Below are 274585 nucleotides of genomic sequence, written 5' to 3'. Positions count from 1 at the left end.
TTTCCTTCGACAGTGTCATTTAGAAGAGCACCTTTTTTCTTTCCTGAGTTGCTGATTGCTTGAGGAGAATTTGAATAATTTGCTCTTGGCAGTGACACACTTGTTTCCAAATGGATCCATGTGAAATTATATTTTAATGCAACTAGAAGAGAAGTAATTGGTACCTGCTTTAGAGAAACCACCAACAACCAAAAAAAAAAAGCACAACCAACCAACCCACAAAACCCTCCAAGCAAATAAATTTTTCATGTCAAAGAATCTCTGGGAATGCTTCTGCTTCACAGCTATTGAATGATGAGCTGAGTAACTGCTTTGAAAGTGCACAGGAGCACTTTAGGGGAGTTTTAAGTCAGGAATGTACCATCCTAATGGAAGCAGCAGAGAAGGTGTGGGGAAAAAGGAGGCAGATAACAGAGTTTGAATAGGTCTGGCTGGGAGGGAGCAGCTGAGCTTTGTGCTAATCAGTTGTCTGGGAAACTTTATTCTGTGTCTTCCTCCAAGTGATGACCACCCAGTCACCCTGCAAACGATGTGAGCGTGGTCACTGCTGCCCTGATTGTCTCTTGTTGTAATTAATCCTTCAAGTGCTTTTTGGTGGGGTCTTTTGTATTTTACCTCTCAACTGAAAGCAGTGTTTTCTTGTGGTTTGTGTACTTTCCCTGTGTGTTGGAATAAGCAGAGGGGTCAGTGGCTGACTGCTAATCAGGGCTGGTCTGCAGTGGGTTTGCCTTGGGAGCCTGGAAGGTTGGTTGTCCTCTGGGGCCTGAAGTTCACACCCTGCTGGGGAGCGGGGAGTTCTCACCTGGCCACCCACACTTGTGCTGCACCTGCCAGGACAGTCACACTGTCACCTGCTCCCTCTCATCTGCCTTTCGATCAAAACCTAGGAGAATCCACATCCCCTTTACAAAGCAGGGTGGTGTATGTTCATTAAAATGCTGAGACTGTTATGATTTTAGACAAAGGGTCCCACAAAGCAGGAGAGTGGGGTCTTCCTGCCAGGGAATGGTTTATGGAATGGGCTGGACAAATGTTAGACCTGACAGGGTTATGAAATCATCTGCCAGGCAACTTGAGCAGGGAGAGAAAGTAAAAATATTTTTCTTATTGTTTCCTTTGTTTCTTAACACACAGGCTCCTTTTGAATAGTAAAGAATTAAGCTTTGTTTCCCTGTAGTTATAGAGCATGGTGTACTCCTGTTCCAGCTTGGTTGTCCTTCAAAAATATGTGAGAGACAATTTAATAGAAATTGTGGAATAAAATATCAGGCTGTTCAAGCAAATCATAGATCTAGGCACTGCTGCAGCAAGTGACAGTCCTGTCCTGCCTGCCTTGGGCTCTGATTCTGCCTGCAAGCAGGGACAGGGGAAGTCAGGGTGAATTAGGGTGTGTACAAGAATTCAATATAATCTCATATACAAGATGGATAGAAAATTCTTTCCCTGCTGTCTGCTGGAGCCCGTTGGTGCTGTCTGTAACACAGGGGGCTGTCTGCCCGGCCACGGGCAGCGGGGCAGCCTCTGCGCTGTTCCTTTTGGCCACATCTTGTCTCTCAAGTAGCAGCCTCTGCTGCCTGTGGAGATATTTTCCCATGAATCGTGTTCATAGATCAAACAAGGTAGGATGTTGACACAGCTCTTGGCAGAGCCATTCATCTACTCATTTGATGTTCCACTCCACTAAATTAATTTCCTTTCAGTTTTTTTTTCCAGAGTTGTTAAGCGTTGTGTGAGCAAATGTTTTAAACAACTTGTAAGAATTTCCTCAGTGTGCATTAAAATATTGGCATTCTGGTTTGCAAGGGTCACAAAAGACTCGTATTCATTCACCTAATTTCTCTGACTTTAGCCTAACAGAGGAACAAAAAGACCTCGTGATGAGGAGGAGGAAGAAATCAAAGCCCGTCGGAAACAAGCCGGGGGCCGGGAGCTCGGCCGGCACCGGGAGGAGGAGTCTGCTGCGCTGGAGGACACTGATGATGAGAAGAAGAAACTTCTTCAGATAATGGAGAGGGATGGAGAAGAGGAAGAGGAGGAAGTAAATGACTAGTGTCCTGTGGGGAAAGGGAGGCAGTGGGAAATAAGCAAGTGCTAAATTACCTCACTGTGATTTCCATTTCTTGCCATGTAGGTGATGAGACTCACTGGAGATGTTCATGTGCCTCCTGCAGCCTCAGGCTGTGGCTTCACTTCCCTGCCCTGTTGGGTGCTTGTTTGTTTCAAACGGGGCTTCTCAGAGATATGCTCGAAGGTTTAAAGAGGTTGGGGAAGGCAAAGCTCTCAAGCCTAATTTCTGTTTTAGGCTGGAAATACCTAAATCGCCTTCTACAAAATATTTTTAGGAAATAGTTTGTGTATTCTAGCTGGTTTCCCGGCTCTGTTGCTCTCATGAGTATGCCCAGCCATGCAGCTTCTCCCCCTCTCCCCTTCTCTGTAGCTGTGCAGCAGCAGCACATAAGCAAACGTTCTCCTGTACAAGAAAGGTCTTGGGTCAGAGGAGGGGGGTAGCAGCTGTCAGGGGTAAATGATTTCAAGCCTTGAAGACAGAAATCCAATGCAGCATTGGCCTTTCTGCCAAGGGCCAGGGAAAAGATCACTTTATAAATGTGACACATGGATTGGTATAAATCTAGAAGATACTTGCTTCCTGCTGCCTGTGTCCTGTTTGATAAAAAAACAAGTGATATTCACCACTGCAGAATCATGTAGGTTTGTAAAATATCATTGTCCTTTGTATACAGCATTGCCAGCACTTGTCTCTGAGAAGCTCCCTTGGTTTTTGATGTTGAGCTATTGCCACTACAGTTGTTGCTGACAGTGGAGAAAGATAATGAAGGATTTCTGTAGGATTTGAGCTCCAGTCAGGATGAATGGACGTAGCCAAAAGTTCTCTTGACTGGCTAGATGGTGGGATGGTGCTAAGACAGGTTGGGCTTGAGAACACAGGAAATCCAATAACAATGGAAGATTTGAACTGATGTTATCTTTGTAGTGGAGTTTGCTGAAGACATTTAAATTTTCTGTCTCATACAAGATTGCTGCTTAGAGCTGTGAGCCAGAGGATCTTCCAACACCAGAAGTAATTCTTAGTTTCCTCTGGAGCAGGAGATGGGACATAGAACTTGGATTGAGATGTGAAGGGGTCTGGTTTGTTTTTTCTTTAGAGAACTTCTCTTTAATAGTGCTTGTAACATAGTCAGAGGAGGAGGAAGAGGTTGCACAATGAAATTATATAATCAATGTTTTAATAAAAGAAGTGCATTAAAATCAGGAAAAAAGGAAAATAAGAGAAGTGAGTGTGTGGGTGCCAGGGAGGCAGCAGGAATTGCAGCAGTGCTGTGCCTGTGTGATGCCAGCAGAGAAACACCTCAGGAGAATTTCAGAAATAAAAAGAAAGTACTCAAGTAAAATATTGATTATTTTTTTCCCTTTATAAAATGACTTTAAAATAGAAGAGAAAGCTTATCCAAGTGAGGAAAATAGGAAAGAACATAAACTCAGGGGAGTTAAATGTAGACCTACAAAAAGAAACAGCACAGTGGGCTTCTGAGAAGGAATTGTCCATGGGCATCCACTGCTGCTGGAAATGCAATGGAAACATTTTAACGTGTCAGGAGCAAAAAGCCTCAATCTGAGCTGATGTGCCAGGTAATTCCAGGGATATGGGATGGTGCAAGGAAGGTGAGCCACTGCAAAACTGTTTTTTTTTTCATGGATACTGGGGATCCAGGAAGTGCAGGGAAGCTCCTCTGGTTCAAAGAACCTTCCATTGGTAAACCCCTGATTTATAAAAACCCAACTCAGAAGGTTTTGCTCTAGGGAGCTTGCTCAGGTCAGAGTTGGGGTGAATCCATAGGTGCCTGGCTGTGCTGTGGGGGCTTTGGCAGCCTCCTGCAGCAGGAATTCCTGGGATTGCCCGTGGTTCCCCAAGGGTCAGGCCTGGCTGCAGCCTCTCCATGGCTCTGGACTTTCTTGTGCTTTGCCAGGTAATTGTTCCAACCATCCAGGTGCTGAGCTCTGCTTTCTGCCCTTTCTGATTTGGTTAGGAGGAACCTTTGGATGAAAGTTCAGTGAAGAAGATGATTCTCACCTTTGAGAAGAGATCTTACAAAAACCAGGAGCTGCGGATCAAGTTTCCTGACAATCCAGAGAAGTAAGATTATGCCCAGCTCCCCCCTATTGCCCTTTTTTCCTTTTATTTTTTGTTTCAATCTTAAATCTATTCCTTGAAATATACAAATGTTTTCAGTTACATAAGGCTTCTGTAACAGCAGTTGTTGCCATGTAGTTCTTCTAAATTGTGCTTGAAACTTTGTTAATTAAAAATGGCATTATTGAGGCTGGTGGTGGCTGGTATGTGGCCAGCAGCACAAAGAGAATAATGAGCAATGAAGGGAAAAGTACTAGTTTATTAATGGCTGCTGCTGCTAATATGATAGATTGTGAAAGTTCAGTACTAAAATTTGAGTTCATATTGGTTTTATTATGGGAGCAAACAGATTCAAGGATGTGTTGGTAGCTTCAGTTTAGGTGTCTGAGGAAGTGGCTTGGCTCTCAGGGGTGAGGGCTGATGAGCTCCTGGCAGTGGGGCTGGGGAGCCATCAACACCCTGCAGGTCTGCCTTTTTGGGGCCTTCTCCTTTATACTGTTCCCAGCACTGGGCTCTTCTTCACCAAGGGGCAGGTGGTGGGGGTGGGCTGAAAGGTGGGGATTGTGGAATGGTGAGTTTTGCTTTCCAAATAATTAAAGATTTCACGCTGTTGGTTGGTGTGGGGGTGTGCTCACCTATGCAGTCAGTGGTCAGCGTGGGAAGAAAATTTCATATGATGGAGCTTTTGGATGCTGTGGTGAGAAAAACAGCTGGATGGGGTCTGAAAGCCAGACTTTGGGGTGTGTGTTTCCACATCTGTGGTTCTAGTGGCGTCTTCCTCCTTCCATGGAGTATTGTTGTTCCTGTTAAATTAACTTCCTACCCTTGAGTGCGGGTATTTTCTGTCCAGGTTCCTGTTCCTACCCTTAACCAAACTTTTGTTATGCACTTCAGACTAATACAACCCCACACTAACAGGAGGTGGCAAGGGAACCTGTGTACTGTGTGTAATGATACAGTAGGAAGCCTTACCTTCCTGCGTGGTTGAACTTCAAGGGCAGGCACAGGAGAGGCTGAGGCACAGATTGCCTCTGGGAGCTCTGTATTTTGCCTCTGGGGATTCAGGGCTTTGACATGGGCACAAGGACCAGCCATGCCAGGGCCATGTGAAGCTGGGGTGACAAGTCTTACCTGGTATCTCCTGGAGGGTGGTGGTCTCATTTGTGAAACAGGCTGTGTCCATTGGGTGCCTTTGATGTGCTTTTGCCTTTTCATTAACCATTTTTTGTCTTGACTCAGGTTCATGGAATCTGAACTGGATCTGAATGACATCATCCAGGAAATGCACGTGATTGCCACAATGCCAGACCTGTACCACCTGCTGGTGGAGCTGAATGCCGTGCAGTCCCTCCTTGGGCTGCTGGGACATGACAACACAGATATCCTTTCGTTGTCACAGCAGCTCCCATGTGAGAGGCTTTACACTGACTTTTCTGTAATCTCTTACATCTGCCTTTCACAGGCTCCTGTGTCTGTTTTTCTCTTCTTTCCCACCACAATGAATTTATGTCTGTTGTGGTTTTCTTCCAAATGAAAGCCTTCTTTGTTCAAGTAATATTGATTCTGATTTTTTTCAGTGCTGTTATTCTCCTTTCTTGTTTTGTGACCCTTTCATCTAGGTTTGAGTGACTGCATTAGAGTGTGAACAGATGAACAACACAGGAAAAGCTGAAGTGTAGGCTCAGCAGTGTATGGCCTTGAACTGTGTGCACACTGTCTGGAATAGTCCCCAGTAAAAATGAAACCAATTTCCCCCTTTTTGTTGAAAGCTGAGCTGTCACTCCTTCAGCACTGCAGCCAGTCTGTGGAGGTGACCAGTTCCTCACGTGTCCTTTGAGGGGCTCAAGGCTTGTGGTTGTGGGCAGCCCCTCTGGTTCCATCAGTATCCAGAGACAGTTCCAGGCTCAGTTCTTGTCTTGCTGAACCTGATCCCTCTTTCTCTCTGAGATGTCCTCCCATCTTCAGAGGAGTGTTTTTCTATGCTGTTAAAGATCTTGGTAGTTTTGAAAAAGAACAGTCATATTTTTTTTATATCCTGGTGCCTTGATGCTGATAAATAGAACTGTGTCTGGCTTACCACTGTGCAGTCATTAAAAGCTGAGCTCAGCCTGCTTTGCTTGTGAAATATTCTACAGTAGATTAAGCTGAAAAATTGTGCTGTGATTTGAGAGTTCAAGTGTCTGTGTCCTGACAAATGTCAGTGAGTGGAGGGAGCAGTGAAGTGCAGTGGAGGGGCCCTGCTCTTAGACTTGGGACCACAGCAGGCTTGTCTTTTATCCTTTTTATTGATTCATGACCTTAGGAAAGTGATTTATTCTTCATTGCTGTATGTGTGAAGAAGTAGATAATACTTACCAGCTTTCTAAGGTATTTTGAAATATGCCGTGTTGGTGCTAAATGTTGTGGTCCCATGCACAGATCTTGGTTTTCTTTTTCAGCAGTTTTCCTTACAAGACTGTGTATTGAGAATTCATAGCTCATTCTTTCTAAGTGGGTGCAGTGATCAGAAGACAAAACCAAAACATCACTATTTTATTTCAGACCAGTTTATATTAGAAACACTGCTTAGGGGTTTGGCTGTTCTGACTTGTATCCAGCTGGACCTGGGTGTGGTGGCTGCAGGTCCCTGCACAGAGCAAACCCCTCAGCCTTCCTGGGCTGTGATGGGCAATGGGAATGACTCCCAGGTCAGTGTTTGTTGACAATTCATTGTTCTGCACAGGGAAACACCCACCCTACATGAGCGGTGTCGTGGCTGCCAGAGCTTCACTGCTGATGTTTTTGCCAGACACCACAAGCTTTGTGTGTACTATGTGTGTGGCATGAAAAGCTTACATGGAGTTTCTCATTCACAAGCAAAATATAAACCATGGGGATTTTGCCTGGGGTAGGGGAGCTGAGGTGTGGCTGGAGTGCATGGGAGGACAGCCTGCTTTGTCCCTTCAGCCACAAAAGGTTGAGTCCTGGGGTCACTGCTGCTGTCAGGGACTTGTCAGTGTTTCCACTGTGAACTCTTTTTAATTGGTTTGCAACTTGCCTGTCAGTTAATTTAGGTGTAGAAATTCGGCTTGTGAATTGCAGTTTTGGGAAAGATACATTTCTTGTACAACTGCTGAAGTGTTTTCAGATGCACTGGGGGCAGGACACAGGCTGCAGTGATGCTTAGGCCTTCACTGTGCTGCCTCTGCTGCTTCTGCCCAGAACAGAAACACTATTAAAGTGAAGCATCTAAACATAAACCTAAATTGATACAGCTCAGACTTTCTAATGACTTTTTGTTAAAATAAATGGAAAACAATTTTAAAAATGAGTTTTTCAAGGACAGAACTAAACAAATAGCTTTTCAGATGTGATTTAAATGTAGCGTCTTGAGGGACTGATGCAAGGAGAGTTGCATTATCTATGCACTGTCCAGGGGGAGCAAATAATCTACTGAATGATTCAAGCAGTTTTACAGAAAACATGTGAAGGAAAGATGATCACTGACAAGTTTTTATTAATGAAAGACAGGAAAGCTTCATGAGAGGTTTTGCTTTTCTATCTCCTGAATTTTATAGGACAACTGATACTCTCACTGGGAGCCTCAGCAGAAGGTCTTACTCAGGAATGCCCTGTGAGATGAACCCCTGACTTCTGGAGTTCTTGCTGTGCACTCGCAGAGCAGTCTGGGTCCGTTGTCCTTAGGGCACCCATAGGAAGCAGCAGCCTTCAGTTAGTTCCTCCCTCAGTCTCCTCCTCTGGGGGGTGATCAAAGCCCATTCCCTCAGTCTTGCCTCATACATCATGTGGTTGCCCCCCTGGCTGTCTCCGTGGTCATCCACTCTCCTCAGCCCAGTATGTCAAGGTCTCCTACAGGAAGAGCCTTGCTTGGTCCCTCCCACCTACAGGACTTCACATTTGTTGAACTTCATAAGGCTCCTACTGGCCCATTTCCTCAGCTTTTGTTGATTAGCAGTTGATTCCTGGCTGAACAGATGTAAGGCAGGTTATTTTCTCGTAACTTGCTTACTGAGTTGCATTCCAACTTGCTTTTGAAAATTGTACCCTGGCCCTTCTGACCGTGCTTTGATGTAAACATGAGTGATGGTCTCCCCAGTGAGGAGTAACCACCCTCCTGCTCAGTTCCTGATGGCAGTTGCAGCTGGAAGTGACATCTACCCATCAGTAAAATGTACAGAGAGCTTTGCCTTGGTTAAGGATTGCTGTAGAGCACAAAGAAAGTAGCAGTCTTACTGACAGGCATCTCCTGCAGCACCTGGACATAGGTTAACTGGGGATGGGGCAGACAGCTCTCTTCATCTTTCCTGAGACTGGGTCAGTCATCACTGAGACCTTGCCGGGAACAGATGCATGAAAATACTTTTCCTGCTGCTGCTTGTGTGTCTGAGCAAGTGCACAGCTAGGAGAGCTGGGAGGCTGGGTTGTTAAGGGAGATTCATCACAGAGTTGTTATGTAGGACATCAGAAAACTGCATATCCTGGTCCACCCCGGTGGGACTCGGGCAAGATTGATCAGTGTGTCTGAGAGAATAGGAAAGTGGGTCTAATGAGGTGGAATACGTCTCGTTGTACAGGAGAGCTGTGGAGCAGTCAGGGGAACCATGTGTTATGCAGCCCAGAGTTAATGAGTGAAAATTGGGCTGGCAGGAGCGATGCTGTTCCTGCAGGGCTGGAGGAGCATGCTGGCCTAATTGGGCCGGGGGAAGGGGGTGAGGGCTCCTGCATCCTCCTGAGGTGTCTGCTGGATCCAGATAGCAGGGCTGTCACTGGGAGCAGAATACCCAAATTGGATTATTCTAACTCATTTCTCTTTGTGGATATTGAATCTTTGGCAATGCAGGGTGGGGCCTGGTTATACCAACCCAGCAATTTTGATTTGAAAAAGTAGAAAATAAGTATCATCAATAAACAGTAAAATTGCCTGATAGAGTAAGCACACAATCACATTAGCTTTGATCATTCCTAATTTTAAGGATTCTCTGGTTTTCGTACTTTGGAGGGCTGAAGTAGTCTCTGTGCTCTTGGCTCTGCAGTTCCCCTGTCCCACTGCTGTCTTGCATTCCCAGCTGTTTTGGATCCAGTCATGAATTTGCTGGCCTAGAGTGATCTGCTTTGGGTGGTACAGGTGTCTGCCTCTGCATCGTCCTTAACACCAAGCACATGTTTCCATAGCTGTGGTAGACTTGCTTCAAGAACTGACTGATATAGATACTCTCCATGAGAGTGAAGAAGGAGCTGAAGTCCTCATTGATGCTCTAGTAAGTAGTAACTCCAGGTAATTCCAATGCCTTGCACAGTCCAGGATCCTTGGAAGTGCCGCGCTCTGCGTGTCCACGCTGCCAGTGCCACGGGCAAGGTGGCCAGTTCAGGAGCCTGCTCCCTTGTAGCTGAAACACTGTATTGAGGACCACAATGGGTGTTTTTAACTGATGGCAGAGTCTGGGGAGTAGGTCCTTCGTGTACCAGAGCTAATGGATTTTAAGGGTGGAGGTAGTGATCCTTTTTGGCATTGAGAGTAAACAACCCTGGAAAATTATCTGCCTGCAGCAGAAGTTGCACTGCTTGGTGTTCAGTGCTCCCTGCCTGGTTAACTTCCTTGAGTGCCCTTGGCCTCCATGGTGGTGGACTTCCCCTTTTCCTGGTGTTTGTACAGGATGCCTCCTGCTTTTCAGCTGCTGGAGGAGGATGCTGAACTGAGCAGAGGCTCTCCAGAGAACCAGTGCCCAGCAAAACTTGTGATTTGCATGTCTGTCCTACCCTTGGGCAGCTTCTGCTAGAGAAATGCTGTGTTTGTGACTCACTGGCTGTGTCTTGTTCTCTAACTATTATGTTGAAATTGAAAGATGGGGAATTACAGGTTTTCTTTTATTTGCTTTGTTTGGCTGCTCTGTTTTCTCCTACAATCCTTCTTGTCCAGTCACAATAATGTTACCTTCCAAAGGTTAATGGCAGTGGCCTGAAGTGGAGTTCTTCCAGCTGGCCTCTGGGCTGTTCTTAATTACTCTGCCTCTGGTGAGATTGTTGGATGAATGAAATGGTCGAGAGGAACTGCTAGAGAAGGTGTTTTCTATAAAATGTGCAGAGAGGTAGTAAATCAAGCAAAGTTCTTTCTCTGTTTTCCTTGTCACCAGCCCCCTGATAACAGGCAAGGTTTAGAGGCTGTATTGTCCTTTTTGAAAGAAACAAGTCAGGCAAATCTTGGGAGAAATGTTTAGATATCTCCTTCTTGCTTTTTTTTTTTTCTTTTAAAGAAGGCAGGTATGATGTAGGGTACCTGTGAAGATTATTGCACTCCCTTCCATGGCAGCTGATACTGGTATTTTTTCCACATGTTCACTGGGCCCAAAGCTAGTTTACAGTATTTGAATTAGAAGCATTGTTTTAACTTTCCCAAGCCCATGTCCACAATGGACAAAAGTCAAGCTGGACTCTGCAATTGCAACTTTAAAGGCAGACTTCTGAGAGCTCTGATCCAGAGGCTCCACCTGCAGACATGGGTTTCTGTTCTTGACTTGGGGTTTCATTGGCTTCCTGAAGGCAACTTGGTACTTTCATCCTGCTGGGATTTAAATGCAAGGCTTAAGCTGGGGATCATCAGCCTCTGGATTTGAAGCTGCAGGTGTGAACAGTGTTTCTTCAGCTTTTTGTACCTATTATGGTGGAAAATAAAACAAAAATGTAGGCAGAGCAGCAGCAAACAGCTGAAGGGGGAGCTGCTTGCAGAGCTGACAGCCAGCCCGTGCAGGGTGCTTCGCACTTAACCATTCTGAGGGATTATAAATTAATCAGACTGGTTCAGGAAGTAAGACTGTGACAAGGTGCGTGTTTGCCTCCAGATGTTTTTCTGTTTAATCTGAAACACAAAAGTTGTATAATTAATTAGGGCAAACACAGTGGCAGATTTACTTTGTGATCCCTTCACTTCCTCTCATGTTTTAGAGCAAGATTTTTAATGTCTTCTGATTGTGTCGGGCAGGATTTTTCAGTAGGGCTTATTGATTTTTATTATTTATGAACCCCCTGTTCTTACTCCTTTATCTTCCTTTTTTCAGTTGTCATTTGTGTTTTTATCTTTCGTATGACCCTGGTGGTTTAGGTGGAGGGCCAGGTCGTGGCTTTGTTGGTCCAGAATTTAGAGCGCCTGGATGAGAGTGTGAAGGAGGAAGCTGATGGTGTCCACAACACGTTGGGTAAGCGGCTGTTGCACAGGGGGGTGGGTTTCCCCTCACTGCTCCCCAGCCTTGCCGCACACAGGAGCTGCTCTGCAGTGTTGCTGTTATTAGCACTTAGACCGTCATCCATTCCTTTCAGTTATCTGGGGCTGTGATCTCCCAAGGACTGGGAGAATGAGAGAGACTGGAAACATGAGGTTTAGAATTTTTTCTGCTGCTGCTGTTAGTTTTGTACAGTGCTGCTGGAGTAAAGGGAAGTAACCTTGGGCTTCTTGTAGCAGGATCTGGTGTCACACTGAGGATGGACTGTGTGGGCAGTGTAAAAAACGAGAGAGTATCATGGGCCTGAGCTTAAATCTCACTCAAGAAAGGGTAGATTTGTGAGCAAGATGTAACTTTGAGAAGAGCCAAGCAGCCCTAGGAGGGACCTGGCAAAGCAGCATTGACACCAGCCTGAGCTGAGCCGCAGGTGGGGAAAAGCAGCTGTTTTCTGTGTCTTCCCAGCAATCGTGGAGAACATGGCAGAGTTCCGCCCAGAGATGTGCACAGAAGCTGCTCAACAGGGCCTCATGCAGTGGTTGCTCAAGAGGCTGAAGGTGAGCTCGTTTTTCTGTTACCTTTTGGGAGATCCTGCAATAAAAACTGACAGGCTGCTGCTCTGAAGCTGGTGTGCTTGGGAGGGTGCCTGACACAGTGTTTGTGGCCCAAGGCTGTTTATTATTGGCTCTTTCCATTTGTATAGGTTATCTCTCTGACAAGTGAGAATTTGTGAATACAGTGAATTCAAAACTCACCTTAAACTGGGAATTATGTCCCTTTTAACTTACTAGAAACTAGCAAAGCTGAAGGAGTTGGCTTTATGTGTAGGAAGCTCTACTCACTGTGTCTGTGAGTAGGAGTGCTCTTGTTTTTGTCTTGTTTGCCTAGAAGAGAATGTCTAATGCTGAGTCTCCCTGGATGTCTTTGGGTTTCCCTTGTTCCTGTGGGTTCCTTTTGGTAACAGGTCCCTGACCCAGCCCTGCAGTACCACCATGCTCCCAGCACACACATGGGCAGCACTGGAGCTCTGCCAGGGTCCCCCCTCCTTCCATAGACCAGCTGAGATGAACTTAGAACATCACTTAAAATAAACCTCTGTGTGTGTGTTGGAGAAGCCAAGTTAAGGATGAAGAGTTAGTTTGGGGTTTGTATCTGTTTAGATGGACATACTTCTGTTCTGTCTTTACATTGTACACATCTTACAGTAGAAAGTCTCTTTTCTGTTCCTATGATTCCTGTATGGTGGATCTCTGGTCCATGGCTGAGACCTGTAGGAATGTAAAAAGCTGATCTGTGACCAGGGAAACTAATACAGACCATGTTGTGCCTTTGCTTCCTAGATCTCTAACACTGTTTCGAGTTTCAAGTGATGTCTTTGTTTAACTGCTGCTGGCAGTGGCTTTTTCTTTGAACTCATCTAATTGCCTTTTGAATTCAAAATTACTTTTTGATATTCTTAGCATCCTGTGACAGTGGGTTACACAGTTCAACCCCATCTTATATGAAAAGATTCTCTGGAATATACTGTAAATAATACCATAAACATTCCCTGGAAAATACTGTAGGAAGGAACAGAGGTAAGAAGAAATCTAGCAACAGATTCCAACTTTCCTGGCACTGTTAGGAAGGCACCAGCACTCCCACACTTAATGTCTCTGTGGTTAGAAGGCCTCTGAGCCACAGAGATACTCTCTGAGCCCTGTAAGTGTGCAGGTGCCCCTCTGTGCTCCTCACAGACTTGTTAGCAGAAGTAACCTGGAATTTCTCACTATAGGTAGTAACATAATTATGTTCCTTTTGCTTAAAAACAAAAAGTGAAGTTAATTTTATTCCAGGCAGGTGTGCACTGAGCGTGGATCTTCTGCCTGCCTTGTAATTACTCTGGCAGCTAAAAGACTTGGGAGAGCAAAATAATCACAAATTGGATTCCCCTGCCTGGTGCCACAGAAAATAAATGTTAAAGGCCCTCAGAACTCAGTGCTGAATGTGTCTTTCCTTTGCCCTGGCATGTGTTAACTTTGCCTGGGTCTGGGGATGTGTGATCAGGCAGCTGATGTTCTTGCTTCCATGCTGTCGTTGGGAACTGCGGGCTCGTGAAACCCTCGCCAGGAGCTCTTGCTGTTGGCAGAGTCTGCTCTGGAATCTCTCACCCTGGCAGATGTGTTTAGGAATAACCCAGCACCTCAGCATCTGGGTAGAGCATCATGCTGCTGAGGAGTGTCTGTGGGATGAGGTAAAATCAGGGCTCTGTCTTGGTGTCAGGACATCTGGCAGACAGCAGAGCTGAGCTTGTGTTCTGACTGCATTTCAGGCTGCATAATTGTATTCTGGCTGCCTGGGAAAGCTCAGACTCACTTCTCCAAACATCAGCAGGGTTTGGTGGTGGAATGTGCAGCCCTAGGAGAGGAGAGCCATCTTTCCTGGGGCTGTGGGTGTCCTCCCTGGGGGTGGCACAGCACTGAGCTCCCCCTCCTTGCTCACCCATGGCTGTGCAGAGTTGCATGGTTGCTACAAAATACCATCCTCTACAGAGTGGTTGGGGATGGTGTGGAATGAAAAGCTTTATTTAAAGCCAGTACTTTGTGGCATTTAGGATCTTCCTGCTGCTCACGTGTTTGTGTGGCAGGTGCTGGTGTGTGGTGACCTTTTCTGTGGTAGCAGGTTGGGATAATTGGCCACGTGCAGGCAGGTCCACTCAGTCAAGCTGCAGGTAGTCGTGCACTTGGGGAAAAACTTGTGGGTGACTAATGGGATGTTTTAAGCCTAGCAGTATTGCTTTCCTTTTTTTCCCCTCCCTCTTGAACAGTGGAATACAAATAGCTGGTAACTGATGATTTTTAAAAATTGTTTATTTTATGAATTCCTTTAGTAAACCAGTTTGTGTTACCATCTGATGGGTTAACATTTAGACTGTGTCTGTAGATGCAGCAGCTTTGGCAACATGCAAAAAGATTGGCCCCAGTTCAGAGTCACACTTCAGGGATTTATTTATTTTTCTTAAAATTCAATGTTTTGGTTTTGTTATGATTTCTTAACATATTTGAGTATGGAAGTGTCATCGTTTGACTTGGGTTCAACAACAACGCTTTTGATCCCCTCCCCCTGCCACCCAGACAGGGAAGGAGAGAGAGAAAGAGAGAGACTTGGCTGGATTGAAAACTAAACTACACAGCTTTAATTAAACACTAATGATAAAAGTAAATATATACAATTATATACAAATATGTTCAAATATGTGCAAAAGCCTCTTGCCTCCCCCCACCCCAGCAACTCCCACAGCATCTCCTGAGCTGCAAACAGTCTTGAAAAATCCCAGAGCCACTGGAGAAAGTGGAGAGTGATGAGGGTCAGGAGAGCTGAAGCCTGGGGGTCCACGGAGAGGGAGGGATGGAGTCCTCCCCGGATGCCGGCCATGGGTGGAGGAGAAGGGAAGAAGCAGGAAGGAAGTTGTCTTCTGGGATCTCTGACCTTCCTTTGAGCTTACATAGCTCTATGGAATGGAATATCTCTGGCCAGTTTTGCTGTCTGTTTAACTCAGCCTCCTACAGGGGGGTCACAGATCTCCGCGTAGTGTCTGAGCCGGCAGAGTAAAGATGTGACCTTGAAGCCCCAGCAGTTAACAAACAGTGGAATGTTTTTCTATCATTCCTAGCTGGAACACTGCTACTAGTTAAAAGAAAGCTTTCTGAAGGAAAAAAAAGAAATCAGTAAAAGGAAAACTGGCTTCATCCTGGCTCAAACCAGGACAGGAGGAATGTATGAAATGAAAGCTATGTGATTGTGCAGGCTAAACCCATGTAATTTTCTTCTGATTGTGATGCTGTGATCCTCATACAAAATGCTGGCAGTTACTGTTTCATGCTACTGTGGTGTATTTCCTGAAATCCTGGTTTTGGGGGGCTAAGCTCATATAACAGCATGGAAGATTTATCACAGGAAAGTGTGATTGCAAACAACTGGAGACTGTTCTCAGGGGTTTTGAGCCAACTTGGTCAAACCTGCTTATGTAGGACAGCGTGAAGGACCAGGGCTGAGTTTGTACGTGTGCATGAGCATGCCCAGCCCTGGGTCACAGGATCTGTCCTGTCACTGAGGCACATTACAGAGTTACTGCTGAGGTATTTTGGTTGCAGTGTTGCTCACACATTCAGTGATTTTATTAATGTGTTCTACAAATCACTGGAGTACAGAGAGCTGTGCCCTGATAGGTCTCTTGTTCCTTCTCCACCACCAGGCAAAGATGCCTTTTGATGCCAACAAGCTGTACTGCAGTGAGGTGCTGGCTATTCTGCTCCAGAATAACGATGGTGAGATGTGCTTCTGGGGTTGATGTGCTGTTGGGGCAGGATCCAGGCTTCTTTCAGATCATAGCAGCACCCTTCTGCCTTTGGCTTCCCTTTCTTATGCTCCCTCTCCCACACCTGTGCTCTCTCATGTGCATGCGCCCTCTGTTTCTCTGCAGCTTTTGTACTCTGTCAAGCTGTATTGATTTTGTTTGCTGATGTATCAGTGTTAGATGGCTGTAAAATCTGACAGTTAGCTTCATTTTTCTCTCTTTTCTCCCTTCCCCCAACCTCCGTCTAGACAACAGAGAATTGCTTGGGGAGCTGGATGGGATCGATGTGCTGCTTCAGCAGTTATCTGTGAGTAATTCCCATACCCTCTGTTCTGTCAGGAGACAGGCAGGCTGGCTGTGAGGAGGTGGGACAGGTTCTGGCTGTAATGCTCTCCCAGTGACCTGAAGGTACCAGAGCACAGCAGTGCTTTCTGTTTAGTGGTGGCACAGTCCCTGAATAACTTCCCTGCAAGTGTTTGATCCGTGGTGTGGGGTTACATTAACATCTTTTACAAATGGTAGTGTAGAGGTACACAGAAATTTAATTATTTTATTATACCTACATGGCAAGATCGGCAGAGTTAGAATTTTACCATCTTCAGTCTTCTCCACTCCAGGCACCGGGCTGCATTGTGCCTACATTTGAGCTAGCTGAAGGTAGTGTGTTCTTAGGTCAGTAACATTTCTTGAGGCAGTTCTGTCCATGGGTTGGGCTGCCCCCTCGGGTAGGCGCTGTACCTGATGCCTCTCTGGTATCAGGGTTACCCACACACTTGTGAATGGTGCAGTTGGTGAGTTTGCCTTGCATTTTGGAGACCCTGTGCTGTCCCAGCAGCCCACTGGTTGGTGCATAGTCAGGACAGTAGAAGGGCAGCAGTTACAGGAGACAACGTGTCTGTGCAGTGTATGGTGCCCTGGTGCCTGCAGGCTCCTGCACGCCAGAGGCTGAAGGCTTGTGGTGTAAAATGGTTGTGTATACCTACCCCAGTGTGGACCACATTAAGCCCTCCTTCTGGGGTAATTCTGCTTTCCTTGTCATGCAGGTGTTTAAACGACACAACCCCAGTACAGCAGAAGAACAGGAGATGATGGAGAACCTGTTTGACTCCCTTTGCTCCTGCCTAATGCTCAGTTCCAATCGTGATCGCTTCCTGAAGGGCGAGGGTCTGCAGCTGATGAACCTGATGCTCAGGTAGCCAGATCACTCTGATTTTCCTGCCTGCCTTTGATGTACCAACACACCTTCTGGCTAGATACCTGCTTATGAAATTTCCTTGTTAGCGTATTTGTCTGTTTTGTTTCTTTTTTCCAGCATGTGCGTTGAGCCTTCTCAGATACATGAACTCGGCTCCTTCCTTTAGCTTTGTTTCCTAAGAAGTGGGGTTACTGCAATAGCTGCTGAAGTAGCACTGCAGTCTGTGTAGCAGACGCCCAGATGAGTGAATGCTGTAAGTCAGGCTAATCCTCTGTGGATTTAAAAGACCCATATGAGGGTAAGAGAAACCCTTTGGGTGTCTCAAGGGAAAATGTTCTTCCTTTTGATCTGCAGTTCAAGCCTCACTGTGTGTCCTCTGAGCTGGTGAATTTTTGTGGATATTGATAACAAAAATGGGCATAAGTGCATTTCTTCTTGTGACATGTTTTGTCACACTGAATCTCCAGGGTTTCTCTGCCCCCTCCTCATTAATTTCCCAGCCCCCTCCAGAGGCTGCCCCCACCAGGCTGCTGTGGGGCTGGACACAAGCACCAACATGAAATGATATGTTCCTGCAGTGCATGGCTGGGGAATGTGCAGCAGCAGGGAAATGAATAAATAACCAAACATGGATTATTCAAACAGGAACACTGGGTTTTCTTGCAGCTAATTAAAGAAAAGCTCCAAAACCAAGAAGGAGCAAGAAGCCTCCCTCTGCCCTGAGTGCTAAGCTGCTAACCTAGCCTTGCAGAACTAATTACTTGGAGTTCTTGTGCCATGTGGGTGGGACTCAGTGTTTGGATTTTTAGTGGTTTTTTTCCATATTTTTGAACTCTACTGTTTATCACTCTCTGTACCAGGATCCCAGCTGGAAAACTATGACAAAAGGAATACTTCTCCCTGGATGCATTTCCCCCCCAGCAGTTATGAAGGGGTTAGAAGGGACAAAACATGACCCAACTGCCTCTAGCAGCTCTGTCTAGTGGAAGGGGGTTCTGAGACCTCAGTCTTTTGGTGCTTAGGAACCTAACTGATTCTGCAGTCTGAAGGGCATTGGGAAAATGATGATGGAAAAAAGAAACAGTTCACGGAGTATTGTCTACAAGCTTGTATCATCACTGTCCACAGCAGGGACTATACTAACAGTTGAATTTTTTATTTTTTTTTTTTAATGTCTTCTAATCTAGTTCAGATAAGTAGAAAAGTTGAAATTCTTCTTGCCTGGCTGCTTGAGCAAATAACAAGAGATGACAGTTGATTAAGTCTTGTTCCCAGACTGCTCAGTTTTTCTCAGCACTTCTTCAGTACTCATGGGCTAGTGTTGTAAACAGGGAGTGAACCTTCACAGCTGTGATCTAGTGAGCTGCACGGGAGGATTACACTGCTGTGTCTTCTTGATACCTTCATGATAAGCAACAAATGGAAATGCCATTCAGTGGTGATTGACCACCTTGCCCACAAACAGGGCAGACTATATTTCTCCCCTGATGGTGTCCTCTGAAGGCTGGGGGCAGAGAGCTCATATTTTTTGTTTGGATTTTGAAGGTGGTTAATCATTGCACCATAGTCTGTGCAGATGAAAGGACAAATAAGAAAAGTTGAAAGTTTATTGACATGATGTGAGATAGATATGCTTCATGAGAATAAAGAAAGATATCAGGCTGGAATCTCCATTACTGCTGTGGAGAACACAGCATTCTGTATCCAGAGATACCTCATCCATCTGCCTGGGCTGTTCCGTTCATACTGGTCATGCCCGCAGACCTGCAGAGGCAGCATCCCTCAGCTGAGCATTCAACATGCTTGGGAGGTTCCTGTAGACAGTCATAAAACCAGGACTGCTTTCTGGTCTGCTGAGCCTTAAACAATGTGGCCAACAGCCAAAGGTGGTGGTGTTTGTGTGACCTTCTGCTGTTTATGGGGAGACACTGGTGGTGACACATGGAAACGAGCACGATGTGGCTGATGCACTTAAGGTGTGTGTCCATGGCAAGCTGTGTCCTGGACTGGGGGTAGTCTGGGACTTGCAGTGCCGGGGGGACTTGCTGTTGGCCACTGGGAGTGAAGCTTCACTGAGCTGGTATGTGGGAGGTGAGCAGAAGGTTCTGGGAGAAGAGCAGGTTGAGGAGGACAGAGCAAGTAGCCAGTTTTGAGGTAGGATTAGAACATGGGTATGAACAATTACTTGGTTTGCATCTCTGCAGCAATGAGGCTTGTTTACTTTATGGAGTGTCTTTATCAAAACCAAAATGGTTTATCAAGGTGGTAGCCACAAGTGCAAAGTTTATAGGTATCACATAGAATTAAATTCAATTATTTTTATGTCAGGGAGCAGGTTGCAGTTCACAGTCCCTCAGCCTTGCCTTGGTAGCCTAAGTGCAGTTTACCTTACAAAGCCAAAAGAGAAAAACAGCCTTGTAATGTCAGTTCCCTGGTGCACACTGACAGGAAGCTTATTGCTTTTGCTGTAAAATTGTGTTAAGGTTTGGAGGAGACGCAGCCACTTGTTCCCAGGGGATGTGTCAGGAAGATTCTCTCTTGCATAGGAAAAATGACATGTGGCTTCCCTGGTTATTAAGGGAGGTGTGTGCTTATGCACAGAGACAAATGCAGCAGAGGCAGCTCATGGGCAGCACGACCCTCTGCTCCATAACAGTTCAGTGGCTTTTCTTGACCCTCAGAAAAGCATTTGCTCTGTTCAGCAAAAACAAGGCAAAAATGAGCAACTCTGCACGGCTGCCCAAAGCTTGACTAAGCTATTTCAGGGTATCTTTTTTATGATTATTAAAATCCTTGTATGTTTTCTTGTCCTGCTGTTCCTAATGACCCCATGGAAACTTAGGCTGTCGCTTTAGTAAATCTTCTGGTTAATTAAATGGAACCATTTTGTGCTACACTTTTCCAGGAAATCTAGTTCTTTGCTTGTGCTAGTAATTTGGAAAGTGAGAGATTGTGTTATATGGAAAATCCAAATAAGGATAGCACCTATTCTTTTTGGAATAATAAAGGTACCAAAGAATTCTCCCCAGTGTAGAGGTATAAAAAAGAGGAAAAAAACGGTTATCAAAGTTGTAATTCAGAGTTCCCTCTGCAGACTGAGGTCACTCCCACTTGGTGATACTCACATATGCTTGTCTTTGAATTAGTGTTTGGCTAAAAGGTACCTCAATAAGCACAGATGAGACTAAGACAAACTGCCTGCCCTCCAGCAGAATAAATATTTCAAATAAAATCAACTCAAGACAGTCCAGTCAAGCAGGTATTGATCTCTAAAAGCCTGAACTTAAACCCAATGAATATTCCAGAGATCAGCTCTGTGCAACCTTCCTAAATGCTGATCAATATGCAATTACTTCCCCTGAAACATTTCTTATTGTCTGGCCTAAGAAGTACTTTATTTTTAGCTCCCTGTGGAGGGGGGGGGGGGGGTGTGCGGAGCTGCCTGCCTGGCTCATGGGGCAGAACTCGCTGCTGCACCAGATCCTGTTGGTGGCTTGATCCTCATAGATCCTTATTCCAGGTCCACAGTAATTCCTGAGCACCTATCTTGCAAGAGTGCAGAGCAGCCAGTGTCTGTCCAAGGAGAATTGTTCTCTCCAGGGGAAGAGTGCGGCTTGTTCCTGGAGGGATTTATTTTTATCTGTGCATGTTTGTCAGAGAACAAATTATCTTAGAGAAAAACAGAGGAGATTGTCATGTACTTGGGGTGGAAGATGGTGGGGTTTGTGACCATCCTGCCCTGAGGGAATGTCCTTCTGGGCTGGCCTTTGGGGACACTGAGGGCTCTTGTTCTTCAGCTCTCATTAGCTCCTGCTGACGTTTACCTGCTCTGTTGGTTTTATGGGCTGCATTTGCGATGGCTGTTTCAGTTCATGTTTCACAAGATACTTTAAATTCTCCCCTGGATGAATTACAAATTCCTCTGTTTCTGCTCTGAGAGGTACAGAGCTTTTGGAGGCCATAATTTTCAGGCCATCTGTGTGCTGTCTGTGTGAGTGACCAGCATCAGCATTCTGAGCTCGCAGTGCGACAGAACGGCCCCAAATCTCTCTGCAGCCTTCCAACCGTGGCTTCTGGAGTTGGGATTTTCTTCATTACAGCTGACCACCGAGCTATGCTTACCAAACCTGCTCCTTTATTAAACTGAATTATTGCTAGATCTAAATCCTGATCTTCTTGGTGTGACAGTATTTGTCTTTTGCCCCTAGCCCAGTCTCCCTTGCTGTTTTGTGTGGTTGGGAAGAAATCTTTAATAGCTGAGAAATAAAAAATGAGAAAACAGTAACAGTAAAATCTATACCATGAATTAAAAATAGGATATAAAAATAAATAAAAGACATTTAAAAATAAATACCAAGAGAATTTTCTCAACTTTAGTTTTGAAAATAGTATTTGTTGAGGTAATGCTTTGGCATCTTGAAGAAAATCTTGCTTAGAGCTCTTGCTCAGACTCTTGCCACTTTCCTCCTCATTCGTTTTCCTTTTCATGCTGTCTCTTGAACCCAGTGTGGTGCAAAGCTCCTCATCTCCCTGAAAAGTTTCAGTTGCAGCTTTCTTTCCACAGAGAGAAGAAGATCTCCCGCAGCAGCGCCCTGAAGGTCCTGGACCATGCCATGATTGGACCTGAGGGCACAGACAACTGCCACAAGTTTGTTGACATTCTTGGTCTGAGGACCATCTTCCCACTCTTCATGAAATCGCCCAAAAAGATAAAGAAGGTTGGAACGACTGAAAAAGAACATGAAGGTAGGCATGCTTCCTGACCTTTCTTAGTGCCAGGGAAGAGGTGAATGGAAGGCAAGTGTCTGAAAAGTACCTGCAAGGAGGAGGGGATGGCACCTCACAAGCTCAGCTCCTCCTCAGCCTGGAGCCCAGGCTGCCTGCCTGGCTCTGGGTGACACACTTGCCCTGCTTGTTTTGGTATCAGCACTTCCTGGCGATTCCATTTCATGTGCTGTTAATAAGTTATTTTACTCCTGTAGGGTCTGTTGTTTGAAGCTCTGACTCTTTGATGCAAAACTCTTTTGAAAAGAGTAATGAGGCAACTACAAATGTCACCTCAAAAGCAGTGTTTTCATGGCTCTGAGCACTGAAGTGTGACTTGATGAACATCAGGCATTGCAGAAATAAGCTGCATGCTTTTGAAGTTGCTCTTTTTTTCCTCCCCTGGAAAACTCTGCTTCAACAGAAATGTGCTGTGAAGTATTACTGAGGACCTTATGCTGAACTCAATCTAGGGTCATTCCCTCCTGCTTCTGGAAACATTACTTTTTCCATTTAGTTAATAATTGACTGTGACTTGGAAGAAACTTTAAATACTGCCAGTGATGCTTGAGGTTTTGTACTAGTTCATTACTCATCTTAGGCCTAGAAAGGGTGAATATTGTCCAAAGCTTGAAGAGGTGTGAGTGGGTCTCAGGCTTGCCTGGTATCCATCCTTAACTCTTGCAGCAAACCAGGGTAAAACAGAAGCCAGCCCTGGCTGCCAGCTTTGTGCCTTATCTGTCTTGTCTTGTGCTGCTTGTCTTGGGGAGATAGTGGTGAGGAAGAAATGCTGTCCTGTATTCTGGGGTTGAAAATTGCAGAGGTGCAGTTGTGCTTAGATGATGGATTTAGAGGATGTTTTGAAATCTGCATTTGCAGTGTGAAAATAAGGTTGTTTAATTTTTACTGAGAAAGCTCAAGCTAGAAGCTTCTGAGTATAGAGGGATCTGGGGCTGTGGCTTATGTTGAATGAAATGAAAAATTGACTTAATTTTTCAGTTTGGGAAAGTAAGTTAATCTCTCTTACCTGCTTTGTGTTGAGACTGCAGATGACATCTGTGTGCAGTCTTGGCTACTGTGAGGATGAGGGTGATAGTCTGGGAAGCCCTGAAGGGGTCAGTTCCTAACTTTTTCTGTGATAGGAAAAAAAGGCAAATCTGCCCTCAAACTGGAGTGATCCGTGCAAACAGGCTTCATATCCTACCTCCATCTCATCAATATTCAGAATAAATGGAGGACATTAAGATGAGTCCAGAAATCAGTTTTCTCATAATAAACTCTCCCTAAAATGATGTGGTAGTAAGTCCAATTTTCTTTGTTTTGCATTGCTGGGCAGGTGAGTTACTGAATTTCTAACGATGGGAGTTAATTGAGATGTTTAACAGGGTTCCCCTGGAGCCTGTCACAGCCATTGTCATGACATGTGTATCAGCAGCACAGTATATGTTTTTACTTGGCCAAATGTTGCTCCGGCACTGCAGCAATTGCTTTGTGCTCAGGGACGCTGCAGGTGGATGGTTGGTTGAGCCAGAGCAGGGCCCAGGCCCCTCAGTGCCTGCTGGGTTTGAAGGGAGCAGTGCAGGGCTGGCAGGAGGGAGGATCGATGCCCTCTGTGCTGATCTGGGAACACGCCGTGCATCCCTTTGTTTATTTATCAGAAAGAATGCTGGTATTCAGGCTTGTCATCCTTCCTCGTACAAACTTCTGCCTGTGTTCAAACTGTTTGGAAAAAATAATTAAGAATGAGAATGATCCTCTTCAGCAAGGAGGGTGATCATGTGTGTGTCAAATGGAGGAACACACTCCTTTGAAGGATTAACTGGCCTGGCTTTGTAGCACAGCCCCAGTATTTCTCAAAGAGCAGCTCTGGGAGCTGCACTGGCAACATGTTCCCTGTATCGCTGGAAACAGCTTGGGGGACAGTCCTGGTCAGCTGCAAGGTATGAACTCTATAATGGGCTGTTAACCCTGGAGCCTAATTATGGCTGCCTAGAAGATGACCCTGTTACAGTGCTTCAGCATGGGGTGAGGTGCCCAGCAGCCCTGCCAGAAGGTTTGTCCCTTCCAGCTGTCCTGGGCGCCCCTTTGTCTGCAGCTGTGGGGACAGGGCTGCAGGCAGCAGCAGAGACTCTTCTCATCAGCCATCTGATGTTCCATCTTTAGGCACAAAATCGTGTCTGATGGTGGTCAGAAAATACTCCTGTTTTTATTTTGTAGTCGTGTTGCTTTTTACACAGGAGATAGTCCATAAAATAATGTTTATTACATTGTCTTGAAGGCAATGTTCTGAATGCAACAAAATAATAAATACCCCAGTGAAAAATCTCATGTGATTGGTGAGCTTTTACTTATTACAGAAATTTATAATCCAAATTAAATTTGATAAAAATAACTTTTCTGTAATGTATTTCTCTCTTTTATTAAAAGCTAGCATGAAGGTGCCAGTGCTGGTTAGCTGCATTTTAAACACTGTCAGTGTTTAGAAATTATTTTACTCCAGGGAGCCAGTGAACAATTTTAAATCCAAACTGTGCATATTTATGCTTTATATACACTATGTAATTAGGAAAAAAGAAAGGGAAAATGTCTTAACCATCTTTATGGATGATCTGAGCCTGAAGATTTGCTTGGTAGTGTTTAACTGTCGACATGTTATCTGCTCTTGGATTTTGCTTGACTTTGTGCAGATCATTATATGCTTCTGAGGGAATTAGGTTTGGGAGAAAAATCTCATTTGAAGCAATTTGTTTTTCTGAGGCAGTGAAGAAAACTCTGAACAGAAATTTTTTTGGAGATATATATTGGAGAGGGGTTTGTTTCACAGTATTGGTGGGGTTCCCCAAGGTTCTGCTTGGCACTGGTGGAGCGGGTGGGAAGGTGGAAGAAGCAGGTTGCAGGAAGTGGAGAAATAATGGGAAGTATTACAGCAAAATGCATTTAATTCCAATAGATGCTCAGTGTTTGCTTTTGTGATTGACTGCTTCCTGCAATCTTCCTGATCAAGGATTGTGAACCCTCTAGAAGTGTAATCCAGATGCTTCTTGGTGGGATCTTGGCATAGATACAGGGTAAGATTTGAAAGAATGCTTCTGCTTTGTGAATTTTGAAATGCAGGGGATGCTGTATGAGTGTCTGTGTTCCAAAATCCCTTCCACTGCACAGCTGAGGGTCAGCTCATCTTCACTGTCTGTGAGGGTGCAAGAAGGTCTCTTGGTCCCAGACTTCCCACAGCAGCTGTTGAATGGAAGTGTGGGGTGTAGCTTTAAATTCTTGAATAGTCTCAGTGAGCCAGAAATGGAGGAAACATTAATTCCTTCAGAGTTAGAGTCGGTAGTGATGCAATCATAGCTTGCTTGATAAGCTGTATATCCTTCTGCTCTTCCTCAGGACAGATAGTTTGCAGTCTAGTTTTGCTCACTTGGAGAGTCTAATGAACTATAAAAGGATGTTTGTCCAATTCATCTTCATTTAAATGCTGTCTCTTGACTTACATGTCAGTTTTACTTAGGAATACTTAATTTGATAACTTGAGAATTAGTTCAGCCAGTTTCCAAATGAGAATTCCCGCCACTGTTTTTTTTTGCCTGTTTGGCCTCTGACAGTAAGGAGGCCTCTTTTGGAGATGGTTAAAAAAATGACAACAGCAAAACCCATTTCTTAGTAAATCTGCTGCTACTCCTTTGTGCTGTACACCAAAAGGCAGCAAAGCCCTTGGCATGAATTCCTGCTGCAGAACTAAGTTCCCTGGGCATGGAAAAGTGAAAAGGCAGCAACAGAAAGATTGCCTGATCAAAAGTATCTTTAGTAACTGAACGTTCTCTGCCAGCCAGCAGAAAATATTTTTCATGTGGTGGTCTTCTGCAGTGAATTCCATGGGAAGGCATCAGTCTGTTTAAATAGAACTTTATTATGCCAATTTGTTATTTTGCCATCATCCCTCCAGAATACGACAGGAATCTGTTACTTGAATGAGCCACGATGCCAGTACAGTGTTGAATTTATCTCAATTAAAGTTACCATTCTCTGTTACGAGAACATCACAAAAATAAGCTTCCTCAATTGGTAGGATTTAGTTTTCCATTCAGCACAGTGCTTGGATTCCAGCTCAACAGGGACATCATGTGTGGGCCATTTTTGACCTTTCCAGACCCCACTTTGCCAATCAGTAAAATCGGTATTTCTTAGTGTTGTCACTATTTTAAGATAAGATTTTTCTTGGCAAAATATTTTGAGGTACTTGAGTGGGCTGCTCTTTGAAGTATTGCTGCATGGGAACACCAGTGAGCTTGTTCTACGCTGCAGCACTGGAACAGCACGTCCCAGTCCCACCAGTGATGCTGGGGAACCAGATCACTCAGCAGGGGGACACATGCCTGGCCCCAGGAGGTTTTGGCAGTGTGGCCCTGGCACTCACTGGGAACATCCTCCCTCCCAGGGTTGGGAGCTGCTGGTCCATAGTGTCTGCAAGGGCTCTGTCCAGGTTTCCCAGCCCAGAAGCTGCTGAGTGTCTTGTGCAGGAAGGGCAGAAGTTAGTGAAAGAGATGGCTTTTCTTTTTTTTCCCCTGTTACTTTCCTGCTCCTAATTAGAAACTACAGTTTATCTTGAGAGTTCTTAGAAGACAGAAGGCTCTGAAATGTATCTGCTGGGTTCAGCACAATACTCTGCTCGCCACCTAATGGCTCTTGTCCCCCCACACCCAGAACCAGACCAGGATGCTCACCTCCACTGTCAGTATTGCAGGGGAGTATGTGGGAGCTCCCCCCCTGCTAGGCAGATGTCCCTTATAATGAAATGTAAAAAAAAAAGGGGAGGGGAATAATAAAGGGAGAGGAGTGTAATGTTACAGCTTGATTTGACAGGACCTCCTGCTGCTGCAGCTGCCAGTGCCAGCCATGGAATAGATTAATCTGTATTCCAACACGCCACGGCTGAAGTCAAGATCGATCTAATTAGGGTGTTTTAAACACTGCTTGCATGCTGAAGTCTTGGTGCCTGTCTGGAGAGGGAAGGGCTCTTGGGAATCTGAGGTGATCCTGCTCTGAGGAGCAGGACTAGGTGCAGCTGAGTGGACACATGGGATGTGTCCTGCCTGGAGCAGGAATGGGGCTGGCACGGGGCGCTGTGTGGCATTGGCGGCACAGAGGGTGGTGGTGAACCAGCTGATGGGCAGAAAATGGGGTTATCTGCTAATGAGAGACACTTTTGTCTTCCCATACCCATGAATTTGTGAGGTTTGGGGATGTTTATATGAAAAAAACAGTTGTTCTTGATGGATTACAGCATGATTGTGATTTGGGGGGGGGGGCATGAAACACAGCAGTGTGTTTTTTCAGGAAGCTGATCAAGAAGAAGGTCTAGGTGGTCCAGAAATATTTTTGTACAATGTTTTTTGGGGATTTTGACCAGGCAACTAGCTATTTCGTGGAGTTTGTAGAGTGATATGTTGAAAGAATAATCTAATTCTTAAAAAACCTGTGTCAGCTTCTTTAAGCTTCTGAATAGCTTTTAAGATTTTATTGATAAAATGGGTAAGTATCTGTGGATGAGCACCAAAGCAAAAATTATGGCTAAATACATCTCCTAGTAAAGGAGTATTAAAAAAAAGGCAATGAAGATACATCATTGGTGTGAATATTGCTACTAAAATACTGTGTCAACACTCCTAAACATTTCCAAAAAAAGAAGGTTTGGGGAAAAAAGTGTGAAGTACAGAATGCTGGCTTCTTCCTGGAACAGCAGAGCATCTGTTGGGATGTATTAAAAAAAAAGTCTTCGTTTTTGTCTCTCCTTTCTTTTTTTCCACCTTATGAAAACAGGATCTCGCAAGGTCTTAGGAGGCTTTTATATTATTTTTAATGTAGACACTTAATTTGGTTTGGTTTTTGTGGAATAACTGTTCCTGTGCAGCAGGAGCGTGCCCTGGCACACCCGGAGCCATCCTTCAGCCCCGTTATCCTGGTGGAATGACAGAGCAGCCGCGTGGTGCCGGCCACCCGATAAACCTGTTATCTCCCCTGCTCCTCCTGCCAGCAGCTCTCCCAATCTCTTTGCTACATGAAAAATTGACACCACCTCAGGCAGAAATCTGTTTCTAAGCAAGCTACATTTATAAGTAGCTAATGAAATGGGGTGTGTGCGTGCGCGTGTGCAGCCGCTTCTGTTTGTTGCCCTCCTGCAGCGTGCAGATAATCTGTGCTGCAGAGGGGCAAACTCAGCTCGGAGGGACAGCAGGAGGGGCAAACTCAGCTCGGAGGAGCAGCCTGCCAGCCTTGGCCCCTCGTGGCAGCAGGGCTGCCTGGGGCAGCAGCTCCAGCAAACATGTCGGCATCGCTTGTTCTTTGTGGGCTGGTGCCATTGATCGTGGCTTCTCGTGGCTCCAGGCCAGGCATTGCTGAGGAAATGCATGTTGAAATGGTTTGGTGGCAATAAAGTGATGATCCCTCTCCTCTGCACCTTGCATTTTCCTCTCTGAAAATAACAAGGCTTGACAGCTGTTCTCCTCTCCCCAGTGCTGTGGGTGAGGGAATGTTTATGGCCGTTATTGTTCATCAGTCTTAATCAGCAAAATTAAAGTGAGGACATCTTGGAAGAGTTACAGTTTTGAATATATGGAGATACCTGAAACATAAGGTCTCTGCTTAGACAGGAAGCGATACCAGAAGATTTGGCAAGGAGGAGAGACTCCTGCCTCTCTCATTTGCTTTGCACCTTTGTGCTTGGTTTTATTTCCCCACATTAAACCATATTCTGTTTGATGCTGCCAACATCATTCCTGGTGTTGGCATACACTGTGCAAATTATTTGTATCTCTGCATCTTCTGTGGTACCAGTGGTGCAGGAGTGTGCTGTGTGGCTGCTCTGCTTCCCTTTCACTAGAGGAGGAAGGTGGGCTCCTTCCCCGGGCTCCTTCCCTCACTTGGCAGCAGCTCCTGGAGTGAGTCTGTTTCTTCACCCTTGAAAATGTTCATGGGAAAGTGAGAGAGCAAGAAGGTTATCATGTGAGATCTAGACTTGAAATGTTTCAAACCCAGTATGAATTTATATGTACATTGTATATAAACTGCACATAAAACCAGTCAATCCTTCTGAAGAAACAAGGGCACAGGGAAGCACTTGCTTTTGTACTTTGCTGAAGTCTAGTACAGCCAAATATTAATGGTTGAAGAAGTGTAATGCACACTATGTGAAAAAGTGCCTTTGGATAAGGTCATGTTGCTCCTGTCCCTGAAGGAGCCAAGAGCTGGAGGCCCTGCTCTGAGCCACAGAGCCCAGTGCTGGGCAAGAGCTGCTTCCCCTGGGAAGGGCTGCAAGGCCTGGAAGCAGGAATGCTGTGCCTCCCGTGGTGGTTCCCCACCAAGGGACACCACTGTCCCTGTTGAGCTGCTCCCAAAAGCTTGATGCTGCTCCTCAGAGGCCTGTGCTGGGCTTTGGGGTCTTGGTCAGCTGCCTTCCAGAGGGAAGCTGTGCTGGGTATTGACACCTGTGTTGTCTTTTGGATACTTGCAGCCTTGGCTCATTGCTTGGCTTCAAGTAAAGCAGGTGTGCCAGCTGGGGAGGGACACAGGAGTGGAACTTGGGCTTTACATGAGGTGCTTTTCCCAGGTCACTGAGGAAAAAAAAAGCAGGATCCGTGTAGCAGGAGCAGAGCTGGGGGAGACCTCTCTGGATGGGCTGTGACGGGTGAGGAGGTGTCAGTGCTCCCTGCCAGCACCTGCTGCTCCTCACTGTGCTGCCTCTGCTCGGCAGTGCTGGGAGGGAACCAGGGCTCCTCTTACCAGCAGCTACACATGGTAGTGCTGGTAGTAGATTTAGTGGCATGTTACAGAGAAAATAAGCTCCTGTTCCTGATCTCAGCATGCAATTTTCATTTTGTATTTCCAGAACATGTCTGTTCCATCCTGGCCTCCCTCCTGCGAAACCTGAGAGGGCAGCAGAGGACACGGTTACTGAATAAATTCACAGAGAATGACAGTGAGAAGGTGGGTGCTGAATGTGTGCCTGCAGCTCCAGGCTCCCAGACTGGGAGGGTGCTTGATAAGGGCAGGGTGCCTGCACAGCTGCTGAGTTCCTGAAAAGCTGTTTCTGCACCTGCTTGTGGAGACTTGCACTCTCCTGGCCATCCTGCTCTCATTACCCACAAACTGGAGAAGGGGGATTCCTGTAGCACTTGGTGTCCCACATCACATATTCCTGTTTTCTGGTGCTCTTGCCCATGGTAGTACTGGTCCTCAATCCTGTCACTCTGCTGAGGCATGATGAAGCAACACAGGTGGTGCAGTGTTGTGTGGTGCTGGCTCTGTGAGACCAGAGCAGTGTGGAAAGGTGACAGTTTTTCTAGTAAAGGCCTCTTGCAGGGTTTAGGAATTGCTATAACACACATCTACCATCCCCTGTTCCTCTCCTAGATTGTGTCACATCAGTAGTGTTTACTCTGGGAAATTCTTTCAAAAATATTTACATGGTGGTGGATAGATCAAACAGCTACAAAACAGAAACAGCTTTTGCAAACCAGTAATTGCCAAGGGGTTTGTAAATTCTGCCACTGGGGAAATACTGTTTGCTTAGTTTTCCTCATTAGTGATCTTAAAGGTGTTTTTCATAACCTGTTCTACCCACTGCAGAAAACTTCCCATGCTAGGTGGGCTTTCAGTTGCCTAATACAGTTCAGAGGAGAGCAGGAGAGCTGTGACATGCCTGATACATTCAACTTAAGCTTGGCCACATACAGCATAGGCAGAGAGGTCTGAGGTCCAGGGAAGCTGGAAAAACACAGCTCAGGAAGGTGAGCCAGGGACATGTGTCTTTTTGCTGCCTGTTAGCTGGAGCTGATGGGACCATGTTGAGATGTGGGATTACACTCCAGTGCCTGCAGCCCCAGCGTGCTCATCTGAGCACACTTGTACTGTCCTTCTGTGATGTGTTCCTTCCTGCGAGTGACAGAATTGCCTGCTACTTTGTGCAGACTGCAGCTGGGAGGAAAACAACATAGCATGAAGGAGTAAAGATGATTGCATTGTTCTTTTTCTTGCTTAGATCTCTCTCTCTTCTGCCCTTGCAGGTTGATAGGCTGATGGAACTGTATTTTAAGTACCTGGATGCCATGCAGGCAGCTGATAAGAAGATTGATGGAGAGAAGCATGTATGTATTGTTTAAGTTTTGCCAGCTCATGTCTTCAGTCCCTCTGCACAGGCATGTCATCTGCACAGAAACTGTGGCTCAGCCAGGTCACTCTCCTGAACTGTGCCCTCATACCTGTGCTGTTACCTCCTAGATCTTGTTGTCCCTCTCTCCAGCTTCTAGTTAACTTCAGATAAATGGGCTGAGAGCTTTACAGGTGGTGCTTGTGGCCTTTCCTTAGAGTGAATTTTCTTGGGAGGGCCTGAGTCTGTGCTTCCATTTGCCTTCCCTTTTACTTGGCTGCAATGTTGCTTGGTTTGGCAGATGGAGAGAGAGCGAAATGCAGAGAGACAATTACACGATCATGCATGAGGCCTCCTGCCCTGCTCGGCGGAGCTCTGAGCGGCGAGAAAGCGTCTATTCTGATGAGTTAGGTGGGGCTGCAGCCAAGGGCTGCTGTGCTCTCTGCACGCCAGCAGTGAATCGTTTTGAATGACATGAGCTTTGGTACCACACGGTCTTCCTAGAGCTGGAACAGACTTTTTGAAAGAGAACGAGCTGTTGGGAGTCAGGAAGCAGCTTGCAGAGCTGTTAGTGAGCTTGGCCGGCTTTCCGCAGGATGATCTGGATCAGCACTGAGGAGGGGTGTGGTTAATTAGCACGGACGGGCACTAATCACCGCGGCCAGCCCGGCGTGCCCGGCAACAGCTGCCGTGCCCTCCCTGCTCCGCAGCCCAGGGCGCTGCTGCTGCCCCCGCAGGCACCGGGAGGGGTGAGACCAGGCGGTTCAGCCTGCGGGCTCCGCAGAGGAGCAGCCTGCACCTTCCCTGTGTGCTTCCGCGCTCCGTTCATCCTCGGAACACAGCGAGGAAATTATTTATTCCATGCGTTTTGGTGTTGGTCTGGGGGGGTTAGAATTCGAAGCACTGAATGGGCTTTTCAGGCTCGGGTCTTGCCGAGTCTCAGCAGCTGCTGTGCTGAGCCCTGTGACGCGGCACAGAGCGGGTGTGTGCCCTTCACCCAGAGATCCCAAACAGTCTGCAGGTGTTAACACCTGTAGCAAGCAGCCAACACGAAGCAGAGGTGAAGGGAATTTGAGTATGAAGTTTGTGTAGAAGTTCCTTTATTAATAATATTAACCCCTTTGTGTTTACTGAGGCACAAGGAAAGAGAAACCCAAGAACCTCAGGTTCTCCTCCTGTGTCCAGAGGCCACTGTGCTGTTTCCTCACTGCAGGGCTCTGTAGGTGGGAAAGGCAGGAATAAGTGAACCTCAGCTCTTCACCCCTAATAGAGCTCGTAATAGGATTTGGCAGAAACATCTCATGTGCAATATATTGGGCACAACATGTATGAAATACCATGTTGAGGTTCATTCCTAGCTTGGAACACCCTTGGAACGATTGTTTGCTTTGTTTTGAAGCATCCTCAAATAGTCAGTGGGCTCAGTCTCCTGAGAGTCTCCACTGAAGTGGCTCAGGGTTTTCCCCATGCAGAAGTAGGCAAAAGCCATCTTTCTGTCCATCAAATCATGGCATTCTCTGGCTGTGACAGGATTTACCGAGCACTTTAATGTTTCTGGCTGTGGCACATGAGTCACTGAAGTGGACGGAGTGAACACTTGGTCCTTTAGAAACTGTGCTTTCACCTGGGGGCTTTTGACCTTCCTCTTGCAGTAGAGCACATAGTATCCCACAAATCTGGTGAACAGATCCTCACCGTTCCCCCTGCTCCAAAAAACAAGATACCTGATGTGATTTTACAGGTTCAGTCTGTGCTGATGAGAATGAGATCCAGGTCAGATGGACAGAGTGTCCTGCAGAAGTCTTGCATTACAAGAGGTGAAAACCTGATTATGCAAGGAATGACTGAGTGTATCATAGCTGGTGTTTTATCTTTAGCAGTGCAGCTGGCATAAGAAGCTCCTGCTCTTGCAGTTCTCTTCCTTTTTAATTTTTCTTTTAGCTTGGCTTATTTTAGTGATCTGGTTTATAGCCCAGCCCTTCAGCCTGTGGCAGTGGGGGTGTAGGAATAGCTGAGGGTCAAAGGAAGGGGAGAAATTTCTGAAGCCAGCTGTTTCTGAGGTGGAACAGTGATAATGAAACTGTACCCTTAGTCTGGACAGTGAAATGGGATGAGTTCCCCTGAGGCCCCTCTTGGTGTTACTCACTTGTTTACTTCTGTGAAATCTATTCAGAAGTGATCAGAGATGATAACTTCATGAATACCCTAATTGCCATTTGAAACCCTGGAGCAAAGTCCATATGAGCATTTTTCTCCAACACCTGGTGCCTGTCTTAGCACTTTGCTCAGAGTTTTTAGTTAATGAAACCTAGAAAAGACCTTGTTCCACTCAATACTTGAATTCTTTCTGTAGGAAATGGTGCACAGCCCTAAGAACACCCTCTAAAGTGAGGTACAATGACAGGCACCAGCAATAGCCTTAGTGATCTCTAAAGATGGCAGGAAGAGACAGGAGATGGTTTAATATTTTTATAGTTCCACAGAAAATTATGCTCAGCAGGTTTATTCGATAAAATATTCTCACCAGACACTTTGTGCTATAATGACTTACAAATTACATGCTAATTGTGCTACAGTTAAGTCATTCCATCCTTGAAAGGCAGAGGTGGAGCTCCAGGCAGGAGAGCAGTGTCCACACTCAGGTGCCTGTGATGGGGATTTGTACCAGCCCCTCCTCTCTGCTGGGTTCAAGGGCTGAGGTGCCGGAGCTGCACCGAGAGCAGGATGTGGCTGTGCTGCTGCCAGCCATGGACACCCTGCTGGGGGGGACCTGCCCTGCTGGGGGGGGCTGGTTCGTGCTGCTGGTGCTACCAGCTCTGCAGGCAGTAAGCTGAGTTGACCTTGGAACTTTCTTGCTGAGATTGGTGGGTCTCTAGATGTCACAGCTGCCCTAACGTGGTGCCTGTGTCTTGCTATTGAGGAGCTGCTGCTCCATTTCTCTTGGCTTGGAAGCAACCTCTGCCTTGTAGCAATGGCAGTGAGCTTCTCAGCTCTTGCAGGTTGGTGCCTCAATTTACAGGAATTCAAGCATGTTTCTGCTTGTAAGGCAGAAATTAACAAAGTCCTTCTCACAGCAGAGGACTCTGGTGGTTTCTTGTGTGGTTCTGAGAGCTTCTGGGTCCCCTTGGTGTGACCTGGCTGCCTCCCTGCTCTCCTGGCTGAAACTGAGTCTGTGCCTGAGGGCTCACTCCTCACCATTCTGTGTTCCAAGGAGAGCAGGGTCAGGTTGCTGAAGAGACTACATCACCTGCAGCCTCTGTGTGTTGGAGAAATCCTGAAAGCAGATGGTCCTGGCCAGTCGTTGTGATGGTCGGAGTTCCTGAGGTTTCTGCTTGCTCCTCTGCTCTTGCAGCTGATGGTCCTTGTATCCTTCATGTCCTTTTGAACCAAAAGCTTGGTGATGACTTTAATTTAGCTATTAGCTGGACTGAAAGCACGTCCTGAGTGTGGCTTGCATCCCTTGCCCCTCCCCAGTGATACAGACAGAAAGGGACACAGTAAGGGTAGAGGATCTGTGCTTGGTGTAGGAGACCATGACAGCTGTTTTCCTGCATGGCCATTCAGAGCCTTCTTTCTGGTGCCCTGGGCTGGCCTCACCATCCCACTGGTGGGGGAGTGACACCAGGATCCTGCCTTGTTCCTTGTTGGTGATCAGTGCCCAGCCTGTCTGCTCTGCCCAGCCTCACGGTGTGCTGGGGGGAAGGGCAAGGGGGGGCAGTAGGAGGATGCACAGGGTCTTTGGGGCCCCGCTCCAGTGACCATGTGGAGCAGATGTGATCTTCCATACAGCAGATCCATTGTGCTCTTCAGTTTCCAGTCTCTGCTTGACACTCTGAGGCCTGTCAGTCCTGCCTCATTATTGTGAGAGAAGCTCATTTTAGCTTCAGAGAAGCCCATCTTACTGCTGTCTTCTCCCATCAGCAAGGGGCATCTCAGTACATATTGTTGGCAGATTAGAAATGGCACCTGAGTGCTCATTTGGAGGTTAGTGACTTGACAGCTTTGAAAGAGAGACAAAGTGGAAAGGTGGCTGGCTGTGTGGTGCTGTGCTGGGAGGCACATTAGCATTTAAAGGGTGGCTGTGGTTTAAAAAAAATAAAAAAGGCTGTGAAAAAGCATCTTAAAACTGTACTTGTCTTCTAATTCACATCTGTTTCATTTACTGGCACGAAATAATCTTGCCTTTCTGTTGAGAGGGGCTGTTGTAACTGCTGCCTCCTCTGTGTAATCAAGCCCGCAGTTACCTGGGCTCGCTCCTGTGATGGTCGCGCTTGGATCAGAATACAGAGCAGACACGGCCTTTGTTTCCTGCTCTGGAGATTCAAAATCCTGGCCTGTCCTTATTTTTCTGTTCAGGAATTTAGCACTGTTGAGAAGAGCAGCCAATAAGTCTGTGTGCAGTGAGGAGGGAGAGGAGCAGCTCAGGAATTGTCTCTCTGGAATGGGGGTTTGATGTTTCAGGTGAAGGCTCCTGCTCTCTCTCTAGCTGGGCTCCACTGCTCAGCTTTAGAGACCAGATTTGACCAGATTCCTGAAATGTGGCCTGGATGTCAAGTGAGGGAAGTCACTCTGCACAAAATTGGCTTTCTGTTTTTCTTGGCAAGAGCTTGCATGTGGGTTTTGCCCAGTCATGACATGCTCATGATTTTGAGAACTTGGAGCAAACAGCAGTTGTGTAAGCACCGGAGTCCTGGGTTGGGCTCTGGTGCTGCAGGGTCCTGCAGAGGGCACAGCGCTCGGCTTCATGGCACTGGTAACTGGGCATTGGTTTGGAATGTAACGTGTTCTTCCACTGGCAAGCAAGATTTCTGGGAGGAGAGAAGTGTTTCAAGACCAGTGCTGTCCTCTCAGGAGGCTCTGGTGAGCAGCTGTGCCTTGAAACCACCTTATCACATTTCTGTGCAGTGAGCGCCCATCGTGCCCCCTCCAGTGAGGGGTTAATTTTCCTTCTTGTGCCTGAAAGACTCTCCCTATAATGAGATGTGAAGCCTTGGTGTGACAAAACAGGAAAATTTGATAGCCTAACTGAGCTTTGGTGCCAGTGACCTTGTGTGTGTCTGTGCCAGGAGCCTGGGTGCCCTGAGGAGGTGGTTCTTGCCGCGCTCCGGGCACGGTGCTCGCTGCTGATGGCTCTAATGAGGAAATATTGCTCCTCTGAGCAGGCCCACCTGCCAGCCTGCTGCCTGATAAATCATGAGCTGCAGCGAGCTAGCAGGGCCTGACAGGCTGCTTCCTTTATTTAAGAACAAAACCAAAAAACAAACCCCCGAATGCAAAAGGTCACCTGTGACATCAGTTACTTCAGCTCGTCGGTCACCGTGAGAATGAATGGGAGGCTGAGGCGGTGGACGTGGCCACCTTCTTGGGGGGGAAGCTGCTCTGGGCCTGCTCCCAGGCTGGCTTTGCCAGGGCTTTGAAGAATATGCTCCATCTGAACAAGACAAATGGGATGGCCTTTTGTGTCCTGCCTTCGGCCTCTGTTTGGGCAGGTCTTGCTGGTGAAACACTGTAGGTGAGGAGGAAGAGCCAGCTGGAAGCTGGTGGCTTTCTGGGGTGGGGTTTGGCCCCATCGAAGCTGGAAGAGGAAAGAAGGCTGGGCGTGGTGGGGCTGTGCTTCTGCTGAGTTGTGGGACCTGTTTTCTCCTTCATCAGCCACTGATGAAGTTGGAAGCCTGGAAGGTCTTTGAGCCTGCTGGAGTCCTGTTCTGCACTGCTGAACAGCACCCTCAGATGGCCAGTAAAAGAGCAGGTTTTTGGTTCCATTTTGACAAAGGCATTATGAATAATAGACACACTGGTTTGTTCCATATTCATAGTCCCTAGTCACTTGATTTAGAAATATGATTTGTATGTTGAAATTAAAATTTTAATTTTCAGGTGAACACAGTTCACAAACAGTAAAGACAAAGCCTGTTCACAGCTGAATGAAACGTTTTGTGAATGTCAATGAATTATTTAAAGTGCTTCTCTGGCGAGAAACGTATGGATGTTAATGTTTTGAGGAACAAAGCATTTATTTAAAAAAACTGCTAATATCACCACATTTTGCCACTTGTAATGGGAAGTAGTTTGGAGACAGGCATCACAGCCCTTCTTCGTGCTGCTTTGCAGGACATGGTGCGTCGGGGAGAGATCATAGACGATGACATGGAAGATGAGTTCTATCTGCGCCGCCTGGATGCTGGTCTCTTTGTTCTACAGCTCATCTGTTACATCATGGCAGAGATCTGCAATGCCAGTGTTCCCCAGGTAAAGCTGTATGCAAGGTTGGCAGATCGTCTGTGTTTCCATTCATGATATAAAAAAGACACTAAATCCTTGCAGGAGCTGCCTCCTTGCGTAATCTTCTCTTTAATTCCCTTTATGGGAGAAAGCTTCCTGCTTGTTGCACTTGTGTCCCTGCAGCTCCATCAAGTTCCAGCAGCCAGGAGGGTGTTAGTAGGTACAGAAACTGATCATTATAGCTGAATTTGTACATTCTGCCCTGAGCGAGGTCACAGTTTGAGATGCAAGGCCCTGTTGATACCACCGCTGAGGGAGTGGTGGAAGGGAACGTTCTCTCAGGAGGTCTCACAAAAGCACAGGCTGCATCAGGTGACTTGTCTCATTCTGTGCAAAATGCTGCATCTCTGCTGGTGTGAGTGCACTGGGGTTTGTGAATATGTTCTGTGGTTCCTGTGCCCTGTGCCTTCCTGTTTCAGGGCAGGTGCACTGGGGCTGTGGACTTGCAGAGCTGAGTTGGGTTTTGTGGTGCTCAGTGTTTCTGCTCTTCCCTCAAAGTGGGAAAAAGTGGGGCTGGGCATGGCTTTGTGTTGTACTGAAGATTCCTTTATTCTTGTTCCTATCCCCCATCAGATTCGTCAGAGAGTCCATCAGATTCTGAACATGAGAGGCAGCTCCATTAAAATTGTTCGACACATCCTAAAGGGTGAGTTGGGGTATTCTGGGCACATGTCCCATCCTGACCAGGGACAGCCTGGTTGTCACTTTGTAGGCTGAGCCTTCACACATCATTCTTCTGGACTTGATGAGCATCTCCAGGCAGCATTCAGGTAGTGTTGTGAGGTCTGGGCAGGGTTGGAGTCTCCCTGCTGGGAGGCACACTTTCCCCTGGGATTTGGAGGATGGCTGTTTTCTGCTGTCAAGGACCAGCATGTTGTGTCATGCTGCCATCAGCTGCAGACTGGCTGGGACTTACTGCTGACATTGGCACTAGAGTAAATATTTAAGGGAAGTGTGTGTGCATGCTGGAGGAAGAATAGTGGAGTCTCATCTTTCATTAACATGGCCCTGCACTTTACCATCTGCACCATATTAGTATCTGTGGTGTATTTGTCTTGTTCTTAGTGTCAGATTAATATGGATTATAGCATTAAAGTATCCTCAGTAGCTTTAAAATGTAGCTGTTGTGATTTGCAATCCCAGTTTTAAAGTACTGCTTGTTATTTTTAATGCTTATGTTGAATTAGAGCAGTACTTGTTTGAGCTCTGGCTCGCCTGTACCCTGAGTGTCCGTCAGTCGCACTGGGGAGGCAGAGGGCAGGACTGGGACTCTCCCCACAGCCCCTCCGGGGCTGAGCTGCTGATTTGCTGCCTGCAGGAGGTGCCTCTGTGCTGAGCAGGGGCTTGTGTGGGACTTGTCTGCCCCTGGGGGGCTGTGTGGCTTTCAGTCGGTGTGAGGAGTCTCTCTCATTCTCTCTCTCCTGGAGAGAAAGGAAGGTTAGCAGCATCTCCAGAGGTGCTGGGCTGTGGGCTGGGCTGTTTGGGTGTCTGCTTTCTTTGGGAATAGCAGTGATGTTCTCCTGGCCTTCTCTTCAACCCCCTTTGAAACACTGGCAGGTAGAGGCGGATTTTTTTCCTGTCATGATTCTCCCTTCCCATATGCAGGGAGGTAGGGGATCAGAGGATGGCTGGTGGGATGAAATTAAGAATCATTTTCTGACAGTGTGAGATTACCTGCAGCTATAGGCAATCTCTCTGGCCCTTGTCCTTTGCCAGCAAGTGCAAGTTAATGCCTGCTGATGAACAGGGGGGAGAGGAGAGGATGTCTTTTCTGCTATTAGTTGTGATACTTGACAGTTCCTGCCTCTGAACAGTCCATTTCCAGCTGAAGCCATGGCTCACACCCTTGTTCAGATTTCCACACTTGACCTGAGCTGCAGGTGCCTGAGGGATTTTCCTGCCTGGTGTTTGCACACCCTATGTTCATGTCTTTGGTTTGCTGATTTACAAACTCAGCTGAGCAGCAGGGCAGCTGCATTAAATGTCATCTGATTCTTTCACAGCCAGTAACTTGCAGTGTGGAACTTTTCCAGTGTCACGTCTTGTGACCTGCAGGTTGTGCTGCAGGTTCAGAGCTCAGCAGAAATGTGTTCTCTGCTTGAAGAGGCCACAAATGGTGTGTTGATAATACAGGTGATGGGTACAGTATTTGGGGCTCTGTCTTGGCTCTCCCCACACCTGTTGGTTTTAGAGATTTGTGCCACCACAGTTGTCAGTGGCTTGAAATTTGTTGGTGGGCCCTTGTGAGACACTGGAACAGGGCCCAGGAGATTCCTGCCAGGTAGGAGTAGCACGGAGCTTGTCTGCAGGCTGGGCTGGTGACATGTAAGTGTTTTGGCAGTTACAGACCCATGTCCAAATGTGTCATCAGTGTAGATACACCAGCTTTGCACAGAAGTGACTCACAGACAAGGACCTGCCTCTCCAGAAGGGCTGGTTCCTTCAACACAGCTTGTCTGTTAGAGCAGTTTGTGGTGGACCTCAGAATTTGCCTCCTGGGAGGGCTGGGGGGCAGTGAGGGGTCTCTGACACTTAATTGGTGTCTGAACCATACAGCCCTCTATCCCAAATGAGGGAGATGTTGGAAGCCTTAAGCCTTGGCTGCAACCTTTCCAGGCCACTTTCCAACTTGCTCAGGACAGATAAGGACTGGTTTATTTTTACTTTTTGTTCAGTGTTTTGCTCTTGTTCGGTTTTTATTTTCTATTTTTGCATACTAATTAGGTGCTTGGTTTTTAGTTTGATTTTTATGGCCTACATACTCTCCATGTTTCTCTGGCAACCTGACAGTTGATGGATCCCTTGGGGTTGCTCAGAATTACTTATGATGCGAGTAAGGAAGCAAGACTGTTTTCTTATGGTAGGGCTTCTAAGGGGGAGGAGTGGGCAGGGAATAACTGAGGGCTGATCAAGTTTATTTCTGCAGGCTGGCCAATCCTCCCTCAGTTCCTTTTTCTTGAAGATCAAAGATTACTTGCAATGGGACAGTTGGTTTAACTGTCGAAGAAAGGGGCTGAACAGAGTGCGCCTTGGCTTGGGGGGGTGTTCTGGGGTGGAGACAGGTCTTCAGGACAGCAAGTGGTGTCTGTGTTCTGGGGCAGTTCCTATTCTCCATCCCTCTCCTTAGCAATGGAGGGATGCACAGACCTCTCTAGAGAGCAGTACTCAGCCCTGGATTGGGAGGGCACATGCTCCTCACCACGGCAGAGAGCAGCCTATGGAGCAGCTCATGGACCTGCTGCTGGAGGAACCCCTGGGAGCCAAGGAGCTGAGCTCCCTCCCTGGCAGCACCGTGTGGTACCTGGATAAACTCCTGGTTTGGGGAAAGGTAGTGGGCACCCCAGGTAGCCAGGAAGGTGGATTACTTCCTGAATGTTATAAACCAAATCTGTTAGCACAGGTAATCACAGAAAAGGTAGGTGTGTTATGAGGACTGTGCTAAATTTCTCCTATGGCCCCCTCAGTATGTGTAGGCTTTATGGCTTCCAATATCCATTACAAGCTTCAATATTTCCCTATTGATTTTTAGTCTTCTGTAACCATTGTATTTTGTCTAATGAAGCAGAAACCAATCTTAGGTCCTTTCCCTTTGTGTAGCTACAGCCGTGTGCAAGCTCTGTTTAACTGTTTGGCAGAGGGAGCTTGTGATTTTTTTTTTTTGCTGTCTCACTGAAGTGGTGGAATTTTAAATGAAAAAGTAAATAGAGAAAACCTCAGTGGGAGAAGGGGTATTTTTTAAGCCTGGTTCTGAAGGTTTTATCTGGTCTCCTCAAATTAACATTAGCAACTCTTGGTAACCCAGTGAAACAGTCTGCCTTGGGAGTCACTGGGATTTTAGTCTTTGGAAGCCTAAATATTTAGTAGGAAAAAAGCCAAGCTTTTGGACAAGGTTAGAGGAGGAATCTGTGCCTTGCTTTTGTCTGAGTGCTGCCACTGGGACCGTGGAAGGGCAGTGTCATTGGTGGCACTGGGCTGTTCCCCTGGTGAGCTGCATGTTCCAAAGCAAGCCTGGGAGGCGGGTGACCCGGCTGGACAGGCAGGGAGTCCCCTGGGGCTGGGGCAGCTCTGCTGAGACCTGCTCTGGGGAAGCACAGGAAGGGCTGGCTGGGCACAGAGCTGCTCCTCCAGCACAAAGCTCTGGTGCTGCCCCCGGGGGCCAGGAGAGATGAGCCACATGCCCGTGGGGATTGTCCCCAGCCAGGAATGGGTGGCAGCTCTGGGGAATTTCTCCTCTGCCTGAGGGAAGAGTTTGCTGTGCCAGCCCCTTCTCTGGGACAGGAGGTCAGGTTCACTTGCAGCAAACCTCAGTGTCCCCACCAGCTCTTGTTACAGGTACTGAAGCAGTTTATAAATATTGAAAAGATTTCTCCCAGAGGCCCTGGCAAAGAACTCCTTGTACACAGAGAGAGACAGTGCACACAGGAGGGAAGACTCCCACATCAGCTAACTTCTCCCTGTCCTCACTCTTTTCAGTGCTCTTATAATAAAGGCTTTGATGGAGCTCAGAAGCATGTAGCAGTGCAGAACGTATAAATATTAAAGCAAACTCTCTACAGCAACTTACCATTCAGATGCTGAATACAAGCTGTTCTGTTTGTTTAGGAAGAAGGGAAAGAATGTGAGAAGGCGGAGGCTGGGAAGCACTGTCTAACCAGGCAGTCTGCTCCTGATTCACTGAGATTTGTTCAGCTCCTTGCTTTCACAGCTCAAAACCTCCTTTTCATTTTTTCTTTTTAAACCATCTTTGAATATGCAGGTTCTGGTGGCAGGAAGGAGGGAGCTGGTGCAGGGATGAGAGCTGCTGGCTTTCAGTGAGTGTCAGGAAGGAGAGCTGCAGAGATTTTTGGTTCCACAGTGTCTGTGTGCATGGATGGGCAAGACCTTGACCAGGGTCTGGCAACCTCTGCCTGAAGACAAGGAGCTTGTTTTGTAGCTACATGTAAACTGATGCGTTTTCTTCCACATGGGTTAAAGGCACTTGTAGACTGGTGCATTGGTCTCCACTTGACAAAAGTCCTCATTTTGGGAGTCTTGGACATCAGCAATCTCTAGTAACTACAAAAGCTTCTAGTGAGGGGTCAGTAGGTGTTTGTTATGGAAAGCTTTAAGCCTGGGAATGGGGAGGAAAACCGTCAGTGCGCCTTGCATAAGTTCCCATTCAGTTGCTTGCAGGGATATAGGCTCAGGTTCTGCTGTGGTGTCTGCAGAAGTTGCCCATGGTATGTTAGGATCTCACTCAGAGCCTGTTGTCCATCTGCTTTCCCCCCTGCAGAGTATGCAGAGAACATCGGGGATGGGAAGAACCAGGAGTTCCGGGAGAGTGAGCAGAAGAGGATCCTGGATCTGCTGGAGAGTTTCTGAGGACTCGGGGGCCAAATTCCATGTCTGCCCATGAGGTCAAGGCATCTGGTTCTCCCTTCTCCTCCTGCTGCTGCTGCCACCCTCCTCCAGCCCTGATTGTGTGATGAAAGTGATGTTTCTATGAAACTGCTTCTAAATGAGATTTTGGAGATATTAAAGATAGTTGGCTTTTTTTTAATTCCTCGTTTGTTATTTCAGTAGTCTGTTGTGGGTGGGATTGCAGCCACACACCCTGTGCTGGGGCAGCTCAGGATTTTTCCTTTTTTACATGTTTTTTTTTCCCCAAAATCAAACTGCAACCATCAGAGGGACGGTAGAGAGGGGGCCCAGGTAGCTCAAGAGGTTGTATGCAAGTTATTCCAGCCTGATACGTTAATGAAAATGTACAACCCACTGTGCTGCTGTGACCTGGGGACACTGAGGCCTTGGTATGTGTCCATATCAGCTGTTCTTCAGGGCCAGAGGGAAACCAGGAATCCCCCCAATCAGCTGTTCCTGCTAAATCTTCCTGAGGGTGAGTCAGACTGAAGGCAGGTTTTGGCACAGGCTGCTCAGCCATCACCTCTCCTGAAGGGGATGTTGGAGCCTGTCCAGGTCATACTCAAAACTAAGAGGGAGGGTAATCAATTCAGTGCCCAAATGCCATTGACTTTGTCTGACTCCCCATCAGCCCACTTTAGGCCCTGGCTCTGCCTGTTCTGATTCTGCAACAAGCAACCTGGCTTTTCACAGCCCCAGTGAGTTCACCAGGGAAAGAAGGAACCCCCTTGTGCAGCCACTGGTGCTGGGGGAGCAGCAGCAGCACCAAGGGACCTGCCTCTGACCCACTGACTAATTGCAGTGGAACAGACGTGGCTCCTTTCCCTGTTACCCTTCAGCACTGAGGGGTAATTCCAGTGTCAGTGTGCCAAAGCCCAGTGCTTCCCGAGCACTGGCTCCCAGCTGGGATGAGGAGTAGCAGAGAATATTTCCCCCATCCTCTTTTCTTCTGCTAAAGTTAATGACTGTCATCACAAAACATCGCAGCCCCGGCAAGCTGGGCCTTGCCTAATTTAGAGAGATTTGCATGCTGGCAGCATTCATTTTTTATCTCCAAGAAAAATGCATTGTCAGGGAAGCTTAAAGGCTCCCTTCAATCATGACTGTGTCAGCACTGCTGGCCTGGGTGCTGTCAAGCGCTGCTATTCAGGGGATCAACGTGGAAGTTGTGGCTTCAGCAGGCACAGAAAGCAGCAGAAATACATTTTTGGTGCAGAACTTGTTTTAATTCCTTGTTTCCTTCTTCTATTTTCAACCCATGTAAAGGTGTTTTTTCCTTTATCTTTCAGATTTCTATTTTTTTACTTGGGGAATTGTTCCCTTTCTCCACCACAGATGGTGGATTTGTGGTCAAAGTTGGTCTCTGATTTTCCTCCTGGAACAGGATCTGTTATTCCCTGTCTCACAGTATCCTGGTGTTTGGAAAACCAGGGAGAAGGGGAGGGAGGATGAGAACAGAGGTTTGAGGAGAACAGAGAGGGACTTACTGAACATGAAACAGCTTCAACTGAAGATTAGAGGCCACGTATCTGGGAGGGAAAGGGCAGAGAGGATCTGGAAAACAGTGCCCTGAGCTGCTGGAGTACAAGGTAAGTTTTTAAAATCTGAATGTACCACATTTTCTCTGATTTCACCCAGTTTGCTAGGTTATGAAATATGGAGAATCTGGGCTGAAAACCACTCCTGGCTGTGGCTGCCTCGTGTTCCGGGAGCGTTGCTGGAGCGGCCTGGGGTGCTCCACATGGGTGTTCTTCCTGTATAGGACAGCTTTGCTTTGATTGGGTTTTTTCCCTCTTGACATTTGTTAGCTCTTCAGAGCACTTCACCAAATCCAAGTCTCTGAGTAGTTCACTGGAATTGGTGTTGGAGCAGCAGAGACTGATCCTGGAGTGTGTCCTGTGGCTGCCTGGGTCCCGCTGCAAGTTGCTCAGGGAGTGGGTGTTGGGAGCTGGAAAGGAGCCTGACACCTCCCACCAGGCTGTCTCAAGGTGATTTCCTTCTGAGCTTTCACACTTGCTGGGTATCAGTGGCTCCCACAATGGGTTGTGCTGGGAAATGGGTGCTGGGAGTGTCCGTGTCAAGGGACGGGGTGAAAGTACCAAGGGCTTGGTGCTGTGGCATGTGGGAGAAGGGACAGCTTGGACAAGTGTTCTCACTTTGTCCTTCCTGACCCAAAGGAGGTTTTTGCAGGGAATGCCTGATGCTGCTGCCTGCCTGAGCGTAGCACAGCCATCACAGATAAAGATGCTCCAGATGTTGCTGAGGAATTAGTGCAGAGCTTGTTACTGCACGTCAGGCTTGTACAAGATGGATGATGAATTATTCTCTCCTCCTAATTTCCAACCTCGGAAGGAGGAACGCCCCTGCTCAGAAGTGAGGATCCCTGGGGTACCAGAGGGACTGGAAGCAGCTCCCTGCCTTGTCTGGGATGCATGAAACCCATTATCTTGGACAAAACCCTGATGCACCCCAGAAAACCCTTTATAATTCCCAAGGCCTGGTTTGGAGGTTGGTGGCTGGGGGGCTGTGGTGGGGTCTGGTTCCCTGGCACAGCCAGGAGGTCAGAGCCCCCTGCTCCCCTGATCCAAGCCTCTGGGCTTCACTGCCACTCCTAGGGCTTGTGCCTGGAGGAATCCCTGCTCCATGGATATCTTCAGCAGATAAATGATGAAATATGGAGAAGGTAGTAATCAATAGACTGTGAGCTGGGCTGGGGGAGCTGAGCTGCTCCCTGAGCAGGGCCTGGGGGACCCTCCGGCAGCGCCACCACCTGCGCCCCAGCCCTGCTGCCCAGAGACCCGGATCCTCTGCCATCGTCCTCGGGATGCCCACCTGGGCCCACTGTTATTAAGATAATTATTCAGCTTAATGTGGTGCTGCAGGCCAGCTCATTTTTGCTGTACTGGTGAGCAGCACAGAAGAGCCTTGGAGGTAGGAGGACGGCACGTGAGTCTTGGTAGCTGTGGAGAACGTAATTATTATAATTGGGGGAGCATTAAAGTGTTGACCTAATAACAGATTTTCTTAACAAAGCAATTGTAGGTTGTGGACAGTGAGTGTTTCCTTCTGAGTTTTTGACGCTAGGTTGAAGTCCAGGGGCAGCAGCATCACTGTTGGCTTTGGGCTCAGTGTGGGTTTTGGGAGTGGGTCGAGGAAGTGTTGCAGACCCCGGGCAGCACCGATGGGGCTTGGAGCTGCTGGCAGTGATGGCACCTCCGGGGTGACAGAGCCTGGTGGCTTTGGCTTGTCTGGGAGCCCTTGGCACATTGAGCCACATATTCCCCTGCCTGCCCAGGGGTCACCATGTGCCAGGAGTGGTATGTGGGGCAGCCTTGGTGGCTCAGAGGTGGTGAAAGATGGTGAGTACAGGGAGGTGGTAAAACCTTTCTGAGGCAAGGCTGGCTGGGGTGCAGCTGGGAAGATGCAGCCATCGCTGCCCATGATCTGCCTGCTCCCAGGGACAGGCAGAGCTGCTGCCCTGGCTCTGGGTGCTGGGCTGGGCTGCGCATGGAGGCAGAGGAACATGTGGAGAGGGACCAGTCTCCATCCCAGCTTTCATCGAGCTGTGTTTTCTTGTCTGTGATTGTAAACAGATTTGACTAAAGAGGTAAATTAGAATTTAATTAGAGGGAACATGATTGATGAGGCACTTTGGTGTTGGGGAGGCAGGAAACTTGCACTCCAGAAGGGCGAGGGGGGTTGTTCTGCAGCAGGGGTGTCGCCCTTCACCCCCACAGTGCCCCACCCTCCCCCTTCCCCCTGCAGCAGGACTCTGGGACATTGTGCCAGGAGTTCTGCAACCCCCAGGAAGACCAAGGCTGCAGCAGCAGGAGGGAGTGAGAGCCCATTGCTGGACATCTGGGCTCTGCAAGGGCCCTGATCCACATTGAGTACCAGCTGCACACGGCTGCTGAGTAGGATTTGGAAAGCAGGAGAGCAGCAAGGTACAGGGGTGGTGCCAGTCCCCATTTCCAGGGCCAGCAGCTCCCTCCATGCCTTGGGCAGGCACTGGCCCCAGTGGGGTTTGCTTGGGCCTGGTCTTCTGGGCTCTGCTGCGGTGAGTACTGGGGCAGCTGGTGCAGGAGGGAGCAGGCTGAGGGTTGTCTCACCAGCCTGGCGGTGGGTGACAGGGTGGCAGCCCCATGGAGGTGACTGATGGCACCAGGGAAGTGTCAGGTCCCAGGCACAGACATGCTGGTTTCCTGCCAGCAGGAGCTGGTGCCACTTCTGGTGGCTGCAGGAGACCAGCATTGGCCTCACCGTGTGTCCACATCCATCTTCAGCTCCACTCCCAGCTGAGCCTCTAAACAGGGAGAAATGAGTGCAAATCATGGCTGAGGAACATCTCCTGACATCCCAGCAGAGAGGCACAGGCTGCACTAAATACAAAGAGACACCATCAGAACTGGGAAACAAACCTTCTGCAGCACAAATAAGTCACACACACATACACACATATATATAAAAATCTATAGTTTAATTTTTTCTTTTAAGACCTGGGTTTCAGGGAAGGCTTTTCTCAGATGGCAGTAAATAATCTGGAGGGGGAAGGGCTGGTTGATTTTGTTGTTGTTGTGGGTTTTCTTTTTTAACATTTTATTTTTTAGCTACTTAAAACAATGGCTTGGAAAGAGGGAACTGTTTCTGAAATGATTGACACCTATGCTAGTTCTTCTCTCCATTGGGAACCTGATGGTGGGTTCTGCAGAGGGGGAAGGAGTTAATGGACTGGAAATGGGCAGGGATTTTTGTCTGAAGAAATAATTATTTCTGAGTGATTTTCTTCTGTATTTTATGCCTTGTATAACCTTGCCCTGTGTGGGGGCTGCTCTGGGCTCCCAAAATTCCTGTGCTGGGTGGGGGCTCCCACCACCTTCTGCCAGGCTGAAACCCCCGGGGTCAGGGACAGGGGGCTGCAGTTGTCCTTGAGCCGTGCAGGGACACGGTCAGGGACATGGAGCCCCCACATTTCCCTGTCCTGGGGGTGCTCCCCCTCCCACGTGCCTCCCCTGCCTCCCTGTTGATTTGACTTTTTCAGTTATTTGTTGTTGTCACAGCATGGCTGGTGATGTCCTCTCACCTCAGCCCCCCCCCCCACCGCCCCCCCGGCTGTTTCCCTGCTCCAGGGGCTCCAGCAGGTGCCGCCGCGGCTCTGGCGCCCGGGATGGTTTTGTGCTGGATGTTGGCGACGTTGTTTTCCTGCAGCGCACACAGACCTTTGCAAATAATCTAATAATGCAGGAATGTCAAACTTCAGCTGTGGAAGGAAATCCTTTTATACAGGGATTGTCAAGTCTCTAAACGAGTATCAGCAACGAGCTCGGTATCAGTGCGGAGGGTGTTTATTCTGCCCGTCAGAGAGATGAACAACCCAATCCGCTCTCCCAGGCAGCCGTGGACTGGAGTGTTGGCTCATGGCCCTGAGGGTTGCTCCATGCCCAGCCCCACAGCCCCTGGGGATGTGGAACTGGCTGCCTCTGGGGGACACTCAGGGGTGGGAGCAGCTGCAGGCAGGGCAGGCAGCAGGGACCAGAGAGCAAACCCCAAGCCCTGCTGTGCCGCAGAGCAGGGGTTGCCAAACCTTGGGGTGTCCCTGCACAAACCCTCAAAAAGGTGAATTTCAAGCCTGAGGCACCCCCAGTGTGCCAGGAGCTGCTTGTTGGGTTTGGGGTTTTTGTTGGTTTGTTTGTTTGTCCTTCCCTGGATGCCTTAAGCTGAAGATGTGGTTGGTGGGTCTCTGGGTCCCTCTGCTACCAAGGGACAACACAGGTTTGGATGTGTCAGTGTCGGTGAGTGGTGCTCAGTTGCTGAAAGAAAAGTCTGACCCATCTTGGTTTGGTTCTGGGTGTTCTTGGCAATGCCAGGCCAGGGCTGTTTCACCAGGGGAGGGTCCCTGTACCCTGGCAAGTGGATCTTCCTGGGTGGATCCTCTTGACTGTTCCATGGGGTCTGGTCCTCTTGGGGCTCCTATCAGGTCAGTCCCTGGGAAATGCCACTGATGGGGCTGAGCCAACCCCATACCCACATTCCCAACCTCTGACCCAGCTCCTCAGAGCTTCACTGTGGCCTCCAGCTCTGTGGGCTCACCTTTTCCAGCCCAACAGGAGGGCATCCCAGGGAAAATACACACATGAACCTCATTGGCACACGAGTGGGATCATGCAGACATGGTGCCACCAGGGTCTTTGCAGTGTCACTGTGTGGAAGCAGCCCCTGGATTCCTGCATCCTGCAGGTGCACACACTGGAGCAGAAACCACGGCATGTGCGCAATTAAATGGTTGGTAGAAAACCTGGGGCTGACAGAGATAAGGAGTGTTTCATCCTCGAGAGCAAGTCCCTGGGCATGTTCAGTGGAACAGGAGCCCTGGAAGGGAGGCACCAGTTATTCCAGAGCAGCAGCAGGTGAGCAGATAAGGGACTTGGTCACGCTGTGAGCGCCTGGCCCGGGAGCTGCTGGCCCTGCTCTTGCTTCTGTGAGCAAGAAACCTTCCCTCCTATCCCTGTCAGGCACATGGGGGTTCACCAGTGCTGCGTGGCTGAGAGCAGCTGCTCTGGGCCTCTTCACTGAGGAATTAACATTGAGGAGGAAAATGAGACCTTCGGAGCGCACCCAGACTTGTGGCCCTTCCCCTCTGCTGGGCCCTGGCACAGACCTGGTGTCTGTGTCATCCTGCTGCGGTGGCAGAAAATCAACTGGAAGTGGGACTTAATTCAGGCTCTGCATCTGGAGGCGTTCCCAGCTCCAAGAGGAATTGATGCTCTCTTTGCTTCCTCATGGCATGATTTAAGTATCTCAGATGCTGCACTGGAGGATCCTGGCAGGGTTCAGCCCTTGAGGTGCAGCCTCAGCACCTGCCATCCCAGCCAGCAGGTGGGTGACAGGGACCCCTGCCCATGTCCCTGCCAGGTGATGTCTCCAGCTCCAGGAGCCCCATGGGTGGGTGCTTGATAAAGGAGGGTGTTGGGTCTGAGAGGGCACCATTTGTAGGTGCTGTTCCAGTGTGGGTTCAGTCTGGTCCCCTCACCTGAGGGGGCAGAGGAGGGACCCTGGGGCATGCAGCAGCCATGAGGCTGGACTGCCCAAACTGAGACGTGCTCGTGGCCTTTGCTGCCTTTTCCTGTCACACTGACCCTGCGTGTGAGCCCCATATTTGGGTGTGCAAGTGTTCTGCCTGCACACGTGGTTCCCCTGTGGGCACAGCAACCAGTGACTGCTGAGCTCTTCCAGCATCTCCTCCCGCTCCCTCCCAGCCCCAGGGAGCTGCCATTGGCTTATGGCAACTTTCCCTTGGGAAACCCAGAGTCCTTCACTGCTGCTCTTGCTGTCCCAAAGCAGGAGCCCCTGAGCCCCACAAGCCCCCCTGGCCAGGCCCCTGTCTCAGCCAGCCCCACTCCCCTCCTTCCCCACCTGTGAGATGCAGAAGGAATCATGAACTTGGGCAGAGGCCAGTGCTCCCTGCCCTGCCCTGGGCTTTTGTTCTGAGCTGTGGAAAACACTGCAGAAGGCAGAACTTTTTCAAACTACTGATCTGTAGCACAGGTACGAGGCTGCGCACCTGCAACTGTCCCGCTCCGGGCTCTTCCTGGCTGAGGCCAGACCCTGCCCTCAGGGCAGCAATGGGAAAACACTCCTGCTTCCTCTGCCAGAGGAACCCTGTTGAGGGGAGGGAGAGGGAATATGGTTTATATTTTCATGTCCAATTTAAATAATCTGTTTGTAGCAAGCATCTGTCATCTCCTGGCAGAAGACATCTGAAATAATCTGATTTTTACTGTTTAGCTGGAGAGCAAACACCCTTCAGCTTGCCATGTAGCACACAGATAATGTGTGAGCAGAGGCTGCATCTGTGCTTTCCCTGCAGCCAGGAAGTGGGTGTCGGGGGGGGGGTAAGAGACCTTTGGGCTCCTTTGTACAGTTTTAGACTTTTTAAATAGGTGTATAAAGGGTGTGGATTGTGGTGCTGTTGGTGGGTCTGGCCTTGTCCAGCTGGAGCAGTTCAGGTACTTCACATGCCCCAGCTCCTGTTTTTTTCAGTTTGAGACAAATCTTGCACAGTCTGGGGTGGCAAACCCTGATACAGGGGGGCATGATTCTGCCCTTGCTTCCCTTAATGGTTCAAAAAAAAGCGTGAAACCGTTTCCCTCATCTGTACGGGGCTGGGGGGGCAGCTCCTGTCCCCCCTGGGTGGCAGGTGCAGGAGCCCCAGCGCTGCCACCGGCCGGGGAGAGAAATGGGGGGAGGCGGGCACTGCTCTGGCACCGCACCCCCGGCCCCGCACACCCCGCGCGCTCCTCCCGCCCCCAGCCCCGCGGGTCGGTACCGGGCGGGGCCGCGCGGGCGGCGGGCGCTGTCCCTGGTGCTGCAGCCGCCTCAGCCGGGACCTCGGGCGCGGCGGTGCCGGCGGGTGCGGGGTGCGCGGTGCGGGGGTGTCCGGTGGGCGCGGCGGGCCCGGCCCCGCCCCGCGCAGTTTAAGAATGAACCGTGGGAAAAACTTTGGGGGTGTGCGCGGGGCCGGGATCCCTCCGCCGGGCGGGGGAGGCTCCGGGCGAGCCGCGGCACCGCCTCGGCGCGCGGCGCCCTCCGCGCGAGGGAAGAGTTCCGCAGCGCGGCGGCGCCGGGACCGCGGCGCAGCCCCGGGGACAGGGCTCGGCCCGGCGGCGCCGCCGCCCCCGGGACGGACGCGCCCGCGGCAAGATGGGCGCCCTGGGCCTGGCCCTGGGGATTTTCCACTACCTGGGGCTCTACCTGCAGCTCGGCGCCGCCTCCCGGCACCCCCCGTGGGACGCCCCGGCGGCGGGCAGCGGTGAGCGCGGGCGGCGGGGCGGGGGGCGGCGGCGGAGCTGCGGGGCTCGGGCGGCGGGTGCGCCGGGTGGGGGGCGGCTGCTCTGGGAGCGCTCCCGGGGCTCGGTCCCGGCGGTGCCGGGCGCCGCGCGGGGCTGGGGCGAGTCCGGGTGGCCCCGGGACGGGTCGAGGGGGGGTCCCGTTGTCCGCAGCAGCACTCGGTTCTGCCGCCATGGGCAGCAACGCGTCGCGGTCCGTCGCCCCGGAGGCTCCGGGGAGCCGGGAGCGGGGTCGGCCCGGCCGAACCGGGTTTGGGCTCCGCTGCTCCCGTCCCCGGGGCCCGGGGCGCGGCCTCCGCCTCCGCTGCCGGGCTGCCGAGCCTGGGGGGCTTTGCAAGGTGCGTCCCCGTGCATCCCCGTGCAAGCGTGCATCTCTGTGCTCGTTTTCCGTGCAAGCGTGCATCTCCATTCCCATCCCCGTGCATTGCTGTGCAAGTGTGCACCCCCGTGCACACCACCGTGTAACCGTGCACACTCCCGTGCATCGCCGTGCGCTGCCACACGCCACTGGCAGCGGGAGCGTTTCTCCCGTTCCCCGTTCCCGCTGCCGTGGCCCCTCTGCCGGCCCTGGTGCCCGGTGGCTCGGTGGTGCCGCCAAACCCGGCCGGGGTCCAGCCGGGGGCTGGAAAAGGGAAACCTTTTTCTGCAGCCCCTGCGAAAAGGTCTGTCCTAGAGCGGGGGGCAGGTGACAGGGGACAGAGCCCCCTCGGAAGAGAGGGCTGAGACCCTCCTTGCTGTCTGTGGAATGACACCGGTGGGTTTAAGTCTGAGTCCCAGGAGTGACCGCGGGGTGTGTGCCCGGTGCCCGGTGCCTGGGTCGCAGCCGTTCCCCTGGCACAGCTCCGGAGCTCCCGACACACGGAGCGGAGCCGCTCTCTGCCCGGAGGAGCCTCCGGGCTGGGCAAGCCTCGGGGCGGTGCGGTGTCCTGCGGCCGTGCGGGGCGTGGGCCGGCACAGGGAAGGGATGCTTTGCCTTTGCCTTGGGGGTGACGGCAGGAGGGTTTCCAGAGGTTTTCCAGCCTGGCGTGCTGGAAGGAGCTGTGGGCAAAAAGCCTCCATTAGCCGCCGCCGCTCCCCTCAGAAATTCAGCAATAGGCAAATAAATGGTGAAATGGTCGCTGTGAGGGAGCAGGGAGCCAAGGAGAAGAAATATCCTGAGAGGGCGAGTGCACTTTGGAGCCACATTACAGCTTGCTACTACGAGCAGTTCTGCAGCAACTCACTTAATCACAACAGAAACCTTTATTAACGACACTGAAAAGCAGTGAATAAGTGGGTCATGTATAATAAGCCATTTGTGTTCAGTAGGTGAATACCAATTTGATAAAAGCTGCGTGTGCTGAAAACCTCTGTAAATCGCTGTTTAGCAGATCGGAGATTGATCATTTCATTACTGGCTGGAGCAGCTTCCCCTCGCACCGCCAGCGCCCGGCGGGTCGGGGCGCGGAGCTGAGTGGGGCCGGGGCCCACGGGACGGATTCGGCCGTGGCCAGAGGGGACCGGCAGGTCCCGCCAGGCGCTTCCCGCAGCAGGCAGAGCCCGGAGCTCACAGCCATCCCTGCCTGGTGCGGGCGGCCTGGAGGAGCCTCGGCTGCACGGTGAGGGTCTGCACAGCCCGGGAGCTTGTTTGCTGTTATCTTTAACTTGCCCACAGGGGCTGCAGTGAGGGAGCTGAACAGGAGCGGGGTGTGCTCCTGTCATGCGTGGGTGGGTGGCTGTGAGCACCCCTCGGGGTGTGGGTGGCCCTCACTCTGCCAGAGTGAGCGATGTGCCTCCATCGTATGGCAGGCAGGGCTGCTGGGGAGGGAAAAGTCTCCGGCAAAGAAAGTCCTTCTCCTGCCCTCACAGCAAAGGCTCTGCCTGGAGCAAGCGTGGAGCCGGGATCGGATCTGTCTGCCCCCGGGAGAGCGCCAGAGCTGCAGGATCCTTCCCCGCCATCCCTCCCCTCCCCACAGCGCTGCCTCTCCCCTGCTCTCTCCTCTCCTCAGGCTGGCGCCTTTAATTATTCATGCCCCCCGTTGCAGACAGGCTGTGCACGCTGGGCTGGTGCCATCGGCCCTCACACCGGCGCTGGCTGGGAAGCTCCAGCACCTTCCCAGCCTGCCGGCTGCTGGAGCAGGTCAGGGAAAGCTGCTGGGTGAGCAACTTGCCTTCCCGGGGAGAAGCTGGGCTCCCTCCTTGCCTGGTTCACAAGCATTGGTGTCTCACCGTCAATAAAGCCGCTGCTGGAGGCTGGAGGCAGCGGTGCCCCAGCTCCCCGGGGTGCTGCCCTGCTCCCTTCTCGCACACCCCAATGATTATTCTATCAATTACTTTCATAAACACTTTGCATTCTGCCGGATTTTTTCATGGTTCCTGATGGGAATTCTCCACCCGATGTGTTTTTCCTGCTGCTGTTCGTGCAGTCATTCAAGGCAATTACTTCTGACACTTCTCCTCATCAAATGTCTGTGCTTTCTTTTCCCTTGAAGAAGCTGACAGACGAGGGGCCAGACACTGGGAATTATTACGTTAGGACAGTGACAGCTAATTTTAATCACAATGTTCCCTGTGAGGGAGGTGGCCGATCGAACAATCGGCCAGCGGGGCTGCACATGGTCTGGGAGTGGGGCCGGGGTGGGCAACGGGGACCTTGAGGGAGCTGGGATGCTAGTGGCTCCACTGCCCCTTCAGCGGGTGCTCTCTCCATCACAGATACTTTGGGATTTTGGTTTATGTTGTGAGAAAGATTCTTCCACCTCAGGTTGCACAGCCCTTCCTGGCCCCCTCTGCCCGTGGCTCAGCCTGTGTCCAGCTCCTCTGTGGCTGTTCCCCCCGCTGTGGGTTCATCTCCTGCCCGGCTGCCCCTGGGCAGGGAGCTGAGCACTGGGGCACTGCTGTGCTGGATGCATTGGTACCTCACACCACGTGCTCCACATGGAGCTGCTCTGGGATGAGCCCAGCAGTGGTGGGACAGGCAGAGCTGGGCAGGAGGGTGCTGTGCCCGTGAGCACCTGGTGCCTGTGGGACAGGCGCTGACACTGTGCCTGGCGTGGGCAGCTCTCTGCAGTGACTGCTGCTGCCAATCACTGGTGTTGTGGGTGCTTGTTGTGAGACCAGGGGCACCGATGTCCAGCAGAGCAGAGCTCCTGTCTGTCTCATCGTGGTTCCTGCCTGCTGCCAGGTGCCCTGCCTGCTGAGAACAATCCCCTGACAGACACTGGCACTGAGGCGCGTGGCAGCTGCAGGACGGCGCTGCCGAGGGTCCCACTGGGACCTCTTGTAATGGGCCATTTTAGGGTTTTTCTGCTTATGCTATCAAAGAACTGCTGCTTCTCATTGCCCTCAGAGGGAATTTTCTGAGATCCACGACTTCCCGGAGTCAGCTGGGAGCAGCAAGTCCCATTGCTGGTGAAAGCTCCTTGTAGCCAGGGCTGGATGCTCAGCACCAACATCTCTTCTGCTGTGACAGCAAACCCCGGCAAGGGGGGCTGCTGGGGGCACCCAGCTGGGATGGGTCAGGGCTGGGAATACTCGCAGGTTTAAGGTTAATTTCAGCTCCCTGGCAAGGTGAGCGCTGGTCTGAGTAGAAGCACTGCATGAGCTGGATTTATTTTGTTTTTAATTCATGCTGCAAATTTGAGCTAATTCTGCTGCTAATGTGACAGTAAGTAGGGGCAGAGAAATGGCACTGGCGTCCCCGGCGTGCTGGTGACAGCCCTTCTGTCCCCAGCCAGCATTCGTGGCACATCAGCCTGGGGCTTCCCTTGGAAAGGGTAATTGCAGGATTTCTGATGGAAAGCAGCAATCCCCTGGCACCGGGGCCAGCACCATGGCACCTGCCAGTAAAGCTGGGACCTGCCCGAGCAGCTCTGTGTCTGAAGCCATCCTGGGTTGCAGCTCTGGCCCTCATCCAGCCCTGCTGGTCCTTTGCCACCAGAGCCTTTGCCCCGGCCCAGCCGCTGGAGCTGGAGCTGTCTGTGGTGACACCGGCTGCTGTTTCTGCCTGGGTTTGTGGCTGTGCTGTTGCTCGTGTCCCGGGCCAGCATCCCTGCCCGCAGGCGTGTCAGGAGGAGATGTGTACACAGATGTCACCGGGCAGATGGGAAGAGGAGGGACCTGCGCAAGCTCAGGCCAGCAGCCCTCGTGTCCCACATGATGGAGTGGCTTCTGCTCCAGGTCCATCCTGCAGGATGCCTCTGGCACCTTCTGGTCTCCTGGGGTGACTCTGGCAGGGTCAGCCTGTGCTGAGGGCTTGGAGGGGCCCTGTGGCACCAAGAGGGTGTGTCCATCTCTCCCTGGATTACTGCCCAGTGCATGTGCTGGGATGTGCTTTTGCTACTGGCTGGACATGGGTGCCTCTGCAGGCTGAGGCTGTCACCCTCCATCAGCTAGGGTGGTTTGCAGGTATCTGGGGGGAAGGAGCCCTTGGCTGCGGTTGCTGTCGGACACATTTGCTTTCCCTACAGCAGCACCAACCCAGTGGGTTGGGGAGCCAGCCCCGTGCCGAGGACACTGTGGTGGATTAGGAGTGGGAGCCGGAGCCGCATCCTGCTCCCACTGCCTGGGGCCGGGGTCCACCAGAGCTGCCAGGGCCAAGCTCTCAGCCGGGGGTGCCGGGGCCCCAGGGCTGCAGTGGCCACATCCCAGTGCCCATCCCAATGTGTCTCATGGCACACTCCCCTGCTGGGGTGCGGGGAGGGGGCTGCTGGGGGGCAGGTGACAGGAGCGCGGGGCTGAACCGCCAATTAGTCCTCCAAGTGTCTTGACTCACCGAACTGTAACAAACCGTGAGCGATGAACAGAGAGCTTTGTGAAGGGAAGAATAAGCCACACTTGAGCGCAGCCCCCGGCACTACAGCGGCAGCCGGAGGGAGGGACAGGGGCGGCAGAGGCTGCTCTGGCTCCTGCACCCGCCGGCCCGGGCCTCCTGACCCCGGGACCGGGGGCTCCCACATCCCCCGCCGCTGGCCCTGCCCGGCGCAGGACGGAGCAGCCCCCGGCACTTGCCACCGCCCCAGCCCGGCTGCGGCTCCGCCGGGGGCTCCTGCTCGGTGCGGCAGAGGAAGCGGGCAGGGGCACGGGGCGGGGGGCGCCCGGGGGGGTAATTGCCAGGCGCCTGGAGCGATGCAGGAGCTGCCTTAGGGGGGTGGGTCCCCCCTTCCCCTCCTGCCTGTGCCGAGCGCGGCAGCCCGTACATCTCGGGTTTATGAGAGCACCAAGCTGTCCCAGCAGGCGTTTTCAATTCCATTTATCTGTGTTTCCCCATTGACTTCATTTTATTTCCCCTGATTTTTGTTTCCTGGAAGATTTATTGATCCTGTTTTTCTCAGTTTATGACAGGGAGCAGGCCATAAAGCACGCAGAGCTGCCAGCCCCTCACTAACCCCCTCCCCTGCACAACAATGTCAGCGTGCGGAGAGGGGCGGTGCTGGGCGCTGGGGGGGTTGGGAGCAGGCAGGAGGGGTCTGGGGCGCCGGTGGGTTCTGGCGGGTCCTTGGCGGCAGTGCCATGGCAGTGTGGTCTGGGCAGCTTAGCCCGCCGTGCACGGTCTTTGCCCAAGCGTGGGGCTGCTCGTGGCTGGGCTTGCCCGGAGGGGACCTGATCTCTGTGCCCAGGTCCCTGCAGAGGGGCGGGAGCTGGGGGCTGCAGCGAGGTCTGTGTGGCCCCCCACTCCGGCATTGCCTCTGCCCAGGCAGTCGGGGTCCACGGTGTCCATGGGGGGGGAGCATACCAGGGATAGGGACCGGCCCCTCTGTCCCCCCACCAAAGGTGTCACCTTTGGTGGCCCCATGGAGGCTCCGGGCTGGGGTCTGAGGGGGCTCTGCGGACCCACACTTGGGCGGGCAGCACAGCCCAGCGCCCCGAGGACACGAGCTGCAGGAGCGTCCCTTGGCCCTGGGGTCCTGCAGCCCCTTCCCCCCAGAGGGACAGTGGGGGGGATGGAGGGGGAGGGTCGGGAGGCCAGCGGGACCTGCCCTCCTGCGGCTGCGCTCGGAGGCGCCCGAGCTGGAGGGTTAATTCGTACACAGGCATCGCAATTAAAATCAGAGAGAAATAAGGTGCTTGATTCAATCAATTCGTTTCTCTGCTCATCCGCCAAACTCCTGCCTGTGGGAGCGGATTTTAATTGTGTTTGGAGTAATTTGGACACAGCTGGAGACCCCAGGCATTGCCGCTTCCTCTGCTCCTCATGCCTGGGGGTCCTCGGGTCTGGGGTCTCTTGAGACCCTCTGATTTAGGACATTGCTTCTGCCATCAGGCATCCTGTGGAGCACGGGGATGAGGAGGGGGTATTGGTTGTTTGTATGTCACAGCCCCAGCATCGTGAGCCCTTCACCAGAGGCTGAGGAGCAGCCAGCCTGGGCAGCGCTGGACCACCCTGCTCTCCCACAACCCTCCTGTTCCCCTGGGATTCCCTCTGCTCCCCAGCAGAGAGCTGCTGGCACCAGGGTCCCGGGTGACTGGGGGTTCAGGAGCCCTGCTGGGAACCTGCCAGGGGACTGAGTTTGTTAAACCCCTTTTGCTGGGTATTTCCCTCAGCTCCTCTGCTAAGATGGATTAAAGGAAAGTGATAAGTATATGGGATTTCTATGCATCCAGAGGGACAGGGAGATAGTAAAGGTATTAACTTTTCCGTCTGGGCTTATAATAATTTGTTTTCAGAAGGGATCAGGGCTCGGCGAGGAGCCCGGGGAGCTGCGCTGCTCCCACGGGGTGTGTGTCACCGGAGGGACCCACACGGTGGCTCTGAGCGGGCAGCACGAGGTGGCTGGTGCAGACAGGAGGGCACAGGGCACCCAGCACAGACGCAGCAGGACCCTCCTGCCTGCAGCCCCCTGCCTGCAGCCCCGGCCGTGCTGGTGTGAGGGGCTCAGCCCTCGTCCCCATGCCGTGCTGGGAAGGAGCCACCGCAGATTGTGACAATAACATTTGCTGGTGACCTGCGCGCCGGGGCCGTCTTTACGGAGGAACAATAATCTCTCCAGAGGAGATGAAAAGAATTCTAATTACATCTCCCAACAATATTTGTTTTGAGCAAGGAAAGCAAACCATATGGCATGTGGGAGACTGTTTGGGGACTGCATTAAGCAAGGACTTTTCATTCATGTGCTGATCTAAGCAGAGATGCTATCAGGCTTTATTTAATGATCACATCTTGGAGGTGCAGGGGTCCTGTGACTGCTTGAGGGCTGGGGATCTGGGGTTGTGGCATGGGAGTGGGGGGGCTCCTGCTCGCTGCTCTTTGCAAAGTGCTGGGACCCAGAGGGGCTGGGGAAGAGACACTGGGACTGGCAAGGAGCAGTTGGGGACAGAAGTGTTCACCTGCATGGCAAGGACCTGTGCCCTCCACCCAGGATGCCAGGTCTGTTTGGCTGGGAAGGGGTCCAGGCTCTCCTGGTGACCCTGCTTGCATGGCTGGCAGCATTATCCCTCACCACAGTGGTGGCATAATCCTTTGTTGGGGGGGGGTGGCATCGTCCCTTGCTGGCTGGTGGCTCGTCCCCACAGGCGCCCACAGCCCTGGCTCTGTCTCCTGCAGCCCTGTTCACTGAGACCCCCCACGACATGACGGCGCGGGCGGGCGAGGACGTGGAGATGGCGTGTTCCTTCCGAGGCAGCGGCTCCCCCTCCTACTCCCTCGAGATACAGTGGTGGTACGTCCGCAACCACAAGGACTGGACAGACAAACAGACATGGGCTTCTGACCAGGTAATGCCCCTTGTCCTCCTCCTCCGGCAGCAACTGGAGGCAGAGCCCATCCCTGCTCTCTCCTGGGGATTTGCTGGCAGCAGTTGGGGTTTGGGGGGTCCTTGTCCTGCTGTGGGTTCCCAGTGCTGACTGTTCCTGCAGCCAGTGGGGCACAACTCCATGCTCGGGGGCAGAAGGGAATCTGGGGGTCCTGGGATGCCAGGCCACCCCCTGGGTGTGTGGCTGTGCCAGAGCTGCCCCGGGCGCGTGGCCGGTGAGGCTGGGCTGTCCTGGCCACCCTCCCGAATCAGCCACGTGGCCCATCCCTTGGGCTGCTCCCAGGCACAGGATTTGTGCTTGTGGCTTCTCCCACCCCTCGCAGCAGCCCCCGCCCCACTGCTCCCCTTGTTTCCTCCATTTCCCTGTGCATCAGGCTCAGCAAACAGCTGTCTCTGCGTTTCTCTTTCTGTTCACACAGCGATAAGGGCCAAATAATGGGAAGGCGGCTTTGGGTATTTTAATGAGCCCTTATTATTGTGTCTTTGGCAGAGCTGCTGCTGGTATTACCATAAATTGAGAAGAGCACCCGGGCGGGCTGCTGCTCACTGGGGAGCATGGCGGGGGGGGCGGGGCTGAGGGGGTCAAAGGGGCCGTGGGGTGAGGGACAGCAGGGATGCCTGGTGTGGGGAGTGGGCATGGGAGGGGGCTATATGGCACAGTGGGGATGCTGGACACCAAGACCCTAGTACTGCTGGTGGCAGCTGGGGGGGACCCAGGGTGCTGCCTTGCTCTCTGGACAAGTAAGGAATATTGATGGTAAACGCAGTTCTGGCTGCCCTGGGTGCTCAGTTCTGCTGGGGCTGGACAGCCTCTTCCTCCTACTTCTGGCTCAGGGCAGCCATCCCTTGCCCTCCCCAGGGTGGGCAGGGATCTGGTGGGCTCCTGCCTCCCCCCAGCTGAGTCGACAGTTCCTCTCCCCTCTCTGGTCTCCCTCCTCTTCCCAACAGCTGAACCCGTCGCTGCAGGAGGAGCCAGGGAAGGACGCAACAAAAATAAGTGTGAGTTTGGCTGAGGGTTTGTGTGGGAGCCCCGGGATGTGGGGGGCTCTGGTCCCCTTGGTGCTGCTGTGCCATGGGCTGGTGACAGAGGGGTGAGGGGGCTGGATCTGCCCCAGCCTCAGTGCTGGGAGCAGCCAGGGTGAGGGGCACCTCCCCCATGCTCCCCCAGACCCTGAGCCCCGTCCGGCTCCTGTTGGCATCTGCAGGAAACTTTTACACTGAGAAAGTAATCTAATTTTCTCATGGGATTAGCATCCCAAAGCCATTTAGGCTCACGTGAATGGAATGAGGAGACACTAATCAGTTAAATAAACTAAACCCAGGTTCCAGCCCTCTTTGCCACATTCCAGTGATGGGCCCTGTGATGCACCTACAACCTACATCTGGAGCCTCTGGGTCTGTCCCGTGTCCCTGCTGAGGTGCTGTGACTGTGGAGCCAGCCCAGGACCTGTGCTCATGCTCACCTCATCCATGGCATTTTTCAGCGTAATTAGGCAGTTAATTGCACGCTGGAATGCAATCGATGCCTGTGCATCTGTAACCAGGATTTATTTTGAAGCACTGGGGGTGCAGCACTTCTGCCATCTCCTCCCAGTCACACCACCAGGGAGAGGCTTGAGGTTTAAACCTTTTTTTTTGTTGTTGTTATTTTGAATGTCCTTGATCATTAAGTGTTTACAGAACGGAGGAGATAAATGAACACGGGCGAGACACCTGATACAATGTGTGTTATGGCCAGGAAGGCAATTGACTGAGAACAAACAGCAGCGTCAAACAACACGAGACGATGTAAATAATGTGCAGAATCCACCACATCAGGGACCCCCCCGGACACAGCACCCGTGGTGCTGGAGGCAGCGCCTCTGCCCGGCCCCACCGCACTGTGGGGATGCAGAGGGGAACCGCTGCCACCCTCTGCCCTGCAGTAGCAAACACAGCGGCCCTGGGGTTGTTCTCTTCCTTCACAAAACCCGCAGGTTTGCAGCCGAGCAGTGGCGCGGGGCTGTGCCACGGGCTGTCGGTCCTTTCTGCCCCGCTCCCTGGCCCGTCCGCCCCGCCCGCGCCGGCGGAGCCCCGAGCGTTACAACCGGCCATAAAATTCTCCCTCCCATAACGAGCTGTGGGCTGAGGCTCGGTGACCTCCTGGAGCAGCTTCACGGCCACTGGCGGCACCAGCAAATTGGGGTTTTCTTTTATTAGTTCTACATTTCCCAGCCATTAATTTCGGTAAGTGGCTTCTTGCTCTTCTGACACGAAGGGCTGGGGTTTTTTTTGAAGCTCCTTCCCTGTGGCAGCCTCAGTGCCCTGGCACGCTGGCACCGGGGCTGGCAGCTCCCCTCCCTCCCACCCCACAGCCCCCTGCCCCACCTCGGGGGCAGCTTGGAGCCTTGTCCTGTCCCCCTCACGTGTGCTGGCACTGGCTGCCCCCACAGCTGCAGCTCAGCCCTGTTCCCACACTGGCACCCATGTCTTGGTGCTGCCTCCTTTGCCTTTTGGGTGGGGGGGTTGTGGCTTTCAGGCTGTGACTCCCAGGCCCCTTTTTCTAAACACCGTAAAATCTTCAGCTAACGAATGCATCGGCAAGTAGAAAAATGGCCTTTGCCATCCAGTGTGATTATAGGGAGCAGAGCCAGGGGCCTCGGGGTGGGTTATAAATCTGATTTATTGACCCAGCCCAACAGCAGCCGTGGCTCTGGCTACTGAGTAAGTCTTAAATTTCATTGGGTGATAAATACTGAGAGCGAATCAATTTGGTAGAAAAGCTAATTAGCCGGCATGGTTCTGCATTGATCTCTGAGCTCCACGTGGTCGGGTGTGCACCGGGGACTCCATCACCCCGGGGCTGGGGTCCCACCTGCCAACTGCCCGGCCTCACCCACCTCCCACGTGTCCTGGGGCAGGGGGTGGTGGCACATGGCCTGGGGTGGCTCTGCCCCGGGGTGTCTGGGGGCTGTGAGGGTCCCAGAGGCCGCCTGACCCCCCGCCTGCCCCGCCGCAGGTGGTGAAGGTGGTCGGCAGCAACATCTCCCACAAGCTGCGGCTGTCGCGGGTGAAGCCGGCGGACGAGGGGACGTACGAGTGCCGGGTGATCGACTCCAGCGACGGGAAGGCGCGGCACCACAAGGTGAAGGCTTACCTGCGGGTGGAGGCGGCGGCCGCGGGGCACCCCCAGGACACCCAGCTGCGGGGCGCCCCGCTGCCAGACCCGGCCCAGCCGCACCACCACCACCACCACAAAGCCGGCAAGGAGCTGAGGAAGCGCTCGGCGGACACCTCCTGCGTGCTGTAGGCGGGTGGTGTCGGGGGGACGCCAGAGCCCCCCGACACCCCGGACTCGGCGAAGCCGGTGAGGGTCTCGGTCCCACTGCCAGGGACTGGTCCCCCTGCCCCGCCTCACCCGCCGATCCCACCGCCCTCCTCCCGCCACCTCGGTCTCCTCCCCAGCTCTGCCACGCGGCGGGGCCGGGGCTCAGCGCTGGAGCGGGACGGTAGTCGTGCCGGGGGCCATTGCTGGGACCGTGCCTGGGGATTGGGGCACCGTGGTTCCTCTCCCCCACCCCCTGCTTGCTGCTCCCTGCGGTGCCACAGGCCATATCGCAGCCCAGCTCTGGGTGCCTGGTGGAGCCCCCCCTGCTCGCAGGACCCCCCTGCCCTCCCCTGTGCTTTGCAGACCACACCGGCCCCTCCTGTAGGAGCCCTGGATCAGTTGCTGTCCCCCAGCCTCTCAGCGTGTAGCTCGGTTCCAGCATCCATCTCACAGCCCCTGGAAGTCACCTCCCCTGCCCCTGCCTGCCCCATTGCCCCCCAGCACGTCGAGGCCTGAGCCGAGCGGAGGCAGGACGGCCCGGCACCTCCCGGCACCACCGCGGGGCTGCGGCTGCTCCTCCGCCCCTCCCGGCCGGGCAGCCCCCGTGTGCCCGGGGAGCTGTGCCATCGGAGCTGGCCTGCTCTCCCCTGTGGCTTTTCATGTGGGAAGCGGGCTCAGCTGTCATTCCTGGCCGCCCTCACTCCATCTCCCTGTGCTGGCGCGGCGCTCGGCCCTCCACTCCCGGCCGAGCTCCCCTTCCTGTGCCACAGCTCTGGGGGGCCCGGCTCACAGGCTCCCCTGTCACGGTGCAAATGGCAGAGCTGGGCCTGGTGTCCCCAGCAGTGAACCCCACTGCTCGGGACAGGGACGTGGGGAGGGAGAGGGGGGTCCCGGGTCTCCGTGCCCGGGTGCCCGGTGCTGCTCCCCTGCCCCCACCCTCCCGCGCCGCCACGCCTGCCACCACCAGCCCCTCTGCAGCTAATAAAGTGATTTAAATGAAGCCTTTGTGGTCTCTGTCCCCAGCACGGGGAGGGGACGGGGCTTTGGCACAGCCATAGCTAAAATGGGATACAGCTGGGGCTGCCCTGGGGGCTGTCGGGCACGGTGCTGGCACCAGCGGGAATGGGATGGATGGAGATGGAGAGGCACTGAGATGCAGGTGGGATGGGATGGAATAGATTGGGGATGGGCATCATGAGCTGCAGCTGAGGGCTCAGGGCATTTAAAAGCTGCAGCCGGGCAGGAGCTCCTAGCTTCCCCAGGAGCAGGGTGCTGTGGGTGCAGGATATGTCTGGTTCCAGATGAGCTGGGGTGGGGGGGGGGGGGCTGCAGATCCCCTGGGTGCCACCCCTGTTTGGGCTCCCAGGGCAAAGGTCTTGTCTCTGCCTGGTGTCAGCCAGTGCTGGTGGCAGAGGAAGGGCAGGATGTGGCTGGTGAGTGAGAAATCTCCTTTGGGACCTGCTGTGGGCTTTACCTGCGGGGATGTGGTGACAAGGAGCAAACAGCTCAGGAGGCTGTGAACACGCAGGGCCCTTTGCTGGGAGAGAAACACGGAGCAGCTGCAGGGAAAGAGGCTGTTGTTGGGAACTCTGCTTTGCCACAGGCAGCCTCGGCGGCAGCGCAGCAGCCCTCCCGGCACAGCCCGGGGCTTTGTGCTGCGCTTGGATGGTCCTGGTGAGGGAACCGTGCTGCTGAGCGGGGAGAAGAGGGGGCAGGGGGTACTGGGCACTGGTGCAATAAAAACCAGTCTACAGAGGAGGAAAAGGAAGGGCCAGAGTTGCTTTGGGGAGGGTGAAAAGCTGAAAATCACCTGAAATGGAGAATAAACAAATTGCTGTGTGATGTAGTCATTTGCAAAACCTAGAGGCAAGCTTTAAAAATAACAAGTTTTATTAGAAGATATTAGTTTTGCTGAGTTTATAAGAAATTCTGGGAGCAGGAGGGGGAGAAGAGGACCCTGGTGGATGTGTGTGCTGGACCCTGCAGCACTGCCCACCCCTGTAGGCTGTGTGTGTGTCCTGGTTTGAGCGCCCCCAGCTGCAGGGTCTCCCCGTGTTCCTGGCTGGGTTTGTGTGTGGAGGAGGGTGCTGGGGGTCAGGTGTCTGGCAGCCCCTCCTGCTGAGCCTCGGCAGCTGCCTGCTCAGGCCAGGTCTCCTCTGGGATGGCGAGGATGGGCTGGAGCTGGGCACCCTTCCTGCACCCTAAGGTGCTGCCCCCAGCTTGGTCTTGAACCTGGTGGGTTTTAGGGTGCTATGTGGGGAGGAGGGTGTGTGCAGGGCAGCAGAGAAGCCCATGGGCTCACTTGGCTGAGCTTAGCATGCTGGTCACTGCTGGGGAGGAACCAGCCTCATGAAAATGCCATTTCCAGTCACTCTTCTGGCCATTATCCTGCTCCAGACAAAAGCAATTTACTCTGCCTGTAATAAAGCCAGGGTGATAATGAAGCTGAGAGGAGCTGTGACAGGCGGCCATGAGGCTGAGACAGGCCAGTGTCTCCCCACTGCCTGCACCGTGGCACTGACTGGGGCAGGGGCTGTGGGGAAAATCCTGGGAGAAACCAGTGCTGTGCCCTGGTGGGTGTCTGGGTGCAGTCAGTTGTGCTGAGGACCCAGCTGGAGGATGTGGCTGGTTCCTGGGCACTGGGACATGCCCTGGAGCAGCAGCCAGTGCTGTGCTGGGTGCTGCAGATGCTGTTTAGTTTTATGCTTTTCCTTTCAGAAACATGTATAACTTTATTCTAAAAAAGCCAGAACAAAGGTTATTGCTTTTTCTTGTAGGCTTGCCTTGTCTCAAAACAGGTGAATCCAGCAAGGCTGGGATCCCTCTGCTTCCTGGAGGTGACCAACTCAAACAGCTTGTGTGGATAAATGCCTTCTCCCTCTGCAGCCCGTGATCAGGTGGTGAAGCCCAGCCATTCTTGCTGGGCTGGTACCATCCTGCAGGAAGATGGCACAGGTTTCCCATAGGAATGCTCCCCTTGTCAAGGGGCAGCCCCATGCTGCAGGGAGAGGCAGTGGGAGCAGAGGCTGGAGCAGATGGTTTGGGCAGGAGCCCCCAGCACCATCGTGCTGCTGCTTCCCCACGTGTGAGCTCCAGCCAGAGCTGAAGGCTGGATGCAGCGTGTGCACCTGATGGATGAGTTTGATCAAGAGCTACAGCAATCCAGAAAATTCTGCACCAACCCTACGGGGGCTTTGGAGACCAAAGGTAATATTTCACCTTTCTGCCTGGCCTGTCTCCCCTGTCACATCAGCTCTGAAGGGTTCCTTGGTACCAAATCCAACCCAGTGTTAAGCACTGAATATACATTTTAAAAAGCATAAAAGGGTAAAAACTGAACAGCATCTTGTTCCTACCTGGTAAAAAACCACTGACTTGTTTTTTTTTCTTGGAGAAGCAACCAGAAGTAAAGCCTGAGTAAAAGCAGGGAGTCAAGGGGAGGGAACCTCAGCTGGTAACTGGGCAGCAGTGCCCCTGGTCCCAACAGCTGGGATGTGCTGTGGGCGCTCAGTGGGATCCCCAGCACCACACAGACTCTGCTCTGTGTCACAGTCAGTTTATTGCTTTGGTTTTTGCACTTCTGAGCTTGTTTCCAAATTGACAGTCAAGGCCTGTCCTGTTGCTGCAGCAGCACAACCACTTCAGCAGTGCCTGCTGGCAGGCAGTGGCTGCCAGAGTTGTGCTGGGGGATGCTGATGAATCCAGGAGCCAGTGGGTGTGTGAGCAACCGAGTGAAGCAGCACCTGTGGATTGCCCCTGGGAATGGAGCCAGGAGCTGGTGGGGCTGCAGCAGCTTCTAGGTGAGCTGGGAGCCCCTGCTGTGCTCTAGAGGGGAGGCCCTGTGGCAGGGGCAGCAAGCAGAGCCCAAACACCATCCCTCTGCTTGCTGCTCTGTGCCTGCTGAAGTGAACCTGCTCACACCAGCAGCACCACTGGCACCATCCCACCATGTCCCGCTGGGGCACAGGTAGGTGCTTCACCTCGTTCTCCCTGGGGTGGGTGCTAAAAATCTGAGAGGTCTAAGAAATGGCCCATGGGAAGGGCAGGCACCCTGGGGCCAAGGAGCCTTGCAGCACTTTCAAGCTGGGAACTGGGATGTTTTCCTAAAGAATATCCCTCAGCTCAGTGGTGGGAATTGGGGAGTGTGGCTGGTCTCAGCAGCCAGTCCTAGCAAACTGCACAGTGTAAGGAACAGCCTTGATGTTTCTCAGAGGACATGTTGTTCTTGTCAGTAATACTGCTGAGGAATTTATTGGAAAGGCATCTTAACTTTTTCTGATAATAACTGATCTTAAAAATGAGATTTCTAGTGCACCCCAAACAAGATTCTCTCCCTGGGAAGGGTGAAGGCTGGAAAAAGCCTGTTTTTAGTTGGCAGTCCCAGTCCTGCTGAGAACAGGAGGGAATAATAGCACAGTTTTGAGGAGGTTAGAGGGGTGGGGGAAGGGTGCTGAAGGGGCACCCAAGGATTCAGTGTTGGGATGTCATTTCTGGAAAATGACTCTCCCTTTGTACTTGAAATAGACATACCTTGCCCCTCGGGCTTCTCTAAAGCACCATGTGCAGAGAAGTACAAGTCTGGAGGAACAGGGCAATGTACCCACCTGATCCCCAAACACTGCTTAAAAAAAGAAAAAATAAAACTCCTGCCCATGGGGAGGGTGTCTTGGGCAGTACCCTGGGGTGGGCATCCTCTGCCCCCAGAATGAGTCAAGGGTTGGATGACGGGATCTTCCCAGGTCAGCTCTGTCCCAGTGGTTCCTCTTTCTCCTTCCAGTGCTCTGTGGATTTGTCCTGTGGTGTGGCCATCACAGAGGAGATGCCTCCTGAGTGCCAGCCTGCAGTGTCACACTCTCCTGCTGCTGCAGCTGCTCCAGGAGGAGCAGCACGTTGTGGGTGAACTCATTGTGCTGCCTCCCCATCCCACCCAGCCTCACGGGCCGCAGGCTGGCGTGGGGGGGCTTGTACTGCTGAGGGCAGCAGACCTCGTTCAGCAGGAGCCAGGTGCTGTCAGGGTCCATGTGCATTAAGTGGAGGAAAACACTTTGGAAAAGAGGGGAAAGAAGAGTAAGGAGAAGGTCTTTGGATTGGCACCCAACAGGGTCATTAACAAAGAGCTTTTATGTCATCTGCAACTGCTGACAGTTGAACAGACCTGCAGGCTCCTCAGAGAGAGCCATTAAAATGGCTCCTGTGCCCAAGAAAAGACAGTTCAGTGGTTTCACATCTACTGGCAAATAGGAGAAAAATAGTTATTACGCTGCACAGTGAGTTACAGACATCAAAGAGCTGGTGAGGAACTGCCCCAGGCTCTGGTCACAGCATCACAGGCTGCTGCTGGCTTTCACAATCGGCCTGTCCCAAACACTTGAGGGGTGATGCCGAGTTCTGCACGTGTTTTGAACCATCATCACTCTTGCAGAGCTCTTAAAGAGGTAGTGCATGTGCAACGCCCACTCGGGTTTTTGGGGAGTGAGAGGGTCCAGCCCATCTGGACCTCAGTCCCTTTTCAGAGGTGTTAGACCAAGGGTGTTTCTGGACAGCTGGCCAGGCTGGACCACTGGTAGAGCTGAATGCTGCACCGAGGGCTGCTGGCTTGTGTGAGGTTTCCCCTCATCCCAGTCCTTATTAGCTGCCTCAAATTTTATTCCTTCTGAGCAGCACCTTCCACAAAGCAAGATTTTCTTTAAAGAAGGCAACACAACCAACCTTCATTAACAAGAGAATGGAAGAGGGGAATGACAACTTCCTCTAATGCTTTACTGCTGTGTTGATGGTTTTCACTTTGAATTGCAATACCCCGGGTAAGGTGGGAGTTTGACTGTTGAGTATGCACTTCACACTTCTGAGTCCAGCTGTGAGCAGCTGGAACAAAGATGCTGCTGTGGACAGCCCTGCTGGAGAGCAGGAAGCTCCCAGGGGCAAAGGAGCAAATGGCTGATGTGAATCATCTACTCCTACCCATCCCCTCCTGCCCGTTCTCACTGTTGGTGACCTTTGGGCTTGGGGTCTGATGCACCAGCTGTGCTGGGGGGCAGCTGCAGAGAAATAATCCTTATGGCTGGGGTGGATAAGAGCAGGCAAGACGAATTTCTGGGAAGAAAGCAGGGGAATGGGGAATGCTGCGCTCAGCCGGCTCCTGCTGCTCTGGCACAGGCACAACTTCACCTCTTCCATTCACAGCAAAGGTCCCCTGCTCTCCAGCCTCTCTGCAATCAGCTGCTCTGGAGAGAGCAACTCTCAAGAGATTAGCTGGTCCTTGGAGAACTCCACCTCCTCTGGTGCCCATGATGGCCCGAGGCCTGTGATTATCTTCTGATAACCTGGAGTGCTGTGCAGCTTAAAGAACAACTTGACTTCTACATTTACAAACTAACTCTGGGGTAGTTTCTAAGCAACCTGTTTCCATGGCAAAGAATCCTGGGGTTAATCCAGGTTTGTTTTCTGTTGTTGCTTTTTTTTTTTCTTTTTTTAACTGAAATATAATTTTGAGTTTTACCCTGTGCAGGTGCCTGGCTCAGTGTCCCTCAGCTCACGATTGGCAGCTGTCAATAAGTATTCAATAAACCACACCATCAACCAAAAGAGGTACGTGGCATAATCAACTTTGCTGTCTAAAGAGGTCCTAAAAAAGATCATATTTGTTCAGTTATGCTAAACAACTTATTCTTCCAGCACAGAGCAGAGTTTGCCTGTTCTGTTGCTGTCCCTTTTCCCAAGCCCTAAGCAAAGCCTCAGCTCAGTTGTGAGGCTGGGAAAAGGACAACTAACTAGATACTGTTTACCACAGGCTTCAGTAAGAACTCAGGAAATTATTTCTCCATCCTGGAAATAATCCCATTCCTAACCAGACTGACCCGAAGGTCAAATGGTAAACTTCACAGGCTGTAAACATTTATTAGGAATTAAGTGTAAATTTCAGACCAGTCCCTTCAAACTGAAAAACTGCAAAACTGTTTGTGCAGTGTGGACATGAGGCAGTGACATATTTTGAATCTTTTTTCCTTCAAAGTTGTTTTTTTGTTGGTTTTGTTTTTTTTTTTTTGTTCCCCAAAAGTGAAAAGCTTCTTGGGCTGATGCAATTTAATGAATTGATGAGAAGCTCAGATTTACATGTTGTGACTTTCAGTTTACACCCCCTGGGCCCCACATCACCACCTTTAGCTGCTCAAGTGTTTCTGGTCACTTCACCCCCAGCTGCACTGGTTTATTTTCAATGAAAGCAAAGGTGTATCCATTGTTACCTGTGCCTTTCCAAACTTCTCAGTTATTTTTTTTCCCAAGCTTTGGATAATATTCCTCTCCTGGAATGCTCCCAGCAGCCATCTTATAATAAAGCCTATTGTCCCATTTTTCTCTTCCTCAGACATGCTGGAGTTCTTTTTTTTTTCCTCAGCATCTATTTTTGCCTGTTGAGTAGTGCATGAAGCTGCAGTTACAAAATTCACTTACTCCCACTAGTTCATCTAATAAAACTACAGGGTCCCATAAATGGCACTGAGAAGACTCCTTGGGGCATGTTAATGTCCCTGGGTGACAGCCAAAACTACTTTTTTGGTTGTCTTTTTTTGTGTGGCTTCAGCACCTTGGCCAAAAATTCCTCCTTAGCCCATTGCATACCTACAGAATCCTGACTGAGTCAGTGCAGGAAGTTCTTGGAGCTACAGCTGACTTTATAAGACCTGACCTTGTTCTTGGCAGGTCACAACTCATGAGTTGAGTAAGAATCCAAAAAGCTGAGCAAGGGCCAGTTGGTATAAATCAATATGGCAAGCTGATTCCAAACATCTTTTAACCTGGTATGATTTCTGCAGTGATAAAGCTGAGTTATGTGATGTATGTTGGCACTCATGCTGTGGCTAAGATTAGTTCTGGTCTGTCTGTTTTTAGAAGCATTTAAAATGCAGAATTTTTCATGTAGCAAGATGATAATGTTGTCCTTGCCTCAATGGAAAGGGCCTTACATGTGACAATGTGTGTCAGTTTGCAGGACTACCTTCAGGAACATGGAGAGCCAGGAAATGGACTGGAGTTCACAGGAATCTGGTGGTTAAGCAGCTGGAAGGGAAGCTGAGGTGTGCTGAGAGATGGTTCTTACCCTGGTGCCAGACCTGATCATTATGGTACAAACTAATTCTGACTTTTCCATGCTGAAACCTCCTATCATGTGTATTATAATGAAGTGACTGTGATGTGTTTAACTCTGATCCATCCAGGCTCCAGGACCTGGACTCAGACAAGACTAAACAAACAAAAAAGCACACAAAAGTAGAAGTACTGCCCCACACCTGGCTGGTGCCAGGCCAGAAACAATCCACACCCCAGTGCACATGTCTGGCCAACAGAGCTACACGTGAGAGAGCTGCTCATGGAAGAGGTTGCTTTGTTCAGTGAAATAGGTAATGTTTGGTGCATCACAGGGGGAGCAGTGTGATGTGGCATTTTCCCCTTAAAATAGAACAAAAACAATATACAGGAGAAAACCGTTACCTGCCCTGCCCTTTCTCTCCAGTGCTGGAGCGTCACAGCTCAGCTCCTCAACCTGGCACCTCACAGGGCTGTTCAGAATCTCCCCTGCCCCTGCTGTGGGGGCACATTGCACAGCTTTTCAGACTGCTTTGTTAATGATTTAAAAGCTTAAGATTCCAAATATCTAGATGAATCCTGGTGTCCTGCTTTCCATTCCAGCACTGCTTTCCCAGAGAAGGGCAGCATTGTGTTGAGGGTACGTGAGCCCCCAGCGAGGAGCCCCCGCTGGAACTGCTGCTGCTGAGCCTGCTGCGACACCAGAAAAGCCACTGAGGTAAAAATAAACTTCCTCTCACCAGTGCAGGAGCACAAACAAAGGTACAGCTCCCTCTGAACCCCTGTCCAGCCACACAACAGCCCCAGGCATCCCAGGGAACCGGCAGCTCTTCCTTTCCAGCAGCCTGCCCTCAGGAATCCTAGCCCCTGCTGACCCTGCTCCACTTGCTTCCTCTCCCATCCAGGAAGGGGAGGGTTGGCCACATGGCATGAGAGGGCTTTGACCCCCATCCTTCAGCAGAGACAGAGGTGTAGGGCTTCCTTACCTGCCTTGTGTGTTCTTGTTTTATCTACTGAAATCCCTGACCTTGTTTCCAGGTGGCAACATATGACAACAGCCACTTCTTATCCTGACAGCAGGAACACGCTGAGCAGGATTTTGAACACCGAGCAGCAGAGTATGTCTGTCAACACTCCACAGAGCTGATGTGTGTTCACCTAAACTGTTTGTGCTCTTTTAACCTCTCCCAGCCTCCTCAACGCAGGACTGGTGCCAAGACTGACAGCTTCCCAAACAATCTCCAGTCCACCTGGCAGAGCTGGGGCTGACGCCACCACAGGAGCCCAGGGGAAATGGAAGGATAACAGAAGTAAATCCCCCAGCCTGCAGAAGGTATTAAGTGATAAAATACAATGTCTGGTACCTCCTCTCACAGCTGTCTTCCTCTCTGTGGCTTTATGCCATCAGTGGCCCAAGAGTCCCAACTATTTCAGCACAGGAGGCAGTTAGAGAAAAGCAAGTAGCACCTCTTCCCCTCTGTCCCCAAGTGCTGTGTCAGGTAACTTGAACATCAGCTGTGACCTGTGGGTCACCAACCTCTCCAGCCACTTTGGGCAGTAACTTCACCAGAGAAAGGGGCTAACTTCCATGAGACCCTCTTGTGCAGGGCTCAAACTTGCCAGAGGGAGGAATAGGAAAGGTGCAGAAGGAAAGGGGTGACTGTGCCCCCTCTGTCCCACATTACTGCACACCTGACACCTACATTTAAGAGACATTACCTCTGGGCCGCTTCTTGTAATTTCTTGGGTTGCTTGGCACTGAGGTAAACCAGGCAGGCATCTGCCACTTTATTCAGGTCACTCTCACCTGCAGAAAGGGAACAGAAAAGCAGGGTAGGAGGTAACCTACTCCAGTGCTGCTGCTGCCTAACAGAATCTGCTCTAAATTGGCAGCAAGAGGCTTCTGAGCCTTTGAACTGTCTGACCCAGAGCTCTTCTGACCTCACCCCTCAAGCACCGTGCTGCAAAGCCAGGAAAGCAATTGAGGGCATTGAGAGAGGGAGAAAAAGCAACTAGCCAGCAAGCCTTCTCCCTCATCAAAGTCAGCTCCAGAAATTTAACTTAGGAAAATTTCAGAGAGTTTCATTCAGTAGAATGTGATGTATTGCATTTAAAGGGTGATCCAGAGAGGTGCTCCAAAATGGAACCAGTCAGCCAGAAGTCTTATCTGGTCTCCAGCTCTCCAGTTAATTAGGAACAAAGCCTGGCCCAGCAGGCCCAGCTGTAGCCACCCAGGCACTCCACTTTATACCCACTTCTCATGCACAAGTGAGATGAGCAATCAGTTTTACAGGGTGCTGGGAATCTTATCTCCCATTTGTCCCTGGGGGAGTAAAGAGTGATGAGCCCCTCTATACAGAGCTCTCAAAGAGGATGGATAAAGGCCCAGCAGGACCTGAATGGGAAGAGGCTGGAGAAGATCAGGAAATCGATCTCATGGGACAGAAGGATGAGAAGCAAATGCAGGTGTGGTCAGCTGAGAGGAAAAGAGAGGCAGCAAGTCTGTCAGAGAGCTCATACAAACTGTTTTCCTTGCTACTCACCCATGTCCAGCTTCTCACACAGAGAGCCCAGTCCCTGCAGCACAGCCAGCTGCAACTTGAAGGCCAGTGTGTGGCTGTACACAGGCCCAGCTCTGGCACTTGCTGGGGCTTGGCTGAGGAGGGAACTGGTCAGCTTAGGCAGGACATCTTTGGAGAACCTCTGCCTCAGAAAGTCCCCACACTTTTCAGCCAGGGTACACAGCACCTAGTGGAGAAACATCAGTTAGTGGAGGGTAGGTGCACACACAGGTCTGGGAGTAGCTCAGCCATCCCCACCAGCTCAGGGGAGAAAGCATTCATCCTCCTTTGGTAATTTTCTTGCAGCTGAGGCCTTAAATGTGTAAAATGACAGGGGGATCTGTGGGGCCAACAGACATGGCCAGAACATGGTTCTCTCTTGGAACTTGCCTGAGCTTGTAGCCTTGGTTGGCAGGACTGAGATGCTGGTTAAGTTGTATTTGGCTTGCACAGACACTGCCTTCCTGTCTTGAGATTGAGGGAGTCTAAAATGAACCATTCTGCACAGCAGAGGAACCCTGTGAAACCCTGGGACCAGCCTCTGGAAACATGCTTTATTGTCCAGCTGGTGACTCGAGGAGAGCAGGCAGTCAGCTGACATGGTCAGGAGCTCTTTAATAGTGTTGTAACGTGGCCAAGTCTCTGCCCAACCTCTCCCCTCCCCTGCCAAGGCCTCAATTGTGGAACAATCCCTCCTCTTCAGTCTGTGACTTGCAAAGGGAGGGTGCTGAGATTGTGGCTCCAGCGAGGGCAAGTTGCACTATCTGGTGACTGTGACAGCTGCTCAAGCTGTAGAAGTTTTCCTCTTCCCTGCAATAACCACCAATATGGTTGTTTCCCCAGGAAGAGTGTCAAGGTTTTGCCTGTGGACAAGCTGCAGTGGGGGTGAACAAGCCTGCCCACCACAGGGGGGGTGACCCTGTGTTCCCAACCACGTTAAAAATAACTCCATGCTTCTCTCATGGGCCACAGTGATGCCTGAGCCACTTGCCTGCCAAGCACCAGCTTGAAGGCTGCTGGCAGAGATTGGCTGCTGTACCTTGAAGGCTCTGAGCACTGCCAGAGGGTCATCACTAATCAGCCGGGTGACGAGAGCTGGCCAGACACGATGAGCCATGGGAAGCAGATGGTTTCCATGAGGATGCAGCACAGTCACACAGAGCTCCAGCACATCCAGGACCTGGGCAGGAGGGGCAGGTAACAGACTTTCAGGTGCTGCAGTGCCAGCAGCACCAGGTATCCTGGTGGATCCCCAGTGTCATGCTGGGGATCCCAGGAGCCAGAAGGGTTTGAATATGAAAGGGTACAGTGTTACCTCAGTGTGAACTGGGATAACTGGGCAGTGCACAGAGCACCAGCCTGCTGGGAAAGGGATGGGTAGCACAGCAGTATGTGTAGGCTACAGGGCTGTGCTGGGCCCAGGGTGCGATTCCCAGCCAGATCCTGCAGGCTGAGCCCTGCACTAGGACCTGCTGCTCTGCAGCCGCCGCAGGATCCCCTGGTGGGGCCGGGGCTGCTCTGCAAGGAATCTGGGTTATGTCCCCCTGCATGTCTGTCCTCCTGCTGCACTTCTGTCCCACTTTGCAGTTTAAAAGGAGGCCACCTTAAAAGGATTTTAATAATTAAAAAACCCAATCTTTTAGTCCTGCTTATCATCACCCCAGCGATTACAGAAACATTCATCAGTCTGAAGAAGGGGGATGGGAGGCCTAGATGGGAGAAAGATGCTTCTGCTTCCTCCACAAAGGCTGGGGCACAAGCCTTGACTACCACGGGCATCAAGAGAAGGTGCCTGATGAGAAGCCACCCTTAAGATTCTGTTCAGCCTGGCTGCCACTCCTAAACCAGGCTGCTCCAAGAAAACTGTCTCTTGCCAGCACTGGGAGGGTCTGTCCTGAAGAAGCTCATGGCAGCACTGACCTCCTCCCAGCAGGAAGCCCGAGATGCATGGGCTGATGAACTGCCAGCCCCCTCCAGGGGCACCCCCTGCCCCCCAGGGCTGGTGTTTCCTCACCTGCAGCCGCACCCGGAGCTTCCCAGCAGACAGCAGGTGGATGCACCTCTCCATCACATCCTTGGCCAACTGAGCATGGCTGGGCAGGGGAGCTTCTTCTGTGTCAGAGTTGTCTGGCTCCAGTTTAGCAAGGGAGGGAACCTCATCTGGAAGAGAAAACCAGTACTGAAGCTGTGAAAATGCTGTGGGAGTTCTGGGAGATCACAGTACCCACCCACAACTACTCTGCAAATTCCTAAGTGAGGCCTTTGGCATTTTTTGAAATATTTAGATATAGTGAAGTCTATGCTTGAGTTCTGTGAGTTAGGGTCAGAGTGTGGGACTAGGAAAGGTTTGCTTTCTTTACTGGACAATGCAGTTGGTCTGACATTTGCAGACTCTTCTCACCATGGACTTATTTCCCATTGATTTTTATTAAAAATGAAAAGCTGGGTATTTAAAGATGAAGCATTTAAAGGTCAGGATTGCAGCACAGCCCTGCAAAGACTAAAAAGTTTCCTATGTGAATGTCCTGCCAAGGCCAAGTGAGAAGGGAGTGGTAGCATCATGGGCCAGAGAAAATGGTACAGGGATTCCTAAGGGAGGGTGAGGAAAATGCAGCAGGATCCTGGAAAGAGGGAAACCGGGAACAACTGAACACACTCCTCTGCAGTCACGCACAGCACTGACCTGCCTCCTCCTCCCCTGTGTCAGGAAGATTTCCCTCTGCCACCTGCTTCTCTCTGATATAGTTGAGGAAGAACTGCTCCACTTCCTGCTTCGTCAGCACCTGCTGCCCCAGGGACCACGTCCCGCTCTGGCCTTTGGCAGCCTGTCCCTGGGGGTGCTCCTCACTGCAGGGGGATCCAAACCACTGGGCTGCAAAAGAAGGACCTGGTGTGACACTCAGCAATCACCATCTCCTCCTGCAAGTCCACCAGGCACCACGGTCCTGGAGAGGAGACAAGCATGACTCTCAAGTCTCATGGGACTGAACTAGAGACCCAGGCACCTGCTGTTACATCACTGTGACCTCCCTGATAGCACAAGAACATTAGAACCCTGATAAAAAGGAGTAAGTCCCATGTGCTGCTACAGAACATTTATGGGAGCAGTAAATCCATCCTTTCCCAATCACTACAGGACACATTCCTGTCAGTCTGCAGGACAGACAGAAACGGTTGTGGAGAGGGGAAGCTGTGGGTGATCTTCACTTGAGAGCTGGCCCACCAAGAAAAGAGTTGCCATCAGCACCTCAGATACCTGAGATCCCCCATGGCCAATTGACAGGCCAAAGACAAGTACCCTCAGTTACAGCAGGACCGAACTGTGCAAAGTAAATGTCTCTTAGGTACCTAAGGCTGTCAACACAGAGTGGAGCACCCTGAGGAAAGTGGGAGCCTGGTGACCGTAGGACTGATCCAGGGTAGATAGGACATCTTGGATAACATCCTCTACCAGAGGCAGCAAGCTGGCATCTGAATGCCTCAGCATAGTGTCCAGGACCTGGGCAGCATGTGGCTGGTGTGCTGGCTGGCGCAGGCTCAGGGAAATGCTGTTCACCAGGTAGTCAGAATTCTCACTTATCAAACACTGCACCGAGCGGTACCCGCAGGCCTCACACACGTCTGCCAGGGCCCCCAGCGCCGTCTCACTGATGAGCAGGGTCCTGTCACCTGCCTTCTCCAGCACTGGGTAGAGAGCTGAGAGCAGAAGCACCCGGAACTCCTTCCCCAGGACACCAGCAAAGCAGCCAACACCTTCCAGCTGGATGCAGATCTGCCAGATGTTGCTGTTCATGGTGCTGGTGGTCACGGGAGGCTCTGGGGGCAGAAGGAGGGCGCTGCTGCAGGCCCCCCCCGGGCGAGCAGCGAGCCCTGCGTGCTGCATGGGCTGCTCGTGGCCTGTTTCTTCTGCATCAATACTCGTGAGCAAATACCAGTTTGCCTGGTCTGTGTACTCCTCGAGAATGGACGTTATGGGCCCTCTGAGATCATCTGTGGTCAGTGATGCTTCCCTTTCCTGCAGGACATCCACCCCCACGCCAGCAGCTCCTGCCAGCAGCTCGTTGAGGACCATGGCCGCCTGCTTCCGGTAGGCGCCCGATTCCCCGTACAGCCCCATGAAATGGTCCACGAGCAGATAGAGGTTCCCGTAGTAGCCAAGAACACGACAGACTTGCTGAAGGAGCTGGAAAACTTTCTCCTCTGTGAAGAAGCGGAAGTATTTCTTCTGGCACCCGCCCCTCCACGCACCAGTCCCCAGGGAGCCCGGCAGCCCCCGCGGGCTCTCGCTGCCCCCACGTCTGTTCTCCACAATCTTCACATCCGTCACGTCCAGCTCCAGCACCTGGATCAGAGCTTTGGACAGGCGGTGCAGGTGGGACGCAGAGTTGAGGACAATGTTAATCCTCGGGCCCAGCAGCTTCAGGTAGCCCAGCAACAAGCTCAGAGTGGAAATCTTGCCTGCGTCGTCCTGGGAGCTCATCAGGCGAGGAAGAGCCGTGGCAAGGGCGTGGAGGTTCTCGGAGAGGACATCAGCAAGAGCCCTGTTCTGTGCCACCACCCTCTGCTCTGCAATGTCCTGCAGCACCTCGCTACACCTGCTTTGCACCTCGCTGCTCTCATCGCTCACCAGCCCAACCAAGGCCTTCAAGAGGTGGCTGAACGAGCCCACCAGCGACCGGCTGCAGCTCCTCAGCAAGTGGTGGACCAGTTCCACCAGCTCCAGCCTCACCTTCCAGTGAGGGTGAACTGAAGAAAACTCAACTATTCTATGCAGGAGGAGACCGAGTTTCTCAGCAGTGCTTTTGCTCCAGTCAGGTCCTCTGTGGACCATCAGTTCTGATATCCTGCTTTGTTCCACTGGCAGCTTTTCTTTATTCTTTGGGATTCTGGCAAGCTGTTCATCAGCCATTACCAAGCCAACAATCTGGTAAAAGAGTCTGATGGCAGAAACAGCGGGTTTGTGACCTTGTTTGATGTCTCCAGTAATGACCCGAGACAGCGTAATGGAAATTCCAGGCAAAAAAGAAGCAAACAAGTCCCCACATTGCTGTGCCTCGTCTGCATCCAGGTGTCGATGCTCCCGGCACTCACACTGCAGAACCAGGACCTGTAAGCAGTTCAAAGCAGAGATCTTAATTTGCCTTGCTTTTTCTTGCTCTGCTAGGCCCAGAAGCAAAGACACAGCAAATCCTAAGAGAGGAAGGGTGGAAGGTTGATAGAGAGACAAGATAACGTCCCCAGAAGCTGAATGCATCAGGGTGTGCAGTGCCTGGATCACCGCCAGCTTCAGCTCCTCTGACAGCGGGGCCGCTGTGCTCGGGCCGCACGGGGCAGAGAGGCACCTACAGAGCTCGGAGAACAGCTCCTGCAGGAGCTCCTGCTTCCTCACGCAGGTGGCGGCGAGGACGGAGGCGATGCACTGCACCACGCTCTGCACCAGCCGCTCCTGCTTGGGCCCCGGCAGCTTCAGGGCGAAGCGCAGCGGGAACAGCACGTACTCCTGCAGCTCCTGCAGGGCCGGGGCGCTGACGGCCGCCAGCCGGGCCTGCAGCCGCGCCGCGTTCTCCGCCGTCTGTGCCCGCGCCAGCCGCACGCAGGCGGGCCGCAGGGCCCCGAAGGCCTCCCGGGGGGTGTCGAAGGCGGCCATGGCGCGGCGGGGCCCGGGCCCGCCGGGCCTTCCTGCTCCCGGCGGGAGGCGCCGGCAGGACCGGGCAGGCGCGGGGGAGGCGCCGGCGCGCAACGCGCATGCGCGGGACACCTGCCGTCCGCCGCGCGCCCTCCGGCGATCCGTAGGACGCTGCCCTTTGCCCCGCGCGGCGGGCCGGGGCCGGGCGGCCATCTTGTGGCGGGGCGGGCGGTGTCGGCGCGGCGGCCTCGCGCCCTCCCCGCGGGCGGAGCAGGCCCGGCGGGCTGCCCCGCCGCCATGTCCTCCTTCTCGGAGTCGGCGCTGGAGAAGAAGCTGTCGGAGCTGAGCAACTCCCAGCAGAGCGTGCAGACGCTCTCGCTGTGGCTCATCCACCACCGCAAGCACGCAGGGCCCATCGTCTCCGTCTGGCACCGGGAGCTCCGCAAAGGTACGGCGGGATCGTCTCCCGGGGCGCTGCGGGGCCGGGCGGCAGCTCCCGGGGCCGCGGGGTCGCGCGCTCCTCGCGGCGGGCCCGGGGCCCCCCGAGCCGTGTGAGGCGGGAGCGGCGGGTCCCGGTGCCCGCCCGCCCTCCTCCCGCTGCCCCGGCTGCTGGGTACGGGCCGCAGGGAGGCCGGCGCGCGAGCTGCCGGGCGCGCGTGTCCCGCCGGGCGCGGGGGGAGCGAGATGGTGATCGGGGGGCGAGGGGCCGGGGCTGGGCGGGCAGCGCGGGGGTGGGAGCTGCCGGGAGCTGCCGGGAGCTGCTGGGCCGCTCGTCAGCTTCCAGATCGTGCTTTTAAGTTTTGCTTTGGGTCCGTGGTACTGGTGCAGTGTGGAGCTGCTCTGGGGGGTTCGGAGACAAGCAAAGCAAAGCGGCGGTAGAGACGGATGAAGACTGTTTGGTGGTATCGTCCAGAAACACTTTGTGCTTTCTTTCCTTGCAGAATAACTTAACTGAATTTAACTTTTTGTAATTGGTACCTGAACAGGGCACGTGAGAAAGCTGGGGAGGGGCTTTTCACAGGGGCATGTAGTGATAGGAGAGGGGGCGGTTTTAAGCAGAAAGAGGGGAGATTTAGATGAAATAGTTGGAAGAAATTCTTTGCTGTGACGGTGGTGAGACCCTGGCCCAGGTTGCCCAGGGAAGCTGTGGCTGCCCCATCCCTGGCAGTGTTGAAGGGCAGGTTGGATGGGGCTTGGAGCAGCCTGGGCTGGTGGGAGGTGTCCCTGCCCTTGCAGGGGGTTGGAACTGGATGGGCTTTAACGTCCCTTCCAACCCAAACCATTCTCTGATTCTAACCTCATACCAAGTCTGAGGGGTGGCCAGTGCCAGGGCTTATGCCCTGTCCCCAGGGCCAGCAGTGGAACCAGCCAGTGTCACCTCTGCCCTGGGTAGTGGATGGTGCTGATGAGGTTCTAGCTGGTGTCCTCCATGGGATCACTGGAGTTGCCATGGACAGCAGGTTAAGTGTGAATTTTTGGAAGATCTGCTTTGTCCTGCTGAGTAGAGAAGTGCTCGTGTTTCCTGTCACCTGTGTGTTGGCAGCCAGTGTGTGCTGGAGACAGCACCTGCCACAGCCCCTGGAAAATAGAAACTGAGGGTGTCAAGATGGGAAGAGTGGTGTGTGGAAGAAACCTCATGTCACTTTGGCACAGAATTGTCTGGAAGAATACTTGAGTCTCCACAGTGGCTTCCTCCTGCAGTGTCACTCTGTTCTGAATGAAGTGGTTCTATACCAAGGTTTTTTTTCCTGAGGTTAATTAATGAAAAACAAGTCTGTTGTTACTTCACTTGTTGGTAGAACAGCTTGTTTTAATCGTGTTTGTAAAGTTTATTCCTTAGGCAGCTTTCCTCAGAGTGGAGGTGTCAGTGTGTGCAAAAAGCATTAAGTATTTGCACTGTTTGCAAAAAGTATTAAGCTCATATTTATTTTATAAATTAATTAGAAAATGCCTGAGTAGAAGGAAAGAGATGGGGAAGGACCTGATTTGGAGGCCTCCCATTTGCCTTGGTGACATGGGAAGATGTTGAGATTGTTTTGGAGGCTAAGGAGCCAAAAACAATTTTTAAAACCATGTTAATGGTTCCAGGTGAACTAAGTGAGAAATAAATGCAAACTCTCTTTTTGTTTTTTGTTTTGTTTTGTTTTGTTTTTCCTTTCCCAGCAAAATCGAGTAGGAAACTCACTTTCCTGTATTTAGCAAACGATGTCATTCAGAACAGCAAGAGGAAAGGTCCTGAATTTACTAGGGAATTTGAATCTGTTCTTGTGGATGCTTTTTCTCATGTTGCCAGGTATGTTGCTGTGTGTTTCTACAGCTCTCTAGAGATTTGTGTTCTTGTTACACAAAGTTGAATTCCATTATGTTTTGGTTTTTTGTTTGTTTGTTTTATCCTCAGGGATGCTTGTGCCCTTGTAGCTTTACCAGCATGGGTGGTGAAACTGAATGGTTGTGACTGTTTATTAAAGTCCCATCATGAATGGCCCTTCACCCCTGTCAGAAGACTTTAAAGCTGATATTTTGGGCCCCTGGTCCAAAATTGGTCCTGCCAATTCTGAACTACAGCAGGTTTTTTCCTTCAAAACATTCCTTGCTTTACTTTGGGATGGGAATGTGGGGCACTTGCAGGCAAATATTTGTTCCAATAAAAGGAGAAAATTGGCCCCAAATGTATTTTGCACAGTTTGTCTCAGACAATATGAGAAAGATTCTTTCCAAACGTGCAGATCTTGAAATGGATGCAGCTGCTGGTTTGGAATATGCTCTCTGAAAACATAAGGAGTGTTTTTCAGCTGAATTATAATTATTTTCTAACCTTTGAACAGAGAAGCAGATGAGGGCTGCAAAAAGCCCTTGGAACGACTGCTCAACATCTGGCAGGAGAGGAGTGTGTATGGCAGTGAGTTCATTCAGCAGCTGAAGCTTTCCATGGAAGACTCCAGCAGCCCCCAGACGAAAGGTAAGAGTTTGTTGCTTCTGTTGTTGCTTTGCTGGGCTGTGAGGAGCTGGGCTCTGGGCTCCTGCCCTGAGGCTCCTGCCAGAGCTGGTCATGGAGCTTCTCCAGGGCTATCATCAGAGAGCTCTGGCTTTGGTTGAGCTTGCAGTTCCAGTTTGCAGGTGTGTTGCCTTGTAACTTGTGGCTGGCAGGAGGTCAAAGTTAAGGTAACATCTGGTTCTGTGGGCAGACAGAGCACCCCAGGGCTGCTGTTTGATGTGGGGGCAGAGGCTGCAGGGAGCTGTTGTGTCCACCTGGCAAGTTAAAGTTGTCCCACTCTAAGTCTGTGAGAGTGCCCAGCTGGGTGATTACAAGGGGTTATTCAATGTTGTCAGTGCTTTCCTTCTCACATTAATTTTTTTCTTTTGCATAGGTGGCATATTTTATTGTGATTCAGCAAGTAGTTTGTAATAATTGGAGGCTGGAATGTATGCCCAGGAGCTGGTCTGGTCTCTTACCCTATCTGATGTCATTGGGGGATGTTGTGGTTTAACCCCAACCAGCAGCTCAGCTTGTAACAGCACCCAGCTCTGGCTCTGTCTGCTGCAACACAAAGAAGGCCTGGATGGGGCTGTAGCAGCTGACACCAGGGCCCTTCCCACTCACCAGAATTCAAGTGTGACAGTCAGAAGGTATTGCCATTTTTTCCCCGAACACTGGGACACCAGCTGACCTGACAGAAGGGGATGACTCTTCCCTGCCAGGACAGAGGGCGTCTCTGCTCTGAGGGGAGACTGGAAGGTGCACAGGCTCTGTGTGAAATAGCTGGTGTTGGGGTTTTGCTGTTGTCTGGGTACAATGTAGAAAACACCTGTTTGTCACGAAAGGACAGAATTAACATGCCTGGATTCCTGTTGAACTGATCAACTGATGGTTTGAAGCTGCTGGATAAATGTTTCAGGAGAGTTCACTGTTAATCTGAACAAAATGGTGCCGTGTGTCCCAGGAGCACAGCTGGGGTGTCCTGGTGAAGTGGGAACCTGCCCTGCTCAGCCTTATTGTCCCCTGGCTGATGGTGTCAGTCAGTCCTGCTACTGTTGCCTTCTCAACTTAAAACCGTTTATACAAAATCAGACACCTTCTGAAGGATAACAGACCCTTGTTGAGGGAAACAGAAATACAAATGTATCAAGAACTGCTACTTGCTTGTTTTCATTTGATTTTTGTCTGCGTCATTGGAAATTTTAATGTAGCATCTTTGAACAGTCAAGTCCTTCCATGACTGTGGATATGGTGCTTCTCGTGTGCCTTCTGGAAGGTGGCAGCTCAGTCGGTGGCACGTGCTCAGTTCCTGCCATGGAACAGAGTTGATGGCAGAAATAATGAAGCTTTCCCTTCAGGGGTTGGAGGGGAAAGAGTTCTGGCTCTTTCTAAGCATTTTGTTCCCTGTTTTTTACTTCCTCAGTGCTACAGCTTACTGCCAGATGTTAGTTTGTCAGTTCCTTAAGGAAAATGGCATATACATGGAAATGAGCTTTGGAATACTGACATCTTATATTGTTTTAACTCTAAATGTATTCATTAAGCTTGTGTTTGCTTTCTCATTAATCTCATTTTGATTGGAACATTTCTTTTTACAAGCAGTTGAGAAGAATCACCCACTTATCTTAAAGCCTGGGAAAACTAGGTCTGTAGAGGGTTGGTGTAAAATCCTTTAGGTAATATAACCTATATAGCTGATACTTTCTTTTAATTGTCTTCATAATAAGCAGTTGAAGAAAGTCCTTGAATGTGCTGTGATGTAGGAGTGTCACCAGGTGACAGGACTAGGCTGCCACCCCCCACTCTGGTTGTGTTGGTGTTGGAAATGCTATTGCAAGAGGTGGGAGCCATGTTGGAATGTGGAGAACACCCTCAGAAAAGCAGGCAGGGACACTTCTATAAAGGTATCTGGGAATGGGCTTGGGTATAATTTTGGAACAGATCAGCTCCAGTTATGTTTGACCTAGGAGAAGCTACCAATAAATGTGTGTTGTCATGAGAACTTAATTGTGAGTAACCTACCCTCCAAGAACAAAGGGCTGGAAGAGGTGGAGGGTACACAGGACCTTTACATTCTTCTTGTTTTGTTCTTCTGGTGTTTTGTGATGGTCTTCTAGTTCCTTTAGGAAAGCTGTTTGTTGTTGTTGTATTCAATGTTTTGTCCTAAATCACTTTCCCAAAGTGCCTTTCATATAAGTTTACTTGGATCTTGCACAAATTGCTGAACCCCCGTTGCTTGGCACCTGAATCTACCGAAGATTAGTTAGAGTTGTAGTTACAGTTATGCAAGGCTTGTTTTTTCTGGTGCAGGTTGAGGATGGTAGCCCTGCCAACAGGAGTTTCTGCTCATGCAGCTTATCACACACTTGTGTGTTCAACTGTCAGAAAAGGCATGTGTTGCAGCTGTGCTGAGACTGATAAATCCTCATCTGAATTAAGGACAGTTTGTTTTGAAAAAAAACCTGAACCCTTTGTGCAGTTTCCTCCAATGAGAATCACGGAATGGTCAGGGTTGGGAGGGACCTCTAGAGATCATTGAGTCCAGCCCCCCTGCCAGAGCAGGACCACCACAGAATCCAGGGCAGGTCACTCAGAAACACATTGAGGGGTTTTGAAAGTTTCCAGAGGAGACTCCACAACCTCTCTGGGCAGTCTGTTCTGTCACCCTCACAGTAAAGAAGTTTTTCCTCATGTTGGGATGGAACTTCCTGTGCTGTAGTTTGCATCCATTGCCCCTTGTCCTGTCACAGGGCACCACTGAACAGAGACTGGCCCCTCCTTGACACCCACCCTTCAGATATTTATAGTTATTAATAAGGTTCCCCTCTCAGTCTTCTCTAGACTAAACAGCCCCAGGTCTCTCAGCCTGTCCTCATCAACAGGTTTTCCAGTCCCTTAATCATCCCTGTAGCCTCTGTTGGACTCTCTCCAGTAAATCCCTGTCCCTTTTGTACGGGGAAGCCCAGAACTGGACACAACACTCCAGATGTGATCTCACCAGGGCAGAGTAGAGGGAGGAGAGAACCTCCCTTGACCTGCTGGACACACTGTTCTTAGTGCACCCCAGGATGGCACTGGCCTTGTTACTAAGCTCCTGACCACGTGGAGTGGCTGCTGCTTGAGTGTGGAGATGAATGCAACCAAGTCCTCCTGAGAGAAGATAATTTTATATTGCCTTGAGATTAAAGAACCCCACACATAAACCCACTGTAAAAACAGAGCAAAGTGAAGAGCTGCAGATGTTCATGCACTTACCTTCTTCAGTCTTTCCAGTCCAGCTCACTTTGTCCTGCTCAGACAGAAAATGCAATGAGTTCTGGATCATCTGTGTTAGGGCAAGTGTAATGCTGTGTCTCAGGCTGGACCAGCTGGCAGCAGGCAGGGAATGGTTCTCCAGCAATCTGAGTCCCAGTCCTTTCCATTTTCCCTGCTGTGTCTGCAGCCCTGCCTGCTGCTGTTAATTGGCGTGTTTGTCCTTTGGAGGTTAATTACTGCATGAGAAGTACACACCAGTGTGTTGTGTTGGGCTGTGTAGCTGTCAATGCTTTTTGGCCACTTTGTCCTCTGCAGAGCTCCATCTTTAGCTCCTGTCTTTTGCAGACCTGAGCGGGTATCAGATGTTTTTCTTGTTGATCTGGTATTTTACCTGACTGGAGTCAGATGATGAAGTACTCTCTTACACCAGTTACATACAAAACTTAGACTGTACCTTTTCCCAGCCTAGATAACTTTGCTCTAGCACACATCAGAAATTCACAGGGTTTAGGATAACTGTTCCATGGGCTGCTTTGCCTTCCATGAAGTTCATATGTTCTCCAGCAGAGATGTTTGTGTCTGTCTCCCAAAAGCCTTTCAGCTTTTCCCCCACCGGCAGGATGTACGCACCAATGACTTGCCATTAAAATGAAGCTTTATCAGACATGTCCCAGCACAAAGTTCTGCATTTAAGGACAGACCTTGCTGTGTGCCTCCTTGTGACTGATTTCATTTTGAATCAAGAGTGATGTTGGATTTTCCTGTGAATGGAAGTATAGACAGGCTCCTTCCCGTATCTCCATGATTGTCGGCAAGACTTGATTCCATGACAGAGATCTTCTCAAGGCCCTGTCCAAGCTTTCTTACAAATTACCCTGACTCTTACTAATTTTGGTGGCAAGTCTGAAGAATAACCTGCTTTTCTCTGAAGGCTCTGTACCTTAGTCAAAGGCTGCATTAAAACTTCTGACTTATTAAATAAACTGGTCCCTTTTGAGCTGAGGGATGCTGCACTGAGGTTCCCTCAGCCAACGCTGCCTTTCATGAAATCCTTCTCTGAACCGTCACATGTTACCTGCTCTGCCTGTTGCTATTGTTGCTGTCACGTCTTAGAGTTTCAGTTCTACAGAGCTGCCCTGAAGTCTTTATTTTGATGGAAGAGTGGAATGTTGAATAACCAGCAGTTATTTAGTTAATTTGGGGACCACAGTGTGTATCTACTTGGTGCAGAAAGATAACTTGAAACTCTTCTGTCCTCATGTGTCCTAGCATCAATGCTTCATTTCTGCAGGTAGAAATTCTTACCTGAGTGCATGGTGTTAGCCAGAGGACCTGAGCAGGGTTGAAGACCTGGCATTTATTGGCAAATTAAAACGTTTCTTGCCTTTCCTCCTTTCAATGTCAGAGGCACAGAGATGGATGCAGCACATACTGCTGACATGAAGACTCTGTCCTTTCCTTGCATGTACAGGGGTTCTTGTCTGGGGAAAATCAACCTTTCATTGCTGTTTTGCATGTGAGTGTATGGAATATGGTGCCACCTTAGAGTCCAACTGTGAGCATCCTCTTCAGAGAGTTTATTCATCAAAGCATCTGGTAGAGTTACTTTGAAGTAGAGATAGTGAAGGTGGGCAGATCCAAATGATTTGCTTGTGTGTCTCCTCAGTTGCAGAGGAGAAGAAGTCTTTAAAGCGGACTTTTCAGCAAATCCAAGAGGAGGAAGATGATGATTACCCCGGGAGTTACTCGCCCCAAGACCCCAGTGCTGGGCCCCTGCTGGTAGGTGAGGGGGTTGCGAGGGGAGTTGTTCTGGAGCCACCTCCTGTGTGGGACAGCCACAAGGTGGAGCTGCCAACAAGTGAAAAATGCTTCTAGTGGGGACCTTCCCTTGGGGCTTAAGGAGTCCATGTGAAATGGAACAGACTCTTTTATCGTACTGAAACACTGTGCCACCTCTGGGGGATTTCAGGTACTCCACCAAGGTCTGAGGGGCACCACCAGTAAAGGGTCTTGAAGGACTGCTAGACAACAAGCAGTATTTAAAATTCTTGCCAAGATCAGTGTGTAATCTCTCAAACCCCAGGTTGCAACACAGGGGAATCTTAATTATTTTTTTGTTGGCCGTCTCTCCCCGTGAGCTATTGCAAAGCTTAACCTTTGATAGCTTTGTGTGAGGCTGTTAGGAAAACCAGCTCAGAAGACTTTTTTTTGGAGGCTGACGTGTTAATGGTGTGGAAATAGTAGGAATGAAATAGAGGATCATTCTGACCGTTTAAGGCCACAAAATGAACATATATTAAACCATTGTCCATTTGAAAAGGATAAAAAGATGTACAATACATCTAGTGGACTGTAAACGTTGAAACATCTAAATAAATAACAGTTGTCAAGGAAGAAAGTGAATTGTTGTTTTTACCCCCAGATGCCTTCCAGCTTATGGTTTCTCTTGATGATAATCGTTGTGTTTGTTACTGTTGGAAATCATGAGCAGTTTACAAAGAAGTTGTAAATATTAGATAATGGACTTCTTTGTTTTTCAGATTAAAAAAATATTTATTTTACTTTTTCAGTGCTTTTATTAGTTTTTGAACAAGTGAGACATAGTTTAGTGGTGGTGTTCACAGTGCTAGTGTTCCAGTTTCAGAAACCTCCCATTAAAATGTCAGTGTTTTTTAAAACAAAGAACAAGAAAACCCACTTTTTCTTCCTGTTCAGGGAGTCTCTTTTTCTAATTTTTTTAACCTTTTTTTCAACAGTGAGGAAACATGGTGTGTCAGGGGAGGTCCTGTTAAGCCTGTCCTCACCCACATCTTTCAGCTAGGGTACATTTTGGGTGTATTGATAGAAGCTGACATTTTTCCTGGCTGCACTAAAGCCAGCTGAGGGCTGGAGCCGAGGGGCTCGGTGGGGCCCAGTATAATTCAGGGGGCAGTGTGCTTCCAAGGAGCCAGCTGGGCTCAGTAAGGACAGCAGAGGCTTCCCAAAATCAGGACCACCTAAAGCTTGCTGTGACAGGGATAGCTTTCATTGTCACCAAAGCCTGTGATAGGTCACCAGTTATGGAATTCTGTATCTTATAACAGTGAAAATCTGGCACAATTTAGTTTGAATTGACACGAATTTGGTTTTGTCTCTTTTTTCCTCTGTCAGAATGCACTTCTGGAAGGGAACAAAAGGTGCACGTGTGCAGCTGCTAGTGCAAGAGAAAGTGTCAGGGATACTCAGCTAAAGGGAGAGTCCTGGTTTGGTGCAAAACAAAGGGCTGGTGGTTGTTTCTCAGACTGGTGTGCTTATGTACTTAAATGTGTTAAGTGATCACTTCTCTTAATTGGCATGGGGAGTTTTCTGCTAGAGTCTTGAAAAAGATGATCCTACTGTAACTATGTCTAAGTTCCTAAACACTGGGATATTTAGAACTCAGTGAGTACTCTGTGTTGGGAAGCAACAGTTTAAAAAGTACTCAAAGAAAATACTTCAAAAATGGTTTATTTCTGAGGTCAGTGCTGTGGCCACATCCACAGGAAATGGCATAAAAGTTCCCTGGGTTTGATGTTAGCCACCTTGTCTTGTAGACTGAGGATCTGATCAAAGCCCTCCAAGACCTGGAAAATGCAGCATCAGGAGATGCAACCGTGCGGCAAAAAATCGCCTCCCTGCCTCAGGAAGTTCAAGATGTTTCATTACTGGAGAAAATTACAGGTATGGAACTGGAAGATGAATGAGCATGGGTCCAAAGAATTACTTGGAAATGAAAGGATTTTTTCTTTAAATAATCACAATGGGTGTTGGAGTGAGTTCCTGCTTTTGTGCCCTTGTTCCTGAAGTGGTTTTAATTTGGAACTTATTGTGAACTGTCATTTATTCAGTCCTTTATAATATATTCTTACAGTGTACAGCTGTGGAGACTAGTATGCAGTTCATAGGTTTACCTGTGCTGATACCTTAGGAGTTATTCAGAGAAATAGCAATTAAAAAGTGCACACCATGTTTGAATGTGAAGAGCAGCTGATCTGGGTAGCTGAGTTCTGAAAGTAGAGCCTAAACTTTTAGCTTAATTAACCTGTTTATGGAGGCTGACTTCACAGATTTATGTCCTCCCACTCCCCTAGGCACTGACATCTCTGGGAGGACAAAATGCAGTCCATCATGTCAGTGTCTGAAAAGTGCCCTTGGTGGGTTGTTGGTCCTGCCGGGTTCCTGCGCATCCCCTGCGACAGGAACTGATTTTCCTGCCGAGCCAGAAGCCTGTGAATGTGCTGTTCTAGTGCCTGTGCCCGGTGAATGGCAGCCCTCGTGTCAAGGACAGGAAGTGTTAGACTTTGTCCTCTGAATCCCCCCCTTTGCACGCAGACAAGGAGGCCGCCGAGCGCCTGTCGAAGACGGTGGACGAGGCGTGTCTGCTGCTGGCCGAGTACAACGGGCGGCTGGCGGCCGAGCTGGAGGACCGGCGGCAGCTGGCGCGCATGCTGATCGAGTACACCCAGAACCAGAAGGACGTGCTGACGGAGAAGGAGAAGAAGCTCGAAGTGAGTACTGGTTGCATGGGTCTCACCAGACCCTCCTGCTTGATTCCTCATCTGTGTTTCTCTTAGGGGAGGTGGTTTCCAGGCATTATCTTCAGGTTTGGAGCAAAATGGGTAGGAGAGTGGTGTGAGAAGCCTGGAGAGGGCAGATCTGTTCTGATGTTCATTCAGGCTGGTGTGTTTTAATACACGAGGACATGTCTCCATCCCTGGAGGTGTTTGAGATGTGTAGATGTGGTGCTTGGGAACATGGTTCAAGCATTGGACTTGGCAGAGTTGGGTTATGGTTGGACTCAATGTTCCAACCAGAACAATTCTGTGATTCTGTGACATGGAAGGTCCAGAACTCCATACTTCTTAAGTAAAAATAGGCTCACCTAACCAAGTTTCTTCAGGTTTTTTTGTGAAATCTACAATTTCAAAAGAATCAACCTTCCTTTGCCATAATTAGGTGGGGGTTTTTATTAGTTGTCCTTTTGTTATTCTTTTCCTTATGGAAAAGGGTCATCTCCTCTGCCTCCCCAGTTCCTACTTGATAGGGGGATGCAATTTAACCACAATCTCCTGGTGTCCGTCCTCAACAGCCACTCTTCCCTACAACTTTGGTGATGAATTGTAAATGGGGCTGATTCCAAAGGATGGTGGTAGTTTCCTGCCCAGCTCCCGTGGGCAGGGAGGGCAGGACCTGTACATTGTGACCCCACAACGGGGCCTGAGCCCCACCTGCTTGTGGGCGAGCACAGGGGCTGCAGCAGCCAAGCCCTTGAGTTGAAGTGCTCTTTCTTGGAGTATGTTCTTTCAGCACCACATCTTGGGACTAGTGGGGAGGTTTAATTAGTGCTGGTGGTTGTGTGTCACTGCCATCTGCTAAACTGCCCCTTGGCGGCACGTGAAGGGCTTCCTGGGCACTGTGGGCTGCTGGTTGTGATGAGCAGCTGCTGCTGGGGGACAGGGTTGCTCTAGAGTACAAGGTCTTCTGGAAGGAGACTGTACTCTAGCAATTGCAGGCTATTCACTGTCATGATGAACCCCATCCTCTGACAGCTAGACAACACTGTTTAGAGAAAAAAATAATTCTGAGTGTTTTCTTTGTCATGTGTGTTTATGCTGGTGTTTCTCAATGTCTTGTGACTGAACTTGCTGCTTTTTCAGAGCGACTTTTTTCCCAGATCAGCCAGACAAGTGCTGATTCTACATTTGGAATTAGAGTGGATAGTTAATAATTCTGTTTGCTTGTTTAGCTTGAATTTCTTCAAGGATAACATCTGTCTTATGACTGAATCATTAAAAAGCACTTTCAGACATGGAAATGAAGGATGCTATAAAACGCATTCTGTTTGGCATCTGACTTATTTGCTGGATACTAGAGGAAGTACTGGGTCGGTTTTTTGTCTGTGCTGAAACAAGGACACCTGTCTAGTAGAGACGTGTGTGTGTGTATATATAAAAATACATAAATTATAGACATATTGCTGGTTACTTTAAAAAAAAAAAACAACAAGGAATAGGTAGCAAAAATGCTGCACAGGAATGTTTTAAGAAGCCCCCAAAAATCCATAAATTTGAGTCAGTTTAAGACTGTGAAATCAAGAAATTCACAATGACAACATTAGTCTCTAATGCATTAGCTGAAATTTTGTGACAATTGTGTTGTTTTTTGGTTTGGAAAATATCCTTTAGGTAAGGAATGTTACTTGAAAATAGTTACTCTGGCAGGGGCAGAAATGCAATCCTGAAAAATAACTGGTTCACTGGCTGAGCTGCTTTGTGGGTAGGAATAATCCTGCTGAGGGCAACAGGACAGGTTTTTTGCCTTCCATCCAGTATAAACACGTTATTTGATGCGCTGTAAACTAAAGAATGATCTCACTAAATATCTGCATCTTCTTAAATATCCGTTTGGGTGAGCAGCTTTTCATGCTGCTGACAAAGCCAGGTGGCTTTAGTTCTGTAGAAATCTAAAATGACTTGCAGGAAATGCCACTCCAGCTCTTACTGAACATGAAGGAACCGTTCATGTTGGTGTCAAATCTCAGCCAAGGGGTGTTGCCTGATGAAAGCATTCCATTGTTGTGGAGTTGTGGAGGGTTAATAAATAGTGGAAGATGTTGGTTGCAGATATGGCAGGCCACATCTGCTTATCAGTTTTGTTTGAGCCTTTGATGTTGCTAAGCCTGCATTTCTCTTTGTAGTGCCCACGAGCATTTTAATAGAAGGATCTGAGGTTCTTGTAGCAATTAAGAATGTATTAAAAAAACAAAAATATTTACTCAGGCAAGGACTGAAATAAGAAAATAATCTAATCTTGCATATCTTCTCATTGTATGCTTTGCTCTCTTAAGGTGTGTTTCCAGAATCGTTGGTACTATTGCCTGTAAATTTTTTTTCTGTTGTGAAGTCATCTTCCTGACCCTCAGATGAGATGGTTTTAGCTAGAAGATGAATTGTTTACTTTTCTGTACTAATGTAGCCAAAGCTGCTAGTTGGGGAAGGGAGTTTATTGACACAGGGCTTTGCTTCAAGATGTAGAAATGTCCAATTTGGAAATAATTCTTGATATTTTTTGCATTTTATTTATTCACAAATCAAAGTCTTTCACTCTGATAGCAATGAAAGCAGCTAATCTACAGCTTTTGAAAAGCAGCTTTTGCAGTCTAAAGAGCTGCAGTTGTTTACTAATCCTATTAATGCTGTCCCTCCTGAAACACAGCAAATTCTCCAAACATAGACAGAAACTCAGTGTATTTATGTCTAGTGGGCTGATGCTCAAAATACTTGGCAATGTCAAAGTCCTGCAACACAGTACTCTTGTCCTCAGTTGCAGAAAAGCTGTTTAATTAAGGGACAATATCCTGAGGAAGGTGGCTTTAGATAATTAATTACAGTCAGCATTGATACATGTTGGTGTGAGCAGGGACTGGAGCACCCAGGGGCTGAGAGGCACTGGAGATTTGAAGGGAGAAAGCTGGCACAGAGCCTGCAGATCACAACGTATGGACAAGCTCTGCTTTTAGGGCAGCAGTTCTAAAACCAGGAAGTGTAATGTTTAGGATTGCTTTGTCCAGGCCTGGGGCATTGTGATATTTTGATGGTAGTCTAAAAGTGTTTAGAAGGAGAAGGTAGAATTTCTCTAGTTCTGACAACCTGCTGCAAAGCAACATCAGCTGCACCAAAGCTGGTGCTGAGCAGCCTAGGGCAAGGCAAATATTTTTAGGGGTAAATAGTCCTTAGGTTAACTTACTGAAAAGTACAGTGGAAAAGGCAGTTCAACATCTGAATGCTGGATTTCTTTTTAAGCAGTGCTTCATCTCAGGTAGTTGTTGTGAGCTTAATCCTGCAGCTGCTGCATGGTCCTCCATGGCCTGGCTCAGAGGTCAGCCAGGACTTCCAGAGTAGTAGGTGTCAGGAAATAAAATCCATTTTCACACAGGCATAGAAACAAGACCTGGTGTTTCCATAGGAATGAGATAAGGTGTCTTCATCTCTCATGAGCATTTAACTTCCCATGAAAGTTCTCTGCTTTGTGTTATTTTTGGCCATGACTGCCCTGTTACAATCACTGAGCACAACCAGCTGGGGAGGGCTTTTGTCCTTCAGCTCCTGAGTCTGCAGAACTTCAAGGGGAAGGATTGTGTTTTGAAGTTGGTGCACTCTGACTGTGTGGCAGGCAAGTGGAAAAAATCCAGGGAATCAATTTGTGTAAAGCTGAAAGGCAGGGGGGAGGTACCTGGGAGACCATTGCCTTGTTGGTGTTCCAGGTGACTGTAAAATGAAGTTGACTAAATAGATGGGACTAGAACCAAGTGGAAGTAGTGCAGAAAATAGGACATTATGTGGCAGCTTTATGGGTATCTGAAATACCTACAGACAACAGAAAATGTGGAGTAAGTGGCAGGAGAGTTATTTTAATCTAACAGGGAGAAGAAGCAAAAAAAATTAGAGAGGAGAATGTGCATTCACAATATTTGTTTTGATTTGCAGTCAGTGATGCTGAGTTCTTCTCCTGCCCTCCAAGTATCTTCTGTGCCTGCCTTTGTAAAAGGTGACATGAGGAACATACTGTAGTACATACAGCTTGTGTGCATAGTACAGAACAGCCTTGGGGTTGTTCTTCATTATCCAAGAAAAAAAAAAAACAACAAACAGAAACGCCCCTTACTGTCCTAATCTTGATGGGCTGTATCTGAGTGTTCTGTCAGGATGTAAGATGAGGGCTTATGTGTGCTGTTCTGATACTCACTGAGCAACAACGTGATTCTCCTTGCTTTAGAAAGCAGTTAATTTGGGGTAATTTTTTCCTAACACCCTTCACATCGATCATTTCTTATAAATACAGTGTCACTGTGAAATTCTTCTAACATGTCTTAATGGGTGTGTTTTAAAAGTACTTTAGAGAGGTTAAGTTAGCAGCAAAAGCTAAGGAATACCTAATCCACCTGCTCTATAAGTGTTGTGTATTTAATGTTTGAAATAGAGATTTCAGATGACCATACAAACATCTCACTGCCAAACCTCTGGCTTCACTATGTTCTCTTCTCAAATTTGTGTTGTTTTTTTTTTCCTTGATTTGTGTGGTCCTTTACTTCCCTACATCTGGCTCAAGCTAAAGCCCATCAGAACAGAAAGTGACTGGTCTTCCTGTCTCATTAATGAGATGTTTTCAATAGGTGCAATGGCTGTGAGGTCCTAGGGCACGTTACCCCACGGGGGGGGACAGAGTCCAGTGAGGTGCTGAGCTGCAGGAAAATGGAGCCCATGTGGGTGTAGCTTGGGAAGCAAGGCAGGCAGCAGCCTGGGGATGGGTTCCCTGTCACGTTGGTTGCTGTCAGGTCTATGATGTTTAGCTAGGCTTCCTTTGGATGGAACACCTCTGTCAGAAGCCTTTGGTGGTGTTTAATTTCTTTCAAGAACTGAGTGTCAGACTCTGCCACTGTGGGTGCAGAATGCTGCACACTGACAGGGAATCTTGATGAGCAGAAGCATTTGTATGGCACAGCACCAGCTTTTTCTGTATCCTCCTGAAACTCCTGCTTAAAGCAGTCTAAAGGAGTGCTTAAAGGAGTCTAAAAGAAGCAAATAGCATCCAAATACTATAAATCTTGATGAAAGCCAACTATGCAGCGAGGCAGTTAGCTAGGCACACGAGTACAAACTCAGACCTCAGACAGCAGTGTTTCTTTTAAGTGCACTTCAGAATTTTCAGCTTTACAGAGTGGAGCCACCTTATGCAGAATTCTGCAAGGAGCAGTTTCAGCATGGGATGGGCCACCTGAACAATGGTGTAAATTGCTTCCAGAGCCCTGCCTTGCAGAGCATGGACACAGCCTGGATTGTGGGGAGAGCCCCTGAGCCTGGAAGAGGGTTGTGCATCTCCACTTGTGTGTATTCCCACCTGGAGCTGAGGTGTGTTCCTGAACACCAGTCAGCACAGTGGGCACCAGGGCAGGTGGGAAGTGTTAAGCCTGCAGGAGACAGTGCCCTGACCCAGCCTGTGTGTGTTGGAGCTCTCCAGGAAGTGTCCATCCCTTCTAGGAAAGCTCCCTTCCTGATGGCTGCCTCCGAATGCCATTTACATTCCTCAACTTACTGATGTTTTTCTGAGCCAGAAGTTCTTAATGGTTCGAGGCTCTTGCTGCCTTTTCCTTGTGAGTGGTTTGTTTCCTCTCTTTTTTAAAATTGTTTTTTTTTTATTTAACAGACAGGATTCAGGCCTCACTGCTTTAACAAAAGCTCTAGTGTGCACTAGTGAAGGCTTGCACTGACCTGCCAGTAGGGTAGAATTCCTTAGAATTGAGCAGATGTGGTTCTCAAAGTGAGTGATTTGATTGTTTTTCTTTGTCATCGTACATGTACACAAGTCTCTGTTCAAATTGAAAAGAATTAGCAGTTCAAGTGGTATTTGAGGTATTTTCTTGGCCTATGCTTGGAATTTCCACCTTCTACCCATTTATCAGGCTTGGAGGGCTTGCCAGCTGCCTTGCCCTTCTTGACTTCTTTCCTATCTCTAGAAAGAACTACTGCAGCAAAAAAACCTGCCAATATTCACTTTTGACAGAGTTTGGCATTCTGGAGAAGGTGCTGCCCTTTCTTTCCTGGCATAGTAATCCATCACTCCCTGACAATGGCCTGTATTATGATTTTTTTGATTTATTTTTTTTAAGGCAGTTTCTGGGGGTGGCAAAAAGCAGACTCTGAATCCAGCCTCTTCCACCTTTTATCTGTCAGCATTTGGAATGTGTGTTTTCCTGGGTTGATTTGCTGTCCTCATAATGTGACTTTCCTGACACGTTTCCCTGTATGTATTTCCCCAAATGGTATGACAGGGGATGTGGCTGCATTCTTATTTTGATCCTGAGTCTTCCATTAAAACACAACAAATCCTCACAATCTGAATTTTTTTGGGTGCACCTTCTCCTGAGTTTTTGTTTTGCTCCTCTAGGCTGCAGAACATTTCACTGCAGTTTATGAAGCTGGTAGAGCTTTGTTTGAGCTCTGTTATTTCAGTATATATCCTCTGTACATTAACAGAAGTGTTTGGTTATGATGGTGTGTTAGCTCACTGAGCCTCATCAAAGGATTTCAGTTTGAAATAGGCTGTTAAAGGACATTCTTATTTGGTGCTGGCAGGAAATTTATGAAATATATTCATAGAGCCATTCCAGGCATAGGGGTATTCTGAGCTGTTGCAATTGACTGCTGCTCTCACTATTCTAATTCAAAGTAATGAAACACAAAAGGTGTAAACTCATTGCTTGTAACCCTGCAGGAACTGCTCTGCTTTGATACTTGGAGAAGGTGAAGAGAATTTCCATCACCGAGAAGGTTAGAAAGACTGGATTAAAGTTGTAAACTCTTCAGAAAGATGTTTTGATAAAATGTGTGTCTAGTTTTATTTGATCTTCAAAGATAATCTTTTGTTCTCTGGTAAACTGTTCTCTTTGCCAAATAATTAAGAAATTAAAAGTAAGATAATACCACAAGTGACTGCAGGAAGCAGAGCTTTTTCGGAAGCTCATTGTTTCCTGCATTCTGGAGATGCCATGAAAGTATGTCATGCTTGGCTGGGTAAAGACTGCTGCATTCTGAAAGAAATTGTGTTACTGTTTTTCTATTACTTCAATAACTGTCTTCTACATCGATGTTTAGAATCACAAAACTTTGCAAATTACATAAACATCAGTCTTCAACTGAGAACAGAGAACTCAGATGTGTGTTGGTCTGTCTTTTGGTTTCAGGGTCCAAACTCTTCCTCTCTCTCCAGTGAAATACTAGGCCCTGTTACCTGGTGTCTCTAGTGCAGATTTCTGCAGGTGGATAGATGTTTCTTACTGCACTTCTAGTGCTCGATCCAAACCTCATTTGTGGAAAAAAACCTTGCAGGTTTCCTCTTCAGGAATGTACCGTTTTCCTCCCTTTGCAGTAAAATTCTGAAAATCTAATTGACTGTATTTTGTGTGGTTTCAGTCCAGTGTGGAGGTGTCTTGTTGAGATGCAGTGATCACACATGTATTTCTGTGGGGTTTGACACCCAGAGTCGTGGTGCAGCTGCTGGGGTTGCTGTCATGGGCTGGGAAACAGTGCACAGGAACTTGGTTTTGATTTAATGACTTGAAAATTGGATTGTCTAAATATTCAAAACTGCTCAAGCTTGAAGAAAATGAGCATTTTAGCAGCATAGTAATAGATCTGGGCCAGCTGAGGTGTCTGAGGGAGGCTCTGTCAGTGTCCCTCCTCCAGCAGCAGCTGCAAATCACAGCCTGGGGAAGTGCATAGGAACAGAGCAGCTGTGCAAGGACTCCTCTCTCAAATACTCCATCCGGGCCCAACGGGTACAGGTTTGGGAGCATTTGACATAGATTCTGTTAAAGTAACAGAGGGCAGGATTAGTGGGCCCCTAAGGATGCCAAAGGCTGTGATGGCAGGGTCTGCATCATGCCAGTGGCTGCTCAGAGAACCAGTGCCTGGCCACCTCCCCTCAGCACCTTCACCTGGAAGATACTCCTGGCTTAAGTAAAAGCCCTGTTAATTAACCTGTGCTTAATCTCCATTCTCTTGTCTCTTTTCCTCAGGAATATAAACAGAAGCTTGCTCGGGTAACCCAGGTCCGCAAGGAGCTGAAATCCCACATCCAGAGCCTTCCAGACCTGTCCCTGCTGCCCAATGTCACGGGAGGTCTGGCTCCTCTGCCATCTGCTGGTGACCTGTTCTCAACAGACTAGAACAAACGGTGTCCCCCAGTTTCCACTGTTACCAGCAGAAGTAAGAAGACTCTGGTGTTGACTGGAAACCCAGTCTTCCAAGCTCTACAATAGGAAGGAACTTGCAGACCCTGCTTTCAACTCTTGGCTGCTGATGCTCCCCCTCTCTGGGGTGCACTGGCTCACAGGGAGGGGAGGAGGAAGAGCGAGTGTTTGTGAGCTCTGAAGGGAGTGGGGATAGTCTGTCTAGGCAAACTTTTCTCATATTTTTCCATACTCTTTAGTTGCTGTTTGCTCTTAGCACTTGTTACCCCCACAAAAGGTATGAGAATCATGTACATAGCTACCTGGAAAGCTTTCAAAGAAAGGTTGAGCATATATTGTTTTTCTCTGTAAAAGTATTGTATTATTTCTGAGTAAGTCTTGTCTGGTTTAGTTTGGTTTCTGAACCTCATCTCTGAGAGCAGCAAGTAGAGTGGGGATGTGTGTGTGCAGGCACTGTGCCATGCCAGGGAAAGGAGGAGGCATCTTCTGAGCAATGGTACAGGGAAGTATTTTCTGGAATCTGCAGTTCCTCACACTGGTGGGGCTGACGTGAAGATGGTTCCTATTGAAACATAAATTGAAAGTCACCACAAGCAATAAAAATAAGCAGCTTTTCTTTGTGAATTAGAGAGAGCTTCATAATTTACACTCTGCTGAGCAATGCAGAACTGGCTTTTGCTTACATGAGAGTGGAAGTAAATTTTGTTCTATCTACCTTAGATTTATACCACATTTTTCCTCTTCATTGTACAGAATTAGATGGTCACAGGAGCTTTGGTTTAAAAGACTGAGAGGTTGGGATGGGTTTGGCAGCTGGTGAGATCCCAAGGACAGGCACTGTCTGATCTGCTCTGAGGATGGTTACATTGAAAATACTATTCTATAAATTCTCTCCGTAGCTTTAGTGAAGGTGTTTGATGAACAGAAGTTAAATGTGGTATAAAAGCTTATTTATATAGAAAATAGACCCTTATATATGCACATGTTCTGTATGCACATGTACCATGTCCATGCATGTAGATATGAGAAGGATGTACTTAATTTTGTGTCACGGATTATTGTGAGTTGATTTTTATAATCAGGAAAAGTGAGGAAAAAGAAAAGAAAGCAAATTTAAAATGCTCATAATTCCATTCAGTTGCTGGCTAACGTTTTAGCTGCTATGGATGTAGTTACATTTCAGTTTGTGTGTTAGGTCTAACAAGCTGGACTCTGATCACTGAAAACCATTCCAATTTGGATAACAATTCTCTTTAAATTTAGCACCTCTCACTATAAAACATTTTAAGTTTCTGGAAACACTTGATCTGGCAGTACAGGTTTTGTAACAGAGGCTGCAATTAGATGTGCTGCGTTTGTGCCTCCCTCTAGTCTTAAGCTGCTGTTGTCAAAGACGTGAGAGGAAACCTACAGAAATGCAAAGCTTGTTCTGCAGCCTCATTAATTTATTTTACAGGGTATTCAGTAGCCTATTCAGTTAAAACAAGTCATACAGCATTTTTTGGTCATTATGTTGTTAAGAAGCTCACATCCCTTTCTTACTGACACTTCCTTTTGTCCTTTTTTTAAAGCTCCTTGCACCCTTCCTGCCCAGCCAAGAAATGTGTTTTTCTCTTTAGTTCACAGGAGATTTTCCAGTGGCAGAACTATTCTTTCCATTAATTGGTTTGGTTGTGCAGCCTTTAATGGTCCAAGCATTATTCAGATAAAGCACTGTACATTCTCTTTGCTTTTGCCAAAAATGAAAAACAAAACCCCACCAAACCTTGAAGACCCAAACCAAAAGACTCCTTTCTGTCTTGTCTCAGCTCATGGAGTTACCCTGGGGCTGTTTTAACCAAGAATTACTTTGACCATTGATTGAATGTGTAGCCATTGTAGGACAAAAAAGCTGTCATAAAAAATGTAGACTAAATGTGTGGACATCTCACGCTGTTTGTTGGGCAGATCTTCTGTGAGAGAGTTGTATGTCCTCTTTTTTTTTTTTTTTAATTGAAATGTTTTGGGTTGTTTGTTTTTGGTTTTTGTTTGTTTGGTTTTTTTTCCAAATATATGTGTGTGTTTTATTTTGCTTAATTTAAATGAAGTCTTGTGGTTTTTAATTTTATTTGGTTTACTTTTTGGGCAAAGGGCATCTGATGAACTGGGTGACATTCTCTCAAGGTTAAGCAGATTTCCCCAAGGTGTGTCTTTTTTTAACAAAAGCTTAAAAACTGTATATGAATTGATTTAGGAATTAATTTAGACATATAGGCTGTCATTTGTGACAGCAGTATATTCTGAAATGTCTCATAGATATCTATTTTTGAATAAAGAGGGTGTCATTGAATAGTAGTGACTTTACTTTATTCCACCAGGGAGGTGTTGCCCTGGCACACCGTGGGTTTTGTTGGGGGATTTTGCCCTTGGAAGTGGGAAGCAGTGGAGTCTCATGGGACTGTGTTGAGGCACAGCCACCCCTTCCTGACAGCTTAGGAGCCAAATCAATGTGCAGTGTTCTTGGGCTGTTACTGCAATGAACAAAAATGAAAAATGCCCCCCTGCACCAGCCCCTGGCTGGAGGGGCACAAGGTACAGAAGACCAGCTTCTTAACTGATACGTTGATTTAGGTTGTAAGGGGAACATGTAAATTGACATTCTTAAAGAAAACAAAGATAAGCCAAACCTGAAAGCCAGGAGCGTGGCTTTCCAGTACAAGCATCAAGAGCTGCTGCTCCAGCAGGATCTCTGATCTGCATCTCGAGGCCTTTCTGCTTCAGAGGGGGGAGGGTCTTCACTTCCCCCTGGGGTTCATCCTCTTAGAGGTTTTGGGTGCGCTCAGGGATTCTTCACTCCAATTAACCACTCTGCAATGGTCTCTTTGGGCAAACATAGTCATTGTTTCATATGCCTTGGAAGGGATCTGTAAGGCTGCTTGCATTTTTATACCAATGTACAGATCTCCCTCCAAAGAGGCTGTACCTAGTGCTGCTTTCACAGGGGCGCATAGGGGGTTGATGTGCAGCCCTGGGTGAGCAGGAGGGAGGCTGGTGGGATCCCTCCAGTGAAAAGCCACCTTTGAATTGTGTTTGTAGCAATTGGAGGGAGGTTTTCAAAGGCATAAAATGTGACTAGGTACTGGTTGTCCTTTCTTGCCTTTGAGAATCTGAGGTGTTTTGTTTTGTCTTGTTTTTAAGAACTGAAGCAAACGCCTCTGAAAACCACTTGACACCTGGGCAGCTTTCTGTGAGTGAACTGCACTGGTGTGTCCTGCCACTGCAGCTGGTGCTGTGCTACAGACTCAGAGCTCAGGCCAGGTGTTGATATGTTCTCTGGTCAGTTCTAAACTTGATGTACATTTATCTGTAAGATTAAACAGAAAAGGTATAAAATGCACCTCATGAAACATCGCGGCAGACGAGGGGCTGTGGTGGAGCGAGGCTGGGACACCTGTTTGCCAGGGATTTCATGTGCTTTTGGGGCAGTGCCAGGAATCTGCTGCCTTTTCCCTGTTTGATCTATGTGACAGTTTGTAAGGCTGGGGCCCACCAAGTTTCTGAGGACTAGACGTGCTTTGGAGGTTTTGGGATAAACAAGCAAGGACAGTGAGCCAGGAGAACTGGGAAGCTTTGGAAGCCTTGGCAGCTACTGCAGTGCAATGATAAAGTGTTAGCACTGAAGTGTTGTTTTTGTACCATCTTAGAGAGCAAATTCTTGTCTCCATAGCCAAGTAAATTGGAAGTGACGTTTGCATCAGTGGTGTACGAAGCAGAGGGATAAAAATGTTCCTGTTAAAATACAGCAAGAGTCTCAAACTGAAAGCTTTGTGGTGGCTTCACAGTGCAGGAGGCTGGTTGGACAGTGGGGAGGGTTGGGGGAAGAAGGAAGCTGGCTAGGTTGAGCAGCACCTGATTTGGAAAGGTTTGACATTCCTGCAGTTTTGGATTTTGCAGCTTCCTGCTGCTGCAAGAGGCTGGAGGAGCAGGGGGACCTGCCAGGCCATGGGAGCCCTGGGGAGGGTCCTGCTCAGGGCTTCTCCAGCAAGCCCAGGAGCAAATAAGCTTCTTTAAGGTATTATATTGTGAAAGCAAGGTCTTGTGGAAAGAGGATTGGAAGGAAATGGGTGTGAATTACAACATAAATGCCTTTGTGTCTTCCAGAGAGCTGCTGCAGCCTTTCCCTTCCTCCTTGTCCTCTTTTTCCACTTGCAGGAATGGTGTGAAAAGTCTGCTGGAAGGCAGAGTAGATTGAAAATAGATGGGGGGGGGGATTTTAAAGCCAGATGCACCTGGCTTTAAAATGCCCAGTACAGGGATGGAGAGGGTGGGAGGGGGAGGGTGTGGAGGTGGGCCTGACCTGGGGAGGGGGGCAGCAGTGGAACATGCCCCAAGTCCTGTGCTTGGCATCTCCTTGTTGCTGAACTGCCCATCTTCTGCCACATGGATCAGCAAGGCAGCCATTCCAGGGAGTTGATGAGACATCTGCCACTCTAATCAACACAGCAGATGACAAACATCTCCCCTGCTGCAGTCATCAAATACGGTTTTGGAGCTACTTTTCTGCTGGCCAGAAAATGGAGGCAGAATTGTGTATTAACAGGACACCCAGTTGTGTTCTCCCTGAATCTGCCATATGTATTTCTGGCAGAGTTAACTAGGAAACATTTTTCCTCACCTAAAACCATCTAAGTGTCTTCAGTTTTTCTAATGCTCTGGGGTGAGGGAAACTTAATATTTGTCTTGGGAGATTGAGCATCTTCAGACAGATCTTTAGTTGTGATCAGCCACGCTGCCAGCAGCAGCAGGAAACCCCAGATCTCCTGGGGCTGTGGAGCTGTGGCTGCTGTGGGTTTGGGGAGGAACCTGGTGGCAGAAGTGCTTCAGATCCCCTGCCCAGAGGCGGCAGCAAGCTGCAGGGGACACTGCTCTCCTGTCCCTGGGTGGGCAGGGGAGCTCCAGGGGAGAGGATTCCTGCCATGCAGCCCTGGCAGGGAGATGTTCATCCAAGGTAAGGGAAGGCTTTGGGCACAGCCGTGCCCAGCCAGCAGCCAGGGACAGGCCCTGGGCAGCCCCCATGAGCCTGGATGCTCAGGATTGACTGCAAATCATGTGCTCCTGTTTCCCTCCGTGCAGGGACTGATGTTGCAGCCTGGCCAGGGCACTGTGGTACCTTGTGGTGCTGCTGGGATGCATTAGTGTGAGGATCAGAATAAATCACAAGCAGGTTTAGGATTTGTCTTTGCTATCTGGGAAGAGACAAGCAGTTGACTGACACCATGCCCCTCTGCTGCAAGCACCTGGCAGGCTCTTACCAGTCTCCTCACTGGTTTGTCTGTGGGAGTCCAGCCTGGGCAGGAGTGGGGCAGGGTGGGACTGAAGCCCCTGGGCTGGGCTGGTGGGCTGCTCCCTCCTGGGGGTGCCTGGAGGGGTCAGGCAGCACAGAAGCTGTTGGAATTGTGACTCGGTGGCCACGCTGAAAGAAGTGTCTCCATGGTGTTTATTGCACCTCCCATGGTCTTGGAAAAGGGGGATTGGCTTCCCATGGGAGCTTTGGCCAGCAGGGTGTTACGATGTGCCTTTCCTTGCTGACTGGTGCCTCAGTGAGTTGGTTCAGTTGAGTGTAAAAACATGTTTGTGTGTGAGGAGAAGGAGGGGGAGTTTTGGAGAGGTGCTGGGATTTGAAAATCCCACGGAATTGGACTTTTGTGTGCTCTGATTTATGGCACTTTGTTCTAGTCTCGATCCATCAATGAAGGTAAGTTAAAGGTCCTCAATTCTAAAATGAGTTTGCAGCCACTTTTTGGCAGGTCAGCATCCCCGGCGAGCTGAGCTGCACAAACAGCCTCTCCTTGCTGCGGCACTTGGGCTAATGCTGAATTACAGATCCTCTGTGCAGTTGATGCTGTAAATATTTAACTTATAATTTATTGCAAGAGTGCCAGAGAGTCTCACAGACGTGGCACAGTTCAGCACAGGGTGGCACAGGGATGTGTGTGGGGAGGGAGTCCCCAGGCTGTGGTGGCTGATGGTGCCTGTTCTGCCCCACGGTGGCTCCAGACCAGTCGTACTGCTCCCGCAGTCCTTAAAGGGTGACTAAGAGGGTGTGTGGGGCAAACACCTGTGGGCTTGGCAGAGGTGCCTGAAGTAATTAATCAGGCTCCTCAAACGGGCTGGGAGCAGGGGGTGGTTGTTGGATAATGGGAGAGAAACCAGCCCCATAGAGGTGGACCCCAGAGCCCAGCCAGGAGGCAGCCTCTGGAGCCTCACGAGCCCGTTTCTCCTGGCAGCAGCCTTGCTCTGCCGAGCCTCAGATGGATGGGAGTGACCTTCAGAAATAGCTGTGCTAATGTTTATTTTATCAGGACCCAGCTTCGAACTAGAGGAGCTGCCGGTTATTTTTAAACCAGGCATTGAGCAGCTTGAAGCCTGGCTCAGCAGAGCTGTGTGTAACAAATGCTCTTGAAAGCAAGGCTGTGCATCATGGCTGGCGCTGAGGAATGTTCCCGACAGGGGAGGCAGCGCTGGGTTCCTGCTGTTAACTCCTTCAGGCACTGCTGGGGCTCTCAAGCTCCTGGGGCTTGTCTGGGGGGTTGATGCTGCCTGAGCTGGGGGCTGTGGTCCCCAGCACTCACTCTCCAGCCTGCAGGAGGAGGGGAGAATCCTCATCCCCTTCTCTCCTGGAGCTCTGGTCCTGTTCCCACACTGCCAGCTGTGCACTCCCAGTTCCTGTGCTCCTCAGCCCTCCCGTGGGATGGGCCCTGCATCCCCACCCCACCCCTGTGGTGGTCCCACCCCCAGCTGCGTGTTCTGGTTGCATTTGAGCAAAGAGGGGCAGAGAGATGTGGTTAAACATCCACAAGGTGAGGGGAGAAGGATTGTGTGGCCATCCTGGAGGGTTGGCTGGAAAGGTTTTTTAGGCCAGGTAACCTGCAGCAGCCAGAGCCTGGGGCAGGAGCCGGGATGGAGAAAGGGCAGCTCCTGCCTGTCCTCCCGGGGGGTGAGCAGAGTGCTGGGATGATGGTGTGGACCCTTGGGATTGGCTGGCAGCACATGGAGGGTTTATCTCATCTTAAACATAAACAAAGTGAAGCTGGAGGACGGGCTGTCCTGGGTCAGAAATGCTTCCAGCTCCCCATCCACCCTGGATCATGGCAGGATGGGAAACTCCCACCACAGCTGCGGGCAATGTCAGGGTGATTGGGACCAGCTGGGTGCCAGCTCACTGAGTGGGGTCACTTTGTGCTGTCCCCCAGCTGGGGTGGGCTGCCAGCATCCCCTTTGCCTGGGGACGTGGGAAAACTTGGCTGCAGCAGGAGGCCACTGGGTCTGTAACAGCTTTTCTGGTGGTTGTGTACAGGCTCCCACGGTGTTTGTGGGGAGAGCGGGAGGGCCGTGTCCTGGCGTGGGAAGCACTTATCTTCAGAAGGACCTTGACCCCTGCTCCAGGCTTGAGACAAATTCTCCCCCTCCTCCCACACCCCTGGGCTCAGCCTCCCCTTCTCACTGACTTCCAGGTTGGGTTTCTCCAGCAGCTGCCCGTGGGCAGCCCCAGCAGGAGCCTGGCCATGCAAAATCTGTTCATTTCCTCTGTGGGCTTTCTCTCCTGTGAGAGCTGCTGGTGCCTCTGCTCAGAAATGATGCTCAAGGAGAGCCTGCACGGCTTTAAAAGTGAAAAACAGTTTTTATTCAGTGCTTGCATAGTTAAATCATGTCAAGGTAATGTCCCATCGCTCACTGCAGAGCGTTTGCAGTGACAGGAATGGTTATTAAAGCAAGCATGCTGCTTTACCTGTGCAGGAGGGTTATATGCAGTGTGTATTTATATAGCTATAAATAGATGGATGTTGGGGATGGATATGGTGTATAAACAGATTTTGCTCAGTGTACAATCTTTACTGAATTGCGTTCAGAGAGTGGTAATGGCGCGGGTGAGCAGGGCTGAGGTGTGATCAGTGCTGGAGGTTTTGCTGCTTGGTTTAGAAAACCTGCTGTGGCCGGGGCTGCCGGGGCTGCAGGAAGGGGAGGGGGCTGGCCCCTGCCCGGGGGGCCCCTCTGCACCCAGGCTGGGGGACACGCCGGAAGGGGACGTCACCCGTGGGGGTGAGGGAAAGGAGGTGAAGCGAGTAGCTGCCCTCGGGAGCTCCCGAACGCCTCCAGCTCCTCTCTCCTGTCCCCTCGCTCCCGCCCCTGCTGTGGCTTCTCCCCCCGCAGCTCCGGGCGCTCCCGGGGCGGACGCGGCGCCGCCGGGCTCGGGGCTCGTTCCGTCTGCCCGGAGCGGCAGCGGCTGAAGCGAGTGCGGGGCAGCGAGCCCCGAGGGGAGGGAGGGAAGAGGGGAGGGTCTCTGCACAGGGGGGGGCCACGGGGCCGCTCACTTGGGCTGGGGGGCGATGATGACGTTCCGGAAGCCTTTCACCCCCGTCAGTTTGTCGCTCTCGAAATCCACCATCAGCTTGTGCAGCCCCGCCTGGCTCGGCACGAAATCCAGCCTGAACTTGGCCTCTGCCTGCGGCTCCACCGGCTCCTCACTGGGGGGGCAGAGGGTCAGTGGGGTGACCTGTCCCCCTCCCCGTGTCTGCAGGATGGTGCAGGGACCCCAGTGGTCCCAGCTGGGGCAGAAATGCTTGACTCCCCGTGGGGACCAGCACAGCCACAGCTCCCACTGTGCCCATAGCAGAGCTGGGACCCGGGGCAGCCCTCCCTGGAGGGTCCCAGGCACAAAAATCTGCCCCCATCCCATTCCCACTGGCCCTGGGTGAAGGGAGGAAAAGGTCTTACAGCTCCTTGGACTGCTGCCCATCAGTGAGGCCAGTGCCTTCCACCACGAACACGCAGTTGTTCAGGGGGGCTGTGAGGGGGTTCACCAGGCTGATCTCTGCCACCAGCTTCCGATTCTGCATCGGCTCCCCCAAAATCTGCAAGGAGGAATGGTTGGACCCCCAGCACTGCCATGCCTAGGGGCTGCTGTGCTCCCCTTGCCCTGAGCCTGGCAGGGCTGAAGCAGCTCCCCAGGGGATGCAGGCCCTCAGGAAGGCAGGACTTGCTGCCCAAGCCCCACCATAGTGGGTTTGCCCCAGCCCCAGGGCTTGGGGCACTGGGACCAACCCCTTGTCAATGGGAAATGTACCCCCCAACCTGAGACAGGGCACAGGGCCCTTACCCTGATCTTGATCTCTGGGTTCTGGATGTAGACATCTCTGATGGCCACAATGATGTCACCAGTCTGGTACTCAGTCAGGAGAGCCACCACCTTGATGATGTTGTCCTGGGTCAGGCTTTCCCTGTACTTCTCGTACAGGACGAGTAGAGGAACACGCTTCTCTGGAATGGGAAGCAGAGGGGTAAGGGCTCACACCCTCCCCAGCCCAGCACCCGCTGCTGCTGGCATGGTCTGGGCTCCCTGGGAATTTCACCAGGTGCCTTGCAAGGACTGGACAGTCCTGGGGGGCTGGGTCCCTGCAGCACTAGTGGTACCCTTGTGGGGAAAGGGCACCATAGGGTGCACGCAGCCTGTGGGGAGGGACTTTGGCTGGGTGTGACACCAGGTGCCAGAAGTGGTCTTCAGGACAAGGAGAGGGGAAGGGTCCCTGTGCCAGGGCTGGACCCAGTGATGTGCCTGCACTGGAGCCTGGAGAGGCTTTGCTGGCAGCTAGTGTTGGTGGCTGGAGGCAGCCCAGCTCCCCACAGCCACCCCTGCTCAGCTCCAAGTTGTGTTTATACCAAAACCCTCCAGGGTCTGAGCTGTCTAGTGCTGAAGGGGGGAAGGAGGCTGACAGCAACCAGCTGACTTGGGGAAGGGTCCTGGAGAAGCTGTGACTGCTGGAAATGGTCCATGAAGAGCCATCACCCCAGTGCAGGGAGGGGGCCAGCACGAGCCGAGGCCACGTCCTGCTCCCCGGGACCGTGGCCAGAGCGAGCACGTTCCCCTAACACTGCAGAACAAGCAGCAGTGAGCCCTGCTAGGGGAGTGGGTCTTGGCAGAAATTAAAAATTAGGCTGTTTCAGGACAGCAGATGTATTGTGTTTCCAAGCCCTGAAGGGTCTGTGGTAAACTGACATAAATCAAACCTCTTGTTTAATTACCAGGCAGCTGCGAGATGCTGTGCCCACCCAAGGAGGGGCCACCGAGAGCCCCAGCGCTGCCCTGCCCAGCTGGGACCGAGCTGTCAGTGCCGAGCTGGGCAGTCCTGCTCTCCCTGCCCATGGGAAAATCCTACTGAAGAGACCAGCCTAGCCTGGATCCTCTGCATGGAAGAGCAGAGGAGTGCAGGAGCCCTGGGATGACAGCCCTGGGATGCACATCTTGCTCCCTCAGCATGACAGATGTGACAGCACTAACTTTTCTCCAGCTCTAAATGACTTTCCAGCCCCTGCCTGAGCAACGTTCCTTATCCTGGCACCAAAGATTGACGCGGGGCTGTGAGGGCTGCCCCAGCCCCTGGGATGTTCTGCTGAGGGGACCCATCCCTGGCCCCAGCACCGTGGCTTCACCACAGACCCTGGAGAATATGGAACTGCTGACCTGTGATTCTGTGACCTGGCCACCAGCCAGCCCCTTACCTTCCCAGGGCTCGATGGTGAGGTTCAGCAGGTCCTTCAAGCCGCACTGGGGCCCGACGGTGCCGTTGTAGCTGGCGGTGCGGGCGCACAGCATCAGCCTGCAGACCCGCTCTGTGTCCGTGTTGTTGTTGATGACAGCGAAGACCGTGAAGTCGCTGCCGTTGTTCGCACCCTCCGACAGCTTGATCTTGAGGTGCAGCCCCTCGTCCTGCTCCCTCAGAGACCTTGTCTCGCGCTCTGCCTTTGCAAACACTTCTCTCTCCTTTTCAGACCCTGGGGTGCGTGAAAAAACGGTGGTTCCCAGGGAGGTACCAGGAGGGCATGGTTCAGGCTGCTCTGCAGCCCTCCTGGTGCAGTTGCTGCATTAATTAATCATTCCCATTCTGTTTCCCACTGCTGGCCCATACCCTCTGGGTACTTGTAGTTGTGGGTGATGTCCTCCCTGCTGTCCCTGCCCACGCTCTTGGTGCTGATGTTCTTCCCCACCACTGAGGAGTGGGTGCTCTTCTTCTGTGTCCCGTCAGGCCCCACCACCCAGTACACCACGTCAGCGTTCACCTCCGCGAAGACGAAGGGGATGTCATACATCATCTGCAGGTCACCCTCCTTGATGGCCTTGACAGGGGCTGGCCCACAGCAGAAAACCCCTGCAGGGACCAGAGCCACCGTCACCACCCAGGGTTGGTTTGGTCACCTGGGGTTCAGGCGCTGCAGGGGCAAGATGTAGTTGTGGCAGGGGGTACCCTGCGGTGCTGGGTGGGACGGGTGCCCACATGGTGCACAATGTACCTTCACTCTTCTCCTGGGGCGTGGGGTCCAGTGCCTGCCACCCATCATAGCCTGCTGCCAGGTCTGGACGGGCCATCCAGGACTCCACCCAGCAGTGGTAGTTCCTACCGGGGAAGCCAGGATGTAGGAGCCTTGGCCTTCCCCAACACCCACCAGGTGCTGAGAAGGGCTGGGGAAGGGGCAAACACTACCCTGGGGGTAGGGAGGCTGGTGTCTCCTCACCAGATCATGTCCTTGGAGTGCTGGGCCTCCTCCGCTGTCTCACTGAGGTAGCGGTCGATGACCAGGTTGCCGTTGGTGTCGTGGGCTGAGTAGTAGTTGGTCACCACCCGGCTGGGGATGCCCAGGCACCGCATGACTGCAGGGAGGCAGGGCAGGGTGAGGCGGGAGACCCGGGGGTCTTGGGCTCATTCAGTTCTGTCCCTGGGGAGCCCCCAGCGTGCACAGCTCCAGGCTTGCACAAGCCCTGTCCCACAGAGCCCTGGGTTCACACAGCTCCTGCCCAAATGGGTGCCCAGGGACTGGTCCCCAGGATGAGCTGCTCCTGGGGTGGGACTCGTGCTGCGGGTGGGGTGCAGCTCCCTCAGCCTGCTGGGGTCTGATACGGCAGGAGAAAAAAAGCACAAAAGCTGCTGCCAGAGCTTTTGAGGGAGTGCAGGGGCAGCAGCCTGCGATTCAACCTCACAGCTGCCTTTTACTGCGAGCACAGCTCCCTGGGGAACAGAGAAGTAGTTGCAACACTTCAAAGGAAGGCTATAAACTTTGGAGAGTCATGGAAAATCCACTTTAGCTTTCTGCTGTTTCTCTCCTCTAAAAATGATCTTGCCTGTCTGTGATATATAAATGCACACGTGCACTCGTGCAACTCCTCACACGCAGCGTTTATCTTGGGGTGAAACTGGGTGAGAATGCACAGGTGCACGTGTGCTTCCCCACAGGAGTGAGCTGGGGAGTTTTTTCTTCTCCTACGCCCCAGTCCAACGGCCCCACTGGCATGGAAATTATTTTGATCTCTGTGGATTGGTGACTTTATTGCAAACTTGACCTTAAAGCCACTTTCCTTCCCCTGTGCCATGTGCCCAGCCCCTCCCTTGGCCTCAGCACGAATTAAAAAGCCAGAGCCCTTTTTTATCATTTCCCCCCTCTGTTTCCTGACAAATTAGAATAACAGAGAGCTTGATTGCTATGCAATAATTGTGGGCTGATTGGAACCAGCCCTGGTGTTCCCTCCTGCTGCAGCACAGGGAGGTGGTGGAGGGCAGGGGGCTGGAATGGGAGATGGGGGGGGACACACGGCTGACCCTGTCCTCTGGGGATGGAGACACAGGGGATGTCTGCTCTCACCAGTACATGCCACAGCAGCAAAGACCCAACACTGGCCATACTTGACTGGCTGACACCCAAACTTCTTCCACCTCCTGAGAATATCCACGCTCCCAATCCAGGCCATCGGGCTCGTCCCATCTTCATAACAGTTGTCCCACCTTCCTGCCAGCACCCCCCGGTCCTCGTCATTACAATTGACCTATGCCAGGACAAGAGGTGTCGTGATGGACGATGGCTGAGCACAGAGGGGCAGGAGAAGGCTGGTGAGGAGGGAAAGACCCTTCCCCCAGCTCAGATGTGCCATCACCATCACCTCCATGAGCCATCCAAGAGCTTGCTGGGATGCAGGTGCATGTGTGCATCCCAGAATGCTCTTGCACTGCATCCACCTGCAACCCAGCAGGTGGGAGAGTGGGTGGATGGAGAGGGCATAATTAGGATGCACTAATTGGGGATGGATTTTGGAAATACATCCTCCTGCCTGGGAGTTTGGGTGATGTAAGAACAACAGTGGGAAAGGTGGTAAGTGGGATGTGAAGCACCCCGGGGAAGGAAACTGGGGTAAATGGGAAGGGATGGCAAATGGCACCTCTGTCACAGCTGTAGCTGGGCAGACAGCATGGGGGTGTTCCACCCCAGGGGACGTGGGGTGCTGGGGACCTTGTGGACACCTGGTGGCCGGAGCCCCGGGGAACTCACCATGGCGCTCACCACCCTGCCGATGTACACGGGGTCGTTGCGGCGGGAGCAATCCTTGTTCTGGTCCCTAAGGAATTTGGGGTTGGTGTCCAGCAGGTTGAGGCAGATGGTCAAGATGTCTTCCTCGAACTGGGGCAGAGCGGGGAGAAAAGGGCTGTGAGGTCCTCACGGTGCACTGAGGCCTCTGTCCTCCATCCCTGCCTCACCACGATGCCTGCAAATGGAGCTGCTGGCCACACAGGGGTCACACGTCCTGGGGTTCCCTCCCACAGCCAGCACCCGCTGAGACATGTCCCCCATTTGTGCCACAGCAACAAGGGGCTGGCGCTGCAGCCGGTGGATGCTCAGCCCGGGAAGCCCAGGGACGAGCTCCCGCCCTCGCACCGGGGCCGCATCCTGCTTCCTGCCGCCGCCGTGCAGGGTCAGCCAGGGCCCGAGCTCGGCGGAAAAAACACCCATTTCTCGTCACCGACTGAGCAGCAGCCCTTCCCCGAGCTGAGGATCCTGCGGGCGCTACGGGCACCCCCGCTCCCAGCGGCCCCGCAGCCCCTGGGCACAGCCGGAGCTCGGGAGGGCACCGGGACCCCCGGGCTGGCGGATCAGGGCGCGGGCTCCGACGTGTCTGCGTGGCCGTTACCGGGCGCCGGCCCCGGAGCCGCGGGGCTGCCCCGATGAGGAGCCTGTGGCCCCGGGAGCTACGCAGGAACGTTCCCCTCGCTCGGCAGCGCTGCCGGGTCAGCTCCCTCCCCTTGGGAAACGGGATCATGGCCGGGACGGATCCTCCCCGGGGTGCTGGAGGCATCGGGGGGACACGCAGGGCACCAGCCTGGGGCTGGGCTCAGCGGGGGGACCTGGGGGCCACGTCCCCCTCACCTGGCCGAAGTTCCAGGGGATGGAGGTGATATAGTCCCGGGAACCCTGGTAAATGAGCCCCTCCTGGGCCAGCACGTACTCGCTGCGCTCGTTCTCGTCCCGGAGAAAAACTGTGTCCTCTGTGGGGAGAGTGAGAATTTGGGATGGGGCCCTGCCCTGCAGCCACCCCCTGCTCAGGACTCCAACCCCCACATCTGGCGGGAAAAAGGGCTGGAGCTGCTCCTATCTGAAAAAGCTGCTGGGGAGTTCCAGCCCATTTTGATTTGAGCTGATGGGACATTTTTAGCGGACTTGTCATTTTCATTTCCATTCTTTCTGTCATTTCTCCCTTTCTTTCCACCCATTTGTTTTATGGAGTCAGGTCTTTTCCCAGGAGGGGAAATTTCCCTGGTGGGAGAAGTGAGCAGTGGAAACAGAGAGTGCTGGCTGAAAGCACAGCTGAAGCTGTTTGCTTGCACAACAGTCACTGCTGGAAGAATCACTATTTACTGGAAACGTTCTCAGAAAAAAATCCCAACACACACATCCCCGGTGCTTGACACAGCCCTGGGCAAGCCAGGACTGAGTGTTTGGGTTCAGGAAATCACCAGGTCTGGCCAGGGAGTGGGGCAGCTCCTTAGACAGAGGAAAAATGTGGAGATTAAAATCCTGGCAATTATCTGCTCGGCATCGTTAAAACTTGCAGCACCTGTCCTGCCTTCGATTGCCTGAGTTTCTCTGAGCCTAGAACACCAGAGCTGGGTTGGGGCAACTAATTAGGGCCAATTAAGGGCTTTTCCTCTGCCCATCCAGCCAGGAGCTGGTTCTGGGGCTGCCCAGGGCTTTGTATCAGCAGAGGTGAGTTCCCGTGGGGCACCGTGCTGTGGGGAGACAGGGCACTGGCTGTCTGGGGCTCTGGCAAAGGGGCTGTGCATGTGAGGGGAGGGGGGCGGTCAGGGGGAAAGGACACGGTGCTTGTGACCCTGACCCGTTGTAGGGATGGGTAGATGGCTTGGGGCATCTGGGGAATGCGATGGGGAGAGACCCGAGGGGATGCCCTGTCCCGGTGGAGCTGGGGAGGGGGCTCAGGCTCTCCTCACCTGGGAACCCCCGATCTTGGGGAGGTGCAAGGCTCACCTGGGTGCCAGGCATTAAAGAGCAGAACGAAGTCCCCGAGGTGGTAGCTGGCACCCTGGTAGCCCGTGGAGGTCTCCAGGGTCAGGCTGTAGCGGCCGATGCGGGCGCTGGGGGGCGAGCAGAGCGAGACTGAGAGCGAGTCCCCGTCCTGCTGCTGGACCACCGCGCTCCAGCCCGATTCCTCCGGGAAGTCAGTCATGGCGAAATGGCATCTTGTTCCCGACGTCTCAATGGGGCAGGGTCCTGCCAAGAAGGCTCATGTCAGCTCTCCTCGTGCTCCGGGGACGCTGGGAGCCCCACACTGAGGGGACCCACCCCGTGGTCTCTGCTCTGTGGCAGCTGCCCAGACCTCAGCTCGTGCAGCCCAGGGCTGTTTGCTGGTGGGTTTGTTGGATATCAGGGGTGCGGGGCAGCCTGGCCCTAGAAAGCTGGCCATGTCTTTCCCTCTTTAGGAAGGGCAGGATGGAGGGACCCACGGGTCCTCCAGGGCTGGGACAGTGGAGGGGGAAGCTCACCCCAGGGCTGTGTCTCCAGCTGATGCCAGAGCCCCCTTGCTGGGGTGGTCTCAGCCAGAGCTCAGCTACATGTGTGCAGCCACAGGCGTTGCTGCAAACCCCCCACCATGAGTGGTTACATCAGTGGTTGGAGCACTTGAGCCGAGGACGCTGTGATCCTGCTGGCCCCTCTGAGCTGGTGGCTGTGCCAAGTCACCTGTTCTGAGCCAGATCCAAATGCTGCTCCTCCAGAGAGTGGGGATGCCTGGCCCCAGCCAAGCGTGGCCCTGTGGTGGTGCCACTGCAGCCTGCTCCAGAGCACAGGCTGGGGCTGGTTCCTTGCCAGCTTCCACCCGCAGCGTGGGCTGGGCGCCAGACGAGTCACCAAAAATACTCGTGAACTCATGAGGGTGACACAGTTTCTCCTCTCTGTCCTTTTGGGAAGGCCAGGCTGAGCCAACCCTGTCCTTTGGTCAAGGGCCAGACTGGTGCTGCAGTGGGGGTGGGCAGACCTGGGATTCTGCCTCCTCCTCCTCCTCCTTCCTGTAAAACCCGTGGCTTCCCCTCAGGGCCTGGGCACCCAAGCAGGCCACTCCAAACATGCCTACTTTAAAAAACACAGGCTCTCTTTTTACACAGAGCCATTTCCCCTTCCTGCGGGGGATGGCACGTGTCCTTGCTGTCCTGGATGGGCCAGGTCTGGCAGCTCCTGCTCGGGCTGCATGTCACCAGCCCCAGCGAAGGATGTGCCAGGGCCATGTGGCTAAGTGCCTTTGCAAGAGCTGAAAGACCTTTGCTCATTATTCTGTAAGCTCTGAGGCTGTGCTCCAGCCTGGTGGCAGCTGCTGCCAGCCTGTCTCCCCCTTTGTCCCTGGGGGCTGCACCCAGGGACTTCTCCTCACTTGCAAAATCTCCTGGGGTTGCCTGGGACGCAGCACAACCTTATCCAAACCTGGTGGGTCAGAACAGTGGGCAGGGAGACCCTGGCATGGCTGCCTTGGGACCAAAGCACTGCGGGAACCACTGCTTTAGGGTGAACTGGGAGTTTCTAGGTCAGTGTTTGTCACCCCATGGAGGAATTGGAGCTTTTAGGGGAAATGGAAGAGAGTGTTTCACACTGTGAAGAAACTGGGTGCAGTTTCACTTTGAGTTCTCGTCTGGTTGGCTCAGCAGGACACAGTGGCCCCAAAATAACACTTGTTTTAGGAAGAGTGGCAAAGGGGCCTCGGGGTGGGGTTGGGGCTGCTGTGTGAGATGGGATGAGCCCTGGCAGGGTAAGGTGACACTTACCCGTCTCGACATTGAAGGCGAGCTTGTCCACCCCCTCCTCGTAGCTCCTGCCCGAGAAGTGCAGGGTGATGGTGAAGGGCTGTCCCCGCCGCACCACCAGCTGCTGCTGCCCCATCTGCGCTGTCCGGTGCTGCTGCCCGTTGTGCTCATGCTGCAGGTCCCACGTCTCCAGCACCAGCTCTGTGAAGGCAGCAGTGGGCACAGCTCTACCACGGCCCCAGCACTCAGCTGTGCCCCTCAGAGGGGATTGATGCTACCCACCCACCCCCCCCCCCCAACCTGGGTTTTGGACCGTGGTGCTGGGGCTCTGCAGCCTCCTCCACCCGAGCAGCTCCATCCCCCCCGGTGTGGCTGGCATGGCTCTGGGTGCCGTGGCCGTGCTGGGCTCAGAGCTGTGCCAGCCTCAGTTCATGGCTCTTGGTGCTGGAGCAAAGCCTAGAGCTCATCTCTGCTGACAGGCCCCACGTATCCCAGAAAACAGGGTTTTTGTCTGAGTGCCCCCACCCCAAATGAGCGCTGCTGGGTCAGGAGAATGCCAGGGATGGTTCTGTGCCTCAGCCAGGCTGAGGGCAGCCCTCAGGGTGGCTTTACGACCCTGCAACTGGTGACAAATTGGAGACACCAGCAGTAAATTCAGTGACAAAGAGGGTGTCTAATGCCATTGGGCCCTGCGCTGCCTCTTGGCCCAGGCAGGGCTGTGTGCTGGAGCAGCCACAGCCCTCCCAGCACTGCACTGGAGCCGTGTGGTATCGTTCCTCATTGCTGAGCCAGTGACCCTTAAACACTCTGCTGGGGCCATTGCCAGAAAAAGCAAAAATATTCAGTGCAGGGGAGCACACAGCAAGCTCAGGGCTGGAGAGCACTCACCAGGGCCCTTGTGCTGCAGCTCTCCCTGGCTGTGTCCTTCTTGGTGCTTGCGTGACAGCAGTGGTGGTCACTGAGCCTTCCTTGGGCTGGTGCCAGATGGAAGTGGCTGACCCCAAGCTCACCATTCCCAGAGTTAAACGGAAACCCCACTCCAGGCTCTCCAGGCTCAGGGACACCACAGCGTGCATCCAGGGGATCATCTCCGGTCCCCACTGTGCTGTGAGAGCTGCCATGGACAGCTGGGACTGTCCATAAATGAGGGCAAGGTCCCTCCAGCCAGTCCATCAGGACCCTGGAGTGAGGACAGAGTGTGGAAAGGATCTTTCCCTTCCCACCTCCCCCGCTGTAAGCAGGAATACTGCTCTGTGTTACAGCACATGAACTGTGTGAGGGCAAACCTTGCTGGCACTGAGACAAACTCATTGCAAATAAGCACGTTAAAGGGCAGGGCTGGGCTTCTTCATGTTCCTGTGTCCCAGGGTTATTGTGCTTCGTCAGTTTAGCAAAATATGGGGAGTTTTTCAAAGCACAGGTGCCTCTTCCCAAAGTGATCAGTGCCAAGAGAGAGACAGGGAGGGGACTGCTGGGGAATGTGGATGGCAGTGGGGTCCCAGGCACGGCCATGCAGGAGCAAGGGCTGCCATGGGTGTAGAGGCTCAGCTCTGTGCTGGGAGCTGACAGTGCCAGTGTCCAAGCCCTGGGACCTGTGCTGCCTTTGCTGCTGCCCTGTTGGGAGCCCAGTGAGCTGGGAAAGCCCGGGGCACTGCTGGCACCAGGGCAGATCCCTCTCTCCTGTTCCCTGGAATTTTGGAGATGGTGCTGTGGGAGCAGGGCGGGGATGTCTCTGCCCCTTCCTGCAAATGGGCAAAGCTACCTGCCTGGAGGGATTTCTGGAGGCCACAAGCATGAGGGCTGGTTGAGCCTCCAGAAATCCTCCTTAAACCAGGGTGCGATAGGCACATGCTCCTAGTCCAGCTGTCAACACCCGTCTCCGAGAGCACTAAAAGCTTTAAATAGCACCAGGCTTCGTTCTGCAAATAGTGGTGTTGCTGGGGCCAGGGAGAGCTGCTGAGAGAAAGGAGGGAGTGAATCCAGCACCAAACTGGCTTTTCTTGTCACTGCCATCCAGCCCAGGGACCCGGCTCTGGCCCAGCCCGCGGGGCAGCAAGCGAGGGGCTCCCGGCTGCAGGTGCCACCGAGCCCCGGCTGGGGGAGCGCCTGGATCCAGGGGGTCCCGCACAGGTGCTGGGGGGGGGGGGTCCGGGCCGTCAGCGGGGGGATCGTCCTGGGGTCTTACCTTCAGCCATGGTGTCTTAGTCCCGGTGCCAGTCCCGGTGCTGATGCTGGTCCTGGTCTCTGTGCCGGTCCTGGTGTTGAGGTGGTTCTGGCTCCGGTGCTGGTTCGGGGGAGCTGCCCCTCAGCGCCGGCCGCCCGGCCCCACCACTCCCCCCATTTATACGGCGCCCGCCGCCGCGCACACCCCCGCGGCCGGGATGGCGGAGGGGAAAGGACGGGAAAAACAAAGTTTCCTGGAAACAGAGTGGTTTGGGTCCCACCTATCTAAAACAACCACCCAAAGGGAAGAGGGGGTGTGTGTGTGGTAAAAAACGCCTCCGGGGACTGAGCCCCCGCCCCGGAGCGCTGGGCCTCCCCTGCCCCGGTGCGAACCCCCCCCCGCCCGGGGGGACTGGAACCGCCGCAAGGGAAGAGGAGGGGATAAAAAAATGTAAGTGGGGGAGGAGAGGGGCTGTGCAGTTCACACAGAGGTGCCAGGAACCTGGGGAATGTTTTCTCCTTATAAAGTTTGCTTCCCCCGAGCCTTATCTCCGCTCGTGGCCGTTTCTGGCGAGGGCTCCGGCTGCTCGGGATTGCAGCGGCCAATCGCCCTTCCCCTAAGTCCGTCCCTGAGAGACGTGGTGGCCAGAGGGAAAAATGTGCTGGAAACTTTGCTGTTGGAGGGAAAACGTGCTGGAAACCTCGGTGTTTGCTCCGCACACGGTGCCACGGGAGGTGGTGCAGGGAGCAGGGGCCGGCCCTGTCCCTGGCAGCCCTTGCCTCACGCACCAGCTGTCCCCACCCTGCTGGGGGTCTCTGGCCCCGTGGGACTGCCAGTGGTGCTGCCTGGCCTGGTCTTCTGTGCACCCCAGGGTGACCCAACACACTTGGGACCACCTGGCAGAGACAGAGACACCTCCTCCCCCCGCCCATGGGGTCTTGAAGTGCCTGTGGTACATGAGCAGGGGTGTGGCTTGTGATGATGAGGTCTTGAGAAGTTTCACCTCTGGAGCAGATTTGGTTTAGTTACTGCTTTTTTTTTTTCTTCATGTGATTTAAGGGCCAGGAGCAAGGATGGGTTTTGTTCCTGATGCACCCCCAGTGCCAGCCCTCAGTCTGGCTCTTGGTCAGATGTGGGATGCTGCAGCCCCTGTGCTGGAGGCAGCAGCATGCTGGGAACCCTCCTCAGCCTGATGGGTCCCCTCCCACTTCTCCAGACCCCTCATCTGTTCCCCTCCCAAGGCCAGGAGGTTTGGTGGTTCCTGCATTGCTCCAGGGCTGCTGCGACTACTGAGGACCTGGTGGATGGCAATGTCCACAGTTGGGTCTGTCACTTGTGTGCTCAGGGTCACCCCATGGGCTGTGCCCCAATAAAGTCCTGCTGTCCTGGGCTGTATTGTGTCCTGGTGTGCCCTGTCCTAGTCATGCAGTTGAATCTGCTCCCCCAGTGGTCCTGTTGAGGGGCCCCACATCACAGGTGATGCCTTCTGCTCGAACAAGCCTCAGCACCAGGCTGGGAGGGTTTGCAGTGAGACCTGCAACCTCCGCCAGCTCCGCAGGGGGCTTTTTGGCACAAACAGTCCCAGTGAGGGCTGAGCATGCCAGGAGCAGATACCCAGGAGAAACCCCGTGAGCTGAGCTGGGGACTCCTGGGGTGGCTGGTCCTGGACCCACTGAGGGGGCACAGGGCTGGTTTGGCAGCTGGTTTTGCACCAAGATGCCTTCTTGCCAGACGTACCGCACAGGTGCCCCTGCCCTCACTGCCACCGGGTCCTGCTCTCCCTGCTTGCACTTGGGAGGAACCTCTGAAAACTTCACCCTCCTCCCCCTCCCGCAGCCCTTGGTGCAGCAGCGTGGGCAAGAGCTGGGTCGAGCCTTTCCCATGGATGCAGGGAAGGCTCAGCAAGAGTGGGGGTCCAGAGGGCTGCCCTGGGCATCAGGGATGCAGGAACCCCTCTCCCCTGCCATGCCACTGCAGGGCTGGGGCTCAGGGAGGGCTGGTGGCAGTAGGAGCCCACGACCCCACAGCAGCCCGTTCCACCTGCCCCAAGCTGGCCCAGGGCAGCTTCCTGGGCACAGGAGCCATTGCCAATGGCAGTGACATGTGCCACTGTGTTTGGGCTCATGCTGGAGGGTGCAGGGTCTGGCTCTGCCTGTACAAGCCTTTCCTTCCTCTCTTATCTTACCTGAACTTTGGCTGCACCCAGCAGCTCAAGGTCTCACTCTCAGGATGTGTTTGATCACGCAGGTAACGTGACAAACGTCCCGTAACGGCTCCGCGGGGCTTCAGAAACGCGCTTTGCTCAGTGGGATCAGGAGCAGTTTGGTGCCATGAGGGTATAGGTGTGTTTGGGGTGTGCAGGGCAAGCTGGGACACCCGGCACTGGTCAGGGGCTAATTTCTGTCCGGTTTCCTGGCCAAGAACAGAGTGGGAATAACTGACAGCATCTGTCCCTGCCCTGGCACCTCAGTCTGAAGTGGCAGGAACTGAGTACCAATCTGTCCCCCTGGGGAGCCCCACGCTTGGTGCCAGCATCCCAGTTAGAGGAAACCTCCCTTGTGTTGGGCTTCAGTGCCCACTTCACTCACCAGCAGGTACCGCAGAGGCATCTGTCTGCCCGGGCACTGGAAAATGTTGCATGTGAGAGGCCAACTACTCTGATGTGTTATTTTTACTCTCCTTAGTAAGACAAGGTTGCATTAAGAGAGTGTTTGCTCTGCTGGATGCCCAAAATAACTCATTTGCTCAAGGTGTTCAGCAGAGGACTTCAACTTCCCTCTCCCTACCCCCCGCCCTGGGTCCTGGAGCTGCTTCAAAGCCTGATGGTTTCTTGCCTTGCCTCCTCCTGCACAGGCAGGGCCTCTGTTTGCTGTCCTGGGTGTGTGCTGGGGTAGCTGGCAACCCCCTGCAGCCGCACATCCTGACTCAGTCTCTTGTGCCGGCAGATAAACAAGCTGTGAAAAGGGACAGTGTCTTCCTCTGAGTCCCCCTGTGAAGTTCTCAACCAGCCCCGACAGACCTGCCTGTTGGCCTGTGTCATCTCCCACCCCAGGGTGTTCCCCAAAGCCTGGCCATTGGCAGAGCCAGGGGACCCATCTGCTCCCCACCTCACGTGGTGACCCAGGCATAATTCCTCTTTTGGGGCTTTTGGTCACCACAAGCAGCTCTGGTGCTGAGCCAGTGGTTGAGCAAGATGGGCTTGGTTCTGTGGTGGGGCTTAGTGCTATGCTTGGAATTGGTGCTGCACTGGGGCTCCCATGGCATCAGGTCTGGGGAGCTGGCACAAAGAGGATCTTGTTCCTAGCAGTGCTGGCTGGGCAGGAAGTGGGGCAGCTCTCCGCCAGGCCAGCAGCACAAGGAACTGGCAGGCTTTCCTTTGGGAGGAGAAGTGGCTTTTCCAGAGAAAAGCAGAGTGTTTTTTCCATGGTCCAGGGACGATGGTATGCTCAGGTGTCACAGCTCATAGGGTTGAACTGTCCTCTACTCCCAAGGCAGGAGGAAGGATGGATGTGCTGGTGGTGTCAGACATGCTCCTGGGCTCTGGCTCACAGCTGTCAGCACATGCCGAGCCAGGGGCTGTTACCAGGAGGTGCCAAGCACTGAACCAGAACCTACTGTGAGGGGGCAAGAACCAGCTTAGAACTGGGTCTTCTTGAAAGAAGACCCAGCCCTGGAGCTTCTATGGGCGAGAGGAGGAGTTCTTTGTCTCCCTGTCTGTGTTCTTAGACTGAGTCAGTTTTTGTATTTAAAAGGAAGGAGAAACACAAACTTCTCCCTTGGGTCTTGATTTATTCAGTCTCTGAGCTCAGCAGGGGATAGGAGGCGGGGCCAGGACATCCCTGCTGCCTGCCTGCCACTGGGGAGGGGGCTTCCCTGGTAGGGTTCAGCACGATGGAGTGGGCAGTAGCAATGTGCTGAGAGATGGGTTCTCCAGCTGTGTCAAGCCTTTCTGAGCCAATGGCCCTGGGATGGCCACGAGGCTGGTGGCAGCCACCGTGATGGTCCCGTGGCACAGGGGGGTGGGCTGCAGTGCGGGACCAACACGTATCGGCTGCCAGGGGAGGTGTGAGTGGGACACGGTGTTTTGCAACCTGCATTAGATGAACCTGGCACGAGCTGAATTCCAGTCTCCTGGTATCATTTCCCAGCAGTTTGCTGGACTGACCCAGCCCCGCTCCCCTCCCCAATATTCCCCACTGCCCTCAGGGCACACAGGCTCCAACCAGGTTTGTGGGAGGAAGCGGTGAGTCTGAGCCCCCTGCCATGGCTCTGGGGTGCAGCTGGTGCCCCTCAGTGAGTGCACATGTCTGGAGATAAATGCCTGAGGCCACATAATTCTCCCAGCCTCACTTCCCAGGGTGGGCATCTGTGTTTTCTAGCAGCCTCTCAGGATAGGGCACAGCTGGGATTTTGGAAAGCTGCCAGGCTGGCCTTGCCCTGGCAAGCTCCGGCCAGGCTGGAGTTACGTTCAGCTCTCAGAGTCAGACCCTTTGGTGTTACCTTTCCCCCTTCCTGCTTTCCTTTGCTATTGCTTTTTTCTTTGTTTTATCACTTTTTTTCTGGCCACCCTGCAGCTCCCCAGGAGCACCAGCCACTCGGCTTGATGATGGGTGAGACTGAAGTTTGTGGAGCAGGAGATAACGAAGCTGCTTTGGGCCATCTCTGCTTGCAGCTGGTTCCCAAACCCTGGTGGAGCTGAGGATAGAGGAGGCTGCTTGGTGCTGCCCTTTGCTTCCCCTCACACTGAGGGCTCCCACTGTGTTTACCTGCTGAAACCAGACCTGGTGTCTTGGTTGCTCCAGGACAAATCCAGGCATGATCATCTTTCTGCTGCCGTGTTGGCCACGTCCCTACCCTGTGCTTCCAAACGCTGGAGGCTGTTTGTGGCTGAGCCTGAATGCTGGGGGCTGCTGTACTGGGAAGGGGCCCAGGGCAGGTCCTGCAGGGGGTCCTGTCTGGGGGGCTCATGTTGGCCCACTTGCTGTTGCTCCTGCGCCACCTTCTCTATCACTTGTATCACCTTTTTTTCATTGGAAAAATGTCTTTCTCTGGGCTTTGTGGGATCTCCCATCTGTGGGCTGGGCTGGCTGCAGTGTCCTGAGCTGCCATTGCCAGACCCTCACCAGCCCAGCCCCCCAGCCCCCGACAAATGATTTTGCAATTTTCTGGGTAGTAAAAGGACATTGATTAACTCCTGTACTTGCCTTTCCAGAAAGGTTATAGCTTAATTGGTCAGACTCAGAGTCATAAATCATGCACTGAAGGAGCAGTAGTGCTAAGAAAATTTTTCAGAATGTTGCAAAAACACGTTTTGGTGGGAGGGATCTAGCTGTGCCCACTCAGCTGGGGGGGCTGAGGGCAGCTGAGAGCACAGGGCTCCTCTGAGGAAATGATTAATCCCTGAGTGAGTGGGCCAGAAATTCTCCCTTCTGTTATCAGTTCATCTCAGGATTTGCAAAATAATCTTTTTTCTCTTTCCATTTCTGAAAAAGAAAACAGGAAAGCCATTGTTTGCTTTCTTCAGAAGAAACTGAATTCCATCTGGTTTGGAAGATCATTCTGTTTTCCAGGGAAGTGCAATTCTCCCAACCTAAAAACTGAAATTTTGAAAGTCCCAAATTTTTCCTAGCTGAGGAGAGAGAAAAAAAGCCTCTTCTCACCAGGGCTGAGGGGAGAGGTCCAATGGCAGCACCTTCCTGCCCTGGACACCAGCTGGTTTGGGGGATCCCATTGCCTGGGTGCTCTGGCAAGGGGCTGGCTCGAGTGAAAGCCAACGGTGGCCAGCACTGGCCCAGCTCGGAGGACCTGGCCACCCAGGCTCCCCTGTCCCCCAGGCCCCCCCCAGTGCTCCTGGCCGAGCACTTAGAGCAGGAAGGGAACAGCATCAAAGATGTGAGCAGTTATTATTCATGTTGGTCATTATTTCTTCCCTGATTTTTCCAGCATTTTTTTGAGGAATTAAGGTGTTCATATGAGGAATCTCAAAGCTGCACGGTGAACATCCCTATTGCTGCTGCTGCCTGAGTTTACTTCTCAAACCTGGATTTCCCACTGGCTGCTGGCAGCTGGTCCTGGAGCTGAGACCTGGCTGCCACGGGCAGGGTTGGGGCGCACTGAGCCCGGCAGGGAGCGAGCTGAGGGGGCTTGGTTGGGGGCCATGATCTCTCCAGACAAGGTTTGGGGATCCTGAGACACAGGAACTGGCTTTGTTCCACAGGTGATGGTGGGAGAGAACAGCAGCATGGATTCCTGTGCCTTTCAAAGGGCTCCCTCTTTACACACAGGTACAACAAACAAAACCTGGTGAGCTCCTCTTTCACCTCTGTGCAGAACTTAGGCAGTTGCTCGCCCTGTTTAAGTAAAGAGGCAACTTCCTGAGCCCAAGGTTTGGTCTCTGCCACTTCTACCCTGCCCAGATCCAGGTCATTTCAGCCGCTGAGCTGGTATCAGCACTGGAGCTGGTGCAGGAGAACAGCAGAGCACAAACCCTGCTGGGGCATGTGGGTGTCACTCCTATAAACCAGCAAAGCCCTTCGGAATCAACACAAAGTTTTACTCCAGGCCACTGGAGAGATTTTTATCTCCTGAATTAAATGATGGGATAAAGGAGATCCCAGCCTGGCTGCCACCCCGTGTACCAGCAGCTCTCTGCCCACAGCCAGGCTGAGTGGCTCCCGGAATTAACTAGAATAATACATTCTGAAAATGACAAAAGTGTTGATTAGCACTTCTGTCTCCTGGCAGTGCTGTGGATCCAGGAACATTACAGGGCCACACAAAGAGGCCTCAGCTGTGGGTGGGAGGTGCTTGCCAGGGACACGGTGGCAGCAAGGGGCTTGTGTGCAATGATGGCATCACCCTGTCCTGTCCACACAAGATTATGTCAGTAATAACGTTGTCATCCCTCTTTCTTGCTCTTGTTCAATTTACACAGTGGTTCATTTTTAACACCTGTTGATTTGCCACTTTCCAGAAGGTCGAGCTCAGCAGTGCTGATAACGAGGCCTAACGAAACTGCAGGTGCCTGGTGAAATGCTGAGCAGGAATCAATGTCCAAGGAGGCACCAGGAGTGGCTGCTGCAGGGCTCTGCAGGTGGGTGTGCAATGGGGGCACAGCAAGTGGAGCAGAGAACTGAGCCAGGGAACTGCCAGGCTGGGCTCTAAATGCTTTTGGAGGTAGATTTTTGGCTCTCATAATGAGCTGGGCACTGTCCAGGCAGGCATGGCTCCTGGGGCCGGGAGCAGGGATGCTCAGCCGGCTGGAGGGGGCATGACCAGCCCTGGCGGCTTGTGGGGACACTGCAGCAGGGGGAGGCACATCTGTCTGCTCCCTCTCCATGCTTATGCATTTCAGTTCTGCAGTGAGGGGGTTTCTGGAGCCCCTTAGACTCGGTGCAGGGCCAGGAGGTTGGTCACGGGTCAATACCATAGCATGAAGAGGTAGGAAAATTTTCCTGGCTGGGGTGATACTACTGACATTCAGGACTTGGCATTGATTGGAGGATGGAGCAAAGCAGCTGGGTTCACCCAGGGTGGGTGGGGTACATCTCCCCTGGCATCTCTCTCTGATAATGACTTTTAAGCCAGAAGGAATGGGACAGACTCAGCCACAGGGATCTCAGTGAGGCAGTGGCAGAAGCACTGGGGAACTTAGTGTTTGAGCTGGAGAAGATGGAGCATAAAAGAACTGTGAGGAGCAGTAGGGAGTGGAGAACGGGCAGGACCGGGAGAAGTGATGGACAGGAGGTCCCAGGGCAGTGCCTGGGGAGCAGGCTGGGACTGGGATTCGTTAACACTGCCATTAATGAGCTGGGCAGGATCACGGCGCTGCAGGGGGTGGCCGAGGCTTCCAGAGAGAAGCTCAGCAGGGCTTGGCACGGGGATTTGGCAAAAACAAGGCGGAGGGCGCTGAGTGATGCTCACAGACACTGGGATGGGCAAGTGCCCTTTGCCGAGGCACAGCGTCCCGAGCCGGGACCGCGCCGTGGCTGGGAGGAGCGGGGCGTCGGGAGCGGCTCCTGCCCGAGGCGTCTCTTTGGCTGGGACGCCTCCCGATCCGCTCCCGATGCGGCTGCCGGGGCGGGCGGTGCAGAGCCCTGGTCCCCGCAGCCCGTCCCCCGTCTGGCTTCGCCCGCTCCCGGGAGGGCAAACGGGCGGGACGCGCTGTGGGGATGGGATCCCCGGGGAGTTTCGGCCAGTGGTCAGTGAGGTCATGACGGCTCAGTCAGATCCCTGAGGATCCGGCACAGTACGTTCCCAGCAAGCTGGAAGGCCCGACAGGATGACACCACCCATGCCCGTAGACTGGGAAGGGGTAGGATGGGAGTGAGAACCTGTGACAGTGGCATTTCACTCTTAAAAAGGGAGAGGGATCATTCTGCCAATGGCTGCAGCAGGCAGGGCACAACAGGGATGAGCCTGGGCTCCATAGATTTGGGTTAATGGTTGGACTTGATGATCTTAAAGATCCTTTCCAACCAGAGCACTTCTGTGATCCTGTGAGCAAGCAGTGGTTTGGGCAGGACCATCCTACCAGCAGCAAGACACTGGTGGTGGGCAGGAGAGCCAGGCTGTGGCCACGGCTGGTGCTGGTGGCTCTGGTGGTAGCACTGGGCAGGGCAGGGCTCAGGAGCCCGGGTGAGGAGCCTGACACGTGGCTCTGGGCAGGACACAGCTGTTCATTCTGCTCCATGAGGACCACACTGGATGCTTCCCTTCAGGTTTATTAACATTATTATCATTAATCCCACATTAATGAAAGCACACAAACAAAATGCCTGTTGTTGTAATGCAGGGGGTGGTAAAACCCCCCTGGCAAAGGGGGCAGAAAATCCTCGGCACAGGTTTGCAGTCCCAGGGGATGCTCTGAGCATGGCTTCAGGGAACATCACTGCTGTCCTGAGGGACACTTGGTGCTTGCAGGGACAGAGGCACTTTAGGCAAGGAGGCCACAGCAGCACAAAGGAGATTATTGACCAACCTCACATGGCTGGTGAGGGGGTTACTGCCCTTCCACAGCAGGATGACTGCTAAATATGGGGATCTGAAGGACTCTGGGCACAAGGGTTGGGCAACGGTTTCCAAGGTCCCACCTCTGAGTATGGAATGTCCCATCCAGTCAGTGACTGAGACTTCTACAACTGGAGAGAAACAGCTCCAACAGGGAAGGGACTGGTTTTACTTGGCATTTGCTTTAGCTGGACTGTTGGTGTGGTGGTTCTCCAGATAAACAATCTGGGGGGCTTTTTCAGAGGGGCAAGGTGGTCTGGGACCCTGGAGGTCCTGGGGCAAAGCCAGGCTTGCTGCTGGGGTGTCTTCAGTGGAGTTCTGTGAGTCTGAGTCTTCAGAGGAAAAACTGCTCTGGCTGGAAACCTGGAAGTACTGGGTGGCTCCTGCAGGCAAACTGCGTGTGCTGGGGGCTGGGACAGCCCCGTGGGGCAGAGTGTTGGGACACAATGGGGCAGCACCTGGAAAACGTGCCCGGGGAGGCAGGGTGAAGGGCTGCCTGTGCGGGGGCTGGCTGCCCTCCTGGCTGAGGTGTCCTGCAGCTCCCAGCTGGGCTCGGCTCTCGGGCTTGGGGAGGGAGCTGTCAGCAGAGCTGTGGTGGTGGCAGGCATGGTCACCCTTCAGCCCATGGCAGCGGGGCTGCAGGGAGCTTGGCTCCACACCCAGTGTGGGGCTGGGAATGGGTCCTGGCCCCCGGAGCTGTCCTGGCCCCTGAGCACTGGGCTCTGGCTGTTCTGCTGTCCTCCAGCCCTTGGGCACTGCTGGCTCAGGGCTGGGGGTTGCTCTGCAGACTGGAGCTTCCTTGCAAGGGGCTGCAGAGCCCGAGCTGGGCAAGCCAAAGGCATCTCCCTGCCCATCACCTGGTGCTCCCCAGGCCTCCTGCAGCTCTGCCAGCATCTCCTCCAGGATCTGCCGGCTCACCTGGTAGCTGTGCCATGCCTGGGTCCAGACTGCCAGCCCTCGGCTGCTCTGCATCCTGCACACCTGAGCCTCCATCTCCTGCAGCTTCTCCAGGGCAAGCTCCACTGACAGCTTCTGGAAGGAGCTCTGCAGGCACTGCAGGGCCTGGCCCTCCCCACGCAGCCCCCGGCCCCAGCACTGCCTGCAGCCCACCTTCAGCTGCCGGATCTGGAAAAGACAGGGAAAGCGGCTGTTTTCCTGGCTGCCCAGGCAGCCCCGGGTGCTGCTGGAGAAGATCCCACACGCCCACCTTGCTGGAGAAGCATCCGAGCTCCTGCAGCAGCTCCCGCTCCACCTGCCGCTGCTCCACCCGCCCATGGAACCTCAGTAGCTTCCTCTGGAAAAGGGCTGCAGCCACCTGGAAGGGATGTGCCTCCGGGAAAGCCGCATCCTGGACCTCAGCTGCCTCCTGACACAGGGCAAGGCCGCGCTGGTATTGAGCCTGCAGGGATGAAGGAACAAGCTCCATGCCCAGGGAATGGTGCTGACCTGCTAGGACCTGTAGGCAGGGTCTGCAGATCAGCACTCAACGTCTCTGTCAAAGCTCTATGGGAAATGATCTGGGCAAGTGAGAAGAAACACAGAGAATGGGGATTCTCCAAATCTCTGCTCTGTCCTGGCTGAGCTCAAAATGCACAAAATTCATCCTCCAGTCTTGAAGTCACCTGGCTTCATCCCTCTGCGGTGCAGGTAACTGAAGGGCCTGCACATCTAGGGTCACAGGAGGGACAGTTCCTGGTCACCACATTATTTTATGTCTGATGGACATCCAGGCTCTGCAGCCTGGCCCTGCAGGAGGAAGTGGCTGTGAAGGCTGGAGCACAGGTTGGGAACAGCACTCCCAGCCCAAAGCACACCAAGGAGCAGCACAACCCTCAAAGTCCTGCCCAAAGACCAGCAAAAACTGGACTTGAAAAATGCAGCTTGACCCAGCCAGCCTGGGAACTCCCAGTTGTGCTGAGAAGCCTCGTTCCAAACCTGGGAGATCTGGACTGAATGTATCAAACCTTGTAATGAAGTCTGAACGTTTCTCATGTGGTGTTTTCAGTTTCTGCCCAGCGTCAGGCAGGGGACAGAGCCACCCAGCAGCCATACCCAGGGACATGTGTGACAGAAAATCCCCCTCCAAACTTACTGTTGCCTGGACCAGAAACTCGTTGAAGTGCTCCTCAGAGCCCTGGGTGCTGTCAGGGCTCCACTCCTTCGTGCCCATCTCCTGCAGCTGCACTTCTGCCTCCCCGTCCAGCCAGCCCCCCAGCTGCAAGAGAGCAGGGTGAGTTTGAGGGGAGGCCCATCCATCCAGCCCCCCAAGGTGAAGAGAGTGAGTTGAGGGTCAGGGGGGAACAGCCACCCATGCTGTGCTTCTGTGGCACCTCCCCTTCCTTCCTCAACTGTGCTTCCCATCCCAGCATGGTCATGTAATGTTGTCTCATAATGAAAATCAAAGTCCAGGCAATCCTGTTATTCTCTGGGCTTCATAATCAAAAACTGAGGAAATCTGCCCAAAATGCTCAGCCGTGGAAGCACTGCAGAGAACAACTACAACTTGTGGCACTCCAGGGATGCCCAACTCACCTCACCAAACTCAGCCTCCAGCTCCCGGACCTTTTGGAGGAACTCCAGGCGCTCCAGGCAGCTGTTGGACTGGGACACCAGGCTGTGAAGCTCTTCCTCCAGCTGGCTGTACAGCCCCTCAGCCAACTCCATGCTGGTCCTGGCAGTCAGGGAGAAGAGGGGCCATCAGTGCTGGGTGAGCTGCTGGCTGCTTCTGAAGATGCCAACAGAGGAAATTCTCCAGCTGGCAGGAGCTAGAGATGGGGCAGCTCCTTAGGAGCTGGTGATGGCAAGTGGGAGCCAGGAGCTGAGAGAGTGGATGGGCAAGGACCCAGCACGTGTGGCTGCTGCCAGCCTGGCAGGTGCCTGGGTCAAGAGCCAACAGACCCCTCCCCACCGGCCCCGTGTGGTCGGAGCCCACCCGGCCACAAGGACACCCCCTGGGGTGCGCTGGGCAGCAGGGTCCAGCCCTACAGGTGCCCTGGCACCTCCCCGTCCCGCGGAGCAGGATGGATGCCGAGGATGGGAAGGTGCTGGCTGCCGGTGGGCTCCAGCCCAGCCGGTCAGAGCGGTGGGGTTCGCGCAGAGCGGACGGACCCGGGCGCTGCGGGGCTTGGCCCCATCTAGTGGCTTTTCCCGAGAGCAGCCCGAGGGCTGACCCCGGCCCGCGCCGAGCAACCCGGCAGCCCTGTGCCGGGGCAGGAGACCCCCGCAGGGACCCCTGCAGCTTCCGCAAAGGGAAATCCTGCAAGGGGCCCTCCGAGACGTGAGCTCCAGGCTTGGGGGCAATTTGCAGGGCAGGAGGGAGCCGGCTCCGGGGCTTGCTGGGGAGAAGCTCATGGGGACAGGGCTGGCCCTGGGGACTGGCCCTGTTGGTCAACAGGGGAGGCTGGGGGTCCCCGGCGTTGCACCCCTCTCCCGAAGCAGCCGCCTCATCCTACCTGACGCCGGGTGAGGGTCCGAGGCGGGCGGCCTCCCTGCGCAGCCTGGCCAGCGCGGCCCCCCCGTCACGCTGCACCTGCAGCAGCTGCGGGTCGCTCAGCAGCCTTTGCATCAGCTCCCGGTGCCTCCCGATGCAGGCGGCCACGTCCTGCGGGGGGACGTGGGATACGCGTCTCACCTGGGACCTGGCCTGGCAGCTCCCGGGTCAGCACAGGACAGACACCCAGGGCTGCACCCGAGGGACGGGCAAAGGGGACAGGGGACAGCCCCGCGGCCACGCTGGCAGTGGTTGCACCGATTTTGAGGGAACTGGCAAGATGTCACTGCGTGCTGGACTGCAGACGGGCTCTGTGGAAAGCCCCTCAACCTGCCCCTCACCTGCGTCCCTGCCAGCGTGTCGGGGCTCCGCAGCTCCTGGATGCAGCTCCGCAGCAGCTCCGACGCCCGCCTGAGGCCGCCCGTGAAGGGATGGAGTTTCTGCAGTGGGACACAGCAGGTCAGTGGGGCCGGGGAGGGAGGGCAGGCAGTGGGGCAGGACAGCAGCCTGCCTGTGAGGAGGAAGAGGAGCAGTGCCAGCGCAGGGAATACCGCGGGACAACGGGTTAAAGCTAAGGAAGATGGGAGTGTGCAGATGGACGGGCAGCTACAGGCAGCAGCAGCCAGGAGGGGGCTGCCCTCCTGTGCTCAGAGCTCTCTCCTCTGTCTTCCCGTTCCATTTGTTTTCCAAGGATGTCTGAGGGACACGGAAGCCGCGGTGGGGGCGGCGAGGCACTGCAGGGAGGTGAGGCGGTGGTGAACAGCGTGAGAACAGACACCTGAAAGAATTGAACCCACTCGCCGTGGCAGTAGGGGAAGGTGCCGTCCAGCTCCGGGGGCAGCTGCGAGCTGTCGACGTAGCGGCCCAGAGCCTTCAGCGATGCCAGGGTCTCCACCTGTGGGACACGGGGCTCCTGAGCACTGGGAACACCCCCAGAGACAGCCTGGAGCAGGGAGCTCTGCCCGGGGTCCTCAAACAGGTCTCCAAGCAAGGGGACCTAGGGTCTCTGAGGTGGGAGGCTCCTTTCACCCTGGCTCTGCTCTTCCCACAGGGGACAACAGAGGGACATGAGGAGGGGACAGAGACAGGTTCACCTGCAGCCCAGGCAGCTTCTCACGGTGGGTGACCAGCTCCTTCTCGGCCAGCAGCAGCACGGTGTGGATGCAGCCTGGCGAGATGCTCTGTGGGAGGCAGGGAGAGTCAGCACAACAAACCCCACAGCACAGCCCCTGGGTCACCCAGAGCAGTGCCAGGGCTGGGCTGCCCAGCTCAGCTGAGGCTGCTGAACTCATTGCAAAGGAAGAGGCTCCTGCACTTATTGGCGTGGGAAATGGAAATGGGTGGCTCAGGCCACAGCCCCGTTCCCCATCCACCAGCTCCTCAGCACAATGGCCCAGTGGCAGAGCCTGGTGAGCTCACACCAGTGAGGCTCCTCCATGCAGGAAGCTTTGGGACCAGCACTGAATTCACTGGACAGGCTGCAGCCAAGCCCTGAGTGGGCAGAGGCAGAGGACACTGTGACAAGGGGACCGCCAGGACAGAGCAGGGGGTGCAGCACTGCCTCAGTACAGGCACAGAAACCCTGCCAGGATGAAGAAACAACTGCTGCAGAGCCAATTTCCAGGTGAGCTCAGCCACTGGGATGCTGGAGGGGTTGGTGGCTTGCCACAGGGCTGGGCAACAGCGGGGAAAAGGACAGATCCTGCAGGACTGGGAAGGGATCGCCAACACATCCATGGCACAGGCACATGGAGCCCTGATTACCTGGACGGAGCGAAGGGCTGAGAACAGGACAGGAGCAGGTGGCTGCTTCCTGGCATCCACCAGGACTGTGAGCCCATCATCCTTGGCTTCCCGCCTGGCAAGGGCAAACAAAGCAGGAGGCAGATGGCACTGATTAGAAGTGGCATATGAAGTGGGGGTCCTCCCACTCCAGCAGGACCCACTTGAAGCCCTGTCCCACATGCCCAGGCAGCAGAATGAGGGTAAGCAGGGACCAGCAACTGCAGGCAACGGCCTGGTCCCCATGGGATGCCCCAGTCAAGGGAACTGCTCTCAGCAGAGGCACAGCACTGGGTGCTTGGGGCTGGCTGCAGGAGGGACAGTGGACATGATGGGGACCATACAGGATGTGCCCAAAGCAGGGTGCTGGGCATCATCCATCCTGGCTTGGCCTAGGGACTGCCTGGGTCCCCCAAGCTGAGAGGCAGCTGAGGGTCCTGGCAGATCCTCCTGGCCCTTACCTGGGGAGGGAGCAGAGGTAGAGGATGAGCCTCGCCAGCTCGGCAGCTGAGCACCACGTGGCTCCCCAGGCGCTGCCGCCGGAGGTCACCTGGAGAAGGGCCCTGCCCAGCCTGTCTGAGCTCCCTGTGGGGAGAGGGGCCAGTGACCTCTCTGGCAGCCACCTGCTGGCTGCAGACCCCAGCTCTGAGCAACCCCTGGGGGTCCTGGGGCTCCCATTGGCCCATCTGCCACTCGCCAAGCAGGGACAGTGCTGAGGGGCCTGGGAGTGGGCTCTGCCACGCACGCACGCACCCCCCCCCCCCCCCCCCCCCCCCCGACCCCTGCCCCGGAGGGGCTGCACCAGCCCACAAGGGCTCTAGGCATCAATGCTGACCCTGGAAATACCAGGGCAGAGCTGCTAGGGACGTTTTTCCTGAAAAAGGATGGTTTTGTCACTGTTCTTCAGTTCTTGGGAAAAGGAAGAAGCCAAATGTTTAGTGTTTGGCAGCTAAAAGCTTAACAGCTTCACTGGTGAGGAATGGTGTGGGAGGGCTTGGTGCAGCTGGGAACCAGGGCAGCTGCTCCAAGCAGCCTGCATGGCTTTAGGCTTTTGATTTTTTTGCCTAGCTGAAAGGAAGTTTTCTGCCTGGGGGCTTTGTGGCCTCCAGCAAAGCCCTGAAACCTTCCTCCAGAAAGCCTTCCCCAGCAGCACAGTGTTTTCCCTCCAGGCCTCTCCCAGCCTCCCACTCGGGTCTGGAGGTGCAGGTACCTGGCAGGCAGATGATGCCCGAGCGCAGCAGCCCGGGGTGCAGGTCCTGCCAAGCCGGTGGCTCCCGGCCAGGGCTGCCCGTGCTGGCTGTGGAGGGACCGTTCTTGCAGCTGGTGCTTTTCGGAGACTGTTCCTCCCCAGGGGCAGCAGCCGCCACATCTGTACCTGCTCGTGGGGACAGAGAGAGGAGCTGGAAATGTGCAAAAAGGCAGAGAAATGCAAAAGCCCCCCAGAGCCCAGGCAGGCACTGCGGCCCCCTTGGACGGTACCTTTCCTGGCTGGCTTGGCTCTGCCCATACGGGGTGAGTAGATGGCCGAGACCTTCTTCCAGGCCCCTTCGTGCTCGCTGGTGGCTCTTTCATCCCCAGGGGCTGCCCCGAGCCGCGGCCCCTTCAGGAAGGAGAACTTGTGGCCAGAGCCCTGGGGGAGTTTGTGGCTGCCCTGCCGTGCCACCGCCTCGGGACTGGCTGGCTGGGGGTGGCAGGTGAGGGATGGGGGGCTGTCAGCTTCCCTCCCACACCGTTCAGGGGTCTTATGGGGGGTGGTAGGGGGTGGCTCAGGGCCGGGACCATCTGGTTCCTCCAGGATGGCTGCCATCAGCCCAGGACCGAAGCTCACCGGGTTCTGCAGCGCAGCCAGGTACGAGTCACGGTGGCGGCACCGTGGGCTGTGTGGCCCCAGCTCCTGGCCCAGCTTTGTCCGCAGGCAGGGGGTGCAGGGACCCTGCTCTGAGCTTGGCATCCCCCTGCAGCACCAGGCGCCTGCTCCCGGCCCCCCGTTTGCCCAGGGGAGCTTTGCCTCTGCCCCGGCCCCCATGCGCTCCGGTGGGCGGGTGGGCTGCAGGGACCTGGCCAGGAGGTCCAGCTGCTCCTGAGAAAGCTCCAGCAGGTCCACGTATTCTCCTTCCAGGTTCTGGCTGATGATCTCGCAGAGGCTGGGCATGGCCAGTGTGGCTGTCTTCTTCCGCCGCCCAGCCTGGTCCACCTTAATCAGTCCTGGGTACTTTCCCTGGCTTGACTTCCAAGAGCTGACCTTGCAGCCCGGGACAGTGCCTGCAATGTTGCCATAGGGTGCTGGGGTGTCGACTGTGCTGCAGGGCATGGGTGCAGTGGGTGCTGCTGGCTCGGCTGCAGGTTCAGGAGCAGGGCTGTGCTGAGCCCCTGTGGAAGCACCATCAGCTCCAGCCTTGGGCTTGTCGATGAACTCCGGCGTGGCGATCTTGCTCCAGGGCAGCGGGGTGATGCCGCTCTCGGTGGCCACCAGGCAGGTGTGCAGGGGGGCCCTGGCCTGGTCACTGTTGATCTCCTCCAGCCACTCGTTGGTGAAGAGCAGCGTGTAGGTGGCCTCAGGGACCGGTGTCTCCTCCACCGTGCGCAGGTCTCCCGAGAGGTGCTTGAGGGTGATGCGCGCCGAGTGCTCCTCGCAGGGCTCTGCTTGCAGGTAGAAGTCCCCAGGGCGCAGCAGGAGGGGGTTGAGTGGTGCCAGGTGGACGACCACCTTCTCGTGAAGACACAAGGGCCAGCCTTCGTGGAGAAAGATGCAGTTAAAGTAGGGAGCCTGGGAGGGAGGAAGAACACTGTGTGTGAATGAGAGTCTGTGCCAGCTCTGTGCCCTCCCAGCCTTGCTCACTCCCACTGCCCGGCTCTGCACTTCCCAGGAACTGAAGAGTCTGGTGACTCGGTGGGATGTCCCTGAGGTGAGTCAGAGCAGGGACCTGCAAGCCCACCCCAAGCCCGCAGCTGTTCCCAGGTGCTGAGGGCTCCTCACATGCTAACAGAGGGGAAAACCCCACTGGAGCCTCTTCAGGGGCAAGACAAGGTGACCCAGGAGTCTCCCCACCCTTATTGTGGGGACAGCATCAGGCTCTGTGCTGGCACCATCCCGGGGAGCTGGGCACACCATGGTCCTCTCTGCAGGGAGGGGATGGGAACAGGGAGGGGGACGTGCAGAGAGGGTATGGCTGTGTGGGTGTCGTGGCAAACCCCCATGGCCAGGAGCAGGGGGCTGCAGGGCTTACACAGGCTGCCTGTCGGACGTGCTCGAAGAGGCGCTTGGCCGGGATGAGGAACTGGAGCAGGCAGCAGAGCCCATCACCCTGGTAGCTGGTCTCCAGCAGCCGGAACACCTGGCCCAGGACTGTGGGGGCCGTGGCCTCGAAGGGCGGGTAGAGGGCCTGGAGGGCACCCTGCACCGCCGCGTCCAGCGACCCAGCATCCTGCGGGAGAACACGGTGGTGGCTGGGACAGCAGCCCTGCAACAGGGCACCATCCCCCCAGCTGGCAACACTGCTGAGCTCAGGGGGCCTCCAAACCTTCCTGGGCTGGAAACTGAGGAGGAACTGGGTGCAGAGCGCACCAAGCACTGCATGGCCAGAGGACATGAGCACAGCCAGGTCCAGTTCCCAGCACCAGGCTGTGGTTTGAGGAGCCTGGGGTGAGCCCCGAGTGCAGCTTCCCACCTGGCTGCAGCCCAAGGGGTTAAGCTGAGCCAGACACAGCACAGGGACGTGCTGGGCTCTGCAGCTTGCTGTAGGAATGCAGCGGTGGGAGGAAGGACAAACATCGGGAGGTGGAGAGGATGTTTCAGTTCAGACTCATCACTGAATTCGCTGAACTCAAGCTTAGCCCTCGGAGCCTTTTCTGGGAAGCACTTTGCTGGTTCCATCCCCCTCTCCTGCACTGCCAGACCCTCACAGGATGCTGGTTTCATGCCACACGTAAACTGGCAGTTCTGAGTTTGCTCTCCCAGCTTTGCAGGAGATGTTGGCTCCGCAGCCCCGGCTGCTGCAGTGGGTACATGGAGGGAACCCACCGGTGGCTGCCATTAAATCCCGTTACAGACAGTGCAGGGGTGACCATGGACATGGCTGCCAAAAGGAGCCCAGCAGCAAGTGGGAAAGGCAGAGAGACCTCTCCCCGACTCTGTGTGTGTTATTTCTGCAGGAGAGCTTCAGAGAAACAACAAATCAGGCTGGGGCAGGTGGGCAAATGGAGCCTTTTCTGCTGGAAATGGTGCTGCTGTGGGGAGATGCAGGTTTCTGCATGGTGCAGGGTCAGGCCTGGCCAGGGATCCGCTGCTCTGCAGCAGGATGCTTCTCCTGCAGGGTGCGATCTGTGCTACCTCTGCCAGCCATAGGGTACAGAGGAGCCCCAAGTTCTGCCACCAGCTGCAGCCCATGGCCATCCTGAACTTATCACCTGGGGCTGGGCTCCAGATTTCTTGGCAGAGGGTCCCCAGCACTGCAGACTGCAGGGACCAGAATCCGCCGGGCAGCCAGAGCAGCAGCCAGGTCCTGCTCCCCAGGCAGCCACAGCTTGCCATTGTCCCTGGTCTCCTGTACAGGCACCCAAGAAGTCAGGTGGGATTAGCTGGAGGTGAGAGTAGCTGAAGATGGGAATTAGTTTCAGGCAGCTAATCCCTGGCCTAGGAGCCCATACAGAGACAAAGTGGCCTTGGTTAATTCAGCTTAATTAGCTTAAATGCTCTTTAGCTATATGACTTTGCACTCATGTTTTGGCTAATTCTTCTTGACTTTTTCTCCATGTTTCCACAGAGGAACCTCCTGCCCTGGGGCCTGGCAGGAGAAGCCACTGGGCCAGGGCAGAGCAGGAGAGCAAAGCCCTTCTTGGGGACCGTGATCGAGGCTTTCTGCTGCTGGACCACAGGTCTGCTCATGCTTAGTCTTTGCTCTGGAAGAGACCTTGCTTTGGAAATCACCTTGCTCAGGAAAAGCTGGCTGCAGGGTAGATCCCAGCTCCCTGCTCTCCCTTGCTCCCATGGGGTCCTGGCACAGCCCAGTCTGGCCAGGCATCCACCACCTCCTGGCCTGTACCACTGAGCATGATTCCTTCCCTGTCTCAGCACAGAGGTGAGGAACAGCCACCTGTAACAGCAAAGGGGGATCCCTCCCACTCCTAATGCTTCCAGGAGAGATGGGCTGGCCCTGCCTGCCCTGCCTGTGCCAGCACCCGCTGCCCAGAGCATTGCACAGCCCTGGCATGTCCCAAAACAGTCTCTCTTCAAACTGAACTAAACTCCTCCCAGCTGAGCTCATGAGAAGAAAGCAAATGCAAAGAGGAGAAGCCAGGTCCCCTGGGACCGGGGTTGCTGGGGCTCTGCTGCAGGCTGGGGGCCATGGACAGCCCCAAACCCACTGACCCCCTGGGAGGGCCCCACAGGGGTATCTGGTGGGGCCACATGCTGCCAGCAGCTCCTCCCAACACCCTGTACTTCTCCTTACAACGTCCCCCCAAACCCCAGACCAGCCTCCTTCAGCCTCGGCACACACGGTCCCTGGCCTTACCCCATCCCGCACTTGGTGTCTGGGGAGAAGTGCCTGGAATCTGGGTGAACCATCTGAGACAAACATGGGGTGTCTGGGGGATGGGACAGCCCTGCTGCAGGGAGAAAAGGAAAATCTTCCGACCCACCACCAAAACCGCACAGCCCAGGGACGTGCCAGAGGAGGGATCAGCTGGATAAACAAGGCTGCTTCCCTGTCAATGGAATGAAAACGCCCAGGACTTCATCCAGCAGCAGGACAGCGTGAGCCAGCGCCGGGAGAGAAGGGCTGAGGGATGGAGGCACCGGGGCAGCCCGCCCCGGGCTGGGGAATGTGTTGGCCTGCAGGGACTACAACTGTTTTTGTGGAGTGTCACAAAGCACCTCATCACTAGGGGAGGTTTTGGGGGAAGCCTGGCACAGCGTTGCTGCCTTCATGGAGAAGCTGAGACCAGATCGGCCAGGAAGCCATGAGAAATCCAAAAGCAAGGAATCAGCCCAGGTCTCTCTGCCAGCTGCAAGGGAGCACAGACTGAAACAAAAGGCATTAAGGAACATAAGGAGATTTACATTTGCAATGCTATTTCCATTTTAATAAGCCAAAGTGCTGTTAAATAGAGATTGATATTTCTCCCCAAATACCCATATTTTTTCAAGTGGTTTACACCAACAAGACGAGCTGGGTTTTGGTGCTGTAAAGTTGTTTAACTGTTTAACTCATACCCAAAGCCACCGGGTGACTCAGCTCCATACCCTTCTCCCTCCTGATGAGAAAGGAGTGAGGTTTCAGCATCAGAACCAGCCCTGAATAACAATTCCTCTCCCACAGCTCTTGCTGTCAGCCGCTTTGGCAGGACACGATGCAAATGCTAAGGAGCAGCCCCAGCTCAGTGGAGTGGGAGGCATCACCCGGGAGCCCAGGACAATGGCACATGCCAGCTGTGGTGACATGAGATGGCCAGCCCGGGGACACTCTGCCGAGCGTCCGGTACCCGCGTGCCAGGCACAGTTCCTGCTGTAGCACCACTCGCTGCACCCCATCCCAGACTTTGCTGGGAAGTTGAAGCTTCACAGGCTGCAGCACAACACTCTGCCCAAGGGGCCAATGGCCACCTCTGCCTTCGCTCCTGTCCTCCTGCACACCTGACCTGCACCCCTGCCCTGCACCTTTACACTCGTCCTTCGCCTTCACTCCCGACTTTGTCATCTCTCCACCTTCGCTCCCGACCTCCACCTTTGGGCCCATCATCCATCTTCGTGCCCATCCTCCACCATCGCTCCCAACCTCCACCTTCGTGCCTGACACCCACCCTGTGCTCAGAAGGGCCGGGGGCTGCAAGTGCCTGCAGGAAAGGTCAGTAGAAAGGAAAAGAAAGCAGAAGGAATTACCATGTTTACTGGGAAGTGGCAGAGGGGCCGGGGGGGCCCGGGGCACCGCCGGTCCCTTCCCTCTTCTTTCCCGGGGCTGAGCGCTGCCCCACGGCCGGACTCTCCTGGAGCCGCCCCGGCTGCCGGCACCTCCCCGAGCTGCGGGGGCAGCCCCGGCCCCCGGCCCGGTTCCCTCCGCCCGCCGCGCCGCTTCTGGGGGAAAAAAAAAAGAAAAAGGGAAAAAAAAAAAAAAAAGTAGGAAAAAGAAAAGGCAGAGAAAGAGCGAGCGCGGCGGGGCGGGCCGGGGGAGGGGGCTGGCGGGGGCGGCCCGGGGGAGCGGCGCTGGGACGGGGCGGGGGGGAACGGGACGGGCTGGAGGGGCTGGGACGGACTGGGGGAGAACGGAGCGAGCCCCTGCCCTGTGTGCCCAAGGCGGTGGCTCGTCCCGGGATGGCAGCGGGCAGGGAGGACGCGGCGGCTTCTCCGTTGCGCCAGGGAGCTGGGGGCTGCGTGTGTGTGTGTGTAAGACCCCTGCAGAAAACCCCGCGGGGGGCGGCAGGAGGGCGGCTCCCCCCGGTGGGTCCCGCTCCCCTCTCGGGGATGCTTCACACACCGGGAGAAGGCAAAGCTGCGGGTGCCGGGATCCCGGGTGCGGGGGTGTCGGGTGCGGTGTGTACACGCAGGCACCCGCTGTCTGCCGTGGCTTCACTCTCTTTAAATAAACGGGGGCTGGCGCTGATGGGAACCATCCGGCCTGGTTTGTATTCAGAGCACACTTGGCACAGCAGAGTTCTGACTCTGAATGGGCCTGACAGCACAGCAGGAGAAAAGCGTCTCTTAGTGCTCTTTGGATGTTTCAGTGATGGAAAGTACCTACTTGAAGGCAGAATTGTGTGATTTAACAACCAGAGGTTGTACAAAAACAATCAGCATAAGAGCCAAAGCCACAGATTAGGTCTAACAAAACCCACTGCTGCTCAGCACAGCCCTTCCACCCCGGGTCTGGTGCTCTTGGACCCTCTGCTCCCTGCTCAGGCTGAAGTTGAGTTCACTGTCACGTTCATGGGCTCAAGGATGGGCCCGGAGCTGGGATGGGGGAAAGGACCCGAGACGGGTGGGACAGCCAGAGCGTGGGCCGTGAGCCGCCAGGGAGTCTCGGTAACACACATTTGTCCAGGGGTTAGTGAGCGGCCAGAGGACAGGCTGTGAAAACAAGCCGCGGCAGGAGGAGGTGCAGCTGGGTTGCTGGCTTGCTGGGAGGGAGGACGGCGCCAGGGAGGGCTTTGCGTTTGCTTCCCATTTCCTTGGGAGCTAGTGAGAGCCCTTTTGTCACCAGCACAGATCACGAGTGCTACAAGGGCCCAGGAACGGTGGCTGTGCCTGTGGGGAGCGGGGCTGGAGTGTGTGGCTGCAGCCCATCGTGGGGCTCAAGACCCATGGGCACCACCGCAGCTCCGTGGGTCTGCCCAGGAGCCCTCATGCAAACCGGGGCCAGCTGGGCCAGCTCCTCCCTTCCACCCCAGCAGCCAATTGCTCCTTTAATTGCCTTAGTTCACATACTCTGCTTCAGCCTTTTTATAGCTTCCCTGAGTGCAAGGGGAGTATGAGCTCATGCTCTGACCTCCTTTAATTGCCTGGTTACCTCTGAAATGAGCCCAAGAGCTGATTTTGGCTCACAGGCCTCCTGGAAGGCACCAGGATGGGTGTGGAGGGAAGCAGCATGGCTGAGCAGTCCCACGCCAGCAGGTCGGATCCCGCTGTGGCACCGGTGAGCAGGAGGGGAAGGGTGTAAAGCCCAGTGGGTCCCCATCCCCCTGGCAGTGTGGAGTGCCTGAGGGCAGCACCACCAAGCCTGGGTCCTGGGGTGCTCTTATCATTGGTGCTAAACTAGCCCACCCTGCTAAGGCACCTGGCATGGCTGAATCCAGCTCCACATCCTTGTAGCACCTCAAAGCAGCTCCCTGTGCCCTCCTGCCATCCAGAAGAGGTGGCAAGGCTCAGGGGTGGGAGTTGGGGTGCTGGGCAACAAGCCTGCTCAGCAAAAGGCAGAGCCCCTGGCAGACTTCTGGGTGCCTCTGACCCCATGAGCTCACCCTTCTCTTTTGCTCCCTTTCTCCATGTCCTGTTTGTCCCAAGCAGCTGCTTGGACAGGCTGCATGTGGCCTCCTGCCCTGGCCCTTCACCAGCACAGAGCCACCATTCACAATCCCCCAGCTCAGCCCGAGGTCACCATTCCTGCATATTTATTTTTACTTTTCTGCAAAATCATCCCCCTTGGCTCTCTGGATCCCCTTTTGTCTCCCACGAGACTCCCAGACCTCGCGTCACGAGCTGGCCTGCTGCGAGAGGAGCCCGCCTGTCTGGGGCAACAGCAGCCCTCAGCGGGTGGAGAGGATGCTCTGGCTGCAGTGCTGGTCCCGACGGGACACCCGGGACGTCACCCGGATGCTGGGGTGGAGGGAGGCTCAGGGTCATGAGCCCAGCATTGGGGACAGTCTCTGGGGCTGAGCTCCTGCTGGGAGATTTGTCACTTATGGCAATGTCCCTGCACCCAGGGTCCTCATCTGTGGGCACAGCTGCTCGCCGTGCCCCACATGGCTCCTGTGTTATTAGCTCGTTATTAGCTGCGTTATTAGCTCTGAGGTCCCCAGGTGTTCCTGGCTGCCTTGGTTTTGCTGCAGAGGTCAGGGCTGGCCTCAGCGGTGACCCCCGCTGGCAGAGAGCCCTCCCGGCTCTGGGAACAGCCAGGACCGGGTCACGCCGACGCTGCAGCTGGAAAAACTACAGCGGCAGAGCCCCCACGTGTCCCTGCTGTATTTTCAGATGCTGCTGGATCAAAGGTTGTCAGGGGCTGGCAGGTGACAGTGAGCAGCGCCAGGCTGGCAGCCATCCCGCACCTGGAGCAGGCAAGAGCTGCATCTGGACACTGATAGAATTTCAGTGAGCTCTGGGTGAAGTCCCTGCGGGTCTGAGGGCAACCACGGTGGCCACAGGTCGGTCAGAGCCCTGTCCTGTTATTGGCACTGAACTTGTCCCGGCTAGAAATGGAGAAGGGGAGGTTTTATTTCTGGATGTGGACTTCCCTTTTCCAATTTCTCCCAAAACCAGCTGGGTCACTCTCGTTTTTCTTGCCCAGTCTCCTGGGTTTTCCCCTGTGTTTCCCCAGCAGTGTTTGCCAGCCCACAGCTCTGCCCTGTGCCTGGCAGCTGCCATGCTCCTGGCACATGCTGCCCGGGTCCCTGGGGAATTCCTGGGGTGATTGTGGCACTGTGGGAAATGGATGCAGCTGGATTTTCCTGGAGAAGGAAAAAGGGCCTGAGTGTCCCTGCTGGGGATGGAGCAAAGTCACAGCTGATCCCCCAGCCCCAGAACATGACTGCAGGGTGGTTTGGGCCATTGCATCACACAGGAGATGCAGAAAGAGCTGTGGGCAGGATTGGGAACTGCTTGCACGCGCTGGGGAGCGTGTGAGACCAGCAGCAGCCCTGGCCTGGGGAGCAGTGGGAGGCCTGGGTACAGCAAGGAGTGGGTCCTGACCCATGGGGTCAGCACAGGAGAGGGACCTCCTGCAGCTCCCTGCCCTCCTATCTGATGTTGGCCCTTTCCTGCATGTCCAGCAGCCCTGGGTGGACCAGTCCTTGTCCCACAGATCTGCCCATCAGTTGAAGCTCTTTCCCCTCTGAAGGGTCAGGTCCAGTCAGGCAGGGCAGGATTTCACACTCAATTCCTTGCTGTCATCCCAGCATGAAGCACTTCCAGGACCAGCCTGCCTATGGAGCATTAGCTGTGGTTTCAGCTGCTCCTTGCCAAACACAAGTGCTTGGTCAGGGTTTGTGCTGTTTTAAGGGGTTTTACAGTTCAAAATTTGCTCAAACCATGAAAGAAGTCTTTCTGGTTTTGCTTCCTCTCTGTGCTATTCCCTATAGAATTTCATTTCTTCTAATGGAAGAGGTTCTGGTTCCTCAATGCTCGTCCTGAATGTCTTAAATATTGTTTTGAAACAGCACTGCTGACATGTGGTGTCACATCTTGTGTGATGTCCTTGCAGAGAAGCTTGTCCTCTGCACTGAGCAAGACCCAGTGAAGTGTTGACAATAGGCAAGGTCATGGCACTGTGGAGGCTGGAAGGGGAGATTTGGCTTTTAGCCTTCTCCTCTGCTCTTGGCTGCTTCTTTCTGGGCAAAATGAGCTCTGCCCATGGGCTTCTGCCCCAGGGATGGATTTGGGCTGGCACTAACTGGAGGATCACAACCCATGGATGCTGCTTGAGTGCCCACGGGACATGGCTCTTCCCTGGGCTGTTTGTTCTGCTCCAGCAGCACCAGAAACACTGGGTTGCTGTGTCCTTGTTCTCCTGTCCTGGGTCTGAGACCTCCATCCATCCTCCAAGTGCCAGGTTCCTCCAGTGCAGACACCCAGGACCCTGCTCACCCTGTCCCTTGGGCCTTGCTGTGGCCATACCAGGGGCTGTGCTTGAACAACAGCTGTATTTCACAACTGTGTGGTTCAGGGATGTTGCCTCTGGCAGCCAGGACTTCCCTGGATCCAACGTGAAATCTGCCTGCATCAGCTGCTGTGGGTTTCCTGTGCCTGGTCCTGCCTCTTCCCCAACGGGAAATGAAAATAACTTCAATAATTTCTTCTTCCCTCACCTCTGTCCTGGGGCTTGCAGGGAGGGTTTTGCAACCAAGGGGTGCTCCCTGCTTGAACCCAGCTCCCACACCTGCCTCTAGCTCAAGAGCTGTGGCATGTCAAGGCCCAGGTGTTTTGCCTCTGTGGCTTGTTTCAGTGGCTGGAGGTCTCCTCCCGTAGCCTCCTGCATGACAGAGTCTGTGTTGGGAGCTGGAGGCACAGGGCACCCCCCAGTCCATCCCTTTTTCTAGCCCTGTGGGTGTGGGGGGGCTCTGGGGTCTGCTCACATGTGGTGAGAAGCCCTAATGTGGTTTCTTCAGCCCCCACTGTGACCCAAGGCTGCTCTGGGTACCACTAGTACCTTTGTTGCTGTCTGTGGAAGCACCAGCAGGTGCCCAGGAGCAGAGCAGAGCCCCCTGCTCTGGGCGGGGGGCAGCAGGGCTGGCAGGTGGCTCAGGGGCACCCCGGGCTGTTCCCAGCCTTTGCCCGGCCAAGGCAGAGCCGAGCCCGGGCCCAGAGAGCAGCTGCTGCCGGCAGGGGCGGTTTGTGCCTGATGCAGAGCTGGGAGCGGAGCCTTTGCCTCCCGGCTTTTGGCAGCCCTTCCCTGCCCCACGGGAGTGGCCGGGTGTGCCGCTGGTGCGGGGCGCCGGGCCGGGCAGGGCAGCACCGGGCCGGGCAGCACCGGGCAGGGCAGCACCGGGCAGGGCAGCACCGGGCCGGGCAGTGCTGCGCTGACCCAGCACCCGGCCCCGCGGCGGGGGCTCCGCGCACCTCCCCCGCCCGCGGTTCCGCTTCGGGCAGGGATATAAGGGCGGCGAGTGGCGGGGGAGCCGGGCGGGGCGGCACCGCGGGGCAGCGCGATGCGGGCGCGGAGCCTGGCAGCGACCTGCGGGGCGCTGGCGTTGTGCCTGGTCCTCAGCGCGGCCACCAACCCCGGCTTCGTGGTGAGGATCACCCAGGCTGGCCTGGACTACGGTGGGTTCGGATTTCCCTCCCTGCAGGTGTGGTGGTGGCCAAGGTGTGGAGTTGGGCGCTTGCTCAGGGAGCACAGGGTCCTGGGGCAAGATGAGGGGAGCCTCAGCTGTGGGTGCTGAGAGCCCCATGGCCTGGGGCTTCCCACTGATGCACCTGTCTGCACAGCGGGAGGGTCCTGATCCCATGACAGGTATCCAGGCAGCTGAGCTGTGAACCCTGGAGGAGGGAGCTGCAGAGGAGAGGAGGTGGGAGCTGCCGGGAGATGGAGTGACGGAGATGACAGTGATGGACGTGGATGGGCCCTGCACTGGTTTTATGGCAGCAGGAAGAGCCTGGTTGTGCTTTTAGGGATGAAAATACACTGTGAGAGCAGCTCATTTACTCAGCAGCTCTGCTAGCCACAGGAGAGGAGGACGTGACACCCCTTCCCAGAGGGATGCAGGGGTGCAGCACCCACTTGTGCCATGCTGCTCCATCCAGCTCTGCCCGCTGGCCCTGGGGATGGAGCGCCGTGTGCCCAGGACCTCCCGCACAGTGTCCAGGACCTGTCCCTCCTTTCCGTGCTTGGCCACCTCCCTCTCCTGGGGCTTGCAGGCTGGCAGACTGGCATGTTTGTGTATGCTCGCAGGGCTCTGTGCACCCAGATTAGCTTTAGAGATAGCCTGGGAGGTGGAAAGCAGCCAGGGCATCACCAGAGGTTTCCTTTAACCCTTTCACTGTGTGCCCATGCTCCCCACTCCCATGGGAAGCCCATGGCCCTGATTCTCTCCCTCTGTCCTTGCAGCCCATCAGCATGGGATCACAATCCTGGAGAAGGAGCTGATCCAGCTAAAGCTGCCAGACATCTCGGGTGACTTTCGCCTTCGGCAAGTGGGGAAGGTGAACTATGAGCTCTCCAGGTGAGCCCTGCCAGTGCTGCAGAGCCTCTTGCTGGCCCCTGTCCCAGGGAGGGGGAGACAGGGAGCCCCTGCAGCAATAAGGACCATCTTGTCCCCTCCACAGCTCCCTGAGATGTTGGCCCTGTCCTCAGTGCAAGCAAAGATGTTCCTGCTTTGGGCAAAAGGAGGGAAAGGGAGGCAGGGTGAGGGCACTCTGGGGTGCAGGTGGATTTTGCACAGTGGAGGTGGCCTTGCCTATAGGAGCAGGGCACCTGTCCCCACCAGCTCCTTGCTGCCCCGTGGCACCTCTGCACTGGGTGTGGAGCTGCTGTCTGGGTGGCTGCAGGGACCACGGTTCCAAGGCACTGCTTTGCTCCATGCATCCCAGCCAGACACCACCTTGTAACAGCAGGACAGGAGCTGGGGATGCTGCCAGGATGGTGGTCTCAGTCCCTCCCTCCCCAGCCATGTACCCAGGGTTGAGGCACTCCTGTAATGTGACTTTTCTTATTTGTTACGTATTTATTTTTAGATTGGACCTTCACAGTTTCCACTTGCCGTACTCGCGGATTTCCCTGGTCCCCAACGTGGGCTTGCAGGTCTCCATCTCCAACGCCTTCGCCAGCATCAACGGGAACTGGCGGGTGAAGTTATACTTCATGTGCGTGCCCACTTCCCCCTCTCTGGCTCTGAACAGGGTTTTTTCTCCTCTCCCTTGTGCCTGGGGCAATATTGCTTTGCTTTCTCTGGATGCTCATTACAAGGGACAGCCTGAGCTAGACAGATCCATCCCAGAGGTGATTTGGGGTCCTCTCATGAGGACTCACCAGTGAGAAATGTCTCTTTCCCATTCTCCTCTCCCTGCAGCCGTGACCACGGATCATTTGACCTGAGGGTGGAGAACATCTATATCAAAATCAACCTGAAGCTGGGCAGGAATGCCTCTGGGAAGCCCACAATTGACACCTCTGACTGCAGCACCCGCGTCTCCAAAGTCTGGGCACACTTTTCGGGCAAGTTTGGGTACGTGACTTCACTGTGAGGGCCTGGAAACGCTGCAAGGACAAAGATGTTGGTGTAGCTGCAGCCCCTTGGAGGCTGCCCATTGTGCCCATAGGCTGTCCTTCCATCAGCTGTCTTGGGACATGCTTCTCATCCAGATGTGCTACTGAATGATCTTAAATCTGGTCTCAATTTGTCCTGTACATTTAGGGAGATGTGAGGCAGGCACTAAAGCTGCATGCATGTGGTTTACAGGCAGGTCTGTTTGCAAATGTGAGCCCTGATGCAAAGCTCAGCACCAAACTGGTGCAGAAGTGCTGCTCCCCAGTAATCCACAGTCTCCAGTGTCTCCTGTTCCTGGCAAGTACTTTGCAGCAGCCTCAGAGCTAACAAAGGACTCCTCTCTGTTCCCTGCAGATGGCTTTACAACCTCTTCTATAGTGCTGTTGAGTCCAGATTCCGAAAGATCTTGGAGGGCAAGGTAGGTGAGCAAAGGACAGCAGAGGCCGGGGTGTTGGTGGGGGTCTTTAACCCCCCCTTGCAGCTGCTGGGCTGGGAGGATTGGAGCACACAAAGGGTTTAACCAGAGCCAGAGCACACGGGTGTGGTGCTGATCTGGGGAGAACCAGAGCAACAGGCACCACTAACTGCTGGCTCCAAAGCCCTGTGTGGCTCAGGCTGAATCAAAACCCGCAGCCTTTGCCAAAGCTCAGTGTAATTGGTTCCTAATTAACAAAGACTTTTCTTTCCATGTGGTCAGTTAATTATTTCTTATGCCTTGGCCAAACTCTCTGTAACAGAGGAAGGCTGATCAGAGCTGTCCTCTGCAGGGCTGTGCTCCTCTCTGCTGTGGGGAGCACTGGGGGAGAAATTCTCCTTTCTGGATGTCAGGGACTCACTGTCCAGTGTTACCGGGGTACGCCGAGGGGCCCCGGTACCGGCTGCCCGGTACAAAAGCCTCCGTGCAGGAGACCTGCAACAAGACATGGAAACAAGCTGTTAGCACTAATTACTACAAGGCTAACTGGCACGAGTTACAGGCTCCCTGGATGTGAACCTTGCTCAGGAAGGAGGCAGTTGGAGAACAGGCAAATCCCTCTCCTGCAGCACAGCCCACCCTGCCTGGGCACTATTCCTGATGTGTGGTGGCTTTCCCAAGGCCCGGGGGAGCCCTGGCAGCAGATGGGCTGGCAGCAGGACCAGAGCCAGGGCTCTAAGGCTCTTTCTGCTGTGTTCCTTCTGGGAAGGAGGGCAGCTCTGGGACCCAGGGGTGTCCCTGCTCCTCCCACAGGGGGTCCAGGCCCCCTTTGAACAACACACAATTCTGTCTCTTCTCCACGTGTGAGATGGCACCCGGGTGATGTCTCAGCTCTGCTGCCTTTCTCCCCCCAGGTCTGTGATATTGTGGACAGCTCAGTGCGCCGCGAGCTCCAGCCTTACCTCTGGACCCTGCCAGGTACCAGGCAGGGGCTGCACGGGGCTTTGGGAGAGTTTCTACCTTGCATTTTCCAGCCATGAGGACAGTGTCTTAACCTTGTGACCACTCCCCATTGCCTTGTATTTCTGCACCCAGGCTGGGAGCTGGGGAACACTGTATCAGCAGGGACTTGTCACCCCATGTCTGGCTGGGGAAAGGGGCAGCACAGACTGTGCATCACATGTAGCCCCCAATGAGCTGCTGGTGGCATGTGCTGCCCTAGCCAGGGGACCCAGCCTGTCCCTGGGGTCCAGGAGCCAGTCTGCGTGGCTGAGAAACACTCAGGAAGGAAATGGGAAGTGTCATTTTGCTTTGGAACAGAAGCAAACACACGTGAAGCTGGTACTGAGCTGTTCCACTGGGAAGCCCGGGCATGGCAGTGCCTGGATGTCAGCCCAGGCAATCTGCTCCTGCCTTCCCTGTGCCATCCCCCTCTCACTCATCTGTCTGTCCCACGTTTTACAGTCACATCCAAGATAGATGACAAGGTTGGGATTGATTACGCCTTGGTGGCACCCCCAACTGCTACTGCCCAGTCCCTGGACGTGGACCTGAAGGTGAGAGGCTGCCCTGGGAAAGCCTGAGTTGGCTGATTCCATTGCTGGGTGGTACAGAGGGTCTTTGCCAGCACAGCTCAGCGGGTGAGTCCCACCACCTCTGCTCTGCTTCATCTCTTCCCCTCCTCCCAGGGTGAATTCTTCTCCCTGGCCCACCGCTCTGCTGTCCCCTTCTCTCCGCTGCCACTGGCCCTGCCCCCAGACCATGACCGCATGGTTTACTTTGGGGCCTCCAGCTACTTCTTCAACACCGCTGGCTTCGTCTACCACAAAGACGGGCTGCTGGTCTTCGAGATCACAGACTCAGTGGTGAGCAGCACAGGAGGGACAGGGCTGTCCCCTGCCTCTGGCAGTGGCTTCTATTTGCAGAGGGGCTCTGGTGACAGCCAGTGGTCTCAGGGGGCTCCCCCAGCTCCTCAGTGAGCTGCCTGGGGGCTGCGGGATGGGGCTGCCTCTCATGGCAGCCTGGGGGCTGGAGGGCTGAGCTCACCATGGGCTCAGCTGTGCCGTAACAGCCCCAGTGTGACTGTTCTCTCCCCACAGATCCCAAAGGATGTTGAGTTCCACTTGACCACCTCCACCTTCTCAGCCTTCATTCCCCAGGTGAGTGGTCCAACCCTGCCTCCCTGTAGCTCCTGTACACAGCCCAGGTCTGCTCTGAGCAAGGTGGTCTTCCCCAGGAGTGGTAGCTTGTGCTGCTACCTCTACCCTCTCCTGCCCCTCTGCAGCTAGAGGAGATGTACCCCAACGCCTCCGTGAAGCTCCGGCTGTCCGCGCCCTCCGCCCCGTTCCTGAGCATCGGGCCAGGGGGCCTCTCACTCACGCCTGTCGTGGATATCCAGGCTTATGCCATCCTTCCCGACACCCGCCTGGCTCCTCTCTTCCTCCTCAGCCTGGTGAGTCTGGGCACAACCTGCCGTGGTGGCACCTGCCACCGCTGAGCACCCCCTGCATCTCCGTGGGGCAGGGATGCACTGAGGTGTGCACCACCCCCTGCTGCCTCCAGCAGCGCTGAGCCGCTGCTGCCGAGCTCCTGCCAGAAGTGCTGGACACCATCTGAAACCAGCCTGGCCCTGGTGCAGTGGGGGTGTCCCCAGCAGGAAAACCCCCCTGCTGACAAATGGCAGGTTCACCCTGCCCTGGCCAGGCAGCAGGACACTCCCCTGGGGTCTGGCTCGGGGGGAGGTGGGGGAGCACTGGAGCTCTGTTCTCTGTCCCCAGACAGGCAACGTGTCTGCTGTCATCAACGTGACATCCAGCCACATCGTTGGGAATCTGACGGTGGGCAGGTAAGGAGGGAGGGCTGGGGGGGGCAGAGGTGAGCAAGGGGATCCCAGGGATGAGGACCTGGTGCAGAGGGGATGAGCTGGGGCTGCAGGGAGCGGGAATGGCATGGCCACGGAAGTGGCACCAAGGAGGGAACCACTCCCTGCATCAGCACAGCCCCCCCAGCATCACCTGTCTCTGTTCAGGATGAAGCTCTCTCTGAAGCATTCAGATGTTGGCACTTTCCAGGTAAGTCTGGACCAGAGCCCCTGAGCATGGAGGCAAGAGCCTGCTTGAGGCCAAGGAGAGGCTCATTTTCCCTTTCTCCCCAACACGGCACCTGGGGGTGCACCCCAGACCCCATGCTGACCCCATGGACACCTCCTGCCTCAGCATGTGAGACTGGGAGAAGACACAGAGCCAGCTGCCATTGCCTCTCCCACCCCTATGCTTCCCACCCCACCAGCATGGCCAGACAAAGCTGCTGGTCTCTGGGGAAGCATGTGCCCATCCCTGCTCCGTATCTCTGTTCTAATTATCCTCCAGCGCCTGGTCACCTGCTCTCCAGCAGGTTAAAACTCTTCTCCTTCCCATCTCTCCACTCCCCAGGTCCGAATGCTGCAGTCCATAATGAACATCTATGCTTCCAACATCCTGCTCCCTCGTCTTAATGGTGAGAACCTGCTGGGGGGAACGGGGGTGCTGGAGCAGTCACTGGCCACATTGCTCCATTTGAGCAGGCCCAGCTCGCCAGTTCAGTCCCTGCTGCCAAGCCTGCTGGGTGACATGTATCCAGCAGTGAACACAATGGAAAAAACGAGCACAACACACATCCTGATGCCTTCCAGACCCTCTCCCCGCCTCACTGCTTCTCATGGCTCCCCAGCAAATGGGGCCAGAGCGGGGCTGGTGGCTGTGGGGGCCCAGGGTGGGTGGCACAGCACAACATGCAGCCCCCAACCCTTCCCTGGAGCTCAGGAGGAACCTCCTCTGCCAACCCTCGGATCAGGGGGACCAAGGAAGGGCGGGGGGAGCAGGTGTCTGCCTGCTTTGTGCTCCCTCTTGCTCCCCTCCCAGCGCAGCCACGTCTGTCTCTTCCAGAGAGGCTGGCTCAGGGTTTCCCGCTGCCGCTGCCCGACAGGATACAGCTCTACAACATCCTCGTGCAGCTTCACCAGGTGAGAGGCGGAGCCCCCCGCCCCGGCCAGAGCCCCTCCTGCCGCTGCCGAGCCCCTCAGCGGGGCGTGCAGGGCTGGGCAGGAGGGTCCGCTCGGCAGAGCTGCCCACCAGAGCCCCCTCCTCCCCCCTGCGCCCTGGCGGGGGGCCGGGTCCTGAGGAGCGGGGGAGAAAGCCACCCTTGTGGGAGGAAGTCCCAGCAGCCTGCCGCGCTGGGATGCTGAGTATTTATGGCGAGGCGTGGCTGTGAAGTGGCCCCAGAGCCCCTTCCAGGGCTAACATTAGTCGCGGGGGTTGGCAGAACCACCGTGCCCGACCCTTCTCCTGCCCCGGGCTGGGCTGGAAAGCGGCTGCCAGGCTCTGCCACAGCCCCGCGCTCTCGCTTTTCCTGCCAGAATTTCCTGCTGCTGGGAGCAGACGTTCACTACCAGCCCCGGGGGTGGAGATAAAGTGACGAGAGGAGCCTCCAGCACCCGTCGTGTCCCCTCCCAGCCGCAGACCCCCGGTTCCGCCGCAGCCTCCCTCACCGCCCGGCGGCAGGAGCAGCCCCGAGGCCGAGCCCCGAGCCCCCCGGCCGGGGCCTCACCCCGCTGGGGTCCCTGAGCCCCGACACCCCCCCCCTCCCCCGGACCCTGCTCTCCCGCCTCCCCTGCGCTGCGGGCGGCGGGTGACAATAAAGGCGGCGGGTGACAATAAAGGCGGCGGGTGACAATAAGGGCGGGAGGTGACAATAAGGGCGGGCGGTGACAATAAGGGCGGGAGGTGACAATAAGTGCGGCCGGTGCCGAGCGGCGATCGCGGAGCTCTCCCCGTCCCAGCCCGCGGTTCTTCCCCGGCCCCTTCGCACCGAGCCGGGCCCGCGGGCTGCCAGGAGCCCCCGGGGCGGGCGGGAAGGCCCGTTTGGGCTGTTTTTACCCTGCGGTGGTGACAAAGCACCGCGGATCATCGTGTTTTCACCGTTATTTCAGATTTCCGCGGTCAGGCCCTGCCCGGGAGCGGGGCGGGCCCGGCGGAACCGCGGAGGCGCGGAACGCAGCGCCGGGGGCGGGAGCGCGGGCGGGACCGGTTTGGCGGCGCACGGCAGGGCCGGCCCTTTAGCCCGCGCCGCTTCTGGCTCCGTCCGTCCCTCAAAGCGCTCCCCCGGCTGTCGCTGCGGTCCCCGGGACCGGCCATGCTGCCCGGCAGGACAGCGCTCCGGGCCGCGCGGCTCCTCCGCTGGGCCGCCCGCCGAGCGCGCTGCGGGGCCGCGCTGCCCGCGGGGCCGGACCTGCGGTACTTCCTGAGAGGGGCCGCGGCGGGGGAGCCGCGGCCTGAGCCGCAGCCGGAGCCTGGCTCTGCCGCCGGCAGCGGGAAAGGTCTGTGGTGCTGCCTCCCCACGCCGCCGCAGCGCTCGGGTGGGCCGTGGCGGTGCTGCCGGGCCGGGGCAGCCGCAGGGGCGGGTGGGGCAGGGGAGCCCCGGGGCTGAGGGTCGCGGTGTGTTCAGGGAGATGATAGGTTGTTTCGGTGCTTTGGGGGCCCAGAAGGTTATTTTTACACTAGAAGGAGCCCAGCTCATGGGCCACGTCCTGCCGGTGTCTCCCCAGGCCGTGAGGGCCCGGGAGGAGGTTGCTCAGGCCTGTCGCTGCAGCCGGGCCGGGGCTGTGAGCCGGGGCCGTGCGTCGGGAGGTCCAGGCTGTGGTGCCCCGGGAGGGGTCTCACGGCACTGACTGCTGCGTCTCAGCCCTAACCCACCCCCAGAGCTGCAGGGTTGGTGTGACACGCTGGGAGGCACTCGGGGTTCCCAGGGGCTGTCTCTGCTGTGGTGTATCCTTTCCCTACGGGCTGCAGGCAGAGGTGGCTTCGTGCCACTTGCCCGGCCCTCCCAGGGCTGGGACTGCGGGTTCCTTCCCGTGGAAAAGGTGGCAGGGACAGTTGTGGGTGGGGGTGCTGGAACAGGCTTTGGTGTCACTGCACTGTTGCAGTGTTCCTGGAGACCTACGGCTGCCAGATGAACGTCAGTGACACCGAGATCGCCTGGGCCATCCTGCAGGAGAGCGGCTACACCAGGACAAGGGAGCTGGAGGAGGTGAGGAGAGGAGCCTGGGCAGCTCCCCTGCGGGCAGGCAGACACCCTGGGCAGTGTCAGGAGTGCAGTCCTGCAAGTTCTGGGAATTTTGCAGGCTGAGTTTTGTGGAGTAAATGAAATCACTTAACATGTGTGAGAGAGCTGTGGGTTGGGTTTTTTCTTTAAACTGCTGGGTTCCCTCAGTGAGAAAGGAACTGGACACAGCAGGATGCTCCTGGCTCATCTTTGAGTTTGCTTTACTGATTAGTGGAGGACTCCACTTGTCTTCTGTCAGTTTCTTGCACTTTTGTTTGTTAAATGACCACATACCTGGACAGACCTTTTTCCCTGGGTAGGTGAGTTTAACAGTCTCCAGGTGTGAGTTCAGGGTGTGAGTACCGACTGTTTGCCTGTTACAGATTCTTCTTCCTTTGTGTTGTTTTCCATGTAGGCAGATGTGATTCTCCTTGTCACCTGTTCTGTGAGGTAAGGAAACTGTCACTGCTGCTTTTGGACAGTTTTAAAGGAATTGCTATTTAAAAACCAAGGCAATAAATGTGTTGTGTGAGGCAAAGGGCCTGCAGATCTGAAACTGCTGTTTAGTTGAGGGTAGAGTTGGCTGATGTACAACGTTAATTGTGCCATGAATTGATTTTCTGTGTAGTGAGGAGTTGTTCTTTGGTGGAGTGAACTCTGTGTTTGCCACAGGCAGTCAGAGACACCCACAGATTTGTGCTTTCATGATTTCTATTTAATATTCTTCTGTCTTCTCTTGAAGCAAGTGTCTCTCTAGTGCAGGGTCTGTACTTCAGAAACGTGGGAAAGACCTTCAGGGGCAGTTTGGGATATCTGGATAGGCTTGTTTGTTCTGAATGCTGATGTGGAATGCTGGTTGTCTCTTGCAAGGCAGCTCACGTTGGCTGGCTAAGGCAGAGCTGTGCTCCAGGAGAGCTTAGTGCCTGGGCTGTTTCTGCAGTGTGGGTGCAGTGGCAGTAGGTAAGACCCAGCCAAGGCAGAATCCACACACCACAAACCGCACTTCCACCCGCCGGCGGATTCATCGGGTGGATGATTCTCTGTCTTCAGTTCTCCTCTTAAAGCACCTGGGCTGCTTCATGTTGGGGGGCTATTAAAGCACAACAATTGGAATAACCACCGTTTTCCTGGCTTCTCCAGGGAGAAGGCAGAGCAGACCATCTGGAATCGCCTGCGGCACCTGAAGGCGCTGAAGGCGCGGCGGCACCGGGGCCGCCCCCCGCTGCGCATCGGGATCCTGGGTAGGGACACAGCCCGGGGGCAGCACCGGCTGCTGGGGGCAGCACCGGCTGCTGGGACACAGCCCAGTGGGAAGCACAGTTGTGCCACATCCCCTTGTGCTGTAGCTCCCTGTCTCCCCCGGTGGCATCGAGCCTTTTCTGCTGGGTGAAGGCAGCCGGTGGGAGGAGTAAGGGGGGTGGGTGCTTCCTGACCAGGATCCTTCTCCTTTGTTGGCAGGGTGCATGGCTGAGAGACTTAAGGAGGAGATCCTGCACAGGGAGAAGCTGGTTGATATCGTGGCAGGCCCTGATGCCTATCGTGACCTGCCCCGGCTGCTGGCTGTGGCCGAGTCTGGCCAGCAAGCTGCCAATGTCCTGCTGTCACTAGATGAGACCTATGCTGACATTCTGCCCGTCCAGACCAGTGCAGGAGGCACCACAGCATTTGTGTGAGTCCCTCGTGTTCCTGTGTGTCTGTGGCTCTGGCTGTGTGCTCTGCAGGGCAGGCCTATCAGTGTCAGCAGCCCCAGAGATGCCAGGCCTGGCTGCACTCAGTTCCAGCAGCCCAGAGGCAGAGTGTGTGTCTGTGTGTGTCGTGCTGCCTCACTGTCTGACTGAGCCCTGGGGACACTGCCCCATGCTCCAGCTGCCTGTGACCTTCCCTGGTTCTCCTTTGGGAATGCTGATTGTCTGAGCGTGATGCTGCATCCAGGGATCTCTGTCCCACTGATGTTTCTGGCTTTCTAAAGTCTGTCTCTCTCATCTTCTGCCTTCTGCTGTGTCCCACACGAGTTTCTTTGGTTTGGTTCTTCTAATCCTCCCTGCATCATAATGTCTGTTGGTTTAGTTTTCATTTGTCCGGTTTTGATAATCAGATTCCCAAATGGGAAACCAGGCTCTGCTCAGCGTGACCATAGAGTACCAAGTCCCCTCTGCAGAAACGGTGCAGGAGGATCTTCCCTCACTGCCAGATCACAGTGCAAGTCTGTGCCTTGTTAGTTTCTTCCCAATTTTCTTGGAAATATGCATGGAAAATTAGGAGGTGTAAGCTTTGGGTGAGCAGAAGTCGGCTCTGCCTGGCAGGGGTGCTGAGCTGGTGCTGCGTGTGCTGCAGGCCCGGGGAGGGGGCTGAGGGCAGTGGTGCTGGGCTGGCTCAGAGCAGGGCAGGGTGCAGCCTTGATGATGCCTCTGGAACCATCGTGGTGTGACCTGTGTGCACTGCACCTCTGGCAGGTCCATCATGCGGGGCTGTGACAACATGTGCAGCTACTGCATCGTGCCCTTCACCCGCGGCCGAGAACGGAGCCGCCCCGTCGCCTCCATCCTGCGGGAAGTGCGGATGCTCTCGGACCAGGTGAGGCTGAGCCACCAGGCCGTGGGGGAAGGATGGTTCTCAGGACACCTCTGAGCAGTGACATGGCCTTTATCTGTGGTGATGAGGGTCCCACAGGGTTCCACCGATTACTTTTTTATTCCCCTTGTAACTCTGGGACAGCCAGGGAGGGGAGGGCTTCCCCTAGAGATGCCCCCTTGAAGTGAGAGCAGAACCATGGCTGCCCCTGGAGCTTCCCCATCCTGACCGAGTTATATTTTTCCCTCTCTGTTTATTTTTGTAGGGAGTGAAGGAAGTGACCCTCTTGGGTCAGAATGTCAACAGCTTCCGAGACCTGTCTGAGGTGCAGTTCCAGGCAGCTCCTGCCCCCAGTCTCAGCCGGGGCTTTACCACGGTCTACAAGGCCAAGCCTGGGGGTTTGCGCTTCGTGCACCTTCTAGACCAAGTCTCCAGAATCAATCCAGAAATGAGGATCCGTTTCACCTCTCCACACCCCAAGGATTTTCCTGATGAGGCAAGTGTAAAATAAACACCTGGACCTTGGTTTGCAGGCAGGCAGGCAGCTCTGAACTGCTCGGCATCATGGGCTGTGCTTCCTTCCCAAAGGGAATGTTGAACCACAGAATGGGAACAGCAGCTTTTGGGAGGGGGAATGTTTGTGCTAAAGCTGGCAGGGTGGCAGTTTGCTTTTACCCTGTGGAAGACTCTTCCCCTCGGCATCCTGGTAAGAGTTGAGCAGTCTGTGATGCTGTCTCCTGGTTGTCCATCACAGGTCCTGCAGCTTATCCACGAGCGACACAACATCTGCAAACAGCTCCACCTCCCAGCCCAGAGTGGGAGCACACGGGTCCTGCAGGCCATGCAGCGAGGGTGAGGGATCACCCTGGGCAGCCCTGCGCTGCCCTCTGGTCAGCCTGCTGGCTTCTCCCCACTCATGAGGTGATTTTCCAGTTCACGAGTCCAGGTGTTGTTCATTGCAGATACACAAGAGAAGCGTATTTAGAGCTCGTGCACCACGTGCGCAGGTGCATCCCAGGTAGGGGCTGCCTTTGGCTTCCTCCAGATCAGCACAGCTCTATCCCTGTCCCGTTCTTGAGGAAACTGTTCCTCTTTTCCTTGAGGGAAGTGTAAAGCTGTGTCTCTGTCACAGGAGTGAGCCTGAGCAGCGATTTCATTGCTGGCTTCTGTGGAGAGACAGAAGAGGATCACCAGCAGACCCTGTCCTTGCTGCGGGAGGTGCGCTACAACGTGGGGTTCCTGTTTGCCTACAGCATGAGACAGGTGAGCAGGGGACCTGGTGGAGAAAGCTCTTGTCTCTGTGTCTCTCCCCTAATTCCTGAGTGCCATTTCTCACAATACGACACACACACAAAAAAAAAGCTATTGGAAATAATACCTAAGGATGTGGTATATTGGTAGATTATTTTTTTTTTTGCTTTCATGCAGCACTTGTAGGGTTTGTGGTTCTTCAAGGGCCACCTTTGTGCTTGAAGGGCTCCCAGCTCCCCTGTGTGAGCACCAGGGTCGATCAGTGATGGGGTGACCTGGTTCTGCAGATGGTCCAGTGTGGTTGCAGTGAAGCAGCCCTGTCTGTGGAGACCTGCCTGCAGGTACATTATTCTGTGCTGATGAGAAATTGTGCTGATGTCGTTGGCTGGAGCCCAGAGACTCTGTCAGTTGAGTCTGGAGGGAAGTGGTGAATTTTTTAAGGTATTTCCATGAGAAGAGCAGTTAGTTGTCAAGTCTCCGTTAGAATGCTCCCTGTAGTGTAAGAAGCTGGCAGGGAAGAGGACAGAAGGTTGGGAAACATAAGGAAGCAAAGGAATACAGATCACCTTTCAGCATGTGGGACTGAAAGTAGCAGAATGCATTGCCTGTCATTGTGGTCAGACAGGCAGCAGACACACCTCACACAGGAGCTGCTCCACACAGCCACGGTGCTCAGAGCATCAAGGCTGGTGCTGCAGGAGGAACATGAGGCAATCGAGGATGTTCCTGGTGCTTTAGTACCTGAAACTTTCTGTGGGGTTGCAGACACAAGCTGTTGTGTGTGGAAAGTTGTTGCTTGGAGAGCAGCTGAGCAGGCTGGGATCAGGGAGGGTTCTGATCTTGGCCTGAGAGCTGCTGTGTCCTGCAGAAGACCCGGGCGTCCCACCGGCTCCAGGACGACGTGCCGGCGGCTGTGAAGCAGAGGCGGCTGGAGGAGCTCGTCGCTGCCTTCCGGGAGGAGGCTGCCCGGGCCAACGGGGCCATGGTGGGCCAGGCCCAGCTGGTGCTGGTGGAGGGGGTGAGTGCCTGCAGCAGAGCTGTCCCTCTCCCCTCTTGCTGGCCCAGAGACTCTTAGGCCCTGCGCAGCCATCATCACCTCTGCCCTCCCTGCCCACTTCCCTGCACGATCCGAGGACTCTGCTTGAGCGCACAGCCTGATTTTTTTTTTCCAGAGCACTGAGCTGAGCTCAGGGGGATGGGGTGGGTTAGAGGCATGTCTCTGAATCAGTGCAGGCTTTAAAAGGTTGGCTTTGGTGTGTGAATGTCAGCACAGCAGCTGTGGCACTGTGTTGCATGGGATGCTCAGCAGCAGGGAATGTTTATTTTAATAGCAGCAATAGTGCTCAGTTAATTCCTGAGGCAGTACAGCCCAGCAGTGGAGCAGAGGTGCTGGGATGCAGTCAGTGTTCCCTGTCCTTTCAGCCCAGCAAGCGCTCTGCCTCCGAGCTGTGCGGTAGGAACGACGGGAACATCAAGGTGATCTTCCCTGATGCTGAGATCCAGGACGCTGCGGGCGGCGGGGAGCTGCTCCGAGCCCAGCCAGGGGACTATGTCCTGGTGAAGGTGACTGTCCACAATTCTTGTTTCCTTGGGCTCTCTTTCTGCCAGGAGAGCCTAAAATTAGAATGGATCTTTCTCAGCTTTTCTGTGCCTGAGGGCTCTTGTGCTGTTTCTTCCAGGTGACCTCTGCCAGCTCCCAGACCTTGAAGGGGGTCCTGCTCTCCCGTACAACCCTGTCCCGCTCTGCAGCTGCTCACTGAGCTGTCCCTGCTGCCAGGGGGCAAAAGCAGCACGTTTTCTCCAGCAAGTAGCAAGGAGGTTTGGTCATGTGGAGATGGGGTAGAAACAGGGAGATGTATGTATATTGAAATATATATATATGTGTGTGTGTATATATATATATAAAAATAATAATAAATTCTGGTTTTTCCTGTTTTGGCAACAACCTGCCCTCCATGGATCTGTGCAAGTTTGTAGGAAAAAGGGATGGATGCTGTGTGTGGCCTGGCCAAACCCAGGTACCTCGTGGTTTTGTGTTTTCCTTGGCTCTGGGGCTCACCCCCCTGCAGTGCTGCTGCCTCTGCTCCCTTCCTCTGGCACAGCCCATCCTGGAATGTATGTCTGCAGAGCAGCTCATTCCTGCTAGCTCAGCTGAATTTAAGAACTGCAAAAACTGGTAGTGCCCAGAAAACACAGCTCCAGAATTGCTGGAGAATGGCAGGAGTACTGCCCAAGGGGATGAGGAACTTGGAGGACATGAAGAGACTGTGGAGATTCTTTCTAAATACGGGTCACCTCCTTATCTGCAAAATGCTTGGAAAGGGTAGGGCAGAATTTGCACCATGCCTCTATGATGGAATGTGGCACCAAACTGTGGCATATAAACCGATGTTAATGTGCAGGAGGGATGCTTAACCTGCAGCATCTGAGGCTCAGGGAATGCAGCCTTACCTTGCACTGGGGGTATCTGGCTCTGTGTGGGAGAGGAAGGGGTTTACCTGTCTCCAGGCCTGAGGGGATGCAGGGTAAGGACTGGCTGCCAGCCTGTTAAAACTTCAGGTGCAGCTTTGTAATCCAGACAGCTGTGGGTGCCCTTTTCTTTGATTGCTAGAGGAGAGAAATGGTCATACCCATGTAAATGGCCAATAACTTCTGTAAGTGCATCTCAGTTCCTTGTTCTTCCCAGCCTGCAGCTAACCCTGGGCACTCTGTGTCACACTCCAGCCTGGGCTGCTAAGTACCTGTAACCTGCACTTGTAAGTAAACTGTCACTGGATAGAGCCTTTTGCAACAAATTATTTTAATAACATGATAGCTATATTGAAAGGGAAGATTCTTTCCCATATCTCATAAGAGAATTTTTGAAGGAACAGCTCATCAGCTCTTAATAGAGGAGGCACCACATGGATTTGCAGATTTTTTAAGTAAGCATGAAAGGACTTTGCTAGAAAGACTTCTCTCCTGCTCAGCTCTTTCTGAGATATAATTGCATCTCTTTGAAAGCAACATGGTTCACTGAATATTCATGAGACCATAGTTTAAGAAATAAATACCTTTTGCTTGTTATCTCAGAGCTGCTTCTCTTCTCACAGAAGTGAACCTGCACAATCAGCACTGCCCAGGGTGGGCTCTGAGGTGCCAACACTCACAGTGCTGCTCTGCCCTCCTGCCTCCACGTGGGACAGGGTCTTAGGCCAAAATTCACACACCAGCTCTTGGACCCCACTGCCTGGTGAGTGTCAGCCTTTCCTCTGGCCCGTGGGGCTTTAAGGAAGAGGCAGCAGGAAGCTTCTTGGGTTTGGAATGCCAAAGGAAGGAGCAGGGTGTATAAGCACCATCCCTCAAAGGTAAGAGGCACTGAAGCCAATCTTGCTAATTAAAACAAGCAGGTAATTAGCCCAGATTTACTTGCCCTGCAGAGCCTCTTGCAGCATGTTTTTCCCATGTGCCTTGGAACTGTGGCCTGAGCCAGCACCCCTGGAGAAGGCCTGAGGCCCACCTTTCCCTGCCCCATTCCATGGGAGGAAGGCCAAGCACAGGCCCTCTGCAGCCATGCTGCTCCCAGGCCAGCTGGGGTTGGTTTAGTTGGTGTTTTAAGAGGAAGAGACTAATGAGCAGGAGAGCTGGGTTTTCCATTTTGATGAGAAGGTGACAGTGCTCACTGCACAGACTCCCTGAGGAGCCCTTGCCATTTTCCTCGCCTCCTTAGTTTTATAGGCCTTAGGAATGAAGGCTGAGGGTTGAAGGCACCGAAGCATCCATGAGGAAGTGCTGACAGTGACCTTGGAGGCTGAGCTAGTAATTTGGCACTGCCTGAAAGCAGGAATGCTTTTTTTTCTCGGAGGCTGGAGGGGAGATGTGGTTTCTGTATCACTTGTCAGATGATTTGCTCCCTGAATTCTGGTGTTGGGGAAGCTGAACTGTCTCATGTCCATTCTGCCTTGTGCCCTGCCCAGCCTCACTTCCAGCAGCTCCCTCCTTCCCATTGTCCCAGGGTGCCTCCATGGAACAGACAAACTTTTGTGGTGGCTTCTCATCACCATTGCTGCAGCCAGCTCTGTGTGAACCTCTGGGGGCATTTAAATGCAATATAAAGAACATTTTAAAATGTCTTCAGTTTCTGAAGTTGGCTGTATCTTTAGTTCATGCTGTGCTGGAGCTGCCTGGGGTTGGGTTATGGCAGCTCCTGAAGCTCCTTGGCTGCTGATGGCAAAGTCCATGCCCCACTTGTGTCCCCCAGACCACCCCACACTGTTGCACAGCCCAGTGCCTGGGGTCAGTGTTTCCATCAGGATCCTGCCCAGAGCAACCCTGGAGGACCCAGGCCCACCCTGCCCACCCCCAGCAGTGTTGCCAATGGGGAACAGCAGTTCTGGCTCATCTGGGGTTAGGAATTCAGCCTGGATCTCACCAGGCTGTCACAGGAACTGCTGCTCTCTGGGGCTTGGGAGTCCTGCGGCTTTTCCTCCTCCCTTGTGAGCAATTTATTTCCTTTACTGACAGCTAACTATTGACTCCTCATTCTCCTGAAGATGAGATGTCCTGTCTCATCAGGTTTAAATTAGTTTTAGCTTTAGACTTTCCTATTAATAAGCTCTCATTGTGGTGTCATTACTTGATATCTATTTTCTGATGGTTTTCATTAACAGCTCCCAGCTTTTTTTTTTTTTCCCCCAGTATTTTTCTTCCTCTGCTGGCTGAGTTATTGAACAGTCAGGCACAGATCAGGGCTGTGAGGGTGGGCAGATGTGTGTGCTGGGAAGGGCAATGGGACCCGCTCCCTCGCTCTGTCCCTGCGTTCCTCATCCCAGGCTGAGCTCTGCCACGCCGGATGCTCTCAAGAGCATGAGTCAATAGAGTAATTAAAATGCCTCCTGTGATGCAGAGGTGGTGCAATTCGTTTGGACAGCTGCACTGGGCTCTGCCTGGGAAAAAAGAGGGAGCGATGTGTGTCCAGTGGCGCGGGGGAGGCTCCGTGTGCCCGCTCATGTCCCTGCTCCCACACACCCACTTCCATGTGCCCAGAGCCTGCCTGGCAGCAGCTCCAGCTCTTGAGCACTAACCCTAGGACTAAAGGTGCCTCACGGCTCTTATTTCCCATAAAAGTCCTCCTGCCCACTCAGAAGTCTGGTCTGGCTTGTGCCCTGGGAACAAGGCCCCATGATCAGGGTCTCTGTTCTTGCTGGGTGGGAGCCACTGTCCTCAGCAGTAGGGCTGGCAGGAGCTGCTGCCATGGGGACAGCCAGGGCTGCCAGCCCAGCTGAGAGCCTTTGCCTGGTGGGATTTTTCTCTTTGTGCCTCCAGCTGTGTCAAAAGCAAAGCCCAGCAGTGGAAAACACCCAGATTTCAAGAGCAGGAAAACATGTTCACTGGGCTTAATTTCTGGGCGTCGGTTGAATGGGGCAGGGCAGGATGCAGGGTTGGGATGCAGGGTTGGGATGCTGGGTTGGGGCAGCCACAGGGAAAGGATTAACAGGAGAAGGGACCTTGTTTCCCTGCGTGCCCTTCTGGCATTAATGAGGGGGGCAAAGGTGCTTTGAAAGGCACCCCTGGTACGACACCAGCCCAAGGGCACCGTGATGTTTCTGACAGAACCATCAGGGCATGTTGAGGACACTCCTGCTCTGCAGGGGCAGGCACAGAGAAGGGGCTTGCCCAGCCCCTGCTGCTGGCTTGTCTGCAAAAATTACACAGCAAACTACCCCCAACTGCAGAGCAGTAACGAGCAGCAGTGCCTACAGCTCTGGGTTTAGGCTGATTAATATTCAGAGCACTGCTGTGAAAATGAGAAGCCAGACAATTGTCCTCCTCCCCTTTCTGCATCCATGAAGATGCCAAGGGCAGTGGCTGAGGCACAGAAACAAAAACAAGATTTGCTTTTGGTCAAGCTGATGCAGGGCTTTTGAACCTAAACAAGATGCTGTGTTCTCTTTGTGTTATTCAGCCTCCTCTTTTAACCTGTTTCTTCTTTTTTTGTTTAATGTCATCCTTCTGCTATATAATTACAGGAAGTTTCCTTTGAAGCTATCAGAACAAACAGTAGGCACCTCAGGAAACTGTTTCTCTTTCAAAAATTAATGGAAGCACTCTGACATTTTAAAAACAGAGTCTTCCCATCATTTCTTGATCAAAACTATATTTTGAAAAGCCCTTTTACTGTTGGTGGGGTAAAACTTTCCCCCTCCCATGCCCAGAAGAAAGCAGGGCCTGCTGGAGCTTCAGCACCTGGCAGCAGAGACCCAGCATCCTTGGGGCACAGGGAAGATGCTCCTGGGCCTGGGGGACAAACCAAACCCCAATGTCTGGGTAACACCTCAGTGCTTGTCCTCCCCCTTCCCAGGTGCCTGTCCCTGAATTACAAGTTTCTTTCTGACCTCCCACAGCTCTTTTCTTGGGTGGAAAACCCTGGAAGACACTGGGATCGGGGAGCGGGTCCTCTGGAACACCAGGACACATTTTGATGGGGGGAGCAGCCAGCAAAGCATCACAGTCAGGAGTGAGCTCCTCCTGCCCCTGAGCTCACCTCCCATTGCCACCTGCCCAGCTGGGGGTCCTGGGAGTCCTGGCCCCAGCCCAGGGGCTGCCCCTGCAGGCACCAGGGATGTGTTTGTTCATGTCAAACAACTCCCAGCTCGCTGGCAACAAGCAGGGAGCAGGAACAGAGAATAAAGGAACCAGCAGCTCAGGGACAAGGGCAGAATAAATCTGCATAAATACAAATGAGGGGAATATTTATTTCTCACATTGACCCCATTTCTGTAGCTACTCTAAACTGCAGAAGAGACACGGGCCTGGCAGGGCTGAGGCTCAGCTCTGGGGCTGCAGCTCCTCATGGGTCTCCACCTTTCCAGCAGAATCTTCTGCTAAATATTCTTTGCATGTGAGTTACCCCTGTAGCTGATAGGAGAGATAAATAACAAAACCCTTGCAAATGCTAAAATCCTCCTGCAGTTTGGAAAGAAACCAAATCACGTGCTGAATGCAGAGGAAGAAAAAACCTTTTTATTGTAAGGGGCAACAGAAGGGATGTGAATCCACCTCAGCCACAACGCAGCACATCCAAATCCACTCTGAGATCACAAGGCAGGGGGGCATTTACTCTGATCAGTTCAAAGCGCAACTGTTGGGGAACAAATCAGCCCAGAACACGCTGGGATTAGACTGCAGGCCCGTTCTGCCTTCTTTTTAACAGTGTGAACTCACTGGAAACTGCACCATTTCCCTTTGAAACAGCCAACTAATCAGCAGGAGCAGAGCAGAGGCAAAGCCTGTACATTTTGTCAGCATTTGTCCCTTTTCTCCCTTCCCTTCATGGAAATTTTGTGCAGTTGGTGCCAACTCACAGAATTCCCATGGGATGGCTGCACGGGGACCAAAGTGCCGCTGGCAGCTGGGATGTCTTGGTCCAGAACCAGGGAAGTCTCCTCCATGCTGAGCAATTACCTGGCTAACCACCAGCACAGCAAACACCAGCACAGCTAACCACCAGCACAGCTAACCACCAGCACAGCAAACACCAGCACAGCTAACCACCAGCACAGCTAACCACCAGCACAGCTAACCACCAGCACAGCTAACCACCAGCACAGTTAACCACCAGCACAGCTAACCACCAGCACAGCTAACCACCAGCACAGCTAACCACCAGCACAGCTAACCACCAGCACAGCAAACACCAGCACAGCTAACCACCAGCACAGCTAGCCACTAGCACAGCTAACTACCAGCACAGCTCACCACTAGCACAGCAAACACCAGCACAGCTAACCACCAGCACAGCTAGCCACTAGCACAGCTAACTACCAGCACAGCTCACCACTAGCACAGCAAACACCAGCACAGCTAACCACCAGCACAGCAAACACCAGCACAGCTAACTACCAGCACAGCTAACCACCAGCACAGCTAACCACCAGCACAGCTAGCCACTAGCACAGCCAGCTCCCAAGCAGATTGTTCCTTACCCCGCGGCGCTGCCAGCCTGTGCCTAGGGAATGCTGCTGGGATAGATGCCTGCAGCTGGGGGAGAGGGATCCAGGTCAGTGAGCTCCAGCCCCCCCAGCCCCCCCACAGGGCCGGGCTCTGCCCGGTGCACTGGCAGCCTGGGAGCCCCGGCTTTATGGGCAGAGATGATTCAGTGCCCAGAGGGATTCATCTCTGGGGAAGCTGGGATGGCTTCCAACTCTCCTTCCCTCCTCCATACATTAGCTTTGCATGCATATGAAGCTGAAAGCTCTTCCAATCACCTCTGCAAATATTAATTAATCCTCACAGCATCCTTAGGACCGTTATTCACTCCTACTAAGTAAATATTATTAAATCCTTTTATGAGAGGTGAAGTGACTTTTCCAGGGCTGTGCAGGGCCTGTTGGAGCACACAGGCTCCATCCTACAACCCAGAGCTGCTCCAGGGTAAACCTGCCCATGCCAGAGCTGGGGGATGTCTCTGAGGGCCAGGGACAGTGACAGCACAGCTGTGCCAGGTGGGAGCTTTGTGGGAGCACCCCAAAATGCACCAGCCCCCTGTGGGTTCAGCTGCACCCCATGGCCATGGGGACACACTCTGGGCCACTGTTGGGGCTTTATCCCCCTGCCACCAGACCCCAGTGTGGATCCCCATGATGGCATTGGGGCCAGACTTACTCTGAAGGAGCCAGTCAATGAAGGCACTTGGGAACGGGGAATTCTGTGGAGAACAAGGAGGTGTTAAAGCACAGGGCTGCAGGGGTCATGGCAGGGGGAGCAGGGATGGGATGTGGCCAGACCTGCAAATCCAGCTCCACAGAGTGCTCAGCTGTCACTGGCACGTTGGAGAGGGCAGAGTAGATTTTCCCCAGGAGCCCAAAGGTGACAGCTCCTGCAGAGAGGAGGAGACCATCAGGGCTGGGCAGAGCCCAGGGGCCCACGGGAGCAGCCTGCCCGACCATGTCCCCAGCAGCAGGGGAGGAACAGTCCCTGCCCTGTGGGTCAGGAACAATCCACATCCTTCCTGTGGGTCAGGGAAAATCCCTGTCCATCCTGAAGGTCAGGAGCAATCCCTCTGCCCCCCTGAGGGTCAGGACCAACACCCATCTTCCCTGAGGGTCTCAGAGCCCCCTCCACGTGTCTCATCAGATGGGAAATGTTTGGGGTAAATGGGGAAAAAGCTGCACAGATTGAGGCAGCAATTGCATCCATGCTGGAGTTAGGTTAATGGTTGGACTTGATGATCTTAAAGGTCTCTTCTAACCAAAATGATTCCATGATTTGATGATTTTGTGACTCGAGCTGGGGAGGGACAATACCCTGGCTCTGCAAACTGGGGGGTCCTGGCAGAGCCACCTGGTGTGGCAGCAGCTGGGTTAGACAAATCTCAGGGATAGAACAGGACCCCTTTGGAGCGGGGCTGGAGCACCCACAGCAGCTTCCCAGGAGCGGGGCTGCTCCTGCTCCCTGGACAGCAACTCCCGTGGCTCCAGCTCTCCTGAGGACACCGGCTGCTGTGGGCATGGGTAGACACACAGAACTCAAGTGTCACTCTAAGAATGAATATAGGAAAATTAACAACTTACGGTTAATGAATTGCAGCTTCAGGTTGATGATGCTGACCCAAGTGTTCACCAGTGGGCAAAGCTGCAACGGTAACAAGTGGCACAACCTTGGTGAGAACATCGCAGGTACAGCCACACGTTTCCCTGACAGGGCTAGAATTTCACAGACTTTAAACCAAGATAGAACAGTCAGCTCCTAGAGCATCATTTCCTCCATGGAAAAAGCAATATAAATTGTTCAGCCCTCTTCTCAAAACAGCACTGATTCTACTGAGTGCAATGAAAGATTTTGCAACAAGCACCTTCTCCCTCAGCGAGGCTGTCACTCCTGCTCACTGCCCCCTGGCTGGGGGCCATTCAGAAAGCAATTGGTTATAAATTATCCCATAACATTGCATGATGGAACTGGAATTACTGCTAACAACTCCTGACTGCCAGAAAGATCAAGGAAGTTTGGAGAGTTCACTTGAGGGCTGGATGTGCCTGTGCATGCACATATCTATCTGTCTGTCTGTCTATCTATCATCTATACGTGTGTTTGCATATGTAAATTTGCTAGACAATTATGGGAAGAGCAGTGATTCCAGTTACAGTGCAGGGTCTTGCAGGGAAGGACTTGCAGGCACTCACCACTGCAGGTACAAGAGACCGAAGTGACGTGTTCAGCAGACGACTCACCACGGTGCTGAAGAGGCTGGAAAGGAGACACAAAACCATCACCAGGGCAGGTGTCAAACCCCGGGCTCAGCGTCAGGATGAGCCTGAGCTCCTCCCCTGGGAGCCCCCAGGAGGAGCTCCAAGGAGGGCCCCCCAGGGAGAAGCCCCCTCCTCTGCCCTGTCTCCATGCCCACAGGACCTGCAGAGCCCCTGCTCCCCCAGGCTTTGGCAGGAACTACAGAAGCTCCCGACTCCTCAGCATCCGATCGTTAACGTGTAAATCTGTGCCCAGATTTGAGGCTGATGTTTTTCCGTGGTGGCAGGAGCCCTGGGCAGGGGGACACCCCCACACTCACCCACTCTGCAGGTTGATCCTGGAGCCACCCAGCAGGTTGCTGCAGTCCTTCACCGCCAGCCTGAGGTTTCCAGGGGTGTCCTGGGTCAGCGCGATGTGGGACGTGATGTTGGTTTCTACTGAGGACCCGCTCAGGAAGCGAAAAACCCTGAAAAAGGAGGAGGGAACTGGTGTGGCATGGATGGCTACAGAGGAGAGCAAAGCAGCACAGGAGAGCTGCAAGCTTGGGCTCAGCTGGGACAATGCTTCAGTCCCAGGACTTCCCTCAGGCTCCTGGTCCTGTTAGCAGACCATCACTTTAGTCCCAGTGTGTAAACAGGCACTGAGGGGTTTCCAGGACAGATCTGACTTCAGGAGGGAAAGGACAAGTCCACGTGATGGAACATGGGGCCTTCTTGGCACTTTGTTTCCAACACTTTGTGCACAGGAGGGTCATGGCCTCTGCCTGCCACCACAGAGGGGGATCAGGCCTTTAGAGTGAGGACAGCAAGAAGGGTCTGCAGGTAGAGGCAGCAACACAGCACAAACTTTACTCACCAGCCCCTTGCTCAGCATTTAGGGATGTTTCTCTGGCACCCAGGAACATCCTGCCCTTCCCAGCACCCTCAGACCCCCATGGCCTTGCTCTGCTGTCTCGCCCATCAGCCCTGCTCACCCTGGGAAGCGCAGCACCAGCTTTGAGTACAGGTTCAGCACAAGCTCCCCCCCGCGAAGGACCTTCCATGACACTCGGACGTTCTCAAGGTTCAGCACCTTCAACCTGGGGGTTGACACCAAAACAAACCCACCTGGAGATGGACCTGGTCTCCTCAAGAACCCCTCTAGGGGAACCCTTCCTCTGGATGTTATTTGTTACCCTGCAGCAACCACCACCTCTGTGCTTCTGCTCTGACTTACCAGCCAAGGGGTGTTAACTTGTGAAGGACACTTTCACCAAGCAGTCCTCCTTCACCCAGCAGACCACCAAGACCAAGTAGACTTCCATTGCCTAGGAGACCTCTTGGTTCAAGCAGCCCTGTGCCAAGCAGCCCTTTATCTCCAAGAAGACTTCTATTGCCAAGGAGGCCATTGCCAAGGATGTCATTGCTGAGGAGGCCATTGCCAAGGCCTTCCCCACCAAGGACGCCTGTGCCGAGCAGACCTTTCTCTCCCAGAGGATTTTTATTGCCAAGGATATCATTGCTGAGGAGACCATTGCCAAGGCCTTCTCCACCAAGGATGGGGATGCCTGGGCTGAGCAGACCACTGCTGCCAGGCTGTCCTCCTGCAACAGCCAGATCTCCATTACTGTTCTGGTTTTCACTGCTAAGAAACCTCCTCTCCCAAGCACACTCACACCAAGTAGACCTTCCTCACCTAGGATGCCTGTGCCAAGGACTCCAGACCTGCTGGCTTCATCTCTTGCAAGAGGACCTCCACTTTCTTCTCCACTGGGACCTCCTCTGCCAAGGATGCCAGTACCAAGCAGACCTGCACCAAGGAAGTCCCAGTTACTAATCAGACATCCACTGCTGGAACGATTTCATTGACAAGAGAGGTTGGTCCAGCTACATTAGGTTGACCTGCTTGTGAGGTCTCACAGGGACCCCTGAGCACCCTTGTGCAAGGTTCGGCTCCCCATGGAGCTGCATCTACCAGGAGGCAGGTGCCTGGTGGGCAGGAGGACACTCTATGAGCTTGACGTAGCACGGGACACACAGGGAACCAGGTGGGCACATGGCTGCCTGAGCCATGAGGCTTCCCTGGAGGCATGGAAAACCTCTGAACTCACCATCTCCAGCCCCGAGGATACTGCCCAGGACGGGGAGGCCTTGGGAGGAGGGCAGGAGACCCCCAAGGAGGACGAGACTCCAGAAAGGCATCATCTCTGGTCCCAGCACCTGTGGAGAGACCCACATCAGCCCACGCACCACCCCCATCCCGTGGGAATTGGCAGCCTGGGCACCCATCAGGCCTCCATCCTTCACATGTGCCACCCTGGGTGGTGGGACAGCTCCCGGGCACTGCCCCAGGGGACCAGCCCAGACCCACAGCACCCTTTTCCCACTGAGAAAGCTCAAATGGCTTCTAGTTATCAGGGAGCAACTGGAGCCCAGTCCATGCCTGGCTGGGCTCCCCTGCTGCAGATCCAGGTGCTGACATTGTAGGGAAGCTTGGAGGGAGAAAAATGCCATTTTAAAGGGAGCAAGAGGGCTGGGGATGAGGCAGGAGGCCCTTGCACTGAGTGAGATGGATGGCTTCCAGCTTCTCCAACATAGCCCTGAAAGAAGAACATTCCAAAGGGCACAGCCAAGTGAAAATGGTGTGTCAGTGAGGTGTCCTCCTGGTTATGAAGAACACCTGGTGCTGCTAAAGCTCAAACTGCAGCCAAAACCAGACTCACTTTTTCATGGGCAGGTTGTTTGTTTTTCTCATCTTGCTCCATCCATGCTATGAGAAGAGCCCATTCTCCCTGTATTTGATCTGCCTCTATTCAAAAGTGAGCACCTTCAATGACCTCACGGGCCCATCAGCTGAGCTCCTTGGGGTTGCATCCAGCACCATGGAGTGTTTGTTCAGGCACGGAAGGGAATGACAAAGGCCCTGGAGCTGCCAGGGGTGCCAGGCTGAGGGAGCTCCCTCCTGTGCAGCCCTCACTGTGGCCAGAGCCCCTGGCTTGTCTATTCTGAGAAAAACAAGGTAGGGGCTGCAGCCTGGAGGTGCAGCACTGAGAAATAACCTGATTTAGGTCAGACTGAACAACTTCTTTATCTGTTCCAGATTTTTTTTTTTTTTTAAATCCCTCTATGACAGTTCTTGGCACAATTAAATTAGACTTCAATTCACTAGACTGTCTTTTACATTTTCCTTTGATCAGCATGTAATGATGCACAGCTCCTGTAGCTGTGATTATTGAGCAGGAGAGAAAGATAGTGGCTAGAGCAGCACCATTGAAAATCGTGTCAAATAAAATCAGTGGGATTTGTTGGAGGGTCTCTGCAAGACGTGCACAGCATTGCAAGAGACCAACACAATTTCAGGTCTTTCAGAGGAGTTCTTAGAATATGTGACAGACAACTCTCCCTGCAGTTATTAATGATATCTGTGGGGTTGGTACCTCCTTGGTCACACACATTAAGTGAGCTGAGCATCTTAGACATGAAAAATGCATGCATGGTTTTGCAGAAAAAAACACTTAATTTATACTGGCTGAGATGAGACCTGATAAGCTGAAAAGCATCCTGAATTCTGGTCACCAAGATCATGGAAAAAATCCCAGTCATTTCTCCTAGCATAGTCATTATAACAAACTTAACAACAACAAAATAAATGTGGGGTTTGACAAGTGAGAGCCCTTCTAGCTTTAGAAATTAATTTTCATAAATGATTAAATGCTGCTACAGAAATCAAAGGAGAACATAATTAAAATTCTTGCTTTTAAAGCTGAGTTACACTTTGCCATCAGTGGGCTCATGGGAGCAGGAGCTCCATGGCCACGGTCCCTCAGTGCCACTTACCTGGAGCCCTTTGAAGTGGTGGTGCAGCTGCCCAGGGAGGCTGCCAGGGGTGGCTCTTATATACCTGGGCTGCAGGAACCAGGAAAGTGGGGAAGGACAGAGCAGGATTTGTTCTTCTTCGCTGGCTGTGACGTGTCAGCCCCACACCAGCCAGTGCCAAAAGTTCCCACAGCCGTGCTGGGCCGGGGCCAGCAGCACCCACTGAGCCCGCAGGCTCTCCTGCCTGGCCAGGACACACTGCCACCCCTCCATGGGCCTCGTCCCCTCCTGTCCCCTCTGACTCTCCAGAGAGTCGTGGTGGTGCCAAAGGTCCAGCGAGGGGTGCTGGGGCAGGGGATGCTCCAGATCAGACCCCATCCATCCCAGCACCACACAGCTCCTTGCACATGGCTTGGTGTGGCCATGGGACATGGCACAGGTGGCTCTTGCTGCTCACAGCTCCTCGGTGTCTCCTTCACTTTGCTCTCCCAAAGCAGCTCAGAGTGGAGCAGGAAGGTGCTGGCACCCAACAGCCCCTCGGGGAGGATGGGGAAACCAGGGCTCAAACCTCTCCCTCTCAGCAGGAGTTTTTTCTGAAAACTGCTTGTGGATCATCCATGGAAAAAATCCATCTCCAGAGGTGAAATAGAGGTGCTACCAAAAATATGACACAACCGTTACACCGTAATGGGCCCTTATTCCTCCTGAGTCACTATCTATCAGCACTTTGCTTTCTGCAATGAATTTCTCGTCGTGCTGAGGGTGCTTGTGCTCTTACATCAAAACCACCGATGGATGAAGACACCAAGGAGAGATCAGCCCTGCAGGAGGAAGCAGAGATGAGTAAAATCCAGTCATTTCCTCTGCAGACCCAGTCCTGTCCATGCCCTCATCACTGTGCAGCCCAGGAGGTCCCAAACCTATGGCCACCCCTGGCCACCCCCCAGAGGGAGATCAGTGTCCTGCTTCTCCAGGCTGACGCTGATCTTCAGTTTGTTGTCCTTCACTGAGAACTGGGCCAGCAAGGAGTTGTTCTGTGGTCAAAGTGAGAGGTCTGAGCAGGGCTGGCTCCAGCCCTTGCCCAGCTGTCTCACATTGTTGCAGGTCCCATCTGCTGGCCCCCCCATGTCTGCTGTGTGGGGAGGAAACAGCAGGAGGAATTTCTGCACAGGTTGTTCCTTCGTACTTACGCTATTCAGGAGGCAGAGAGACTTCCAGATGTCACCTGGGGGCTCATCTGAGCCTGGATTGCTCCAGCCCAGCAAGTGAAGTCCAGCTCCAGCCCCCTGGGTGCCCTCAGCCCCGCTGGGAGCATCTGGTCCTGGCTGGAGGGACACAGGCAGGTCCAGGCAGCCAAGGCAGCCACAGGGCTCATCAGGGACCCAGCAGAACTGCTGAGGATGGGGACACAAACCAGTCTGTGACCTGACATGGCTTCCAGTTTTGGACCGAAGTCAGAGCTTGTTCATCTCCATGGGACATCTGAGATGGTGACCCCAAGGATGTTGCTTCTCTTACTTGGTTATTTGCAGCTCAAGAGGGAACCAGGACTCACCACAGGAGCCAGGGCCCTGAGGGTGGATGTTGTTAGTGGTGGGAGCTCAGGAAACTGGGACAGAGAGGAAAGAAATTCTGGGGGGGAGGTCACAGAGTCTGGTTTCTCCACTGATGGGGCTTTTGCACTCACATTTTTCCCTTAAGGTGGCAGAGCCCCTGGTGCATGCACAGAGGTACCATGCCCTGGGGGTCCTGCCAGCACCCGGCCCAACTGCCCCGGGTGCCCCCGGACCATGCTCACCGTGCCAGTGGAGATGTCCAGGTGCAGGGCACCCTCCTTCTGCAGGACAGACAGCACCAAGCTGAGGAAGCTCACGGAGAGGCCCAGCTGGGAGGAGCTGGTGTCTGCCATGGGTGGCAGGGGTAGAACGGGGACCCGCGGTGGTACGGGGACAGCTTCTGCCTTCCCCAGGGGATAGTCCTCCCGGCCTCCTGCCCCTCACCAACAACTGCCTGGGAAGGAAGCACAGGCCAAAACGTTTGCAATATTTGCCTTTACGGTTAACTTCATGTTCTCCAGTGTGACACGCACGACCACACCGAGCCAAGGCCCGTGACACTTCCCTCTCCAGAGGCTGGTGACATGCAAACCCTGCTGCACTCTCCCATGACGGTGGCAGCAGCAGGAGCTGGGCACCAAGCTGGGACCACCCCCAGCTTTTCACAGCCACCCCAGAGCCCACTTCTTAGGTGTCTGTGGCCCAAGGAGACCTTCCCAAGCCCAAGTGAAATAGCCCAACCCCTGTATGTAGGTGGAAGAAGATGCAGGACTTACACTCAAGTCTACCTGGAGGAACTGGCTGGTTACCAGGGGAAGGCTGGACAGGGTGTACTGGATATTGCCCAGCAGACCCAGGGACACAACACTGGGAGCTGGACAGGGACACACAGCCCAGCTTGGCTCTGCCTCGCCTTCCCTGGCCAAGGGAGCACCAGGAGCTTGGGATCACAGTGACTCCACGGTGCTGCTGGGGCTGCACCAGCTCTGCATCCAGCCCTGGGCACCTTGCCCCTCGTGGGACTGGGTCCCAGGAGCCCCTGTGGGATGGTTGGAAAGACCTTGGGGTTTTCAGGAGGGAGGAGAGACACAATTAGCTCGTAACAGCCCAAACATCTAGGACATCATTAGAAACAGCCAGGCACCTTGCATTCGGAAGGGGGGAGCAGCTTCTCCAAGCAGATGGAGACACGGCACATGTTCCCCACCCACCCCAGGCCACTGGGCACGTGGGCTGATGCAGCAGCCCTGGAACAGTGGCCACATGCCCACTGCATGGCAGGAGCTGCACTGTGGCCCTACAGACTCAGTGCTCCTCTCGGGGGTGGGTTTTTTTCCAACTTACCAGGTTAGGAAGAAGTCTGTTCAGGACACTGGCCAATAAATTATCCACAACTGGGAGCAGGCTGTGGAAAAATAAAAGCACCATGAAAAAACCTGCTGCAGAGTAAATGGGTCTCATTAAGCAGCTCCCTGAGAACAGGGCAGAGCACAGACCCCCCCCCGGAGCAGCCAAGTGCAAGGTCTGTGCTCAGGTTGTGCAGGTACAATTTGCATCCCAAAAGAGCCACTGGGAAATTTACTGCTGCCTTTTATCTTCTCGTGTATAGTCTCCTTAAATGAGCAGAAACATGCCCAGCTCAAGAGGTCTCTGTGATTTACACACCACGTGATTACATCTTGGAAGACCCTGTGCAAGGTCACTTCAAATGACCTGTGGATGTGGCACATGGGACAGCAGTGTCCCTCCAGGACCACAGTGGAGGGGCACATAGGGACCCTCCCCTCCCCCGCCACTCACCCCCTCAGGAGTCTGACTTTAATACCACCCAGGAGGGTATCACACCTTTCTGTCACCAGCTCAGGGGAGCTTATGCCATCCATCCAGCCTGACCTTGGCTGTGATGTTCACTTCCACTGCGACGTCCAGCAAACCCAGGAGGCTGTGAAAGGGGAAGGGAGTGACCTGCAGAGGAGAATTGTCCCCCCCACAGACACCCCTCCTGGCTGTGCTGCCACCAGGCCCGGGGGCACCGTTGTCATTGTCACCAGAACCAGCCTGACCTACCTCTTGCCACTGAGGGCCACCTGGGTGTAGAGGCTGAGGTGGACACCGATGCCAGGCAGGAGCCACAGGGACACCCTGGGGAGGGTCAGATCCACAATCCTCAGCCTGCAGGGACAGTGAGGGGGACACCATGAGTGATGGCACTGAGCCCAGCACCCCACCACCATCCTCTGCCTCTCACACAAAGCCACCGCTCGAGGGCTGGGCCAGTCAGAGGTCACTTAGACCAGAAATGGCAAAAGACATCAAGTTTTCTCTGCTATTTCCCCGCTTTAGTTATTTTTGAGTTTTATATTCCGGTTTGTTCTAGCTGCCTGGTTATTGCTTGTGCCTGTGCCTGGTGCTGGGCTTCACATAAGAGTTAAACAGGGAGGGCTGCAAGCAAGGGAGCCTTGGCTTGGCAGGGCTGTCACCTGCCTGGCCAACACACGGTGCCGTGCACCCTCTATGGGCAAGAGCCTTCCAGCCGCTTCTCTAACTTCCCCTGTGGAGCTCAGGAGGCTCTTCTGTAGCCAGCATTCCAAACCTGGTGGCATCACCTCCAAACCAGGTCTGAGCATCTCCTGCAGCCTCATCATCACTCACCCTGCTCAGCCCTCTGGCTCCCATGCCCCAGGGTCCTGCTCCAAGAAGGCTGAAGGACTCACCATCGCCCAGCACGCCCTGGCTGAGCCTGAGGACAGCATCTCCAGGCTGTCCCAGTGCTGGGCTCAGCAGGGCACACACCAGGACTATGCCCAGGGACAGGGCCATGGTGTCTTCTCCTGGGCCCAAAGAGCTATGGATTCTGGCAGGACCTGGTGAAGAACAGGGGGAAAAGAGTGGAAACTGGCTGGGAGACACCCTGGAAATAGAGGAGTTGGATATTTCGAGCTGGAGGAAAGAATTTCAGTGAACAGAAAACAAGAGCTTCAGGGGGACCCAAACTGCTCCCAGGCTAGAGCCACATTCAGCAAATCAATTTGAACACAGAAGGAGGGGGTGGCCCTGTGAACATCTGCAGGGACTTTCCAACCACCTTCTGCACACCCAGCACCTGTTTGCTTATTCCCATTCATGGGCACCCTGCTCCTTTCCACCCCTGGGCACCCTGACATCATTTCAAACCTATGGTCTGAAATGGTTCCTCAGAACCCCTGGCCTGCACCGACCTCCCCTGCTAACAAGGGCCTGGGAAATGGGTATGCAAATTAATGCTGCAATTAGCCAAGCAACTTCCATCTGGAACACAGCCTTTCCTTTTAAAATGGTGTGGTTTACCCTCATAGCAATCAAATTAATAATGACAACCTTAGGAGGATATTGCAACACAACCCCCCCTCCTTTTGTGTCAAAGGGAGGTGGTTTTTTTTTCTTCAGAGAAGGGTTTCCCTTGGCTCTGGCAACCTTCCTTCCTTCCTCATCTTTTCAGATTGGTCACAAAATATAAACCAGAATTACTTACCTTAATCTCTACCATTACTGAGGGTTTTCCCCTTACATCACGTTACCCATAGGTGAAATGATGGCTCTGTCCTCCCAAGCTCACAACACCCTGTACTCCTATTTTGACAGCATTTACCTGGTTTTCTCCTGAATTCCCAAGCCTGGCTTTGCTTTTCAGTCATCCAGAGGCACCTCTGCTTTAAGGTCCAGGAAGGGTGGGTGCTTATATAACAAAGCTGATGCGGAAAAAGTGGGAAGATGCCTAAATTGTAAAAGCCAGGTTAGTGAATTAAGGGTATAAAACAGCATTTGTGCTTTTAATGTATTCCAAGATCAATAAAGATTTGTAAAACAGGGAAGTGTTGAGCAACAGGCAACAGGATGCCCCATTATCAGACAGGGCTGTTACCCAAGAGCTTGGGGCTAAAGCAAAGGAGGAGGCGGGCACTGCAGCACGTGGGGCTGCCAGGGACCCCCAGAGACCTGTGCTGGAACATGGGCTTGTTCCAGAGAAATCCCCACTAACACTGGGTTGTCACACACAAACCACTGGGTCTGGGCGATTTCTCCGGTTTCGAGTGAGCACGTGGGGAGGCTCCAGAAAAGAGGAGATTTTTACCTTCTTTAGTGCTCAACCTGAGACATGGTTTCTGAGGCCTCATCCTGCCCACCCCGCAGCTGCCAGGCAGAGGGAGTTTCTGCAGCCTCAGGAAAGCCCCGGGCAGCGGGACGTGCTGCCCCACACCAGTGCCAGGCCACAGGGACGCTCTTGTCCCGGCGTCCTCAACACTTGATACCTTTGCAAGGTCAAATGTGTTGCAGACAGCCTGGTGCATCTTACACAACCTGGGGACACACGATCCTGAAGGAGGCAGCACGGAGGTGCCAGCTCCTGCTCTCTGTGCCTGGCTCTGTACCCAGCCTGGCACAAGCACAGAGGAGCCCCGGGCGGGACCCGCTGCGAGGAGCTGCTCCCCAGCAGCAGCTGCCACGAGGGCTCCAGGTGAGTGGGCAATGTCAGCCAGATCTGTGCACTGTGACCACCCCTGCCCCTCATGCACCCAAGCCCAGCTCCCCTCGGAGCTGCTGGTTCCCAGTGTATCCCCAGGATCAGCCCCACAAATGCTTTCTGAAGGGTACCAGCTGTCCCCCGTGGGTACAGCCACACTGCCTGGGCCGTGTGGCACAGGGACATGGTGGGGACAAACGGGTGCTGGCAGCCCAAAACCTTGTATCAAATAAATATTCAGAGAGAGAAATACTGAAGCAGTGAAAGATTTTATTGAAAGAGCAATACGAGAGCAACTGCTGTGCCTAAGGACAAGCTGTGCTTCCCACTGGTGGGTGTTACAAGTGGCCACAGAAACCCCCCAGCCCAGCACCTTTCCTTACCCTGGGGCCAGGCTATGCCAGCACTGGCCAAGAAGAGACCAGAGCTGGCCCCTCAGGCCACAGCAACAGCAGCACAGAGCCCCGGGTGACACGGAGACAGCAGAGGGGAGCAGGGCTCACAGGGCCAGCAGGGCCAAGGGTCCGCCCGGGCAGGACCCCCTCAGAACCATCTGGTCAGGAAAGTTGTCTGCCTGGAACAGGCAGCAAAAAACCCAATGTTTTCTAAATTGCACTTTCACAGAAACAGGGCTGGTCAGGGAGGCCCCGGGCTCTGCAGGTCCCCCCCTGGGGTGGGCACAGCCCCTGCCCCAGGACGGCAGCACTTGGGGAAATGCCACCCTTACCTCCATGACGTCCATCTCGACGCTCCGGAGGCTGGAGCTGAGGGTGCTGGGCAGAGGGACTGACACGTGCAAGGCATCTGCAAGAGCAAGGGAAAGCAGCTCGTCATGGGGGGACCCCAATGCAGGCAGCAGGGGGATGGGGGAGCCCCACGTCCAGAATCACAGAATGAAGTCAAGTTTGAAGGAAGAGGAGGCACAGGGCCCAAGCGTACTGTTCACAGCAGGGATGTAGGCAGCCATCAGGACCTGCTTGAGCCATTCTGCAAGTGAGGAGACCTGTGGGGATGGAGACACGTGTCAGTGTCTGAAGAAGAGAGTGACAGTTATTGAGATGAAAACAGCCATGTTGGGAGAACCCATTAAGTTCTGTCACTGCTGGACGCTTGGGGCTGGGAAAGGCTGAGAAGCTTCAGTGAAACTCTCCCAGGACTGAGGGGGAAGATACAGAGGGACAGGCTCTTTGGGTAAATTCTTCTCAATTTTCCCTCCCCACTTCCCCCAGTGAACGTGTACATCCCAGTGTCACTGCTATGGGACTTCAGGGATCGACAGGGCTGACAGCAACGGGCCTCTGCCGGGAGAGGAGGAAACGTGGAGACTGAAGGAGAATCAGCATTTTGAGTCTCCTTCCCCACATGGAGCCTCTGGCCATCACTTACACTGAGAGGGTCAAGCCCCTGGGGTATCCGTGTCAGCCTGATGCTACAAAAGATAAAAACAAGGCAGAGTTGGGGTGTGTTGGGTGCAGCCCCCTGACAGCTTCCCCAGGGCTGCTCAGACCCTTCTGTGGTCTGGAATTTGTTTCACCCACATAAAGATACAAGAATTTGCTCTTTGTAGCTCTCCCACGTCTACATCCCACCCCCCAGCATTGACACGAGCCCCATCCCAGCTGAGCCCCCCCACCAGGACAAGCCCCCTCCCCTCCTGTGGCACTGCAGAGCCTGGCTCTACCTGTCCAGGGCCAGGGACATCTGCACTTTGCCGTCAGAGACTGATGGGATGATGTTCACAACAATGTCCTGGAATTGGAACAATGGAAGAAACGAGGTAATTTCCCTGCGTAGCTCTCAAGACTGAAAAGAAAACTCTAGGTACTTGTAAACATAGTCTGGGAAAAATTAGCTGTCTGTGCCTAGAAATCACTTGGTTTTGATGGCTGGCATCCTGTGTCTCCCTTCTCAGGGTTCACCCTTCCTATCTTTATTTTGCAATATTCCTTAATAATTTCACTTGGCCTTGGTTATGAGCATTTTTAAAGCACTGGGCACCCCCCTTTCAAAGCTGTAGGAAATTCGAAAGTACAAGTACTATGGGGCTGAGGGCAGGACAAGCTGAGGGGACCCCAGAGAATAGCCAGTCTCAGCCCTCACCCTGACTGGGTGTCTTATCCCAGGGGACCCCACTCACAGCATCAACAGAGAAGAGGAGCTTCTGGGAGGACTGCAGGGCGGGAATGGTGACATCGATGGAGGCTCTGAGGGTGGCGGTGGCTCCTTGGCTGCTCAGGGTCACCAGGGGCTCGTCAGCCACCCGCACGAGCAGCTCCAGTGGCAGCGACGTCGTCAGGGCCCTGGCAAGCTGCAGGGGCAGGGGGGTCAGGGCAGGGGTCTGCGTGGCTGGGGAGAGTGGTGGGGCAGGCAGGGAAGGGACCTGACCTGGGGGATGAACGGGAGAAGGGAGGACGTGGAGAGTGAGATGCTCCCGGGCACCTGTGGGGACAGCAGCGGAGTGGGTGGTCGGGGGGTTGTGCCCATGCTGGGCTGGACCCACCAGCAAATACAAATGTGGCAGGGAGCATCCTTGGGTCACACAAGAGCACCCAGGACACCCCCCAGCTCCAGAGGGGAAGGTGGTGACCCACCATGGAGTCAGAGATGCGGAGGTTGAAGGCTCCCTGTGCCTGGGCCAGCCCCAGCTGGAGGCCCCGGCGGGGCAGGACGAGCCGGGGTGGGCGCCCCGTGAGCAGCAGCAGGCGGGCGGGCAGCCGGGGTCCCTGCTGTGCAGGGGTCCTCATGCCACCCGCCGTGTCCCCAGCCAGGAGCTGCAGGGGACAGAGCAGAGGCAGGCATTAATGGGGGTCGGGGGCCTGGGGGTGCACTGGAAACCCCTGGACCCCGCGTGGAGGCTGATGGGGGTTAATCAAAGCCTTAATAAACATTCTTCTTTGGAATGAAACTTTTCTGATTAACAACCCTGGCAGTGCTATAATGATGCTGAATTAAGCAAGGTCAAGCCAGTCTGGCTCATGCTGCCCTCAAGGATTAGCAAGTAAAGAAAGAGAAACCCAGTGGTGACACCAGTATGGACACGGCCAGACCATGCTCATCTGGACCTGCCAGCGACAGCTTTTCTGAAGACACCCGGAATAACAGCAGCCTCCGACCACCAGCCCCTGTGTTTGGCCGAACCCCCCAGCCCCTCAGCCCGGGGTGCGGGCCGGGTGGTGACACTCACGTTCAGCTCCAGCTGGACAGCGTCGCGGCTGAGGATGGAGAAGGGCGGCAGGTCCCCCAGCGCCCCGAGCGGGACCGCGGCTGCGGGACACGGGGGAAGCTCTGAAACTGCGACAAGGTGGGGACACTCCCCCATCCCGTGACCCCAAGAGATATTGGAACCAACGGCAGCTCCTGCTCCCAGCACTCCCAGCTGGACAAGCTGCTGGAAAGCAGCGTTTTGCACTAAACATGTTGTTACTAAAGGCCACAGATCCTGAAGTGACTTTTGGTTGGAAAAATTGCGCTGCTGCTCTGGGCAGGGACTGGGAACGTTGTGCTGGAGCCGAGTTGTGTTTTCAGGAGGTTGTTAAAACATTTGTGTTTTGCCCTTGTGAAAAACACCCAACCAGCCCCCAGAGCAGGGGGTCCCCCGGGGCGGGGGAGGGAGGGGGCAGCACTTACGAGTCCCGGAGCCCAACAGGGTGCCCAGCACGCCCAGCCTGGCGCGGAGGATGTTGCAGCCCTGGGAGGCAGAGGAGGGTGCTCAGTGCCCTGGACCCACAGCCCCGGTGATGCCCGCGGCGGGGCCAGGACCTGCAAACCCCGGTGCCGGGGGATGCCCCGTTCCCGCAGGGCAGGTGAGTGGCCCCTGCAGAGCCTGGTGCAGGGAGGGTGACAGGGAGGGTGACAGGGAGGGTGACAGCGAGGGGAGGACGCGCTGGCCACCCCGGCCAAGCCGCAGCTGTGCAAACAGCCACCGGGGCAGCCCGGGCTGCTGCCCGCCCTGCCCAGCACCCTGCGACGGCTCCTGCGGAGGTGGCTGTGCTCACTTACCACCTCCCGCAGGGGAGCACTAAGGAGCTGTTTTAAAGGCTGATCCAGAAGTGGCACGTTGGGTCTGGGTAATGAGAGAACAGGAATTACAAAGTGACGTGGATTCACGGCTGGAAAAGAAAAATACTTGGTACAAGAGAAAATGCCCCACTTGCAGTGTTCAGGTCGTACTTCAGTGCCAAAATCTTACCCGAACCAAGCCCTCTGTGCCCAGCTCGGTGCTGCATTCCCAGCACAACCCACAAACATCTCTTTTGGGGCCCAGACTAAAGGGCAGCTCAGCAGTTCCCCTCTGAGGCCAGCAGCCAGGTTCAGCCTCCAGGCCAGCAGGCACAAACGTGCTGCCCCCCATGGCCAGGAGCAGCAAGGTTTGCTGCTGCCACAGGGACCACGTGCCAGCCACCAGCACCCCTGCCACCCCACAGGGATGCCACCAGACACAGATGCCTACCTCACACGCATGCTCATGTCAACAGTCATGCAGTCCTTGTTGCTCCCTTGAGTTGCCCACTTGTCCTGGACCAGCATGACCGCATCTACAACCACCGGCACACAGAGGCTGGTGCCCACCTCGCTGCAGGGGGCAAACACGACCCATGGCTCAGGAAATGTGTCACCACCCACTTTCCAAAGAGCTGGTGACCCCCTGCCCCAAGCCGTGCCCCAGGGGATGTGCTGTACCTGGTGGTCTCTACCAGCAGCTGGGTGCTGAAGCCCACCTTGTGCCCGAAGCCGGGCAGGGAGCGCAGGTGTACCCTGGGGAGGGTGTTGTTCAGGATCTTCAGCCTGGAAGGGTGAAACGAGGCAAAGACTGTTAAGCTGCATGTTTGTACAGGGGATGCCCTGGCCCCTTGGCTCCCAGCACTGTGGCTGATTGCAGAGGTCCTCAGGGTCCTCTCTGCCCTTGGCCAGCAGGGTCCCTACCACCCAGGAGCAGATCATGGCACCAGGGCACCCTAGCCTGGCAGGCACCTACAGAACCTCCCAACAGCTGAACCCTTGTGTATGAACCTGCCCCAGGATTGGAAAGAGTGGCCCTGTGAGTTCAGACAGAAGGCTCCAGACCAGACCCTTCTTTCCCCAAGGTGGCCCAGACACACCGAGGGCTGCCCAGGGACACTTGCCTCCCACTCTCACTCACCCTGTGACACCTCCATCATTTCCACCAAGAAGATTGCCAACAAGACCATTTTTACCAAGGATACCATTTTTGCCAATGAGAATATCAAGGACAGCATCAAGTAGGCCATCAACAAGACCATCTTTGCCAAGAAGACCATCAACAAGACCGTCTTTGCCAAGGAGAGCATCCAGGACACCATCTTTCCCAAGGACACCACCAAGGATACCATCTCTGTCAAGGAGACTGTTAACAACACCATCTTTGCCAAGGAGACCACCAAGGACACCATCTTGACCAAGGAGGCCGCCAACAGCACCATCTTTGCCAAGGAGACCACCAAGGACACCATCTTGGCCAAGGAGGCTGCCAACAGCACCATCTTTGCCTAGGAGGCCACCAACAGCACCATCTTTGCCAAGGAGACCACCAAGGACACCATCTTGACCAAGGAGGCCGCCAACAGCACCATCTTTGCCAAGGAGACCACCAAGAACACCATCTTGACCAAGGAGACTTCCAACAGCACCATCTTTGCCAAGGAGACCACCGAGGACACCATCTTGGCCAAGGAGGCTGCCAACAGCACCGTCTTTGCCTAGGAGGCCACCAACAGGACCATCTTTGCCAAGGAGACCACCAAGGACACCATCTTGGCCAAGGAGGCTGCCAACAGCACCATCTTTGCCCAGGAGGCCACCAACAGCACCATCTTTGCCAAGGAGACCACCGAGGACACCATCTTGGCCAAGGAGGCTGCCAACAGCACCATCTTTGCCTAGGAGGCCACCAACAGGACCATCTTTGCCAAGGAGACCACCAAGGACACCATCTTGACCAAGGAGACTTCCAACAGCACCATCTTTGCCAAGGAGACCACCGAGGACACCGTCTTGGCCAAGGAGACCACCAACAGCACCATCTTTGCCAAGTAGGCTGCCAACAGCACCATCTTTGCCCAGGAGGCCACCAACAGGACCATCTTTGCCAAGGAGACCACCGAGGACACCATCTTGGCCAAGGAGGCTGCCAACAGCACCGTCTTTGCCAAGGAGACCACCAAGAAGATTACCACCAAGGAGACCACGTGGAAGCCTCTGGGGGTCACGTTTGGCTTGTGACACTCTAAAATCTGAAAAAAAAGATGAGAGGTGACTGAGTTATGTGGGCCCAGCACACCAACCTGCTGTGTCTGCTTGGCTCCTCCTTCCCCTCCAACAGAGGGGTGGTGGCACCAGACACTGTGAAGTATCTGCAGTGTCACCTCCGAAGTGCTGTACCAATGCAAATTATCAGCATTGACACTGCTGCTGAATGGCTCTGGACCAGCTTGTGATTTTCTGAGTGTGGTCAAGAGACAGAAAGAGCAGAACTGGTTAAAAAAAAAATAATAATCCTGTCTGTTTCATACACTCACCATCTACATCGGCTTTGTCATCCAAGAACATGATTCCACGTCCCCATGAAAGGGTCAGCTGGCTGCAGAGGAGGAAAACAGCCCAGAACGCAGCCATCTTCACTCCTGGTAGCTGTGGGAAGAGATGGTCACCCATGCAAGGCTGGGACAGTGAGAATGGGCCAGTGGAGGGAGGAAAGACAAAGAAGGAGGTAAGAGAAAGAGGGAGGTAAGAGAAAGGAGGAATGTCTGTTGGGAACAACAAAACCAGAGAGGCAGCTGCTGGCACCTCTCCGGCCTCCTCACCACACTGGTGGGCACAGGAAAAGTCCTGATGGCTCCTTCCTGCAGGAGGAACCAGAGCTTCAACAGCAGTTGCTCTGAAGACTGGACCATCACAGCAGCCAAGGGCTGAGCAAGTGGCTGCTGGGTTCTCCACACACAGACCCTCAGTGCCAGTGTGCAGTGTTGCTACCCTATCTGGACAACCTGGGGCACACCTGCTCTGGGGGGGAATTTCTCCCAGAAGAATTTCTCCCACAAGATCCTGTGTCCCACATGATAGGAAAACAGGACATTTCTGGCAACATGGTCATCTCCAGCCATGGAAGGAAAAGCGACAGAGTCTGCACAGGACAAATGCACCAATGGATCTAGTGAGGAGAACATCTCCTTGCTTGGCTGTCATGATCTCCACACAAACATCAAGCATTTGAGACTTTTCTCCACATAAAGGCACCTTTTGCTAGAATTGTGAGGAGGAGAAAATAATTTTTAAAGTTTCGGTGTCATTGAAATCTTTCTGTGGGGCCTGGAACTTGAAGTAGCTTTTTTTTAAGCAGCCATCATGAACTTTTTTGCCCCAAATCTGTTTATACGTAAACAGCACATCAAAAAGGGTTCAAACGAGCATGAGAGGTCACATTCAGCAAAGGTAAAAAATCTCTCTCAGACAACAGAGTTATACCAAAAATAATCTGAGTGCTAATTGTTTAGGAAAACCATGAACTGCCCTTTCTTCTTCAAGGACTGTGAGAACAATGAATGTGTCTGTTATCAAGAAACGCATCATGAAATCCACCACACATTTTACTGGTTGGAGCATAATTCAGGCAGGCAGGAGTCACAAGTTCTCTTAAAAAGCCAATACTCCTAATGTACATTAAGGACCTTCCTTTGGGAAGCATTCAGGTTTGCAGAAGCATAAAGAGCTTTTTGAGGAATAGGTTTGTTCTCACCTGACCAGGCTCTGGAGCGGAAGAATCTCTCCAGTGATGTCCCTGTCTTCTGCAGATGACCAGCATCAGGTGTCCCCATTTATAGAGCTTTACAGAAAAAAAGAGGCAAGCAATGTTACCCAAGACACCCAGAATAATTGGTGGGGAGCAAAACAAACAATGCCTGGTTTCTGGTGACTTCCACTGCAAATATTTCCCTGGAGATGGCAGGAGTTGGGTAAATCATTGAGCAACGACCCATAGGCGCGGCAGACCCGGTGCCAGCCCTCACCCCTCTGCCTGCTCTGGGACACCAGCCTGGAGTGTCAAGATGTGGCCATGGTTGAAAAGCCATGTCCTGATCAAAGACTTTCTTTTAAAATAGAAAAAAAAAATATATATATATATAAGACGTGTGGGTTTGACTGGAAAATGTGTCAGAATGCTGCCCCCCCGCTGGGTGCCTCTGCAGTTCTCAGTGCTGCAGCTCAGGGCGCTTCCCCCTCTCAGTGAACCCCTGCAGGGGGACGTGCCACATGGAATGGGTGATGAAGGAAGGAAGGACCAGGCAGCACCTTTCCCAGCGCAAAGACAGACCATGGAGATAGAACCAGAGCAGGGCGTCCACCATCCAGGCCAGCAGGACATGCCCAGTGTTCCCACCCCACCATGCCTATGGACGGTGACCTAACTCAACACTCACCAAGCCAATGGTACCTGTCCAGAGACCCAGGTGGCTCATAATCCATTTGGTAATTGAGGAGAAGTAGGTATTGAATTGGGAGGAGAAGTGACACCATGACAAGGGTTATTGATTGGGTGCCATGGCCTTATGGACACCCTGAGCTGACAGACTCTTTGGAGACACACCACCAGACTGGGAGGAAATGCTGCACCAGTCTAACTGGCATGGTGTTATCTCCTGGGCCATCACATCTGCCTCAGGGCACTCCAGGAGGACTGGGCTTGGGATGCACTGTCACAGGGAGATACCCTGGAGAGGGTGATGCCATTGACCACGAAGCCAGGGAGCCACCTGGATGGAGCCCATTTCTGGATCATTCTGAGGTCCTTGAGGGATTGTTGGTCCCAGTGTGGGCATATCAGGAAAGGTGACCTCTCTGCTGCACAACCTCATGCAACAAATCTGCTGCAACCACCTCTTATCTTCCACCTCCCCACCCCAGCCAGGACCCTGCCTGCTCAGATTTCTGGCCAGGCTTTTTCCATGCTGAAAAGTTGTGTCCCACATGGTCCCTCATGGCTCATTTCCTACCAGTTCATTTGCTGCTACAGGCAGGAGAAAAGGAGCACAAAGTTCTGCTGAGCCAACATGTCATGGGCACCCACAGCCCCGTTGGCTTTCTCCTTTTCTCCCACCCTGGGCACAGTCCCCAGCAGACACAGAACAGCTGTGCCAGAGCAGCAGCTCCTTGGGGCAGCAGAAACAAAACCCTCCTTTGTGGCCATGGCACATGTCCCAGTGCAGCTCCCATCCCAACAAGCACCCTGAAGGCTGGGGGTGCTGGGGGGAGGGTGGCTGGGCCATGAACTCTTCACACCCCTGATGTGCTCACTGATGACCGGGGTGGATGGGCTGATCCCCAGCTCTGAAGAAGAATACCCCAGAATAATAGAAGAATGCTTGCTTGGAGTTAATACTTTCTGCAAACTCGGAAATCAGTATTTCCAGCAGATTAGCCAGCTTTTGTCACATATTAGCTCTGGCCTTATTAAATATCCTAGCTAATGGCCAAAAAAAGGGTGACAAAAGTGCCAAAGTACTTAATGAGTTGTCACTCTTCTTGCAACCCGATCAGCACAGCACCTTGGGAGCACAAAGCCTTGCTGTCACCCAGAGATCATGACATTTGATAAGGTGGGAGAGGGTGGTACCCAGATGGTATCATGTTATCATCCCTCCTGAATCACTTTACACTTTGAGCAATCACTATAGGAAAGGGAATTACCATAAAGACAGACCTGATAACGGTCAGCACACAGCAGAGGGGCACTTTGGCACTGTGGGGAATAACTTCTGAGCAGTGACCTTTCAGGCATGACTGTACCTTGGCCTCTCACCAGCTGTGCTGAAAGCAGAGGTCTCTTAACAACCAAATATTTTGGATAAACCAAAGCAGATTCCCATAAAGAGAAGGACAATGTGAGGCCCAGGTCTCACAAAGGCAACTTTCAAAGGCCCAAGAACATGAAGCCAAATCACAGAGAGAGGACAAGAACACAGAGCAAGGCAGAATGGGCTTAGCCAAAGGAGAAGAATGGAACCAAGGTGAACAGACATGGCTTTGATGCTCGGATCACCTGGACACTGGGATGTGAGGGCAGGTGGTGACATCCCCCCACAAAGGGTTAGAGGACTGAAGTTAGCAGGAGGGTGCTGTGCTCTGGCCAGAGGAACCCATTGGCCCTGCTGAAAACAAAAGGGTCCTGCTCAGCTCTCTCAGGAATGATATTGTCCAAACACTGCCTTTCTGCCTGAGGAAACATCACTGTGAGACCCCTGAGCCAGGACAGAGCTTGTTCTGTCCTTCCTCTGGGACCATTAGCTGTGAGGGACTGGTATGTTCCCTGCTGCTGGGGGCTTTGGAGCTGCCAGGGTCTGTGTACAGCTGCACATCCAAGGCTGCACCTCCACCCAGGGCACCAAGTACCAGTTACATGGTGGTCCAGCCTGACAAGGTGCTTAAGTGCTTCACGAAAAAATAACCAGGTGTCCCTGAGATTTCCAGCCTCAGTTTCTCCCAGCAGGGCTGCACATGGATACTGGGATTCATTTTGTGTTCTTAATTCCCACTCCAACTCTTTGGCTGCTCATTAGCTAACACAAGAACAATAAGGGAAACCTCAGAAAAAAGGGCTCGTCCCTGGCAAAGTCTGCAGCAAAATGAAGAGCAAAGGCACCATAAACAGCCACCCTCACAGGGAGCTGGTTTATGGCTGCTTTCTTCATTTTTCAGGACTCCTGACAAGGACAATCCCTGCAAGTGCTGCAGAGCAGCTGCCTGCTGGCTCTGGCAGTGCACACAGAGGAGCCCTCCGAGCCTCACAGCCAGGTTTTCCTGGGGACAATTTCTTAAAAACACAACAATCTTTTTCAAAGACAGCCTTAATTCTGCACCAGCCACCTGCCACCAGGAAAAGAATGTTCAAATCATGTCAGCTCGATGAAATCAGGATCGAAGCTGTTTATTGACTCACTAATGACAGGTAATTATCCAGCAACCAGTGAACTACACACATGGGATCAATATCTGCAATGCAGCCAGTAACCCCCGATGCCAGGAGCTTCTGAAATATTAAACAACACATGGTGATGTTGAAATGCCCATCTCCAGCTCATTCTGACAAGTCCTAATCCCTACAACAGGAGCAAGGGGGTCCATCCTCACCCCCCTCCCACAGGAGCTGTGGGTGCTGCACCCCCAGGGCAGCCCAGGCTGCTGCTGCAGCACAGACACGTGTGGTTGCTGTGGGAGCTGTGATTTATTCAGGGAGCAGTCCCCCCAAGGAACACAACCCCTGCTTGGCCATGCTCAGCTGGCTCCACTGAACACCAGTCAGACCACAAGTCTCATCACAGGGTGATGGGGCCCTTTTGTTTCATCTTGTGGAGTCGAACTACTGAAAAGCCCTGGGAACCTGCTCTGCCTGCCCCAGCAAACCCCTCACCCAGCCCCCAGCAAACCTCCCTGGCAGCAGAGGGGCTGTGGCTCCACCAGCCCCACTGGGAAGGGGCTGCTGCCCATGGAGATTGTTTCCTCCACCCTGAACCAACCTCATCTCCTCAAACTTAAAGAGCAAAAATCCCCAGCAGGGTTTGGGTCACGTGTCAGGTTGGCCCTCATGTATTTTTAAAACAGCTGTTAGTAGGAACTATGGAAGTGCCCTGCAGGGACAGCAAAGGCTCCTTCTGAGAAGGTGTCCCCAGCAGCCCAGGGGCTGTCACGCAGCTGGGAGTGGCACTGGGGACCAGCAGCCACGGAACCTCTGCAGACCAAGGGAGAGCTGCAGCTTTTCTGTGGTGGCAGACTGCACCTCCAGGTCACTGTGCTGCAGGGGGAGAGGGAAAAGGTGTCCCCACCAGGACCCGCCGACTGCCCCAGCCCTGCAGGACCCCCTGGCCAGGCATGTTCCTGGCAGACCCCACTGCTCCCATGGTGGGGTTTGCTGGCTCGGGGTGGGGGTGACAACATTCAGCAGCACTCACCTGCAAATCCAGCTGCATGAAAGTGTCACTTGTCACTGGGGGGCTCAGCAGTCCTGGAGGGATCCAGCAGTCCCCAGGAGCATCTCTGCTGCATGGAAGCAAAGCAGGGTGCTTTACCAGAAAGTGCACTCTCTGCACCTTCTGGTTGATGGAGATGGATGGATAGATACATAGATGTTGATGGGTGGATGGACGGGTAGATGGATGATGGATGGAGGCCAACTTACAAGTCATGTTGGTGAATTTTGCATTCACAAGGTTGAGCACTTCATCCACGTCTGGACACAGCTGTGGGGTGAGAAGAAAGCTGTGAGAAAACCCTGCATGGGGGCTTCTGGTGGGAGCAGATCTTTGTGTCTGCCAGACGAGCACAGCTCCCACCCTGAGGCACCAGGACCCTCCACTACTGATTACCCAGACAAGGACCTGCCTCAGCTTCCTCTGCCCTTGGCTGAATTAGGTTATTCTGGGATAAAACTGCCTTAAGCTGAGGGAAGAACAGGGCCAGACCCCACTGCAGGCATCTGACCAAGCCAGAGTGGCTCCATGACACACGTTAAGAGCTGCCAGTCCACCCTCTGACAATGCTTTAGGAACTTGTGTACTCAGCATCAAGGTCAGCTCTGAGTGTCACATCCCTGCTGGCCAGGCTGGGACAAGGGGCTCTGGGCAGGGCCTTGGGGGCAGAACACCAGTAACTCAAAATGCTCAAAATGCTCCCATTACCAGCCTGCCCTTGTGGGGCAAAACTGTGCAGGGAAGAGGAGGAGGAGAAAATCTCTGGGAAACAAGGACAGAGGAGGACCAGACTTACCAGACCTGGCAGCACTTTCTGACGTGTGCTGTGTAGAAACTTGCTCATGACTTTGGGAAGCATGCTGGGCCAGAGAGACCACATGTCAGCCAACACAGCCATTACACACACAGCAATAATTATTTACTAAAGAACAAAAGGCAAGAAAGCCAAGTGCTAAAGAAACCCACCTGGGATGGATCAGAGCAAAATACACCTAATGTCTAATAAAAGACGTTTTCTCTCTTTGCAAACCTCTTCTCAAGAATGCCATCTTCTGGCTTTAAACAAAGCTAAAGGTTTCTTTACCTTAAAGGAGCTCTGACATGCCAGGAGTCCAACACTTCACTGAGGACTGATGCAAAGATGACCACTGCATGGAACAGCACGGCCTGAGCTTGTCTCTAAAACGTGTTTTGTTTTTCTTACTGGAAAAAAAAGATCAGTGAAAAGTATTTGTGTTCTGTAGAAACCTGCCCCTGAAGAACACAGTTACCCACCTCTCGGGAGTGGTTACCACTGGCAGCTGTGGGGGTGTCCCCAGGGACTGACCTGCTAGGGAGGTTGGTCTTGATGCTGAGCAGGGTGAGCTGAGCCCGGGGGTGCCCACAGGGTGCCAGCTTGGCAGCCAGGGCCACCTCCATGGTCCCTCCTATGAAGCTGCTCAGAGCAGAGCTCAGTCACAGCGGGACCAAGCCCAGCCCAGCCCCCCATGGGCTCAGCTCCCCCTCACCTCTTCCCAGCAATGGTCATTTGGACCAACATGGCCGTGAGGAGCCCCGAGCCCGGCGGCAGCGCAACCGCCCGGAGATCCTTCACCTTCATGTGGGACAAACAGCACCAGGGCTGGGAAAGAGGAGTCCACAGAGCACCCAGGGCAGGTGCCTGTGACAAAGGCACCTGTCACTGATCTCACCATCACCCTCCTTGTTCTTCCACTTCTTACTTAAATTTTCCACCTAAACCCACTTCTTAATTTAGAAACCCGTGGCAGGTTCTCAGCAGGTGTTTGCTGGGCACCCGTTGCAGTTTTAGACACAGGGCAGCTTTTCAGGTTCCCACCTTAAAGTCCCACACGTGTCCCAGCCACGGGGTCCAGCTCAGTGTCCCACGTGGGATGCACAGACCACCATGATTGAGGGCAGTGGGGGTGTGCTGAGGGGTGGGATGTGCTGAGGGGTGGGATGTGCTGAGGGGTGGGATGTGCTGAGGGGTGGGATGTGCTGAGGGGTGGGATGTGCTGAGGGTGCAGGATGGGCTTAGGATGTGCAGCATCAAGGGGCAGCTTCCTTGCTGCAGGGCTGCTCTCTTGCCTGCACAGACACTGACAGGGTGGACACTCTCCATGGTCAGTGGTTCCAAGACAGATCCCGATGACAGCTCGGGGGCAGCAGCTCCTCCTGACCACACCAGCCAGCCACCAAGGAATAAAAAGCACCAAATCCCAGACATCTTCTGATCTGGTACAGTTGCTCACAGGGCTCTGGAGGCTAACAGGAGGCTTACAAAGAGACAGTGAGCTGGAGACAGTTCCCACATAGCACATCAGGGCTAAGGGCTGTGCTCAGGCTCGTGGCAGGCGAGCAGGGCTCTGGCCGCCCAGCACAGCTGCACAGCCTGACTACAGGAATCATGCCCCACAGTTTCTATGTCTCAACACCCCAGAGCAGCCCCATCAGGACATGCCTGCATCCTGCACCACCCACCTGGGGTGGGTACCCAAGAGCTGCACTAATCCTTCCTCAACCACCAGCCCCAGAGCTGGTCCAGGTGCCTAAAACCTGCTGTAGAGAAGGGGCTTGTGGTGCCTGATGGAGCGGAGGGACTGTGCTGGGAGCAGCAGGGGAGCTCATGGCTGCTGGCCATGGCAGAGGCACAAGGTGTGATGAGCCCCTCATGGACAATGGACATGGCCCCCCCAATCTGTTCCAGCTTGGCCTCACACTTCTTGCTGGCACCAGAGAGAAAGGACATGAGCTGCTGCACCTCACTGTGACAGGACACCTCTGGGGAAGGGGAAGCTGCTGCCACCTCACCCAACTCTTCTCCAGCAGAGTCCCCAGAGGTTGTCCAACCTTTGCACTGGTCTCCCAGAGAGAGGCAAGAAAAGCCTGTATATAAACCCTGAGCAAGAGAGGGGAAAATGGAAGGAATGAGAGGGCTGGGTAATTACTGTGATATAACCTAATCCCCCAGTGTTTCTGACATCTGCCAACACAAATAATTTCACTAGAAAACCTGAAAGCCTGGGTGAGCCCTTGAGCCCCAGGCAGCAGGTCCATGCTCTGGCAAGCTCAGCCAAGAGCACTTGCTCAACACCCTGGAAGAGCCCACAGAGACTTGCACATCTAGTCTGAAATAAAAACCTGAGCTGTTTAATTACCTGGTACAGGCAGAAGTGGGGGTGAGGAGAAACCTAGGAGGTGAAATGGAAAACTCTGCTTTTGGAGATACCTGCCTAGCTGCAGCTCTTGGGGTTATTTGCTCTTGCTCCCCTAAGGTTTGTGGAGGAGACCAGGGGAGGACATGGGATCTGCTGGTGGAGAACCCACTGGAAATTAGTGTTCTCATTAATGTTCTTATTGGTTTCAGCAGGTTTGAAGTGAGGTGGAGAAGAACCATCACCTGCCCAGAGAACGGGCTCCTCAGACCCATCTCTGTCCCACCACAGAGAACTCTGTGTCCCACCAGGCTGCTGAAAGCTTTCCTTCAGGCTGGCCATGCTGGCGCTACCACTGTGGCTGCCCAAGCCCCAGCCCTGCCTGAGCTGGGTCAGCTCCCACCATCCTCACCCATCCCCTCCCAGGTATTTCACCCAGCAGGAACCAGCTCTGGGAGTTCACCCTGCTGGGATCTTGCAGCACCAAGTAATTTATATCTTCTCTTCAATTCTGTATAAAACATGTCATGAGGTTTAATCTGCCATCACCTCCCTCCCAGGGACACGCTCGGTGACTCTGCCTGCACCTGGACAGGCAGATTTACACCTCATCCAACAGGGGTGCAAGATTTACTGTAACTCCTGATGGGGAATGGACCTTGCCAGGAAGACACTTCTGTGCTAGTAACTTGATCAGTCATTATGCTCTAAGCTGACATCTAATTAAGCCTCCACAGGGATCATCAGGTCCAGAACAGCTCTTCAGGAGGAAAAAAATCCAGCTCTAAGCACCAGGGTGCCACCTCCTCCAGCAGCTGATCCCCAGGCCCCTGCATGGCCATAAATCATAGTAACACTTCGAGGATAAATCTCTGGTGCTGCTCCAGGAGGAGCTGCTGACCTCACCTGTGCTGGGACAAGGCCTGGTGGGGGCTCATTTCCATCTGCTGCTCTAAAACACAGCAAAGGCTGGTTTCTCAGAGACATTTCTGGGTTGTGTCCATGTTCCTACCAACATCAGATGCCAGGAGGCAGGACTCCCTGCAGGTTACAACCTTCTCAATGGATTTAGTTTCCTGAACACATTTCTTGCCTCTAAATAGGCTACACACCTCAGCTGCTAGATGTGGAGCTTCATACTTGCTCCTGACAGAACTCTCTGGGTGCCTTCAGTAGAAGACCTGATTGCCCTGGGCATTTCTGTGCTGTGCAGGGAAGCAGCACCACACAGGGAGAGCCAAAGGCTTTGGACATGTCGAGATGCACCTGGAGCCAGTGCCCCATAACTCACATCACCAGTGCACAGAGGACAATGGTTTCCTCCCCAGGTGCAGGTGTTTCAACAAGTGCTGACACTTTATCTAACTGCCAAGGGACTCAGCCCCAAATGGGCAGTTCAACCCTCTCTGGAAGAGTGGTCAGGCCTCAAGGTTGAACCCACAAGAACCTGGGGGGGAGGTCAGAACATAGAGGAGAGCTGGGTGAGACCATGAAGGGATGCACTTACCTGGTGTTTGCTCTGTCCTCCAGGCCAAGAAGAAAGCAGAACACGATGGCCCCAAGCAGAGGAAGCAGAGGGACGGTGACTCCCTGCCACGAATGCGTTCACTGCTCAGACAGGCATAATCAAACAGTGTGGACATCACCCACCATTTTTTTCTACCAGTTGCCATAACTATTGTCAGTGTCTTTTGCTTAGGAACAGGTTAAAGAGAGGAAGGAATCATGGCACGTGGGCCATTCTGGAGGCTAGAGGAGATAGCTGAAAAACAGATGGATCTTCTGCCTGCTCTAACACTGACTGAGCCCAACGGAGACACTCCTGTTGGCTTCACCAGACTCACCCAGACTTGATGCAAGTAGAAGGCATCTGTGATGAACTGCCAAGACCACCTTTGGCACGAGGCATCTCACCCCTTCTGGTCTGAGCTGCCCAGCCAGGAGAGTGACACGAACCAGGAGCTGCTCGCTGGTGTGGCCGTGGTGGGGGCTGTCCCTGGGGCTGGAGCAAAGCACAGCTGAGAGCAAAGAAACGGTTGTTCACTTTCTAACAATGTTTGGTTTCTTGGCACCCTCCACCCAGAGACCAACCTTTGTGCTCTTGAGGAACACCACACCAAAGGCGACCTGCCCTAGCACCTGCTGGTCAGTGCTTCACCTCCCTCAGTCAATGGCACCAACTGTACAGGGAAACAATAAAAACAGGATATAAAACAAATTGTCCACCCAGTGTCCCAGTTTCCAGCCCTCTTTGCCAATTTCTGCCCTGTCAGCCTCAGCTGTGAAGATATATAAAGCCAGCACAAATCCTTGGAGTGGCCACAGCAAGACATGGACTCAGCTGGAAGGATGGGAATGCTGGTCCAGAAAGGTAAGGGTGTGTTTGCAGCCTGAAAAGCTCGAGAGAAGCTTTGCTTGTACTCACTCTAGTGGGTCTCTGTGAGGGCCAGTTCTCATCAGAAATCCACTTCCTGCAAGGACTGATATAAATACAAGTGTTTTCTGCAGGTTAAACTTTCTGATTTCTTGTTTTCTTAATATTGTAAGAGCACCACAAACACTACAAACGAGTCCCAAAATTTTGAGTGGGGTGGGTAACACGTTCATCTTTTTACTTGATTTTAGCCTCTTCCACGACTCCAGCTTGCTCATCAGCTCCTGTTCATTCTCTAGTCCATACCAGCTGGGTCCATTCCCTGCTCCCAGCAGTGGGATTGCTGTGGGCTCTGTGCCTGGGTGCCCAGGGGGCTCGTTGTTCTGACCCAGGTCTGCTCCTCTTCCAGGTGCCGGCACGGCCACACTCCGCACCCTCAGCATCCTCCTGAGCCTCCTGGTCCCTGCTCCTGCCACCCGTTCCCCTGACTGCGGGGGCATCCTCACCCCCTCAGGACTGAGCTACTGTAAGTCCAGACCCTGCATCTCCTGCAGAGTCAGCAGGGAGGGGAGGCAGTGTCCTCCATCCCCCACTGAGGAGATACCCGACACTGTCACCAGAAACCTCTGCCATAATCAGCTCACGTTCATCATCCCCTTTCCACAGCCAGGAACAAAGGGGTTGGGATGGACATGTGTCACTGGGATGAATTTCTGTCTGTCCATCAGACCACAAGCTCCAGAGGATTTCATAAAATATCTGCCCTATTTCACAGTTGCTGAAGTTTCCAAGCCTCATGCAGAGACAGTCCTCAGGCAGGACCTGATGGCCCCAGCAGCCCCAGAGACATTTCTTGGCTCTCCAAAGCCCAGCAGGTGAGTCCATGGCTCTGCTTCACCCTGGCTGCCCTGCTGGGCCACCAGTTCCCGGGGTTTTCCCTGGACCACTTGAACATCAGCACAAAAAGGGTTTTGCCAGTGAGGACAAAACCCCCCTGGAGCCCAAGGCTGGCGTGTGCCAGAGCCACTCAGGAACAAGCAGCAGCCCTGGGGCCCCCCCCAGTTACCTGTGCAGAGCTCCTGGCTGTTGGGGTTTACCCATGTGAGAGCAGACAGGGATTACACCTCAGTCTGGGCTGCTCTCCTGACCCTTCCTTTCTGCTCCAGCAGGAACCAAATCAATTCTGTCACCGTGGCCGAGCTGTCCCTGTCGCTCATCCCCCACGCGGGGCTGCGGCTCAGCATCGATGCCGACCTCAGCATCTCCCCCACCCCGTGAGTGCTGGGGACACGTGGCTGGAAGAGAGGGAGTCACACCCAGCACCCACCTGCAGGAGCAGGGGGGCTGGTGTGAGCCCCCTGGAGCAGCCCCCACACTCCAGCCTCCCCCTCTCCTCCCTGGCACAGCTCCACCACCACGGTAACGCGACTGTCCATCCTGGCTGACCTCCACGTGGAGATGAACCCTGAAGGGAACCTGGAGCTGGTGACCTCTGCCTGCAGACCCACCCTGGAGGGGTCACAGAGCACCGAGGAGATGGCAAGGTCAGCCCCACAGCTTTCCTTGTTACAGGATCTGGGTAATGGGGGAGAAGAAGAAACTGATGCACAAGCATTTCTAGGCAGGAAGGTGATAGGACTTAGATCAGCTCAGTGCCCTAGAAGCTCACAAAAGTTAACACAAAACTTTATCTTTGTGGGAGGAGCTGTGCCCTGCTTGCAGTGTGGTGCCCCCCATTTTAAGAGAGTTTCAGTCTCATGATGGAGAGAAATCACAATTCTGAATTGTAATCATTGCTTAATGGATAGAAAATAATGGTAACACTGTCTCTGGTGCCCTTTGGGTCAGGTAAGAGACATTCACCTACTCTTGGCTGAGCTGCTTCTGATCTAACTCCTTCTGTTCCGTTGTTTTCACCCAGCAAGTCCTCTGATTCAGACCTGGACAAGGAGATTAACATTGATAAGGTAAAGAAACATTTGTGAAGGTGTCAGACAACAGAGACACAGTTGTTCAGTTCCGTAAGAATTAGAGCACTTTAAATCACCCTGGTGCTTGGCCAGGTCTCACTCCTGGTCACCCCATGCTGCCCTCCCTGTCACCTGGCTGCTGCAGGGCCAGCTGATGGGGACAGCAGCACCAGAGGAGCTCAGGGGACACCTGATGCTGGCAGACCCCTGTGTTCCTCTTCCACCTCTTTTTGTTCTTTATTCACTAGATTTGCCTGGAAGTTTCCAAACTGCTGCTTTTGCCCAACGAACGGCTGATATCCCTGTCGGGTGAGCACTGGGCACTCAGTCTCCTCAGGGACCAAGGGCTGTGGGGCCCATTTTGGGCAGGTCAGGAGATGGGACAGGCAGCACAACCCAGCACCAGCGGCTCCTCACCCAAGCAGGGACCCGTTCCCTTTGCCCGGTTTTTACCCTGTCTCTTTACTTGGGAAAACCAGGCATTTCCCAGACTCAACCTGCCATCCCTGCTGCCCTCCTCCTCCTGAGTGTCCCTCTGCTCGGTTTGCAGCCCAGTTCCCCATAACACCAAGCTGCCAACTCCAGTATTTGCCTCTGGCTGCGCCCATGTTTTCCGAGCAGGGAATCACCATATCCTTACAAGTAAGTCCAGGCTCTCCAGCCACTTCCTCCCACTGACACGTGCCCCCAGGCCACTGAAACTCCTTTTCTCCTCACCTGTGTCCCTGCAGACAATTTTCCAGGTGGCAGGGATGGCAGTCCCCCTGCCAGTCAGCCCCGTGCCCTTCAGCATGCCTGAGCCAGTGAGCTCCAGCCCTTCCCACCTCATCCTGGCTTTCTCTGAACACTTCTACACCAGCCTCTTCCTTGCCCTGGAAATGTCTGGAACTTTCAACATGACCCTCCTGGTGAGTAGAGCAAGGGAGCAAAGGAAGAGTAGAAAAACGTGTTTGGAGGGACAGCCGTGCCCCCTGGATGGCTTGGAGGAACCATGCACCCTGCAAAGAAATGAGCGTGCCTCTGGGAGATGCAGCCCCTCACTCCCAGGCTCCCAAAAATATTGCTGGTGTAATGATGCATGGAGAATTTGCCATGAGGAGTAACCAGGACGCTGCTCCTGGCACATGCAGGAAGGCTCCTGAGGGTATCCCTCACTACCAGGGCTGGGATGGAAACAAGCCCCAGAGCATTCCCCGATCACCCACGAGCTGTGCCTTGTCTTTCAGAGCCCTCTGACCACCGTCACCTTGGCAGAGCACATTCCCCAGGTCTGTTGCTGTCACGCTCCAGGCAGTGCCCACGGCTGCTGCCCACCCCCAGCGCCCAGAACTAACCCCCCTCCCTCGGCAGATGGGCTCCCTGTTCCAGGAGGACGTCCCGGTGCTGCTGCGAGCCGCGCTCCGCAGCTCCCCGCGCCTGGTGCTGGAGGAGGACAAGGCAGCCCTGAGGCTCTTCCTCACCGTCCGGGTCGGGACGGGATCGCCAACTTTCCAGAACTTCCTGAGCATCAAGGTGGTGAGTGTGTCCTGCCAGCACGGGAACGTGCTCCACAAGTTTTCTGCCTGTGCCCAGATCGAGGTCCTTGGCTCCGAGCAGCCCCCGCAGGGGCCGGTGCAGCCGTTACCGGCCGGTCCCGGCAGCGCTTGCCCCGGGCAGGAGCGGCCCGGCAGGACACGGACGGGTCCCCGCATCCCACCAGTCTAACGAGATCGCTTCCTCCCTCTGATCCTGCCCTCTCCTCCCCTCGCAGGACATGGCTGCAGGGCTGCTCCTCAGCGTCACAGACACCAGGATGATGATCTCTGCAGCTGGGACAGAGTAATGAACCAGCCACACTTCTGGGCTCGAAGGAGACTCATCCCAGTCAGAGCAGGGAAAGGAGAGGAAAAGGAGTCCAGGGGATTCCTTAGCGGTTATGGTTTGGGCAGTGCAGAGGTAGCTCTATCCCAAGGGAAACAAGGAAACACTGGTAACATGACTAGAGAGAGAAAAGTGGACATTGCACCCACCAACACCCCCCCAGAGCCCATGGCTCCAGCCCCCAGCCCCACAGCATCCCCCTCACCACTCACCCCAGCCCAGCCCCCCCACATCAGCAGGGCCTCACCAACACTGCTCGGTGAGATCCTGGGGGGCAAAACTTCCCCAAGCCCTTGCTCTGTGCCCGGAGGGAGGTTGGGCTCCAGCTGCCTGCCCAGATGTGCCCAGGCCCCAGGGTCAGTGCTGGCCTGGCCCTGAACACAGCCATGGGGTCTGGGGGAACAGGTCAGTTGTTGCCTGGTACAACTCACTGCTAGCAGCTCTGGTGCTGCTCTTTGTTTTCCAGGGATCTTGAGCTCAGCCTGGCTGCCTCCAACGTGGGCCCTGTGCCGGTAGGTGCCTGTGCACCCCCCAAGTGCTGTGTCCCCTCCTCGCACTGTGCTGCACCTTAGCACTGTCCTCTAACATCCTGGTCACCCTCAGCTGCCCTGAACCACCCCGGGCAGCAATCCCCAGGGAAATGTTTCCTTTGGGTGCTCGCTGCACCCACAGAAGGGAGAGGCAGGTCTGTGTGGGCCCGGGAGAGGTGCAGTGAGCACCAGGACCCTCTTGTGCTGGTCCCTGGCCCTCTCCTGCCCTAAAGTCACCTAGTCCATGAGCTGATGGTGGGATCCTTTGGCAGGCTGATCTACTGGAGCAGTTATTTTTGCCCACAATCCGTGAGGAGGTTCCAGCTCAGCTGAGCGGTGAGGTCCCAGCGGTGCCGCCCAGGGCCGCGGGCGGGTGGAGGCAGCACCCAGCCAGCATCTCACCCTCTTGGTTTTTTTTTCCCTAGCGGTCCTGAGTGAAGGCGTGTTCCTGCCCCACATCTTCAGCTTCACCTACACTGACTTCAACGTCACGATTCACAGGGTAAGAAAAGAGGCATTTAAATCACTCCCTGCTAGGTTGGATCTAAAGGGCACCCAGAGCAACACTCCTCTCCTGGCTCCAGAAGAAACACGACCCTGCTCCTCCAGCCCTGCTGACCCCAGAGCCGAGCTCCACCCCTTCCCACAGCCCAGTCCCTGCCCAGCCCGACACGAGTGGTCTCTGTGCTGGAGGGGCTGTGGCCCGGGGGACCCCAGCACAGGCTGCCCTGAGCCCCCTGCCCCCGGCTCAGCCCCCCTTCCTCCCCTCCCCAGGACTACGTCTTGGTCTCCTGCAACCTCAAGTTCCAGGAGCAGCCTGGGGGGCACAGCACCAGGAGCTGAGGGATGGTGGCTGGAGTGAAACAGCAGCAAAATTGTTCTGTTGACTCCAAAATCACCAAAATGTTGAAATTCTTCTTTCTTACCTTACTAAAACAAGACCTCCTCAGCTTTAGGATAATCACAGCACTGCACTAGTGGCCTTCTCTTCCCATCCTGCTCTCGGTTTTTGTTGTTTGTGGGTTTTTTTTGCACAAAGAAGATGGTTTGTAACCATGTTCCATGCTTTAATTAAACAGTTCTCTTTCACATTGAATTTTCTGGTGTGACTATTGACTTTTTCCCCCTCAATGATTCACACCTAAGACAGCTGTATTTTGCCTTGCTAAGAACTGGTACCAGTACATATGTCCAGACCTTACATTTCATTAAGGAAGCATGAAAAGTCCACTAATTTAGAAGCATGCAAAGCAGCCCCGTGCCTCTAGGCTGCAGAACAAAACTCCCCCCCCCCCCACAAGGGACCTTTCATCTGCTTTTGCTCCATTACTCCTGTTACTATGGGAACCGCACGGCTGGTGGTTTGCCCTGGGTCTGAAAGAAGGGGGGGGGGGGGGGGGGGAAATCAGTCTGCACAAAGGTTTCTAATTTTAGACTTGAAGGCAGTTATATTTCCAAAACCATAGTTCTGACCAAGCTCAGCACAGAGAAAATGCCTGGACAGATGGGGCCATGGGCCAGCTCGGCGAGTGCCCACCCAGGGGCACCCACGGCTGCAGGTGTCGGGGCTGGAACGTTCCTCTGTGCTCCAGAGGTTGGCTGGGAAACTACAGGAGGGAAAAAACCCACAACAGACTTAAGTGTCCAAAACGGGAGGGTGGGCTGGCAATGGAGCTCATGGTGAGTTTGTGGCTGTGCCAGTGCCCAGGAGGGCACGGGGGCTGCCGACCACCCGGGGCCCCCCGAGCTCTGCCCTGGGGATGCCCATAAAACCACATTAATTCCCTCTACATCTGCTTTCACTTGCAACAGCTACACACATCGTTTCTAGCCTCTGGAGCTGCTGAAAATCACTTCAAAAGCCTCATATTTCAGAGAGTCAGAAATAGGAAAGCAAACAAAACAAGCCAGGCTGATTTATTATAAGGACCAAAAAACCCTGAAGGTTTAATATGCCCAGCTTGGGGACCTGACTAATGATTTTAATGGCTGAAGTTGGCAATAGTAGGAACTGCTCCTAATAAAAGTTTCCTGGTAGAGCTGCAAGCATTATTCCTTGACTAATATATCTTAAACCAGTTTCCCAAAAGGACTAAGCTACAGTAGTAAAATTATGTATTTATTTGCCATGAGATGTTCTGGCTTGAGGCTTTAGCGCTTGTCTCGGCACCTCCAGTGCTGGGCCAGGGTCCTGGAGGCTGCTCACCCCGACTCCCACCTTTGTGTCCTACCTGGGAGCAGCCACAGGCTTGGCCAGAGCTGGAGAACCAGGGTTGTCTGCTGCTCCCTCCTGCCACCTTCATTTCTAAGCCCACCAGCGCAGCTGCATCCTCAGGGGATGGCCAGCACTGTCCCCAGCGTGCACTCTGGGTTCACCTGGAAAAAGAAATGATGAAAAAAGTGTTTATATTAGTGTCTTTGCCATAAACAAAATCCATAATTTTCCCTGATGTGGATTGTCCCAGTGGTTATGAATTCTGACTTGCAGTTTCCTGCTCTGGATTTACTCCTGAACCCACCAGCAATTCAAAGCACTAGATTCAAGAGTTTCAGAACAAGTTACACCAAGGAGATGCCCTTTCCTTTTGGAAAGGCTCCTCTGCTCCTTCCCTCTCAGCCCCACACCACCAATGGTGTGATAGAAGCCAGCTCCCAGGAGGAGAAGCCATTCCCAGATGCAGGAGAAGGCTTATTGCACTTTTCAGTGATCCCAGGCTGCTGCAGCCCCTGTCCCAGGACATCCAGCTCTCCAGTCACATGCTTCCTGCTGCCTTTTCCTTCCAAGTCACACAGAGCCCTGGGACAGGGACAGATCACAGATTTCTCTGTAATGTGCCAGCAAAATTAATCCCCTCCGGGAAAGCAGAATGCACAAGTGCTGGCCAAAAGAAGATGTAAAAATGTGCTAAACTTTACTTACCAGACAGAAGGTGTTTGCTCAGGAACCAGAACAAAACCTTGTGCAAACAGAGCCTGTTACGCCAACCTGTGGGAAGACGGGATGGATGGAGAAGCCAAGTCCCATCCATCTGGTAACCTCATGGTGGCACAGAGCAGCTGCCAGCACCGGGCAGGGGGCTGCTGATGGGGGTCTCAGGGCAGCTCAGCCCCAGTACCCTGCTCCACTGGCACTCCAGGAATCCCAGCCTCAGGGAGCACAAGCAGCAAGGGCTGAAGCTCCTGGCCACCAGCACAGCTTGATGGTCCTGGGCCCTCCTCCTTGTTCACACCTTGTGCCACAGAACTCCTCACCCACCTGTTTTAGCTGGTGCTGGGGCCACTGGAGTGGGGAGTCCCATCACCACGCAGGAGCATTGTTTCTCTCTGGGGACAGGCCACGTTCCTGTCAGCAGCAGCTGAACAGCCTTGGAGGTCACAGCCCCATCAGCCCGTGCAAGGCTGGGAACCAGAGGAGCCAGTCAGACTCAGCCAAACACCAGCCCCCAGCACTACCATGTACCTCAGCCCACCCCAGCCCCTCCTGCCACCACACGAGACCCTCAGCCCACGCGATGACAGCGTGTGACACCAGGCTTGCCCTTGGCACAGCACAGGAGAGCTCTGGGAGGTCTGGATGAACCGCAGCTGGGTCCGGCGCATCCTCCGCAGTGTTTGGTGACCCGTCTGCAACGGCCCATGGCAAGGCTGGAAACCCATGAGCACCATGGGCTTGGGCCTGGCAGGTTATTCTCACCTTCAGGCAGAAGCACAGAGCAGGATATTGCCCCACCCATTACCTGCTTGGTGCTGGGCTCCTTCCACACACCACCAGCTGCCAGCTTTGGGGACACCAGCAGTAACTGACACACTAGCAATAACACCTAGTGCTGGGGAAGAGTGGTGTTGGAGAGGCCAGTTAAGATCTTAGATTTCTTTTCTTTTACCCAGAATCACTTGTTTTTCTGAAATCAAGAATGCCTCAGCTCTCTTTGCTGGGACACACACAGACCAGCTGCTTGTTTAAGAAGACATGGACCACTGAGGGGGTGGGTGTGCTCCAGAGCTATGGCACTTCTCAGAACCTGAAGGGAAAACCTCATTACCAATTATTAGGAAATGCTTGATGACTTTTGGAAATTCTACGTTGTTCTGATTCCTGTCTGTGGATTAGCACTTGTTAGGTCACCTGGCCAGGTACAGCCACCAAACATTCAAACACCCAAAAGACCAGTTGTCACAAAGGAACCCATGGCAGGACAGACACTCTTCCTGAGAAGCACCAGAAACCAGAACCTCATTCCAAGCACTAAAAAAGTAGGAATGTTTATTAAAAGAGTTACATGACAAATGTTTCCTGAGCTCCCCCTCAGCACTTCACAGCCTGCTGAATGTGATGGTGACATTTACTTAGAAAGCCAAATGCAACAAGTTCACTTTTGCATTGTATCGAGAACAATTTTCCCTCAGCATCAATTTAACAATTCCACTGCAGCACCACGTGCAACTGCTGTAACTGTGACCCCAAAATCAGGCCAATTTCCTAAATAAATATTTGTACCCAGAGCTGCCCACCAGGTTTTGGCTTATGCAGGCAGCTCAGGACTCACAGCAGCCATTTAACAACTTTAAAGTGTCTTAAGCGTTATCAAGAATCTTGAATCAAGTTTAGAGAAGGAAAGTAGATAATGTTGGTCTCGATGCCTCATCCTGGCTGGTCGTTCTGCCTCCCTCTCTGCCCAGAAAGGCCTCTCATGCCTCTCACTGCCCAGTTCATGCCAGGATCACCAGCAGGCCCTGAGGAGATATGTACACATCACTGCCCAGCTTCCAGGAATGCAGCTTGTCAGCAACACACAGTGAACAACAAACCCTCTTGCAAAAATCCTCATGTCAGTTTTGCGATAAGGAGGGCACAGTATCCTTGGGGAAGTGTCAAGAGAATATGCCAGCTCCTCTGGGACATCTCCAGGATGCACAGGGCTGGAACCGGGTGCAATCCAAGTCATTTTGTGTGGTGACACTCAAAAGGGCTCCCCAGACCCCCCAGACCCACATCAAAGCTGCTCCCACAGAGACACCTGGGAAGGAAAGGCAACCTGGATGAGGGAACCTGGACCTGCCCCAGAGGGGCCCAGCATCACTCAGTACCTGCCTGGATGAAGTTCTTGGCAGCATCTCTGACTGAGGGAGCTCAGACAGAGCGACCCTCTCTGGCCTTTCAAGGCTTAAACCCTGCAGCTCCTGCCCATGGAACCACCCCTGGCTGGGTCCGGCTACAGCCCTAGCCACCTGCACTGGTGCCTTGCAGGAGGAAACAGCCTCTCCAGACACTTACCACTAATATCTGAACATCCACCTTTAGCAAGGGAATGTCCAGCACGTTTGGCAGAGGGATCCCGATGCTCAGAGCACCTGCAGGGGACAGACAGGTCCTGACCCACCATCTGAGGGGTGAGCCCAGCTCCCACCCCACAGCAAGGCTGCTGCCAGGAGGGAGAATGGACAGAGCTGCCCATGGGCACAGACACATGATTTTCTTCAGCTTTCCTCATGTTCTCTGCCTTAGGACTGAAGCTGGGGTGGATCGTGGAAGAACACGGTTGGGACTGTTAACTACAGCCCCACTCGCTCCTGCTACAGCTTTCCAACAGGCACGTGCCCCTCTCCCCTCCTTCCCCAGAACCCAAAGCCCCCCCAGTGTTGCACTGTACCATTGATGAGAGGCAGCAACCTTTCCACCAGCAGACCTCTGCAGTGGGGCTTCAAGGTCGAGATCTGAAGCAGAGAAGGGAGGGAGGGTGTGAGTGGCAGGGTGTGAGCTCAGCCCAGCACTGCCATGGGAAGAGAGCCAGTCCCTGGGACTGGAAATCAGCAAAGGAACAAGTAATGCCTCTTCTCTTTAAAGCAAATCTACCTTTCTGACTTGATTTGTATTTACTCCTTCCTTTGGGAATCTTTCTAGCAGGTAAAACTCCTGCTGGAGCTCCATGCAAGCTTTGCTTAAGCAGAGGTGAATTAACAGACAGACCCTGGGCTTTGTGTTTGCATTGCTAGAAAAGGCAGGAGGGAAAAAAAAAAAGAAAATAAAGCAAGCAGCCAAAGAAGAATTGCTACAACACAGAGAGCAGAGCAGCCCACAGCTAAGCCCCTCAGCAGTAATCCATCACAGACAGGACACATCTCAGCAGCACAGAGGACACGTGTCTCCTCCCTCCCCAGAGCACAGGGCTCAGCACCCGGCAGGGTCTGGGCTGGCACCAGAGACTTACATTGCTGATGCCAACCTCAGAAGACTCCAAGGAGAGGGAAGTTCTGCAGGAAAGGAAAGCAAACAGCACATCAGACACCAAGTCACTGTCCAGGGCTCCCAGATCCCTACTGTGGGGCCCCACTGCCCCACAGCCCACGGGCAAGGGATCCTGTGAGGGATCCCTGGGATACCCCTACAGGGACCACACGGGTGTACAGCAAAACCAGGCACTGCTAAACTTGCAGGAGAGAAAGGAAAATAAAAGCTTCACCCAATTTTCCATTTTTCTTTGCTGGTAAGGGAAGCAGCACTGCCAGAGGGCACACATCACTAGCTCCTGGCTCCTCTTCCCTCTCCCATGCCCAGGCAGTTTTTCACCTTGGGAAAAGAGTCAGCTCGTGTGCAGCTGAGAGCAGAGCTTCTAGAAAAAGCATCCAGTCTGGATGTAAAGATCACAAACACTGGAGAATTTGCTACTGCTCCTAATCTATCATTGCAATCACACAGCTATCTCCATAGGTAAAACGTGTGCTTTACTTCCACTTGCAATTTCTCTTTTCTACTTCCATTGAATCTTGCTATATCTTTGTCTATTGAATATTGAATTAAAAGCCCTTTGATGCATTTCTGTTCCCTCTATTGCTGCACACAAGCTTTGCCAATGTTGCCTCTAAATCTAGCTCTCTGACAAGCTCAACGGCTTGAAATCCTGAAACCCCACACTATAAGAAATGCTTTCCACCTTCAATCATACCTTGACTGGCATTAATGACAGCACTTCCCTTACTCCTTTATCATGCCTGTCCAATACCAGACATTTCAAACTACTGCCCAGGATCAAAGTCAAGCTGACAGTCTTACAATTATGCAGGTTATCACATTTCTCCTTGTTATAAAACTGACACAGACTTTTCCTCCAGTCTCCTAAAACTTCCCGGCTGCCGTAATGTTTCCTGAAAGCCAACGGTGTCTGTCCAGCTCGTGCCATCAGCCAGCTATCAAATTCTCAGGTTCAGGAAATGAAATGCCTGTTTTACAGACGTTGGAAAACATTCCGTGTTAGCAGCCCCAGACCTGGCATCACAGCACAGGGAAGGTCACCAGCCTGCAGGAGGTGTGTCACCACTCCTGTCCTTTCTGCCACGGCTCAGGCAGCTCCTGCTGTGTCACCGAGGGACACGGCGCTCGGAGCATCCCTGAGGAATCACAGCCCTTCCTGCTGTCCTGCTCTCTTCTGGCTTCTGCTTCCCAGCCAACAGAACCTGTGCCCTGAGCTCTGGGAAAGCCAGAGTTGTCCAGGGCGGCTGGAGAGGCAGGGCTGGCTCTGGGAGCAGGCTGGGGTGTTACCTCCAGCTTTGCTTCCAGCAGCCACAGGGACAGCCTACCTGCCCAGGGACAAGCCCAGCACCAGCCTGCCTGCAACCACGGACACGTGGGCGCTCAGACCGAGGTCCTGCAAGCAGAGAGGGAGAGATCAGCCCATGGAGATGTCCCCAGCACAGCTGCCAGTCATTTGGCTGGCTGCACCTTTAGGTTTGGGGTCTTAACTTCCACACTTACGGCCTTCAACAGCAGGAGGTTGAGGATGGGCCCATCTAAACGCTTGATGAACAACTGAATCATGACTGAAAGCTCGACAGTGGCTTTGTTGTCTTCCAAGAGGATGAGTGGTTTCCCGGACAATGATATCTTAATGCTCAGAGGACTGGTCCCTTGGCAGGCAGAGCACTGCAAGAATGGGGGATGCATGGAAGTGGCAATCTGCACCTCACACCCCAGCCAGGCAGGGGACAGGCAGTGCCCTCGCAGCCCCATCACTCTGCAGGGCCCCCAGGGGTCACACAGACCTGAGAGAAGCCAAATTTACAGAGCAAAAGGGTCCAGCAGGTCCAGCTGCCAAGGGATGGGTGCAAACCTGGGGTCCCTTGGCCCATTGTGTGCCCAGCACAGCTGAGGGCAGGGGGCAGGAGAGCAGAGACCCTTGGCAGCAGCAGCACAGCACGTCCAGGTGCTGCACTTGGATTGCCTCAGGCCTGGCAAGGTTTACACAAACCCTCATGCCAACAAAAGTCACTCACCCCAGCAGGGACGAGGGTCCTGATGGCTTCTTGCAGAACGCTGGCTCCAGAGAACTGTTGGAACAAAAGCATAAGCAGCTTGGTGAGGGCTCCCGCCAACTTCAGCAGCACCCCTCCTGCCAGGTCCCACTCCTGTCCCTGCTCCCAGCCAGCTTGTTGGCACTCCTGGGGCCAGTCCTCGAGCCCTCGTTCACCCCGTCCCCAGCTGGGCAACTCAGTCACACACAGACCTATATTATGGCAGCACCTGAACCCTCCATCTTCTCCATGGCTCCTGGGGCAATTCCCAGTCAGTCATTTTGGTGGGAGTTGCCCTCAACATGTCACTGTGTGACCCCTGATACATCCCAGTGTAGGGACAGCCCAGAGGTGCAGAATATGTGGTTGACAAGAACTGTGTCACATATATGAAGCTGCTTTTCTCAGCAACATTTTGCAGCCTCCTTAAACTGACCTCCAGGAGTCCATGGCACAACCAGCACACAGCTGGTTTCAGCAGGGAACCCTGGGGCTGATTGCTGCACATGCCATTACAGCTTTCTGGAGAGGGCAGCAAGGATGCAGGGCTGGGCCTGAGCACCTGCAAGGGAGCTCCTCGAGCCCCACTGTGCCCAGAGCACCCCGACATCCCCCTGCCCCAGCCCCTGCCACCCATCCAGCCACCAGCACACTCACCATTTCTGGCGTGCAGGGGAAGGTCTGGGGTGGGATCTGGACCAGGAGGGACAGGACTGCGTTGAGAAAGCTCTGGCGCAGCCCCAGGACCAGCAGCTTGTCCAGCAGTGGAGGCAAAGCAGAGGGGGACGAGTCATGGGGGATGATGCTGCCTCCCACCTGCTTCACCACACCCTGCAGAGAAGTGACACAGAAGTTAATCCCACCCTTCACGAGGCAAAGGGAAAGCCTGATGAAGTCTCTGCACTAAAGCAAGAGCAGCAGCACTGACAGTGCACACTGCACTGGTTGTTATTAGCCCTTGCTAGTCCTTATTGCTTTTGTCCCACTTGCTTCTCCCTAGCCACTCTCTTTCATTTAAGCTCTCCTGCTTGAAAGAACTGTTTGGTTGTTGTTTTTTTCCTAGTGAGGCAGTAAAAAAATACATCCATTAGCTTGGTTTAGCATTCACCCACCACAGAGACTGAACAGCAGAGGCAAAAGGCAATAACCCCCATCTGGGGGTAATGAGAGCTGCCTGTGCCAGCAGTGACAGAGCAGACACGCAGCCTCGGGCAGTCCCAGGGTGAGTTTGCAAACAGAGCAAAAGAGAGCTTGAGGAAAATACACTGAGTCTCGTAGTGGTGATGTGGATAAGGATCTAAATATTTAGCTGGCATTCCCAGAACAAGTCATTAGCCTGGCTGGAAGAAGGTAACTGCTCCCACGGGATCCATGTGAAGTCTGAAAGCCACCATGTCCTCAGTGTCCTGTGTTAACTTACATCTAAATCCAAGCCCAGGAAGAGGCCGGAGGTGAAGGGCAGGCTGGCCAGCTGGTAGTGAATGGTTCCTGCTGTACCCACCGGGATCACAGCTTCTCGGGGACAAATGCTTGTTAAAACACCAGGAATGAGCAGCAGCACCAACCCTTCCCTGAGCCCTCAGGCCCCCCACCAGCCCCTCACACCCACCACCAGGTCCCAGCCTGCACTTCTGGGGGATGCTCGAAACCACCAAAACAACCCCAGGTTCAGCTTGGTGGGATCTGCCTTTCAGACAGAGCCCAAAAGGAGCATCAGGGATAATGCTGAGCTAAATCCAAGGGTGATGGACAAAAATGGTGCAAGGAGGGCCAAGGTATGTATGGACTGGGCATGGGAAAGGGCTGGTCCCCCCGTGGGGCTGCAGGGGAGGTGGGATCAGCCCCTCCCCTCCTCACACCACACACCGTTGAGGGTCCCCAGGAGCTGGATGTTCACAAGGTTGACCACAATATCGACCACTGGACACAGCTGCAACACAAAGCAGAAACAGGCCCTCTCAGCCCCCTCCTCACCCCCCGCAGGAGCCACCACTTGCAGCAGGACCAGACCTGCTCCTTTAATCCACATCCCCAGGGAAAAAGCCCTGGTGACATCAGGCAGCAGCTGGGAGGCTGGGAAGGACTCAGGGGCCATGGAGCATCCCCAGGGCTGTGGTGCCACACCGAGGGGACTGCTCTGATCTGGGAAGTGCTTTGGGGATCAGCCTGCAGGCAGGAACATGCCAGCAACTGCCAGGCTGGCCTGGGGCACCCCTGTGGAGCACCAGGGAGGTGGGAAGGAAGTACAGAAAGATGGGGCAGCCTCCTGGGACCTCTAACGTGTTGCTCCTGGTACTTGTGTGTTTCTGCTGTGGAAGGAGGGCAGTCCTCAGGCTTACCAAACCAGGCAGGGTTGCTGTCAGCTTGTTAAGCACTATGTCATTTACTGAGAGGGAGAGTAGGCTGGAAAGGAGAGAAAACAATTCCCAGTCACCACAAACAGCTCCAGGACAGGAGAGCAAAGCATCTGCAGCCCTCATGTACACACTGCTACAGCCTTAGCCATCCCTTCAGGGATGCTGCTGCAGCTGATAGTGGCACGAGCAGGGGCTGGGCAGGAGGGTGAGGAGCTGCTCGGCTCCCCAGGAAGGAAAGGGGCAGGTTTCTGAGGAGCGAAGGCTCCGGCCCCCGGGCTGTGCAGGCACCACCAGCCGCAGCTGGGAGCCCCTCAGAGGAGCCTGAGTTTGGTCACTCCCCCTGGTACTTCAGTCAGAGCTGTGGTTAAGGGAAGGTGGAGTTGTTAGGAAATACCTCCATGGTGGTTGTGAGAAACAAACAATTTACATGTGGAATAACGAGAGGAGAAATCTGCTGTGTAACCTGGCACTGCTGCTGAACAGATCAGCCCAGGACTTGATGCCTACAGGCAGCACAGAGCCATTTACTTTGGATAATCAATATCTTTCTGGACTATTGGGTTAGAACACGCAGCAGCACAATCAGCAAGCCCAGACCACAGGAATCCCTAATGCATCTCATTATTTATGCCCAGGCTCTGCCTATAGACACAGCTGAGGAACTGCCATGAAGCCCATTGTGTGCAAGCAGACCATCACTTCAGCCCTGCTAAAACCTAAAATATGACCCCCCAGAGCGGGTGAGCCATGTTCCTCTGCTCACTTACACAGCCTCTCTCAATCCAGCAGCTGCACTGACTGAAATATGATGCATAATGCAAAAATTAATTAGGAGAAATTCAATGAACCTGAAAAGTGGGTAATTCAAAAGTAATAAAAGAAAATATTTCCCATGATCAATTTGCTGATGAATTCACCAATATGTGAAGTCAGCAAATTCTTTCTGTCAAGAATTTCATCAGACTGAGCAAGAGGTGGGACATTTGCATGGAACGACACCCACTCAGAACAGACTGAAGGTCCATACCCCCAGAACCTTGCTGTGACAGCAGCCAGAGGCAGGGTATAAAACCAGAACAAGCAATGGTGCTGTTCTCCTACAACTCTCCCCGCCCTATTATTCCTGTCCCTTGGATACCAGTTCAGTAGCTAGACCTAAAGAAAGTGCACTGGAAGTGGTACCAAACCTCAGACTTCAGATAATAATATTTCCACAAGCAAACAGGGCAAATTAACCATAATCTTCTAAGAACCATTTTTTTTTGCCAGTTCCACTGAAGCAACTGGCCTTGGCAAAGGGAAAGAAATGAGTTCCCTGAGGTCTGGCTCTGCATCAGCTCCGCACCGGCTGTGTCCTGGCAGGCTGTCGAGATCACTGGATAAAGAGAAGAGGATTACAGGCAGTGGGAAATAAATCCACAGGCACTTACCCAGAAAGGAGCTTGATCTTTATGGCACCCAGAATGCACAGGCAGTCTTCAACGACGACCTGGACTGTGCCCGACTCAAAATTCGTGCATTTAATGTTTGCAGTAATGTTCACATCCACTAAGATGTCAATTAGATCTGAAAGAAGGCCAACCAGGCTGAAAAAAGTAAACGGGTTGAACAGATTTCATCTCTCAGCCTCTAACCAGAGAAACTCAGCAAAGCCCAAAGCAACAAACTGCGCCTCCATCTCCTGCAACTCATTACAAGTGCCACAAACCATCATCTGGTGCCTGAACTGTGGCTTCCTTATAGGTAAGAAGCACCCAGAAATCCATACAAGATGCAAGACATTGCAGAATAGGAAGCCTGTGGGCAGGGGCCTCCCCCCCCCCCAGCCACCAGAAACCCCCCACTCACCAGTTGCCGCTGAGCTCCAGGTGGGCAGCAATGGTCAGCTGGACCCCGATGCTGGGCAGCAGCACCACCGAGAGCCTGGGCACCCCCACCTTCACCAGGCGCAGGCTGAAACAACAGCACACGCTGCCACTGAGGAAAAGCTTCTCCCAGGAGCTGAGCAGCTGTGGGCACTGAGCGACCTGCAGCACCCGCACCACCACGGCACCCCCAGGGCATGAGCATGATAAGCAAGAGACACCAGCTCCAGGCTGAGACCTGCAGTCTGCAGCTGAAAGCTGAAAGCAGGCAGCCTAGCAGCAGGCTGGGGTGGAAGCTTCAGAGAGCAGCCAGCTTTTTCTCTCTGTGCTGTCGAGCATCTCAGAGGCCAACAGCAGCATCAGAGCCCTCATTCTGCATCTGCATCCATAACCCACAGTGCACTTCACCATCCAACCACACGCACAACTTTGGTCAGGCCAGAACTTCAGCAGGAAGATCTACAGAGGATGACTACTGTGGGAAATCATGGCAGCTGCAGCTCAGCTTTTGTCCCTTCAGAACTGCTCACAGAGCAGCCCTCATTCCGCACTTACCCAGTGATGCTGGTGGGAGAGGTCAGCAGCCCCCCGTCACCCATGATGTTTGGGAGCACTAGGCCCTGGAGGTGCTGCTGGAGGAGCCCTTTCTGAAGGATGGCATTGGAGAGCACTGGAAAACATCTCTGCATGAGGACCAGCACCTGCAGCGATGAGTTCTCTCCACTTGGTCAGATCTGTCCTGGCAAAGGAGTCACACAACAAAGCCCTCCCACCCCCAGAGCTCCTAACAAAGCCCTGGACTCTCCGTGCAGTCAGAGCACACAGGGGATGGTGTTTTACTGAACCAAAGCTGCTCTTAGGGATTTAACCAGGAGGGGCAGCAGGGCAGAGCATCCCACACCGTGGACACTGCCAGCAAGGACAGCGACCACCCTCAGAGGCTGGGCTGAACTCACACCTGGTTTCCCATTTGTAAAGGGCTTTGCTTGTTTTCAATAGAAGCAACTTGAAACAACTCTTTTTTTCTCTTTTTTTTTTTTTTTTTTTCCTGGAGCACTGCAAATATTGACATGGCTGCTGAACCTCACAGCAGTTGTTTGTCAAATATCAGCTGCTCCAACGTGGAAATGAAAAACTAAGACAAAGAGAGGAACTAATCCAGATCTAGCCCTGATGTTCTGCTTGGTGCTGAAACGTGTCCCAGTTCTGGAGCAGAGAGATTCCCCTGCCCTGGGAACCCAGCGAGGCCTGTCAGAAGCTCTGAGCAAGGTCTGCAGCCCTGAGAAACTAGAAAGTAAAGATGAAGACACTCCAGAGGTTTCCCTCCAGCCACGGTCCCACGTAGTTTTCAAAACAAACCCCACCCATGTCTCCAGTTACCGTTCTGCATCGCCCCTGGGCTGACAGCACAGGACAGCCCTGACAGGACTTCTTGGGAGGGTGAGAGGAGGGCACAGAATAGGATGATTCCAAAGAGCTTCAACATCATCAGCTGCAGAAGACTCCCCTGCTGGCAAGGGAGACATCAGAGGAAAAAGTGGGGGAAAGCCTCTGAGAAGAGATCCTGGTGTCTTTAGGAAGAAAGGGCTCAAGCAAGAAATCCCTCCTCTACTCTTCATCAAGCCCAAGCGAGACTCTGCCCGAGCCTGGGGCAGCAGGACCCTGTTCAGGTCCACACACATGGACAGACTCCAAGTGTGGGTCAATAAAAGCTCTTTCCTGGTTCTTTGTGACTTGCTGCAAATATTTTACATGTTCACACAAAAGAAACCAAACTGCTTTTCCCCTGAACTGCCACTGAAGCAGCTGCTATTTCTGTACCCTTAGATGAAAAGTTCCACGTGTTGTGGTAAGAGTCTTTCAAAAGGAAGCATCTGAAAATTATTCCTGTTCTTTCTTGCTTTCAAAAGCAATACACTGAAGCTCAGGTGATAAAAATAGGCTAGCTATAAAGTTATAATTGAATAATTATCACCATGAAATGACAGATAGAGGCAGATGACTAGGAGCCTGGTGCACAGCAAAATCTCAAACCAAGCACCGGGCAGACCATGTGCATCCTTCCAGAGCCATCAGGTGATGACACGACCACCACGCAGCCTTCACCAGCCCAGGCTCAATGCACAGAGGAGGTTTTACCTGCAGGAGCTGCACCCAGCTGGGAGGGGCTCTCGGCTCCACTCGGGACCTTCCAGGAGTCGTTGAGTCTCTGTGTCGTTCTCCCTTTTTTCCCTGCAAAGGAGATGGAAGCAGTTGCCCTTTTATAAAAGCTGCAGCCAGGCAGACACACCTTTCCTCACAACCTCCCTGTCCCCCAGCATCCATCCCTGTGCCCTCCTGCTGCCACCTCGGTGATTTATACCAGGGCACGTCAGCGCTGGCTCCCCCCGCCGGCTCCCTCTGTGATCTGGATCACCCGGACAGCGCTTCCCCCCCGGCACAAACCTGTCCTAAAAAGATGCCCCGTGATGGTGGCCCCAGTGAGGAGTCCCACGCTCTGAAGAAACCAGCTTTTTAGGGAATCATGAAAGTTACTGAAGCTTCTACACGTGAGGGGAGGCTGAGGGGCCGCCCGTCCGGGAAGGCAGCGCCTGGAGCTCGTGGGCACGGATTCAAGGAGGCTTATAGGAGGAAACAATCTACTTTTCCCAGCCCCTGGGGAGTTATGGGATCTATAATGCTCAATCCTGGTGCAAATGCAACACAGGAAAAAGAACTTCTTGACCAAAAGCAATCAGAAGTTAAATGTTTGTTCATGAGGACCAAGCTTCAAAATAATTTCAGTTGTATCTGTAGAGGTTGTCATGAATTGACTGTGAAAAATGAAGTTGCAATGAAATGTATCCAGACAACAAGAAATGCCATTTTGCCTCAGCAATGCCTGTGCTTGCTGGGGGAGCCAAAGGCAGCAGAAACATGTATTTCAATGGAAAATTTCATCCCAGAGGGATGGAAAACCTCATCCCACAGGTATGAAAATCTCATCCCTCATTGGATGCCTTGGCCAGGCTTCATGGAAGTTTCCATTGTGCAGGGCCCTGGGAAGATCTTATCTTGGAACTTTGTTCAGGTCTGGTCACCCATGGTCAACAGGGACCAACCCAGATGGAAACTGGGCAGGAAAGGGCTGCGGGATGGCTGGGAAACTGGAGAGGAGTCTCAGGGAACAAAGACAGAGCAGAGATATGATCATTCTCCACAAACACAGGAGAGGAGAGCAGAGCTGCTGGGGCTTAGGGACAATGTTGGCACAGGAATAAACACAACCCAAATCACTCAGGTTGAAGTTAGGAGAAAGCTGTGACCAGCACGGCGAGGTCTGGGTTAGCTTTGCCTTGGGAATGCAGAAGGCAGCAAACTTAGTCCTGGGGTGCTCTTGGGTACCACACAAGGTGTTTTCCTGCAGTAAGAGCAAAGAGTTCCCAGCAAGCAGGAAGGTCCTGGAGCACGTGCTCCTGAGGGCTCAGCCTTGGTGAAGCAAAGCTCTGGGTTTGTTAACACATGCTCAGCCTGCCCTGCACGGGGTGTGCTGGGGACAGGCTGGTCCAGAGCAGGGAAGGAGCCCAGCCCCTCCAGGCAGCACACTTCCCACACCACTGCAGACATTCCTTCTCTCTGTGCCAGTTTTCCTTGTTCAGGCATTGCCTTCGCCTCCCTCTCATGCACCATATTTCATTCCCTCCTTGCAGCAGTGATTTAGATATCACTTACCAGGAGGCTGAATTCAGTTCTGCAGTGACAAGGGAATATATATTAAAATGAAGCATTGCAAGAATTGCTAGAAGAGATTATCACAACACAAATGCTGGGAATTGGAAAGGTTTATGGAAAGACTAGCACCTGCAGGGGAAAGGTGCTTTGGAGCTGCCCCTGGTGTTCTGAACTGCCCCAAGAATGTGGCCTAGAAAGATGGCAGGTGAGAGAGCAAGAGGAACTCTGGAAGAGTAATATTAAATAAATATTGTCATTAATTAAATATTATTAAATTCACTGATGTTTTTTCTCTATCATTCAGAACTGCAGAAGCTTAAGGGAAATTCAGGAGAACTGCATGTGTCTCAAACTAAAATTTCAAGCAACATTGAAGAACAACAGCAACAAAATTCACAGTTTGAAGAACACCACCACATTTTTATGACAAATGGTGGTTTTGAGACATTCCAGAGGTTTGCAGGCTATAGGAACACAAAATTGACTGTTATGTGGCAAATAAAAACAAAGAAGAGCACTCTGAACCAGTAAAACCTTTTTAAAGGGCCTTATTAAGAATATACATAAACTGCGTCCTGTCTCTCGAAGTGGAAAACCTAAAACTGGTGAATTACACTGGGTGATGGAGCTGCCTTGTACAAATATTCAGCCTGTTCTCTTGCAGGAACACCTCCTAGGAGTCAGTAACCACTTCCACATGGACACTGTGACCATTAATAAACCTGCTCAGTTCAAGTACAGATGGGAAGTAACTTCCCTGGTGTCAACAAAAAGAAACTGGCTCAAGAGAAAGGAGAAAGCACCCAGGTAGGAAAACAACAGAGCCAACCTCAAACGAAATGAGCTTGCAAGAACAAAAACTAGGACAGGAAGAGGAAAAAAACTTGTCCTGCAGCTCTAACACCTGGGCCAGTGTGTCCATCAGTGCCAATTCAGTCCAGAGACTGGAAAACAGACACATGGGAAGGTGTCCTTTGATGCTGCCTCCCTGCAAGCAGCCTTGCTTTTTTCTCCCCTCCCATTTATAAGATTGCTCAGGGAAGCAGAAGGAGGGAACCTGGTTCTGAACCCCCCAGTCCAGGGGAGCCCCTGAGTGGTGCCAACCACAAACACAGTGTCTCTTTGCAAAGGTACCTGGGTTCTTGTTTGGTTTCGGGTGGATGAACCCTCCCAGAGTCAGACTCAAAAGCTAACTTCTAGCTTTGTCAAAACACAAATTAAAATCTCCTAGAAAGGAGCTGGGAGGTTTTAGTAAGACCTGAAGAATCAAACCTGCCTCCAGTTTTGGGACTTTAGCCCAGGATTGTTGGGAACTCACAAACCCCACAGCCAGATTTACGGTTGGTTTAGCAGCTCCCATTGTCAGCAGTCGATAAAGGCAGAGCAGCTTAATTAGTACCCATCAGTCCTTACAACAACAGGCAGGCTTGGCAAATGGGTCCCAGGCTTGCACTGACCCAGGGCTCCCCCTTGGCCCACGGGCCCTAGTGGCACCTCGTGCGTGGGCAGACGTCAGCAGCCTCCCTGCCAGTCCCCTCCTGCCTGATCCCTCTCCGTGCACTTTCCTGCACAGGCAACTCCAGAAACAGAAACAATCTCAGGGAAGGACCACACAGAGGGCACAGGCAGGAAAAACAGGGAGAGGAGCATGAGACTCGCGGGCAGCAGCTCTATGGAGCTGTCACGAGGAGTGAGAACAGCAGCATTGATCTCTGGATGCATCCGCAATGCCGAGCACACCAGCCAGGCAGGGACAGGCCCTGCCACCAGATAACAACAAATCAATGTCTCCAGGAATTTTACAGACAGGAAGCTCTCTGCTTCCGAGATGTGAACTGAAGTAGAATGAGTGTAATGTTATCAGCCACAAAAAAAGAGACAAACTTCATTAGCCAGATGCAACGTGAGGAGCTGCAGTGGTGAGGGGCTTTTGCAGACCCATCTCCAGGCCCTACCAAGACACCAGAGCTGAAGGCAGCGCTGGCAGAGCCACAGCAGAGCCCCCCAGACACCCTGCAGTCCCTCCCTGGTGGCTGTGGGCAGGACTTGGCTTCTCTGAGCTGTGCCCTGTCTGCCAGTGTCTGTCACCAACCTGCAGAGGCCGGAGTGCTGCCCTGAGCGTCCTGCTGGGTGGACATCTTGCACCTTGACTTCTTCAGGTCGGGCATGGTCCAGGTTTCTGCAGGGCATCCTCCTTCACCTGCCCCACACCAGCCAAGCTTGGCCACTTCCCACGAATCACCTGATGCTCAAAGACCTGGTCAGATCAGCAGAAGAGGCTGTAACCTTCCCATGGGGGCTGCCGGGACCCCCAGTGAAGGGGTCACTGCCCCATGTCTGGGGTGCGTGGGCAGAGGAACCCCCATGTGTCTGCACCAGCCCCCTGACGTGCTGCCCGGTGCCCCAGCACAGACATGGCAGCATGGATTGCTCAACATGCACTTTAAAGTCAAATCTAGTCCTATATTTTAAACAAATTAATCTCTTTCCTGCCTTCTTCCCATCACTTCCAATCACTTGAGCCGTGAGCGCTGTGAACGCCTCAATTCCTCCTCCACTCTTCATTCTTCCAATTTATTTTTTGCCTTCCTTCCAGCCTGGAAAATGGATTTCTGTCCATTTCATTGTCTCAGAAAGTGTCAGCACCGTGGTGCCAACAGAGACTTCTAAAATAGAGACAGCTATTTCCATTTGACTGAAGGAGAGTGGCACAGGCTCAAAGCCATGTTTCTGTCTTGCCTCAGGTTTGGGGAAGCTTTGCTTTAGAAAAAGAAAAGCAATATTGAGTGAAATTGTCCTTGATCGTCTCTATTAATCCCTAGGAAGAATTAGCAGCAGCCTTATATTACACACATACATCTTCTGTAAGTAAAGATTTCAGGCTTTCTGTCTTATTCTCAGCTTTTAATAGAGACCTGACATGTTCTCTTTGGGCACATCGTCAGCACAGGTGGCAGAATTAGTGCCTTGCTTTGTCCAGGCATTCCTTGGGGGATAAATTACAGCCTCAGCAAGTAGTCAGGAGTTTGGAGTCAGCATTATGTAAACAAATGCCTATTTCTAGGGAGACATCAACTGCTCTAAAGAAGCTGCAGCTGAAACAAGAGAACGAGTTCATATTAAACAAACCTTGCAATGAGTTAATCATCCTGAGGAGCAGGATTGAGGTCTAACTCACCCATATGCTATTTTGCTTCCATAGTCACTCCAGTGTTGGTTGGTAGATGGATCCTGTCTCAGGACAGAAGCCTCAAACCACCAGCGTGACACTGACAGGAAGAGACAAAAAGTCATTAGAAGAGATAAAACTCATTGCAGGCTGGGGAGGGTGAAGAACATGGTCACACCAGCAGCTGTCCTGCCTCTGACCCTGCGTGGCTCAGCATCCCAATTCATGCCTGCAACCAATGTGGATAATTCCAAGTACCCATCCCCTGTCCCAGTCCTGTGCCTGGGGAGGTGTTACAGAGACATCCACATCTTCTTTCTGTTCCCTGGTAATTCGGATGCAAAAAAGGGGTGAGGACCGCAACTCTCAGAGAGGGAAACAGGCAAAAGGGAGTGAGGAACAGCCACGTTTCCTGGCCCCAGCGCCGGGAGCCCGGAGCTGTCCCAGGGCTGGGCTCCTCACTGCCAGGACTGTGGGCTGAGATGGAAGCAAGTCACCCAGAGAGGTCTTCCCGGGGGGTGCTGAAGTGCATCCATGGACTGCAGGGACCAAGAGCACCAGGGAGGAGGTGTCCGCCCCAGGACACGCTGCGCCCGATGCGCACTCGGGTGCGGCGCGGAGAAGGCGCCGGAGCGGGACTCGAACCGGGGCCCTGCGGCAGCGGGAGGCCCAGCCGGGGCTCTGCCGCCGCCTTGTGGTGGAGCGCGGTATTGCAGCCTGCAGAGCTGCGCCGGGCAGGGACCCCCGGGGACAGGGACCCCCGGGGACAGGGACCCCCGGGGACAGGGACCCCCGGGGACAGGGACCCCCGGGGACAGGGACCTTCGACCCCCAGCCCTGTGAACACCGCCCCACCCAGAGCTCACAAAGGGTCTGAAGGCTGCCGCCGTGGCTGGAGCGCAGATGTTGATCAGAGCTGAGCGTGGAGCAGCTGGGAATGTGATGCAGAAAATTATTTCAAAGACACGCACGGGATAACACTCTTCTAAAGCAACTCACGGTGGGGTCAAATTGATTGCTGTGCACAAAAATGCAATGTAGACAAAAATAAAGAGAGAGATCGTTTAATTCCCCTTTAACTCTGAAAAACAATTTGATGCTTATCTGACACATTGCAAAGAACTATCAAGCCAGAAAACACACACAGTACGGTGGAGCGAATCACACACCATGCCCCAGAATTTCACGCTATACTGTGAAGTTAAAAAAAAAAAAAAAAAATTAAAGTTGGTTCAAGGCCAATTTCACTCACACGGTAAAAACAAGGCTGTTACCACTGGAACAGCCGAGACTGATGCATTAACGACATCCACCGACAAGCTCCACCACTAGAGCTCCTCACACACACAATGGCAACACATTCCCCTGCACCTGCACGCCCAAGGCACCCCCACCTGCCAGTGAGCAGCCCCACAGGGGGCACAGCACATTCCCCACCTGCACCGCAGCAAAAACAGAGTCCTGATTAGACACTCACTGCCGCCTCATTAAAAGCTAAATAAGGCTCCACAGTTGCTTTTAGCATCCGATCATTTAGCAAGAGAGACCCTTCGTAAACATTTTGGGGCACAGATGCTTACAATTGAATTTGCCCATGAAAATCCCAAGTTCTCTGCCAAGGCATCATGGCTGAGTCACCACGGAGGAGGACACGGCTGAGCCAGGGCACACAGCCCCTCCTGTTTGTTGTCTCTGAAATGAAGAGCTGGATTCTTCAAGACAGCGCCAGGCTCTGGTAATTTTCAGCAGCCTCTCCTGACTGCAGATGCTTCCCCCATAAATAATCACTACACATTTTTGCTGCCACTGATATTTTATTGCCTGGGGCGACCACTGGCTGGTCTGCCTCTGAGATAAGGCCGGGTGAGCTTCATAGAGCCTGGGTACTTTGAATGGAATCTTCTCAACATCAAAGTCCCAGTAGGGTTTTTAGTGAGACTTTAGAAACCAAGTTAAGGATTTTTCATGTGCCATACACCAGCTAGCATCAAAGCTTCAGCCATCTGCAGGGAACTGCTGTTTAACAAAGTCACCCATAGCATGGAAATAGAGCTGAACTAAACAGCCTCATCACTAGTATTTTGAGAAACTTTTATGTACAGGAGATGAGCACTCGGGAGGTTTATCTGGAGCACAGAGTCTGAATAAAAAAAAAAAAAAAAACAACTACTTCCCCGTTTGCCATATAGAATTACTCAGATGAAAATGAGGTCTTGGGATTCTTTGAGCTTGTGCTGCACAGCTCAGAATAAATATTCTCATTGAGTTATGATACTTCACAGCCCACACACACAGAATCAAGGTCATCTCTTGCAGTTAGCAAGAGAGCTCTGCTCCCCCGATCTTTGCTATTTCAGCATACAATTATTTTTCCTTTTTCAGCAGACATTCTAGCTAAGCAGGAGCTATCTCGGCTGTCAGGAGAAGAACCGCGTTTAATATGACCACAGGATCAGCAGTATTACTGCACGGGAAACACGGCCGTGCTGTTCATGCTCTGACTCTGATAAGACCAGCAACTCGTAAATCATGTTCTCCCGTTGTTCATTTGTCGCCAGGAACCGCCAGCACCTTGTCACTCGCCCGGCGTTCCCCGCCAGAGCCGGGGCTGAAGGGGCCGCGGAGCCCCCGCTGCTCCGTCCCCCCAGGGCAGGAGACCCACCCGGTACCGGGGAGCCCGGGCACGGCCGCGGCTCTGCTGCCCTTATCGCCCCAGCAACACACGCTGCTGCTGGGGAAGCTGCAGCAACCACACGTTTTCCGCCAGTTCCCTCTGTTTGATAGAGACTAATTAAGACAAGCAAGGGCAAAGAAAGGCCGCTGGGGCAGAGCGGGCTCCGCGGCTCCCGCTGCAGCGTTCCAGCCCCAAATGCCTGGGAGATGCCGGCGCTTCCCGCAGGTGCCGGGACATTTAAAGACACAACACACAGAAAACAACCACGGCAGCTGCCTGTCTTGCCTGCCATACAGTCACGTCCCCAGATCCACACGATTCTCTGTCTTGTTTTTGCCAAGATGTGTCACAAGGAGGGGATAAGACATTTTGAGAATTTGCTTCCTAAGGAGAAAGGCAGGGTCCTGTTTAGATGCCTGTTCTCTTCTCAGTCCCACATGGCAACACTTTTGTCTTCCTACCCCTTCATCTTTTTTTTTATTATTTTCATTTTGTAAAGCAGCAGCCTGATGGATCCTTTCAGATCAGCACCCACCTGCCCACAGGTGCCTCGGCCCCACCGCTGAATATTCTGCTGATGACACTTGTGCAAAGCAGCACGTCTAAATTCAAACACTTTGCAGAGCTTTTCCCACCCCACTTTGCTTAGACAAAAGCAGCTATCTGCTGCCAGCCAGGAGCCGGGCAGAAGCAGGTTTCCTGGTCGCCACAGAGTTGGAAAATCAAACAAATTTGATTCCAGGAATGCCAGCCCTGGGTGCCTCCACTAGCTATCAAAGCCACCTCTGGCTCTACCAACAGGCAGTGACTTGTAAAGGGCTGAACTGAAACAGTATTTCATGGCTTGAATTGCTTCAGATCCCCAAGGAACAAGTGTCAGGACTTTCAATAGCTATAGTGTTAATAATAAAACAGGGACCTCTTCCAGTATCAGAGCACAAACAGTGCTTATTTCTCTTTCAAAGCTTTGATTCCTAAAACCTCTCTTACATTCAGCTTGACATCAAAACACCCATCTCATTCACTCAGACTGTCACAGGAGAATTGTGTGCTGCTATTAGAAATAGCCCTGAGGTGAATTAAGAACAGCCTGTAATGATGTTCCACTACAGCAACTTTATTCCTACCAAACCAAATAAATGAGCAATATTTTATCTGATGTGCCTTGGCTCAGCAGAGAGCGGCAGCTGCTCCCCATATGATTTATTGAATGGATGTTTTCTAAATAGCCAAAGTCAGACCCTGAAACCAGTCACAAAATCTCCTGTTCATAACAGCCCAGCACAGAGACAGGAGGAGAGAAATCCAGATCCTGGATAGCAGCAAGTTTGTGCATGAACCATTTTATTTGCAATTTTTCCACCTATAAGCACAACACACATGCAAGAAGCTGTATAACCAAGTCTATAAATATTGATGCTCAACAGCTGGCAGCAATGATACAGGGCACAAAAGCTCCTTGTTCTACAAATGCAAAGTCAAGGGAACACAGGGTGCCTCCGGGAGACTGGAGGTTGGGGGTGAGGAAGGGTGGGGGGTGGCAAGGAAAGAAGGACCTTGCTGTGTTTTTGGAAGGGGTCCAGGCAGCAGGTCCCAGCCCTGAAGCAGCACCAGGGCAAGGTGCTCTCACACACCCAGCACACTGCATCCCCCCCGTGCTGCAGCAAGATAAGCAGAGGCACAAATAAAATAATGAAACTAGAAACCACATCAGCACAGCACCTCCAGCAAACAGGATTGTGGCGTAAGCCTCTAAAGCTGGGATTTTGGGCTTCTGGAGAGCTGGCAGGAGGAAATGTTTTCACATTGGCCATTCAAACAGGGGATATTCTGCCAAAGGACACTTTGGAAGCCAAGAAGCTAATTAGATTCCAAAGAGGTCTGGACATTTGCACGGGCACAGAGGACACAGGGTAGCAGGGCAGTGACTGCTCACACGTTTCAAGGGTATCACACCTGGGAGGGCTCCTGCTCCCAGAGGCTGAGACCAAAGCCGTGGGGCAGGCAGAGTGTCTTCCATGTGCTGTGAAGTGCTGCTGCCTCCCCCGAAGGGCCCCAGAGCAATCGCTGGCAGCAAGAAGTGCCAGTTCCCAATGGACAGAGATTATTCCCTCTGGGGATTCTAATTCTTTTAAGGCCAAAGCAAAGGGAAGAGCTGACAAGGGCAGAGCAAAACCCTGACGTGGCAGCAAGTGCCCAGCCCAGCAGCACTGGGATTCCTGCCCTTAGACACGAAAAATGCCAAATATTTATAGCCTGAGGAATGCCAAGCACCTGTTTCCACAGCCTGGCTGAGTGTCTGCCCCGGGAGTGGAAAAGCCATCCCTGACCTGAGGGACAAGGGAGTGCAGAACCTGGACAGCACAGAACAGCCCAGCTCCAGGAATCACCATCTGCAGAACTGATTAAACACAGCCAAGCTGGAGGAAAACCCCAACGCCATTCTTTTGTTGGCTTGTAGGTAGCAAGTTAGCCTGTCTCTACGGAAACATTAGAGAAGCCTTGAGGAAAAAAATGGCTTAAAACACTCACAAAATGCTCACAAAGGCTTGTCGTGGTGCCAGATCAAGCCCCTCTGTGCAGATTCCCAAACCAGAGAAACCTTGGGTGCCAGCAGGGCACACACTCACCACAATATTCCACTCCACGGTCATTATAAAAAAATTAAAATTCTCTGACACTTTGCCCTCCACTAAATATGCACTAAAAGAAATAAATCACCACCTGACCTTGCCACTGAAGTCTGGCTCAAATATTTCCACAAGCAGATTATTGACCAGCAGTACAGAAGCCGAGTTATAAACAGGTTAGAAATTCAATAAACAAAACAGCAAAGCATTTTAAAACAGAGTATACAAACCTCATTTTACCTGTCCTCCTACAGAAACAGTCAAATATCTATTTATGAGATTATAACTACCTATTTTCTATGCCACTCAACAAAAAGAAGAAAAAGAAGATAAAAAGAGGGCATATTTTAGCTGTAAAGGATTTATTCATTCAATTTACATTTGAATCAATTATCCAGGCAAAGCTCAAACACTGCCAACATGATTTAGGTGACTGAACACACATCATAAATAGTGCAGCATTCAAGTCATATAATCCGTATCTGCAGTTTCTGGACGGCTTCCTGAGCAGAAGGAATATCCTGCCACAGAGTTCTGAGCAGCAGTGAGCTTGGCTGTGGTTAGGAACAGAGCCTCTGAAATCTCCCATTCAAAGAAAACCCTTAATTTGACATTCAGCTCAGTGGAGCAGGGATAAGTTCTGGGAAGGCTGGGTCAAGCACACCAGCTGGGGCAGCTGAAGAGCCGGGCGGGAGCAGGGCAGGGACTGACCAGGCTGAGCTGGAATTTTGCCTTCCCGCTGGGCAAGCCACAAAGCCATCCTTGCTGAGCATTCCTGGCCAGAAATAAGCCAAGTTTTAAAATAAAGAACTATGCAAAATAAAATGTCTTCACCTGATGATGGCCTTTTTCTCTACTGCTCAGTGTCAGAGACACATCACCAAGGAACTCATCCTGGACCTCCAGATTTCCCTTTTCCTGCAGTCGTTACAGCACATCATACATCTCCAGGAGAGCAGCAGATTGAAAAAAAGCTCAACTAATTTCACAGCCAAGGAGTGAATCTTCTCCACTGCTAAGTTTTCCTCAAGTAGAACATATCTACTCTGCAAAAGAGTTCAGCCTTGTACCAATGCAAGAAGAGAGACAAAGAATTATGAAGCTATGAATCCCATTAGCATCAAAAAGCAGCTATGAAGACAAGGGGATTTTACAGAGATAAGGTATTTTTTGAAAGAGTACTAGGAGGAGGAAAAATTTCTTTTATGAAGCATGCATTTTTCATAGAGCTGGAATCCACAGCACATTATAAAACTGAATTTGTTGCTGTTGTTTTTACCTTACAGCATTAATCACTAAAGGCTTCCTTTGGTGGGCAGGAAAAATCCGTTTTCCATTGTATTAACTTCATATAATTTAGGAGGCTTCTCAAGACCCACACAGAGGCAAGGAGACTCTCTGAAGCAGGGGGGCTCTACCCAGGAGAACAGCCAGCCCCACCTGCACTCCAGGAGGGGCACAGCCCCTCACCCACCACAGCTCCCCCTGCCCAGGGCTTGACTCAAAGCCCTGTAGGAATCAGCATTTCCAGGACAGCTTCCAGTAATGCAGGGACAGGATTCTGGTTAATCCTGCATCCTCACACAAGGGGTAGAGCTCATGGGCAGAGCAGAGGCACAGACAAAAGGGATGGGCACATGTGCTGGAGGGCACAGCTGTCCTTCAGGCCATGTCCTGGCTGCAAAGCACAGGACACATTTCTGAGGACAGTGGCAGCCTGTTCATAAGTTCTGCTGGCAGAACCATAATAGTGAACCCCCAGTTAGGGGCAGGAGCTGCCTTCTCAGAGGAGCTGGGGTCTGGGCAGTTTCTGCTGGACATGGAATTTTAAGAGAACACAGGGAAGAAAACACACCCGTGGACTTACAGTTGATTTCCAGGACTAAAGCTCCCAAGGAGCCTTGAAGGACGTTGATTGGAAAAACAACAGAAAACCTCCTGAGAGGGTCAGAAGTGTGAAGTCCTGCCCTCTAGCAGGACAGGGGTTTCTGCTAGAGAGGCTGTGCACATCGTCCCTGCTGGCAGGAGGCAGCGTGAGGGCTGGTTTGGCAGCGCATGGATTGTCACGGGTTGTCCCCACTCCTGCCGGGCCCTGCCCCCCCGCCAGCTGCTGGCAGGGAAGCTGCAGGACAGCAGCCTCACAACCAGCTGTCACCCACCTCCAGAGGTGTCTCTGGAGTCACGGTGCGTTCGGGTGGCCTGGGCACACACCAGCTTCCCTCTCTCACGTGCAATGACAGCTGCACAGAAACAGAAAGAGATTTATGGGTGAAACACCAGGAGAATCAATACATCAGATCAGATGGAAGACCATGATCTTGAATTGCTGCTGAACTACACTAAGCCACCTACATTAACTTAATTAGGTGTCAAAACAAGTCTGCTGGATATATAAGAGATATTTGTCTTTACAAACACTCCGCCTAGTTTCTGAAAGCAGACTGAGATCCCAACCAGCATCACCCCTCCAGGAAACTTTTTAAAACTTGCATGTACCTTAAGACACAGGCAATCTCTGCAAAGGGCTTCGTATTTATAGGTGAATTTATGTTTAGGTAACAGGGTTATCAACATGCAGAAATTTACCAACAAAAAGACAAATCAGAAACACCAGTCAAAAACTGACTCAAGAGCAAAGAGGGAGGCAGGTGAGGCTGAGAGCTGATCTGTACCTCCCACCCCTCAGTGCAGCTGCAATTCGCTCCTCACAGACCTGGGTGGACACAGCCGCAGCCAAAGACATCAAACTTAAGACACATTAAAATAATTTCGTCCCTCTCCACCCTCCTACTTTCCCTTTTCTGTAAGTTTTTCACTTCCCATATGTTCAGGGCAGCATTTGAAAGCAGAGCAGCTTCTCTAAACAATTAGCAGCCCCTCCTGCCGTGCTCGCTCTCAGCCGGTGGCCGCTGGGGGTGTGTGCAGCTGGAACAGGGACATTGCAGATGAGGTGCCCACCGTGTCACAGCCCAGAAACGCCTGGACAGAAGGGAAGAGCACAGGGCATCTCCCCACCAGCATTATCACGTGCACAGGAAATCGAAAAGGAGCATCACTTGCAATTCATACAGTGCAGCAATCTCCTGTGCATAACAGAGAAGCAGCTTGACAGTATTTTAGAGTTCTGACACACATGAGAATGTTATTCCATCCCAGGCTCAGAGGTTAAGCTTAAATCAGGGAAAAAAAACTAGGCCTGGATTGTTTTTCCTTCTAGAGGTGGCAGAATCTCACCCGTGCTGTCACACATTGTTTCAGAAATGTCCTTATTCATTAGCACCGCAGGACTGAGCAGAGATCTCCTCCTCCGCTGGAGATGGGGCACAGGAGGATAATGCACTCTGATTGGAAGGCTTTAAGGTGTAAGAAAACTACAGCTCACTCTGCTCCCAGCAGGGACCCGTGTGCTGCAGCCCTGGAGAGGTGACAAGCTCATGGCCAGGGACAAACCAAGGTGCTGCCCCATTTCAGTGTGGGTTGCACACACAAAACATGTACTTCATGCCTACACCTGGAGAAGCAGAGTGAGAAAAATTCCTTTTCTCTTCCTCATGGCCCTAGGGAAGGTGATCTTAAATGAGCTGTACCTTGTTTTTAACCCAAACAGGATGTTTTTTTCCTTATGTGGCTTTCATGCTTCCATCAATATTGCTGCAGACGAAATGAAATTATTATGAAACAAAACAAACCATTATCAGACAACAGCAATTGAGAGAAATTAGAGAGCTGATCATCAGGAGATGATCTGAAACCAAGTTAATGTTTTTAAGTGCTGCCTCCAAGCAGCTGCCTCAGGAGAGGGCAGTCTTAGCAAGGAGATGAACTCTGCTCCTCTCCTAGGAAGTAGGAGCAAACGAGAGCCTTTCCCCCCTCTCCAGGGATAGAGCCAAAGTCTCTTAGCAAAATACGTGGTTATAAGTCAGTCTAAACCACCAAATGGTCCGCACCTGAGGAAAGGCTCTGGAGAAGGAAGCAGCAGGGCAGCAGCCTGGTGGGCTGGCACCTGGGCAAGTCACTGCCAGGGCACAGGGGTGAACCTGCCAAGAAGAATTTAAAATCAAAATAGTCTCAGTGGGCGACACTGTGATGTGCAGAGACATGGAGGAAACCACCCCCTGGGCCCTTGAACAAACAGCTGTCCTGCTGGAAAGAAACGCAAAGCAAAGGCAGGAGACAGAAAGTAAGAGCTGCTGACAGGCCTTGGCACGGGGCTCTGCCCACACAGACTTTTCTGCGGGTGAAAAATCAGCTGCACCCACCTCGGGCTTCTTGTGACATCCCTCAGGCTCACATGGAAAAGGAAAGGCAGGGTAAGGAGCTCCCGTCGCTGCTGCCCGCGCTGGAGCAGCGGCTCCAGGGTCTGCCCGTTCGCAAGGCAACCTGAGCTGCTCTTTGCAGTACTTTTAAGCACTGTCAATCTCTGTTTTCACTGAACACGCTCTGGTCTGTGCGGGGACGCTCCCATGCACGGGGGGGAAGCCTGAGGTCCTTCCCCCAGACCACAGCTGCAGATCCAGCCCTGGCAACAGCTGCTCCCGTGGCAGCACCCAACACACCCCTCTGGGTGCACCTTGGGAAGCTTCATCCCCAAAGCTCGGCTCTGGAAATGTTTCATCTTGTGCTGTTATGACTCCAAATTCCTCCAGCCACGAAGCAAGGATCATTTTGTACAAAACATTCATAACAACTACAGTTGACATTAAAAAATAATAAGGACCTTGTCCTGTTGCTTTGCTCTTATCTCTAATGACGAGAAAAGGATGTGCTTAGTGCTGAGGAGCTGAGGGATGAGACCTGGGTACTGAATAGCCCCGCAGCACAAAAGCTCAGGAATACAAAAGATCAGAAAACTGCCCTAAAATCTTTAGGAAAGTGAAATGCAAAGCTGATTATTAAAAGCTCCTTCTCCACGACAGGACACGGAGGCAGTGCCCATCGTGGAGCTGCAGCTGCTGCAGGGTCATCTTGTCCGGGCTGGCACCTCCACCTGGGATGCGGACAGAACAGCTGCGGCACCAGTGCCCCTCCCGCCTCACCAGTGCCCCTCCCGCCTCACCAGTGCCCCTCCCGCCTGCCCCAGTGCCCCTCCCGCAGCCCCTGTCCCTGCCCAGGCAGGAGCTTCACGCAGCTCGGGTACAAACGCACGTTACAGACAGAACTTGCCTCCTTGGTGTCTGCCAAAATGGCTCAGAAGAAAACAACAGAAAATCCTTCTGGAATAAACCTCTTGTCGCTGGGTTTGCTCACTGCTGCCCCGCTGCCCCAGCGCAGGGATAGGGGCAGGAGAAGCTGGCAACTCTCGCTGAGGTCTCTGGCCAGCCCGTGTTGTCACCTCACCTTGTCACCTCCCGTGGCAGCAGAACACCGTGCAGCGCTCCCCCGGCCCCCAGCAGGGCTGCCAACAGGTTCCTGCTCAGGATTGCAAGCAATAAGAATAACAAACTACCAGTGTTTTAAGGACCAAGTGTTCCGAGGAAGGACCAGCCTGTACAAATGGTGCCTCCGCACTGCACACCGGCTGCTCCCCACACATCCACACGGGCAGGTCCTCCCATCGCCCCCAGGCTCATCCCGGGGCCACATCCTGCACCGGAGCCACGGAACAGAGCTGTGGCAGACACCCACCTCAGCACCCGCGGTGCCACAGGGACCAAACGGGAGGATGAGGTCGCAGAGGAGATATTTTTAGTCATCGATATAAATAATAAAGCTCATAAGTCCTTTTCTCGCTCCCACATCCCTGCACTTCCCAGCACTTCCCAGCACTCCTGTGCCTGCCCCAGCAGATTTCCCTCCCGGAAAGGGGCAGCAACACGCCTGCACTGCCTGTCAGCTCTGAGCAACCTGCTCAGCCAGTTCTCAGGGAGCTTGGTTTTCATCATCTGTCTGTAAATAGCCCATTTCCAGGAAGGTCTCACCTCTCTCAGGGCTCCGGGAGGGCACGCCCAGGCTCCTGACAGCCCAGCAGGGACAAGGCGCCTGCCCGGGGGTGCTGCCCATCCCTGGGGAACGCTCTGCTGGTGCTGGGGGCTCCACAAAACCTGCCCTCCCCTGTGGCTCCAGGGTTAGTTCAGGGCATATTCACTAACACTTGCAATTTTTGTAAACACAAAGATTTGCTGGGAATATTCCTGCTCAGAAAGACCATGTGAGGTAATATGAATTGCAGCATTTCCCCACCCTTTATAATAGTATTTTGGCCCAGCTGAAATTAATTTTTACTTGCTATAACTCTAAAATGTAAGACTCTGCCCCTAAAATGTGGCTGAATCCAAATGCGTTTGCTCAAGAGCAACATATCCTACACCATCTTAGGAGAGCAAAAACCTAGAGGCCAAAATAACCAGCACTTTGGGGACAAGGCAATAGAAAATAAACAGAGATAATAATTTCTTTTCTTTTTAAAATCTACAGCTAAGTAGGACCCTAGTGTAGGGGCTGCCAGGGACCCCTGAGAGCCACGGGCTGCTCCTGCACTCGCCTGGTTTCAGCCCCCTCAGCCTGCCCAGCACGAGCTCTGGGGACCTGCCAGCACTTCAGCTGGAACCAGAACCTGCTCCCTCATCTCCCAAAACAACTGACCAAAGACAAAGCATTGCTAAGCATGAAACCCTTTTGGTAGGAACCAGGCATCTCCCCAGGCTTTCAAATCAGAATATGCAGAGTATAAACAAATTACATGCTAATTATAAAACCAGTCATGGCAGCGAATAAAACCCTGAGAGGTAAATATCTGCTCTGATGAGATTGTTCTGCCACAGAGCCAGGGACCCACTTGACAAGAGGCCAGTTGGTTCCAGTGGGTGAGTATTCCATGTGGTTGCACCCATCTCCACAGAGAGCTTCCAGCCTGACTTTGCTGTTCCTGCTCAAGTAACAATGAGCCTGAGACTTTTCATATGCAAAATGTGAGATATGTTCTTCAAATGACCGTCCAAGAGCTCAGCAGCTCTGAAGGGACCAGGGATGAAATCCAACCATTCACAACCTGCTGAACAGATAAAATAAAATTAATTCATGAAGATTCTCACTGAGGACAAGCTCAACTATTTATGGAGGTTCTTGTCAGTTTAACCTTTACATCTTCTCCACTATCTAAATTATTTCTGCAGGAATTGTCACTGTGACTTGAAGAAACTGCAAGAAAGTCATCTGCCCAAAAAAAAGAGAAAGGGCACTTCATTCCTTCAGGGATAGGGACAACAATAACAAACAAGATGTAGGGTCTAGTAGTTCACAGCAAACAGGGCCTAAATTCAGGAATCTCAGACATAGCATGAATCAGGTGAGCACAGCCTGGTTCAGAGACTTGCCTGAGGTAGAGTCAGGACCCTGCTGGACCATCTTTGGATAAGTATTTAAGTTTAGTTTCCTCCTAAAGGTCCTCCAGTGCCCAGGCAAGAAGTTCCAGTCATCAGCATCTGTAGATGTGATCTGGGCAGCTGCACCCAAAGCCACAGCACCCTGCCCAGGACCTGCCCAGCATCCCTCCTGCCTCACCTGCTGCTGGAGCAGACAGGCAACCATTCCAGATCCAGATCCCTGATCCAGGGATCAGGGGAGTCCTGCCAGAATTTTGCTCACATTTCTGATGTAAAATTGCCCAGAAGGGAAGACACAGCATCTCCTGCACTGTCTGCTCTCCTCCCTCCGTGGCCAGGGGGTGGGCTGCAGAGCAGGACCAACACTTCCAACAGCTGTTGCTTCACCCCTTAGATCTTCCTGCCAGTTTTACTCAGTTTGTTTTTGCTAAAACTTCACTGTTAGCAGCAGCTCTCGGGTTCTTGAGAGAATTGACACAGATCTTGACATTTCTACCTTCTGCTGGCTGGGCTGTCTGCAAATGTCAGAAGCATCAGCACTTGCCCCAAGCTCCTACACTTCACATCATACCCCACAGACCTCTGCACTCCCACTTTTATCTCAAGTACATCCTGCGTGTTTGAAGTCCATGACAGCACTTACTTCTTTCAAGATTAAGCAGAAGAGAATGTCTTGTAGAGGCAGATTCTACAGCAGCTTTACAGAGATAAATCCAGCCAGAATTAGACATCTGTGCTGCTGACCGAGACAAGCAGAGAGAGGAGGAACAGTATTAGGAGGGGATGCTTCCTCATTTCTAGAAGAATCTGTTTCTGGGAGCAGGGCTCATAGAGAAGCAGCAACAGTTTACCCAGTGAGCACAGGTGGGATCCAGCCCAGGTTTGCTCCAGCTCTCACCTAAAGCACAGAGCCACACTGGCTGATGTCCTGCAGGAGCAGTCTCTTCTCCTTTGGGCTGCTTCATGACAAGTGCAGCAGATTCCAAGTCTCCACAAGAGTAAAGACAGGAAAGAGAAGGTTCTTCAGCACCTTGAGGGCTATTTGAGCCCACCCAGCAAGTTTTTCTCTCATCAGCCTCACTTGCAGCTTGCACAAAACTTTCTGTTCTTTTCTGTACTTCTCATGGGCTCCTCTTGATTCCCAGCAAATGTCTGCCCACTTGAAACAAGTCGTGTTTCATCATAAAGTCTCTAATGACATTTACTACCTTTCTTTCATCGTGCTGCACCTTATACCATTCATTGGCTCTAATAATAAAAGCACTAGGGGCAAAACAGTAGCCAGCACTGGAAGCACTTGGAAAAGTCAAATCACTTGTTTAGAGACACACCTGGCAGGAGGGCTGCAGCAGCTCCTCTGAGAATAGGACAGAGCCAGCAGCTCCACATCCAAACAATATTAATCAAAATACCATGAAGATTAAATACCCCCCCTACTTTCCTTCAAATCAGCTGCTCTGGGAAACCTGAGGTAAAGAAAATGATGCACTGGCAAAGCATCCAGCAACCCCCCCAGGTGGGAGCTGTGCTGCTGGAAGAGACTCTGAGCACCAACATGTAAATCAGAGCACTGAGTGAGTTATGATCAGAGTTTAAATCTAGATTTGTTCCACTGATGTGGCAGGAGATTTGTTGGACATCAAGCTGTTTACATTATGATGTGCAAGTGAGTAGATTTAGCTCATGTTCCAATGTGGTAGAAATCAAGATATTTCTTAGAAACACAGTCCATTTAATTCTACTTGTTTTTTACTGCTGGAATACTACTCATGTGCTTAGTGCTCTTACTTGGATAGCTTCTCCAAGTCTCTTCAACTAGTTTCTCGTGGCACTTCTCCAAAACCACAATACCCCTGCAAATACTCAGGGTCTGGGTCCTGGGTCCCAGCCCAGGAAAGGCTAAAGAAAAGCAGGGCTGCAGAGCAGTGATAAAGCACAACGTCACAAAGCCCATCTCCACATGTTGAGAAACACATTTAACTTAAAAAAACCCAACAAACCAACCAAAAAAACCCCTTCTTTAGTAGATTAGATGAGCTGGACCATGTAGAAGTTGAGTGTCTGCATGAGCCAACCAAAGCCCCACCAGAACTGGCAATGCCCCAGTCTGGAGAGGGAGGGAGCAGGTCCCTGCACAGCCCAGCTCGCTGTGCCACCACCAAGGAGATGGTTTCACTGCAGCCCTGGGCCAGCACCAGACCAGCTCCTGCTCCCAGTGCTGGCACGTGTGTCTCACAGCCTCATCCAGAGCTCCAAGGATGCCTTGGTTTCCCTGGTGGATGGTGTGGCTGGGGCTCCCACAAGCTGTCCCCAAGAGGAAAGAGAGCACAGAGATCTCACCAGTTGTGCACCAGCCCTTTATAATGTATCACTTTAGAACTATTCATTATACAGATTTACAAATGAGAATTAGGAACAAACTAATGACCAGCTCTTGCCAGAGACAGGCCACAATAGCCATCAGACAATGCAGTGGCACGAGAACAGGGTTAGGAGATCTGTAAACAGAGCTCATTGGAAGTGGAGGCTGCAGAACAATGTTGAAGGAGAAAGGAAGTGATGCTTTGAGGACCTCAGCAGGGCTGTGCTAGCAGTGAGAGTGCCCTTCAAGCCTGGCATAGGCCAAAATACTGCAAAGCAGCCTGTCCAAATCATCATCTCCTTGCAGGTGCACTGTGAAGGATTGCTCTTCTCTCACCCGTGCCCCCCCTCACCAGCAAGGTGTGTATGAAGGTGCTCACTGTGCTGTAACGGGCATCAACAGCAGGACAATGGCCCATCAATAAATTCCTGCCAGGACCAGTTTGCAGACAAGTGTGATCCATCAAGTACAACACAGTAAAATCACATTAACATGCAACAAACTGTGAGGCCAAAAAGACAGGGAATCAGAAGGCAGAAAAATTCTAATTGCATGAAAGCTACTTAATTATTTTTAACATTCTGAGAGAACCCTGACAGAATTTAGGCTTTATTTAGCAGCCTTTGTAGAATTGTCTACCAAACTTCTCACAATTCTGCCCTGCTACAAGAACAGTGCTGCATTAATGCTGACCAGCATCAACTGGCTGATTAAGACACAAATCTCAATATTACTAATAAAACAGTGAGTGTCAGAAATAATAGCCATTATGAGCATGTATGATTTTAGCTGCAGAATGAAGAAAAAGGAACTTTTATGGCGTCTTGCCAATAAATCCATCTCTGGGGAACCATCAAAACAGAGGATGCCTTTCTCTAAAGCAATCACTGATGGCCTATGAGAGAGAAAACGTGCAGCTCTGCATGAAAATGACAGCAGGTCATTGGAAACATGTTGGGGATTCTCAGCCAAGGCTGCGGAGAACAAGACTGTGTGTCTGTCTGAAGGAGTCTGGCTGAGGTGGGGAGTTCTGGGCAAGTGCAGAGGGCACAAAAGGGAAAGTTCTAGAAAATCAGAGGACACTAAAGAGGAAAGACTGGATAACAAGAAGGCAAGGCAAATAAAGGAACAAAGGAGAGATGTTTTTGAAAGTATCCAGACTTTGAACCTGCATAGTGGTCACAGACAGAATTCCTGACCTAACCAGGTTCAGAAAAAAGCCTCCATCCAGACAGTGAGGGTCAATTGATTAGATCCATACCAAGGTAAAATATTATTACAGAAGGGCAGGGGCCATTGCTGGCCTTTTGTTTCCTGCAGAGCCAATGCTACATGCAAGTGCTGTGCAAATTCTTAACTCTGTTCCCAGCAGAAAAACCAGAGACACCCAGCACACAGCAGGTCCCTTCACTCTTTTTAGAGGAACAAGAGAGGAAGAGGAAAATCTCCTTCTGCAGGATTTTGGAAACTGCTGAAGACTGCACAGAGAAGGAAAAACAAAGACACAAAATATCACAATGCACACAGAGACGGCAGCAGAGGAACTTGATGTGGAAAAAACAGCTCAAGAGACGGATCCATGTGCTATTCCTGAAAGCTGGAACAACTATGGAGCAGAAGTCAAAGTGCAACCACTCTTCATACAATCCTTGGATAGCACAACTGGCAAGCTGGGCTCTGGCGAGTAAGATAGTCAGTGATGTACAACCTAAAATCAGAGAGTCCCTCACGGAAAAGGACAGAGTCCCCCAGCCCCCGGGGCAGCTCCGGGAGCAGCTGCTGTGGGGCCAGGAAGGAGCAGCCCGGGCAAAGGGCTCTGCTGAGGGAGGGAGGGTAGGGGGGATCCTTTCTGCTTGGGGGGCAGCTGGTTCCCCTGCTTTGCCAGCCCTGGGCATCCCCCCGAGCAGGAGGCTGGGACACCCGGGGGCACAGATCAGACACTTGCTGGAGGAACAATTGCTGCTGCAATCCAGGACATGGGGGGAGCAGGGGGTGGGAAGCACAGGGAAGGAGGAAACACGGAGCCAGCCGAGTAAAAACCAGGATCGACTTCTGGCTTTAACAGGGCCCCAAGCAAAAAACTCACACCTACATAATGCACCAAGAAGCTTGAAAATTAGTATCTCCTTGCACTAGAGAAAACTGCTTTGCAATCAGAAAAGGCATTTCTAGAAGGAACCTCCTTTGATCTGGCCCCTGCAGCCCCTCGCACGCAGGGGGGAGGCTCTGACCAGCACCTCTGGCCCTGCAGCACCAGCCCAGGTTTGCTCAGGCGCTAAGAAGAACCAGCCCCGGTCTGAAAGGTGCGGAGACTCACAGCAACAACCCCAGAAAGAAACCATTTCCCCAACCAACAACGCGCCTCAAATGCTAAAGTCTGAATCTCTGGGGAGCAGCCAAGAACTGTCCCGCCACCGCCGGGCTGAAACTCCTGCATCCACCAGGAGGACCCGCGAACAGCGGAACCAACCCCCGCGGAGCCGGGCGGATCCCCCCGCGCCCGCCGAGCCGCACGAAGCCCAACAGCGCCGCCTGCTGGCGCCGCGCGGCACCGCGCCCGGAGCGGGACCGGCCCCGCGGCCAGAGCCACGGCGGGACCGCGCGTCCCGCACATCCCGGGGACAGAGCCACGGCGGGACCGCGCGTCCCGCACACCCCGGGGACAGAGCCACGGCGGGACCGCGCGTCCCGCACACCCCGGGGACAGAGCCACGGCGGGACCGCGCGTCCCGCACACCCCGGGGACAGAGCCACGGCGGGGACCGCGCGTCCCGCACACCCCGGGGAGCGGAGCCAGACCGGCAGCCCGGCCAGGACGCATCCCGCACACCGAGGGGGACTGCCACAAATGTTGGGGTTTAAAACCCATGCGTTTGTCAGGCGCACAGAGAAATACCTTCCCGAGGGAGGACAGTTTTCAGACCTCGGCATCTCCTGTAGCTTCATCCACCCAGACACAAGAGAAACATACGTTATTATTTTTTTAGTAAGAAAAGGAAAAAATTGTGCAGACTGATGAATTATGACAGCCCAAGACTCAACATTATCCCACCCACCAGCATCAAACCAGAGAAGTTTAAGGGTGCAGGTGGCAACAACTGGGATTTTAGCCTCTTGCAAGTGGTAATTCAACATTAATTTAACATTCCCATCTTTGTTGCTGTGGAATGGTCTGGGCAGGCAAAACTCCAGCTGCAGAGCCCCCCAGCTTCCAGGTGTTGTTCAGCTCAGAGTGCTGAGCACAGCCCAGACAGGTGAAACAGGCAGGAAACAGTGGTTACTGAGAGTGAGGAAAACAGCACAAACAACACCGCTGTAGGTATGAAAAAAGATGTCAGATGTCTCCCAACTTTACAGCAGACCAGACACAGAAACACGGCTGGACAATTGCCAGCATGCTAAGCAGCAGCTCTGGGCCTTGCTGTTGGACCCCATTAGCTTTCAGGAGCTGCTGCCAGGCTAAATGCATTATGAAAGCAGAGGAGGGGGATGGGAGAATGCAGAGCCACAAGATGGGGTGAAAGTGAGAAACAGGAATGAAAAGGGGACTGAGATGCATATAAAGAAGTGACACAATCAAGGAGTGTGGAAAGAAAAAAAAAAAAAAGGAGTTGGGAAGAAAAGGAAAAGGGGAATTCAAATGGTGGGGAAGTTGAGTAGTGATTGCAAGAAAAGGCAGGGAAATAGGACTGAAAGGTAACCAGAAAAGTTGAGGCAGGCGATTGATCAGGAAGATCAGTGATTTGTGCAGGTGAACAAGGAGAACTCGAGCATTCCTCTTAAACCAGCCCTTTTTTTCCTAGGAAGGCAGAGCCCAGATGCTCCCGTTCAGCACCAGCCCCTTCCCCTCTGAGCCGAGATGCAGCTTCCTCCACCCCCTCACCTGCAAACAGCTGTGCCTTGGCAGGCTCACCTCTGGAGCAGCCTTCCTCAGCCCCAACACTCCCAAGCTCTCCAGAAGCCTCAGGGCAGCAGCAGCTCAGCTGGACACCCTGGCACAGAGCACTGCCCAGGTCACCACTCCTCCCATCAGCCCCTGCACCTCCACTGCCAGTTCTGCCAAGGGTTCCTCTGACAGATACTTCTCTGCTGGCAGGGGAGCACAGATTTTGCCTTGGCCATAGATCCTGAGACATTCCACTTCACTCGGGTTCCTGAGCCTGAAAGGAGAATGCTTTCATGTCCCCTTCCAACCCAAGGGGATGCCTCCAAAGGACACTTCCTACAGGTTTCCTACAGAAGCTGATCCTGTCATACCTAATAATCCTCCTGCTCTGCAGGAGCTCTCTTCATACCACCTAAAACAACTTTCAAAAGCTTAATTATTTATCGATTTAAAAAAAATCATAAATCAAAAAAAGTGAGCCACTTCCACATTTTCTCCACAACTCGTGTTTCCCAGCACCTGAAGTTTTATATCAGTACGTTCTGCTTGGAAGGGACTGTTAAAATACCAGCAGCACTGCCTGATTCCATTGTGCAATGGATGGATTAACAGAGCAGAGGCAGACCTGTCTTACTGGAGTTGGCCTGTGCTCCTTTACTGGGAGCAAAAGGAGCATCGTGGCTCTTATCAGTGGTTGAGCAGGAGGCAACAAGTTTGAGCTCAGGATCTGGTGGCACCAGTTCCCAAGGAGTGTCTGCAAAAGAGGAAAGATCTCATTTAATGGCACTGTGGTTTCAGCCTCAGTGTGTTTTACTGCAAAAGGGGAAGAGCTGGGAAGGGGAGGTCCATCCAGTCGAGTTCATTGGTCCTGCTCCTTCAGAAAAGAGGGTCCAGTGGAACAGAAATGGTGACATGTGAGTCCAAGGGGAAGCAGCAAACGGAGGGAGTGGAGGGAACTGGCCACAGGAGGTGGAGAAAAGAGAAACACAATAGAGAGCCCAGGGAGAACAGAGGAGAGAAACATTTCTGTTCTGACAGTGGGTCGGGGTAAGCAGAAGACTGAGCGAGCAGCTTTTGCACCAGTAAAGGCCACAAGAGTGTCTGAACAGGAGCAGTAACTTCCCCCAGTAGGCAAAGGTTCTGTGAGGAGGCATCAGCCACCGGGGGCAGGGCTGAGGGGCAGGGAAGGCTGGTGCAGGGAGCAGAGCTGCTCAGCACAGCCACCTGCTCCCTGGGACATGGAACATCAGTAGCTAAATGTGATTCCCAGCTTGATGCAGGATGGTACATGCAAGGAGAGAAGCAGGAGCACCACGGATCCACGGTGATTAATAGTTACATTATGCCAGCAGCACATGAGCAATAAAAATATCCAAGAGCAATTTTATAGAGAAGATTCACTGCCCGTTGGAGACACAGCCACAACTGCAGCTTGCTGCCCTGCCTGACAGGGAAGGGCTTCAAGGCATTCTCTGTAAAGTACAGAGCTATTCCAGAGGTGTGTGTGCCAGGTCTCCTGGAGGGAGACAAATGCATTGCCTGAAGACCTGGAAGAGAGTTACAAGTGGTTGAAAAATATATCTAAAATGTCAGAAGTGATGTTTAATTGTCTCCATGCCACTTAGTAGTGAGAACTCACAATTAAATAAAACATAACGAGGCCTCACTACTTGCAAAGCATGAATGAGCAACGGGTGGGATCCTGAATTAATACATGAGTAACAAACTGGTGATTACCTGGAATCTGTCCCTGGGAGCTGGTTGCTCACAGCAGCTGCCCTGGACGCTGCCACATGGCGAGCGTGGAGCTCAGTGCCCTGAGCTGAAAGCAGCAGTTTCACCCTGGGGGCTGAGCAGAATGGTCCCCAGGAGGGAGGAGCAGAGCCCAGGAGCAGCACACATCAGTTCACACCCAGGGAATGCAACCAGAGCTCACAAGCACTGGGCTTCCCCCCCTCAGGGACCCCTTCACAGAAGGGGGGCACAGTCGTCTGAGCCAGCCCCTGCGTGCGGGAGACATTCCCCCGCCTGGAGAAGCATCCCCCAGTAATCCCAGGCTGTGTCCCAGCTGTCCCACGCTCCCAGGCTAAGCATCCCTCACATTTGTTGCCACCCATACCAAGGAATGTGGTGCCAGGTCTGCAGGGGGATCCCGTAACACAGGACAGGGACACACTGGTGGCATCGTGGCCTCACGCCCTTTTAACCTCAGGTGTCACAGGCACTCGGGCAGTGACCCACAAGCACGGGCAGCTTTGAGGTGCTGCCAGAGCCTCAAACACGGAAATCACAAACCCAATGACAAAGGCAAAGCTCCCTCAGCTTCCAAGGCAGAGACACTGTGCCCCAGAAGAGGCAGTAACTGTAAATATTTACCTGCAGTTTCACTGGCAGATCCCTGTCCCCAGCCAGCTGACACTGCTCAGCCCCACCATGTCAGCCCCACATCTTCTGCTGCAGCCCCTGACTAGTCCAGCCAAGCAGAAGAAGAAACTGGTTGTTTTCAGGATCCAGGCAAAAGGTGCCACCATCTCCCCTCTGAACTTCATTGTCACTCTAAGTGACAAATGAAGTTTCTCATGGCCCTGCTCTTAGGTGAGCTCCACCCCACAGGAGCTGCAAGTCAACCGTCTTTCATCCCCAGTCATTTCTAAAGAACAACAAAAAGTTCAGTAAAACCTCTACAGAGTTACCTTGAAGCTCAGTCATGACAAAATGGAGAGAAGCAGGAACCAAGGGCCTCTGCAGAACTCAGCTTCAGTTCATTACCTTGTGCTGAGTCTAGAACAGTTGACTCAACAGGCAGTAACTTGAGATGAGACCAAATGCTTCTGTTTCAACACACCTTTCTGGGAAAAAAAATGAGAAATATTCCTTATGTGAAAACTTGTTTGGTTTTCCCCTTGCAGGCCTAAGAAGTCTTCAGAAGAATAGTGGCCATGCAAAGACACCAAAAGTATTCCTCACAGGTATCTTCAATGATAAATTCACCCTCGCTTCCACCACCCTGTGACACTGCTCCTCTCCTTGCTTTCTCAGCACCCAGATGTGCTAACTTTGAAGTCACCTGGAAGGGTTTCATCCCATGGGCTCTTTCTGGAGGGAGGAGAGAGAGCTGCAGGGCAAAGGAAAAAGATGGGAGTGGGATGGTGTAGGAGAGGGGACATTGTGCTGTGATGAAGAGGCAAGTGTTCACAAGAAGTTTTTCATATTTCTTCCTCCAGCCTCAGAGGAGTCTCCTCTCTAGGTTACATCAACCTCAGCTCTTTTTATCTTCGTAAATAGGACATTTTACCTTCATAAATCTGAAACCCATGAAGGGGAATAGCTGTCATACCTTACAGCCTGCTTTGCCTTTGTAACAGGCACAATCTACTAAATTCATGGTCCTGCATAGCCAAACCAAACCATTTAAACCCCTAAGAAAATCCACTTAAAGGAGTAATTTATCACCAAATCTATTACTTTACAGCAGACTTTGTTCTTAAATGAGGGTCTGGTTTATTAAGCCAATTTCATCGGGGCGGATGCTCATGTTTTCTATTTGATGCAAAAATGAATGCTTTAGTAGCAGACATTTTTCATGGCAGCACAAGGAACTATTTAAGTGGAAGACAAATACAAGCAGCTCTTAAAGCAGAACTGTGCCTGAAAAAAAACCTGTCAATGGGATTACTTCCTTGGGCATTTTGGAGAGCAGGTGGGATTTGCTTTCCATGTCCTTGCTTCCTAATTTGGGTAGCACATAGTCCAGATACTCCTCCTGCAAGACAGACAAGGATTTCATTTGCACAGTATCAAAGGGAGAGCAGAATTAATTATTTGAGGTTGTGTTGTGTTGACAGAGCAAGAATTATGGGAGATAGCTATGAAAATAAACACTGCCCTACCACCAGTAACAAATGATCTTCCATTCCTTTTTTTTTTTCTTTTTTTTTTTTTTAATAAATCAGGAAATTACTTTTGCAACTGCTGCTGCTGAGCCCTCATCTTTCACCACAGAGGACAGTGTCATTACCCAGGCTATGAAGCATCTCAGGCAATGTCAGACTTCATAACATGTCATCAATGTCTTTATTGTTGGTATTATCTATAATTTCTTTCATTGCCATGCAGAGCTCATTCAAAGCTGTGAAAACAAGCCTGGCAAATTGAGAGCCAGACTCAACCAGGTAATTCATAACTGAAAAAAAAAGGACTATAAAAATGGCAGGCTGTCACAGAGCTGTATCAAAGAACCCTGCAGCACATTTCTACAGTTTCCAAATCAGCAAGTGCATTTATTGGAAGCCTCCATGGAGCAGTTCACACCATTATGCACCCAGACAGGCACAGTGTGTCACACACTGCCCACTCAGACACTCTGCTCTCCAGTTTGGACATGAATCTGCAATGATTTTGCACCCAGAACAAACTGCTGTGTGACTCCCTGTGCTGCCCTTAGAAGTCTGCAGCCTGAATGTTGCTGCCCTTTAAATACTGAATGTCTGAAGGAGAAAGTGAAGGTACATTTTTTCATAAAAACCACATCATAGATTAGGAGGTGAGGAAACTCTTTTGATCAGATATTTTGAGGGAAGTTTCCCAGCCAGTTTACTGTAAGTGGTCAGAAATAGTAACTTCCACTGGTGTGGCTTGAGAGGTACCTCTGCAAGGCAGCCCTTGCATCAGAGAGGTCTTTGACCTCTGTCTGAAAGTCTCCCAGGCTGACACACATCCTGGTCAGGAACAGGCTGCACACACCTCGTGTGGCACCTAGAATCTCATCATCATTTCCTGCAAAGATGGAGGAAGAGCTGCAGCCCAGCAGATACACTGGAAGGATCTCACAAGGTCACCATTTCTGACACACTACCCAGAGCTGTAGGAAATGGCCTCTGCTGGAAAAGCTTGACCATCCAAGGTCAAGCAGCCTGATGGGGCTCGATTCCCCAGAGACCAAAAGGGCAAAACTAGTAAAGCCTCCAAAGGGCTCCCTCAGCACTGAAACCAAACTTCCCCGGCAGAGGGACTGTGTAACCAGGGATGTTTCCTGCTCAGAGCAGCCTCAAAGGTTGTGCACCCGCTGCTGATCAGAGAGCACTGCAGGAAACTTCTAGCACAGACAAAAACTTCTCCTCATATAGATGATTTTTAAGGTCCCTTCCAACACAAACCATTCTCTGATTCTACATCCAAGGGCCCTGATGTGGCTGGCAGGGCTCACACCAGCTTCTCACTTCAATGTATTTATGTCAAGTTGCAACTTTTACACACCCACTAAAAAAAGCCAAAGCATTATAAAACACCCAAAGCAGTGATCAAAAGTTTCAAAGACTCTTCAGAGCAACGAGTGGCCCATTGCAGCTGCCTCCCTGAGCCCACTCAAGTCATGTTTCAACAGAGCTAGAGAATGAAGGGGTTTATTTTTTGCTTTCTGCTCACCTGCAGCACGGCTGCTTGTTCCCCTCCTGCTGTTCTTGGAGACAGAGTGAGCACTAAACAAGAGTGTCCCCCCTGAAACTGCCAGTTTGGTGACAATGCCCAGCCTGCAGCTCACACCCCAGCTGGTTGAAGATTAGCCAGCCCTGATAACACTATCAGGGCCCTGCCCAGCCCTGCACACTCAGCACCCACAGCTTCACCTACAGGCCCCACAGGACTTGGATTAACCTTAACACAGCAGTAAGGAGGAGGATCTCTCCTTTATTATACATGAGGAAACAGAGCTGTTAAGCTCTTCATATCCATCAAAGTGTTTAATAAGGATCTACTGCAACTGGAATTTCTAGGGAGGGTCAGAAAGAGCAGCCTTACCTGAAAAAGAAGGAAGCCAGCTGCCACCAGGAGTTCTGTGTGTCCCATTTTTTAGCAGGGTGTCAGTTGGTTGTCACCCCTCGTGGTGTTGCTCACCCTTGTCCCCTCTGTTCCCAGCTCCCCTGAGCATCCACAGGGAGACAGGTCCTGGGGTGACTGCTCCACCACCAACCTTCACCTGGGGCTGCCGGGGAGCTTCACCACCATCTCAACAGCCACTGTCACAAACCTCCATCTCTTTTCCTCCTCACTCTCCCAGAAAGCTGCTCTTTGAGAGAAAAGGCAAAAATACGGGTTTGCATTCAGGTTTTGAAAATGGACCCACCTCTTCTCTCCCTTCATTTTAACCTCACCTGCTCATCACTTCATAAATAGCAATCTGGATCTTTGAGTATGTTGAGCTTTCTATCCGTGCTGTCCCCTGAGATTTAATGCCTCCTGAATGTCCATTCATCCTTGTGCATCCCCTGGGGACAAAATCAGGCAGAGCACTGGGAGAAGAGTGACAGACAAACATTTCACTCAACTGTTTTCAAGAGGAAAATGTCTGAAAAACATCTCATAGAAACAAACATGACACCAGCCTGTGCTTCCTACAGTGCTGACGGGTCAGCCAAAGATATTTATATAGATATAAAAAGTATTTTATTTTTAATAAGTTTACTCATATTATTTAAATATTTTTATGTGGTTTAAATATTTATGCATAGAAATATATACATGTTATATATATATATATATATTATTTAAAGGCCACAGTTCAAAAAGCCAGCCAGCTGTGCTGAAAATGAAAGAATAATTTTGCCTCCTCAGAGCTGGGATTACGTTCTGGAAACTTCCTTTTTGGTCTTGGAAAACGTCAAGTTTAACTTTGTTCCTTCTTTACTAAAAAGAAAAAGAAAAGTTTTCTTGGAGCTAGCTCCTGTTCTGCAGCATTGCCACCCAACCACATCCAGTGTTTGTGCACGCATTATTCCTCTTCAGACACAGAATGTTGCACATTTCCTTCCTTTCCTTAACTGCTCTCCCACCTCAAACTCCTTTCCTTACAGTTTTGTCTCTACCATTTCATGGCATGAGTTTGTTCCCATGCATTTATCTTGTTCTCCTAGAGCTGCAGCCTCCTCCATTTTCTGCTTCCACACACACCTTCCCTGCCCTCCAGCCACGTTCATTTCACACTTTCCTTCCTCAGATTCGAGGCCCATTAACTGTCCAAACCAACATCTGTGAGGAACCCACAGTCACAGACACAAAAACTCACCCCAGGAGATCTCACTCACCAACAGCTTATCCAAGTCTCCTTCCTGCAAAGTCACTGCTTGCCCTTTTGCTCCCCATGTCCCAGGCACCCCCAGCTGCAGGGCTGCAGGCTCCAGCACCTGCAGGTTGATTCCAATTAACCATCAGTAGATGTGCAGCCACCTCCTCTCCTTGCTTCCTCTGCATCAGAAGATCCATAGACTCTCCAGCTGATCTGCTAACAAAGCACTGGTGCCCAGGTGCACATGCTCATTTCCCTGCCAGTGCCCACACATCCAGCCCAGACCCTCACCCCATCCCCTCTGTTCCTTGCTCTGCCCAGAAATGGGGAGGCACAGCCCACCCACCCCCAGGCTGGCTGCAGACCCACCCTGCAGCCCCCATCAGCCTGACACAGACATGCAAAAAATACCCTTACCCTTGGAAGGGAAACTCCTTCCCCTGAAGGACACACATCCCCATGGATGGACATTAGACTAGGTAGAGTCCAAGGTGACCAGGAGCTCAAGCAGCCACATGAGACAGTGACATGATCCAACACCAAGCAAGTTTCTGGCCTTTATTTGAAGGCTTTTAACAGTTACAGTTATTGTCATTGCAAACCAGGAATCTTTTTTAAAAAATTGAACAATAAAAGTTAAAAAAAAACATCCACAAGTCCACCTGCAACTAAGACATGTTGGTACAGAAAGGAGATGTGAGCTTGTTGCTTCCATTCTGTTCATTTTTCAAATATCTGATCAAACTAAGACACTACGACAGGCTGGATGCCATTGGAATTGTCCTGGCAGGTGAGCTTTAACATTTCCCAGCACATGCTGTACCAGAGTGACAGAGTAGCCACATTAAGTCTAAGGATTTGAGTTGGGCTTATTGTTATTCTCTTCCCAAAAAGCACATTAAAACCCAGACGATTCCAAGGTATCTATAGTGTAGTCAGAACCCGACCACATGAGTTTCTTCCCATTCTATTTAGAACTCATCTTGGTAGCAGAGAAGGGATGTAATGAACTGGAAACCTCAGCAGCATCCAACACGACTGCAACTTCCACTTAGCTGTATCATGCACGTCCAACAGGTCCACACATTCAACAGTCTCACATGGTGCCACCAGCAGAACTTCTGACTCATTATTCACTCAGCATAAATGTTTCCTTGCTTTGCCAGCAGAGACCAAAACCAACCTAGTCCAACCCATCTGATGACCTGGCTGCTTCACCCTTACACACACACCAGCCTCTTAAAGAGAGACTTGCAGCAACCAGGACCCAGTGCACAACCAGGCTGCAAAGAGCAGACACCCACAAAGTCCTCCACGAGTCCACATGCTATTACCATCTTTTGAGTTGCTGGAATAACAGAATAATGCTGGAATAATGGAATGACACAGAGTCGAAAAAATATGCTTCCGACCTCCAAGCCAGTAAGTGATGGTCAAGAAGATTTTATGTGCTTCATCACTGCACTGCCCAGCAGCAGTTGTGCAACACCAGCAGGGCCTGTGCCCTGAGCAGGGAGGCACCCAGAGCACCCCAGGGCAGGGGGGGTCTCCAGCATCAGACAGGAGCCCTGCAGGGAACACTCCTCGTGCCCAGGTGAGAGGCACCACACAAGCACCTCCCAGAAGCTGCTGGTCTGTGCACTCATCTGCAACACACTGCCAAGGGAGCACACAGCTGGGGTGCAGCCAGCCTGCCCAGGCTGCTGGCAGACAGTTAACACCTTGTTTGTTACCAGCACTGTTTTAGCAGTTTTAAAGCACTTCAAACATAGCCATGTGACAGCATTCCTGGCTCACAGCCCCATTCTCACACCATCAGGAGGAGGAAGCCAACAATCCACTGGCATTTCATCCACCTGGGGGGAGAAAACCACCCCAAACCTCCAACAGTGGCTTCCCCAGAACAGTTCCACCATTACTGCTACTCGAGTCAGGATTGTAACTAGGACTGGAGAATGACAGCTGATACTGCAGGTCCTGCAAGCTTCACCATGAAAACTACCACCAGCTTTAGCTTTGCCTCACGGTGTATGAAAGCACGAGAGACTTCAGCAGACATGACACTCTTGAAATACAGAACTTTATTTAGAAACTGCTTAAAATAGAAAAACCCTGTCAAGAAAAATCCAAGTCAAATATGGTTCCTCAGTAAAATGGAGTTTCAGGGCAACAAAAGTCTGAAAGGCCACAAGAGAAATAGCACCACTGCAGTTTTAAACAATGGCTAGATACTTGCATTTTTGGCATTCACTGAATTTGGGTTTTTCCTCTGAATTTCACAAAGATTCATGCACTACACAACAATTACCATAAAATGCTCTCCTACACACATTTTAGCACAAGCTACCACCAGAAACAAATGGATACAAGCACAACAGGACTGATCAATCTCAGTAGTGAAGGGGGATCAGAAGTCTTGCAGGATCTTGCCAAACACAACAGTAATGAGGGGCATGATAGCAAAAAAGGATAGGTAAAGAAAGTACTTTAAATATTAATATTTAAGTTAGTCTCAGTACTGTATTTTCTGCAATAACATTAGCTCTGTTAGCCAGCATCTTTTAGTTTTTACCCCAGAAGAGCAGTGAACTGGCAAGTACTGTTATTGGATATGTCCTGGTTTGAAAGGGGGGTGGGGGGTGGAAAAGAAAGATAAAAACCATCATCATCCTCATGTGCTCAATTCACTTTCACTCCAAGATTGTTGCACAGCCTGAGTCCTGTTGGATTTTACTATTGGATTTGATCAGCATTCCTTGGGATGGGAAAGAGAAAAGAACAAGTGAGAGACCAACAAAAATAAACTGGACAAATAGAAAGAAGAGCCAGGAAGGAAAATTGCCTCTGAAGAACATTTCAGGCAGGAGGACTTGGATGCCTGTTGCTTTTGCTGTTGTTTTGGTTTTTTGCTTTTCTCACAGAAAACACAGTACGTTCTGGCAGAGTCACTAGCCACAATGCCACAGGAAGGGGCTTCGGCCCCTCTCCAAGGTAACTTATGTGTCTCAGCTGTTCATACTCCCTCTAATCTTGTGACAGGCAACATTAAGGCCCATTTCATCAAGAACTAATCACTCAGTAAGCAGCTTTACACAGGGATGGAGTTTTGTTTTAACAGCCCCTTCTGAGCACTTGCTGACCAGGTGGGATGCCAGCAAGGCCTCCCAGACAGCAGGGCATGGAGTTCAACAGGCACCGACCCCAGCACGAAGCACATAAAATCTCCTGTCCCATCACTCCCATTTGGCACACGGAAGCATATTTTAAATACTCTTAAGGCATTTTATTAGAATTTCTGTGCTGCAATTTCACATTAACTCAACCTTCCCGTGAGTCAGAGTCTTTAACTTCTCTATCACACACCACCTTAGATACAAGAAGAGTCTTCCCACAAACCAGTGATTTTACCAGCAAACCATTCTGCAACAAGTTCCCAATATTCAGCCTCTTGCTCCCTCAGTTACCACCTAGGTGTGAATACTGCTCTGCTAGAAGTGAGAGAGCTCCTGACTCAAACCCACTTTAAGAAGTGAAGCTTCCTCAAAGTGCACTTTAAGAAGAGGTACTTTTTTTTTTTTTGCTATGGAAAGAAACCAGTGAGTCCTCTAAGAATAAAGTGGAGTATTTTACAGTTAAGCACATGATCTGGGGCAAAGAATTCTGATGTTGCTGCTCTGCTGGTACAGTATGTGGTCTGTTAATACTCTTCTTGCTCCTCCTGCGGTGCTCCTTCGTCAGGTATCACAAAGCCTTCCTGAAGGGGAATAAAATAAGTGCTTTAATGGAAATCTGATGTCAAACCAGTTCCTGGCTACTCTGTATGCTTTTCTTTACTTAAATAGGTAGCCTAAAGTCACCATTTACAGTGTCACGATGCATGACCAGAAGAGTTATTTCCCTCATCTCTGATCTGTTTGTTACACACTGTGCAGGAGGGGCTAACCTTGCTTGCTGCCTGACCAGAATTGTGACCTGTTCCTTTAAACAGGAAAAAGCTAGGCCATAAACCTAAAGGGGAAAAAGCAAGGGGGAACAGAGGAGTCCTGGAAAGCAAAGCAGCTTCCAATCCCAAGGGGAGGGAAGAACTATGCAATAATACACTTCACACCAGATTACTTACATCTGTGGCATAAAGAATTTCCACAATCCTCTGCAACACTGGATCATTCTCCCCTTCATTCTCCTGGCAGATCAGTTCAATGTTCCTCAATTTGCCAAAGTAGAAGTCTCTCTCCTTCTCCAGATCTTCAACAGTAAGCTTCAATACGTTGATCTGCCAAAGGGCATAAAAAAAGTATCCACCAAAGAGAACTCAGCAGTATCTGTTCAAAAGGCAGGTCCCCAAAGTTCTCCAAAGGGTGTTCATCTGCAAAGCACTCCAGAAGTAACCAAGGGTGGGGGGGAGAAGGGGACTGAGAGGAGCAAAAGGTCTGTTTCTCAAACTGTAATATTATTGCCACGACACCCAGCCCAACACATGCAATAGCACTTGAACACTCTAAAGGCTACATGGGACAGGTAAAACACCAACTGCCTGCACTTTTCTTTGCTAACACACTCCTTCAAGACAAGTCTCAGGCTGATGGCAGTTTTAGTTGTACTACACTCAGTGCTGCAGTGGAGCAGCAGCTGCTCATAGCTCGGTTGGAATGCTGTGATCCCTACAGCACAGCTGTGGAAATCCTTAAAAACACTGCTATGTGTGACATGGCACAGCTAGCTTTAAATGTCTGGGCACTCATGCACTGCAGAAAAGGGTTTTGCTCCTGCCAGGAGAGCGAGACCATTACAAGGAAGGCTGCTGATTAAGTGACTTTAAGTGACCTTACTAGAGTCAGAATGTTCTCTTCCACCCCAGTCACTTCACACACTACAAAGCAGACCCTGCAGATGGATCTGCCCAGCACAGCTCAGAGCTGGGCCCACCAGTCCACGCACCTGCTCAATCAACACTGCTGACTCCTCATCCCCTCCAGCCTTTTTGACCATCCCAGCCTTTGGAGTTGCTGCAGTCCTCTGTGTGACAATGGGCCTCTGTGGGGCTGCAACAGCAAGTCAGTGTCAGTTCCTCTCAGAACATCTTCCTTCCTCCTACAAAGGTACTATCCCCCCTTCCAAGCATGCTTAGGCATGCAAGGGTTTGAAGGTATGTTCCTTCCTTCTGGATTCCACGTGACATGTCCACTTTTTCTGGCACGTGTGGGCACCAATCCTCCCCATTGCCCCTTTTAGAGAAGACTTTTCTTTCTGCAGTTTCCAGATACCTGGGTGCTACAGGATGGCTCAAGGCCAGCATCTCTGCAAAATACTATCATTGCACACCCTGCTTTTAAACAGCATCCCAGTCTTATTTCCCCCAGAGTTTTTAATGATCTAGTTAATCTTTTAGCTATTTTCTCTACCTGCACTGTTAGAACTGAGGGATTTCTTGGGTTTGTTCACAACTGGAGCAACAAGGCTTGGTGCTACTGTCTCTTGGCCTTGTCGAGCAGCAACAGGATCATACTCCTTCCCATCATAGTTTGCATCAAAAAATTTTTTGAACCACTGAACAAATTCAAAGTTGTCCTGAAATTTTCCTTTCACTAGTTTGTCCACAGGAATTATCTGGAGGGGGAAAAAACAAAAAAAAAACAAAGGTCAAACTCATATTAAGGGTAAATCTCTTTTTACATAAAGTTTTAAAATGAGTGCACTCAGAAGATAAACAAATGGAATTGTCCAGTCTAGAGAAAATCCTCCTTGAACATAACAATGTCAAATAGTAGAATTTGTGCTAATAATTGGAATTAAAAACAAATCATGCTTTCACTGTGAGGGTCCAAATAATTTTAAATTATTCTGCAGGAAGGTTTCTGCTAGACCAAGCTTCTACACAAAACTTCTGTGAATCTGAAGCTGGCTCCTCCAGTCCCAGCTGTCCTGGATCCCAAATGCTGACCCACTTCCCAGGCTGCCAACACCCAGAGCTGAGACAAGACTGGATCTTTCTAGTAAATTACCATCACAGGACCTCTGGAAGGAGGAGTGTAAGCAAGGATTATTAAAGAGATGCAGCAAATGGTGAAGTCTTCTCTGCAGGGCAGGAGCTGGTACATGGCAGGAGCTGCCCAGCCCTGGCTGTCCTGCAGCTGCTCCCCCAGGCAGAAGAGCCATGAACACAGAAGTGTTCCACATCACAACAAACATGCTGCCAGTAGCTGTTACCTAGATAAACCACCCTCCCACAGGTATGGCTATGGTTCAATCTGGAAAATACTTTTTTCACAGATCTTGTCTTCAGCTTAAAATTATTAGAAAGAGGAATTTGAAATGCTCAGGTCTGACCAGCACAGCCGTGGGTTATGGGAATGTACCTGATACAACAATGGCTCAAACAGGAAGGCTCAAATAAACCTTTATCTCACAGAAATGTCAGGATCAGTCAGTGCTACATAAGTTGCACAGAATTAAAATGGAACAATTAATCTCACCATTAAGAACTGGAAACCTAATCTTAGCTGGAATAAAGCAGATGTTGTCCTAAATCAATCGAGGACCTTAATGCAAACCAAAAGCAAACTCTGTTCCCAGATTTTTCCAGCTTCAAGTTTGAAACCACATTCCATCTACTTTAATATCAAGAGCCCAAAGAACCAGTTACAACCCAGCTTACTTTGTCAACACCCATTCTTTTAAAACCTGCTTGTAGAACCTTGAAGTTCTGAATGTATTCATGCTCCAACTTGGCTTGGAATTTCACTTTCTTGAGTGCTACAGACCCTGGGAAGAGCATGTCCATGAACTGACAGTATGCAGTACCTGCCAAAAGGAAAAAAACAAATCCCAGGATGAATCAAGTCACCTCACCAGCCTACCCATGTTACCCTCAGTCAGATCTGCAAACTGACCTGACTCATTCCTCAGCTGCACAACCCCTCAAAGAAAACAAAGGCAAGAAAACAGGAACCTTCAGCCTCCTGTGTTGGTGCAGCGTGGCCATAAATACCCTGAGCCAAGCTGCAGAGCCAAACTTTTGGTCTCATGGCTTGAGTTCTCATGGACAAGAGCAACCCTGCCTCCAGAATTCCAGCAAGAAAACAATTCAAGGAATGATCTGACTGTTACATGACTGTTACACAGACGTGTAGCTTCCTTTTACCAACGCTAACAGAACTAAACTAGAACAATAAATACTCTAAAAGTTGTTTAATCATTACTAAAACAGTGATACATTTACTTACTACACACAGAATCTTTACATAATTCAAAATGCCCTCAAAAGTAAGAGGCCACATTAAGCTGGATTGTATTTAAATCAAGACTTAATCAAAGAACTGAAGTGAGACAATGTTTCTTTTTATTCATTTTAAATCCTTCATGTCCTTCAATTTGGCTCTTACTGTAAAATAAGAGCAGAGAAGGATTCAGTTCAGCCACAAAGAGTAGACAGCCACCTCCAAAAAAAGACACTTCTGTAGAACATACACACCTGTTAACTCCTGACTCTGCAGGGATGATGTGCAACTGCCTGCCAGCTGGAAATGTGAGTGAAACATTCTGAGCATTAAACACCCCCCACCAGTGTCAACGGACTAAGCACACACAGAGAGTACCAGGAACCTCAATCCAAACCATCACACAGACATGACAAGACTCTGTGAGGTATCTGGAGGCAAGAGCCAAACATCATGGGGTTGCCCTGAACTAGTCTTCAACTCAACCACAGCTAACAGAGAGTTCACTTCCTATCAAGAGATTCTGCAGGTCTCTGGGGCTCCCACTTTCACCTGCTACTAAAATCCTGCACATCCACTGGTGCTAATAAATAATAACTTAAAAAATTCTTGCTGTTTCATCTCCACTGCCTCTCAGTTCACTTGCTGAAAAACTCCCACACCCAGCTCAAAAAAAAAAATCAGATGACTTGCCAGAAGTCAGGGTTTTGCCAACTATGGGCAGTCTGAGCAATGAGCATGATAAGAGAGACAACAGCTTAAGGCCAAGGTCACATTTTGTGCATTGATGCAACCTCTGACTCCTGATGTCACCACTGCCCTTGTCCAGGGCAGCAAAGCAAGCTTGGAAACTCAGGTTTTCACCTGACTATGACAGGGAAAGCCACTTCCATACCTGCAGAGGCACGAGAGATTTCTGCAGCACAGGAAAGGGATGTTACTCAGCACACACCACATCAACAGCTTTCAGGCTCTCCCTGACAACAGGTGAGATGAGTTTCTGCAGAAACTCAGAATTAATTACCCTCATTTCTCACAGCATGCAAGACTCACACCAGTTCTAAGCAGAACCTCTCAGCAGTATAAACCAGCACTGCACACAGCAGGTTTTTTCATCTGCCTACCTGAAAAGTGGACAATTCTTATCATTTCCCACATTTTTATGAATGCAATCTTTAGGTTCTGCATCCTCATAGTTTTTCTCCATCAACTCACTAGACAAAAGCCACTACAAATACCTGTCAGATGTTTATTTTAAATTCCCTGTGTCTCTGTCTTTGTGAATGTTTCATCCATGGACTCAGCCACAGGCTGTATGCACAGTCCCAAACTTAAACAAATTCCTTCTTTTATTCCATCCAAATGTCCACATCTCTCATCCTGTGAGCAAACCCTTCTCAACTCACTGTATGAGCTGCACTCCCACTTTTCACCAAGACCTTTCACCTGCCTATTGCAGTTATCCAAAATCACCACCTTTTACCAAGGCTCCATTTTTAGCCTTGGGTTTTTTGCAGCTCTTACTCCACAGACTTTCTTTGTTCATTTCCATAAGTCTCCTCCCACACACACTCCTCCCTGCATTAACACTTGACTCCATTTCTGTATCACAATCACTTCCCCTTTTCTGCTTAGAACTCTACCAGAGTTTCAGCTGTGCTGAAGTCAGCTCAAGCCACAGTGAGCTCGGGTGACACAGACAGACACACTCCTCTACCATGGGGAGCTGCAAAGTCCTGAGGGGGAATGCCAGAGTCACCAAGATGCCTTCTGCCCAAACAGAGTCTTTAAAAGGCACCTCCCAAATCTCCTAGCTGCCCTCTTCCACCAGAAACCCACATTTGTTTATGCTAGTTCCTACACATGCAGTAGTTACCTATCCATCAAGACCGAATGCTTCACCCCTCACTGGAACACACTCTCTCCTAAGAGTCTTTTCTCCACATTAAGCCCCATTCCTTCTTATTTCATCTGTGCCACAGTGAGTCAGAAGAATGTGCCTTTTTCATGATGCTTATGTTATTATGTTATTATTAGCAAGCATTTCAACAAAACTCCAACCACAACCAGATCATACCCCTGACCATGAACCTGCTCACACCCAGAGCACAGCTCAGAGGGCCCACCCGGGGCAGCAGCAGCTGGGCAGCTCACACGTGGTGCTGAGCCCCTTACCTGAGCACAACTGTTCGATCTTGGTCAGCGTCAGCTGCAGAGACTCGTTGATCCACGCCAGCATGTCATGTCGACTCAAGTTATCGATAGTCACTGAAGTAGCATACACATTAACTGCCATTTTCTGAAAGACCGAAGCACGGGGTCAGTAGCCCAGCCGGGAAGGCCGCACGGCTGCTGCCCTGCCCGGCCCTGCTGCCCTGCCCTGCCCTGCTGCCCGGCCCTGCCCTGCTGCCCGGCCCTGCCCGCGTCACCCGGAGCCGAGCACCGGCCGGCGGGGAGGCTGCCCGGGGCGAGCAGCCGGGAGGACCTTACTTCATCTCAGCTGCGAAGGACGCGGTTTCCTGCTTTGGTTTTGAAGGAAAATGAACGCCGAGACACTCACACGGAAACTTTGCTGAGAGGAATCACGGCAGCGGCAAGTTACTCCTCCCGCCGGTCCGGGCCGAGCCAGCAGGGCAGGAACACTTCCCGGTCCACCCCGGTATCTCTCCGGAGAGAAATACCGAGCGGCCGGCCCCCGCCCGGCCCCGCCGCACAAAGCGGAACCGCCGCGCTCGCCGCCCGCCCCGCGGCCCCGGTGCAGCTGCCGCTCGGCAGGGCCGGCCCCGCCGCTCGCCCCCGCCGCGGGCGGGGCTCAGCCCCAGCCTGCCCCCCGCCGCCGCCGCCGCCGCCCCGCCTTCCCCCCCGCTCCTGCCCGCCGCAACGGGCCCCCCGCTCCGCCGCCTCCCGCCGGGGCCCCCGCGGCAGCCGGAGGGGCGCGCCCGGGGCAGGCCCGGCCCTGCAGGCCTCACCCCGGTCTCCGCACAGCCCGCCGGGCGCCGGGCGGCCCCGCTCCCCCCGGCCGGCCCCGCCAGGCCCGGCGCCGCCCCCCGCCGCCCGCGGGCCCCGCCGCGCCCGGCCCGGCCCGTTACCTGCCCCGCTCTCGCCCCGTCTCCTGCGCGTTCAAACCGGCCCCGCCCGCCTGCCCGGGGGACCACGTCACCCGCACGCTACGCGATGGCGTCACAATGACGTCACACGCCCCGCGAGCGCCCCCCCCCGATCGGCTCTCCAAGCCCGGGGGGGGCGGGATGCGGTTGCTAAGGGGCGGGGCAACACCCCCAGGTTGCTACGGCCTCGCCACGCCCACCCCGCCCGAGGGGGCCGCCTATTGGCTGTGCCCATAAGCCCCGCCCACAGCCGCGGCGGCCGCGTGCTCCCTGGCAGCGCCGGGCCCGACGCTCCCGGGTCCGCTCCCGGTTCGGGTCCCGCTCCCGGTTCGGGTCCCGCTCCCGGTTCCAGACCCGAAACTCCGGGTTCTCATGCTCCCCACACAAAAAGCGAACGAAACGGATCCAGCAAAAACAATGTGCTCTTTATTTTAAGAAGATCGTATTAAAAAAAAACCCGCCCGACTCTCGACATTCCAAATCCTTAACCTAAGAAAAAAAAAATTATAAAAAATAGCACCAGGGAGAGTTAAAAACCTTTTTTTTAAAAAAAAAAAACGTATTAAAAAGGCATTTGTGAAATCTACCTCTCCTTACTTTTTTAAAAACACATCATAAAAGGCAGCTCTTACAGGGAAAAATATACCAAGGAAGACTTATCTACTACAATTCATATCAAGTGAGCTTAATGCCAAGACAATTCCCATTCATCTTTTCTCTTTGTTCACTTTCCCCAAGTCCTTTGTTTTTCCCCTCTTCCAATTGTTTTGATCAGACAGGGAAGGATGTGAGATCTGGAGTATGAAAGGAGAGGCCCTGGTGGAGGTTCCAGGTGAGCCTGGTTTGGAATAAAACCCATCCAAGGATCCCGAGGGAGAGGACAATCACCCCCACATCAGGCTCTGGGGCTGGTGACAAGGTGGGGAGATGGTCCCACTTGTCCCCAGGCAAGCAGTGTTGGGGAGATCACTTGGATTTCTCCAAAGTTAAAGTCTCCTTAACTAAGGTGTGGCTGGAACATGAGAAAAACCCCTCTGGGAAGACTCAGAGTAACCTCCAGGCAGGGCCAAGGGGGAAAAGAGCCTGTAAACTTTGCTGGGCCTTCTCTTCCAGCACATTCCCAAGTGAAGCCTTGGGCTGGAGATGGAGAGAAGATGGTCCCCGGAGCCCAGGGACAGGGTGGAGAGCTGCAGATGAGCAGCTCCGTGCCAAGAGTGGAAAATGGGAAGCTGCCTCCTCCGGGGAGGCTGCAAAGGGGGACACCAGGGGGTCCTCATGGGTCAGAGAGGTAGAAGCAGCTGGGAGAGAAGTCCTTATTTCCCACTGATGCTGTACAACACCTCGTGAGACAGCTTGGCTTTGGGAAGAGGGCTGGCCCATGGTTTGCACCCAATTCATTTTGAGAAGGCACCCAAGGACCCTGCCAGACGCAGGTTGTAGTGAAGAGCAGAGGTAGGGGAGGAGAGAGGGGGGGACATCACAGGTTTCAGTGCATTGAAATGTGCATTGGAGTCAAGAGTCCCGGGGGACACCGGCCAGGACGGCAGCCCCAGGGCCACGGAAAGTGAGGGGGACAGAGGGGCTCAGCTGCACAGGACATGGAGCAGGGGGGCTGTGCTCTGAGGACAACACCGACCCCCCCAAGCACCACCTTCACGGGGGGAACGGACCCTCAGAGAACCTTCTTTGTGGACACTGGAGCCCAAACCCTCTGTGCTCTGGTGACTGTGGAAGCTTTCGAACCACTCAGCAGGATTTTTAAATGCAAGGAAAAGTTTTAGATGCTTTAAAAAGGAAGTAGTGAATATTTGTAAACTACAGCCACAGTATTTTTTTCTTAGATATCTAGCTAGAAAAGTATTTCTACCACCTCACAGTTCAGTTTCAGCTACATTCAGGTCTAGGAATCTCCACATTCTTATGTAATGCCTTAAAGCAGCAATAGACGTTAAAAACAAAGTTTATCAAAAAAGTCTTAAAAACAAAAATAAAAAAATATTTGGTTTCTGTATCCTGCATGTTCAGTGTATGTAACCTGACCAGGGTCCCTCACAACCTGCTGCTGCAGTTTGAGGACTTTTGGCAGCTGATTTAAGAGAGGTTTTGTTTGTTTAGGAAAAGCAATACTTTCAAGTCTGTCTGCAGCGCCCCGGCAGCTGCCTCCACACTCACTGCTCAGCAAGTTGTGACTTCCCAGCTCTAGGCTAAAACGGAATATTTAATGCTCTGGAGGAGACTTCCCGTCCCATCAGCCATGCACAGAGCTTCCTGCGCCAGGGAGTTAAAGCTCTTTTGTCCATCGTTTTCTGTGTATTGCTGCTCTCGGTCCCTTTAAAAGAAAAGTTACCCTGCCAGGTTCTTTGGTTAAAGACATTCCCGTGGGGCCAGGAGGTGCCTTCCCACAGGAGGTGGCTGGGAGGGAAGGGGCCGTGGCAGAATCCGTGCCCGTCCCTCTCCCGCCACCGCAGCGGAGCTCTGCATCTTTACCAGAGACGAGGGACCTCGGCTTCTTATTCACAGGCAAAATAATCCTTGAGTGGGGAAAAGAGGTGCCGGATGACAGGGACGCTCCATGATGTCTCCAGCAGCTTCTGGCGAGTCCCGCAGCTGATGCTGGAGACGTCCGTGTAGGGGAGGGGGAAGCCGAAGATCCTGCGGAGCGGAGGCAAAGGGGGTGAGGCCCGGGGGCTGCCCCACTCCATGGAGCCCACTGGCCACATCCAAGGTGCAGCATCCCTGCCCCATCTCTGCATCCAGCCCAAGGTCCTTCGAGCCCCAGCCCGTGTGTGAGCTCAGAACCTCCTCACTGAGAACAGTCCCTGCCCCTGGACTTTCCTCCCCAGAGCGGTGACGTGTCAACATGTACCACTTCCCACCCAGAGCTCTCAGAGCATTCAAAGACAACACAGTTGTTCCCACTCTGCCCAGAGCCAGCAGCAGACCCACCCCAGGGCAGGGGCAGAGCAGAGCCCACCCAAAGCCCTGTTCCCACGGGAACAGGCAGCCTGGGAAACATCCCACAGCAGTCGGTGCCACAGACAACATAACCCACATATGGATGGAGACCAAGCACCCAGACCCAGCTGTGGGTTTGGGATGCAGCCCATTCCAGGGGGACATCCCCAGGCTGGCTCTGTTTTAAAATTGGGTTTAGGAAAGCAAAAGGAAAAGAAAAACAGAAGAGCCACCAGTAATCTCTCAGCTAGGAATCAGCACCAGCACTAGTTATGGGGAGTAAAAAGCAAAGATCTAAAGACAATGGCACAGCTGGGAGGAGAAATATTCCAAGTCCTCATGCAGCCTCTCCAGCTTGGCTGAGGTCAACAGATCACCCTCCTGAGGAACCCCTGAGTCATCAGAGGTTGTTTGCCACAAACTCACAGCTCCTGCCTGCTCTGGCACACGCCAGACCAGAGCAGCTCCTCCCGTGGCAGCCACGGGAGCATCTTCCACAGTGCTCTCCATAGCTTTTCCTGGTAGAACTTTTGAAGGAGCCCGGTGCCAGTGCCACCCTGCCTGCCCCTGCTCAGCCAGGCACCTCTGCAGGCACCACCCTGGGCTACTGCACTGAGAGAGCTCTGAGTCATCACGCTGGGGCTTCCATCTCTTCACAATCAGATGGAAGCTCCAAGTGCCATTTCAAATGGTGTAATTGCTATTTCACTTTCAAATACCTACATGCCTCTCGCTCAAGCTTTAATTAGTTCTTTTTCCAACAAATACTGGCAATTTAAATATAAACATGCAAAAATATTTACACCCAGTCTGTGCTCACTGGCTGAGGATTTGGCTGTGCAAAAACCAGATTTTGTTGCTGTCTTTGGTGTGCAGGACTGCTAGTAAATGGATTTTACTCTACTCCAAGTCCTTCTGCTGTGTTTTGCCATGAATTCAGGGTGCAGCAAGGTGTGATCCAGGCTAGACACACCACACAGCTCCTGCATGAGCCCTGTCACACTCCCCTCCACAGGCTGCAGGTCCAGGGATGGGGACACTGCACTTTTCCCACAGTCTCATCATCGCTCATTAACAGGCGACATTATCATGTGCACAGGACCCCAGGGAAACGGGCTGCAGCTCTTCAGCTCCTGGGAGCTGGGCTGAGGGCCAAGGAGGAAAGAAGAACCACAGAAGCACCACAAAAGAGAACTACAGAGACTCAAAGCAGCAGAGCTGGGTTACCTGTTCATCCCCGGAAGGTTTCCCCAGAAGTAGCGCGCACGGTGGGCAGCTGACATCTTGATGGCATCGACCATGACCGGGTTACACTGCAGGCCAGGAGACAGGGTAAGAAAGGTGAGAGGAAGTGTGGGCTCAGTCCTCTCCTGCAGGAGAAGCTCTTTACCACCGCCCTGCTGAGACTTTAGGAAATCCCCTGCAGATGCTGCCCCAACACACCCTTGTTCCACACAGGGCACGGTCTATTCAGCCACATGGGCTCCCACAGCCTTGGCCAGCAGCTAAAGCAAATCCCAGCACACCACAGTGCCAAGCTGGCTGGGCCAGCATCAGGACCACCAGCCTCCAGTGGGGCTTTCACACACCAAGGTTCCTGCTGACCCACAGCCCATCTTGGCTACCACAGTGTTAAAGACCCTTTCCAGTCCCTGCCCTCCCTCTTCCTAGAAATAATATATATTGCTCTGAGCAGCTCCTGCAAGGCGGGTAAAAACCTCCCCCTGGGAGGGAGTGCTCAGGTTAACATGCTGGAGGCCAGAGGGGACCCAGAGCCAAGACTAAAAAGTTGATTCTTGGTACATGCATCAGGCAGGGGGTCTTCCAGCATGAGGGCCATACAAAACCACAGCCAGACCCTCACACACCTTGCACAGCCCAGCAAGTGTCTCCTGCTCCCATGTTCTTCCTGGAGCAGGCAGCAATCCCTACCTCCAGAAACCGAGAGATGTCCCTCTTGTCATTGACCCTCATGGCCACCACGTTCTCAAACATCCAGAAGAAGGGGCGCTCCTCTCCTGCCTTGGGGCGGGCGAAGTTGAGCAAGTGGTAAAATTCAAAGAAGAGCCTCCCAGTTCCTTCTGCAAGGGAGAGCCAGAGCAGTGGGTGGGACGGGCTGTGGCACAGGGACACAGGTCCGGGGGGCCTGGCTGCCCTCCCCACGGTGCTGGCATGGGACAGCCTGTGCTTTGCAGATGCCACCCCATGGTTTGCATCCCAGAGGGGAGTCACCACCAACCCGGACCGGGGCTGAACTGCTTCTGTGGACTTCCAGGTGGTTCCACACAGCAGGAACACCCCAGGGGTACCCAGCCCTGCCTTACCATACAGCGCCTTCCGGGCCGGATTGACAATGGAGAGGTCGTCACAGGGGCTTCCACCTATCACCAGGTCAAAGGGGCCCCACTCCTCAATCTAGAGCCAACAGACTAGGTTAGGAGATGTCATGTGGGGTGAGACCCACGTGGCCACAGCACCACACTCCCCAGCCCCCCCTGCAGAAATGTCCTCACGTTTCTCTTGGTTATGTTCCTGACATCGTGCACGTAGGTGATGTTCCCGTCGTGCCGCATGGTGCCCACAGCAATGGGGTCTTCAGAGATCTCTGAGGCAATGTACTTTTCCACTTGGATACCCAAGTCCTTCAGCACCAGGTACCCTGCCAAGGGACAGAGGTCTGAGGTTCCACTGCTCTCTTTAGTCTCACAGTCTCCTTCGTCAGCACTGATGCTCGATGTGGCCACTTTTGCTTGTCCTAGGTGGGTGCAGTCACACAGAACTTATGGATGAGCAAACCAGACTTCTGACCTGCTCCCGCAGGCAGGTTTGCTCCCAGAAAGCAGAACTCTAGAGCTGAGTGGACCGAGTCAAACCAGTTGCTCTCGGGCACTTCTTTACCAGAGGCCAGGTTACCAGCCTCCCCACAGCTCTTGCTGCTCAAGGAAACCAGCCACCCAAGACAGCACTCGGTGCAGCAGAAACCTCTGGGAGCAGCATTCCCACATCCTCCCTCCACCCCTCTCTCCTCCACAGACCTGGCCAGCCCCTGTCCTCATCTCCCTGCCCTTCCTCCCCTTCTCCCCACCAGGCTTTCAGAGACAGGTTTGAAGCCACAAAACCCTCATCCCCAAGCCCTGGTGCCTCCTCCAGTGCCTCACCTGTTGTGATGCTGTCAAACAAGGAGAGCACTCGAATGGGTCTCCTGTTTGCTGGTGGGACTGTTGGGTAGATTTTGGGTTCAGCCTGCAATGGAAGGACAGCAGTGAAGCTCTGGGCAGAGCTGTGATGCTCTAGGAGGCCAAACCTTGGCCCGACAGGCATCACCTCTGCCTTCAGGGGAGCATCTGCGGGACCACGAGCCCAGCACCCTCCGAGAGGGGGGATGAGTGAGACCAAGGCAGAGGGCTGATGGATTTTGAGCCAGCCCTGCCCTTGGCAGCCCTCTCCCCGGAAGCCCAGTGTGCTGGGCTCTCTTGCCTGCAGCCCTTACATATTCCTGCCCCTTGTCACTGGTGAAGAAGTCCTGCAGGCGGGTGTTCCAGTCCTGCCGGCGCTGCAGCACCCCGTAGCTCCTCTGGGGCTGGCACATGTAGCAGTTCCAGGGCTCCTGCTCTTTTGCCTTGGCCGACGTCCCTCGCCCCACCAGCACCTCCAGACACTCCACACAGAAGCACCTGTCCAAACCACAACACCTCATCCTGTCATCTCCAGAAACCCCTTTGGGTCACCCCAGCCTCTCCTGGCGTCTCCCCTGCCAGGCACTGGAGCCCCCACCCCATTTTGCTGGATGTTTTTTCAGGTAGCATCCTGTTTTTTAGGGCTGCTACCACAAGCTGGTGGCCCAGGCATGGGTAAAGCTCTGGCCAACCTTCCCAGGTGGAGCTCAGTGGGGATGGGTAGGCTGATGTGCTGGGGACCAGCATGGGACCCTGCCCAGGCTCAGGCATGACCCGACTTCCTTGCAGCTCCCCAGGAGCTCTGCCAGCTCAGCCAGAGGAGCAGAGATGGGGACATGCAGGGCCCACCTGCAGCAGCTGGCATTGCTGCAGAGCAGCAGCTCCTTCCCCTCACAGCAGACAGTGCAGTAGGACTGGTAGCCATCCTCGTCGTACATGTAGAAGAGCTCCAGGAATCTATCCTAGTGTAAGGACAGGCAGGAGGAGGGAAGGACAGAGGATCAGGATCCGTGCTCAGATGGTGAACAGTGAACACAGCTTCTCTCCGTGCATGGTGAGAGCTCAGAGATGCACGTCCTTGGTGCCTCAAGCAGGGAGAACATGCGGAGGGACAGCTCCATGGTGGATATGGCACGGGTGGGACCTGGCAGTCACCCCTCCTGCCCTGGCAGCAGGTTGGACTCTGCACCCCCTCTGCAGCCTCCGGGGTCCTGCTCGGCAGCTCTTACCCTGCAGGTCTGGCACAGGCCCCCCTCGAAGAGTGGGTGGAAGGTGGCCGGGTTCCTCCTCCCGCAGGACAGGCAGCTGTCTGTGACAGAGAGCTGTGCTCAGCGGGCAGGCCCTGCCTGCTCCCTGCACCCTGCCAGGGCAGCCCTGTCCCCAGGGCACCCACGATCTCTGCCCAGTGTTCCTGCAGGCACCTGCAACCAGCCCCACACCCTTCCCAAGAGAGACAGGACAACCCGTTACCTTCAAGACTCCCACTGTTGTTCGTAACTTCAGAAACCATTTGCTCTTTATAAATGAAAAAATAAAATATATTTATCATTCCTTATGTAACAAACTTTAAATGCACTCTACTTACAAATGCCTTATTTCTTGCATTAAAGCTGCTGCAGCTCTGCAGAGCGTTGCACAGAGAAGGCACAGGCCACCAGCATATTAGAAATTTTGGGGCTAAACCCCTGATCTTTCACTGCTGGAGAAACCAGAGCTCACAGCAGCAACACACAGACCATTTCCAAGTGGAGCAATTAAAGGAGCCCAGCTTGTGGAGCCATGTCTTGCAGCTGGGTTTGCTGCCGACTTGTAAGGCACAAGTGAGCAACAAGAGACCACAAAAGCCTTTGCCTTTGGAAAGCAAGTTCGTGGCCCCCAGGAAGAGCCCAGCCCTTTCCCAGAGAGATTTCCTGCTGCTTTTTAGGATGCATGGCCAGGCCATGCTGCTCCCCAGGTTACCTCGGGTCTGGTCATCTTCCACTCGCTGCTCCTTGCCATTGTTGCAGGGGTTGGACTTCAGCCTTTTGGTGCGGGGACACTGCTCGAGGGACAGCACCTCCTCCGTCCCGTTCCTCAGGGCCCCGTTCTCTGCAAGGCAAAGATGGCTCCCTGAGGATAAGCCTGCAGCCCCGGGAGCTTCCCACTGGGGAACACATCTCCTGCCCAGCCCTCCAGGTCCCACCCCAGCCAACAGCAGAGCCCCTCCAGACCGCCCTGGCTGCCCACGCACAGCAGGAGGCTCAGCCAGCTCACCAGTTGCCAGGAGCAATGGCTTGGAGGGAGCTTTGCTCTGGCTTTTTGCAGTGCTGCTGTGCAGGACATCCCAGCCGTGAGCCCTGGGGCCACCTCAGAACCAGGCCAGCAAGGCTGTGGCAGCGGGTGAGTGGACTCACAGCAGCCCCTGCCCAGCTCCTGCCACCCCCTCACCTGAGGCTTTGGGCGGCTGCAGCCCCTTGAGGCCCAGGGGTTTGAAGCCAGTGAGTGCCCAGTCGATCATGGGCTTCAGCTGCTCCTCCAGGGACTCCCTGGGGGTGGCTGCAAACGTCTTTCCTGACCGGCTCCGGGCAACCTGCATGAGAGGGACAAGGTGTGAGCCAGGGTGACAGGGGGAGCAGCCCGGCTGGTGTCTGCACAGCACAGATCCCCACCACAGACACATGCACAGGGTTCGGTGTCCCCAGCACAGCAGCAGCTGCCAGATTCCCGTGCTGGGTGTGCCCCTGGCCCTGCCTCCCCCCTGCAATGTCCATCTGTCCTCCAGTCCCAGCCGGGAGAGCAGGGACAGGCCAGCCCCAGCTCTCTCCTGGACGCTGCTCCCAGGCAAGCAGCAGGGAGAAAAAAGGCAGCAGAAGGGCCTGTGGGTCTGCAGCACCATAACCCAGTGTGATGTGTCCCCTGGATGAGGATCAGAGCCATGGGGTGCTCAGCGACAGCCCTGATGGCAAAGGGCATCCAGCACCAGCCCAGGACACCTCCAGCCAGTGACACTGCCTCGCCACCACGATGCTGCTGCAAAAGTCAGAGACCTGGCAGGAGCCTGGCCCAGGGGTTCTGGAGCAGCGAGACCCTGGGGCAGCAGCAGTTACACCTGAATCTGCTGGCAAAAGCAGAGTTTGGCCCCATGGCTGCACTTGGAAACAGTCCCAGCAGGGAGAGGATAGTTTTCCTATAGACATCTGTCCACATCGCCCCAGCAGATGGGGGAAATCATTAATTCTGGGCACTGGCAGGAGCTCCCTGGGCTGACAGCTCTCAAGGTGACTCACAGGCATCATCCAGACCAGCCCCAGATGCAAGGCAGAGCATCATGTAGGGGCAGAGCCAGGAGGCCCCAGCCCCGGCCACCTCCCTCACCTCCCAAGCTCTGTGGGCACCTGGGCTGAGCAGACGTCCTGCTCCCCAGCCAGGGCATCTCTTCCTGCCCCAGGAAAGTGCTTCCTAGGCCAGCTCAGCTGCATCTGCCACCCTGCATGCAGTCCATCTCTCCCTACATCCCACCACCCCTGCAGAGCCCAGGGGCCTCACCCACCCAGCCCCAGCTCCGCTCCACTGTTACCTCCAGGGCATGGTATATGGCTCGTCGGTAGGAAACCAGCTTATTAAACGTGGAACAGTTGAAATGCTGCCTAAAGGCCATCAGTCCCACCAGCTTGTCTGCAGAAACCTGGGAGAGAGCAACTAAAATTCACCAGCAGGCACAGGGATGCCTTGCTTTGGCTCTGTCCCCCACATGGCACCATGTCCCCCCTGGGGACCGTGCCCCCGCGCCGCAGCCCCGGCCCGGCAGCACAGCGGTTCCCAGCACGGCTGAGGGCACTGGGCCTTGTCTGGACCATGGAGCTGTGAAAGGAAGCCCAGCAGTGGGTTTGCGGCGGGCAGGACCAGCAGAGAGGGAGGAGGGCAGAGGCAGCAGCATCACAGCAGCAATCAGGACGGGTGGTTTGCACCCTCTGCTGGCACCGCACGCCTGCCGGCACAGCCAGCACAGCACGTCCCTCCCTCCTGCCTGCAGCCAACCGTGACAACAGGGATCCAGGAGGACATCACTGGGCAGGGAGCAACAGGGACACAGCCCCAGAGACCAGAGTTTGGACAAGACCCTGCGAAGGGGCCAGGCAGATGTCCCCACTGCTGGATCCTGTCACCAACCCGCAGTGGCCAGTCATTTATAGACACTAGAGGCTGAAGGGCATCCAAGAGCCTGACCATGCTCAACACCAGGGTCCCAGCCTGGGGAGGCTGCAGCTGGGCACACACACCGAGGCAGTCCCAGGAATGGGACAGATGGCAAAAATGCACAGGGAGGGGATTTCAGCCAGGCACAGGCAGGGACAGGCAGGCTTACCTCGGAGAACTTCCCATCTCCAAACCACTGCACCCACCGCATGCCCGAGACGGCCTGGCGCTTGGCCGTGGCTCTGTAGGAGACGACGATGGCAGGCCACCAGGAGAAACCTTTGATCTTTCCCCAGACAAGCTCCCCGATTCCAAATTCCTTCCCATCCTGAAAGCAAAAGGACAACACACATCAGCCAAAAGCACCAACTCCCCATTTTATCCCAACAGCCCCGCAGGGAGCCCTGAAGCACCAGGGAACAGCCACAGGCTGAGGGAAGTCCCATGCACGGACCTCCGTGCCCTGATCTATAAAAGCTGCCCCCTGCTCCTCCCAGCAGGGGCAGCACCCCTGGCAGAGCTGGCTCCCAGCTCAGCAGTGCGTGCTCTGTCCTGCTCAGCCCTCCTGGCTCCTGCAGCCCGTGCGTGCCCACTCCTGCCTGCCCTCCTGGGGTCTCTCCAACACTGGGAAGCCTCTTTCTGCCCTCACACAGCAGCGCTGCCTGTCACAAGAGGACTTGCAGCAGCCCCGGTGGTGGGAATGGGGGGCAGCAGCTCCAAGGAAAGCAGATGGACTCTTCTGATGCCCTCGCAGCCAGGTTTGCCAGGCTCACCACACGCTGCTGCTGAGCCTCAAGGCAGGGCCAGGCTGAGGGATGCAGAGGCAGGGCAGGGGGTGCTGTGTGTCCTGCCCACCACAGGGAGGACTTTGCACGGAGGTTGCTCCCTCAGCTCCCTGCACAAACGAGGTTACTCCTGGGCACAAGGAAGCCCCGTTCATGGGGCTTACAGCTCAGCCTGTCTGACTGCACCCCAGGGAGAGGGCACCAACCCTGCTCTTGTTCCCACAGGGAAGGGCAGGACACAGGACAGACTGAAAACAGAGAGAAGAGCTGGGAATTTTGTCATGACCATGCCAAGGGCCTCCCACAGGCAGACCAATGGGGGTCACACTGGCACAGTGCTGTGCCCAGGGAGGCAGCTCACACAGGAGCAATCCCAGGAGCAGCCACCTCAGCCTGCCCAGCTCCTTCCCAGCTTTGTTCTGCAATTAGGCACCTAATTATGCAGCAAAATGCAATTGCCCAATTCCTCTAAGTCTTGGGCCCTGCCCTGACACCCGCAGGCACTGAACCAGGCTCCTCTGCAGCTCCAGCAGCTTCGTGCCTCTCCAGCACCCCCCGAAAGAAACATTTTCTGCACATGCAACTGCCTGTCTGGGCAGGGCAGGGCTGCCAGCCCGGCGTGTGCCCCGCATGCGGCTCCTGGGGCCCTGGGAGGTTTTGCAGCCCAGGAGCAGCAGGCAGGGAGGGGCTCGGCAGGGCTGGTGCCCACGCAAGGTGCCCCTGGAGCAGCACTCACCCCGCTGTGATGGACAGGGGGACAGCCTGGGACCATCCCACCCTGCACATGCTGGGAAGGGAAGGCAGGGAGGAGGCAGAAGCAGCAGAAAGGTTTGCAGACAAGCCAGGACAGTTCACCCCCACTCTGCACCACATCGGGGGCAGGATCCCAGTGCAGCAGAGTTTGGCCCCTCCGTACCTGGTATTCCAGTGGTGTCCCCACATCTCTGCTCTCTGGCTCCTCAGTCCCCAGCTCGGCAGAGCCATTCTGGCCCTCCTGGGAGCTGCTGCCAGAGAGTGTGCTGCTGCTCTGGGATGAGTCCCGGGAGTCTTCCTCCGTCAGGTCGATGGTGGCCACGGGGACAGACGTGGCCGAGCGACGCTTGGAGCTCTGGGTGCAGAGGGAGGAGGGTGTGAGTGTAGCAGGAAGGCGGGCAGTGGGGAGCAGAGAGCTGCCCCACATCACCCCCAGCCCCTCGGCTGGGAATGGGAGAGCGAGGAGAGGGGAAGATGGGGAGTGGGAATGCCACCGCAGCCAGAACAGTGGGAAGGGCCCAGGACTGGGGTGTCCGAGGAAGAACTGCTCTCCTTTTACTTGCCAGACACACAGAACACAGTGCTCCAGTTGTGCTCTTCCCTTTTCCCCTCCCCAATTCACCCCAGTGTTCAAAGCACCCAGTTCACAGCTAGGGCATGCAGCAGCACACACACACACTTCACAGGGGAAACTGAGGCATGGAGAGCCTGCAATGTGTCTGACTCCACTTGGCCAGGGCACAGCAATAAAATCCAGTCCCTGGAGCCTCAGGGATCCCCAGGGAAAGCCTGGCACCCGTGCAGACCCTCACCCGCAAGGGAGTTCGCAGGTCCCTCAGAGTCTCCTCGTTGCTCGTTGCCTTGATCCTCATCTCGTGCTGGGTCTGCCCTGCCTGGAAGATGAGGCGCACGGGGGGCTTCTGCCTCAGGCTGCTCTCCCACCCAGCGCTGCCCCGGGGCCGCGTCTGCAACCAGAACAGAGGTGCTGTGGCAGGGACGCCTGCCCCACGCCCGTGGCACGTGGTGGCCTTGGCAGTGCTGAGGTTAGCGGTTGGGCTTGATGACCTTTAAGGTCTTTTCCAGCCAGAACCATTCTGATTCCACTCTACGACTCTGTACCCTGTGATACCCTCCCTCCTTGCAGCTGCAGCCAGTGGCGTGACTGAGAGCAGGAGCCAGCAGCCACCCCGGGCACAGCACCCTGCCCACACGCGTGGGTGCTCTCCCTGGCACCACCCAGCCCTGCACAGCCACCCGGGGCAGCTCTGCCCCTGCGGTTTCAGCAGCCACAGTGTAGAAACAGTCCAACCCAGGCACGTTTCCTGCATCCGGCATAACAGCTTCAAATCGAAAGGAGATTTTGCAAGCAAAGAGCCCAAAACCCAACATAGTGGGAAAGCAGAATTTTCACTCTGGTTGGATTTATGGCTCACTTTTTCTGGAAGCTGCCTCGTCACAGGCAGATCTCCAACCTCGGGGTTTTGTTTCAAAATCAAAACAATAAAGCCAGAAGGCAAAAATGCTTGCAGACCCTGGAGGTTTGTCAACCTAGTCAACAAAAGGAGGGGTTGAAACTGGGATCCAGGCCCGAAGCAGCCAAAATCAGGCCACCCTGAGAGACATGAGACGCTGCAGTCCAGCCACACAACTGAGACTTCTTAAAAGTATCAGCAGAATAATGATTTGACTGCTGCAAGATGCAGTGGGCATCACTGCATCACACCACACCCTCCTGCTGCTGCTGGCCTCAAGTAAATCAAGAATTGAAAAATGAAAACTAATATTATTGTAAATGAGAATCACATCTGCCATTGGGCTGTTCCCCCAGCACCAAGTGCGAGAGCTGCTCCAGAGGGGAAGGGGTGAGGGTCCTGGCACCAGCTGCCCCCGCAGACAGCCCACAACCCCCTGGCAGCAAGGCTTTCCAGCAGCCTTGGTGAGCACCTACCTCCTGCTTCCCCGTGAGAGTGAGCGGCCAGGACAGCTCCTCCTTGGAGAGGTCTCCCTTGCTGACCCTCTTGTTCTTCAGGGAGGGCAGCCCCAGGCCCCCGGCATCTGCGCAGGGACACGGCAGAGCAGGCTCAGCTCTGTGAGCCCCCCAGCCATGCCCCTGCACATCTCCCAGCTGTGGCTGCTCCAGGCCAGAACCTTCACTTGGAGAAGTGTGGCCAAGAGCAGAAGACAAGTGATGTCCCCAAGACTCCCCATGGCAGTCCTGCTGGCACTGGCAGCCCCAAACCCCCCACTGCCCCAAAACTGTAGGGACTCTGATAGCCAGTGTGGGAACCTTCTCATGCACCTTTTTGTTCCTGAGAAGCACAAGCAAACCACACCCCCACTATTCAGGGCTTGTCACCACCCAATTAAAGCAGGATCTTATGAACACAAGAGATGGGATTTGGGGACCATGACTGGAGCATCTCAAGGAGCTGGCAGCACTCCTCAGGCAGGTGGGGGCCAGAGGGACCCCAGCGACAGCCACAATGCTGCAGCCCCTTGTGCATCCCTGCACATCCCGGGCACAGCTCACCTGGAGCACTTGGCTTCCCATTGGCCCCCAGAAGAAGGGAAGGTGAGTCTTTAGTGGGGTCAGTGCAGTCCCCGTTGAAGAGGATCAGCTCTGCCCTGCAGTCTGCCTCATCCTGGTCATGGCTCTTCTCCTTCTTCATGGTTGCCTGTAGAAGCCAGAGCAGAACAGAAATTTAGCAGAAAGCCAAATCAGCAGGGCAAAGCAAACAGCACAAGCTCCTCAAGCCAGCCACTTCTCATGCCCTTGGCAGAGGGAGGGGTCTGACTGCAGATGCATCAGGAGTGATAGTGGGAGCTAATGGGCACCTGAACAAAACCTCCTCAGAAATGTGGTGGCCCTCAAGATCCACCAGCCCCACTGACTGGAAGCCCCAGATGAAACCTGCCTGTCCTTAAGGAAGCACAGGAGCTTTTCTCCAGGGCTGTGGCCACCATCCATATGCCTTGGAGCAGTCCTGGCACTGCTGGAGCAGACACCCTCTGGAGGGGAGCTGTGCTTCCTAGCCCAGCCAGCCCAGAGAAAGCAGGGGACAACCCATCCCACCCCCTGGACACCAAGCCTCACCGTGCTCTGGCTGCCCAGCACACCCAGCACTGGGTGGGCTGTTCCAGCAGCCGCAGGACACAGCAGTGAGCTGCGGGGGGCAAAGTCCTGGCGCCTGCAGCCAGTTCAACTCCCCCAGAACGGGAGAAAACTCCTCCTGCCGCTGCTCCCCCGCCCGGGGCCAGGGGGCAGGGCAGGGGGCTGTGCCTGCAGAGCCTCCCCCACCCCCCACCACATCCCCCGGAGAGGTGGGCTCAGCTCCAGAGGTGGGGCACAGCTCCCCTGCGCCCAGCTGCCTCTGCCTTCCCTTGGGTGCCCTCCCGGGATCCTGTTTTTGGGAGCGGGAGCTTCCAGGCTCTCCCAGGGGCTCCTGGGACAGCGCTGAGGAAGCTGCCTCATTGCTGGGCTATGGATCTGTGCTGCAACTTGCCCCTTCACCAGCAGTCATTTCAGGAGCACGTAAGTCAGCTCGGCAAGCTGAAGAGCCAGCAGGGCTCTACCCACCTAAGGCCCTGCTGGGACGCAAAAGCAAACCCCCCCTCCCCAGCCCCAAAGAGACCCCAGGCTCCAGCCCTTCTGCCCCCTCCCCGGCTCTCGCTCAGCATCGCTTCCAACTGCTTCAACAACTGAGATTTCTGCTTTGAGATCATCTGTCAGCACCTCTGACAAACAAAGACCAGCTGCAATGTGATGTTTTGGGTGCCAAGGGCAGCGTTAAAACCCGGGTAACATCCAAAGCTGAAGGAAAACAGGTGTCCAGCACCCACCTCCCCAGGCAGAGCCCCCAGGGTGCACATCCTGCCTCCCCCTGCAGACACATCACCTCAACAAAGGGAGGAGAGGAATGGCACCAGAGGGAGCCTAAAGCTACGTAAACCCCTACAGTTGTGAGAAGAAATCCCACTGCTGCTGCACATCTGCTCCCTGACCCAGCAAACAATTCCTGGGAGCTGCCCAGACTCGCTGGGCTGCCCCCTGGCCCGGGCGGCCGGTCCCGGATGCTCTGGGATGCAGCAACACGCCCCGGTGCAGCACAGCCCCGTCAGCCCCTGCAGGGTCTGCTCCCCCTCCCCAGCCTGCCAGGCTGCAGAACAGTAGCAATCCCTGCCAGCAGCACCGCTGCCACAAAAAAAAACTGCAAAGCTCACCAAGAAATGGTGAATCTCACTGGGGAATCCATGCAGGGAGGTGAGAGGATACACTGCTCTCCCAGCAGGAGGGTGACCCAGAGGAAAGGCTGGGGACAGAGAGATGGGGCAGCATGAGGCTGTAAAGCTCCAAAGAAGACAGGAGCAGGCACCGCCTCCTCATATATCTGCACCCTCAAAACCCCAGCGGGACCCTCAGAGGGCCTTTGCATTCAGTTCTTTCTCAGGAGCTTGTTTGGGAGCCTCAGACAAAAGCCTGAGCCCACGAGGTTCAAACTTACCCCTCAAAATGGCTTTTCCTTTCTCAGACCTGGGTGCTACCAAATGCCCAGCACGGCCAGCCCACAGCAGGCACTCAGGCCCAGCATATCCCTGCCACCCCTGCACTGGGGAGGGGACACAGCAGCCAGGTCTCCCATCCCTTCCCACGGGAAGGACATGTAGGCTGGGCCTGAGCACACAATGTGCCAAGCTCAGCTCTGCCACGTGCTCAGGGAGCTCGGACATAGTCTTTGTTTAATTATAAAGGGGGGGGAGTTATCAGTTGGGAGGCAACCACTCCCTGGCAGAGCTGGACATCTCCCCCCAGGGCTCTGCTGGTCCACAGGCATCACCATAACCAGGCTTTTCAGCCCCCAGGTGCAGGGCTGGGGAGGAGCACACAGGGCCAGGCAAGAGAACACATTGCTCCGTGCATTTCTCCAGCTACCACTGCCAAGACCACTCGAGGAGATCCCAGCTCCGTCCTCTGACACGCAAACAGGAAAGGGAACATCACATCAGCATCCAAACAGCAAAGCAAGTGACAGTCTAACTTTCCCAAAAACGGGCCCCGAGGCAGCAGCACTGCAGCACCCATCCCTGCTCTGGCTGCTGCTGCTTTGTGCACCAAGCAGAGACCCAGAGCCGAGATGATCCTGTGGTCCTGCCTGCTGAGGCCGGTCCGACCCGCCGCCCTCCAAAGATCTCCTGCTGGAGCCCCCGTCCTTGCAAGCCCCGGCACCTCCTGCTCGGGAGGAAGGCTCAGCTCTTTGTCCTCGCCTCCCCTCGCAGAAACACACACCAACATGTGCACTCAGGGCATTGCGAAAATAATAAGAAACAGAGCACTCCCCTCACATGTTCTGTCTCACGGGAGGAGCAGAAAACCAGCACGGCAGTGTTTGCACTGCTTAATGTACTGCAAACATACAGGCGTGCTCGAGAGCCGTGTGCTTCGTACAAGAACCCAGCGAGAGTAAAATAAAGCAGGATCCCGGCCCGATGCTCAGAGCTCCGCCAGAGCCCGGCGCTCGCGGCAGCGCTGCCACTGCCTGGTGACCAGGACGTGCCCTGCAGCGATACCCCACCGAGACAATGAACCCGCCGACTCCGGATCCCGCCCTAGTTTTGCAATACCAGTTTCTTTAAGGTTTGCCAAACTGGTTTAAGACCATGCCACAACATTAACTGCTTAGACAGACTCCCGATGCCTGCCCGGCCGAGCTCGCCGGCCGCCCCGGGGCGGGCAGAGCTGCTGCGCTCACCTGCGAGGCCGTGCCCCGCTGCCCCGGGGCTGCTCCCCCAGCCTGCTTTCAGTTTTCCTTCTTCAGAAAACAGAGCGGGCCCCTTATCAGGTGCGTTTCCCGGTAGGTGGAGAGATTGCAGGGGAGACAGGCGGACTTTGCCTCCAGACAGGGGCATGCATATCAAAAGACTGGAGGGAAGCGTTTTACATGATGGCTGGGATGGCAGCCATCACCCAAGCCCTGTTTGAATAACAAAAAGAAAGAAAGGACCCCAATGGCCGGGGCTGCTGCCTCCAGCCTGGGCTCTGGGCTATCTGTGCGCACACAAATGGCCTTTAATTCTCCCCAAACAGAACATTTCCCTCTAATCCTAGAAAGAAAAGAGTTGCTGGGTTGGCAGTTCAGTAAGAAAGGGAGCCCATTTTGGCAGATCTGCTCATTAAGAAGGGGCAGGCTCTCCTCTCCCCTCCCCTGCCCGTTTCCTGTGCCTGGCCCCTCTCCGCGCTCCGGCACTTCCCTCCATTTTCCCCCTGTTTCCTCTCCTGCCCCGCTCTGCTCCCCCGCCCCGAGCAGGGCAGCCCTCTGCGGCCACCCCCAGGCTCCCGCTCCTCGCCCTCTGCCTTTCAGCAAAGCTCGGTTGAAAGAAAAGAAACAAAAAACAAACCGGCCCCTCCTCTCCCAGTGAAGACCAGGCCGGAGAAGTCTCCTGGGCAGCCACCATCACAGCCAGCCGCTGCTCCAGCCGCTCTAGGCTCTTTACCATGCTCATTTCGGTCACGTCCCGCTGAGCTGAGCCTCGCTGGCTCTCCCGAGCCCCCTGCCCAGGGATGTGCCCGGGGGGAGCAGGCACCCGGGCCGGTGCTGCCTGCGGGCAGGGCTGGGGGCTGCGGCGGCTCTGCCGTCTCGCCCAGCGGCAGCAGGTCCTGCGTCCGGAGCCGTTACTGCTTCATCTTGCCCCTGCACAAGAGTTAAAAGGAATGACAATGACACTTCACTGTCCTCATGTGTCCCCGTCTGGCCCCGTACAGGGGGGCACATGCTCCCACCCTCCCCAGAGCCGGGGGCTGGGACACCCTGGCTCATTCCCTCTCATTTCTTTAGGAATAAGGAAACTGGAAACTGAGGCAGAGGATGCAAGTCCTGCTCGGGGTTCCAGAACCCGTGCTCCTTCTCCTGACCCTTTTTCGAGGGAGATCCGTGCAGCATCAGCGAGAGCCTCAGGATCAGTGCTGGGTGCCCACCCACTGCCCCCCTCCCCGGACTCCTGGGACTTGTGGCCCACCTTGGGGCCACCCTGGAGTTTGTTTCTCTTTCTTCGATACTTTTCTTCCACCGGAGCTTCTCCCGGGCTGGGCAGGAGGAGGATGCGGGCAGAGATCCCCTGCTCGGTACCTGCCGCCCCTTTCCCTCCAGCCCCGGCCTCGGGGACACTTAACGCCCGAGGCACCGGCCAGGAGCTGTTTTCCTGCGAACAGAGAAAAAGCCAAGATGAACTGACAGATCCCTGACCCGAGAACCGAAAACAAAGGTGTTCAGCCCCGGCGGCGCTGCCGCTGCATCCCGGGCTCCCGGAAGGCCTCCCCGTGCCCCCCTGCCTGGGGGCGGTGCTGCCCGGGGCCCGCCGAGGCACGGGCAGGGCAACCCCGGCCCTCCCCGCCCCGCTGCCATCACTTACCCTTTCATCGACGGGATCATGAGGCCCCGAGGGTTTGCAGTGCTCCCGCCGCGGCCCCGGGCTCTGCCCCTGCCCCGCATCCCCTGCCCGTCCCGGCACGGCCGGGGCCCGTGGGGGGGTCCCAGCCCCCAGCCCGACCCCACTGTGACAGCCCCGGGACGCGCCCCCAGGATACGCGGCCGTGACGCCTTCGCGGGAAACTCCGAAAGTTGCGACGGGAACCGGAGGGACGGCCGGGACCGGGAGAGAGCCCGGCCCGGGGCTGCGCCGCGCCGAGCCCACCGAACCCGCCTCGGGGGCCGAGCGCCCGCAAGAAGTGGCGGCGGGACCCGCTGCCCCGAGCCCCCCGGAGCGGAGCGCCGCGAGTCCTCGGTTACCGGGCACAGGGCCCCCGATCGGCCGGGGTGCTCCCGCTGCCGCGTCCCCGCCTGCCCCATTGTCCCCCGCCGCCACCGCGCACAACAAAGCCGCCCACGAGGATGCGTCGCGGCCCCAGCCCCGGTAACCCCGGACCCCCGGCCCGGTCCCACGCTCACCTGCGCCGCGGCGGGACGCGCCGTCCAGCGGGGCCGAGCCGCCGCACGCCGCCCGAGCCCCGGCCGGCCCCCGACAGCCCCGCGCTCCGGTTACATGGCGCTTTAACCCTGCCCGTGCTGGGCAGCCCCTCCTCCTCCTCCTCTTCCTCCTCCTCCTCCTCTACCGCCCCACGCCCTCCGCGGCACGGCGGGGGAGGGGAAAGCGGGGTCCCCACAACACCCCCGGTCCCCCCGGGGCTTCGCACCCCGGCGTCCTTGTATCCCTCCGCAGCTCCGCATTCCTCCAGTGCCCTGCACCCCCGGCATCCCCCCGGGGCTCGGCATCCTCCAACGGCGTCTTCGCACCCCCAGCGCCCCAGTATCCCCCCACATTGCCCGGGAATCCGCATCGCTCAGTGCCCTGCATTCCCCCCGGTGTCCCGCATCCCCTCCCCAGGGCCCAGCATCCCTCTCCCGGGGCTCCATACCCTCCCTGATGCCTCGCACCGCCCCGGGGTTCCTCATCACCTGGCACCCTCGGTCGCCCCGGTGTCACGCCCCCTGTTCGGCATTCCCCAAGGCTCAGCAAGCCCCGGGGCTCGGCCCTCAGAGCCCCCCGGGGGAGAAGGGGCACCCGGGGCCGGCCAAAGCCCCTCACCCCACCGAACCAGCCCTGTGCCCACTGGCTCCCACCAGCGCTGTGCCCCTCGGAGCTCGGACAAAGCCTCACAATTTTCACAGTCAGTTTTCGCTTGTTTGTTCTCTCCCTTTCCCGTACGGACCCTTGGAAGGGCTGTGCTGGGGACGAGGGAAGCAGCCCACGCCTCTCCTGCCCCAGACAAAGCATCCAGAGTCCACGTGGGGTATAATCTTCTCTGCTCACTTGCTATCACGTCTAGATCCAGCAGATAACTATGTAACAGTAAGAAGAAAGAATAAGATTATCCTGGTGGGACAGAAATAAGCTTTCAGGGCCAGAAGGAAAAATGATTAGCCAAAGTATCCAAATGCTGTGAGAAGGGCCTGGACCAGTCCTAGGTCTGTATTGCAGGTTCCCCCAGGCCACCCCTCCATCCCTGCAAAACACAGGCATGAAAAATGTGGCTGCACGTGCAAAAAAAAAAAAAAAAAACCAACCTGCAAGTGAACAAGAGGAGCTGAGAAATCTGGTCTGGATAAGCCTTCAGGAAGACTGGAGATTACAGATCAAGTAAACACACTCCGCATAAAACTAAAGTTAATTTGCAGCTCTGTTGAGTGGATTAAAACCACACTAATAGATTTTACTCCTGTTCATTTTTCCAAATTTTGGAAAGCAAAATGCTTTTGCAG

General features: G+C 53.2%; 13 protein-coding genes and 1 long non-coding RNA gene across 21 annotated transcripts in view; 7 read left to right on the top strand and 7 right to left on the bottom strand.

Annotated features, from left to right (window-relative positions):
• The window catches only part of CTNNBL1 (catenin beta like 1), a 47711-nt gene extending 5092 nt beyond the window's left edge, over positions 1-42619 (top strand). Inside the window, exons 2-16 of the mRNA XM_051633039.1 lie at positions 1850-2038; positions 4047-4153; positions 5390-5531; positions 9313-9408; positions 11247-11340; positions 11827-11918; positions 15596-15668; positions 15946-16004; positions 16741-16889; positions 21457-21638; positions 29539-29636; positions 30716-30796; positions 36910-37047; positions 37654-37726; positions 42353-42619. Of these exons, the coding sequence (XP_051488999.1) occupies positions 1850-2038; positions 4047-4153; positions 5390-5531; positions 9313-9408; positions 11247-11340; positions 11827-11918; positions 15596-15668; positions 15946-16004; positions 16741-16889; positions 21457-21638; positions 29539-29636; positions 30716-30796; positions 36910-37047; positions 37654-37726; positions 42353-42441 (1662 nt within the window). The 3' untranslated portion in view covers positions 42442-42619. The remainder of the gene's footprint in view (positions 1-1849; positions 2039-4046; positions 4154-5389; positions 5532-9312; positions 9409-11246; positions 11341-11826; positions 11919-15595; positions 15669-15945; positions 16005-16740; positions 16890-21456; positions 21639-29538; positions 29637-30715; positions 30797-36909; positions 37048-37653; positions 37727-42352) is intronic.
• An 8467-nt stretch (positions 42620-51086) lies between these two features.
• Positions 51087-63360, top strand: VSTM2L (V-set and transmembrane domain containing 2 like). Its single transcript, XM_051633326.1, has 4 exons — positions 51087-51286; positions 58846-59015; positions 60002-60052; positions 62052-63360. The coding sequence occupies exons 1-4, from the start codon at positions 51178-51180 to the stop codon at positions 62340-62342; spliced, it is 621 nt and encodes a 206-aa protein (XP_051489286.1). The 5' UTR covers positions 51087-51177; the 3' UTR covers positions 62343-63360.
• An 867-nt stretch (positions 63361-64227) lies between these two features.
• On the bottom strand, positions 64228-78732 carry TTI1 (TELO2 interacting protein 1). Its single transcript, XM_051633089.1, has 7 exons — positions 76355-78732; positions 75690-75878; positions 75021-75166; positions 74046-74186; positions 72989-73193; positions 72165-72252; positions 64228-67403 (listed from the first exon to the last, which is right to left on the bottom strand). The coding sequence occupies exons 1-7, from the start codon at positions 78651-78653 to the stop codon at positions 67169-67171; spliced, it is 3303 nt and encodes a 1100-aa protein (XP_051489049.1). The 5' UTR covers positions 78654-78732; the 3' UTR covers positions 64228-67168.
• Positions 78733-78826: 94 nt separating this feature from the next.
• On the top strand, positions 78827-99959 carry RPRD1B (regulation of nuclear pre-mRNA domain containing 1B). 2 transcript variants are annotated; one of them, XM_051632890.1, is made up of 8 exons: positions 78827-79080; positions 80796-80925; positions 81458-81591; positions 86531-86643; positions 88437-88563; positions 89215-89390; positions 96154-96209; positions 97457-97547. In XM_051632890.1, the coding sequence occupies exons 1-7, from the start codon at positions 78930-78932 to the stop codon at positions 96184-96186; spliced, it is 864 nt and encodes a 287-aa protein (XP_051488850.1). In that variant the 5' UTR covers positions 78827-78929; the 3' UTR covers positions 96187-96209; positions 97457-97547. The 2 variants fall into 2 exon arrangements, with proteins under 2 accessions (XP_051488850.1, XP_051488849.1); XM_051632889.1 differs by lacking the exon at positions 96154-96209 and having other exon boundaries at positions 97457-99959.
• A 5311-nt stretch (positions 99960-105270) lies between these two features.
• TGM2 (transglutaminase 2) lies at positions 105271-117331 on the bottom strand. 2 transcript variants are annotated; one of them, XM_051633024.1, is made up of 13 exons: positions 116918-117331; positions 114754-114933; positions 112970-113212; positions 111854-111972; positions 110981-111109; positions 110300-110480; positions 109178-109313; positions 108956-109059; positions 108574-108813; positions 108167-108439; positions 106767-106927; positions 106385-106521; positions 105271-106134 (listed from the first exon to the last, which is right to left on the bottom strand). In XM_051633024.1, exons 1-13 carry the CDS (start codon positions 116925-116927, stop codon positions 105978-105980), a joined length of 2070 nt encoding a protein of 689 aa, XP_051488984.1. In that variant the 5' UTR covers positions 116928-117331; the 3' UTR covers positions 105271-105977. The 2 variants fall into 2 exon arrangements, with proteins under 2 accessions (XP_051488984.1, XP_051488985.1); XM_051633025.1 differs by lacking the exon at positions 116918-117331 and adding an exon at positions 115621-115802.
• LOC127390894 (uncharacterized) lies at positions 116755-118287 on the top strand. Its single transcript, XR_007890970.1, has 2 exons — positions 116755-116862; positions 117956-118287. It is a non-coding gene; the product is annotated as an uncharacterized LOC127390894 (long non-coding RNA).
• A 7133-nt stretch (positions 118288-125420) lies between these two features.
• On the bottom strand, positions 125421-138239 carry KIAA1755 (KIAA1755 ortholog). Of its 3 annotated transcripts, none has more exons than XM_051633022.1 (15): positions 138058-138239; positions 134405-134602; positions 133006-133944; positions 132657-132858; positions 132388-132552; positions 131639-131762; positions 131160-131253; positions 130490-130576; positions 130174-130290; positions 129737-129835; positions 129358-129506; positions 128438-128576; positions 127998-128120; positions 127113-127304; positions 125421-127030 (listed from the first exon to the last, which is right to left on the bottom strand). In XM_051633022.1, exons 1-15 carry the CDS (start codon positions 138058-138060, stop codon positions 126074-126076), a joined length of 3588 nt encoding a protein of 1195 aa, XP_051488982.1. In that variant the 5' UTR covers positions 138061-138239; the 3' UTR covers positions 125421-126073. The 3 variants fall into 3 exon arrangements, with proteins under 3 accessions (XP_051488982.1, XP_051488983.1, XP_051488981.1); XM_051633023.1 differs by having other exon boundaries at positions 132657-132777; XM_051633021.1 differs by having other exon boundaries at positions 132657-133944.
• Positions 138240-143490: 5251 nt separating this feature from the next.
• On the top strand, positions 143491-150696 carry LOC127390887 (bactericidal permeability-increasing protein-like). Its single transcript, XM_051633014.1, has 15 exons — positions 143491-143643; positions 144428-144542; positions 145054-145182; positions 145389-145544; positions 145941-146004; positions 146916-146979; positions 147466-147557; positions 147690-147866; positions 148101-148160; positions 148286-148453; positions 148779-148846; positions 149030-149072; positions 149433-149496; positions 149925-150001; positions 150395-150696. Exons 1-15 carry the CDS (start codon positions 143529-143531, stop codon positions 150446-150448), a joined length of 1446 nt encoding a protein of 481 aa, XP_051488974.1. The 5' UTR covers positions 143491-143528; the 3' UTR covers positions 150449-150696.
• A 53-nt stretch (positions 150697-150749) lies between these two features.
• CDK5RAP1 (CDK5 regulatory subunit associated protein 1) lies at positions 150750-157846 on the top strand. The gene is made up of 13 exons (XM_051633013.1): positions 150750-151354; positions 151961-152064; positions 152495-152529; positions 153220-153320; positions 153538-153748; positions 154533-154653; positions 154916-155146; positions 155405-155502; positions 155613-155668; positions 155783-155913; positions 156770-156919; positions 157324-157464; positions 157581-157846. The coding sequence occupies exons 1-13, from the start codon at positions 151171-151173 to the stop codon at positions 157659-157661; spliced, it is 1644 nt and encodes a 547-aa protein (XP_051488973.1). The 5' UTR covers positions 150750-151170; the 3' UTR covers positions 157662-157846.
• Positions 157847-176269: 18423 nt separating this feature from the next.
• Positions 176270-183762, bottom strand: LOC127391124 (BPI fold-containing family B member 3-like). The gene is made up of 16 exons (XM_051633424.1): positions 183730-183762; positions 182513-182624; positions 181117-182227; positions 180657-180761; positions 180427-180549; positions 179976-180039; positions 179604-179664; positions 179161-179240; positions 178568-178747; positions 178362-178415; positions 178114-178284; positions 177658-177725; positions 177363-177405; positions 176916-176979; positions 176704-176780; positions 176270-176550 (listed from the first exon to the last, which is right to left on the bottom strand). Exons 2-16 carry the CDS (start codon positions 182607-182609, stop codon positions 176476-176478), a joined length of 2373 nt encoding a protein of 790 aa, XP_051489384.1. The 5' UTR covers positions 182610-182624; positions 183730-183762; the 3' UTR covers positions 176270-176475.
• A 9696-nt stretch (positions 183763-193458) lies between these two features.
• Positions 193459-198686, top strand: LOC127391123 (protein TENP-like). Its single transcript, XM_051633423.1, has 16 exons — positions 193459-193480; positions 193893-194009; positions 194259-194358; positions 194653-194757; positions 194890-195027; positions 195405-195450; positions 195702-195762; positions 196004-196095; positions 196185-196361; positions 196680-196721; positions 196804-196968; positions 197204-197271; positions 197780-197825; positions 198116-198179; positions 198269-198345; positions 198618-198686. The coding sequence occupies exons 1-16, from the start codon at positions 193459-193461 to the stop codon at positions 198684-198686; spliced, it is 1389 nt and encodes a 462-aa protein (XP_051489383.1).
• A 4304-nt stretch (positions 198687-202990) lies between these two features.
• LOC127390963 (BPI fold-containing family B member 4-like) lies at positions 202991-242385 on the bottom strand. Of its 3 annotated transcripts, XM_051633164.1 has the most exons (20): positions 242255-242385; positions 241902-242169; positions 238799-239868; positions 217241-217331; positions 216155-216319; positions 212491-212583; positions 211732-211861; positions 210907-211021; positions 210335-210439; positions 209917-210072; positions 208469-208532; positions 207996-208059; positions 207550-207641; positions 206787-206960; positions 206112-206165; positions 205594-205761; positions 205419-205486; positions 204053-204095; positions 203495-203558; positions 202991-203195 (listed from the first exon to the last, which is right to left on the bottom strand). In XM_051633164.1, exons 7-20 carry the CDS (start codon positions 211838-211840, stop codon positions 203065-203067), a joined length of 1407 nt encoding a protein of 468 aa, XP_051489124.1. In that variant the 5' UTR covers positions 211841-211861; positions 212491-212583; positions 216155-216319; positions 217241-217331; positions 238799-239868; positions 241902-242169; positions 242255-242385; the 3' UTR covers positions 202991-203064. The 3 variants fall into 3 exon arrangements, with proteins under 3 accessions (XP_051489124.1, XP_051489121.1, XP_051489122.1); XM_051633161.1 differs by lacking the exons at positions 202991-203195; positions 203495-203558; positions 204053-204095; positions 241902-242169; positions 242255-242385 and adding an exon at positions 241530-241591 and having other exon boundaries at positions 205396-205486; XM_051633162.1 differs by lacking the exons at positions 202991-203195; positions 203495-203558; positions 204053-204095; positions 241902-242169; positions 242255-242385 and adding an exon at positions 241530-241563 and having other exon boundaries at positions 205396-205486; positions 238799-238954.
• A 1307-nt stretch (positions 242386-243692) lies between these two features.
• MAPRE1 (microtubule associated protein RP/EB family member 1) lies at positions 243693-253585 on the bottom strand. 2 transcript variants are annotated; one of them, XM_051632995.1, is made up of 7 exons: positions 253472-253585; positions 252558-252681; positions 249821-249966; positions 248568-248772; positions 248104-248207; positions 247286-247438; positions 243693-246919 (listed from the first exon to the last, which is right to left on the bottom strand). In XM_051632995.1, the coding sequence occupies exons 2-7, from the start codon at positions 252676-252678 to the stop codon at positions 246863-246865; spliced, it is 786 nt and encodes a 261-aa protein (XP_051488955.1). In that variant the 5' UTR covers positions 252679-252681; positions 253472-253585; the 3' UTR covers positions 243693-246862. The 2 variants fall into 2 exon arrangements, with proteins under 2 accessions (XP_051488955.1, XP_051488956.1); XM_051632996.1 differs by lacking the exon at positions 253472-253585 and adding an exon at positions 252943-253088.
• A 2316-nt stretch (positions 253586-255901) lies between these two features.
• DNMT3B (DNA methyltransferase 3 beta) lies at positions 255902-271832 on the bottom strand. The gene is given in 20 exon segments (XM_051633257.1): positions 255902-256141; positions 257672-257757; positions 258377-258531; positions 258534-258626; positions 258769-258859; positions 258958-259103; positions 259603-259687; positions 259935-260118; positions 260470-260582; positions 260850-260929; positions 261091-261135; positions 261580-261708; positions 262048-262189; positions 263177-263284; positions 263966-264124; positions 265498-265689; positions 266147-266299; positions 267283-267389; positions 267865-268009; positions 271728-271832. Coding segments are annotated over 20 exon segments (2460 nt in total). The 3' UTR covers positions 255902-255999.
• Between the last annotated feature and the right edge of the window lie 2753 nt (positions 271833-274585).

Source organism: Apus apus, chromosome 15 (assembly GCF_020740795.1).
Source record: "Apus apus isolate bApuApu2 chromosome 15, bApuApu2.pri.cur, whole genome shotgun sequence".
Lineage (NCBI taxonomy): Eukaryota > Metazoa > Chordata > Aves > Apodiformes > Apodidae > Apus > Apus apus.
This window is presented reverse-complemented; position numbering and strand designations above follow the sequence as displayed.

Excerpts from the sequence above, each read along its gene's own strand:
- LOC127391123 (XM_051633423.1), top strand. The coding sequence starts at position 193,459 with ATGGGAATGCTGGTCCAGAAAG. Across the intron at positions 196,969-197,203 it reads ACTTCCTGAGCATCAAGGTG|GACATGGCTGCAGGGCTGCT; the intron begins GTGAGTGTGTCC and ends CTCCCCTCGCAG. Across the intron at positions 197,826-198,115 it reads CCAACGTGGGCCCTGTGCCG|GCTGATCTACTGGAGCAGTT; the intron begins GTAGGTGCCTGT and ends ATCCTTTGGCAG.
- TGM2 (XM_051633024.1), bottom strand. Across the intron at positions 113,213-114,753 it reads CGCCTTCAATGTCGAGACGG|GACCCTGCCCCATTGAGACG; the intron begins GTAAGTGTCACC and ends CCTTCTTGGCAG. Across the intron at positions 110,481-110,980 it reads GCAGGGTGGTGAGCGCCATG|GTCAATTGTAATGACGAGGA; the intron begins GTGAGTTCCCCG and ends GTCCTGGCATAG.
- RPRD1B (XM_051632889.1), top strand. The coding sequence starts at position 78,930 with ATGTCCTCCTTCTCGGAGTCGGCGCTGGAGAAGAAGCTGTCGGAGCTG. Across the intron at positions 81,592-86,530 it reads CAGCAGCCCCCAGACGAAAG|TTGCAGAGGAGAAGAAGTCT; the intron begins GTAAGAGTTTGT and ends GTGTCTCCTCAG. Across the intron at positions 89,391-97,456 it reads AGAAGGAGAAGAAGCTCGAA|GAATATAAACAGAAGCTTGC; the intron begins GTGAGTACTGGT and ends TCTTTTCCTCAG.
- LOC127390887 (XM_051633014.1), top strand. The coding sequence starts at position 143,529 with ATGCGGGCGCGGAGCCTGGCAGCGACCTGCGGGGCGCTGGCGTTGTGC. Across the intron at positions 145,183-145,388 it reads CGGGTGAAGTTATACTTCAT|CCGTGACCACGGATCATTTG; the intron begins GTGCGTGCCCAC and ends CTCTCCCTGCAG. Across the intron at positions 148,454-148,778 it reads CTCTCTTCCTCCTCAGCCTG|ACAGGCAACGTGTCTGCTGT; the intron begins GTGAGTCTGGGC and ends CTCTGTCCCCAG.
- VSTM2L (XM_051633326.1), top strand. The coding sequence starts at position 51,178 with ATGGGCGCCCTGGGCCTGGCCCTGGGGATTTTCCACTACCTGGGGCTC. Across the intron at positions 51,287-58,845 it reads CGCCCCGGCGGCGGGCAGCG|CCCTGTTCACTGAGACCCCC; the intron begins GTGAGCGCGGGC and ends TGTCTCCTGCAG. Across the intron at positions 60,053-62,051 it reads AGGACGCAACAAAAATAAGT|GTGGTGAAGGTGGTCGGCAG; the intron begins GTGAGTTTGGCT and ends GCCCCGCCGCAG.
- KIAA1755 (XM_051633021.1), bottom strand. Across the intron at positions 130,577-131,159 it reads CAGCCCTTCGCTCCGTCCAG|AGCATCTCGCCAGGCTGCAT; the intron begins GTAATCAGGGCT and ends TGCCTCCCACAG. Across the intron at positions 129,507-129,736 it reads ACACGCTGGCAGGGACGCAG|GACGTGGCCGCCTGCATCGG; the intron begins GTGAGGGGCAGG and ends GTCCCCCCGCAG.
- LOC127390963 (XM_051633164.1), bottom strand. The coding sequence starts at position 211,840 with ATGATGTTGAAGCTCTTTGGAATCATCCTATTCTGTGCCCTCCTCTCA. Across the intron at positions 206,961-207,549 it reads TCCTGGGCTTGGATTTAGAT|GGTGTGGTGAAGCAGGTGGG; the intron begins GTAAGTTAACAC and ends ACTTCTCTGCAG. Across the intron at positions 203,559-204,052 it reads CTGAGGTTGGCATCAGCAAT|ATCTCGACCTTGAAGCCCCA; the intron begins GTAAGTCTCTGG and ends TCTCTGCTTCAG.
- MAPRE1 (XM_051632995.1), bottom strand. The coding sequence starts at position 252,678 with ATGGCAGTTAATGTGTATGCTACTTCAGTGACTATCGATAACTTGAGT. Across the intron at positions 247,439-248,103 it reads CAGCAGTGTTGATTGAGCAG|ATCAACGTATTGAAGCTTAC; the intron begins GTGCGTGGACTG and ends GCCCTTTGGCAG. Across the intron at positions 246,920-247,285 it reads AAATTCTTTATGCCACAGAT|GAAGGCTTTGTGATACCTGA; the intron begins GTAAGTAATCTG and ends ATTCCCCTTCAG.
- TTI1 (XM_051633089.1), bottom strand. The coding sequence starts at position 78,653 with ATGGCCGCCTTCGACACCCCCCGGGAGGCCTTCGGGGCCCTGCGGCCC. Across the intron at positions 75,167-75,689 it reads CACAGGGGAGGAGGAGGCAG|ATGAGGTTCCCTCCCTTGCT; the intron begins GTCAGTGCTGTG and ends TTTCTCTTCCAG. Across the intron at positions 72,253-72,988 it reads GTGTGAGAAGCTGGACATGG|GTGAGAGTGACCTGAATAAA; the intron begins GTGAGTAGCAAG and ends CCCTTTCTGCAG.
- CDK5RAP1 (XM_051633013.1), top strand. The coding sequence starts at position 151,171 with ATGCTGCCCGGCAGGACAGCGCTCCGGGCCGCGCGGCTCCTCCGCTGG. Across the intron at positions 151,355-151,960 it reads TGCCGCCGGCAGCGGGAAAG|TGTTCCTGGAGACCTACGGC; the intron begins GTCTGTGGTGCT and ends GCACTGTTGCAG. Across the intron at positions 152,065-152,494 it reads GGACAAGGGAGCTGGAGGAG|GCAGATGTGATTCTCCTTGT; the intron begins GTGAGGAGAGGA and ends TTTTCCATGTAG.
- LOC127391124 (XM_051633424.1), bottom strand. The coding sequence starts at position 182,609 with ATGGCTGCGTTCTGGGCTGTTTTCCTCCTCTGCAGCCAGCTGACCCTT. Across the intron at positions 180,550-180,656 it reads CTGCTGGTAGAGACCACCAG|CGAGGTGGGCACCAGCCTCT; the intron begins GTACAGCACATC and ends TGCCCCCTGCAG. Across the intron at positions 180,040-180,426 it reads GACATGAGCATGCGTGTGAG|ACCCAACGTGCCACTTCTGG; the intron begins GTAGGCATCTGT and ends CTCATTACCCAG.